At 46.7% G+C, this 206,552-nt stretch overlaps 4 protein-coding genes, 1 non-coding gene and 1 pseudogene across 16 annotated transcripts; 2 read left to right on the forward strand and 4 right to left on the reverse strand.

The window, feature by feature from the left end:
* Window positions 1-4,187: 4,187 nt before the first annotated feature.
* Window positions 4,188-36,434, reverse strand: MARF1 (meiosis regulator and mRNA stability factor 1). 3 transcript variants are annotated; one of them, XM_033101123.1, is made up of 27 exons: window positions 36,287-36,434; window positions 32,730-32,931; window positions 29,961-30,647; window positions 29,042-29,216; window positions 27,879-28,105; window positions 26,519-26,636; window positions 25,768-25,940; window positions 23,839-24,267; window positions 23,477-23,634; window positions 23,230-23,388; window positions 22,047-22,209; window positions 21,165-21,343; window positions 19,867-19,947; window positions 19,011-19,247; window positions 18,763-18,882; window positions 17,884-18,059; window positions 16,461-16,681; window positions 15,554-15,696; window positions 15,248-15,381; window positions 14,404-14,606; window positions 14,027-14,254; window positions 13,579-13,809; window positions 11,359-11,571; window positions 10,135-10,195; window positions 9,940-10,050; window positions 8,402-8,572; window positions 4,188-6,685 (listed from the first exon to the last, which is right to left on the reverse strand). In XM_033101123.1, exons 2-27 carry the CDS (start codon window positions 32,871-32,873, stop codon window positions 6,447-6,449), a joined length of 5,181 nt encoding a protein of 1,726 aa, XP_032957014.1. In that variant the 5' UTR covers window positions 32,874-32,931; window positions 36,287-36,434; the 3' UTR covers window positions 4,188-6,446. The 3 variants fall into 3 exon arrangements, with proteins under 3 accessions (XP_032957014.1, XP_032957013.1, XP_032957015.1); XM_033101122.1 differs by having other exon boundaries at window positions 8,402-8,644; XM_033101124.1 differs by having other exon boundaries at window positions 23,839-24,264; window positions 36,287-36,396.
* A 124-nt stretch (window positions 36,435-36,558) lies between these two features.
* On the forward strand, window positions 36,559-64,377 carry NDE1 (nudE neurodevelopment protein 1). 3 transcript variants are annotated; one of them, XM_033101998.1, is made up of 10 exons: window positions 36,559-36,765; window positions 38,318-38,357; window positions 47,348-47,473; window positions 49,175-49,328; window positions 53,631-53,779; window positions 58,709-58,845; window positions 59,675-59,854; window positions 61,140-61,231; window positions 62,185-62,336; window positions 63,148-64,377. In XM_033101998.1, exons 3-10 carry the CDS (start codon window positions 47,391-47,393, stop codon window positions 63,239-63,241), a joined length of 1,041 nt encoding a protein of 346 aa, XP_032957889.1. In that variant the 5' UTR covers window positions 36,559-36,765; window positions 38,318-38,357; window positions 47,348-47,390; the 3' UTR covers window positions 63,242-64,377. The 3 variants fall into 3 exon arrangements, with proteins under 3 accessions (XP_032957889.1, XP_032957890.1, XP_032957888.1); XM_033101999.1 differs by lacking the exons at window positions 36,559-36,765; window positions 38,318-38,357 and adding an exon at window positions 40,416-40,573 and having other exon boundaries at window positions 63,032-64,377; XM_033101997.1 differs by lacking the exons at window positions 36,559-36,765; window positions 38,318-38,357 and adding an exon at window positions 40,416-40,573.
* An 859-nt stretch (window positions 64,378-65,236) lies between these two features.
* Window positions 65,237-166,906, reverse strand: MYH11 (myosin heavy chain 11). Of its 5 annotated transcripts, XM_033101995.1 has the most exons (43): window positions 166,756-166,906; window positions 152,656-153,017; window positions 143,084-143,240; window positions 125,357-125,384; window positions 115,990-116,092; window positions 114,349-114,369; window positions 112,059-112,151; window positions 109,965-110,028; window positions 108,083-108,181; window positions 105,306-105,449; window positions 103,069-103,164; window positions 100,877-100,995; window positions 99,989-100,141; window positions 98,921-99,094; window positions 97,624-97,797; window positions 95,989-96,103; window positions 93,223-93,416; window positions 91,801-91,922; window positions 91,612-91,681; window positions 91,287-91,447; window positions 90,318-90,426; window positions 88,577-88,708; window positions 88,275-88,481; window positions 87,153-87,290; window positions 86,069-86,192; window positions 85,556-85,727; window positions 84,743-84,955; window positions 83,483-83,627; window positions 81,089-81,295; window positions 79,558-79,662; window positions 79,317-79,469; window positions 78,851-79,099; window positions 77,194-77,406; window positions 76,658-76,870; window positions 76,274-76,435; window positions 75,783-75,911; window positions 75,366-75,454; window positions 74,813-74,936; window positions 74,386-74,594; window positions 73,384-73,492; window positions 73,089-73,261; window positions 68,713-68,751; window positions 65,815-65,957 (listed from the first exon to the last, which is right to left on the reverse strand). In XM_033101995.1, the coding sequence occupies exons 2-42, from the start codon at window positions 152,998-153,000 to the stop codon at window positions 68,721-68,723; spliced, it is 5,838 nt and encodes a 1,945-aa protein (XP_032957886.1). In that variant the 5' UTR covers window positions 153,001-153,017; window positions 166,756-166,906; the 3' UTR covers window positions 65,815-65,957; window positions 68,713-68,720. The 5 variants fall into 5 exon arrangements, with proteins under 5 accessions (XP_032957883.1, XP_032957884.1, XP_032957885.1 ...); XM_033101992.1 differs by lacking the exon at window positions 68,713-68,751 and having other exon boundaries at window positions 65,237-65,957; XM_033101993.1 differs by lacking the exon at window positions 68,713-68,751 and having other exon boundaries at window positions 65,237-65,957; window positions 166,760-166,899.
* On the forward strand, window positions 155,876-155,949 carry TRNAT-GGU (transfer RNA threonine (anticodon GGU)). The gene has a single exon. It is a non-coding gene; the product is annotated as a tRNA-Thr (tRNA).
* A 5,353-nt stretch (window positions 166,907-172,259) lies between the features above and the next one.
* CEP20 (centrosomal protein 20) lies at window positions 172,260-185,309 on the reverse strand. 4 transcript variants are annotated; one of them, XM_033101897.1, is made up of 5 exons: window positions 185,240-185,309; window positions 181,016-181,213; window positions 180,060-180,144; window positions 178,007-178,143; window positions 172,260-174,013 (listed from the first exon to the last, which is right to left on the reverse strand). In XM_033101897.1, the coding sequence occupies exons 1-5, from the start codon at window positions 185,265-185,267 to the stop codon at window positions 173,937-173,939; spliced, it is 525 nt and encodes a 174-aa protein (XP_032957788.1). In that variant the 5' UTR covers window positions 185,268-185,309; the 3' UTR covers window positions 172,260-173,936. The 4 variants fall into 4 exon arrangements, 3 of the variants coding, with proteins under 3 accessions (XP_032957788.1, XP_032957789.1, XP_032957790.1); XR_004422552.1 differs by lacking the exon at window positions 172,260-174,013 and adding an exon at window positions 178,704-178,832; XM_033101898.1 differs by lacking the exons at window positions 172,260-174,013; window positions 178,007-178,143 and adding an exon at window positions 178,162-178,562.
* LOC117019768 (60 kDa heat shock protein, mitochondrial-like) lies at window positions 174,176-177,126 on the reverse strand (annotated as a pseudogene).
* Window positions 185,310-206,552: the final 21,243 nt, after the last annotated feature.

Here is a 206,552-nt window from a genome sequence, read left to right on the forward strand (position 1 = left end):
GGCCTGCACACCAGTTGCTGCCATCCTGAAGCTGAAGGGGCTCCCTCAGTCCACTGCCAGTGCCACTGTGTCCCTCACCGCCCAAGACCAAGCATGAAGCCAGACTATAAGAGCTTCCTGGGCGCAGCCATAACATATTCCTTCAACCATGGTGGCTAGAAACAACAGAAATCTATCTTCACAGTTCTGGAGGCCCAGACGTCTGAAACAAAAGTGTCCGCAGGGCCAGGCTCCCTCTGAAGCCTCCAGGGAAGAATCCTTCCTGGCCTCCTCCAGCTCCAGGTGGCTCCGGACAATCCTTGGTTTCATCACTCCAGTCTCTACCTCCGTCTTCACAGGAACTGCCCCTCCGTCTGTGTGTCCTCTCCTCTTCTTATAAGGACACAAGTCATTGAAGTTAGGGCCCTCCCTACTCCAGGATGAGCTCGTCTTAATCCTTACCTTAATGGCTTTTGCAAAAACCCTATTTCAATAAGGTCGCATTCTGAGATAGCAAGTAGATAAGAATTTTGGGGGGATGCTATTCAAGCATCCACAACATAGATGCCTCCCACCGCTGGCATAAAATCTCGGGCTGCAAAGGGCCGACCACTCTCCCTTGCATGTGGAAAATGTGGGTCTCGAAGGCCTGACCTTCGAACAGTTAGAGAGCAGTCACTCACAGATCCAACAAGCCGAAGGAAACGGAAACCCTCCTAACAATCCTGCCTGTGGTACATGCCTGGAACCCAGCGGTAGACCTAACTTATGTTCCTGCTGTGCCTATTGATTTTTTTAAAAGAAAAGAAAAATAAAAGACACCATTTATTTAGGCTTGCACAGAAGAGCACAAGAAAGTAATAATTCAAGATGCTCCCGGATCACCAGGGCTGCCTGCAAAGCTGGGAAACCTTGCAGACCTCGGGGACCCGCACACCCAGACCTGCTGCTTTTGGAAGCCAGAGGGGGGCGAGCAGAGGATAGTAACAGGAGTAATATTTGCTGAGAGTTTATCACTGTGCTCTGAACCATGTACGCACATTTGCTTGTTTGCTCTTCCCATCAACCCCACAAGGCAGATCCTGTTATCACTTCCACTTTACAGGTGAGGGGGTGGTCCAAGGTCCCCTGGGGAATAGTGGTGGGATCACCACTCAGCACCTACCCCTGTAACCTCCACTGTCCTTTCTCATCCCATCAGATTTCAACACATCTCTGCCATTAAAAACCCTCCATCTTCCCTCGCAGCCATCACCTTCTCTGCATCTTCTCGAGGCTGGTCCAGCATCTTGCTATCTCTGTTTTCCCTCATCCCTAGCTCCCTCTTCAATCTGTTTTAATCTGGTTTCTGTCACACTGTTGTCAGTGACCCTTCCCACCATGGATGTAACCATTTGGTTATGTAGGGGAGGAAAGATCTTTTTTTTGACCCATCTTGGGTTCTCCCCCTGGGGCTGTGTAAATGAGACTGGCCAGGCAGATTAACAAGAGAAAAACAAAGTTTATTAGCTTGTGTGTTGCACATGTACATGGGGGAGCACCGAGCAATGAATAACACAAAGAGGTGGTTAGCACTGGGGCTTATGACCCGTCTTAGGCTCAAACAAAGGAGCAGCATTGCTTTGCGTTGCTACGTCTTCCATGTCCCTGAGAGTTTTGGGAGAGCCCAGGCCAGTGGTTTTAGCAGACAGCCTGCTTTTCAAACATGTTTCCCTGGTGATTTGATGTCCAATCTGGTTTGAGAACCACTACCGCTGCAGGGTCTTCCTGTCTGAGCCCGAGTCCTGCCAGGAGGCAGGGCCCACGTCTTCCTTACGGGGTCCCCATACTTGGCTCCGTGCCTGGTACCTCTGTGGGTGGGGCCTCAATAAAGACTGGCCTTGGGAGCAGTGCTGGGCCTCCCGCCTTGCTGTCCCACGGAGTGACTGGGCAATGGCCCAGCATCTCCAGCCTCACATTCCCCATCTGGGAGCCTGTGTGGGGATGGAGGGTGCGTCGGACTAGTTGGTCTTGAGCGCCCTTGAAGCTTTGAAGTTTGGTTGTTGGCCCTCAGGTTTAGCCCAGGACCCCTTTACTCCCACGCCTGGAGCTGGGTAGGATGTCTTAGGCCTCCTACGTCAGTCTCTCATTCATCAGATACTTACGGAGCGCCTAGGAGGCGGGGCCTGTGACTTGCTTCTAACTAATGGAAGTTGGTAGATGATGGAAGGTCACTCCCTGGATTAGGTTCCACTGGATAAGCCTCCCTTTTAGCAGGCTGGAGGAGGTTCTCCATGCTAGCTTGATGAACTAAGCTGCCATTTTGGGGAAGCCCCTGTGACAGGGAACTGTGGGCAGCGTCCAGGATTTGCAGGCAGCTTCCAACTGACCGCCAACAAAACCTGGGGCCCTCAGTCAGGAGAGGGGGGCAGACGGGAGGGCTGGCAGGGGTCAGGCTTCAGAGCCCATGGCAGGCCCTTATCTGGGAAGGTTTCCCTGCAGAGGGGAAAAGGCCTTCACCTGAGCACCCTGCAGCAGTCGGCAGAGATGGTGCCAGGACGTGCCCTGCCAGCCTGAGTCACCCTGACCACTGCGTGCTGCTGGCTGACTCACCACTGAGAGCCGGTTACCTAGCTTCCACCTGCAGTTGTTTCTTCCGTTTCCTCCTCTGTGCCTTATATTTCCCATTTCTGAATCCTTCCTTCCCAGAAGACGTGAATTCTTCTGTTCATCTTGCTGAGGAAAGCTCTGGCCCTCCATCTCTGACGTGAGACCTCCCTGTCCCTGCACCTGAAAAGCATGGGGTTTTCTCTTCCTTGCCAGATGTGTATTTGCCAAATTCACCCCAACGGCAACCAGGTTTCCTCATATTCTAACCTAAGCTGTTCCCCAAGGCTGCCTCCCTCCCAGGGAGAGACTAGAACTCTCCTGGGAAAGAGACTTGACACTAATTCAAACAAGCAAATTGGATCTGTCTTCTCTGCATTTCTCCCCGTAGTCGAGTTAGACGAAGCTGGTGCTGTAATCACAGTAGCAGCTGGGAGCCAGGCCAGCTATTGTACGAGCCTGACGTAACGCAATGTGGGTGAAGGTCAAGTATAAGCAAGCAGTGGTGGGGACCACACTGACCGCTGCTTTATGGGGCAGTGAGTCAGGGCTTCTGCTCCTCCCCCGGCCCCAGAGCCATTATGCAACCTGTCCCAATCCACAGAGCACATGGGGACTACAGCAGATCACTGGTGTGGGACGAGCAGGGGATGCTTCTGAGCCATGACTCAGTCTTGCCCACTGAAGCAGCTATTTGCGGTTTAAAAGGTTAATGTTGCAAAAACCACAATTCCTTTTGCACCAGCCTAGAAACCAGAGAAGCCAAAGCACAATGCTCCTTGTGATAGAGGGGACAGAGAGGATTAACTGGAGTTAACCCTGGAGTCAGGTCCAAGAAGATGCCATCAACCTCCTCTGCACGGCCAGTCTGCTTTCGCTCAGCCAGCCACCTTCTAAGCTGCCATCTCCAGCCCAGATGGGAAATGCACAAAGATAAATGAGACACCCCATTTCAAACCCCAGTCAAAACCTACAGAACTCTTTAAAGGGGCATGGTGGCAGCTCAAGTTTTTCTGCAAAAATTTGCCACGAGAGATACTTGAAAGGATTGCCAAAGGTTTTTAAGAGTTTTTTAATGTTGAACTTTTAAAAAATTGCACTTAATCAAGAAGTGATTTACCCAAACATTCAAGTCTCTTCTGGGTCCTTTCAGATTCGTGCAAGGGAGTAAGTGGTAATGGCAGTGTCCGGGGAAAGGCTTCACAATGGAATCTATGAAAGAAGTCTTTTCCAAATGGGCTTATTCAAAAAGCATGCCTGGCAGTGACCAAGACCAAGGTAGCCTGCAAAATGGATTTCTCTCACAGAGAGAGCCAGCCGAGGAATTATCCCAGTTTTATAACCGGAGCGTACTGTGGTTATTATATTCTCCCCACCCATGATTATAAACTGGAACTGGGCTGGAAACCTCAGAGGGTCCTGACCACAAAGGGCTAATATCCTGTCACCTGCGAGGGCTGGTTGCCAAATTCAGAGGGCCTCCAAAATGTCAGACCAATGTGCTCTCCACTTCGGATATGCAGCGGGGGTGAGATGTTGGGGGAACCCCAGATGAAAAGACAGAATGGGACTGGTCGGTAATCCTTCCCCTCAAACAGAACACTCACTTGGAAAACGCTAGATGGTTGCTTGTAAAGTTTATTGACAACTGTTTGGTCCCAACACACAAAACAGCACTTGAACCACAAAAGAAGTAATCAAACAAAGTAGACGGTTAAGAAAAACATCTCTTCCCCCAAGCCCAATCCAAAACTAACAGTGCAAGACGGGAAAGGGGCTTTTGGTGATAACGTCTTCTTTTTAAACAGATAAACCTATCCAGGTACATCTTTCCACCTAGAAATAAAGAATTTCATTGTCTTAATTCTCATACATCATTTTATATCATTTAATTAAGCCTCTGGATAAAAAAATAGATAGCAATTGGACTGGCCACTGTGGAGTACATCACGAACATGAGCTCGCGCTACATTCTGTCTTCAAACAGCGACTGTGAGAGTCACACGCGCCTCTCAAGCTGACTGGCACCTCCAGCAAAGGATGCGACCACACTCACACAACAGCGCACGATTTCAGTCTCTTTGCCGCCCAAAGAAGCTGTTCTTTGAGACTGTTCCCAGTGACTTGTAATGGTACCTCTTACATTTTTAATGTCCACTATTCTTTACATGCGAGCAAAACCAAAGTCCCAGTGTGCAAACTCAGCCTTATGAAATCTCAGAATAAGGGAACTGATGTTCTCAACACCAACTATATCACACAGTTTAAAAGCTTCTTTAAAAAAAATTGCACGTTTGCATTGTACTTCCTGTCACACTATGTCTGTAGAGGAAATGCCTTCAGAGGGATTTGTAGACTGCCATCACGCTTGGAAGACTTTTCCAGTGTTGTTCCATCTTGATTGGGGCCACATGCTGAGAACTGGGAATCACTGGCTTCATTTAAAAGATTTGGGGAACAAAAATCTAACTTGTAACAATCTCTCTATAGCCCTTATTTTGTGGCATTTTATCAAAATGCTGGCTATGAAATCAGAGCCCATTTTCTGGCTTTCTAGAAATCACAAAATATAAACATTTCCCCCAAAGAAACCATCTAACTAGTGGAAGACCTGCCAACAGGTTCTGCTCTATGAATGAATCCGCCTTTTTGCCCAACAAATACAACCCATTGTAAATGTCAGGTTTCTCCAGGAGGGGTGAGAGGCCACCCGTCACTGGATGCCTCAGCCACCTCAGGGCGAAGATCATTCCCCAGGGCAGTGCTCCCTCAAAGGCTGGCTTTTCTCAAATGCCAACATCAGACACCACAAAAATCCTGGACATGCTTCCAACAGCGAGAAGTAACAGAGTAAAAGCAGACACTATTAAAAGACACACAAACACATACTCACACATAAAGCTTCCCAGCTACCAAAACCAGCATTAAAATTACAAAAACAAGGTTCAGTTGATCAACCTTGGCCTTCATGTGTATGGATAGAATTTCTGTGTCTTCCTAGTGGAAAGAGTATCGATACTGCCCCTGTTAAAGCACCTCCCCTCAGCTCTGATTTGTAATTTATGCATTTGATGCATATTTTAGAAAATCAGACTCTCTTCCCAACATTGCCCCTCGACACACAATGACGTGTGCCGGAATTCAAGTGCTGACTTTAAACTCACGACACCAAGACCAACTCCTCGTCCTTCACCTGCTGCACATCCAACTGGAACTTAACATAAAAGGGAAGCTTAAAACATCCTCAACTTTCTAGAAAGCTCCTCCATGGAACCCCAAAGTGGAAACATTTAAAAGATTTTGTAATGAAGCCACACTTGTCAACTACAGACACAGTTAAATAAAAATCAAGGCACGCTTACAAGTCACATGGGAGCCAGGAACCTTCACATGCAACCTGAAAATACATTCTCACCTCCCGGCCCACCTTCTCCTTCGGGGTGTGAACACGCAGTCACTGACCAGGCTTTGCTTCAAGTCACGTCATGCAAATGATAATACTGTCTGAAAACATCAATAAGCAAAGGCTTAGAGACTAAATTACGCTACGTGTGGGATTAGACCACTGATGGGCCTTAATGGAAGTAAAACCACTTCCTTTCAGCCGAGTTCTTACTGCTTTCTGCGTATGGAATACCACCATAGTTTGTAATTTAAAAAAATTTGGTAAAATATATTAAGGATTCTTTAACAAATGTCAGAAGTTTTGTTTTTTTCCAAATAATTGGGGGAGGGAGAAAAAGAAAAACTTCAGCTCAAAGCTAGGTTCCATGTGAAAGAAACAAAACATTATGGAAACAGCAAAGACTGTGTTTTTGAGCCCACTTTTGTGTGCAGAATCAGACAGTGTTTTCCCACCCTAGTTCTAGGTTCAGATTGAATCAAAGCTTGGTTATAGGTGCGAAGGAGAAGTTGGCTGCCAGTTTTACTCTATTTTTGGGTTGCTTTTTGGCTGGGCTTTCCACAGGGTCCTTGCTGAGCTGCGACTCGGGGGCTTCCGAGGAGGGGCAGGGAGGCAGAGGGACAGCAGCTGAGATGCAAGAGGAGCTGGAGGCAGAGGTCGGCTTTTCGTTATTTACTGGAATTTCAATGTTCTCTTCCTGGCTTAAAATCATAATTTCTGTAAACACAGGAAAGCAAACAGATTCAGTTCTAGGACCCGCCAGAAGTGTTGGTTTTCAACACTTGTATTTTCTCAAAAAATATTTTTAAAATAACCACCCAGTGTCACACCCATGCTGCAATTTACACATTAGCTGTGTGACCAACATTAGGTGTCACAGTCCAATATTTAGAAACTGCATCTCAGCTTTCCCCTGGATTACAAAGTTACAGAGATCTTCATTTTTGGCTACAAATCAATGGGCAATGATTTTAAAACATTTTTATCCCCACTTTGGATTCTCTGCCCATTCTATCAGGTAGGCAGCTAAGGACCCGTAAACCACACGTGAGTGAAAGACTTGCAGGCAGGAGGGGCGTTGGTATCAGGGAGCCCCGGCCCATTCCACGGACAGAGGACCTCCCTGTGCACGGGGAAGGTGGGGCGGGGGGATGGGAGAGCTGCACAGTCAGAACTGCCCTTGAAAAATCCAGACATCTGATACAGCTGGTTTTCCCAGTCACAGGCGGCTCTTCCAGCCGAGCCCCAATTAACCTGCTGTATATACAGAGCCATGCTGCTTGTAAGACACGTATTGTTACACGATAGACTCCCACTGCGTGGGCAAGGAGCTCAGGCACCAAAGTCCAGAGAAGGTGAGTGACAGAGGAGACGGCAGAGCCCCAGCTCCCTTCACAGGCTGACACTCGCTGAGAAGATGACAGAACTGCCCACCGCATTCAAATGATTTTCTCTCCTGTCACAGGCGTACGGTTAAACTCATGTATATTCAACGCACCAAGGCTGCAGCCCCACGGAAGGGGTAACATCAAGCTCCTAGCAGCTCTCATTGGGCATTCCAGGGGAACACACCCCACTCTCACCACAGGCTAGATCTTCCCTGTATCCTACTTTCCAGATAAACAGCCTAAGTTCTTTCCCTGAGCAACAGTGCCGGCTGCTGCCCAGAGGAGTACCGGCTGTGTCAATCAGTGCAGTGCTCAGGACGCTGTGTCCGTGGCCTGGAAAGCAGCACCAGCAGCGTGGGGAAGGACTGGTTACCACGGGTGAAGGCGACAAGGGCAGGACCTGGACAGAGCAGGTGGGCCATCCTCTCAGGAGGGCAGCTGATGCCGCAGAAAGATGAGAGGCCCTGGCTGCGAGTCCTGACTCTGCTACTTCCTATTGAGGCAGCCTAGGGCCAGATTCATCTCGTTATGACACAAGCGATGCCTGTCACCCAACCTACAGAGCTGTGGCGAGAATTAGACGTGACTGACCGAGTTGGCCAGCCCTGAGTGCAGTGTGAACGCCGAGCCAGGCCAGCTTGACGTCAGAGCTCAACGCAGTCAGCTCCTTCCTCCTCCTCACATTGCTGCCCAGCGCCTGGGGTGCAAGACACGGACGCCCCCTCCCTCCCCTCCTCATGCCCTCCTGAGGCCTCACCCCCTGGACCAGACCAGAGGTGACGTGTATGTTTGGTGACGAGTGCACCTTCTTTAGATCCCACCTATGGTACATCACCCTCAAGACCCACCATCGTTGCTTTGCTTGCTCCCCAAACCACCTCAGGCTGTGAACCCAATTGTGGAGGAACCCTGACAGGAAAAGCGGGTCCTGACTCATCAGCACAGGTATTTTGTGCCGACCTCTACCAAATAATTAATATACTGGCATCACGGTTTTATTTTTAAGCCCACAGAGAAAAGCGCACAACAACACAGTGCATCCTACCAGAAGCCTCTTGAGGCTGTTCCTCAAACTGAATGAGATCAGCAGACTGGAGGATGACAGGGTCCGGTCTCAGCTGAGGGGACGGCAGGCAGGAGGGGACGGGGGCACACAGGAGGTCCACAGGAGACGCGGTGGTCAGGCGGAGGAGCTCGCGCTCCGTCGGCCGGGGCCCTGCAGAGAAGACAGGCTGTGGCTGCTGGGGCGGCAGTCCACCGGCTCGTGCCTCCGGCTTTCTTTCCAAGCCTTCAGGATGAAAAGCGTTAGGGAGAACTCAGGAACTCAGGTTCAGAAAACCACTAACAGAAAGGGCTGGGCGTCTCTTTGGTATGTGAGATGCCACAACCAGGGTCTCCCTCCCCCAGGCCCTGCCTGAGAAAAAGGGCTCCACAGTCAGCTTCCACAGAGGGGGGATAAGAAACCCTGAGAAGGGGTCCCAAGTGGCTAGAGGAGCCAAGCTCAGCATTACAAGACCTGGGTCCGAGCTGAGTGGTCTCGGTAAGCTACTGAACCTCCCAGAATTCCAGTTCCGCATTTGTCCAACGGGAATGCCTACTGCTGAAGGCTGTGGTGACAGCTGAGAGAGATGAGTGACTTTAGGTGCTTTATGACATGTAAAAAGCTGCGAAACTGAATTATAAACACAGAACACAGAGCAGTTAACTATCCAGCAAGAGTCCTACCAAGATACCGTTCTCATCCATAGCAGTGGGTTCAAAAACCTTTCCATGAAGTTCAAATTGCTGTAGAATTCAAGCAAGTTGATGTCCATCCCAGGGATGAAATCCACGTGACTCGATGGTGCTTTCAGTAATACTGATGAGTTACTAGCACGTCTGTCCCAGGGATGTCCTGTGACCTGTGACAAAGACTCCCTGACCCCGCTTTGCTCAGGCTCCTCTGACCGGCCTTCTCCACTAGACCTTGGTGTTCTGTGTCTGTCGTGTCCTCGCCGAGTTCAGTCTTAGCAAGAATCTTGGGAAGTCAGCTTATCGAGAACCCCCGGCCATGTTCTCTGAGGCAGACCCTCACCCTAAGTCCTCAGCCTGCCTTTAGCAAGAAGCCTCTTAGGTCGGTTCGGCTGGAATCCCTGCCCCGATGTCTCCTCTTGGTGATTTTCCATCCACCGACGCCCTGGCTCTGCTCCTTGACTGTAAATCCCCACCTGTCCCTGTTGTATTCAGAGCTGAGCTTCCTCTCTCTCCCTAGGGCAGTCGGGTGGATCCCACTGCAGCAGTCTTGAAATTTGCTTTTAAGCAGGGTCAGAACAACGTTTCCCTTCAACATCTGAATTGGGTTGACCATTGTCATTTTGGGGGTGCCAACATCCTTTAAGAACCTTAACCAGTCAACCGTAAAATGCTATGAAATATAGGCCAGATTTTTTTCCTATTATTAACCAAATACCAGACTGCTTTGAAAAATGTATGAATACTTTAATTAATGAAAATGACCCACTGATGCCCCCACCCAAGCCACCCCGCCTCACTCCAAGCCACGTCTCCTAGAATTTCACTAGTTCACTGTCTTTCCTCTCTTACCATCACCACCTGCTCCAAGTTTGAGTTCCACGGCTGGGTGAGATTCAGGCACCTCCAGGAGACGCTCAGGAGCTGACGGCTGGTTCTCATGACTGGGGGGGGAAAGCCGACCTGGAGGACGAAGCACCGTCAGAGGGAGAAGTCAGTAAGAGGAGCGGGGTTTCTGAAGCGAGGACAGGGTGGGTGCTTACTTACTTTTCATGTCATTTTTTAACACTACAATCCTCTTATGACCATGTCCTTTTATCCAGACCACCTGTACACAAGACATACTTCTGGTTAGGCAGTGGACAAGCAGGGGACATAAGCCCTACAACTCAGGACGAATGGGACCTACTGAGTCTGCTTTAAACATTCCAGAATGCAGAAACCGAATTAATGCCAAGAAAAAAATGTGTATGCTCTTTCTTTACCTTTTAAAGCAACAGAGGCTGGCCGAAACATGTCCCTTATCAAAAGCTGTGTAGTCTAAAAATCCTGAGACTCAGCTTTAAAAATATTCTTTACGGCTCTTAAAAAAAGACTGTCTCCCAACACCAGTTCTGGTCTATAAATGAAAAGTTCTCCCATGAGAGCCCTTACTATTTTTTCCAGAAACTAAACACACCCCACAGAATTCACGGAGCTCACCCAGACCCCTCACACTGAGCTCCTTCTAATCCTTCAAGCAAACCCTCTATGGAGTGTTGCCTCTCTCCTCCTCCTCAGCCAAGGGCTGGCCCCTGCCTCTCCACATGCATCTGTCACCAAGTGGCCCTTCCCTTCTTCCTCTATTATGTCTACTCAGGCTCCATCCCTTCGGCACTCTCACCCTGACCGTGGCAATGGCCAGGACCTGGCCGGGCTCCCCACCTTCCCCTCCTGTTTCTCTCAGCTCTACCCCAGACAGCAGTGAGGGTGGTGCTTTCCACACGCAAACCTGAGGCTCCTCCCCGCGCTCCCTGCGGAGTCCTGTTCCTTACCTGGAGGAGCAGAGCCGTCCAGCACTGAGCTCTTCCCTCACTGTCAAGCTGCAGCACGGTTTTTAATGTCACTGCTCTGCATCTGCTCACGCTGTCCCCTCTACCCAGACCACCCCCGCCCCTCTTCACCCCATGGCTAACTCCTACACATCCTTGACCACTCCCCTCCGGGACCCGCCCACGCCTGGAGTGGGCCCTGCCCACTGCTGGCTGCACTGACACTGACTCCTCACCACCTGCTCAGCTGTCCGCCTCTCTGAGACCCGACACCTTTCTGAGGGCAGGGTCTAGGACTTACTCACCTGGCATGAAGGAAATGAGTGAAGGTTTGCAGAAGGCAGGAGAAACGCTAAAACTCATTCATCTCATGCAAACAGTATGTTGTGAGAGGCTGTGTTCCCCGTGCCGGCCCTTTCCTCACTGCTCAGGAGAGGGAGCCTCTGCAGGAGACACGCACCTGTGGGATGGCTCCCAGGAGCTCCTCCACGCTGCCGTAGCCGTAAGTCTTAGGCTGCAGTGCTTCTCCGACATACTTGCTATAGGCCACGGAAAATTCATGAAGGAAAAGCTGCTGGTAGTGGTAAGTGTGAAGTAATGACCGCACGTTCTTGGCAAACAAGTACAGACTGGTGAGCTGCACACACTCCTCTGTCTTATCATTAGTGAAAACCTGGTCCAAGAGGAAACGCAGCGTTAGATACTCCCAGAGTGACTGGCACCGCCCCCCACAAGTGAGGGCCTCCCACAAGCTGAGAGTGACAAAGTGCCAGGTCAGCCTGAAAATGGACAAGAAGCCGAGGAAGAGGAGGAGGAAGGACTCATTCAAGGACCTCCTCCAAGAGAAAGCTGAAGCCGTGAGCAAAGCTGAGTGCTATATGTAAGTCTAAGCGGACAGCGGTCTGGAGAAATCGTTTGTCAGAAAGGAAGGCAGCTGGCAACCCTGGGATCTCAAACAAAAGCGAGGCGGTGAAGAGGCGAGGTGAAGCGGCCTCAGACCTGAGGACTGAGCCCACTGATGTCACCTCCCAACGTGGTGTTCCGAGGACACGTGACGCACAATGAGAACACTGGCATTCTTAAAAAAACTTAAAACCCCAACAAATGCGGTCAGGGCAAGACCACAAAGCTCCTCTGTCCTCAAGTAAATGAAGCTGTCGCTTTGCCATAAACCTTGTCCGAGTCTTTCTTGGGCAGCGAGGATCTGCCAGCGGAGGGGCCTCCCAGCCTCAGCCAGCCACGGACAGGCATTTGGTCTGAACACGCCTCCCTGCCTAGAAGCAGTGCTCACACAACAGATGAGTAACGGAGTTCAGAAAACGTGGGGTTTGCTATTAGGAAAGAAAGCCAGAGACACGGGCAGTAGTGAAAGAGGTAAAAATCGATTGGATTCCGGAACTATGCAGTAGGGGAAGAGTAATAACCTCAGAATAGAATTGGGCTCAATTCTGAATACAGCTGGCCCTTGAACGACCTGGGTTTGAACTGCGCATGTCCACTTATAGTGGATTTTTGTCAATAAATACCTGTACTGTTTGATGCGGAAGGACACTTTATAGACAAGTCTAGGGGACTTGAGCATCTGTGGATTTTGGCATCCTGGATAGGGGAGGGTGTCCTGTATCCTGGAACCAATCCCCTATGGATACCAAGGGACAACTAAGATTTTGGGGAGTCAATGTTATATGTGGATTTTCAACTGCACGGTGTGTTGACGCCCCTAACCTCTACATTGTTCAAAGGTCAACTGTACAACAAATAAAAATGGGGATTCACAGCCAAGGGGGGTGGAGGACGTTGATGGATGGAAAATTCCTAAGACGTCCACTACTAACTGTCCTTCAATGCTGAGGTCTAGTCCACAGGGAGGCTCGGGAGCCTGACTAATGTTTGGAGAGTTTCTGTCAGTACCTTTTAGTTATTACCAATCACATGGTTATATGGGAACACTGGTATATCATTCTTTCCGTACATTGCTGGATTTTACTGGTTAACATCCTGTTTAAAATCATTTTCTGTTGGGGGACTATACTGGGCTTTTGGTATTCAAGCTATTCTGGCTTCATAAAACGAAGTAGTGAGCTTTGCGTCTTCTTTACGCAGCCAAGAATGGTTTTTAAGAACTTGGAGTTATCTGTTCTTTAAGGGTTAGTTGAACCCCAATTGTTAACCCATCTGGTCCTGGTGCCTTTTTCAGTGGCAAAATTTCAATGATCTTTAATGTCTCCTTTGTGGTAATTGGTCTAGTTTTTACCTTTAGTCAATGTTGATAGTTTTTTCTATCACCTCATCTATTTCTGTAGTATTCTCTTCCGATTCTTCTAATCTTAAAGTGCCATTCTTAAAAGGCTACTTGGGTGGCCGGCCAGCCAATCTTCCTTTCTGACCTGTGTCTGGCTGGTAAGTCACATGAAACCACCCCCTAATCCCTCTAATTCAGAAAGAGGTAACAACAGTAGCAAAATCCAGCCTGGTGCAGGACAGAAGCACCCCAGCTCAAGAATCAGGAGGCCAGGGCTTCCGGTCGAGCTTGTCACTCATTTGGGCAGGGTGCCTACACCTCCCTATGCCTTGGTTTGTTCAACTATAAAATGACCGATTGGTCCCTTCCAGCTCTTCATCCTCTAATCTGGACCACGAGGCAATCCCGAAATACCCGATTCAACGTTAGCACTCGTACCTCAACTAAGTAAGGCAGACTCTTCAGAAGTTCGGTCAAGGTCATGAATCCATATTCACGGGGGTTGAGAGGAGTGCTGTGCAGGGCTTCGTAATGTCTCCTGAGCTCCTCCACAGAAAGACAGGTGGTCCCTTCCCAAGACATCAGCAACACCAGTAACTGGGCAGTGAGAGAGCGCAGGGACTTGCGGTTGATGAGCTGGATCTGTTTGCCGGATTCCATGTCAGCCACCTGGGGAAACAAGAATTCAAACTCATCCCAGCTCGAGAGACAACCTGGGCCACACCCAGCTCAGCTCGTTTCATTCTGGGTAATGAGACCCATAGCGGGGAAATCACTCGTTCTTTCTCTTAAACTGAAGTCAGGGGAGTGGGCTCGCTTTGAGCTTCTTGGGGACACCACACCAACACTTCAGGTGGACCTGAAGCAGAAACAAAACCTTGTTTACCTTTATAACATGGCAGAGTTTCTGTGTTAAAGCGGACACTGAGCTGACATCATAGTCCTGGAGACGAAATGTGTAACCAAAAGTTTTGGCATATTCTGTGAGCAGGTCTGTCATCATAAGGCAGTTATCTTTCTGGGACCGGAGGAGCTTAACAAACTGGGCAGCCAGAGCTTTGAATCGTTCTACTTCTGTCAAAGTGAGGATTTTTTCTTCTCCACATTCCAGTACCTTGGAAAACACATAGATAATGAGCCAACAATGTTCATTCTCTGATAAAAATATTTCAAAGTTTCATCCTATTTCATAACTCCCTACTTCTCAGGGAAAAAAAAAATTTCCCCATGTATTGTTCGGAAAAATAGACTTTCTTCACTTACTTGTAGAATATCAGGTATGGCTTCAAAAAGTTCAAGTAGTTTGGTAAACCCATAGTATGCGAGTTTGCACTGTCGGCCAAAGTGGTGATGGTAGGAGGGGATGAATTTATTGAAAGGCATCCGGAAATGGGGCTGGTGCCTCAGCAGATCAACAACATCCCGGGAGAACTGTTTTGTCCTTTCTATTTCATCCTGGGTACGTTCTTCAACAGCGATAACAGAAGACAGAAATCACAACCTTCTCCTCATTCGTGTTTCCTATTATTACTGTAGTCTGATGCACAGATTGCAACAGACATCATCTTTGCCTTCCAAACACACATACTCTTAAACACACATACTCTTCTCTTTGCTGATGGTTTCAACTTGCTCAAGAGCAGAACACCAGGAACTCGTTACTGTCATGGGAGACAGTGAAATACACACACACACACGCACACGTAACTTCATCTTATAAGCCAGCCTCCCCGCCATTCCCACCCCCCGTCTCCCACTTCCACCCCATTATGGGAACATGGCACACATATAGCTCTCAACTGAATAACTACGGCACAAACAGCCACAGACAGGCTGGAGAGGCATTTTCAGAAAGTGCCGGTTATATCCTTTACACCCCTTAAAGTGAATTCTTAAAAACTAGCTGCTTTTCTTCTCAACACGTGGCTTCACCGACTCTGAAGAACCTAGGATCTGCTACAGAGCAGAGCAGAGCAGTCTTCACACTGCACTTTCCATGGAATCGTCAAGAACCACAGAGGAGGAGAGAAATGCTTCCGTTGTATGGTGCCATGTTCAGATAACCTGAGACAGACCGCTTTCTGCCAGCAAATTCCAGTCCACGTACCTCTCTTGGGGATACAGATCACCATTTCGTTCTCTTGCTGGGACAAGCAGATAGTTGTGTCTGGAATCTCTGACAGGATGTCCATCAACTCACAGACCCCATATTCAGTGACTTCCCAGTCCTTTGAGAAACACCTAGATTTAAACCATGGAAATAAACAAAGAGTGAGACTTGCCAAAATAACTTTGTAAGTTTTCCAAAAGAATGCTACATAGGAAAGTTAGATAATTATTTAAAATTTGGGGGAAGAAAAGCTATTTCAACATACTTGCTTCCATTTTGGTTTTCTTCTTCTCATCAACTCACCAGTGATAAGCCTGTGAGAATTCTCTCACGATGACCTGTTTGCTGGCCTGGGATTTGAGAAGTTTGAGTAAGTCCTGAGTGAAACGCTTCACCTGGGCCCTGTGTGTAAGGGTCAACAAACGTTTGGAGCCCATTCCGAGAATCTGTAAATCAAACACTTGGATTAATTATACGCATAAGACCTTGGCAGATATTGACTTTCTGGTTTTTGGCTCTTCTCTTTCCTGTTACTGCCTCAGAGAACAACTCCCTTTATGTATGAGATCTGCATCCTGCAACACAGGTAAATCAACAAACTGTAAAAGATCTAAATGAACAACTGCTCAGGTACCTGGGACCTTTTGTTTTTTGCCCTGCACACTCTTCCCAAATAGTCACAAGTACAGAAACGAAAAGCATATTATGAGCTTGGCCAAATGATTTTGCCTCTAAAAGATAGCTCTAGTTTTTCAGACCATTTTTACAAGTGGGAAACTGTTTTACAAGTGGGAAGCTATTATAACTGTAAATTGGCAAAGATTTGCTGGAAATCAACGCTAGGCTCCAGCCCTGTAACTGGTCTGCAATTCATCGATAAGAAAGGCAAGGCAGTTCCTATGCAATAGTGAACAGTTCTGGAGCGGGCTGTGCTAGGAAGAAGGTCAGTCTACAGAGATTGGAAGGAAAATGCCCCTCGGTGTTCTATGGAGTTCCTTTCAGTTGGAAGCTCGTAGCTTCCTGAAAAATTAAGAAGCCACCCTATGTATGTTTCCTGCACTCCAAAGAAAGCTTCTGCAGGATGTTTTGCTCTGAAGTGGGTGCTTCGGAATTAATCAGGTTACCAGCTTTCCTGTTTGTGTGGCTGAGCTGGCCAAAGCCAGGGAGGAACATCCCTGTGTTTACACAGTAACCCCTTTGCACTCCTTACCTGCAGCACATGAGGTACTGCCTCTAATAATTCAATCAGCTTGGAATATCCATAGTCTGATACCCGGCATTGCTTTGCAAAATGGTGGTGATAGGATGGGATGAAGTTACTAATTGGTATGACACAGGATGGTTGGCTCTTCAGTAAGTCAATCACTTCTCTACTGAACTGGATCAGCTGGGGGTTACCTACAGGACTTTTAGAACGCAGAAGCCAAGGGTCTAGAGAGTGGGGAGGAAAAAAGAACATGCATAAGACAGAAAGCACGACTTCATCAGCGGAAAGAGAGATAGCTAACCTTGCACTCCTTCACGTAGGATCAATCATGACCAAGCAGACGAGAACAAACAGCCACATTACTTCTCAGCTTCTCTACTCAGGTACCATATAATTAACAGGCGAGCCCCACTTATTTATGGGCTGGCAAATGCTTTCCCACTACTTCTCAAAGTAGCCAAAGTAAAGCATAATTCACTGGGGTTAACTTAAAGCAGAAGTGAAAATACACAGGAAGTTTCCAGCTTATAAACTGGTTGTATTTCAAAGATCCATTTGTAATTTGGTCACGTGGAACATACTCTCCCACGGGAGCAAACTTATAAATGGTCATCAAGCAGGTAGGCCAGAAAAGCCTAATGAACCCACAGAGCATCTGAAAACACTGCCCAAGGAAACCATGGAAAGCAATGCAACATAATGATATAAAACGAAGAAAATGGTTTCACATTTATCTTGAACGTTCACATAATTAAGAAGTTTTAACAGCATAATGTACAGGACCCAGAGTAGTGTAGGACTGAGGGGAAGGGCAGGAGGAGGTGGGTAAGAGGCTTTGTACAAAGAGAGCTCCATGGTTATTACACCTCTCCTCCTGTCGGGCAGGGGGCGAGGAGGCGGGAAGGAGGAAGTGTTGAGGTATGAAGGCAGTACTGGGAGGTGCTGTTCACAGTGGCAGGGTTAGACATCTGCAACGCGGGGCATGCCCAGAGCTCAGAAACTCCCCCAACTCCAGTGCAGATGTCCTGGGCTATTGAAGGTAAATCTGTTTGCACATTTGTTAAAGTCAGAAATGTCGACCAAAATCAATTTCAAAAGTAAATCTGCATTCAGAGATATTTCCTTCAAATACTTGACACTAGTTTTTAAAAGGCCAGGCAACGGACAAGTTGCAAACTTTCACAAAATCAGGTAGCTAGAGAGATTTGTAACTGTGGAATTTGGGTTTTAAATGTTTTCCATAATTTATGCTAGTACTTTGAAAAGGTCTAGTTCTGCCAAACCTTCGCACTTGAGAGAGTTTTTAGATCAAAAGAGATACCTATGCTGCTTTCCGCTTGGCCAACACTGCTGCTGCTTAAGGTAACAGCCACCAGCCTCTTCTCATCTGGATGGAGGCCCTGGAGGACCCAACACTGACACCTACCTGTGTTTGGAGGTGGGGGCTTGTTGTGAATCCACTTCACGACTTTGACACCATTCTGTGCAGTGGCAATGTTGACACCTGGAACACAGGTGATGAGGTGTTCTAAGGGAACCCCCCCTCGGTTTTCTTGCACTACTTCCAGTTCGCCAAACTCTGCGGCGTAACAATCTGGAAAGCTGAAGTAAGAATAAAGGTTAATGAAAATAATGGACAAGCAGAGCGCCTGCTAAACACAGGCCTTTGTGTAAATGTAGCCATTAAGAAATACTTCATTTCAATGTCCACAATCTGGGTTTGGAGTTAAAATGAAGGTCCCAGGGAGTCAATCACTGGGAATTTATCTCTTAATGCATTCTGGTGACACTGGAAATCCCGGGACAGTTTTCCAGCAGAGGGAATTAAAAATAAGGCACCTGGACTCCAAATGAGTTATTCCTCTGCTCCCGTGGGTGGCAGGCCTCGAGGCCCCTCAGCCCTGCACTGGCCCTGCACTGTCTACAGGTGGTCATGGTGTTGAAAGGGAATCTGGAAGAGCGCTGTTCTCTCTCAAGTGCTGCAATCTACAAGTCTCTGAGGTCCGTACACCTCCTGTCGCACTTGTGCACTCTTCTATCACAGCCCCTAGAGGAACCTCTTCTGTGGAGAAGAAACTGTGCTATTCATGGTTTTGTCTCAATCATTCAGCACAAACAAAAATTTTCTTGTTGAAATGCTGAGTGAATGGATCCATTTCAGGTATATTTTAACTGGCGCAAGGCTGACGACGTTAGGATGGAGCGTTTTACGATACTTGCTCGGGGACAGGTGTGGACAGACAGGGCAGCCTTCTGTAAGGAGGAGAACTACGGCATCATATCACAACGGTTTTCAAACGCTCACCTTAATAACGGTACAGTGCCCTCGTGTGTCTGCAGAAGACTGTGAACCTGGGGCGCAAACGTCTTCAGAGAGAGAATCACAAAAGGAATCTTGTAACAGTCCGGATCAAATTCATGTTCACTGCAGAAAAGAGGACAAACGGTTCGCTGACATTTCCTAGTGCTCTAAAACCTTAGCAAGGGAATTCTGACCGATATTCCACGGCCACGTACAAAAGGATTATTTCTAAAGCGAAACGGGAATTCTACCTGAAATCCTTACTGGAACAATGCTGTCTGCAGATAGGCTCATGATATTCTAACTCCTCAAATATAATTGGGCTGCAGGTGGTGGAGGAGCCATCACGTGACTGGGAAGATCCCAGCGGGCTCTGTCGAGCTTGGCCGTTGGGTAAGAGACACACCAGTCTTCCGTTTCCGTGCTCACGGATTACGACTGTGTCTGTTAATTTATATAAATCTGACACATTCAACTTGTGTCCAAACCTAAAAGCAAGGAGAAAGAGACGGTGACTTATAACGTTTTTCTTTGATTCTACAAAAACCCCCGTCCTGTTCACGTAAAGGGCTATAAGCAAGAATGGTGCCTCTGTCTCTTCAAAAGTCAAATTGGAATAATCCTGCCATAAATTCCTTCACTGGGAACCAGTGATGCCTGGCAATCCTTCGAGGCCAAGGGCTGTGTCTTCCCAGCTCTGCGTTGCAATGACAGAGCCCCAGCCTGTCGCTCCATTGGCACTAGTCGAGCATCTACAGTGTTGGGAATTAAGACGTGCTATCAGGTCCGACCAGTCGCACAGCTTACAGTTTAGAAGGTGCTCAAAAATGTTCACTCAAACAACAAAACTAGTCAGTCAGAGAAAAAGGTAAGTATAGCTTTGGGGACTGAGGTCTCAATTTGCTAAAAACGAAATAAGTTGTTCAAATGTGTATTCAAATCGAAGTTTACATTTGAACACCCTGTCTTTGTCTCTTTTCCTCCACAAGGCTGGAAGTTCCTTAAGGGTTGCTACTGCAGTGTTATGCCAGTCACCAAGCAGTATTGGAATTCGGGAAGTCACCAATCAGTAACGATGGGTCATTGAAAATAATAAACTTAACTTACTTTTTTTCATAGATATCTGTAAATTTAAAAAGAGGCAGACAACAGGCGGGAGCATCCTGAAGAACAGACATTGTTTCGGCACTGTAACACAAAATTTTAATCAACCACAGAACAAGTGCTGTTGGAAGGCAAGTTGTAGTTTAAAAACAGAGTACATAAAATTGATTAACACAATGTACATGCAAAATAAATTTATCAGCTTCTGACACACCAGAATTTATTTTCTGGAAAAATTTAAAGAAAGGACTTTAGGGACGAGGCAATTGAAGAACATGAAGTCACACACTGGAATTTTTCTCCGAGTCAAGCGTAGGGCTTTCTGCGCCTGTGTATCAGAAAGATTCACTACTCAGTAAGACAAACACATGCTAATTCTGAGCAAAAGGCAGAAGAGCTTGAATGTCTCCTGCCACACTGTGGTTCATATGTTAGAAATATGGGAATGGAATTTCTGTCGAGGATACAAAATTGAATGCGATATCCTCTCAACTATGGTTTTAAAAAACAAAAAGGCACCAAAAAGGGAAAACAAAAAGCCAAACTGTTCAGAGTGATTGGCTTTGAGCCATAGGATTACAGTGATTTTTCCCCTCTTTGCTTCTTTTGCTTTTGAACTTTCCAAATTCTCTTCATTGAGAATTATTTTTATTCTATGGGAAAGAAACAGAATTTTAAAAAATGGTGAAGTACACATCAGAGATAAGATTTCTGAGAATCCAAACAGATATTCAGGAGTGAGTCTTGTTACACTAGTACCCCCACAACAGGAAGAGCCAAAAAAGAGCCAAAGCTTATTCTGAATAAAACCATCACCAGATCCCTACGACTGATATAGTCACAATGAGATTTACAGGGCAGGGTGTCTTTGACATTATGGATATATGTGTAATTGAGAGTGTGGGGCTTTGTGAAGCTACCCTTTCTAGATCAATCCACCTTCTCCTAAGATTTGAAGGTAACATTCCAGCCTTCCCAGGCTCGTAAACTTTTATTCTCGAGGTCTACTATTTTTAGAAGCTGCCTGAGTAAGTGGCGTATTATTTCACTAAGTGCCTGCCAAGTTTAGGCTGTACTTCACCTTCGATTAATGACTTGAACAAGAGTCCAATTATTCTACCTAGTTTATTTCTAACTTATAGCTTGTTTCTATTTCTGTCAATTCAGAATAAGCATTATTGCACATGAAATCGTCACAAGAGGGTAGGGAATGTGACAAAATCTATTTTGATTAGTTACAAAATTGTTTCAGGTCCAAAATGTTATTTCCTGAAACAAATGGTTTGCTTGTTTTTTTTTACCTCAGTAAAGAGAGTGATTTATTAGCAGCTCCTGTGGCAAGTGAGACCAGGATCTTCTTGCTGCCAATTTTGTATCTATGGAGGCTGTTCACCGCACTGATTGCTTCTTGTAAGTTTTCCATCTGAACGACAGCCTTGAGCTGATAATCCGTGTGGGGGCTGAGCTCAACGCTCTTCACCTACAGCAGTGAAAAGGAAAACGGAATGCTGTCTCCCTGAACCTTGTCATCTCAAAGCAGACGGTGAACCACTGAGGGACATATTCGTGGACTTCAGTGAAGTGAGGGAACTTGTCTGAACTCTGCCCTTCTGCCGACCAGATCCTGAGTGACCGACCTAGGATGGGTGACCTTCAGGGACAGGACACTGGCCTGGCTTGCCTGTGTGCTCTGGAACACACAGCTCTTTGACGCAGGCTCAAAGGGGTCTTTGGGGTCTTCTCCAGACCCTGCAAGAACCTGGGGCATAACCATTTTAAGAAACTGAAAAAGGTGCATTTTTTTTTTTAGCAAACTGCACCTAAAAACTGAATCAGATATAGTAAGATACTAGGAAAACAGCCAACATTATTTCATAACCCGATTTCCATATCTGAGCAGCCAGAGTTAACTAAAACCTATCAATATTTTATTTCCCAAGGTGCCGTTTAAATCTGTGCCCGCGACCACAAGTGCTTCTCTGCTAGGTTTCCCCCTTTCTGGGGCTGTGTGCTCAACACTGGATATGTGGCCCCACCACCAGCAGACCAAAGGAAAAAGGAGACAGCTTACACTCGTTCAGTGACACTTACATTCTGGCAGTGGTTATGTGTGCGGAACTAAGTCCTCTCCCTTTGAAATGTTAGCAAAGGGTAAAACAAAGGCCAGAACAAGAAAAGCTTACCTTGCCGTGCCTGGAAAACGCTTCCTGCATGAGCTGCTGCAGCTCCTTCCGGGATAACCTGTAGTCTAAGTTGCTGACCTGGATGTCAGCACCATTTGCAAACGGGTCTGGGCTGTCGGCACTGATGCTCGAAGTTGCAACGTTGAAAGCAAGTGGGGAGGCTCTGTTTAAAAGATTTGGAGACATATTCCTGCTTAAAACATACATATTATTTTTATAGATATTATTCTGTTTATTTAGTGTATATCATTTAGGCTTTGTTTGAAGCTATATGTAGACCTTGCCACAATACAATGTGTTTAAATGTTTTTATCTGAAACATATACTGATTTAGATGTATTGTCAAAAGTATTACGTATCTGTTGATACCATATAAATGGCCATGCAATTATGTAGTATCAAATATTCTTTCACTGGATTATTTAAAGCTAAAGGCAGAAATTACAGAGAGACCTGATGAATTAATTTTCTACTTTGGGCATTTATTCTTAGGAAATTAGCTTGTGAATCCAATGCAAGTCATGTAACCTCCCCCGGCTTTGAAAAAGCTAGACAATCTTGCTCACTATTGCAGTCCTTCTCCATATAAGGAAAAGTTTTGTGTGAATTTTTACATGTAATTTTACAGGAGCAAAGTCACTTTCTATAGTGAGTCTTCAGCAACTCAGTAGAATACATTGCTAGGAGGAGCTCACAGGATGCAAGATGGCCTTATGGCTCCTTCTGTCTTCCAAGCCTCCAGAATTACTCGGTGTGAGTTTAGAAAGCTCAGATCAGGTAAGTGTCATTACAGTGGTTTACAGAGACCCTTACTTCTGTAAAAAGAGCCTATATGATTACGAATAACCAGTGCATGTCCAGTTTGGGCCTTTTCCTCAACACGATGAAGCGAAGGAAACGGTGAGGACATCTTAACGTGCCTCCCATCGTTGGCCAGGAAGTCGAGGACAAGCTCCTCTCTGGCCTCTGCTTCCCGATGCCCATGTGGAGGAGAGGGAGATGGTGAGAAGCACTGCCTCCAAACGTCAGGTCAGATTACCTGAGGAAAGGGGGCTGGCCGGGGAGGGGTGAAGGGGCTGCTCTTTTACTTGATGTGCTTCTGTACTGCTTGAATCCCTCTAAGCAAACATGTCATCCTTTCTGTTGCACGTAACCACCCCATGGATCACGAAGCTGGACTTACCGAGACGACCAAGACGGCGATGTGAGCAGAGGACCAACCTGCCTTGATGCAACCAACTTGCTAAAAGCAGATGGGCAACTCACTTGGAACAAAGTCCCCTCTTTGTCTTTTTTCTCCACAGGAGAACTGGTAACACTTCGGGCACTGAGGTTCTCTTTTCTAATGGAGGGAAAATCAAAGGGGAAAAAGGTCATTTGGTTTCCCTCACATTGGAGAAGCAACTATGAGAACGAGTAATCCAACCTACTTCAGATTGGTTTTGTAAACGGAGTCTGCCATCCCGCAGTTTTTCGGTGTGGGTGCTATAGCACTCGAGTTTCTGTGAGGAGGTGCCACCAGCCTCGGGTTACCCTGCTGGGGCTCGCTGTTCCTCGTGCCAGTCTTTGGCTCCATGCGGCACAGCTCCTTAAAAGAGACAAGCACAGTGGAGTTTAAAATTTAAGTACCCAAGGTGTGTTAGACCCTGTACAGGAATCATTTGACTTTGAGTACCATCAAAAACAGAAGTAAAGAGAGGGCACACCAAAAGCAAGGAGGCATACAGAACACAGGGCCAAAGAAACCAAACCTACCAGGAACTTCAGAAAGCAAGAGGTACATCAAAATTACCTGCAAACTTTTCACATTTGTGATTTTTATAGCAGATCCAGAATTTGCCTGCGCCCCTTTTCCAGGCATGGCTTTGGCACTGGCAGGCTGTTCACTTGCATCTCTGATGAGGCACAATTTTGGATTCTTAAGCTTTTTGGGAGACTTCGCTTTCTCGGTAACTGCACTTGAACTCTTTGTTTCACAGAGCTCTCGATGTTTTGGAGTAAACGACACGACGATTCTATTCCCAAAGACATCTTCATTTTCCATTCGCTTCTGAGCCCGCTCTGCACTGTCCTGGTTTACGAAGCGGAGGACGGCACTGCAGCCGGCGATGCTCAGCACTTTGCCACCACAGTTATCAGACAGGCGTCGGAGCCTGTTGCTGACGCTCTTGCCGTCTTTATTTGCTGGTAGGTTATAGACATAGAGCAGAGTGTGGCACTGCTGGTACAGAGGAGAAGGGTTACAGCAGGTCACCACAAGGGCACACGCTCAATTACAAGTCAGAAGAACAGGGAGTGAGCTCCAAACAAGCTAGCTACCCCGGAGGGGAGGGAATCATGACTTAGACGGGACAAGAGAACTGATTTAGACTGAAAAACATAGGAAAAGAGAAACATATCTGAAGTTATCCCTCTAGGGAATGAGCTTAGTGAGATTCAATGTTCTGAATAATGTCTTCGTTATTTGTTGTTTTTTTGTTTTTTTGTTTGTTTTTTGGGGGTGGGGTGTTTTTTAAGCGTAAGGAATAAGGATCTCCATAGTGGACAACCTTTCACCTAAAATACTACATTTGACCTACAGGTCTTCTAGATAAGAAAAGTAAGTGCCAAACAGAAGCAGAAAGGAGAAATGTAGCTACAGCCAAAGGGCTAAAAACATAATGAATAACAACAAAAATGAATTAGGAGGTTGGCTCCAAAGACTGAGATGGGGCCTGTGCCTGTTACTCCTCAGGCCACACTCTGCTGTCCCCAAATGCAGCTCGCCCTTAGCCTGTGATTAATCTTGGCTTGTTTGGGGTATTAGGGAATGCAGGAGCACTAGCAGTACAAGAGCTTGGATTGGGGGGGCCGGGGTCTAGTCTCTGCTCTGCTGAGATCAAGCTGTGTGACCTCCTCCTCCTGTGCTTCTTCCTCTCTACAGTGAGGTTGTTGGATGAGACAATTTCTCTAAGGTGCTTCCGTAACTCTCAAGTTACTTAACCATGTTCAGACTGCACTTAGTGAATGGCACTGCCCACTCTTCTGCTGGATCCACACCACTGCCCACTCCAGTTACTGTTTCTGTCAGAGTTACACCGATATTTTCCAAACAGCTTAGACACAGCTCAGCACAGCAGTGAACAGTCTTACTTCAAATCTAGACTATCAGAAACGCTCACCCTGCTGGAAGGATGAGCACAATCTCCTATCAAGGTGTAGCAATAACCACTTCTCATTGGCACCTGAATGGCAGCGCACGCAGCTCCAGAGAACAGGCTCAGAGGCCTGCTGGAGCAAAAGGCTTCAATGCCTAAAACGGTACAATTCTTGTCTGACTCCAACCACACCGGTTGCTACAAACTATCACCATATTCTCTGCCCACAATACTTGGAAGCAAAGGGATTGATGACTCTTATTCCATTACTTCTATCCATCTGACACGAAGCATTGCTAGTTTCGGAGACACTGACAAGTGGCTGTCAGTAAGGGAAACCTGAAAGTTGATTCTCTGTGATATTTTGAAAAAGAAAAGCAACATTCATACATATCAACTTTCTGTATATTTGTAAGAGAAGAACTGAAGGTTTCTAAGTCTTATTTCAAAATCTGGCCAGCATCCTACAGAGAACAGCACCCCCCTATCCCCCCAGGCCTGGAGACCCCCCGCTTGTGAAGGGCTCTCTTCCGCCTCCCTAATCAAACATGAGAACATAGTAAAAAGAACGCAAACCCACTTACTGGCATTTTTAGTGGTAACCTGGGGGGCAAGTCGGAAATGAATTCTTCAAATCTGATCAGCTCATTAGCATGATGCAGTAGAGCTTCTGAGGCCTGGTTTTTATGGACCAAGATTATGTGGAAACCATGCCTGTGTCTCAGGTCACTAAGTTCCAATGCAAAGTTGACATCAGCTGAAAGAAAAGGCACAGCCCAACCCCACCCCAACCATTAGAAACACTTGACAGAGACAGACAACTCTGCTGACACCCACTGAGAAGGAAGGAATGGCTGGGTGATACTCAAAGCCGCTTCCCTCCCTTTTTACAATAGGAGCTCATTTCATTATCAGAAGAATTAACACGGTAAGACAATTTTTTTCACACTTATACTAAATCCCAAGACACATGTTAGTTACTTCCAGTAGTAACAGGGAGCAAATAGTAGTATTTTATGGATGTCACCTTTGGAAATTACTCATCTTAGATTTATAAAATTAGCAACACTGGGCCCAGGGTGAAGGTAAAAAAATTCCATTTTCTTTAATAAACTTGGCCCCACAAGAATCCTTACTCAAGTTCCAAGGAGAAAATACAGAAATCCACGTAGACCCAATTTTTTTCCCAAACAGTTTTCAGAGATAAGCACAAACATGCCCTATGTATGTCAGCTTCTTTGGGGCACATTTCACTTTACCAAGTTTTGTTTTAGCTTCTAGGACAATTCCCACACGGCGAGTTTAGCTGAAATGGGCAGACGCTACCGCACTTACTTGACACAAGAACCACAGTGGCGGGAGCGGTGTGCGTGTTTGCAAACCTTCGGAGACTCTGGCGAAGTTTGTCATCAGCAGCATTCTTGGCAGTGGCATTGATGTGGGCGACGGTTACCTGCATTCGCGTGTAACAAGGACAAATGAGCAAAAAGGCTGCGGTGAGAACATCACTACAACATTCTGCCTACATCTTAAGAGATCATCCTCGAGGGAAGAAACTCAGTGTTATTACTACAACTGAGGAACAGAAAAGAAATTACAACCAGATCTCCTTAATTTCAAATTTGGTTCTCCATCTTTTGTCTTCTGCTTTTGCACTTCATCCATCCCCCTTTCAGAAAATGGGTAGAGAAAAGAAAGTGAAATTTCAAGAAGTTAAATGAGCCCTCACAAATAGTTTTGCCAACAATTTGGGACCGGCAGAGATTTGATATATGAGTAAGGTAAGATTTGGGGCTATCTTTGATGTTATTTGTCTGTGTTATATACATCGTCTATGGCTTTCAGGATCTGGGGTTAAGGGGTGGGAGAAGACAGGCATCTGCCCCTTGGGAGCTAAAATGTGTTTATTCCTGTTAAAACTATCAGGCTCACGTCTAACAGCCTCCAAAGCAAGGAAAGGTTTGTTTTGAAAGGTGCCTCAACCACATGTGCACACGCACACACACACAGGATTTATTAGTTTTTATGAAGAACATAAATACGTAATTTTAGGCAGCAATGTGGTATATCAGTGGAATTGTCTCAGAGTCCAAGGAGCTGGATTCTAGTTCCAGTTGAAGACAAGATACATGGGGTCTGAACTTAAATCTTAGCTCATCCACTTACTGGCCCTGTGATCATAAAAAAAAAAACTGCTTAACCACGTGGAGGCCTCAGTTTCATTTATAAATTTCAAATAATAAATCCTACAAGCCTTGTTCACAGAGCAGTTATGAAAATCAAAGGAAATGATACATACGTAACCACTATTCTGGTTTGGTAGTAGTCACAAATAAGTAGCATGACTGAAAAATCAGACATGATTAAATGATTCTTAGTACAGCAGGCCTTTGAATAATGTCATTTCGTTCAATGTCATTTTGTTATAACATTAATGAGATGCCGTAGGAACCTAATTCTTGTTTATATCAATTATGTAAAACTGGTTTCACTGTATGTCATTTTGCTTAAAGTCAGAGAACCTATTTACAACCTTAAGTGAGGACTTACTGTACTTTAGAAATAATCTTTTGCTTATTTCCTTTATTTGCAAACTTAGCACAAATACCTATTATTGAACAAATTTGGAATTGGAATTCTTTAGAAAAAAATCATGTGTTTATTCTTCATAATAGATTTAAATTCTTTTTTTTACCTGACAATTATTTAGCTCTTGAATAACTTCTTTGTTTTCTTTACTGATGTCACACACACAGATGAATTCAGCTTCTCTGTGGCCTTTAAAAAACTTCTCACGGATTCTCTGTACAACAGCAGTTGCTGAGCGGCCAGAGGGAACAGAGCAGTTTTCAATATCCCAAAAAACTCCAATGGGGGGTAAGTTTTCTAGCACCTGTCCGGCTAGTGCAACTTCTGGTGACCCTTAAGAAACGTTAACACCTTCAGTTATACATAGTGAAAAAGAAATGGCATATTAAATACAATGGGTAGCTAGCTACCTATCATTCTTAGTGGCAGAAAAATGAAATTATTGACAGATGTTAACTATAAAGATACCAACCTCACCGGTTGGCCTAATAAAATAAACAACCCCCAAGTTGCCATAGTCTCTCTAGTGATTATTCCTATTTTTCAGGAGACAACAGATCTAAAGGTCAAGTTACTTTAAGCCCACAGTAATTCCATCTCAAAGTGAAGTGCGAGCCATCTCATGCTGAGCAGGTATGCGTCTCTGAATGTCACACACAAGTGACTGGACCCTGGGCCCTGATTTTCATGCTCCGCCCACGCCTGCCTACCTACTCAGTATGGAAGAGCAGAGAAGAGGAGACGAAAGGGGAACTTCTTGCTGTCCTTGATTTTAAATGATTTTTAATGCTGCATTAACATCTGATTTGATCTTTTAAAAGTGTTTATTTTAAAAAAGTTTTCAAAAGACAAAATATCATATTAACTACTTGGGGTGGGGGGATGACCTTAGGTTTTTGAATATTGTTTTTCACCGCCCATTATTAAATCTTTCTAAATACTAAGTCCTTCCAGGGAGTATACAATTAACAAGTGTGATTATGAACCTAAGTTGACACCGAGTCCCATCAGCACTTAGATCTCCTAGCATACCCTGCACTTTTCTATACACAGCTTCTGATCTCAAATAGCCTCAGCCCAACATAAAGGGCAAATGACTTACATGTCTATAAAAATAAAAATATTTTTACTAAGTGATGGGAATGGAGACTTACATACACACAGTAGCTTTAGAACCACAAGGAATCTTCTAAAGGCTATGAAATGCAGTTAGTATCAGATATTGAAAACTACCCAAATATGCACATTGTATACCATATTGTCATTTACCAAATTTCGAAGTAGCTTTGCCTAGACTGGTCGCCAGTGACAACGGGGTCTCCTTCCCTGATCCTTTGGCTCCGCAGCCGTTACACAGAGGAACAGTAACAGGTGCAGTTTGCGCATTTGGAGGTGGTATATTTGGCCAGACTTTAGCAGCAGCGATTATACTATTTCTTGCCGGCTGTTTTAAAATTTTTTAAAAAAAAGCAAGTTTCAGATATATCATTTCAGAACTGAGAGTTATATACAACTGAAAACACATTCTAAGTGTTTGTCCTTTCCACCTGCTAACCTCTGATAAAATGTCTTTTCAAATCATCTTTCCCAGAGCTATTAGTTATCAATGAACTCATTTCAAAGTTGACTTGAAATGATCAGGAAAGACTGTCACGTGATCAGCCCTTTACGTTTTGGGGCACGTGTCTGCTGCAGTGGAGACCTCAGACACACTTTACATAAAGGGAATTAAAGTCTTCACTTAAACACAGCTGTGATTGAGACCAAGTTTCAAGCTCCCCCAAATTATTACAAAAAGACAACACGCATTTACTGACATTACATGAGTGGCTCCGTGTATAGGGTGTGTGTTAGTTATAAGTAATCACAGTCGTGCTCCAGCCTTCCAAGGCAAAACAGAACGTGAGGCTTTGCTGAACTAGGTGCACGTGTGAGTGACAGGTTTGTTACAAGAGGCCAGAAGAGCATAAAGTACATAAATAATCACTCCCTAGTTTTCTGAATGGTCCCTCCCCCTTTACTGTTTGCTTCTTTCAAGACCAGAAGTTATGCTGATGGGGAGAAAGCTACATCACAGGAGGATCTTCAACGCCCTGCACCCAAAAGGATTTTCAAGGTATATCTGCTTTTAAAAAGTCATTTCTCAAACCTCGGCTGCACTCAACATGTGAAATAAAAAGATACCAACCTTGTTTAGACAGTCTTCGCAGTACAGGGAGCCCTTTAAACACACCGGAGGGACCACATTTAGGTGCAGAGACTTGGTGCATAGGTGAGGCACTAGCTCCGGCTGTGAAACGTGCTCTTCCAAATGCCCCGGAGCCCCACTTGTGAAGTCAGGACAGGGGAAGTAGCCAGAGGAGGTGCAGCCCTGGAGAGCCGGGAACGGGTGCAGCTTGTGCACGTTCCCATGGCACGACTGGAAGTGGAGCTTTCCACAACAGGGCAGGTGTTGGCAGGAAGAGAGATTACTTTCTAGACACATGCCGGGGAAGTCACTTGCAGTGCCGGCCAAACTGTTCCTAGCTGAGGCATTCTGGAGTGAAGACGCAGACTGGAAAGCAAAGCCTGACCCCACCTGACACGTGACTGTCCTGCTGCTCTGCGAGTCTAACAGTGCGCCCCTGTGAATCAAACTACTGGTTCCTCCACCACTGCCACCGCCACCGCCACAATGCATTGGTGAAGTGGAGGGTTCATTAGTGCAATGAGCACAGCAGCTTACTTTGGGGACAGCTGAAAGCTGTATTTTAGGTTGCTGAAGAGAATGAATATCTGGAAGTGGGACTGCTGGAAAAAGCGCAGAGCCAGCATGAAGGGGAGATGGCACGTCCTTTAATTCCACAGCAACTTTCTTGTTCTCCATGTAATCTTTCTGAGAAAAGAAAATCAGAACACAATTTTATGAGGCCAGGGATTTCTGGTTACATCCTACTGCATTCAACCATGGAAACAGTGTTCAGTCCTGTTTACACCACTTGATCATGACCAAACAAAATGGAAAGGCAGCTAAAAGCAGAGCCATTCTTCAGGGATGACTGCAGGAGGTAAGCATGGAAACAGACAACTAAAATTAAGACTGTTCTTCCTGAATTCTAAGAGACTGGGGAGAGGTCTTCAGCAAACCTGGTTAACCACCTATGCCTCAGTTACTCCCTCCGATAACTTCCCCTTGCCTCCCAGTGTCTTCTGAAGACAATATAAGTGGTATGAAAACAACGCAGTCACAAACAGCATTCAATAAAGATGGCTCACAACCAAAGTGCTCTGAGGAAAATAGTTCCTGCAGTCAGATCACAAGGGGTTTTAGTACGGTCCTCCAGAGAACAAGATTCCAAACATTATGGATGAGTTCAGCCATCTATGGAAAGGTCTGTAAATGTGGTGCTGATGGCATTTAGCAAACCCTAGGATATCATGACCTACAGTCATAATGCCAATAATTATTCTATAGCCAGTGAAAAGAATTACAGTAATTAGAAAACTGTCCAGGAAAAGGTACAAGAAAAATAGTTTGTTATATGCCTCCAACATAGACACAGGAGGCCAGTATATTTATAAAGCTTATAGCGTGGCACTGGTGTCAAAGACCTGGGTTGGCATGTGATACTTATCAGTTTTATGACATTAGGTGTTCCTTAACCTCCCCACACTGCCATTTCCTCATCCTTCAATTGGGAACAGGATGTATCTCCTACAGTTGTTGGGAGGATAAAAGGAGATCGTGCACATAAAGCTCTCAGCAGAGTACCTGGCCACTGAATGGAGATCCAAGCAATCAAGAGCCTCTGTGGGCTGGCGACAGGTACTATTAAGATGAACAGGATGCCCTTATACAGGGATTGAGACATGCTCATCCCTCGGAGCACAGAAGGGTCCATCTGACTGCCATCATTTCATTCCTTTTGCTGTGTGATCTACACTCACCCAGGAGAAATCTGGAGTTTCAGACATTTCCTAAAAGGGAGGCAACAGCTATGGACTGACCATCTAACAAGCAGTGTGTTCTGCCCTCCTGGTAATCACAGTTCCAGCTGGAGGGGAATTGGCATTCTGATGTACGTAAATATGGCTTCTACGGGAAGGGTTATTGTGAGTTGGTCCCCTTGAACATACTCAATTCTGGATGCCGCTGACAAAAATCCAGTGGCTGGAGCTGCACAGGTGAGAGCGCATTTCTGTGCCATGTGACTCCATGAGGGCCAGATCTGCCATCCCAGGAAGGCCTGCTCGAGCTGCCAACCCTTGTTGTCAACTGTCCCTACAGGAAAACATTCCTGAAATGACCCAAGTTACTGATGCCATGCAACAAAGATAACTACATAATGAAAACCTGGAGAAGACAGGGTGTTTAAGTCATTTTTTTTAAAAGTTATTATTAATGCCTTCATATAAATTCATCATAAAGTCTCATTTAAATCCCAAGTACAATAGCAAAAAAAGAAAGGTGGTAACGTTATACCTGAAATGAAATCAGAAAAAGTCAAAATCACTATGAAAAGACAAAGGAAGACGTTAGAGCCATATTTAAATATTCAAGAGACATCTTGAACAGAAAAAGGCTGTCGATAAGGTCCTAGCAATCTTTTCCTTGACTATGAGTCAGAACTCAGAAGGCTATCGTAAAATAAAATCCATTTCATATTTTCTTCTGATTTGCTTCTACAATGTGGATTTTATCTTTGGAATCTGTGACTTTAATGAGAAACACATCTTCCCAAAATGTTAACATTAAATATTTAAAGCATCTCCTGTGACTTAGAGTAGAAGTACAGGAGTTAAAAAATGATGCTCTCGTTGAATCAGGAGTTACAATACTGTGCAATAAGGAGTCATATAAGCAGGACACGAGGGGAAACTCAGCCGACTCCAGGCAGACAGACCGCCCTGCACCAAATGGACCTCTCATCTATTTGCATTAGGAACTTGCTAGGTCCTTAGTCTTGCACATAGTTACCGTTTGGGGACTAAGTGGCAACGTCTGCTCGGGACCCGAAAAGCAATTAGAGAATTTCCAAAGCCATGGCTTAGCGTCATTATCTTGTTGAAGCCATCCAGGTGTTCTACTGCAGGAGTTCTCAGTTCCGTTTCCTTCCATCATACAGCCACACAAAGTGGTTCAACATGCTTTCATCTTTCTTTTCTTTCATTCTTCCACCCTGTTAAGTAAGAGAGATTTCATTGTTAGTTATATGCATAAGTACAAAGTTTACTATTAAAATGTGAGTCTGCAACTGTATTTATGGTGCAATGGCTCCCAACAAGTCAGATCTTAAGGAACTAAAGTAGAATGGCTATCAAAGCATACTATAGGTTACTAAAATTTGGTAAACCTAGTTGACTGTTTATGTTTGAACTCTAACTGTGTCAACCGCATTTTTAAAAAACTATACTCTTCCATTCCTCATGTTCCATTGTTCTTCAAATAGAAAGGAACTCTGGATGAGACCTATTTCTTTCTATAAACAGCCATGCTTGACAGAAGTAGCCAAATCTTGGACACCTGCATATCCCTGAGTGTAACCGCTCCTCTTCACATGGCTGGAGCCAACCTCCAGCCCTGAGTTGACTTTTGCTATAGTTTTTCCTAATTCTTATCGACTCTCTCTCCCTAAAGACTCTACTTGTGAGAGTAAAAATATTAACAGTAGAGAAGATGTAATTTTGGTCAACGAACAACCACATGTCCTCATTACCAATTACGTTAAGATTTTGACATTGGTTTAAGAGCAGCTTATCCCAGTGTCTTTGACATGAGCACAGAGGGTTCAACTAAGTGACCTCTGTGGACTTTGAATTTGATTGTGTTACAGAACAAATCAAACCAAGTTCTATTTACTTATTATGACAGTGGAGTCTGGTATACCACCACAAATCTAACAGAGAAATCTCAAGTCCCAGATGTACTGTATCTACTCCGAGGCAGCTACACTTAAACAGTACAGTAAGAGCAGAGCAAATCAATAATAGCCATTGGGCATGGAGGCAGCCTGCCAAGGGCAAGGACAACCGAATCCCACTTCCAAGTCTTCCAACAACCACCCACTCTTACCTACCGTGGCCATCTTAAGGTTATCAATTTATGTTTCAGAAATTTACTCTGGGCCTCTAGAAAAGAATTTCTTTTAGTTATCTCTCTGATGAGATGCTGTTTTCAAGTGGTTTAATGTCCACATAGTAAGGTGAGGGGCAAGATGACCATGCAAGAATATATATATGTAAGAGCTGATTGTATAAAGCAGGGGTGGGCAAAACCAGCCCTCTGCTTGTACCTAAATGACCTTCAAGCTAAGAATGTATTTTACATTTTTTAAAAATTATTAGAAAAAAATTAAAATGTTTTATGACACAAGATTATATGAAATTCAAATTTCAGTGTCTATAAATAGTTTATCAAGACATGGCCACAGTCACTTGTTTTAAGTACTGTCTGTGGCTTGTTTTTGCACTACAATTACAGAGCAGAGTATTTGCAACAGAGACTTACATGGTCCACAAAGCCTAAAATATTTACTATTTGGCCCTTATGCTGAAGCCACAAAACTTCATTAAATGTTGGTTTCTTCCTCTGGAAAGTGTGGCTGATTCTTCTCCTGTCCCCTCTCACAACATTATTGAGAGGGGAAAAAAACTTAGATAAAGGAGCCGACCACCTGTTTGTTTTCACCACTGTATTGCCTGTGCCAAGCACAGGGCCTGGCTACTTAGAAGAGACTAAGTAAATATTTGCTGATAAGGGAATGAATAAAGCTGTTTACCTAGTATAGGAGTATACAGTTAGGAGTTAATTGGGATACACAGATGGAGTTTACTGCCACAATGTTAATAAATCATGGTACTTGTTTTTCCTATTAAATACAGGTCTTATATCTCCCCACAATCTCTTCTAGATCATGAGAATTTGTGATGTGCAACAGGCTCTCGCAAACCTCTTCAAGGCCAATCCTGAAAGTGTGCTGACAGGTAGAGTACAATATAGTTTACTAAACATTGTTCTTTAACACTTATAAATTCAGCAAATGTTTACTTAGTATCAACTATGTGGCAGGCCTGTGCTTGGCACAGGGATACAATGATGAAAATGACCAGACAATGATATCCATTTTATGTAACTTTTTTTCCACAGTAAATCTGAGATAGACAAGAGAGCAACTGGCCACATCTTAAACAGAGAAGGAAACAGAGTTTTGTAACTTGCCCCATATCACACAATTAGAAAGGAGGCAGAACCAGGTCTGTCCACCTCTTTCTACCACACCAAGGTGACTTCACTATTGCTCAACAGTTAACAGAAAGTACAAATAAATGTACTATTAACTTGTTAGTGACCTGCACCTGGAAAATTTTCCCAAACATTCCTGGGAATGCCACTAAGGGACTTAGGTAGCCAAAGCGAGTTTGGTTTGAGTGGAAGTCTTACTTCTGCCATCATCTCTCAGTCTTTGAGCAATTAATGGTTGAGAGCAGACTCTGAAGTCAGACTGGCTTGCCTGTTGATCCCCATTTCTGCCGCTTCCTATCTGTGCAGCTTTGGATAACTCACAAACTCTCCCAACCTCAGTTCCCATCTGTAAAATGGGCCTGATAACAACAGTAGCACCCTTATAGGGCTGTTGCTTGGATTAAAAGAGATAATCGAAGTAGAAACTTTAGCAGTGGCCTCCTCTTAACACCCAATCTAGTCCTCAAAGGCTACCCCACCACATCCCACCTCACAGCTCTTTTATCTAAAATTATCTTGTTTATTTGCTTGTTTTTTATTATCTGCTTCCCCCACTTGAATATAAACTCCGTGACATCAGGGATCATTTGCTCTTACTCATTTTTGTATCCCCTGCCTCTAGCACAGTGCCTGGCACTTATCAATAATTGTTGAACGAATGAAGAGTTCAATAAATATCTAGTAAGACCATTTAAATTAGGTTTCAATTTTTACCTTTCAAAGATGTTGGGAAGTCCAAAAGACACAAATGTAACTGGAAAGCTCTCGGTAATACCACAAAGGTGCTTGGGAAACTCTTAAAAGGTATCAAGGTGTCGCGTTACAATTAGTAGTGGGAGTGGCTTAACCCCTACGAAAACTCAACACTATCTGTCAAACCAGACGCTACACCGTAGAGTGCTGGAAAACTGAGGATGCAAAAAGCTCAGCGGGGGTGCAAAAGCACCCGCCCCGTCTTCCTCTCTTAACCTTCCAATTGTGCTTTCCACACCGGGAGGGCCCACAGGGAGCAGGGAGACAGGTGCGGACGGCGAGCCAAACACCCCACCTCCCAAAAAAGGCAGCAGGGGCGCAGCAGTCACAGTCTTGAGCGGACGTGAAAGGGAGACAACCTGAACCTTTAGTGGGAGCCTGACTGGTTGGCCCCAGTCCTTCCCCTAGGACTGGTCAACCTCCCCTACCCCCTCCAGCAATAGGCAGAGGAAGGGGGGGCACTGTCTCCCCGACAGCCTGGCGGTCCCAGAGCAGTGGGCCATTCAAGAACTAGTTCCCAGAGCTGCCAGCACACTCACCTCAGCCGCCAGCTCCACCTCGGCTCACATTCCGGCCCCACCGCCTTCCCCCCGCCCCCCCAGGCCCTTTGTTTTGATTCCCGACTCCGCCGCTCCCGCCGCCGCCGCCAAGCGCACCCTCAACTTCCGCTTCCGCACCGCACCACCCCTGTCGCAAAACCGACGCCCTTCTCTCCCTCTCGCCCCGCCCCTTCCTCCACCCCTCCCCCGCCGCCGCGTCCTCCCCGCGCGGGGCGTGCTGGGAACCCGGGGGGGGCGGGGCCTCGCGGCCCTGCAGCCTCGTCAGGCTCAGTCCCCTCCCGATAAACCCCTAAATAGGGACCTTCCCGGGGGGCGACCCCGGCTTTTTTGGCAGAACCCCCAAGTTTAAGAAGGTCTTCCTCCTGGCTTATAGTTGTGGAGTGGAAAGGAACCTGAAAGCGGAGAATTCGGGAGCTTGTGAGGTGGAACCCGGGGAAAAACCTGCCAACCAGGATTTGGTACAATTCAGTTCTTTCGATCTTTTGAGGGAAAGCGACTTAAACGGGATGTCGATGAAAAACCATCGTTTTGCCTTTCTCCTCTCTCTGTCTGTCTCTCTGTCTCTCTCTCTGTCACACACACACACACACACACACACACACACACACACACATCTTGTCACGTGATTCTTTTTTTTTTTTTAATTAAATGACGCATGTTTTCCACACCATCCTTAATCTAGTGCAACCTAGTGGCGAGTGGAGAAAAAAAAAACTGCCAACTGAGCTGACCGCCAGGTCCTTCCGGCCCTCAGGGTTTCTCGCATAGTTACGACCCAGCTGGCAAAGATAAAGTGGGAGAACTAAGACGAGGCTGGATGTTGTCACCGACAATTAAGAGGTCCTCGTGTCTTTTGTAAGATAAACTAATTTTTAAAAGCCCTGCTCCAAAGCTCCTTAAAAAAGAACACAACTTTTCTAGTGACAGGTTGGGCGAGCAGAAAGGAGACCTTAATAATTGAAAAAGCCTTGTGAAGCCAAGCACAGCTTTTATTTTAGGTGGATAGATATGCCACGTTTGGGTTTTGTTTTGTTTTGTTTTTCTTTGCCTCACAATCTACTTTTACCTAAAATTAAGAAAATACACAACAATTTTTTTTTTAACTCACTAGGCACAATTATCATTTGTGAAACTGCCAGCTGCTCACTATTTCCTGTTGCAAATTAGGAGACAAACAAAGCATATAGAGCTACCTGTGAATCTAGACATAGTTTAGGATGTGCTATCTGAATACTATGGAAAAGTTTACTTCTGAAGTTTGACAAGAAACAGGTTCACTTTGCCAAAGAGTCAGCAACTAGAGATGGCCCAAAGAACTTTTTTCCCCCTGCAGTCTGCAGTGTGAGGCAATTTCATCAGGCAATTTGCAGTAAGTGGGGTGAATTTCAGGGGAAGCTAATCCATCCCTATAGACATCCTTGTAGAGGTGTTGTGGAGGGCAAGATCAAACACGTAGCTGAAGAATCCTTTGTGATTGAATTACATTTTCCAGTACGCAGATGACAAGTACACACACATCATCTGCTTGCTTAGGTATTTATTACTTCTGAGTAAATCTTCATTGGATCTGTGTGTGGGGAGGATTTTCCAAGTGGGAATTAGAACAGATGGAAAAGCAACCCTGTTTCTTGCGTTTTTTTTTTTTTTCCAAAGTACCAAACCAATGTGCTTCTCTTTAGGGGTGTTTTTCTTTCTCTTTTTTTTTTCTAGTGGAGTATCTCTGAACATAGACCACAGTAACTAAAAATATAAAAAAGGAAACAAAATAATTGTGGGTTTTTTCATTGCTTTTTTAAAAAGAGGGTTTAGCCACAAAACATTAATAAAGAAAGAGCAAACACATTTTGTTTGAGTTTGCTTGGCATTCTTTCAAGTCCAGAGCTGTGCCTGGTCTCAACAGGTTAAATGCAGTAAATGAAAATGAATCAATCATACAAAATGGAAAGCAAACGAAAAGTCTAAATTACAAATAATTTTTAAAGAAATGCAATTTTTTTTTTTTTTTTGTAGAAAACTAGCCTGAGCAGAGTACACTAGCCCTTGGAAGCAGGTAATTATGAATCAAAATACAATTTGATCTTTATGAAAGAGTGCTTTAACCTTTTTAAGATATATTTTCTTAAGCATAGCCTCTGTTAATCTTGTTCCTATTTCTTTGCTGGGCAAACTCTTTTCTCAGAGAGTAAGAGTAAGTTTCAGTATTTTCCTTATCCAAATTATAATCTTCATATTTATGAAACCAGGATGTAGATTGATTTTTGTGCTGTTTAAGCAGCTACTTTACATTCAATTCAGCTCCTAAATTAATCTGGCTGCCACCAAAGGAGTTTCTCCCCGATTAACTTCTGTCTATGTTAGGTTAGATTTAATGTCTTGAAATGATAAGTTATGAAAGAAGGATTTAAGAGAAACCGAGCTTTGCTCATTCATACCTGAATGCTACAAGGAAACTAAATTGAATAAAGAGAGGATAATGTGTTCAAGTACCAAAATTTCCCATTCGTTTTTAAGGTTTTACCTAATGATATTTACCTAAACTCCTATTCCTGAAGAATATTTTAACGACAATCATTTCAATGTCCTCTCCCCTTTTTCAAATGGAAAATGAAATTGAAAAACCAACTAGTTTCAATGACTTGTGTCATTTAGTCAGGACTGGTACCTCATCAATTCGTGCTTCAGTTCATCTGTAAACTTGGGTGATAATTCCCGGTCCAGAAACCTCCCAGGATGGTGAGGGTCAATAAAATTCGGGAGTGAAAGAAAGCATAAAAGCAAAAATGTCAAGAGAATACAAATGATTTATTAGTGTTTAGTATCTGGGACCCGGATGGAAGTTTCCCGAAAGACATTTGGGTACTTTCCTTAAAACTGTTGATGTAGGTGGTGGTTCCCTTTTGCGTCTTTGAGCTTCAGGAACTAGCAAAGAGTCAAAGTAGAATTAGAGAAAAGTCATTCTTAATCTTGGCAGGGAGGCAGCAGGGATTCTGAGTATGGTTGAAATCCTGAGTAGCTGAGATCCCTGTGTGTCGAGGTTAAGTGCTGAAGAACACGTGTGGAGAACTCAAGCCGACCCAGCTTTAAAGCCTGATTTAAGAAATAAGACCTTGGGCAATGCATTCAACTTCCCGCACCTTAGTTTTCTCTGCTTTCAAATGAGGACAATAAAAGTGCTTTCCTGTGGTTCTCATCATTTTGGTCTCAGCTCTGTTGTCATTTCCTAGAGTGGCCTTCCCTGACTATTTTCTCTGAAGTGACTCCTCCCCAGCCCCTTTCTAACACAGGACCTTGCTTTTATTCATAGCACTTATTGAAGTCTGAAAATCGTTTTAACTTTTTGTTTGCTGGTTTAGTGCGTTTCTGTGTTAATACTGTAAGCTCTTTGAGGACAGGCATCTTGTCTGACATTTATTTTGTTATAAGCATGAACGCTCAATAAATGCTTGGTGAACATTTAAGATTGCTGTGAGAATTAAATGAGAAAAGCCATGTCAAGAGGTTAGCATTGTGCCTGATATATAATCAATTAAAAAAATCACGATCACTTAACAAATACGTAATTACCTAACTATGGGTCAGGCACTGTTTTACAAATGCCAAGTTAACTCATTTCTCCTCTGCATAATCCTACCACGAACCCCCTTTTATAAATGAGGAAACTAAGTCACAGAGAGGAACTTGCCCAAGATCACACAGCTAGAAAGGGGCAGAGCCAGGATTCAAAGCCAGGCTCGAAACCAAACTCTTATACACTAAGTTTTGAGGCCTTTGAAGAAGATAGTAATTTTGAAATTTTTATTGTGGGTGCAAAGGAGAGGGAAGAACGTGAGGTATTGGCTTAGCCTAAGCAGACCTGGATCTTTGTCTTTTCTGATTTGGGGGACATGCTATCTGTGCCAAGGAGGAAGTCGTATTTTCTTGAAGTGCGTTGGCCCGCAAGTCCAACCCCGTTCCTCGGGTGTCCCGGGCGCAGCCAGCATCCACCAAGGCCAGCCAGGCCCCCACCCGGCAGCCAGAGGATCCTTGGCTCCAACTCGCCGCTGGCCCGCCGCGTGGCCGCGCCCGGCCCTGGCCCTGGAAAAAGTTTCCAAAAGGCGCTGCTCGGCGCTAATTGGCCGAGGCGGATGCGGTCCCGTGGTGCGGCCGCCAATGAGCGGCGCAGGCCGCGAGCTTAAGGGCGGGGGCGGTGGCCCGAGGTCCGATCCGCGCCGCCCCCGGCCGCCACAGCTTCTGCCGCCGTCGCCTGTCCTCGTCCGCCGAGCCCGGGTAAGTGCGGAGCTGCAGCCGCCGCCGGGGGTGGGAGCAGCCCAGGGATCGCCACCGCCCCGGGCAAACTCTTCTGCCCCGGTCGGGCGCTCGCAGCGCTCTCGGGACCCTCGGCCGTCGCTGTACAGGGACCCTGCTTGCGCGTCTCTTCCCGGCCACCGGGTCTCCTCCGGTCCTGCACGCTGGGCTCGAAAATCCCGCTTCTCTGGAGCCTCCCTTCCTAACTTCGTGCCTTCCTATTTTTGTTTCTCTCGTCCGGCACTTCGTCATTGCCAACTTTCTCTCGCGCGCTGCCCTCCCCTCCTTCCTTGACTTCCTGGGTCTTTCTGTTCCCCCACACACACACCCCCGCTGTCCCCAGTCCCCGCAGAAAGGCTGCTCTGCCTACCTATTCCCGCCCACCCCAGACTGGCCTTGAGTCCCCTATTCTCTTGCCCTGTTTTCTGCCCCTCCTCAAGTCCCCGCCACGCACTTTCCTCCTGCTGCCCCCATCACCCCTTCATTCCTCCTGGCCCTCGTCGCCCACTTCCCCACCCTGCTTTCACCCTCAGTGCAGGCCATTTTCCAAAAACCTCCTTCCTCCCGGCAACTCCCTCCCTTCGGGAGCGTGTTTGGAACCGTACCCTTCCCTCCGCTTTTCTCAGATCTCTGCTGCAGGACGGCTCAGATTTCCCCTGACAGCACTTTGGGGACGGATTGGATAAAGGATGAAAACGCTTATTCTACAGCTTGAATGCGGTGGCTGGGCTTGCCTGCCTCTCTGAGGTCATGGGAAACCCCTGCCATCCCCTGGACACCGATTTGGTGGAAGCTATTAATAAATGACCTCCAGTCCGTCCAGGTTCTCTGCCTCCTGAGGGTCTTAGCTTCCTTGATTTCTTTCTCCAGGGTTTGTACAGGTTGTGCCTTTTAGCCCAAGGCCCATTTTAACTTAAAGTCTGAAGAAATGGCCTTTGCAGCGTGTGCTGAACAGAGATTTATCATTTTCGGTATTAGTTTTGTCTGTATGTTCTAGGAGAAGATGGCATTTTAGGATATGGGTAGGGTGCTTTGAAGAGGGATTGAATCCCCGTGATTCCCAGAGCCACTTGTTAACTAACACACACACACACACACACACACACACACACACACCACACACACCACCTCCTCTCTCCCCCAGCACACATACTGGTATTCAATCAGTTTTGAAACTTACATCTTTCCTGTTAGTGGCTTTTGTATAGGATTAGATCCAGGTGATCTATGTCCCTAAAGTCTTGGGGGCCTCTGGCTGGTATCATATATTTTATCCCATTTTGGAGAACAGTTTCTTAACTTGGCTTATTCCACGTTCAGATGCTATTTTTGTTTCCAAACTGTGTTCTTTTGCTTTAGAACACGTGAGCCCAGAGATATTACACATCCTTTCCTTACAAAGATAATTTCCTAATATGAGTGCACCTGGGTACAGAACATTGGTGTCACCTGCTAGTATTGTTTACAGCCAGTACTGATGTAAGGTGCTTTCTATCTGCTTCTCCCAGTTGTGCCTGGCACTTAGTAGCTGTTCAGAAATGTTTGGAAAGGGATAGAGGACAGGGGAACCACAGGAAGAAAAACTCTGTCCCTGGCCTCTCGGTACAGTAGAATAAAATTATCCTGGAACAACAGTTATTCTATGCTTTTGTCCAAGTTTAAGCATTTTAAAATTTCAAAAGTAATGTGTGCTTACTGTAAAAAAATCAGTGTATATAATAGTGTCAGGTACAAGTTCTCACCTCACTGCCTGCTTTACCCAGGTTCTTCTGGTACATCTTTTCAGATCCTTTTATGCACAGAGAGGGAGATGCATTTGTAAATAAAAATGGTGTGCTTTCGTAACATATCATGAACTTTCTTCAGTATTAATACATGCAATTCTTCTTAACAACTGCATAGTTTTCCAATCAGTCCTCTGTGGACAGTTAAGTTTCCAGTTTCCACATCAGTGAATGATGGTGTACACCCTTGAGCGTCTGTTCTTGCATGCCTGTCCAAGTAGTTCTGTAGGTAGATCAGTGCGGACTTTGAAAGCACAAACACAGAAGCCAGACTTGCTGACTCTTGACTGATTTTGCCCCAGTGATGTCATCTCTGCAAAATGCAAAGGCTGCGCCATAACATAGAAGCTGTTGGAGCACATGCCGGCATTTGGCACCTTTTTTCTCTCCCTCCCTTTCCCTTCAGCTCTTCCATTTGTTTTGATTGGGAAGGATTGGGGTTGGGGTGGAGAAGGGTGGTGAGTTAATTCCTGAGGGTTTCTAGGTGTGTATTGCGCCTGACCATCAGGCCTTGCCTTTCTTCACTCGGGGAAGCCAAGAGAGATTGCTTTGTTTTTTTTTCTAGTTTTGAAATCAAAGGTGTGTGTTTTCAGACTTTTCTAAGTTTAACCATGGAGGACATGCCAGAAAAAAAAAAAAAAAACACTTGGTGAAATACATTTTTGTAGGAGTAGTAGATCTAAGTTATGCAGAATAGAAAACGGATACTTTTTGAACCACTTGGCATATATGCTGTGGCATATACAGTTGAGATGCTCATTAAATCTGCCCACAATGCTGGGGCATGATGGCATGATGGTGTATTGAGAACACAAGTTAGGAGACTGAATGCCTGTAGTGCAGATGAAATAAATGCATGCAGTCTTGGTTTTTAAGATGGTGGGTACACAATTGTATATACTGTAACCAAGCATTAACACCTGTCTGTCTCAGTGCCTGTTAAAAGACTGTGGGCCAATGAAGCGAGTGAATTTGACCTCTAATCAGTCTGTTTGCAATCCCAGGGAGACCTTGAACTTGAATTTAAAGACCCCCTCACCCCCACCCTTGCAGTTGGGTCTGGTTTGGATCTGCTGCTCATTTGCACCTACTAGAAATGGCCAAGGCATACAGTGTGTCTGCTCCAGCTTCCGCTTCTAAGAAACCGAGTGATTGTCTTGCTTACTCTTACAGTTGAATGGCTTGAAGGAGATAAAGTTATTTGAAAATAACTTATTAAATGCCCAGCACACAGCAAACAGAAGGTGAGGATTAAATTCAGTAGATAATGTTGGAAGAAGGGAACCTTCGCAAGTCATTTTATCTGCTTTTTTGTAGCAGGACGACGCACACTAGAACTTTTCACATGGCAGAGGAATCCTACACTTGTAAGATTGCTGTGTCATAACATCGTGAAGTTTAGCTGTTACTGCTTCCCTCTTAGCTTGGAGTCTATTTTTTCTCTTCCCTGAGGATTGTTTTTAAAATGCAGGGAGTTTAGGTTGAAATGCCAGGCCTGTCGTTTTTTGCCATTTAGTTTAAGGAGTCAGAGATTGTCCAGCCTGTGAGATAAGCTCAGGTCTCTGCTTAGTTTCTCCCCAGTCCCTGAAGCCCCAAACGAGATCCTTCCTATCAGCGGGGTTGTAATCAGAGCCTCTCCTGCAATAGAAGCGCCTCCTAAAACATCTCAAATTAATTTCTTTGCTGAGGATTAAGTTTTAAGCCTCATTGGCCATGATATCAGTGTTTTAAGACTTCTTCTAAAACTCCTAAGAGTGCAAGATGACAGTTACTAAACTCCAGTAAATGTATCAGATGCCCCTTATGTGAACCTGGAGAGGGGCCCATTTCCAGCATGGCGTCCTCTCCCCCAGCCCCGTCCCATTAAGGAGAGGCCACTCAGGTGCTGAGGGAGAGAGGTTTTCCCCACCCTGGTAAGTGGCGTAGGGGTTTACAGATGTAAGTTAGAAACTAGCCTTCAAAGGGTCTCTTGCTTCTTGCCTTTCCTTAACCTTGCATCCCCTTCCAGCCTGAGGCCCATGCCTGTCTTCCCCTTTGTGTATTCTTTCCACAAGCACTTACTGAGTGTCTGGTACATGCTAGAAACTGTTCTACGCACTGGTGATATAAAAGATGGAAAAGGTCCCCATGCTCAACAACTGACATTCCAGTGAGGGAAGATAAACTCAACTCATAAACTGATGAAATGAAACGAGGGTTACTATGACAGTGAAGGGCTGGAGGGGGACTAACGTGGGATATTCAGATAAAGTCTCCCCCAGGAAGACCTTTCAGCTGAGATCTGAATGGCAAGAAGGAAACCTTCTGGGAAGAGATCTGAGGGAAAAGCATTCCAGGCAGAAGTAGCGAGTGCAAAGGCCCTGAGGTGAGGCGTGCGTGATGTGTTCAGAATTAATGGCTGCACAGGACTCACAGCTGGGTGAGCTCTGGGCTCTTGCCGTTGGTTTGGTGACTGCCTGTGAGGTGAGATGTGGGCTCATCGGAGCTTGTGGCTGGAGCGGGGGTATCAGACCCAGGTTTACGGTACTTCTTGCCATGTTAATTACTGTTATTTACACTCTGTCCTTTTTACTTTCAGCAAACAAGGTCTATCACCCCCATAAGTTAATTAGAACTCTCTTGTGGCAGAAATCCAGCTGAGAAAGGGAGTTGATTATCTCTCACGACCATAAATCAGCTACAACTGGGTCCAGGTGTTAACAATACCATCAGGACCTCTTGGTCCTATTTTCCTCTGTTTTGGCTTCATTTTCAGGCAGTCTCCTCTCTCGTGATACAAAGATGACTGCTGGCAGCTCTGGGCTTACCTCCTACCATCTTAGGAACCCTAGTGGGAAGAGAGTGTTCCTTTCTTTTCCTTCCCAGGGTTATGGAGGTATAATTGACATATAACACTGTGTAAGTTTAAGATGTACCCCGTGATGGCTTGGTGTGTATATATATTGTGAAATGATTACCACATTAAGGTTAGTTAACACCTCCAGAGAGTTTCTTTCTTTTCTGTCTTTTTTTTTTCCCAACAAAGCATTTATTCACTCATTTCCTGCCAGTGACTCAGATTCAGAAGTTTCTCAGAGCAAGGGTGGTAAGAAATCAGTTTTGGGGGCTGGCCGGCCCCCCAAGAGTTTCTTTCTTGATAGCTCTTGAAAAGACCTGGACTTGGGCACTTTTTGTCTCAGCTTGGGTTAGGTCCACCCCTGTCATTGGCTCAGCTTGGGTTAGGTCCACCCCTGTCATTGGCTCAGCTTGGGTTGGGTCCACCCCTGTCATTGGCTCAGCTTGGGTTAGGCCCACCCCTGTCATTGGCTCTGCTTGGATTAAGTCCACCTCTGAGCCAGTTACTGATACTGGAGGCTTGAATAGTTGTGTGCCTTCTCCCAGATGCAGAAGTTGATGTCAAGTCCATGGAATGAGTGTAGGGTCAGTTTCCCTAAGGGAATATTGGGGTGCTGTTACAGAAAGATAGAAGAAAGAATCCTGGATTGGAAAAAATCAGCAACATTAACAGTTTTCTACTCTATCCAGCTTCTCTGCCTAGATCAAGCTTTCAGGGAAACTTCCCCAGAAGTGGATGAGTGGGAGGGAACATGACGTTTTCTGTGAATTGGGAAAGGGAGAGAAGCTAGGTAGAGAAGGTGTGCGTACAGGTACTGGCAAATAGAGAGTTATCAGTGAGTACTGTGCTCGAATATAAGTACAATTGTTCAATTTCCTCCAGCGATCTAGAAGTTGGTGATTGTGTCCATGTCAATCTAACATCTCAAGCCAAATGATTTGTGTTTTTAGCCCAAAATACAACTTGTTGGTTACGTCTTCCAAAGTGAGGGGTTGCATTCATTCTTTCGTCCCCAAGGATACACAGCAGACTGAGCTTCCTTGAAGGAAGGACGGGACCTTGGAGACATCTCATTTGGATTCCTAATGACCTTTGACAAGCTCAGAGCCTTAAATAAATTCAGAAAATAAGCTATGACATCGACAGGCTCTATCAGCAGAGTCTATAAAGTGACAACTGTTAATACAGTTTGTTCCCTAACTTCTGCTCTAGATATCTAAAGGTCCTCAGAGCCAAGGTTCTATCCTCCACTCCCTTCTAGCTACTGTCGAATTTTCTTGGCACACTCAGTTCTCCAAAATCCTATGGACTTCCTCATCCTCACCTCCCACTTACTCCTCCACCCGGTTTATTTCTCCTCCTTCCTCCACTGTGATGAAACTATTCTTGCTCACATCACCAGTGACCAACATTTCGCTAAGTCTCGTAGGTATTTTCCAGTCCTGATCTTCCCGGCTTCTGTATTGCATCATGGATACTGTGGAACGTTCCCTTTTCACCCCTTGAAACCATCTACTCCCAGGACAGCTCACGCTTCCTGGTTCTCATCTCCTCTTGCTCCTTCGATGACAGTTTCTTTCTTGTCCACTTTTCAAACACAAGCATTCCTCAGAGTTTCATAAATAGCCCTTATTAGATACTCCAGTGTTTCTGTCTTAAGAAAAAGGGGAGAAGTAGCTACAAACTTATGACCCTTAAATTTGTATCATTAGCCCAGACTTCAGCCCTGAGTTTCAGATTCCATTTCGCATGTAGATGTGTCACAGGCGTGTCAAACTGAAAATGACCCAGCCTGGGTTCATTATCCCTTTGCCTTAAAGACTTCTGATATTCTGCATCTCTGGTGATGGGGATGGTGGTGGCCCCCAGTTGCCCAAGCTAGAACCCCAGGAGATGTCCTCACTTCCATTTTTGCCTTATTCCTACCCTCTACTGTAATAAATCAGCAAATCCTGGTAGTTTTATCTATCCATAGACTATAACATGCAGGTAGGGTATATTTTGTCTGGGTTTAGTTTTACTTTTTTGGCTATGTTTCATCATATAATCCAACATAAAGTTAGGAATTTTTTTTTCCCATTACAGATCAGCTCTTTAACCAGATGTGGGTAATAATTTTAAAACCTTCTCTCCTAGACGCCATGTCACAAGAAGAGTGACCACGTCCCCCGTGTTCACAATGGAGGACTCGGGCAAGACTTTCAGCTCTGAGGAAGAAGAAGCTAACTATTGGAAAGATCTGGCTATGACCTACAAGCAAAGGTCAGTTCTTTGAAGGCCACGCTGCTTTTTGTTTTCATAATGATGGCAGCATTTATTGTGGGCATATTATGTGACAAACACGGTGAGGGCTTTGCATACATTTTCTCATTTAAATCTTCAAGTGTCTGTCCCTGAAGAAATCCTCATCACCCCATTTTACAAATGAGGAAACAGCCTCAGTGAAGGCAAGTAGCTTGCCCACCAAGGTCACACAGACACTCAGTAGCAGAGCTAGAATTTGAACTTCAAAGCTGATGGTCCTAAGAAAACTGCTACTTCCCATCTTATTTCCTGGAAGGGTTTTATTACTTCCCGGATGCCATATCAGGTCAGTGCTTCTGGTGGGGGGAAGAACTTCTCCCTGTGCCTAGCAAAATGGGTTGTTGCAGATTTTAAAATATGAAACCAATGTTTCAGTGCACGTATGGCGGGGGAAAGGGGAAGAAAGAGAATGTGTGTGTTCAGCATTGTTTCTTTTATTTTTCGTGGACTCTTACCATCTCCATGTGGAGGTCTTATTCCAGTCCCTCTAATTTCTTTATTCTTAGTTTGACTTAAAGATAACTCAGGCTGATATTTTAAAAAAATGTCCCTTGCATTTTAAGGATTGAGAAGCTAGTATTGGGTGTTTGGGATGGCGTAGGGACACATTATGTGTGTGTGTTACATGTCATTGAGTCGGCTCTGACTCCTGGCGACCCTATGCGTGAGTGACGTCTACAATGTCCCTCCTCACTGCCCTGCTCAGCTCCTCAAGACTCTTGCGTGTGGCTTCTTTTATGGACTCCGCCCATCTCATATTCTGTCTTCCTCTTTTCCTGCTGCCTTCCATTTTCCCAGCATTATTGTCTTTTCCAAAGAACCCTGCCGCCTTCTGATGTGTCCAAAATAGGACAGTTTCAGTTTTCTCATTTTTGCTGCCAGCCATATTTCAAGCTTAACTTGCTCTAAGTCCCACTTGTCCGTCTTTCTGGAGGTCCAGGGTTCCATCCAGAGAGCCCTCCTCCAAAACCATATTTCAAATGAGTCTGTTTTTTTCCTGTCAGCCTTCTTCCCTCTTCTGCTCTCGCATCCATACGCAGTAATGGGGAGGACAAGGGTGTGGGTGATCTCAGCCTTGGTCTCCCGTGACACATCTGGGCGCGTGATGGTCCTTCTAGTTCTTCCATTGCTGTCCTTCTGCGTCTCAGCCCTCTCTTGATTTCTTGGCTGCAATCTCCAGTTGAATTGATGACTGAATCAGAGTAAGCAAAACCTGTACCAGCTTCTGTTTATGTTAAAGTTGTGTGTGTCTTCTGTGGTCATGGTTTTTGTCTCCTTGACAAACCCAGTATAGTGGTGTAATAAGTCAACATTTCTGCTTATAAACAAATCTGCAGAGGATGCACAATTCAAAGTATAGTTACTACATGTTGGGCTGAAAAGCTATATATTGAATGAATGATTGAAGAGTGAATCGGTTAAGAAATGGCTTTGGAGTCAGGCACTCCTGGGTTCAGGTCCAAGCTCTGTTTCTGACTTCTTGTGTGACCTTGAGACAAGTCACTCATCTTGTCTAAACTTCGTCTCATCTGTAAAATGAGGCTAATGATAGTTTCTGTCTCAAAAAATAGTTGAATAAAGAGCTGACCCATGTATAACACACAACAATGTGTAAGTGCTTAATAAATTATTTTCTGACATCCGGGAATTCTGCCGTAGGGCAGAGAATACACAAGAGGAGCTCCGAGAATTCCAGGAGGGAAGCCGAGAATATGAAGCTGAATTGGAAACACAGCTGCAACAAATTGAAACCAGGAACAGGGACCTCCTGTCAGAAAATAACCGCCTTCGCATGGAGCTAGAAACCATCAAGGTGAATGGAGTGAAAGGAAATGCGTGCAGGTGGTGAGAGGCTTCCAGGGTGGCATGTGTGACTGGGCAAGGGAGCCCTGCAGAGTGAGGGGCTGTGGCCCTGGGTGGATGTGGTTGAACTCTTTATGTCCCAATGGGAGGAGTTCTGTGAGAAGCAAGTCACACACGTGACCCCGGGGCCATTCTTGGCTTGTCTGTGATCTCATAGAGCATGTGAAAGGAGACAGTTTTAGCATAAGAAGTGTCACTAGAATTGCTGATCGTTAAATTATAAGGTCCAAGGTTATGCTGTCCAGTATGATAGCCCTTAGCCACAAGTGGCTATTGAAATTAATTAACATAAAATAAATTCGGCTTCTCAGTCATACTGGCCATACTCGAAGTGCTCAGATGCCATATGTCTAGTGGGTCTCATTGTTGGGCAGAGGGGTTGCACGATGCTTCCATCATTGGAGAAAGTTCTGTTGGACAGTGCCATCTAGGGCACCTGGGCACTGTCCACGTTTGAGGCCTGGTAATTCTGGTGTAGGGCCTGAGTTGTGCATTTAGGATGTTTCACCGGCCCCCACCTATTAGATGCCAGCTGCGCCCCCTGCCCCAGGTTGTGACAACCCATAATATCTGTAGACGTTACCAGGTATCTGCTCGAAAGGGTCAGGCCTGCGTTTGGACGTTCTGTACGGCTCAGCAGCCTCAGTGTGGGGCACTAAGTATAACTGTGCCCCACAGACTGGCTCTCAGCCCTCGCTGCCAGGAAGATCACCTGGCCAGCTTCGTAAACATCAGACAGGCCCAGGCCCAGCCCCGCTCCGAGGTTTCTGTTCTCAGTAAGTCTGGGTAGGGCCCCGGCATGTCTGCGTATCTTTATTTTTTTTCCAATAAAGCTCCCAATGTAAATTTTGAGGAGCTGCTGCAGGAAAGAGCCAAGGCCCTGCAGTGTGTGACCGGGGCTAACATGTGATGGGAGGAGACATGCCCCTCGCCCCCCTGGAAGCTTCGTGGGCCAGACAAACCTAACACCAGGAAGCACTTAGGGAAAAGATGTCGTTACGTAGTGTGATGGTGAGATCTCCTGAGAGGAGGCTCTACATGGGTTGGAAACAGTGTCCTCGAGGCGCCAGAGGGACTTGGGCTGGTGTTTGCAGCTGAGGGGGGTGTGGCCAGCAGCTTGGTGCACAGGGCTTGACTAAGAGTCCATCTGGACCTGCTATCGGTACAGGCAAGAATGAGTGTCAAGTGGACCTTGGGAGTCCTGGCTTTATTGGCACATGGGGTAAAGTGGGGGCCAACACATGGATTGGGGATTGAGGGGTGGGGAGGGGCAGAGGAAAAACCCCAAAATCCTGAAGCTGAGCAGTGGAGCTCAGGCTTTTCTGTTGTAGGCCACAGAGCCCAAAGCGGCCATCTACAGATCAGTCTGGCCTGTAGACGCTGTTTGCTCAGCCTTTGGTGGTTTTCAGCCAGCATTTCATCGTGAAAGTTTTCAAGCACACAGCAAGGTTGAAAGAATTTTCCAGTGAACATCTGTATATCCACCACCGAGGCTCTGCCAATAACCTTTGCCTGACTGGCTTTTTATTACTATCCATCAGTCTGTCATGTTTTCGTGCATTTCAAAGTGAACTGCAGACATCGATACACTTCCCTCTAAATACTTCCGCGTGCTGTTAGGAACTGGAGTCAAGGGTTTGTTTACAGTTTATTCTTTTGATAGTGAAGTTTACATCTTTAGTGTTTTAAAAATATTTTTATTCTCCCCACCTTCTTCTGCCTATTTTTAAAATATTTAATATCAACATTCAAAGTTGTGAGGGGGTCACAAGCTGGATTTCCGACTTCCTTTAAGAACTGGCAGCCCCGACACACCAGGCCTGCATTCTTCCAAACCAGCAAGAAGCTGAGTAGTGGTTGCTTAGAGCAAGCACTCTCCAGTTTGCCCCAGTCTCAGTGACTGCCCCCATCTCTGACGTGGAGAGATGAGTGTCACTTGCTTTATCCCTAAGCCTCGCCCACTTCACTCATTTTGTTAACAGCCTGGCCCCTGCAGACATTAGCATCTGACGCCTGCCATAGGCACCGAGGAACTATCATAGGTCTTACGTGGAAGGGGACTCGGGGGTGGGAAGCTGTGTGGAAGGAAGATGAGTGGCGTGGACGCTGGTTTGCAGAGCGAAAGAGGCCCTCATGGATGGTGAATAAGTAGCAAGCAATTACCAAGTAAGTAACTGCTTCAAAACTGAGCCCTAGAACCTGCGAAAGAATTTCCTTACAGCCACGTGAGAGTCAGCTTAGAGCAAGGGAAGAAATAGAAATACTTCGTAATAAAGAAGTGCCACCAGCCCATGCTTGTCACCTAAGAGAAATGTATTCAACTGAGTCAGACTTCTTGACAACTGGCCTATTCATCGCCGGTTGAATAAGAAAGCCTGGAAGGGATCAAACAGAGCGTCTATTGATGCCTCCGTCAGCTGACAGCATATTATCATTAGCCCCAAATGGAAGCGTAACATTTCAGCAACAGCTTTTCATGTCCACGAGTTCAAAGGACACCCTTTGGATGGGTATGCTGGGGGAGAAGTCAGCTGCATCCTCTGAGAACCTGCATTTGAATGTAGGTTAATGACCTACGACTCCTTACTGTCCTGTTTTATCTGGAGATGCACGTACCTAAAAGGCGTGAGGTCATCAGAGCCTCGCCTGGGAAATCGCTGTGCTGGGGGCCTGGCTGCCCCTGTTTGTCTGAGTGGAGATGCTTCCCCTGCTCACAGCCAGGAAACGGAGAATCAGAGGGGACCAAGAGCCTGAGGCTGTGCCCTCCCTGGACGCACCCTGTAAATAATTTGCTCGTTCTGTGGTCATTCCTCTTCACAGCGGCTCCCCACGCCTCTGGCCTACACACCATTACGTCACTCTCCCCAGTGCATCCAGACTGTTTCTAGCAACAGCTTTGTTTACTCGACTGAGTAAAGGAAAGGAAAGCATTTGCCTGTTTTTTTTTAAAACTTTCTAATTAGACCTTGGGCCTTTCCTGTGGGAAGTGAGCGTGTTTTTTTTCATATGTGCAGATGAAGGAAAGGTAGTCAGGGTGCTTGGTGAGGGAAAGTAATTTGAAAGAGGAGCGGGAGCAGAATTTTGTGTGTGTGAGTGTGAGAGAGAGAGAGAGAGAGAGAGAGAGAGAGAGCACAAGTGAGCACGTGCGCAGCAAGTACGTGACCTGGATTGAAATGTTTGAGGGCAGTTTAGCATGGTTGTTGTAAGAGCCTGTGTCCAGGTGGCTTGGGTTGAATCTAGGCTCAGTCATTTGCTACCAGTTGACTTTGGCTAACTAAGTAACAGCCTCAGTCCCCACATCTCTGAATGAGGCAATATAAGTAGTGTACTGAGCAGAGGCTGGCACAGGGTGCACATGATAAATGTTAGCTGCTGCAATTGGGCGACACAGATGATTGAGACGCCATCGGGGCTATTCCTTGCCTTGGAAAACACTAGCCAGATCAGACTAAGCTTTCTTTCATAATTCATAGCAGGTTCCCCCCCTCTTTGTTCCTTTCCTTCCTTCCTTCCCTCCGCCAGAGGTCCAGAAGTGCCTTCTAACTCCCCGAGGCTTCAGGGCAGTGTCCTGGATCACGAGGTCAGAACAGGTGTTAAACTAAGTACACGATGTCCTGCTCTTGTGAGGCACATACAGCCAAAGCCATCGTGATTCCTGATGTTCTCTGTAACCCACGGATGTCCTGTGACGCGGGGTTGTGTTTCCGCCGTGGATGAGGCGTGGAGAGGTTTATGTGGCTTTCAATGGCTGTGGACTCCTTGAGCAAAATGATGGTTGAAGATAGTTGGGGGCTTCTTGACACCCAGAGGCTGCAAGGACCAAATGTGCAGGGGGCGCAGGGCAAGGTACAAGACGCTTAGGGCCTGGGAGGCAGGAAGCATTCAGGACACGACAGCTCCCTGGTCCTGCCCCCCGTCACTTGCTTAAGAGTCCACAGCTGTGGAGAGAAGCTTCTACAGACTGAGTTTAGGCTTGTGCCTGCCTGTGGCAGGCGGCTGGGAGGAGCTTCAGTGTGCTGGGAGGACTGGTCTCCCGAGGGCCCTATAATAACAGATATAAACCCTTCAGGAAGTCAGGGTGCTGCTGGGCTTTGGGGAGGGGGAGGAATGGTACTCGGTGGCTCAGAACAGCAGGTGGCCACTCCAGCAGGACAGTGTATGTTTCAGGAGCACTAGCAGATGACAGGGAAGGGAGATAAACAGCTTGTCAGAAGGCTTCAGGGGGTCGCTCACGGTCCATTTTGTCCTTCAGGAGAAGTTTGAGACGCAGCATTCTGAAGGCTACCGGCAGATCTCTGCCTTGGAGGATGACCTTGCCCAGACAAAGGCAATTAAAGATCAGCTGCAGAAATACATCCGAGAGCTGGAGCAAGCAAACGATGACTTGGAAAGAGCGAAACGGTAGGTGGAGGAGTAGAAAACAGGTCTTGGAGCCTCTTGTCTCTGCTTTTTGCCCCCAGCGCCTGGGTCCCCCGGGCAAGGTGTTGAATTTAGAGACTTCAGCAGTGAGTGAAACCAAGCCAGTGTCCTTAGGGATCTTACATTCTCACTATGACAGCAGTAAGTGCTGCAAGTCCAGGGTGCCATGGGGTGTGTGACAGGATGGCTGAATTTGGCTGTTGGGGGCGGAATGTCAGGCACGGCTTCCCAAAGGAACGCCACATAGGGGTGCATTGACCAAGGGGTGCACAGGCACTATCCAGAGGGAGCATGTGAGGTGAGAACATTCCAGGCAGAAGGCTAAGCACGTGCTAAATAAATAAGGCCCTAAGGTAAGAAGGAAAGAAGCGCATTCAAAGAACAGTATTTCTTAGACATATCCTGTTGTTTAATGGAATCCTAACACAGTAGTCACTAACATTTATTGAATAACTAGTCTGAGTCAGGCTTTTTATTTTATTTATTTATTTAAGAAAACACTTGTTAAAATTTAGATATAGCACAGCCAGCTTTATTTGTGAAACAAGGAAATAAAAGGTTACTTCTCTTAAAGTTTAGATATAAATTAAGTTTGCTAATATTGGTTGAGGATTTTTGCACCTATGTTTATCAGGGATATTGGCCTATAATTTTATTTTATTTTGTAGTGTCTTTGTCAGGTTTTGGTATCAGGGTAATGCTGGCCTTGTAAAATGAGGTTGGGAACCTTCCCTCCTCTTCAATTTTTTTGAAATAGTTTGAGAAAGATAGATATTAATTCTTCATTGAACGTTTGGTTAAATTCACTTGTGAAGCATCTGGTTCAGGGATTTGGGTTTTGGCAGCTTTGCAGATTACTGATTCAATTTTGTTAATAGTTATTGGTCTGTTCAGTTTTTCTGTTTCTTCCTGATTCAGTCTTGGAAGATTGTATGTTTCCAGGAATTTATCCATTTCTTCCAGTTTGTCCAATTTGTTGGCATATAATTGTTCATAGTATTTCTTATAATCCTTTATATTGCTGTGTTGTTGGTTGTCACTTCTCCCCTTTCATTTCTGATTTTATTTATTTGGGCCCTCTATTTTTTTCTTGATAAGTCAGGCTAAGGTTTATCAATTTAGCTAGACTTTTCAAAGAACCAGCTCTTGGTTTCACTGATCTTTACTATTTTGTGTTTTTTAGACTCTTTCATTTATTTCCATTGTGATCTTTCTCATTTCCTTCCTTCTACTCATTTGGTCTTTGTTTATTCTTTTTCAAGTTCCTCTAGGTGTAAGGTTCGATTGTTTATTTGAGGTTTTTCTTGTTTACTGAGGTAGTCCTGTACTGCTACACATTTCCCTCTTAGAATTGCTTTGGTCGTATCCCATAGATTTTGGATCATTGTGTTTTTATTTTCATTGTCTTAAGATTTTTTTGGATTTTTTTCCCCTTGATCTCATTGTTAACCTATTCATTGTTTAATAGCATGTTATTTATGCTCCACATGTTTGTGTGTTTTTCAGTTTTCTTCTTGAAATTGATTTCTAGTTTCACACCATTGTAATTGTAGAAGATGCTTGATATGATTTCAGTCTTCTTAAATTTATTGAGACTTGCTTTGTGGCCTAATATGTGGTCTGTCCTGTAAAATGTTATGTGTGCACTTGAAAAGAATGTATATTCTGCTGCTTCTGGGTGAAATGTATTAAAAATATCAAGTCCATCTGCTCTAATGTGTCATTTAACAAGACCAGTTTCCTTGTTAATTTTCTGTCGTGATGACCTATTCATTGACGTCAACAGGGTGTTAAAGTCCCCTACTATGCCTGTATTACTGTTGATCTCCCTTTATGTCTGGCAATATTTGTTTTATATATTTAGGCACTCCTATATTGAGTACATAAATGTTTATGAGCGTTCTATCCTCTTGTTGGGTGATGCCTTTATCGTTATGAAATGCCCTTCTTTGTCTCCCTTTACAGCCCTTGTTTTAAAGTCTATTTTGTCTGATATAAGTATTGATACTCCAGATTTCCTTTTATTTCCATCAAATACCTTTTTCTGTCTTTTTACTTTCAGTCTGTATGTGTCTTTCGATCTGAAGTGAGTCTCTTGTAGGAAGCATATGCTCGAGTTTTGTTTTTTTAATCCATTCAGCCACCCTGTCTTTTGATTGAAGCATTTAGTTCATTTACATTTAAAATAATTATTGGTAGATATAGTTATTGTCATTTTATTGTTTTCTCATTGTCTTTGTAGTTCTTTCTGTTCCTTATTCTCTTGCTCTCTTCTCTTGTATGTTGATAACTTTCTTTAGTGTTGTGTTTGAATTCCTTTCTCTTTATTTCTTGTGTATCTCATAGATTTTTGGTTTGTGATTTCTACATACCAAGCCATGTTTGTAGCAGTCTGTTTTAAGTTGGTGGTTGCTTAAGTTCGAACACATTCTAAAGTCACTACAATTTTTACTCACCTCCTCCATGTTTGTTTTTGTCATTATTTACTTTTGTGTGTGTGTATCCCTTAATTTATTGTAATTACACACAGTCTTCCTACTATTGCCTTATAACCTTTGTACTAGCTTTATAATTTTCTGATCCCCTGATTTTACTGTTTGCCATTGTCAATAAAAATTTTGTCTTTTCCTATATCTTCTTATTCATATTTTTTATTTTTTCCAGTTAAAGAAGTCCCTTTAACATTTCTTGTAATACTGTTTATTGGAGAAGAACTCCTTTAGCTTTTTCTTGTCTGGGAAATTATCTCTTCTTTGATTCTTAATGATACCCTTGCTGGTGGTAGGTCCTTACTTTTCATCACTTTGAATATTTCCTACCAAGCCCTTCTGGTCTACAAAGTTTCTGTTGAAAAATCAGCTGACATCTTATGGGGGCTTCCTTGTACATAACTAACTGCCTTTCTCTTGCTACTTTTAAGATTTTTTTCTTTGTCTTTAACCTTTGGTGTTTTAATTATGATGTCTTGGTGTGGGCCTCTTTGAGTTCATCTTGTTTGATACTCTCAGTGCTTCCTGGGCTGTATGTCTGTTTCCATCACCAGGCTAGGGAAGTTTCCAGTCTTTTCTTCAAGTAGATTTTCAATCCCTTGCTCTCTCTTCTCCTTCTGGTACCCCAATGACATGAGTGTTGGTATGCTTGATGTTGTCCCAGGAGCCCCTTAAACTATCCTCATTTTTTAAAATTCTTTTTGTTGCTCCAATTGGGTGTTTTCCACTACTTTGTATTCTAGATCCCTGATTCATTCCCTTACTTCATCGGATCTACTGGTGATTCCTTCTAATGTTGTCTTCATTTCAGTTACTGTATTCTTCACTTCTGACTGGTTCGTTTTTTTATGTTTTCTATCACTTTGTTGAAGTTCTCAGATCATTGGTGGTTTTCCTGAGTTCATTGAGCATCCTTATAACTAGTGATTTGAACTCTGGTAGATTGCTTGTCTCCACTTCGTTTAGTTCTTTTTCTGGATTTTGCCCTATTCTTTCATTTGGGACATGTTTCTTTGTCTCTTTATTTGGCTGACTCTCTGTGTTTGTTTCTATATATTAGGTAGATCTGCTTTCCCAGTCTTGGCAGAGTGACCTTAGGTAGTAGCTGTCCTGTGGGGCCCAGTGGCGCAGTCTCCCTGTTCACTTGAAATGGGTGTTCCAGGAGTGTTGCTTGTGTCGGTTGTGTGTCCCTTTCAGTTGTAGTTGAGCCTTGGTTGCTGTTGACACGTCAGTGGGAAGAATTGACCCTCAGGCTGACTGGCTGTGTGGGTTGGTCATGACTACAGTGGATGAACTGTTATGTGGGTGCTGACCCCTCTGAGTGGGGGTCACTTTAGCAGGGCTCTGTTGCCCCCACGTCTGCCCTTTGCATTGTTTGTGGAGCTGGTTGCGTGGCACTCTGGTGTGGTCTGAACCCGGCCACTGAGTGTGTATGTTCTGGAGCCAGCCATGTGTACCCAGCTTGGGGCCTCCTGGTGGGAACTACACAGTGATCTGTGGTTGGTTGCCACTTGTGCTGGGCATGGAGGCACTTGGGAGAGGCTATGCTGTGAACTGAGGCCAGCTGCCACTAGTGCCAGTTTGGGGACTCTGTGGTGGGCACCACAATGTGAGCTGAGGCTGGCTACCACTTGTGCCAGGTTTGTGGCCACTTACTTGAAACTGTATTCTAAGTCAACACTGGCTGCAGCTTGTGACAGGCTTAGGCCACCTGATGGGAGTGACAATGCAAGTTGAATGCAGTTGCTGCTTGTGCTGGGCTTCAGGCCACTTAGGAAGAGGTACAAGGCATGCCAAGGTCAGCTTCTGCTTGTTTGGGGTTTGCAGACCATTGAGAGATTTGAGGAGAATCTGCAGCATGAACCGAGGCAGGCCGCTGGTGTTGAAAAGCTGGGTTGGGTGTGCCAGTTGGGTGGGACAGGGTCTCAATTAGTTCAGTTTCTCCCCGTGTGTCCTTGGCACTTTCTGAACTGCTTTCCCTGCCCAGGAGCTTAAAGTGAGTTAGTGAGTTTGCGAGTGAACGAGTTCATGAGCCGGCCCTCAAGAGGAACATCTAGGTCTCCCACAGTCCCTTCGTTTGTCCCTCGCAGTCCCAGATGGTTTTTACAGCCAGAAGTGGTGGCACTGGTTCCCGGGGCTGGGGAGCCCTGGGACCTTCTGCAGCCGGGATAACCCTCTGAGTTCTGACCGCCACACGTGGGTGTGGGACCAGCCCTTTCCGCGTCACTGTCCCTCCTGCCAGTATTTATGTGGCTTCTTCTGTATGTCCTTAGTTATAGAATTTCTGTTCAGCTAGACTTCAGGCAGCTCTCAAGGGTGGTGGTTCTGTAATTGAGTCGTACTTTTGATGTGGTTGTGGGCGGCGGCGAGCACAGCAATCACCGATTGCTTTCTTGGACAGCTTTGCTTTTCTCTTACCCAGGGCCACGATCATGTCTCTGGAAGACTTTGAGCAGCGCTTAAATCAAGCCATTGAGAGAAATGCCTTCCTGGAGAGTGAGCTCGATGAGAAGGAGAATCTCCTAGAATCTGTTCAGCGTCTGAAGGATGAAGCCAGAGGTCAGAGGGCTGGGGCTTTGTTCGGTGTGTTCTCACCAGCATCGTCCCCTGTCTGCACTGAAAACATTGCCTGGTGTTTCCTTTGCTGAAAATCTGCACCCTGCTGGGCACACAGGCCGTGGAACCACACCGGGCCGGCTCTAGCCTTGGTCCCCACCCCATGCTAAGAACTGTCAGATGTCCCACCTGGAAAGACCCCTTGTGGGTATTTACACCCACCACTGGCTTTATGCTCCAAAGGAGCGCAAGAATTTTGTGGGGAGACAATTCCTGTTGATGGAATCACCAGCTAGCCCATTATTTTTGGGACTTGATGGCAGCTGATACATGTGGCTTTGAACCCTGAAACTGAATCAGTATTCTCTGAGATAGTTGTTCCTACATGCCCCTCAGTGAGGACGAAGTTAAATAAATTACAGAGATTTTTTTTGTGTGTGTGTGTAATGTTAAATGGTGGTTAAAAAGAACAAAGTACAGATACAAATGTACCTTTTATAGAACTATTGTTGTGAAAGCATATTTTCACTTAGTATTCTACATACCTTACCACATTGGAATTTTGTTGAAAGAATAAAAGCATTAGGGTATCACTACCACAGTTTAAAAAAAATTTTTTTTAACCTTTTTGTTTTTACTCAAAACAAAAATCATGTTGTTTTACAAGCCTGCCAGGCAAGGTCTTGTGGGTTTCACTTCATTCAGCGTTTCCAGCTAGAGTTTCTCGCCCTGATACTTCTTTTCCTTGACCCGGTGTCTACTGCTGGACCACTCCCCCCCCCGCCCCATCACCCAAAGCCAGGACTTAATCTGAATCCTTTTCCTGGCCCAGATTTGCGGCAGGAATTGGCTGTGCAGCAAAAGCAGGAGAAACCCAGGACCCCCATGCCCAGCACAGTGGAAGCTGAAAGGACAGACACAGCTGTGCAGGCCACTGGCTCCGTGCCGTGTACTCCCGTGGCTCATCGGGGACCCAGCTCAAGCTTCACCACACCGGGGACGTTCAGACGTGGTAAGTGGCATGGGAGTCAGGAGGACTGTTCTTTGCTGCACAAAGCTTTCCTGGGGAGAACCTGGTGTGGGTCCTGGGTGAGAGAGAATTCGGAGCAGTCTGGACAGCAGGGAGCAGAGTGGGGTGCTTCACAGGTGCAGAGCGTCGCGGTAAGTGGGGAGAGCCTCTTGGTTGTGTGGCACTGGGGAACAGTGAGTCTGATGCTCTAGAAGATGGAAGCCCCATCTCCAGGGGGCTCTGCTCCGACCACAAGAGATGTGGGCCCAGCATTCGCAGACATTTCCGTTCTTCGTTGGGAGCCAGAAATCCTCTGGTTGACTAGGAACTCTCCCAAATTTAAAATTTCAGTAACCAAATAAATTTAAAATGCATTTTGTGGGTCCGACAGTATATCCCCTCTGTAACACAAACCAGTGTAATCTGTGTGTTGTGGTAGAAAAGTAGATATTGAAGTTTTCACCCTAGCCCCTCTGTTGACTGACTATGAGACTGTCATCTGGCTACTTAATGGCAAATGATAATAGACAGTGATCACGTGCTCAGTACGTGCCAATCACTCTGCATAAACTGCTTTGCGTACCTATATGACCTCACCGAATTGTCACACAGGCCCAAGATACAAGTAATGCAGGCGCTGTCCCCATTTGATGGATGAGAAGACTGAGGCCCTGAGTTGGGGAGATTGTCAGCCAGCTGGTGAAAGCCAGAACTGGGATTCGAGCCCCGGTAGCCTGGCTCCAGGGCTTACATTTCCATAGACTGTCTTATCCCATAGCTTGTCCCCTGGGGGGGAAGAGACTGGTGAGATTTCTAGAATCCCAGTCGAGAGCAATATAGTCCACACTTTAACAGGCACATGACTCGGCTGGGCACCTTGGTGAAATGCATCTCGGCTTCAGCCTGGGGTATGGGCAGGGCCAGCGATCCTGCATTTGTGACAAGCGCCCGGTGACGGTGGTGCTGCTCTGAGGAGAGAGGTTCTGTAGAGTAGTTGGCTCAGATGCTGTTCATGTGAATTAACTATAGAGACTTTGTAGAATTTCAAGAGGGCTTGTGTTGATTTTGTTGTAAAAGAAGGACATGTAAAGATAAATATTTCACATAGTTAGTGTAAGGCTGTGAAAGGTTGGTCGTCAAATGGACTCTTAACTGGCAGCACCAGAATCAAAGGGAAGCAAAAGGACGCGTTCGCTTTCTCGCCCATCCCTGGGGGTTCGCATTTAGCCATGTTCGTGCACTTGTGACCATGGATTGGTGTTCCCTGTGTGTCCTTTTGCGCACCCAGGTCTGGAGGACTCCATGGGTGGGACCCCCCTCACGCCTGCAGCCCGGATATCAGCCCTCAACATCGTGGGAGACCTGCTGCGGAAAGTGGGGGTAAGACTGGCACCTCCCTGGGGTGTGGTGCGGCTGCTTGCCTGTCCTTGAGGATATTTCCCAGTTCCTCTCCCCTTTAACAGACTCCATGAGTTTTAGGGGCAGCTCTGGGCCTGTCAGTTCCCTTAGCCTCATCGGAGCTTCTGTGGGCATTGTTACGACAAACACCCAGCCAGAGCCCTGACTCAGTTCCCCCTTTGATCCCTGGGTACATCTTTCCGGTACCATTTTTCCTGGAATTTGGAAAATTCAGATGGTGTCTGTGATTCTTATTTTCTTAATTTGAAAAAACTGACAAACATTTGAAAGTTGCCTACTCTATCTTAATTTCTCAGGGAGTTACAGAGAAAATCTTGAAGGGCTAGCCTAGGGTGAGAAACTTGACGGGTTTTTAATATTAATTCCAGGATTCTTCTCTGCTTGAGAAATAATATTGCTGCAACTTAATGGGAGTTTGCAACTCATTTCTTCTGTTTTAACTTGGGGGTTTTGGTAGTTTGATTTTCTGTTATAGAAACAGGCCTCTATTTGACGACTTCACACAGAGTCTAGAGAAGCCCAGGGTGGTCTCAGTGCCCTTCAGCTTTTATGGAGTCTTTTTACATCAAGGCCAAGTACTTGTTCAAATCTCCCACCTCTCTCTCTCTCTCTCTGCATGTTTAACAAGGTGAACAAAAGAGTGAACACTCCCCAGAGTTGATTTCATATTTCCCACAGGTAGAGTGGGCTGGTTGGCAGGGTGAGCGATTTTCTAGGAAGCAGCCTAATTAATACCTTCGGCCAGAGGGCCTAAGAGTGGAATGCACTCGATTCTTTTGGTACCTCGCTTTGGGGTCCCAGTGCACAGCACACTTGAAGAATCATGGTTTTAGCTTGTTATCTGCATCGAGGCTCCCGTGAGAGATGAGAGTCCTTGGCTTTAACTTGAGAGATGAGAGCACATTTCTCTCCAGGCACTGGAGTCCAAACTTGCATCCTGCCGGAACTTCGTGTATGAGCAGTCGCCAAACCGAACAAGTGGCCCGACCTCAGGGCGCGGGAGCAAGAACAGAGACGGCAGCGACAGACGGCCAAGCAGCACCAGCGTGCCTCTGGGTGATAAAGGGTCAGTACCTTTGCTGCCACTCTAGGTGGGAGCCTCTAACCCCCGACTGAGAGCCATTCTTCAAAAGTTGCAGGATTGTCCGTGAACTTGATCCTTCACCCCCGTTCCTTGAGACAGAGTTAGGTGGTCTCTTCTGTTCGGGCAAACGGCCAAGGAGAGGCTTGGGGTTTTTTATCTGATTCTGTAGCCCCATCTCCTGGTTATGCTGTGAGAATGTCCTGTGTAAATCACTTTTTTGGGTTGTGAGCTTCAGACACTGCTCTGCTTCCCCCAAAAGAGGGTTTGTGTGTGTGTGTGTGTGTGTGTGTGTATGTGTTTAAGTCATTAGAACCTTCAGGAAACTGGGACTAAATTCCAGCCAGACTAGATTCCTAAAGCCAGTCACTGGATTGGAAACACATATATGACCTCTGATGGCTCCATTTATTTTCTTGCGGGAAGAAAATGAAGGCAGCTTGCAAATACAGTAATTTTTAAAATATGTGCTGCCATCTTACTGGACGCCAAGCCACATAAGTTTGGTGGGTCCAGAGCAGACAGATGACCAGAAATGAAGAATTATTTTCCACAGCACGCACATAACTTCCTGACCTTTTGAAGGGGGTGTTTTTAGAGGGTCTTCTGCGACTGGGCTTTTTGTGTGGCCTTGGGAATGTCAGAGCTAGACAGCCAGTGTCCTTTTCTTCATTTCACAGGCGAGAAAGTTGAAACCCACTGAGACTGCTGATACTCTTATAACTTTGTGGGCCCTGATGCTAGTCGATCTGTAACAGCTGTAATGTTCGCTTAATTTGGTTTACTCTGTCTGAAGGTCAGGAAAACGCCTGGAATTTGGGAAGCCGCCTTCAAATCTGTCCTCACCATCGCTGCCATCAGCCCAGGGTGTAGTCAAGATGTTGCTTTAGGAAACCCACAGAAGCGAAGCCACTGATGTCTGTGCGGGAGTTGTTACCTTTCTTCCCCTCTTTACATGAGCTTTTTTTGTTTCAAGTTAGTCTGAATAATACGAGCAAGCAGTCACACTAGCCAATGACTAAGGCCCCTGGTCCCTGGTGGTTGACCCTGTGAAATGTCTCATAATCCGCGTTGGGAATGGACAGGAACAAACCGGACCCTCTGGAAAGGGCTCTAAGGTGTGGGTGCTTAGGCTACCTTGTCATTTTGAGCTGAATCAAGTCCTGATTGGTCTTGAGAGGTGATACCTTGTCCGGAGACACCTTACAAGTGGGATCGGAGCCCAACTCAGGCTCACTCCTGCCCCACTCGGCTGGAGCCGTCTTCCAGAACAAAGCCTCGCAAGGCTCTGGCACAGCAAGGATGGGTGCACTGAGATCATGTCTAGGAGCAAAGAGTAGCATAGACTCGTGCCTTGTGTCACAACTGTGGTGTCGTGTACCTCCCACACTCTTTAACCTGCCTCTCCTTGAGGCTCTTAGAGGTGCGCTCGAGTTTCAGAGGACATTTTGTGTGGACCGGGTCAGGAAAATCTGTGTCCTCTTTTGATCGATCCCGACTGTTAGTTATCCTGAATCCCACCCCTGGCATGGGGGTGACCTCCACTTCCGGACCCCGAGGATCCTCGGGGTGGAGTGGCCTTGGAAATGCAGCATTTAAGAACAGGACTTCATTCAAGGCCATAATGAAATAACCAAATAAGGTTAAACCACCAGGATTGTTGTTAGAAGCTTCCTTGTCAAGGAAGAAATGAACACAGGATTCCCAGCATGGACCGTGTAATGCTTATCTCTGCTTGTCATGAACTGCTGTCTCACGCTTTCCATCACAAATAAAAAGAACACAGGAATTCAGGAGTATGTGTGCAACTTAACAACCTTACTTTCGTTACTAAGTTATTTTTCCAAAAGACCAGCAAAATATCCTCGATTTGAAAATGGAAGTTTTCAAGTGCTACTGACATTCAACAGAGAATCAAATATCAGTGCCCGCTTGGTTACTCTGGAAACAGTCTAACCTGTATTGGTCAAAGATGTACTTTTATTTTTTTAAAAGAACAATAAAATCAAGAGAAACTAATGTCCAACTAGTTTGTGTGGTGGTCAGTAAATGCTTTGTTTGTGGTTCTGTGTTTGCGCGTATGATGGTACAAAAATTTTTTGTTTGTTTAACCAAGTAACTAAATATGAAAACACCTACTTTTTAAATATTTCCTTTCAACCCAGTTCCTTAGAACTGTATTTGGGATACGTGTGTGTGGTTCAAGATATACTAGCATTTAGTCATTCGGCTGAGTCTTCTCAGTTTCGAAGTTTCCTCTTTTCAAATCCATTTGACCCCACGGAGTCAACATATGGAATTGTTTGTGTTGAATGAACCTTTGCAAGGCATCTCTGTCTAGACACTCAAGCTGAGGAAGGAAAGGGTCACGGCCTGGTTTTGTAGGGCCCTCATGCTAAGAATGGTTTTTGTGAGGGGTTTTTTGTGTTTTAAAGGGTGGTTTAAAAGAATAGAAACAATGAATCTGTGACAGAGACCATGTGTGAAGTAAAATATTTACTTCCTGGCCTTGACAGGAAAACGTTTGTTGACTCCTGCTGGGCAAAGTCTTTTGTTTTAATTTAAACATTCAAGGAAATGTTGTATTCTTCGCATCCTATACGTACTGATTTTTGCTGATAAAGATGTTCTTCCAGTCATGTTCGTCCTCCCGAGCCTAGAGCTGCCCACCTCCTGGTTGGGCAAGCCTCTCACGCAGACTCACTTTGCATCTCTGTGTGTTTATGCCAGGTGGGAACTTGAGCAGTTAATGTGCTCCACCTCCCTAGGCCTCAGTTTCCCCATGTATGAGGTAAGCCTGGCTGCTTAGGGTCGTTGTGAGGATCCAACGAGCGTGTTGCCCCATGCTGTTTGCACTCCAGACAACAACAGAAGAGTCAAGTACGTTCTCGTGACTTACAACCTTTTATTAGTGAGGGTGTCCTTAAGTACAGTCGGAGTGCATAGAAAACAGTGTGACGCTCCTGCTCTTAGCCGTTCGAGCAGTGTCTCCTTTTTAATTCAGGCGACTACAGAAGGCACTTGGGTCTCCGTGAACTGTGCATCTGACGTGTGGTAACCAGGACCAGGAAAGAGTTTGCAAACAAAGACCTACCGAACGGCGTTGGAAGGGTACACAGGTCAGGGAATGGCTTGGGAATGGGGGTGGGGGGCAGTGGCACCCATTTGGGTGGCTTTCTCCCCATTTTATGTCAACTAAGTTGCCAGTGATTAAGTTACCGTGGATCTATTTTTCTAAAAACTCAACATCTCTGCACAAAATTCATTGATACGAGGGGGCGTGGGTGTGTGTGTCTTCTGTTGGTTTGTCTCATCGGGTCCATCATTCAACACTTGGATTGATACCCTGGACCCAGGGTGGTGGGTTTCATGTCCATTGTGAGGGGTGTCGGTGATATCTGCCATTGGACAATGGGTTCAGACAGTGCTAAGCAGAGTCCACTGGGTGTTTTGTTCCGTTTTCAGCAAGTTGTCTATTCACTGGCTTTGGTTCCGTTGAAGTCTGCATCGCGGGCGTCCATTTCCTCATCAGAACCGTCCGCATTTTCAATAATTCTACGTCCTCCAGACCTTCTAGCGGGAACAAAAGAGGTCTCGTTTCCTCGCCTGTGGGTTTTAAGAAAACACACATTTCTTTAGTACAGAAACCTCCCTCAAGGTCGGGAGAGATTTTTTTTTAGCAGGAACAAAAAACAGACTCAAATGAGACAGAAATTGAGGTTGAAGTCTACAGATCCTGACCAGTTTCAAGGTACAGTTTTACATTTGATTGGCCGGAATGGCGGGCAAGTAGGTTTTTCAAGGCAGAACCATCTGCTTTAAAAAACGTCTGGCTGGTCATTTGATGGTACACAGGGTTCTTGGTCTGCCGCGGTGACCGCGTCCCCATGGGTTTATTCACACCCGTGGGGCAGGTATGAAGGAGAATTGTCATGGTCTCCTCTTGTGCCTCACGTTTAGAAGGAAAGACAGGGAAGGGTTTGCGGAAATTGGGAAAAGGTGAAAGTGAAAGTGAAGGTCACGGGCAGCCCTGCGTAGATGCCAGGAGGCTGTTCTCTGGTTAAAGGCCACACACAGCCCCCTGCTTTTGGGGAGCAGAATTCTTGGACTGAGCTCCCCCAAAGCGAAGTCTTGTTTGTGTTTTGTTCACCGTGGCAGCCACCATGCATGGCTTACAATAGGTGTTCAGTGAATATTGGTTAGAACAGTAAGTTGGACGTGTTAATCCAAGATGTAGTTTAGCTCCAGCTTGTAGGACACCCCATTCTGTCCTTACCGCTCCCATCGCCTCTTCTCTGTCCTGCCGGATGCCCTGAGTTGTCACCTGAGTTACCCTCAGATGACCCTGCCCACCTGGAGTGAGGCTTTGGGTGGGGCGGGCCAGGCAGACTTTTTGTAAAAGACCCACTTGACCACACAAAGGCTGGACAGAAAAGCCAGGAAGGTGAGCCCATCCCAGTTATCAATACTTTAGTCAAAGGGGACAGCTCGGACAGGTAAGACTAGAGGCAGAAGCAAGGCCCAGAGGGTCCTGACGGCTGGAAAGGGGAATCCCAACAGGACTGCAATCCAAGGGTGGGAAAAACCCACCAGGGGTGGTGGATCGTATTCCCGAGGGACAGGGATGAGGAATAAATCCTTAAGGTTGTAGCCACTCCCAGCCTCTCGCACGTCAGGGGAGCTTCTAGGCCTCTGGCTCCCTTAGAACTAATTTCCCATCACTCTCAAGCAGTGACCTTAGAAGTCTTTTTTCTGTGATGTTGTGTTTTTGAAGAGTCTGGGTCAGAGCAGGGTCCCAGGGTCCAGTGGGAGCAGCAGCAAAGCAGGCGCCCCGTCCTGCTTCTCCTGTCCAGGTTCAAACTCCACGGGACGGCCTGGGGCCAGGACCCAGTGCCTCACCTGTGCTTCCAGGCTCCAGGCACTCTCTTTGTGCGCCCCCCCCCCCCCCCCCCCCCCCCCGTCCCCTGAAACTGGCTAGGAGCTTTTCATTGGCAAAAGTGCTCCCTCGATTTCAAAAGGAAACCGTGCCCTGGGTCACTGTAAGTCCCCTGTTTAGGCTGCAGTCCTGCAAGCCTCTTTGTCCTGGTTCAGGTGTCTCTTGAATGAGTGGTTTCAAATCCTAGGCAAAGGTTGACACTGGCTCTATCTGTTCCAGGAAGTAGGAGACCCCACCTAAGATTTTCTGAAAGGCTCTGATCCTAGAGAATTTGGATTCTACTTGTGGACTCAGCTTATCAAAGGTGCTGCTGGCACACCAGGTATGAGCACCTCTTGCTTCATAGGGACTGGGTTCCCCATTAACTGGTGGGTCCCAGGCTCCAGCCAGCCCTAGAATTCAGCTATTGGCATGACAGCTGCTTGAAAGCTCTGTGCCTTAAAGGCTGAAAGCTCCTGCCAAGACCTCATCCAGCTTTAAGGATTTGGGTAGCAACAGCAAAGCTGAGATTCTTGAAAAGAGAAGGCAGATACAAGCCAGGGCTTGCCTGGCCTCTTGAGGATGAGAGGAAAACCAGGCCCCAGTTGCCTAACTTTACACAGGAAAAAGTTGTTAGAATCCCAGAGAAGTCGAGACCTCTTATCTCTGTCTGAGAAGGGCCCCATGTGCTTCCTACAGTCTTGGTTATCCGTTCCCCAATCCGTGAATACGTGCCCGTGAGATTTCTGGGAAAGGCCAGGACTGTGCTTGGCTGTGTGTGGGGGCCGGTGTCCACCCTTGTGTGCTGAAAATGCAGTGAGCAGCTCGGCCTTGCTGAAGCCTCGCAGCCAGCCCTTCCACTTGTAAGACATCGTGGTGAGGGCTTATTTTCTTTGCAGACAAGATTGTGAATGCTCAACCCGTAGGTGGACAAGTTCCTGGGCTGTGGTACCATGAACCCGTGCTTTGTTCATTCTGATTAGTGAACTAGACCAGCCAGACTGAAGCCATTTTGCAGGAATAAACCTAGAGCAGAGTTGTTACAACCTTTCAGCGCATGTCTCAGCCCGACCTGGGGGACAGCACAACCGAGGGGCCGGCAGTGTAAGAAAAAAGAGGTTCTTATGCAGGTCAGAACAATCCAAGTGACACACACACAGCCTGTACACTCTCGTCAGCATGTGGTGTGACAGGGACACATTTGGTGCCATGTCATGCCAAAGCAGAAGTGGAGAAGGAAAATGGGTCAAGACATGAGGTCATCTGGTGTTGATCTTGGTTGTGATGAAAGAGTTTTGAACTAAGATGTCCAAGCCTCCAGATTTTGCAGGAATCTCACAGAAATTTGCAAGGGCCAAGAAAAGGGGACAGGGAGGGCGCGATGAGCAGAAAGGACATGGAAACTGAGTGTGACACACATGAGCTGCGAAGCTGAAGGCATGATACCTGGTGAGTCATTGCGGAGTTTCCTGGGGGAGGGGGCCTCTGAAACAGAGAGAGAGAGTCCCTGGTGGTTACCATCGGGAGCCCACTTAGGCACCTTTTCAATCCTGAAAGGCATTTGCTTCTATTAAATAATTACAGGCACTTTTAAGTCAACCTTCTAGCGAAGCACCTGAAGCCCAGAGCTCTTAGAGAGGCTGGCACAGAAAAGGACAGGCTGCTTTTTTTCAATCACAAAGCAATGTCTGTCCTTCTGAGCCTCTTTTAAGAGTGCAGGTGGCTTCCTCCCATTAGGTGGACCTGTTCAGGAAGGTGAAGGCATTTGAGGACGCTAGTTCAAAGACCCCCGTGGGGACAGAACCTGAAAGGTCCAGGCAAAGAAGCTGTTGAAAATCTCCCTTTATTATTACTGAGTCTTCCTCCCTATAGCAAGAAGGTAGAGGTGGACGGCCTGTGGCATCTCATGTTGGAGATGACCAGCAATGTGGCACAGGAAGGGGGCACTGGTCAGGCTCGAAGGAGGGCTTGTGTGGAGATGCATCTGGTTGATAAAACTGAAAGCTGCTTTGCAATTCCTTGTTCTGAGGAGCTGGCTAGGCCTGTCAACCTCACTCAGAGATCTGTTTTGAGGAAAATCTATGCATGATTTCAGGTTCTTGTATATCTAGAAGACGCAGAGCAGGAAGAAAAGGCACAGCCTATGTTGTGTATGTTCACGTTAGGACTAAAAAACGGTTCCTTCCGTACTGGCCTGTATGGCCTCAGGAGGGTCAGTTGTGTGAGGCAGAACCCACGGGGGACGTTCAGCATACCCCAAGAAAAGGGAGCAGTGACAGCAAAGGGATGAGAGCTGGAGTGGCTGCTTCACCACGCAGCCCAGCCACCGAGGAGGGGCGGAGTCGTCACCAACAGAGCGTAGCTGGGGGTTCTCGTGGCCAGAGCAGCTCTCGTCCCGATAGTCCAGCCTGGGGATCGCTCCCAGGCCCCTGCTGGACCTGAGCAGTTAGGCCTGGTCCCCATTCTCGCCAGGGCCCACAAGCCTCTCATCATGCTGGGACTGGGGGCTCCTCCCTGAATGCCGGTACCCTGAACCAGCTGCTGTCTCCCCGCTTCTGAAAGGGGTTTGGGCTCCCACTTGTCTCACAGGGGTCTCACAGCCGCAGCGTACGTACCAGGTGAGTTCAGAGGGGCCCTGGGGGAACTGAGTGCACAGTGAGAAAGGTGTTCCCTTGTTGACTCTTTAAATGTCTGACTGTGTCAGAGAAAGTCTGCTTGGTGCTAACGTGTTTCGTCACTGCCTTTTTAACAGAAGTAGGCCTTCAGCTGAGCGTCATCAGTTTGTGGCCACGATAGCTACAACTCACTGATTTCACTGTGATTTTGCGGGGACCTGTTGATGCAGGTGATGGTTTAACAATGGAGATGGCACTGTGTCATTAACAGTGACAGTGGTACCTCTGTTTTCGAACGTCTCCGTTGACAAACATTTCGGTTTACGCACGCCGTAAATGTAATGGATCTATGGTATCATTAGATAGGAAACTTCATGCTGAATTTGCAGTTTTAGGGGTTTATTTTAAAGGTCTAGAATGGATTAGTTCATTTTGCGTTACTTTCTATGGGGAAACGGCCTCGGTTTTCGAATGTTTCAGAACTCAAACGGTCTTTCAGAACGGATTACATTCGAAAACCGAGGTACCACTGTAATTTCAAAGAAAAGGTCAAGTTAACAAGAGCGCAGGTACTAAGAGGCTAAGGCAGAATGGTCAAGTTGATTGAGAAGGACTGAGGTGGAGAAACATCATCTCTAACTCAATGACTGAAGGTTACTCTACGCCCAGCACTACCCCAGACACTGGGGATGAATAATCAGGTAAGACCTCTGTGCGCATGGCCTTGCAGGCCCAAGTGGAGACAGATTGTGACTGAAATAAACAAACAGCAGGTTACATGCTGACAGGTGTGTAAGGAGAACTGTAGGGAGTGAGGCTGGGCATTTTAGGGTAACAGAGATGAGTCAACATCTGAAGGCGAGTCAGCTATGCAGATAGCTGGGGGAAGAGCATTCCAGGCAGAGGGGCAGCCAGTGCAAAGGCCCTGAGGCGGTGTGGGAAGAGCATTCCAGGCAGAGGGGCAGCCAGTGCAAAGGCCCTGAGGTGGTGTGGGAAGAGGCCAACGGGGAATTTAGGAGGCAATGGACAGATCGTGAAGGGCCTAGCGGAAGCAACCAGGGTAAGGACGCTGCTTTGGCTCCGAGTGAGGCGGAAGCCATAGGAGGGTTCCAAGCAAAGGAGGGACGTGATCCAACTCCATTGAAGCAGAGTTCCTCCAGCTGCTGTGTTGAGAACAGACTTTAAGGGGGGGCCAGCATGGAAGCAGGGAGGCCCATGAGGAGCCTGCAAAAGTGATCTGGATGGGAGGAGAGGGGGGCTTGGACCAGGGTGGCAAGAAGTGGTTGGATTCTGGATGTGTAGTATTTTTAAGTGAGCTGACCAGATTTTGCAAGATTGGATGTAGGGCATGAGGGAGAAAAATAATGACCACAAAGTTTGCGGCCTTGGCTAATGGCAGCTTTATTCCATTTGCTGAGCTGGGAAGGACTGGGAGAGGAGCTGGTAAGAAGGGGTTCAGTCAGGAGTCAGGTTGGGGTGTATAAGGTGTGAGCTGCCTATTAAGGCATCTCGTGGGAATGTCAGGCAGGGTCTGGAGTTCCAGGAAGAAACTAAGAACTCACTAGATGGAAATGGGATTCTAAAGCCCCAAGGCTGGCTGAGATCACCGAGGGGGAAGTGAGCCAGATGGCCAAGAAGAGAACCAAGATGGCCTCCAGGGGCAGGACAGTGGCAAGCGGGCTTTGAGAGGAGGGACCCGGCAGAGGAGAAGCAGCGAGCAGCCAGAAAGGTAGGATGAAACCAGCTGAGGCTGGTGTCTGGGAAGCCCAGTGGAGAAAGTCCAGCGAGGAGGAGTGATGGGCTGGAGCACAGGGCGGGCGCCCAAGTCAGGTGAGGACCGAGGACTGACCAGAGGGGTAGCGGGTGTGTGGTCAAGGGCAGCGGGGGCGGGGGCTACGCGGTGTTCCCAGCTGGGGCAGTGACTGACAGGGAAACCGTCCATAGGACCAAGGAAAGAATTTCTGGAGCAACGTCCTTGAGTAAACGAGAGGGGGCGGACTGATGAAGGGGACAGTTCAGCACAGAAATGGGAAAAGCAGAAGTGAGCACAGACACAGGGAGGTCGACGGGGAAGTGGGAGCTTGTTTACGCTTCACGACAGTTTCTATTTGTCCTGGTAGATAGGAAGTAAGGTCATCAGCTGAGAGTAGGGTGGGTGAGGGTAGTAAGTTTTGGGAGAAAGTAAAAAGGCGTCTCGGGGGGAGACTGAGGTGCAGGGAACCCTCCGTGGGGGCCACTCGGCGTTAGCCATCGAGAACTTGCAGCGGGACGTGGCAGCATGGCTGATGGCTTTTCTCACACTACTTTGAGCTGCAGAAGGTGGAAAGTTGGGTACAATTTGGGTTGTGTTTTCACCAAGTGAGTACAACAAAGCAAGAGCAGGGCCTGGCCCAGGGTACTGAGGATGTCTGAAAGGCTGCTGGCAACCTCTGAGCATGGGCTGCAGACAGCAAGGTGCCAGGGGCAGATGGTGCCATGCCTGCTGGTCATAATAGGGCTTCGAGTTACTGGTGATGCCTGTGGAGTGGCAGGACCATGGAGGAGAGAAGGTCAAGGACGTGAGAGGCTGGAGGGGTGAGAGAATGGACCGGGACCCAGGTGGACAGAGGGGTGGGCGGGAACCCCAAGGAGCAGGGTGGTCACCTACATACCTTCAAACCCAGAGGTACAGGGGGTGAGGGAGAGAGAACAGCCCCATTTAGGGCAGAGGTTCTCAACCCTGGGTGACTGTACCCCCAGGGGACATCTGGCAATGTCTGGGGATATTTTAGGTTGTCACCAGGGCGGGGGAGTGCCACGGTAGCTGTGGGTGGCCAGGGATGCTGCTCGCATCCTACGGTGCCCAGGCCAGGCCCTGTGGTAAGACCAGACTTATCCAGCCCCAAACCCCAATAGGGCCGAGAACCCCTGAGTTCGAGAACGCTGGTGAAGAGAAAGGCCAGTAAATATTCAGGAGAGAATGGGGTTTGCAGTTGTCGGCGATGCAATGAAGAAGAGGTTTCAGGAGCTGGGACACGGCCTCTCCCTCCTCCTCCGCCCCAGGAGGGTCATTGGGACGAGAAGGGGAGCCCCTCAGGCAGGGCCTGGACACTGCACTGTGATTGTGGGAAGAGCCCCGCAGGAAGCCAGGGCCTGGGGCAGGGTGCCTTCTGCATCGATACCGAGTCACTGGGGGCATCTCGGGGGCCTGAGCAGCCCCCACCTCACCTGAGCTTGCTCTTGAGCGCTGTCATCTCCCGGCCCATGGCCTCGTTGCTCTCGGTGGCCTCGTCCAGCTCCCGCTGCAGCTTCCTGCGGTTGGCATTGATTCGCTGTGACTCCTCCTCTGCCTCTTCCAGCTGCCTCTTGAGTTGCTTGACCTTTGTGTTTCCTTTCTCTGCCTGTCAAGGAGAGGCCCAGGGTCAGGGGGTTTTGGGGTGCCAGGGGAGGGTTGGGGTGTCCTGGGGGGCCGGGAGAGGGCCAGGGGTCCTGGGAGGCCAGGGGGCCCACGGTGGCCACATACCTGCTCCTTGTACTGCTCAGCCGCCTTGCGTTCATCCTCCACCTGTAGCAGGACTTCCTTTAGCTTCTTGTCTTTCTGCTTCAGGGACTTGGCAGCTGCCAGTTTCTCTCTGCGCACACGGGGCGGGGGAGGAAGAGGATGGCTTCTGCGCAGTCGGTATGTAAACCCGACCGGCATCTGGCCCACTGTGGGCACTTTCCCTGAGCCCCCAGTTGGGGCTCATCCCTAGAATCTGTCCAATAGCAGAACAGGACTCGGTCCCAAACGGAGCGCCATTGAATCGTGGGTGAACCCTGGACACGTGCTTAGCAAGAGGAGCCAGTCACGGGGCCTCAGATTAAGTGAGTCCACATACTCACTTAAGTGAGGTCCAGGATTCACAAGAAGAGCGAGCGGTGGGTGTTTAGGGGGCATAGAGGGTGAGGCTGAGGGGCACAGTTTCTTACGAGCTGATGAAAATGTTCTCGAGTTGACTGGTGAGGGTGGACCTATCTGTGAATATACTAAAAGCCATTGAATTGTACAAGTTGTGAATAACGAGTTGTCACTACAGCCACTACCAAACAAACAAGAATGGGTCAGAATCCTTCCAGTGTGATGGTCACAAATGTGCTGTGAACTTACAGCTTGGTCGCCCTGTCACTAACATGAAGAGCCTTCCCATAGTTGTGCGTGCTGCATGGGGTGCTATTTGGACGTTTTGTGGAATTAACATGACGTCCTGCAAACATAGGTTAGGAAGAGCCACGTGTGCTCCCGGGCAGGCTGGCTGGTGTCACTGAGGACTCGGGCTACTTAGGAGAACAGTGGGCATTTCCAGGGCTCACTCGGGGCCGGGGCCAGGCACAGCCTGTGTTCTCAGTTCTTCCGGCACGGCTGCAGCCCGGGAACCACTGAGCTTACCTCACAGGCAGAACTGATACCCGGAGAGGCCCACAGACCCCGGACACCACACCGCTCACGGGCAAGCAGGCTGGCACTGGAGCCCGCATCCCCCCGTACCTGGCCTCCTGCTCGACCTGCTCCTCCAGCTGTGCGATCTTGGCCTCCAGCGCTGCGATGGTAGACTTGAATTTGGACTTGACGGCCCCCTCCATCTCCTGCAGCTTGCTCCGGAGCTCCTTGTTCTGCCGCTCGAGCTGCTGCCGTGCACTCTCATTCTTCTGGGCCGCGCTGCGCTCTGTGGCCAGCTCGTTGCTGAGCTGCTCAGCCTGGGGAAGCAAGGGGATGGTCGTGAGGTGGAGGGCAGGGAAGCCCGGGGGTGCAGTGAGATGACCCCAGCCTTTGTCAGCCTCTGCACCCAGGAGCCTGCAATGATGTCACCGAACCAGCGTGGGGCTTTGAACTAAAGCCTGTTCCAGGGTGGGTCTGAGGCAGGTGCTGCCCTGGGGCCCAGGACCCCAGCAGCCTGCCCAGCTCTGGCCCCCACCTGCTGTGTGGCCTTGCGGACGCGGTCACTCATGGCTTCCATGTTGCCTTGCTCTTCCTCCAGCTCTTCCTCCAGCTGCGCAATCCGGGCCTCCAGGCGGCGCTTCTCATCCTGAAGTGTGTTCCTAAGGGAAATGCAGCCGTGTCTGAGGGCTCCAGCCTCCCACCGGCTTAGAAAACACCCTCTCCTTGGAGGAGCAATACCTCGGGGTTGTCCTCGTTTATAACTGAGGAAACTGAGGCTCAGAGAGGCTGAGAGACCTGTCCAAAGTCACATAGCAGGGAAGTGGGACTCATACCCAGTGGGTTTTAGCAAAGCCAGGCCTGGGATGAGGGCCAGCTCTCCTCTCTGACATCCCCAGCTGTCCCGTCCCCACCAGTGAAACTGGCCACATTCCAAGTAGGGTATGGACACACTGAGAGCCCTGCCACAAGCTCAGCTGAACCTTCTGTCACTTTCAGCATGAAAACGGGTCTGGGAGGCTCTCCTGTCAGCTGCCTCTACATCAGCATCTGAGTCTAGGATCCCCCTCCCTCCCGCTGTGGCTCCCTACCTTCCTGACACACTGCTGGCCAGCTCCTCAGCCAGTTCCTCCTTCTCCAGGTCTGCCTGTTTGCGAGCCCTCTCAGCTGCGGCTAGATCCTGGATGGTGGGGAGTGGGGAGGAAGGAAACCTGTTGTCTGCCAGGGGACGGCTGTGCCTTACCCGAGAAGCCAACCTCCTCCTGTCACCAGGCCCCCTGCAGTCTCTACAGCCACCCTCCAAAATGCTGCACCTCCTCTGAGCTCAGGGGAGGCCCTGCAGACACATCAGAGGAGAAAAGCTTGTGTCTTCCAATGCCCGACCACGGAGGTCTAAGGACGGATGAAAGAACACAGGCTGTGGATGGATGCACACACAACCTGTGCTGCCAAGGGCGGGGGCCACGCTGGCCCCCTCGGGGGCTCTCGTAGCGAGAAGAAGGCTTTACCTCCTGTAGCTGCATGAGATCTGCTTCTAAGCTCTTGGCTTTCTTCTCATTCTCCTTGGCCGTGGCAAAGATCTCGTCTCTGGAGGCACGGGCATCTTCCAGCTCTCTCTGGAAGTCCTTCATTTGAGCCTGCGTGAGTCAACAGGAAGGACAAGCTAAGATATCCTCACGCACCCAAGTTACCTTTCCATGCCAACCCCTAGCATTTTCCACAATTAACTGCACGGAAGTCCCTGTTGCATGGGCACTGCCCTCAGCGTCAGGTGGCCAGGTGCCACTCTGGGTGGGCCCAGTAGATCTAAGACACGGTGATGGGACCTGAGTGCCTTGGCGATAACAGTGCCCTCCCCAGGGCAGGAAACAGCCACCAGAAGCTCGGTGGTGGTGGAAAACCCCAGCTGAACAGGCACTGGTGGCCGAGAGAGGCCTGTGGCCTGACTGGGGACAGTGTCTCCCTGCATCGCTCGCACCCTACGCCAGGCGTCACCCACCTGTAACTTGCGTAGCTGCTTGATGGCTTCCTCCCTCCCCTTTATGGCCGAGTCCGCCTGCAGCTCCAGGTCCTTCAGGTCCACTTCCAGCTTCTTTTTGGCGGCAGCGGCCAGGGCGCGTTGCTTCCGCTCGTCTTCCAGTTCCGTCTCGTACTCATGGAGCTGAGCAAAGACAAGATGTGTGCTGCCGGGCTGGGCCGCCCCGCGCTGGGCCTTCCCCTGCCCCCCCGCCAGCGTTCACTGAGCGCCCGGTGTGCACCCCACCTGCAGGCAGGTTTCCTCACCCCGGTTGCAAGTGAGACAACAGTCTCCATGAGCCCAGGGATTGGTGGAAGAAAGGAAAGCAGGCATCCCCGTTCCCCCCATGCCCCCGACACGGATTACCTGCCTCTGGAGCTGCCGCCTCTTCTCTTCATTCTGCTCATCCCGGGCCTGGAGGTCGCGCTCGAACTGGCCCTTGAGGGCCTGCATGTTGACCTCGAGCCGCAGCTTGGCGTCTTCGGTCGCCTGCAGCTCATCCTCCAGCTCTTCCAGCTGGGTCTTCATCTCCTCCATCTGCGTCTCCAGGGCCCGCTTGGACTTCTCCAGCTCATGGACCTTTTACGTGAGGGGTGCCTTCCTGAAGATGGTCCGGCAGCCCACACCGACAGGCTTCTATCTCATTAAGGTCAGGGAGATGGGTTCTGCCCCCCGCAGGATGTATGACCAGGAATGGAGACCAGCACCTTCCTCTCAGAACTCGTGACTCAGACCCCACCCCCACCCGCTGCTCCAGCCAGGCCCCACCTTTGCACCAGCCCAGGCGACTGCCTTCCATTCCTGATGATCACTTAACACGAAAGAGGCCCCGAGCCAGCACCACCGCCCCCACCATGGACTGGTAAACAGCAGAGAAAAGACCTGGAGGAAGAGCGACTTACGTTCTTGCCGACGTCGTCCTTGGAGCTAACCAGGTCCTCCATCTCGGCTTTGAGCATCTTGTTGGTCCTCTCGAGTTCCTCTTTGGCTTCCAGGGCCTCCTCGAGGGCCCGTGCCAGGGACAAGGCCTTGGTTTCCTTTTCCCTGGCTTCCGCCTCGGCCTTGTCTCTCTCATCCGCATATTTGGACGAGATGTTTTTCTCCTCGGCCAACAACTACAACACAACAAAAAATCCAAAGGTGACCTTTAGGCATGCCTGCGGTTCAGCCCCATTTCATCACAAAGCCCCGTGTCCCACTGCACTGGTGCAGCTGTGAGTCAGTCAGAATCAATGGGAATCGTTTATAGTCAGCTTGCTTTCTGACTCCCAGGTCCTGCAAGGCCAGCATCTGCTGAATCTTTGAGCTTCAAAACCAAGAACGCTGTCCATGGTGGTTAGAATATACTGCTACTGAGGTCAAAGTGACCGTTCATCCCACCAGAGGCCACTCATTCTTTTCTCCTTTCATGGCCACAGTAGCCAGATCCCAAAAGTGGCCTGTGAGCCACAGCAGGAAACGGTGAGTGTGCATGTCTCTCCCACACTCTGCTCAAAGAACACTCCATGCTGACGTCCACCTCATCTTCAGAGAGAGCAGTGTATTACGTATTGGAATATCCGAAAGCCAGACTTCCAGAATTCAGCAAAGACAGGTAAGGAACAGGAGCTCCCAAACAATGCAGTCGTCACACAAGCCCCACCCTGCGTGTGATAGGAAAACAGTAAAAGTGCCCGGAGACCTTGACCAGATAATGAAACAGCAGGTGAAAAGTAGTGAGGACAAGCTGACAGCACAGAGAAGGGGTGGTTGGTGGAACGGAACAGGCCGCGTGCTGTACAGAAGCCGGGTGCTCTGGATCCAGGTGGGGGGGCAGTGAGCCCCCCCAAACCTCCCACTACAATCCCCAAATTGATTAACCCCAAGTCATTTGCAAACCAATGTTTACTAAATCTGAGTAACATATATGAAAAGTTGGTATTTAGGGGTTTGGGTCATACTGGTATATACGCATTTATCAGAACTCGGTGTCCACTTCAGATTTGTGCATTTCATCCTCGAAGCAAAATTGTGTTTTAAATATACCTCTAATGTGTAATGCTGACGTATCAAGGGGGGAAAGATGTCTACAAATTGCTTTGCAGGGCATCCAAAGATAAGATACGGATGACAGATATGACTCATCTTTATAAATAAATACGTGATGAAGTGAGTATGGTAAAGTGTTAATGATCAAATCCAGGCATGCGATTCTTTCAGCTTTACTGTGTGCTGGCAATTTTTCGTAATGAAACATTATGGACAAGTGGTATTTAAATACTCAATGAGTGAAGAAAATAAACACATAAGCCTTATTCCTTTTGGGGGCTAGAAACTAAGGCATGACAAGGTTGGCAGATGGCCCTTGCAGTGGTGGCCCCTGGAAACGTTTATCACAGCCAGCGGGACTACCACTGGCCTCACTCTGACCTAGGGAGCCCTTGTTTCAGCGTCACCCAAAGCAAGCTAGCCTTCCCTCCATCACTTCCAGCAAAGCAGGGACGGGATGCAACAGCAGTCAGCCCCGACCACCCCGCCAGCCTCCAAGAATGGTGGAGAGCCCCCGCCCCCAGCTCCTACCTGATCAAACTTCTTCTGCTTCTTTTCCAGGTTGGACACCAGTTGCCGCTGGTTGTCCAAATCAACGACCAGGTCGTCCAGCTCCTGCTGAAGCCTGTTCTTGGTCTTTTCCAGTTTGTCATAAGCAGCTGCCTTCTCTTCGTACTGCTGGGTGAGGCCCTCGATTTCCTTCTGGAACCGCTTCTTGCCCTCTTCCAGGGACTCCACAGTGCTGGCAAACTCCTGCAGCTTCTTCTTGGAATCGGAGAGCTGAAATGGCCGGGACCGGGGTGGGGTGAGGAGGGCAGGGAGTGATTCCCCAGTGTCCCCAGACCCCAAGAAGCTGACCACCTTCTCATTGAAGAAATTCAACAGCAGGGGGAGCCGGGGAGCCAAGCAGCATGGCGCCCGCGCTCCCACTGCTTAGCCTCGGGTCCCTGACCTCCCCTGGAGGCTTCCGCCAGGGAAGCGAGGGCTCAGCCAGCACCTGGATGTTTAGCGTTGAGATGTGGCGCTCCAGGTTCTGCTTGGCCTCTGTCTCCTCGTCTAGCTGCTCCTGCAGGCTGGTCCTCTCGTCCTCCAGCTGGCGCAGCTTGGTGGACACGTTCAGCTTCTGCCGGGTTTCTTCTTGAAGCAGCTCCTACGGAAAGGACACGTGACGTGCCAGGGACCCACCGCCAGGAAGGCAGTACCCCAGGTCCCTCTGGGTGACGTGACAGGATACCCACCTGGGTGTCCTGGAGCTGGGACCCCAGGGTGGCCACGTCCTTGGCCAGTTTGATGGCCTTGCCCTCCGCCTCGTTGAGCATCGCGGTCACACTCTCCACTTCATTCTGAGGAGGCCGAGAGACAGGTTAGTCGGAACCTCCGGGACCGAGGTTCCAGGGTCCTCTTTACTCCTGCGGTGTCTGCTGACAGACGCACCCGTGAGCTCTGGGGCCTGATGGGGCCTGGCCCCCACGGGAAGGACGTGCGTCGCCTCCACGTTAGGATCCCTGGTGCTAAGAACCTGTTAGAGCCCCAGACTCTTATCAACTGGGCCCTGAACCTGGGTCCTTGCCAAGGTTGGCACCGCTGGAGCAGCAGGTCTGACAGTCCAGACGCCGCAAGATGCTCTGGACTGGCCGACTCCCGAAAGCCAGGGAGGTGGCTGCGGGTGGCACCTTGGCTGCCCGGGGGCCCTGTTCCCACCACGCCCTCCCTCACCGTCCTCTTTGCCGTTGCACTGAGCCTCTGGCCAAAACCAAAGATGCAGACACTCAAGGTACAGAGCCCTCTACCGTTTCCTCTGCTTTTCACTCCAGCCCCTGGTGTCTCTGAGCAGGGCCTTGGGGAGATACGAGCCCGCCATCTGCCTCTTCACGTGTCCAGTAAGGACCTAAGTGATCTTGACGCCACCACTCCAGGGCCTTGCTTGTGTGAGGACAGCCACAGCCCTGCACACAACTGATAGGGAAGGTGCAGACGTACCGCTTCCCCGGCCCTCTCATCCCAGGCTGTGAGCACATGAAATGTTTACCAAAAGTATGGCCACATCCCATGAATGGGAAGTCGGGCCAAATGTCTAGCCAAAGCTACATGACCAAAGATAGACGACGTCATTCCCCAGCTTCAAACCCACCAATGGCTTCCCATCACTCAGAGGAGAGACTGACATACATGGCATAATAGGCCTCGAAGGCACGGAGTCGTCGGGCCACAGCCTGCGTCTCTCGTCCCATTTTGTACCAGTTTCCGCTTCCAACTGGGCATTCTAGCTTGACTGGCCTGACGTGATCTAACTTCCCACTGGGCCTTTGCACATGCTGTGCCCTCTGCCGGGTCGGCTGCTTCTCTGGCAGACTGTCCGTCCTTCTAGGGAGGCCTCTCCTGACTCCGCCTCCCGCAGGCCAGGCCCTCTTGTTGTTCACACACACTGCACTGCGCGTGTGCTGCACCTGTCCAGTACCGCTGTACATTGCTGTGTGATTATTACTGTCTTTCCCTCCGCTAGGCTGGCGCTCTGGGGGAGGGACAGTGTGTCTTCTTTGCTGTTGTATCTCAGGATCAGACACGGTGTCTGGCCTACAGCAGGTGCTCAGTAAATACTTGTTGAATGAACAGATGAAGGTTTTTCAAGGTCACAGTGGACAGAGGGACCATGCCACCTCCTGGAGGATGGCAGTGGAGGAAACCGACTTGCTTGAATGCAAGAGCAGCTCTAGTGGGCTGGGAAGCACCGCACGGCTCGCAGAACGGGCGCCAGGGACGCCTCCTCACCTGCAGCTTATGGACCTTGTCGTTGAGCTCGGCCCGGGCCCGCTCCCCATCGCTGCACTTGGATTGCAGCTCCTGCAGCTGCACCTCCAGCTTCTTCTTCTTGTGCTCCACCTCCTGCTTGGCCTGGCTCAGGACCCGCAGCTCGCCCGCCAGGTCTGCATTCTCCTTCTCCAGCGTCTGCTTATTCTTGTCGAGGTTGGCCTTGGCCTGGCCGAAGAAGCAGAAGGGAGGGAAGGCATTACAGCTGAGGCGGGAAGGCACTGTAAGGTAGGAACCTCCGCTGGCGGGGAATCTGCCCTCTGTCCGTTCCCCTCCCTCAGGTGGTCCAGGGACCCGTGCACTTCGCCTCAGGGGAGGGGCACAGTGGGGTGGGGAACCCGGAGTCACCGGGGAGACTTTCTGGATTCCGTTTTCCTAAAGCTCAGAGGCTGCAAAGTGGGATCCCAGGGGCTGCACGCAACCTGCGATCATGGCCCATTTGACCCTTTGTTACTTTTTGCCAAAATTAGTTGCCAACGTTTTAATAAAGAAACGTCCCATCAAGCTCTTGACTCCCAACTTCTCTTTAAAATAATCGAATGTTCTATATCAGGACTGTGGTGATGGTGGTTCCACACATGCATACATTTTTCAAAATTCATTGAGCTACATACGTAAAATTGGTGAATTTTACTGCCTATATCTCAATAATTCTGACTTTCAAAAAACACACTAAAGATCTGGAGACAGGAGTGTTGCTTCCCTCCGAGGCAACAAGTAGCAGCTGGCCCTACAGCTGGGCAAGTCATACTCCACTTGGCCCCAGTCTCCACCACTCCCTATCGACCATACATCCATCACCCAACGTGATAGTTAAGAGAAAGTCATTTCATCTAACCAGTTCCTGGAGGCATGTGAGTTTCCCTAACAAAAAAGGTGTTTGGGGGAAAAGCAGGTGAGGGGGAGACTTCTCCCAGAGTTATAGGGAGCAGAAAAGGAGAGAGAAGTGAGTGGGTCCCCCCCGATGACCACCTGCTCCCCCCCGATGACCACCTGGCTTCAGGACGGTCAGTTACTCTTTCTGGGGCCCCACAACTATGAATTTAAAGGGGGTACATACACCTCACTACTGCCTGGGGCTGCTAATCATTTCCAAAGGTGAGGACAGCCCATCTGGGTTCAAATTACATTTAAAAAAAATAACTTCTGAACATTAAAAAGAGAAGCCAATTGCAAAGGGAAATGTATGTTGTAATTACAATTAGCAAAATATTATTTGTCCAAAATGTATTAAAGAATTGATGAACTGTTGACAGCTGGTATTCAGAGCCCCTGTGACAAATGACAAAGGGACATAAACAAGCATCCTTATTCATTTGGAGAGTGACAGGAGTCAGTTTTGCACAGCACTTTTCAGAGTGCTGGGTCTGGAGATTTGCATTTTAACATGACAAAGGTCATGGTATAATTAAATGAGAGTAAAACGTGGGAACAGTGTCTGGCATATAATCAGGGCGAACACAAACGTACAGGAAATGTTGAGATTCTGATAGAAGAGGCAGTGAACCAGCTCATGGAAAAATATTTTCACCTTGACTGCTGACAGAAACAAAATGCGAACTCCCACCATTTAATCTAGTTTATGGGGTACCTAGAAAGTGCAGGAGTGTGGGGGAGCTATAACTGAGGGCGATACCATTCAGACTTCAGCAAAGCAATGTAGCAGGATGTCGCAAGCTGATACACTTTCCCCTGAGAATGGGACACAAGGAAATTCTCCAAGGGGAGAGAAAGTTCCCAGTAGGAAGTAGAATAACGCTGTTGGACAGCACCCAATCCCATACACCTCAAAGAGCCAACCGTGGGAGACACAATGATTCAACCCGGCTGTTCTCAAACTACACCAGACAGCTGCCGGGGCCACTGAAATCAAATAATGACAGCCGTCCTCCAAGCTGCAGAGAAACTAAGGTGGGTAGAATGCTCCCAATTTTAAGTTTCCCTCCCAGAAATCTTGCAGAACCTTTGCTTATCTGTGGGGAAGGGAAGGGGGCAGCATTCTGTAGACCCTACCTGGAGAGGCTATGAGGGGTGTCCTCAGCCAGACTGATTGGGCTCAAGTCATGGCTCTTTTCCTGGCTGTGTGTGAGCTGGGGTGAGTCTCTTCACTTCTATGCACTCTAGACCTCAGTTTCTTCGTCTGTGTAATGGGCTTAATAGTACATAAGCCGTAGGGTGGTTGTGAAGATCAAGTGACATACACGAAGCACTTCATAAATGCTGGCTGGCATCATTATTAGAGCCTTGGGTAGCGTGTTACTCGTCTCAGTACTGACCCTGATTAGTTATTAGTTATTTAAAGCTGTTGACATATCGCTCTTCTATGTGTTGTCACAAAAAAACATTGCAACTCACCCTCTTGAACTGCTCAAGCTGCTCAGTGAGTTCCTCCACGGCCTGGGTGTGCTTCTGCCTCATCTCCTGGACCTGGGCCTCATGGGACCGCGTCTCGTCGTCCAGGGCCTTCTTCAGCACTGTCACCTCTTGCTCCCTCTTGGCCCTGGACAGTGATGGTAGTTGGGGGAGAGACAAGGTTCACCTCAGACAGTGCTGTGCAATGGGACGAGCGCTGTCCCGGGACCCAGAGCTGACATCTCCATCGCCACCTCTCCTAGCTGTGTGACCTTAGGTTAGTCACCTAACCTCTCTGGACCTGGAATTTCCTCAATGGCAAAATGAGGCATTTGTTACCTGCCTAGATTCTCTCAGGGTGGGCAAACAATTAACACAAAATGATATCGTTGAAAGAATTACAAAATGCATTGCAAAATGTTCCTGGAATATTAATATTAGCTCTTATTTATTGAGCACTTACTGTATGCCAGGCCCTGACCTAAATCCTTTATATACATCATCTCATGTACTCTTCAGAGTGACCCGAAGAGGCAGGTGTGGTATGAGTTCCATTTTACAGATCAGAAAACTAAGGCTAAGAAAGGATAAACAGCTGGCCCATGTTTCTGGAATTTGAACCCAAATAGTCCGACTCTGAGCCCATGCTTTTAGCCACTGCGCTGGGCTTTTCTGTATCGTTGGCCAGGTGAGAAGGGAGGAGAGTATCATGCTGGCTTCTACACACAGGTGAGTGCCGTAGCCCAAATCCCAAAGTATGGGAGACAGACCTCATAGGATGCTCTCAAAATACACGTGTGTGTTTGTTGAGTGAGTAAAGGACCTGGTTTTCCTCAAGTCAGCACTCGTTATCTAGCAGGTGACCCTCTGTTTATGCCCATTTGACATCAACAGTGAATCTTAAAGATCAATGTAATGATACTTTAAAAGTTTAACACAAAATTTATACACCCATACTCGGCGACTGGAGCTCGGAAATTTACTTACAGACACACAATGAAAAGACAAGGAGATACCCAAAATGTTAAGTGAGGGGGGGACTGAGGACAATGTTTTTGGTGTCCACGTTTCTCTAGTTTTCAAATTGTTCTCTGATTATGTCCCACCAAGGCGATGCGAAATTAGTAAGATGAAAACTCACTATGTTTATGTCAGTTATAGCAAAATGCAATTAGGACAGTAAATGGAGGCCTGCGGGACCCTGTGACCCACCCCTTCCCGCCAGCCACCCCAGCAGGACCCTGGGGCCAGGACCCCCCTCACCGGAGCTCCTGCTGGGTGGCCGTGCTGTCCAGCGTGTCCTCCAGCTCTGTCTTCAGCGCCTCCAGCTCCTCGCCCAGGTCTCGCTTCTGCTTCTCAGCCTTGTTTCTCGCAGCCCGTTCTGAGTCCAGATCCTCCTGCAGGTCTGAGATGTGACCCTCCAGCTCCCGGATTTTCTTCAGGGCGTTGTTCTTCTGAGCAATTTCGTCATCAAGCCTGCCAAGGACAGGTCACCAGAATTAAGACCCCAGAGCCCCAGGCCTCGGCTGTCTCACAACATGGCCAAAAACTGCTTTCTGGAACCAGCCACTTCTGTCCCACAGATACCAAAACATGTTCCACCCACGTCCCCAAGGTACGACAGGTCCCTTCTCATTACGGTGGACCGCTTGGAGATTTCACAGGACGTGAGTTCCAAGGTCTGATATGAAAAAATAGGTCAGTGTATGTGCGTAAGGCAAAGTACTGGTCCCAGACGGCCATTCACACAGGTGGGGACCTCACTCAGAAGGAGGTCCTGGGGAGAGGAGGGTCGTCCCAGCGCCAGCCAGACATGTGGTGGGTAGGATGCCAGTGGAAGGGACTCAGTGGGCAACAGGAAATGGAGCACTGTGGTGTAGACGAGAAAGGCCTGGGCCTCCAAAAGACCGACACCGTGGGAGACCAAGAGGGATGAGTTTGGAGGGAAGAAGGTCAAAGGTATGGTTCTGGGTGCAAGCAGGGCTGGGGTCGCTCCCAGGAGGCCTGGCCCCAGGGCCGCCTTCACGCGATGGAGGCCTGGGACACATGAAGACACAGGACATGCCCCAGCGCTACCTGGCCAGGGCTGCCTGCAGCTCCTCCTCCTTCTTGGCCAGCTGCATCTTGAGCTCAGCGATCTGAGCCTGCAGGTCGGCGATCTGTTCATGGAAGTCACTGGCCTCGCCCTCCAGCTTCCGTTTCAGCTTCTCCAGCTCCTGCCGGTTCTTCTCCTCCTTCTTCAGCCGCACTGTGACAAAGCCAGGGGCCTTTCAGGAGGTGGAAGCCCCCAGAAAGACACCTGGAGGGTGAGCCTCCCTACTCAGGCATTTCACACAGAGAGAACACGCACAGTCGAGCACACGCACACGTCTCCCTAGTGGTAACTGGCACACCCGCACCACCATTTTGGGGAAGGAAAGTCAGTTCTCATGAAAAGCACCTTTGATTATTAACGTGTGCTGACTAAGAGCGATTGGGGAGCTGGAGAGGGCTGACCTCTCCTGAAATAGTCTGCCATTCTGAAATTTCCTCTCTGATTTTCCTAGTTTTAAAATATCTGTTCAAAGCCTCTTTAGGTAGCCAGTTTACCTTCCAGTTCTGAAATCATAGATTCGTGCTTATTTTTCAGCTTGGTAAGATTCTTGGCCTTCTCTTCCTCTTCTGCAAGATTCGTTGTTAAGTCACTAATCCTCTCTTCAAGGAGTTTCCGCTCCTTTTTTGGGAAGAGAAAGAAATATCATTCGCTTTGTTCTTTTCTCCAGGTTCTGCGTTTCCCTTTTAGTAATTTCCAGATAAACAGATGAAAGGAAAATGCACATTATAACTAAATGCAACCTAGACTTTGAAATGGTGAAGAAAGGCTCCTAAATTTAAAAATCCAGCCACTTCTCTCACGCCACTCTGCCCTTCAGTAGGATTCTCGCCCCCTTCCTATCACATGCCAGCTCTTCCCTGCCTCAGGGCCTTTGCACCAACAGGGCCATCTGCCTCAGATGCTCCTCCAGCCCCTCTCCCTCTAACTGGCTCCTCAGTCTTCAGGTATCTACTTAAATATCACTTCCTTCAGGAAGCCTTCCCTGAATACCCTACTTCCATCCCCTAGTGCTCTTCTCAGAATATGATGAACACCCCCTTCAGGACCTTGATCACAATGGTAATGAATGGTTACATGTATGATTATCACTAGAGGATAAGCCCCACGAGGGCAGGGTCCTCCTTCACCCCACATGTCTGGGACCCAACAGGGCCAGGCTCACAATAGGTGCCCCGCTGACATCTATCTCAAAGAACTAAAAGGAGCCTGCCCTCAGGGGGGCTGGTTAGAGGTTACTAACTAGGGTAGCTTACTCATTCTGGTTTTCACTGGGACTTTCCCAATTTGGGTTCTGGAAGTCCCACATCCCAGAAACCCCTCCATCCCAGACAAACCAGGACAGCTGGTCTCCTTCTCCCTAACTGGACGTGGCCCATGAGAATGTGGGAGAGGCCCCAGAGTCTCAGGCACTTCATGGCACACCTGCATCCAGATGGTGGTCGCAAGGCCACCTTGTCACTGCTGGAGCCTTTGCTCAGCCTTCAATACCTTTTGTATTTGGCTAAAAAAGGCAAAGAATCTGGAGTCGTAGTCCCTGCTGAGCCCATCGTTTGAACACAGATGCACTACCCCACTCACTTTTGACAGTTTATTGTTCTGATCATCCATCACCAGGATGTCATCCTCCAGTTTCTTAATCTTGGCCTCGGCCGTGACCTTCTCAAGTTGTAGCTTCTGCCTTGCAGCTTCCTCCTCCTCCAGCTGTTCTTCCAGGTCCTTTGTGGGAAAAGAATCACAGCCTTACTTAAAGTCATTCTCATGGAGCTCTGGGGATTGACTGACAAAGAGGCTGGGCCACATGTTCCCCAGTGCTCTGCAGTCTCCTTTTATTGCAAATAGAAGGTTTGGGCAAAGCCACTTTGCTTCATGGAGCCTCAGTCTCCTCATCTGTAAAATGGGGACCATAGACACCATGATGGTTTTATGTGCCTACAGATACTTTGATACTCTTCTCTAAGAGGTGGAGCCTAATTCCTCTCCCCTTGAGCATGGGCTGGACTTAGTGACTTGCTTCTAACAAATAAGGGAAGAGGAAGTGATGGAATGTAATATCAGCGATCAGGCTATAAAAGGCACTATGGCCTCCTCCCACGTTCTCTCTCTTGATTCACTCCTTCTGAGGGAAGCCAGACGCCATGTTGTGAGGACACTCAAGGAGCCACGTGGAAAAGCCCACACGGTGAGGAACTGAGGCCTCCCGCCTATAGCCGTGTAAGTGGGCCACGTGGAAGTGGGTCCTCCAGCCCCAGTCAGATGACGGCAGTCCAGGCTGACACCTTGACTGTAACCTCATGAGAGATGCTAAGGCCAGACCCACCCAGCTAAGCTGCTCTCAGATGCCTGACTACATGAGATAAATGTTTATTTCAGGTGTTTTGTTCTGCAACAACAGCTAACTATAGGTTGGTGCAAAAGTAATTGCAGTTTAAAAGGTTAAAAATTACAAAAACTGCATGCAATTACTTTTGCACTAACCTAATATAATTACCCCTCACACAGGGTTGCTATTAGGAGACAAAACAAAGGCACATGAGAGTCAGGGCAGTAGAGCTGAGAGGGCTTTAGAGGAGACCTGCGTTGGCAGATGGCTGTTCTGCTCCAAGCCTTGGTCTCTCTAGATGTCCAATGGGGCCACGTGTCATGAGACACACCTCACAGGCCTGCAGGGACTTGGTACCCACCCACCCAGGACAGCCTTACCAGCATCTGCTGCGCCATCTTCTTCCTCTCCGCCTGCAGCTGCTGGCCCCGGTCTTCCTCCTCCTCCAGGCGGGCCTCCATCTCATGAAGGATCTCCTCCAGCTCCTGCTTCTTGGCCGCCAGACGGACCCGCATCTCCTCGGCTTCAGCATACAGCTCCGTTTCCGCCTGCAGCTGCTCCTGCAGCAGGTTCTTCTCCTCGGCCAGCTGCACACGGGGGGTGGGCAGGTGGCCAGTGAGCCCCCAAGAGCAGGCAAGCCCGCCGTCCCTCTGCAGCCCCAGCCATGCTCCCAGCCCGGTACCTGCGAGTGCTTCTGCTCCAGCTCCTTGAGTTCGCTCTCCGCCTTCTGCTGCCGCTCCTTGATCTTCTGCAGCTCATCCTCCTTGGCCTGCATCTCCTCCTCCTGCCGTGTCACCTGCAGCAGGGGCTTCACCTGCACACACACAGTGAGCCCAGCATTTGTTTTCATGGCACAAGGCATACAGTCTTGTAATAAATCACATCACTGCTTCTCAGCCAGGGACATTTTGAGCCCACCCACCCAAGGCGACATTTGGCAATTTCTGGAGACAGTTTCAGCTGTCATAACTGGGGTAGGGGGTGCGAGTGCGACCAGCATGTAGGGCGTTGAGGCCAGGGATGCTGGTAAACATTCTAGAATGTAAAGGACGGCCCCACAACGTAGAATTATCCATCCCAAAATACCAATAGTGCCGAGACTGAGAAACCCTAACGTAGGGCAACAGAAAAAGGTGTGGTGAAAGGGAAAAATTTCCCCTTCTCCCATTTAGTCCCACCCTGAGGGAGACTACTACCACTGACAAATTGGTATGTTTCCTTCCAAGGAGAAGAGAAAAAATAAAAGTCTTCACTCCTACCACCCCTCAAGGTCATTACTAGCATTGCCTTCCAGTCTTTTTTCCTACATGTTTGAAAAACATACTCGAGGACACGCTGTCCAGTTTTATGTGCTTTTGTTACTTGAAACTACAAGGTAATGATCATCCCCTGCTGTTCCCTCATTTTTGTAACTTTATTTTTAGAAAGCCATCATTTTTAACAGTTGAAAAGTATCCCATTGATGATGGATGGGCCATTATCGAATTAATCAGTCTGCTGGGACTGGACATTGAAATTTTGCTGTTGCAAATAAGGCTACAATGAACCGTAATTCCTTTTTTTTTTTTTTTAATCTCAGATGGCTTTCTTAGGCCAGTTTTTTAAGAAGTTGGGTCTCTGAGGATGAATATTTCCAAAAGCCACTTCCCCTCGCTGGTCTTCACCAGGCTGACTCCTAACTCCTATGCTCAAGCCCCCACCTGGCACGAGGGAAGTCTCTGTCACACACCGTGACTTCCTTCACACTCACCCCAGTTTGCCATTACGTATTTGTTCTGGGGATTATCTGCTCATTGCCTGCTCCCCCACTTGACTAGAATATTCATGAGGCCAGGCAGGACCCCTAGCACCTCTCACACACCTGGTGCATAGTGGGCACTCGATAAATATTTGCCCAAGAAAAAAGGCTTGTGCCAATTTACACACTCAAGGGCACATAGAGGAAGCCGTGTCTGTCACGAGAGAGCATGTCTTTGTGCAGTTGGTACATTTCAGCCAGAGAATGGTGCTGAGTGGAAAAAAGAGCCAGTCCCAAAAGGTGGCACACTGTATGACCCCATTTGCATAACATTCGTGAGATGACAAAATTATAGAAATGGAGACAGATTAGTGGTTGCCAGGGGCTATGGAAGGAAGTGGGTGTGGTTATAACCGGAAGTGGGCGTGGCTGTAAGCGGAAGTGGGTGTGGCTATAAAGGGCAATGGAGGGATCCTTGTGGTTGTTGGAAATGCTCTGGATCTGTGTTAAAGCCATGGCTGGAGGGCTTTCTGAGGCCTGGAGAATCACCAACAGACAAGGTTTGATCTCCAGCCCTCAGCTGCACATCCACTGTTGACCAGCTCCAGCCCCACATCTGGAGCATCTGGAGTGAAGACCCAGGGCTGCGGGTCCTGACAAGGTGAGTGGGGCCCCGGGCACTCACCTTGGTGAAGAGCCTCCACCACTGCCAGTTCCGCAGCTTGAGGTAGGCGGCGCAGTTCCTCTGAATCACCTTCATGGCCGTCAGCTGCTGCTGCCTCTTGGCAAAAGCCCTGGGGAGAAGGACAGGGGAGCCGTGAGAAGCCCTGGTTGGCCCAAGACACGCCTCACCATGTTGTCACGGCATCCCGCCCTGCAGCATTCTGAAAGCGAGACCCATCTGTTTGGCTTGGGATTTGGGGATGTCAGTGGGGACATCCCTGCTTCTCTCCTGCTGGTTCCTCTGGAAGCTCTGAGCTTCAGCACCGGTATATTGTCTGAGCACAGACCATTCGAACGATCTGGAGTCAAGAGCCTTTCTCAGTGGGTAAGGAAGACTCAAGGCTCACAAAGTGCCCTGGACTCAGAGCTGTGATCCCAACACGACCTAGGAAACCACTCTATGCTACACCATTCCTCGTGGGACCCCCCGGCACTCGCCCAGCTGTGCCATGTCTTCCCCAAAGCTCAGTGTCTGACAAACGTATTCCTTCCTCAGGTCCATTTTAGAAATCTCAAACCTGACACACAACTACTACTCTTCCTGTTTAAGGGCTATTGGGTTTGAGAGGCCACAGAACAATGAGTACAATCCTCTTTTCTCTACTTGGCTGCCATCTTAGACGTGGGTGAACGTCTAAGGATCAGAGAGGTAGAGGAACTTGCCCAAGGTTTATCAACAATTAAGTGGGAGAGCCAGGACGAGAACCCAGGTCTAAAACTCCAGAGCTACGGTCTTAACTCCTTCCCGCCCTGCCCTTATAAACTAGAGCAAACATTCAATTGGTAGCATTTTTTCCCCCTCAAGAAAAAGCTGCATCCTAAAGCCGATGGCCCCTGAGAGTCGGGGAATCAGAACATGAGGTCAGAAAGCCCCCTGAACGTTTGCTTCCCATCTGTGTTTGTGGGGAGGTGACAGTACGCAGGTCTTTACTTTCTGGCCAGGTAGCCGCGGCACATGGCCTGGAATGCCATGATGACGTCCGTGATCTTCAAGTCTCGCTCCTCTTCCAGGTGGGCCAGGACCCCAGTTCGGAAGAAGATTTTGCTCTGCCCAATTCTGTACAAGTTGGGGTCGAGTTCTAGGGCTTTGATCTGTAGAAGGAAAGAGGATAAGTGTTCCGGTCCTCAGTCATGCCATGTGGCCAGGGGTTAAGTCTGTTTAAGGAGGGTCCCACCCAAAGCAGTTCCTGGCAGTGCCAGCTCGGGCTGGGAGGTTCGCAGCTGGATTTCGGGGGAGGGGGCTGAGGCGGGCTCACCATGAGAATGCAGGCTTGCTTCCCGTCCATGAAGCCTTTGGGAATGGCGTTTGCAGCCAGGATCTCGTAGCTTGACACACAGGGCAGAAGTCACTGACCGAGTACCGCTCCATCACCCCCGCCGCAGCCCAGCCCCACTCACCCATCCCCCCCCCCCCTCCCCCCCGGGCCCTGCCCCAGCCGGCTCACCGTTGTCGGAACTCCTGGAAGACAATCCTGTTGGGGAAGCCCTGGCGGCAGATACGAATGCCCTCCAACACCCCGTTGCACCGCAGCTGCTCCAGCACCAGAAAGGCGTCCAGCTTGCCGGACTGCAAAGGCGGAAAGAGCAATGGACCATGGGGGCCTCGGGCAGCAGCAAGCCCCAAACCTCAGGCCTGGGCGACCCGCCTTGCCAGGCCACGGGGACCAACACAGGCATCAGGTGAAGTCTCAGCTGAGGGTTCAGGTGACATCTCTCTCGTAGCTGGTGGCCCCTAGCGAGAAACGGGGGCTCTTCCTTGTTGCCTCCCTTCCTCCCTTCCTGTCCATCACCAGCTCTATAGTTCCTACCTCCCAAGTGTCTCCCCGGCCCCCCACTTCTGTCTATTGGCCAATCGGCACTGCCATCCACTCGCCAGCATCTTCTCCTGCCTGGTCTTTTCACCCGCAGTCCTGCCGTTCCCCTACATTCCCTCATTTGGTTTCTAAAATGTAAATCCAATCCTCACATACCCTTGCTTTTAGAAGCCCTGATGGCATCATTGAAGCAAGGTCAAATTCTACAGGTCAACCTCCAAGGAGCTCCAAGAGCTAGCGCCTGACTACTGATTCACCCCGTCTCTGCCCAATCCCTGCCTCGCGCCATCACAGGTCCACACAAAACCATCTATCTAGCCTTTTCTTGCCAAGATCCTCCATTTCTCACCTCCACCCTTTCGCGTTACTGGTCCCTCTGCCTCGGATGCCCGCCCCACCCTGCCCTCCACACCAGGTTCCCGTCCTCTGAGCCCAGGCTGTGTGGCACATTGCAGCACGCTTGTCAGCTTGTGTGTCTGCCTCTCCCACTGGAACACCTCTCCACAATCTCAGCCCTCCTGACATTTGAGGCTGGACCATTCTCTGTTGTGGGGACCGTCCTGTGCACTGCAGGACGTTTAGCAGCATATCTGGCCTCTAAGCAATGAATGCCAGGAGCAGCCCCCTCCCAGTTCTGACAACCAAAACTGTCTCCAGACACGGCCAAAGGTCCCCAGCTGAGCAGCCCTGCATTACAGTATAAGAAACCTGCAGGAAAAGACTCCAATGTATCCAGCGCTGTATCCCATCCCCAGCACCTGGCACAGGTAGGAACTCAGTAAATATTAACGGAATAATAGGATACATGTCCATCGACCCTACGGCTGCAAGCCTCTGAATATGTTCCCCGGCTCCCTGCCTTCCCTTGCCTCCGGCACAGGTTTAAGGGTCCCAAAGTCAGAGAACCTTCCTCCCATGCCAGATGGAGTCCTTGGAGTGGGGAGTCAGGCTTTCTTTCTCCCCTCGACCCCCGTGTGCCTTCCCCGCCCCCACAGACCCTGCTGATGTTCCCAGGGGTCGTCTGACCCCCGCGTGGCCGGCGGACAGCCTCACCCTCTTCTCGTGGTTGGGGATGATGCAGCGCACGAAGTTGGGCGTGGTGTTTCGCAGTGTGGTCATGAGCTTGCCCAGCTGCTCCTTGTACAGCTGCCCCACCGTGCGGAACATGCCCTTCTTGGTCTTGGAGGCGCTGGGCAGTGAGCTCTCTGTCATCTTGGCCATCTGGTCCAGCCCCACGATGCGGTCCACTGGGGGACACATAAGGGTGGCATCACCCTCCACCCCCACAACAGGCCAGAGGACCAGGCCCGGAGTGTGGAGAGCTTGGGTCCCCCTCTGCCTCCAACGCCCTCCTTCTAGCGACAGGTAACAGGGGTGTCGGGGAGTACTTTCCAAGTGTCATCTGTTTGGGAAACCCTGAGAGCTCCTGAGTGACAGAAGAACAAATTCTCTCTGACACTGTCACAGAGTAAATCCTTCTCAGTGTCGTTTTGTTCTTTAGATTCTCCTATAGAATAACAGTATCTACCTCCTGGGGAAGGAGTATGCAAGTAAAGCATGTAAAGCACTGACCACCTTGCCCACCTTCGATTCTCCATCCACCAACAAATATTTATCGAGACCCTACTATGTGCCAGGCCCTGGTGATACAGACCCCATGTCCCACCTGCCCTCCCCGGCTCCTATTCTATGGCTATTCTAGTGGTAGGAGGCAACGATCACATACATAAATACACAGTATGTTGAGTGGTGAGACGTGCTTGGAAAGATAAAGCAGGGTGAAGAGGGAGAGAGAGAATGATGGGGTACTCTGTCAGATGGGGTGATAAAGGTGTCTCTCTGATAAATTGATATTTGAGCTGAGACCAGAAAGAAATGAGGGATTAGTTACATATCCAGAGAAAGAATATTTTGGGGTAGAAGGTGTAGCAAACACTCTAAGGTAGGAATCTGGCATATTAGTAAGTGCTCAACAAAAACAGGTGGTGATGGGCGGCTGGATGGCTCAGTTGGTTAGAGCGCAAGCTCTGAACTGCAAGGTCACTGGTTCAATTCCCGCATGGGATGGTGGGCTGTCCCTCCTGCAACTAAAGATTGAAAACGGCAACTGGACTTGGAGCTGAGTTGCGCCCTCCATAACTAGATTGAAGGACAACGATATGGAGCTGATGGGCCCTGGAGAAACACACTGTTTCCCAATAAAATTTATAAAAAAAAAAAAAAAAGAGTAGGTAGTGATGGTATCATCATCATCACCACCACCAACAACACTCTTCTTTTCCTTCAGAAGAGAATGAGAGGCTCCCACCAATCCAGTGGGACTACATATAACAAGCCCAACCCACTGGCATTGCTCAAAACACTGCTTTTGCTGCATTCCACAAATTTTGGTAAGTTATGTTTTCATTTTCATTTTGTTCAAAATATTTTAAAATTTCTCTTGAGAAAATAACACACAACAATACACTTCTAAATAACACGTGGCTCAAAGAGAAAATTTCTTTGACCCATGTGTTACTTAGAAATGTGTTGTCTAATCTCCACATATTCTGGGACTTTCCAGTCATCTTTCTGTTATTGATTTCTGATTTAATTCCAAGGTAGTCTGACAGCAGACATTGTATGATTTGTCTTCTTTTAGATTTCTTAGGATGTATATTAGGGCCCAGAAGGTGATCTCTCTTGGTGAATGTTCCCTGTGAGCATGAAAAGAATGTGTATTCTGCTGGTGTTGGATGAAGTCGTCTACAGCTGCGAATTCTATCCGGTTGGTTGATGGTGGTGAGTTCAACCCCACTGGTATTAGACTACATCATTTCTGCTTGTTGTGTTCACTTAGGCTCTCTGTGCTTATCTGTGTCTCCCATAGGACTGTGGGCTCCTTCAGGGAAAGGCCTTTCTGAGTTAGTTATGAATCCCAGTATGAAGGAAACCCAGGGTGAGATACTGCTCCACCATCCCAGGGCCCAGGGCACATGGTGCCACTCAGTGTTGGCACAGCTGACCCCATGCCTAAAACAAGGGTGACCAGTCCTGTAAGCCCCAGGCCCACAGGCTCTGTGCCAAGGACAAAATCAGCTGTGGGCACTGAGGTCTGAGAACAGAAGCAGTACCGCCTACCACCCCTTGTGCCATCAGAGCGGCTGGCATGCACTGAGCACGCGCTAAGCACTTCACATGAATTGTCTGTTCTCCGGGTCTCAGAGGGAACCAAAGTTGCCCAGACCTGCAGCATCAGCATCTCCTGGGAGCTTATTAGAAATGCAGACTCTCAGGCCCCGCCCAGACCTGCAGATTCAGAACCTTTGGAGGTGCTGCCCAGCGATCTGAGTTTACCAAGCACCCCCGACCCCAGATAATCCTGATGCATGCTCAAGCTTGAGCCCCACTGATCTGATTTTACCCTCACAATAACCCCAGGAGAGGTGGGGACACTGAAGCTTAATGAAGTCAAGTGACTTGCCCAAGATCACACAGCTAATGCTGGCCGGGACAATGTGGAATTCAGTCTTTGTGACTCTTTGTGACTCTAGATGGGGGCACGCTAACTCACCACGCCTCGTACTCTATTTCCTCCATCACTGCTCTGATCTCAGAACCTTCTGCCTGGGGTCCAGGTGTGGGGTTGAGGGTCTCAGGGGTCACCATTCAGGAAGTGGCTGAATGTGTCAACAAGACATCCCTAGCACCTGCCAACAATGTCCCCTCCCCCCCAGAGGCCCACCCCACCTGGGAGCAGGCATGGGCATCAGGGGCGGCTGGAAGGAGGTGGAGGGCTCTGAGTGCTCGGTTCCCTGGCTCCAGAAGGCAGGGCCTTACCGTCCTTCCACAGGTCGGCCACAAACTTGTCCGAGGAGGCATTGAGGAGGGCAGTCACATTGTCATTCAGTGGGTCCATGTTCTTGGTCAGCCAGGCGCTCGCATTGTAGTCCACCTGCCAAGAGCAAACCACCGCACCAGTCAGAGGCTCCCGCTTCAGTTACGAATGCAGAGCAGGGCCCGGGTCCGCCCATTTCCCACCCGGATGTTCCCAGGTCAGAGAGGAAATGATGTTAGCCGCGAGGATGGAAATCCACAAACACCAATGAAGAGACCAACAGATCAGTACTTTAAAGGGCCCTGTGCACAGTAGGGCATCCGCCAGTGGTAGCCGTTGCTGGGAAAGCCTGGTCTCTACTCCTTGCCTTCTCCCAGTAGGCCTCCTCTGGCAATCTCCCTTCTCCAGAGCCTGGCACAATGCCTGTTTCCCCTGGAAGGTATTTGCTGATGGCAAGTACTCTCCCTCACGTCCAAAGTTCTCCCCTCATCGAAAGAAGACTTGACAACAATCCTGGTTTTTAAATTACGTTTGGGGACCTCTTTTCTCCTCTCTGGTGAACATAATTTTTGTAACTTGGAGATTTTGACAATATAGCTATAAATTCCCAACTTGAACACTGACAGTGGCCAAAGCTTTAATTTTATTATTGTGACTATGAAATGGAAGGAACTGGTAAAATAGCTCTGACAGGTTATTATGGGATGTGGGTTGTTATGGTGAGGGCCAGGCCTGACCTGAGAGGGGACTGGGGAAAAAAACACTTGTAAAGTGGGGAAAAGAAAAGCATTACCTCTACATGCCTAAGGAAACATTACCTCTATGTGCTTAAGGAGTTGGCAAACTTTTTTGGTAAAGGCCCATATAATAAATATTTTTAGCTTTGTGGGCCAGTCTGTCACAACTACTCAACTCTGCTGCAACAGCATGATAACAGCCATAGACGTTATGTCACCAAACAGGTGTGGCTGTGTGCCAATAAAACTTTATTTACAAAAACAGGCTGTGGGCCAGATTTGGTGCATGGCCTGTAGTTTACCAACCCCTGGTTTAGGGCATTGCCTGTTCCTATGATACAGTGGGGACACTGGGAATCAACAAAATTCTCTAATAGTCTGTAAGCCAGCCAAGCCATGTCTTTTCTACATTTACCAGGACCCTCAGGAGCCATAGGGGGAGGTCCTGCACAGTAACATAACATGATGATGAAGAAGAGGAGGAAGAGGAGAAGGAGGAGGGTGAGGGAGTCCATGATGACAAATGGTGACAACCACCCCAGGTTTCCCTGAACGGCACAGGCTGGCAATGGCAACTCCAAGGTCATGATAAGGCAGATTCCTGTTGGACCCAAAAGTGGGTTTACTGGTCACCCCATTCCGGTTGGCCCTTCCTGTTGGGTTTAACTTGTGGCAGGAAGAGCCTGTATAAGAAAGAACTGCCTGGCCACCACAGCTGGAATATATTAGAGAGGCTGATACGTACATCTGGTGCTTGCAGACAACGCCCACATGGGACTGGGTTGGGATTTGATCCACACCTCACGTCTTCAGGTTCTGCTGTTCCCACGTTGCTCCTGCTCTGAGCATCCTGCCTGAGCCCCCCGGGACAGAGAGAACCCTGGGACATTCAGCTGGTACCTTGCCGGCATAGTGGATGATGGAGAACTCGGTTTTGTCCTTTAGCTGCTTGGGCTTCTGAAACTTGGGGTGGTTGCCCTGCTCCGTGCACAGCTTCTCCACAAAGGACTTGTCTGTGGCTTTGGGGAACCAGCACTCCTCGTCCAGCAGAGCCAGCACGCCTGGAGGGTTGTTCTGTGGGGGACAAGTAGGGCAGGGACATCACAATGGCACCCGAGCCTCAGGCTCGCCAGGAAGAGCTGGTCACCCAAACACACGCAGAGGTGGCCCCCAGTCTATTCCTGAATCTGCCCACATATAAAGATGGATTTATGCCCTTCTCCCTCCCCGCAAAAATCTGTCCCCAAATTACCATGCGTCCAATGGACCGGCATTGGGGACATAAAGGCAGGCACCAACAGAACATCTGTTTGCTGCTGCCCCCTAGTGGGCACCACAGGCAACAACCCAAAGATTTCACACTTGTTGCAAAGAAATTCGTTGCTTTGTATATAACTTCACCTCAGGGTTCCTTTTAGTAAAGTGCATCCCAGTGGGAGACAGTCTAAACTTAGGTGTCAGGAGCACAGCCTGATTTGCACGTGCCATTCGCTCGGCTGGAATGGTTGTCACTATTTGGACTCAGATCAGGGAAGCATTTCTTGATAGCTCTGCACAAAGCAGGCCTCCCTGAGTCACTCTCCCCTTTGGCTTTATCCGGAGTTTAGTTGCTTTATTCGTTTGTCTGGTTTCATTGCCTGCTCCTCCAGGAGGGCAGGGAGTAAGGTCATCTCATTCATGGTGACGTCCCTAGACCCCCAAAGCGGGGACCAGCACACAGTAGGTGCTCAGTAAACAGTCACTCACCACAACAATTATTTATTGGGCACCTACTATGTGCACAGTTCTAGAGAGTTTTGGTCACATCAGTGAACAAAACAAAGACTCCTGACTTTGGGAATGAATGGATGGGAGAGAGGAGAAGGAAAGGGGAGGAAGGGAGAGAGGAGGGAAAGGAGGGAAGCCAGGGAGGGAAGGAGGGAGGAAGAAAAAAAGGAAAGAAGGAAGGGAGGGAAGGAGGGAAGGAAAGGGGGGGGGAAGGAAAGGGAGAAAAGGAAGGAAAGAAAAAAGGGAGGGAGAGAGAAAAGGAGGGAGAAATAAAGAAAGGAAAATGCCTTCGCTACTCAAATGTGAGTTAAGGGAAAGAGTGACAGTTCACAGGGACCGGTGCTGGGGAGTCGTGCACCCGGAGAGAAGGGAGGGTCCCCATGCCGGCTGCACGGGCCCCCCAGGCATGCGAGTATGGTGCGGGCCTCACCGGCCGCTCGATGAGCTCGATGCAGGGCTGCAGGTCCAGCCCGAAGTCGATGAAGTTCCACTCGATGCCCTCGCGCTGGTACTCCTCCTGCTCCAGGATGAACATGGTGTGGTTGAAGAGCTGCTGCAGCTTCTCGTTAGTGTAGTTGATGCACAGCTGCTCGAAGGAGTTCACCTGAGCACAGAACAGCGCAGAGGCCCAGTGAGCAGCTGGGATGAGGAGCCCCCCAGCCCTCGCCCCGGAAGCTCCGCCCGGCAGACAGCCCCAGGGCCTGACGCCCCTTCCACAAGACCCGTCCTGCCAAGTCGGCACCCAGAGAGGGCTTAGGCCCCAACCAATGACCTATGCTCAGGGACACGGCCTACGCACACTTTGTCATAAGGGGCCTTTTTGTCTCCATCTGCACAGTGATTTATAGGAAGAATAACCATGTAAGGTATTTAGCACCCCCATTTTGCAGATGGGGACACTGAGGCTCAGAGAGGGAATAATTCCATAGCAGGTGGGTTCTAGAACATCTGTCAACCTCAAGACTTTCCCTGCAACACATGGGAGGGGGTGTTGGTGGCCAGGGTTACATTATATAAAGCACGGCAGGACCCTGACAGCAGGCTTGGCTCGGAGGTGACCATGCGGCCACCTCTGGTGAGTAAAAGTCAGTGAGACTCAGTCCCACGATTCTGGTTGGAACTGTTGGAAACAGGTGGAGCTGGCTAGAACTGCCGAGCTTACCGAGAGGCATGCGAACGCTGTGGCAGCATCTGGCCACCATGAGGGGAGAGGCCGCTTGGGAGTGGAGCCAACGTGGAGGGCGGGAGGCAGAGGGAGATGGTGGGAGATCAGGTCCTGCCTCTGGGGTCCAGCTGGGCCGCTGGCCTTCTCGGTTTCCCAGACCAACACCCTCCCCGGGGGACTTCTGTCTCGTCTGCCCTCGAGGACCTAACCTTGACAGCCTCCCACTCCGCCGTAGCCGTCCGCCTGCCTTCCTCCCAAACAATGACTTCTCCAAGGGGACACTTCATCCCAGACAACCAAGACCAAGGCTGTCACAACGCTGCCAAGCTGTACCTCAAAGATCTCAAATCCAGCGATGTCCAGGATCCCCAGGAACGAAGCCCCTTGCCGGTGGGTCTTGTCCAGGGCTTTGTTCACGCGGCTGAGTATCCAGCGGAAAAGGCGCTCATAGGTGGCCTTAGCCAGAGCTTCTATGGCAAAGTCGGCCTGCAGGGGGGAGGGGGACACCATGATTCCAGGGGGCTGCGCTTTCGCAGGAGCCCGGCTCACGGCTCAGGTTTTATCCTCTCCCTGCCTGTAATGAGTTCTGAAGAAATAAACTGATAAACCAAAAAAAAAAAAGAAAAGAAAAAAAGGAAACTACAATGTCTCTGCAACCAGCAGAAAAGCAGCAGGCAGGGATAGTGGTCAGCCCTAAGGAAAGACCGTGTGGATAAGCCAACATTTCCTGTCCGAGGGACCTGGGACAGAGTGCAGCCTGTTTCATCCTAGGGACCATTCAGAGGTGGTCAGCCCTGCCTCTAGAAACGGTACACAGTCACTTCCAGAGATCAACCTCTTAGGCCAGACCTTGTCCCTGCAAGATGAGGTCATCAGTGAGAGACTCAGCTGTTCTTGTTCAGTATTGTATCTTCAACACCTGACAGAGGACTTTGAATATTCTAGTATTGGATGGATGAGGGATAAAGAGATGGAGAGATGGATAAAAAGGATAGATGGATGAACAAATATATGGCTGGATGGATGGATGGGTGATGGATGGATGGGTGATGGATGGGTGATGGATGGATGGGTGATGGATGGATGGGTGATGGATGGATGGATGATGGATGGATGGATGATGGATGGGTGATGGATGGATGGATGATGGATGGATGGGTGATGGATGGATGGGTAATGGATGGAAGATTCTGCAGGAATAAACAGCAAGTGCATCATTACCTGTTCTTTGGTCTGAGCTTTCTGTACTACATCCCGCCCGACTTTGATACGTGGAGTCAGGATGGATCTGGTGAAATCCGTCACATTAATTCCCATGAGGTGACAAACTTTCTGAGCAGCTGGATGGAGAAAAGCAGCATCACAAAAGAGAAGGCTTGGAAAGAAAGGCACATTCCATGGGATATTTGTGGTCTGTGGATACACTGGTCTCTCTTTTTTTTTTTTTTTTTTGAGAGATGGCGCATGATGGCCGGGAACACAGCATGAAAGAGTCCTAAAAACTGTCATTAGTGACCCTCACCCCTAGTATTTTACTAAGAGGCAATGACAGGGGTGGATGGAGGTATGCCCGAACTGGGGGCTCAAGGTCAGAGTTCTAGGATCAAGTCCTGGCTCCCTTCCCACTTCCTAAGCATGTGGTTTTGAAAAAGCTATTTAACTGCCCAGAGTCTTGCTTTTCTCGGCTTGTAAAAAGAATCGGCTCTTTGGTACCTTGTGGGGTTGTCAATGGGAATAAGTGAGGTAACGTATATAAAGTGTCTGACATACAGTTAGCTATTCAATAAACATCTGCTCCACGATTCCAAGAGATGTGTTACAGCATTGTTTGTAGTGGCTAAATATTGGAAACAACTTAACTGTCCATTGATATGGGAGCAAACGTATCAGGGTATGTTTCATAAGGTGGAATACCAACTAGTAAAGGAGTGACCTCCCTTTTCCCTCTTTCTCTCTAGACCAGTGGTTTGCACCTGGGGAAGATTTTGCGCCCACAGGACATTCGGACAATGGCTGCAGACATTTTTTGGTTGTCACACTTGGGGATGCCACTATTGAGAAAACCCAATCTTGACAATGGCGAGTGCAAAGTAGAAAAAAAAAGTTGCAGAATGATGTCTACAGGGTGACATTATTTATGTAAGTTAAAAACACACTCACAAAGCAACCCTGTATATTGTTCTGTTTGACATGTGAGTGAAAGCCTAAAAGTGAGCCTGGAACAGTAAAGAACAATTGTGGTTTGCCAGGAGGGGGTGTGGGGGGAGGGAAGAGATGGGACCCAGGTGGGAGAACAAGAAATAGCAATGTTACCTACACTGTTTTGTTTCATTTTAAAGATAAAGCACTATTAGAAAAGATTCACACACGTCAATTCTGGATCGGGGACACATGGGTTCTTGCTATATTAATGTGTGTACTTCTGTATTTAAAAACTTTTTCTCAAAAAGAAAAAACAACCCACCATTAGCTGCTTTTTAAACACAAAGACTAATGCTGCATGATGGTTTGCACAAGTAAGGTGGACAATAAATAAAGTGGTTTTAGGATTTTTCCCCATCTCTTTACAGGGATGATTTTTGGGTTCCTCTTTTCCTGAAGGTCTCTCCTGGGAGTGAGGACACCTTTAACTTGCCATATTGGCAAGCGTAACATCTAAGAAACAACGGACAGGTCAAAGGGAGGGTAAGCTCTAGGGGGCTTGCAAAAGCAACAGAACAGACAGCCTGGGGCAGGGGTGTTGAGGCCAAAGGTGGATGAGCTGGAAACTTAAGTGTTCCTTTCAGCTCAGCCCCCAACAAGCACAGTGGTGACCAAGCGGTCTTTTCATAACACAAAACACTGCTTTTCTGCAGGTAAGGCTGTCTGATTTAAAAAAGAAAAAAACACAGCACGCCCAGTTAAACTTGAATGTCAGATAAACAACGAACACTTTTTTAGTATCATTATGTCCCAAATATTGCCTAGGACATACTTATAATCAGAAGTATTCCTTCTTTATCTGACATTTGAGTTTAACTGGGCATCTTATATTTTATCTGGCAATTCTGCAGAGAAACTTGAGGTCTCGCCAGCAAGACCACATGTGTCCTAAGAAACGGGGCATATAGTACGTGCTAAAACGTACTTGTGAAAACATACGAGTGGGGGGGTTTCAGAATTGATGTTTCCTAATAATCCTGTCTGATCAGAAACTCTCAGATTCTCCTCCCTACTCTGCTTCAAGAACTTCCCACTGTAGGGTCTCCAGCAGTGAAAAGTTTGAAAAAAGAGAAACGTCCGTGAAAATAACTTAGTTTAGCTCTTGTTAATTCCCCCCACATAACCTCATCCAGAAAAAAACAACCAAAGACTGAATGGGACCCTCTCTCTCGTCACCAAAATCACCAGCTGTTGGAAAGGGCAGCAAGCACCTGTGTTATCCGGCATGGACGCCTGGTCTGTGTTTCGTTCCTTCTTGAAGACGATATTGCCAAGCTGCAGGACGGACGACACCACTTTCAATGTGGCTGCGGTGAGGAAAGAAGAGCCCGTAAGACACAGACGCCAACAACGAGATGCTCTGGAGGTCTGGAGTCTAAAAGGCACTGGGGACGACCCAGTGCAGCCTACATTATTTTTTCTCCTAAAGAGACTCGATTCTGAGCTTTTAAGAGAAAACCAAATCATCCCAACTCCCTGTCAATGAGAGAGAAAACCTGGCCGGGAGAGCAGAATATTTTCAGAGGACTGCTAAAACCTTGTGCTACCATGGAATACTATGCAGCAGGGGTTGGCAAACTACAGCCTGTGGACCAAATCCAGGCCACTGCCTGCCATGGTAAGTAACGTGTTATTGGAGCACGCTGTCAATAAAGTTTTATTGGAACACAGCCACGCTCGTTCACCTACAGGTTGTCTGTAGCTGTTTGCGTGCTATGACGGCAGGGTTGAACAGTTGCAACAGAGACTGTATCGCCCACGAAGGCTAAAATATTTACTACCTGGCCCCTTACAAAACACATTTGTCAACCCCTGCTACGCAGCAAAGAAAATGAATGATTTAATACTAAAAACAACAAAATGTCTGTATCTCACAAACACAAATGCTAAAAAAAAAGATGCCAAATGCAAATAAGCACATACCATCTTAAGTCCATTTGTGGAAAGTTCAAGAACAGGCAAGTTGGGGATAACAAGAGCCGCCTCACAGGGTAGTAGTGATTAAATAGTGCGTATTAAAGCAGTTAGCGCATTGCTTTGTCACCTGATGTCTTCACTTTAAACATAAGCATTTCCACATACGTCACGGTTTTTCTAAAACCATGTAAATGGCCCCATCATTGCCTTTAATAAGGTCAAAAGATAATAAGTCCTCTACCGATCAACGTTGTAGTTTGCTCCAGCTTTTCATTATTTAAATAAAACTGGACACCCTGGCACATTATAAAGAGGGGGGATTTAGCAAATGCCTAGACACAGCGAGTACTTAATCATTAGTTGTTTTTTTTTTTTAAAGCAAAGATTAGAAGCAAAACTGACTCATGTCCCAAATAAAATGAATTACTCTTGGAGAGCCCATGTCATTCAGGAAGGGACACTGTTAGCACTGGATTCTGGTGTGGGACCCTGGCCAAAATCCACAAACACCGTCCATTTGTCAACTGACCCCCAGTGCCTTCTTTTCATGGGCCCCAAGTTATCTCGGGAGGAGCTACCCCGCCCCAGAGCTGCATTTCAGCAAACCTTGGTGCTATTTTGGGGCTCTAAAGGGGCGTGGGAAGAAAGGGAAATTTTCCACCATCTTTCCTTGGCGTTCCCAAAAGAGATTAACCTTGACCATGAGGGCACGTCTAACCCAGAAGGAAAAGTGCTTCTTGAAGCACAGTGTGGAGACCAGGAGTATCTCTTTGAGCTATCCTGGTCTCAGCACCAAATGTGTTTCTTGGTCACCAGTTGACGATATTGATCAATACTGGTCTATCACCAGAACTGCCTTTCCAGGAAGAGCCCAAGTAAACCTGCTGCCTCAATTACTCCCTCTCCCCAATCCTCTGCCCACACGATCTCGATGAAGCCAACTAGCTTTCTACGTCCATCTCCAGAGCTTTGCACGACCCTGGTTCTAACAAGTATCTCAGGAATATGCACGTCAACCTAGGCCAACCAATAAGAGTCAATGAGACTCCACTCAGGGACTCAAGCAGGGAATCCACTCTGCTCTGTTCCACTGGATGTAAGGGCTGGAGCCACAGCAGCTATTTTGCTGCCAAGAAACCACAGGCTACCTCAAGACAATATTGTTGACAGACCAGGTTCTAGAGACATCCTTTGAGCCCCTAGACTTGCGGTACCTAAAACCAGTATCCCTGCAAATGATTCAGCTCTATCAGTGAATCATTTTCCTTTCTGTTTAAGCCACTTTGGGTCACTTGTAACTGAAAGAGTCTTAACTTACGCAGCCCCTTTTCTAAAACGCCAATAAACCACCTAAAGTAATATTCATTTTTCTTCTTCTTCTTCTTCTTTTTTTTTTTTTTGAGAGGGTGGGGAATTTAGAGAGCAGAAATCTGTCCTGACCAGAGAAGAGTCGCTAACTGGTTGCAGTGGAACCGAGAACGTGAATCCAGGAGCCCTCGCCGGCCCCCACACTCAAGGTGTGAAGACTTACACAGCTGCTCATCTTCATTGAAACCCATGATGCCCATGGCCTCCAAGGTTTCCAGGAACATTTCATCGTCCTGGGCAGCCGGGATGGGCACGTAACCATTGGAGAGGAACGTGTAGTTGCTGAAACCCTCCAAAAGCAAGTCGCCTAGAAGAGGAGGAAGATGGGGCATGGTCAGCAAGGTACACCATGACTCGACCGTGAGACAGGAACCTGGTAAAAAATCTGGGCCATGATCATTTCTTTCCCTTTCCCAAGACTCGGTTGATTTAAAAGCTTCCTTCTGCATCATCACATAGATGGCCTCACCAACCATCACCAGCCTTGTACAGTGGTCCAGGTTGTGCACTGCTCCAGGGTACCTGGCAACTGAAATCTAGCTTTGACTCTGCCAGCTACGCGGAGTTGCATTTACCCAGAGGAAGGGACACCTTTATCTCAACTGCTCAAAGGAACTCTGCCTTCAGGAACAAAGCTGTCTTTATCCATTCATTTATTAACGTATGTAAAATAAAATCACACATGCCTATGAATTTTAAAAATCAATGACTACCAAAAGTTTATAATACAAACACCGTCCCCTATCCCACCCCTTCTCCAGCTCCTACCTTACCCCACAATAACTGCTTTCATCTCTTTTAGCTGTTTCTTCTGGTAGTTAAACCATCATCTTGATATATAACAGGCTTGCTAATATTATGTTTATATAGCATGTATAAGAGGCTAATTCTGAATATGTCAAAATTAGATCGTATCTATTGACTTGCTGCTATGATAGATAAAGACTGAGCTCTTGTACATCATTCTCCCTCTCATCCAACTCTTTGGAGATGAATCAATAGATAAGGTTTACATCAGGCGTTGGCAAATCTGGTTTGCTGCTGCTTGTTTTTATAAATAAAGTTTTATTGGAACACAGCCACTCCCATTTCCTTGTCTACTATCTATGGCTGCGTTCATGCTACACCGGTAGAGCTGAGTAGTTGCAACAGAGACCGTATGGTACCCAAAGCCGAAAATATTTACTACCTGGCCTTTTAGCAAAAACTTTTGCCAGCTCCTCGTTTATACTTTTACACCTATTGAACACTTCTCTGTAAGGTCGTATTCTGTGGCTACATACCTTTCTTGTTATTCAGCCTCTCCCTTCTCCTCAAAATTCATAATTTCTTTTTTTCTCACACTATTTGCTTTTATAACATCATTTGCTTTTATAACACCCTCCAATACATCAAATGTCCTCTTCCAGCTCGATCTTTAATGAGGCTGGATTTTATTATACTTTTGGAGGGAAGCCAGGGAGGTACTTTTATTTTAAAACAAAGGTCTTTTATGAGTCAAGTCATCTGGAAGATATTTGACAAACTGGAGGTGAAATCGACCCCAAACACCAGTTAACTCAAGCCCTTGGATTAACTGAAATGCCTAAGACAAGTCACAAGGATTTGGGTCTTGGCCAAGACTTCATTATCCAGACTATGGATAAATTTTAAAGTATTTGGTTTTTTCTAAAAGCCTAACCTCTTATCAAGAATATAAATGATCCCTAGGAATTTTAGTTGTTAGCCTTATCCTTGTCCAACTTCTGGAAGACTAGAGGCAGAGCCCAAAACTGGAACCCAAGTCACCAAACAACCAAACGGTTGACTTTGGTGCTAACCGGAAGAAGGAGAGATATAAACATTTTTCCCTGGACACCCCATAATGTCCAACTGGAGCTGCAAAATTTACCTATTTGCTGGTGTATAACAGCCATTCAACATCCTCCCTTTTAACCAAAATTGCTCCAGACCGCCAAGCATGGAGACGAAATAATGAATACTGCCTCCCCCTAGTGGTGGCACATCGCAATTCCAATTCATCTCATTCTTAACCAAAATAATGAACCCTGGACCACAAAACTGACGGGAAGCAAAGTTTGTATTGTTCTCCTAAAATTTTAGACTCAAATTTTTTACTAGAATGTACACCATACCATGTACCTATATGCACGGGTATATTCCTTTTTTCAGCTAGGTGATTTATATATTCTTCTAAGAATTAGTAGATTACTACATGTCTAGAACATATTATTTCCTAATGAAAAAAATAGTATGTTGTTTTTACGTGAAAAAATATTTGCCCTACAACAGAGGATGGCAAACTATGGCACACTGCCTATTTTTGTAAATAAAGGTTTACTGTAATATCGTTTTGCCCATTGGTTCATATGGCTGCTTTTTGCATTATGTACAATGGCAGAGCTGAGCAGTCGTGACGGAAATTGTGTGGCTGCAAAAAGCCTAAAAGATTTACTATCTAGTCCTTTACAGAAAGTGTGTTGACTCTGCTCTAGAAAGCCACTTCAAAGTCACTTGCAAAACATATATAATGAAAAGTGCTTACTTCCACTTCCCCTCCAAATTCCTTATAAAGACACATCTTATATACTTGCAAGTTTTATAAGTTGCAAATACAGCAACTGTCTCTCTCCTTTCCTGGAAGGCACAGATTGTGTCTAACTGAATTGACGTCTTCCGGTCTAATTGGACTTGATTGGTTAATTATCGAATGCCTGACTGGACTCGATGTCTATACCACATCGTAGGTGCTCAGTAAATGAGAATGACTGAACGAACGCCACACTCACTCACTGAAAGGAGATGAGGAATGACACACCTGCCACCCAAAGGCATGGTTCCTTCCCTGGCAGGATCTCAGACTCTGTTTTAATAGCCAATCGATTAACGCTGGATGATGAAGAAAGGGATGGCTGAAAGCTCCCAACACTTGCCACTTACTTTTCATCTTCTCCTTGGCTCCGGCAATCATATAGTAAAAGATGTGGAACGCCCTCTCGTCTCTGGCTTGGCGAATCGCCCGTGACTTTTCGAGCAGATCTGGTTTGGGAGTTGTTAAGAATTCTGGGGATACCATGGGTGTTCCCTTTGCAGAAACTCAACCTTTCTCCCCAAGATGGGCCAGGTCAAACCATCCATGCCTGACTCACATGGGTTGACCTTCCACTTCTGGCTCACAGATCCAAAATGAGACCTGTGGGTGCAGCTGGTAGACCCCCAGCCCAGAGAGAAGTGAGGGAGAACAGATGGGAAAGGAAAAGTATAAAAAGACAGGAGTCAAAAAACCCCAGGATGAAAGACCCCAACAACCACAGAACCACTCTTCTGTGGAGTGAGCTGTCTTTAGATATTACAGAGTCAAAATAATTACCCTTCTATGATTTAATAATCCCTGTGCTGAGTGTTTAACACCCATGGTCTCATTTAAGCCTCACAAACTATCCTAGAAAGTAAGGGCAAAGATTATTTGCATTTTCAATATAGGGAAACTGAGGCTTGGGTGGGGAAGTCATTTCCCAAGAGTACGCAGCTAGGAGGCAGTGAAGCCCGGTGGCTGTGGTGGCTAAAACACCCCAGCCCAGGGGTTGGGCTTCACAGAACTGGGTGCCAGCCGTGGCTGGCAGAGTGACCTTGACCCAGCCAACTAGCCTTGGAAGGGAGACTGTAAACACACTTCAATAATTAATCTAAGAAGAGCTGTTCTGCCATGGGGGGTGGGGTGGAGACCATGTGGTTGAGGAAGGCACATGGGTGGCTGGGCTGTTGTACCAAGTGGAATAAAGAGACTATAAATGGCCTCTTGTGTGCTCTAAGCAAAGGCTAACTAACAATAACGTCATAGCCACCACATATTAGAGGCTTACTTTGGGCCAAGGGCCGTGCCTGTCATTTAACCACAATTTAAGTACAGTTCCACAAGTGGGTGCTGTTATCATTCCCATTTTACAGGTGGCAAAACTGAGGCTCAGAGAGGTTAAGTGACTTGCCCAAAGCCCCACAGCTAATATGCAGAGCTGAGACCTGGACTCAGACCCATAACTCTCTAAAAGCCACCCTCTCATCCAGGGCACCAAAATGCCACCAAAACACTCCGCTGGGTCCCGCCACTGCCAAGCAGATGCTCCACAAGCAGCTATGAAAACACAATACCCTTGAGCCTGAGAAGTGGCTGTTCATGCCATGTTGATCAATCACTGAACCCCAGACCTGGTCCCAGAGTGCAGAAATTTCTAACTCGGTTCCATTTCACTATCCGGATTCTCAGGAGATGCTCTACTGTCATCTGCAACACGGTCTGTCCTCTGGGCAACGTCTGTTTCCACCAATTTCCTATCTGTGGCTGGAGCTGGTCACAGACCAGCAACCTAAGCAGGACAAGGGGTTCTGGGTTTGGCTTTGGACCACGGCTCTCTAAGAATGAAGATCACACAATAGCCAAGACTCAACCAGTCCTTACTCTGTCCCTGGCATGGTTCTTAGTGAAATAATTATGGGAATTAATTCACTCTACTCTCCTGACACGTCCACGAGGCAGGTGCTATGATCATCCCCATTTCACTGATGACGCACAGAGAGGTTGAGTAACTGGCCCAAGGTCACTCAGCTAGGGAGAGGTCAACCCAGAATTAAACACAGGCTGTTTGGAGTTCAAACCCGGGGACCACCTCACCACAATGCCTGCTTTTAAGGGAGATTTGTTCTGGAAGGCATCCCAGAGCCTCAGGACAGACGGGCAGCGCTTGTGCCTTTCTCGGGCCCCCGCAGGCTCTGGGCAGGTTGGCTGTGGGGGGGTACCATGTGGCCCGGGCTCAGCAAAGGATACACGTCTCAATGTTGGCTCCCACGATATAACCGGTGACGTCAAAGTTGATACGGATAAACTTGCCCTACCAAGAGGAAAGCACAGATCAAGGTCGGTTCCCCAGCCTCAGCCCCTCATGCCCTCCTGCAGGCAAGTGGGCAGGAAGAGGTCAGTGAGCATTTGGGGCGGTGCGGGGAGGGCGGTCCACAGGGCAGAGTCTCAGGTCTCTCAGGCCAGCTTGTCAGAAGGAACCACCGTCTGCAGCTCTGGGACGAGGAGCTTCTGTTGGCAGGTCTGGGCCGTGCTCCCAACCTGGGGGCTCATCTGATCTCTCCCAGTGGAGAAGACGTCCAATCCCCCTGCCCTCTGCCTCAGCGGAACCACAGAACCAAGGACAGCCGGCGCCTGCATCTGGCAGTGCCGGCCCTTTCCTACTTTCCCGACAGATGGCAAAGGATCGCATCCTTGCCCCACCCTGAGGTATTCACCTGTGCCGACACAATCCCCTCGCTTACTCAGGCCCGACAGGACCTTCACACTTTCCCCATCAGGAAGTAAGACACTAAAATCATCGGGATGACCAAAGTCATTGCAACGGCAACGTGCTGTCACGTGATGCAGGGGCTACTCCTTTCAGGGGGTGCGGCCAAGCACGCTGGGTGTCCTGCAACGACTGGGAGCGAGCGTCCCAGACACCAAGCATTGCCCACATCCCCTGTGACTTTCAAATGTCCCACCTAACATTCAAGGAAGTGAAAAACCTGTTTGCAATGAGCTGACCTAGAACCTAACCCTGTTTTAGACAAAACAAGTTTTAAATGTTGTTCTAATAGAAGAATGTCACATCTACGTAACTCTAGAGCAAACTGTTCTTCGGTTCAGAGCTTTCCCAAGAGTCTGTCGTCATTTTGGAAAATCCCATCCCAAGGTATCAGTCCCCACACAAGCCGCCTCGTCTCAGTCTGTATTTGGAGCTGTCACTCATGGGCCCAGTGATTCTGGATATAAATACAAGGGTCTATTTCACTGCGTCTTCTGTCGTCCGGCCTGAGCGCTCATCTGCTGAAATGCACGTTTTAATTATGAATGGTTTGGCTTTGTTTCTCCTTCACATTACAGTTAGGGTATCATGCTGCGGATTTGTTTTCATCTGATGTGTGTAGTAAGTGATGCTATCTATGAAAGGAAAGGGGACATCGCATAATTATTTGTTATAAAAAGTGGGTGTTGGGGGTGACGGGGCTGGGACCCCATGTGATGCAGGACAGAGGGATGCTGGGAAGAGCAGCATGAAAGGGCAGGGCAGAGGTTTTCACACTCTTTCACAGGGTCTCATCCCGGTGAGTGACAGTTCTGAGGGGCACCTGCCAATCAGCAGAGGCCCCCTGATGCCTGGAACGCAGACCAGTCTTTTCTCAGAATTCCCTCTTTCAAATATCCTTCTGACGCCCCTACAGGGGCCACCGCTTCTTTTGTACAAGAAAACAGTTTTTGTCTAGGTGTCATCGATCATCGACTTTTAGCGTTCTCCTGCTCCCGTTAGGCTCAAGTGAGAAAGGGGAGGCCCTTGGAGCCTGGGGAAGCGTGTGGCACCTCCTGCTTCATTGACTGTCGGCTCCCCAACTAGATAGGCCACAAGCTGGAACCACATCTGAATTGTTCACCTGTGAGCCTAGGTCAGGGTCTGGTATACAGTAGGTGCCTAATAAAAATTAACTGAGCAAATGAAAACAGTAAGACAATTTTGTGCCATAAAAATGCCCACTCAGTAAATAGTCACCGAATCGACTACGAATGTCAAATGCCTAATAGGGTGCCTAGCACACAATAGATTCCCAATATTTGTTAATGAATACTGAATGAAAGAAGGAAGGGACGAGGGCCAGGAGGGGCCCTTGCAGGGTTGTAAGGTCAAGACAGGACTGAAAACACAGTAAAACGCTGTTGTGACGTCTATATCCCTTCCATCTCCGACACCCCCTGCAAACACACACTCTGCTTTCTTTCTTTCTTTTTTTTTTCCCTTCCCCACCCCACACTCTGCTTTCTCAGGCAGGAGAGGATACCATGGCACCTGAGCCTTTTCCAGAAAACCCACATGGCTTTGCTACTTACAAATCGTGAGGAGTTGTCGTTCTTGACCGTTTTGGCGTTGCCGAAAGCCTCCAGAATTGGGTTTGCTTGTAGAAGCTGCTTTTCCAGCTCACCCTAAAATTCATTCACATCTAGTTATCGGCGAAAGAGACCCAGGCACTGACAGTTCGGCCCTAGATGGATATTGTCCCAAAACTCAGGCCTTAACCCACAGGTTCTCTCCGTCCTATTTCTTACCTCCTCTGGGCCCACAAGGCTAATGTCCATATTTACTCGAGAATTTCAGAAGAGAAGCAAGTGGCTGAGCTGCTGAAAGCTAGGACCTCTGCTCCCCAGGAAGGCTACTTCTTCCTAGATAGGGTCTGCTCATTTAGTCAATACCACTGCCACTCAGAACTTGTGCACGGCACAACACCAGGGATGTCACTGACATCACGTGGACGGCGCTCCATGGAGTTGTGCAGTGCACAACCTGCCCAAGTGTACACCGCAGTCCTGTTGCTGCTTCTGTTTAACAAGCAGCCATCTTCAAGCTAAACCACTACAGTCTTTCTCCTCCTGATGCTCCTGATGTTTTCAGTTGCTATTTTTCCTTTCTCTAGCTTGCTGGCGTCTCCTATGGAAGACAAGTAAGGAATGGGTAAAACCCACCAGGAATACTTTTAACCGACTGCAGAACAAAGCTTCAAAGCAGGTTGCCTGAGCTCCATTCATCAGGTTAAATGCAGCTGAGACGGTACACAGCCCACCGGCCCCCTCTGAGGACGCTCCTGTGCACAAATGCGGTCACGTGATTAATCGTGGCAGGGAAGGGCCAACGAGGTAAGTCATGCCAGGAAAGCAACGAGCTGCTCCTTGCCTCGCCCCCAAAAACATGGTGGCTGCAGACGGGCCCAGAGGCCTCCCTGGGAAGTGGTGGGTTCAGAGGGATTTCTCCTTGTTCCTCTCTGCTGATGTCTCTGTCCCGTTTCTCAGGGCAGCAGGGCTGGGCCTACAAGAAGCTGGGGGAGGTTCTAGAGGGGAAGAGGGAGCACACAGCTTTCTGCCTGCTCCTTTGTACCCCAGGAAGGCATCGTGTAACTGTCCCCAGAGGGACAAAACAGGAAGCTACTACCTATTTATGTGTTTATTTATTTATCATATGCCTTCCTCCTTTGCAGCTCCCAAAGAAGATGAAACCAGTGTCATATCTGTGAAAATCCAGCCGCAAGGGGAACCTCCTGTAATTGGGGCTCGTGGAAATTTACAAAGAGAATGGTGGGCTTCCCTGGGCTAGTGGGAAGAAGTCTAAAGGGATTGCTCTTATCAACACAAACTTGGGGTCCCAATGTCCCCCGTAAAAGGTTCCCTTTCTGGAAAGGGAATTCCAGCTGGTTGGGCCAAAAGGTCCGTCTCAGGAGCGCTTTAAACATTGGGATCTGGTCTACACTGCTCATTTGATGCATGATGACACTGTGACCCAGAGAAGTTAGGTGATTTGGATAAGGTCACACAGGCACAGATCCCAAGTAGAATCCCGATTCTCCTTCTGATCCATCCACTGACACAGCCACCCAGGGTCTAACTAGGATGGACTGTGATTCTAGTACACACTAGTACCCCTAATGGTCTCCTCCAGGCTGGGACCCAGATGCCAGCCCCCCAAGCTCTGTGTTAGAGTTTACATATGCAGAGGTCTGAGCAGGACCTGGCTGTGTGGCGCATAGCTGGGGCCTTACCGTGCCACCAAAGCTAGTGCATCGCAAACCCCGAGACTCCTGTCTCTGAAGCCTTAGTTAAAAGCACCCAGCATGCAGAGACACGCACTGCACACACATGCAGACACACCAGTGCGCAGGGGACAGGGCTCAGGGGAGAAAGACAAGGCTGATGGCAGGGCGGAGGGAGGGGCGCGGGCCACAGCATTGCCTTTAACTGACTGCCAATCAAGCCGGGGAAGCTTTAAGGCCGGACAGTCCTAAAACGCTCAGCCAGACGTCTCTTGGGCATTCCAGGCACGGGTACTGGTGGGGGACACGTTGGTGGGAAGGGTGAGGGGATTCATCCATTCGGAACTGGGGAATCCATTCCAGGCTGAAAGGACGACCCTGGGGAGTCCAACGGGAGTCCTGCGGGTGGCAAACGCGCCCCCACACCCTGTGCTGGCATCGGACACCCGCAGGACTGTATGTGGTGGTTTGGGTTGTGAAACTTGGGGACCTCACCCGTTCTACCACCAGCTATGGGACCCACTGGGTGAGACAGGACCATGCAGATCTAAATACACTCCGTGCCTCCCATACACACCAGGAAAACACTCTCAGTTACTCACGTAGGCAAGAGATGGGCCTTGCTGTGGTTGAACAATACAGTATAAAGCACACGTCAGTGTTATTTCAATCACACATACACCAGGGTCTGGAGGTTACATGATTTCGGTCCCCTCCCTCCACCCCCATCCCCAGGCAGCTGGCATTCCCCAAGATGACTCGGACAGCAGTGGCTTCTCCCTGATTCTGTTTCTTTCTGTTTTGCTCACGCCCCCTCCTACTGTCTTAGAGACCCAGACGTTCCAGAGGTTTTCCTCACTGCAGGGACCGTTATCAGGTGTGCTGCTGTCTGAGCTATGTTTACAGAGGCAGGGGAGTCAGTGGCACATAGTAAACACTTGATGAAGGTCAGTCATTATTATTTCTTATTTTTACTGTCCTAGGGAAAGGCAAGGCAGTAGCAAGCAGCGTTTAATGAGCACGCCAACTGTGGGGCTATTTCTTCCTAATACATCATGCCCGAGACAGTTCGGAAGTGCTGGACCTTGGGTTTTCTGCCTCTGCCGGAGGGAGGAAGGTTCCCGAAGCTAAAACTGGTGCCCACTCCAGACTTCTGAGGGCACCCAGACCTGCTGGTCTCTGTGGCTGCCCCCGAGTCACCTCTGAGTCACCCCTGAATGCCAGAAGCAAGACCTGAGTGGCAGGAACTGGTGACACCCAACCCGTCCTCAGGCCTCCATCCTGTCACCCGGCCCCAAACCTTCATACAGAGGCGCCGGCACTCCTCCAAGCAGCCCCATTGCTTGTCCCATCCTCTGGGACAGAGGCTAAGGGCTAAGATGAAGGAGGAGGAAGAGAAGGATGGACCACGAAAAGCTCTTTCTAGAAACCTGCTCTTCCTTTCCTTCCGAGCCCTTCATCCAAATGAGTCAAGGTGGGTTTATGTGTATGATTATTGGATGCCTCTCTTTCCCACGTGTCTGGAAGCTCCGTGACTAGAATGACGTGTCCTTTGGACTCATCTCTGGACCCCATCCTGGCAGGTCCTGGCACACAGCAGACGCTTGGTCAAGGGCAAGGGACCGAAGCCCACAGCTGAGTGGGCTTGTTCCCATCCCCCGGGGCTCCAGGCAGAGGGAGGGACCCGTGGAGGGCTGACAGGGGTGCCACACTCCAGGAGTTCACAGAAATCCATTTAAAGCAACGGTTCTCAGTTGGGGAGACCGTGCCCCACAGATGGCACGTCTGGAGACACGTTTACTTGTCATAAGTGGGGGGACGAGGAGCTGCCAGCGTCTAGTGACGAGAGACCAGGATGTTGCTAAACATCCTACAGTGCACAGGGCAGCCTCCCGACAACAGAGAGTTACCTGGTCCAAAGTGACAATGGGCTACGATGGAGAAGCCCTGATGGAAAGCAAAACTCCTCACTGTGGAAGGGAGGGGGCTCCTCCCCTTTCACAAAACACCCCTCAGATGATGCTCCTGGCTGAGGCGAGGAATCGCCCAGACCCAAACGGGTTCCGCCGGTGGAAAAAGAACCCTGTTGTGTGCTGTCGGGTGGTGGACAGTTAAACACGGGCCTGTGTTTTTTCAACACCGAGCCCCGGCCCCCTCAGCAGTGCTTGTCTGTCCCTCGGTCAGGCCACGAGCCCGGAGACTCGTCTGCTAAGGCACAGCCACCGACAGGAAGCGCCACTCACCGTGATGCTCGTGTCCTTCTTGCCCTTGTGGGACGAGGCCACCACGGCCAGGTACTGGATGACCTTCTTGGTGTTCTCCGTTTTCCCGGCTCCAGACTCACCTCTGCAAGACATGGGAACAGTGATTTTCCCACTGGAAAGAACCTCACAAGTGTTCTAAGGGTCCCTCTCTGCAGCTCTGTGCCATCTACCACATGGGAAGACGGAGGCGCTCAGAGAGGAAGTGATACCGCTGGTAAAAAGCGGGCTGGACCTCAAATCCCAGTCCAATATTTCAATCTCCTCCTCCTGAGAGGATGCAAGAAAGGATTCAGATGAAAATAATGAAAGAGAGGGGGCAGCCGGTTAGCTCAGTTTGTTAGAGCACGGTGCTTTTAACAACGTCTCCGGTTCAATTGCTGCGTGGGCCACTGTGAGCTGCGTCCTCCACAACTAGATTGGAACAACTGCTTGACTTGAGGCTGATGGGTCCTGGAAAAACACACTTAAAATAAATAAAAGTTAAAGGAAAAAAAAAAGAAAAGAATGAAAGAGAAAACCTGAGTTTTCCTACCAAGGTCCAAACATAGGTTTAGTTAAAATTTTTAAAAAATAAGACTGCAGTTTTCAGAGCAGTTTTCGGGTCACAGCAAAACTGAATGGAAAGTACACAGAGCTCAACACCCCCACCAGAGTGTACATTTGTCACAATCGATGAACCTACACTGACACGTCATTATTACCCAAAGCCCATAGTTCTTACCTTTGGGTTCACTCTTGGTGTACATTCTGTGGGTTTTGACCAATTTATAATGACATGTATCCACCATTAATTACAGAATCATACAGAATAGTTTCACTGCAAATTATCTATTATACTTTTAAGCTATCAGTAGCTTTGTTAGAGATGGCAAACTTAGGCAAGAGGCAGCTTGCCAGAAAGAACATAAATATCTCTCAGAGTATCATGACTTATGGTACAAGTCTTAAAGCTCTTCTTTCAGAAAAAAAGAACTGGTGATCTCATCAGTCACTGGGCAGATGGAAGCCTCTTCACCCTGTGGAGAATCCCACTCTGATTGGCAGGTGGCTAGCTAATGATCTCAGTCAAGTATCAAACAATAAACCTGGCTGAAGTAATTCATGCTAAGGTGTGAATGACTGATAGGTTTACATCAGCAGGACACCGTCTGTCTTATCAAAACAGCATTCTTAGAATACCAGGGTAGATTTTTTTTTTTTTAACCAAGGTGGCCCTCTTGAGCCCGCTGCCCCTCTTGGCCACCAGAGGTCATCGTGGTGGGACTGTTTCACAGGACAGTTCCAGACGCTGCCTCTGAAGCCCATTAATCCTAGCGAAAGGGAAGAAACGGCCTCAACCCAAACTTTCCTTCCTTCTCGTCCTCTCATTTTCTTCTTTCGTTGTTTCCTTTCTTTGCCTAGATGCTCTCATTTTCTGAGTTCACTGAAACTTCTGAAATGCGAGAGATGATTTTTTTTTTTTTAAGTCTGGAAAGGAATTTGCCCACTCCGAGGTCGGCTCAAGGTTCTCCATGCTGAACCAGTGCCACCAACGCTAGTGTCGTCCCTGCTCTTCTTCCTAATTAGGAAATAAAGAAATTAATTTGCTCTGCCAAGGGCCCGTTAATAACTTTGCTCATGGTAAAAAAATAATAAGAAGAAGACAAGACAAAAAAGAAAGAAACGTGTGCCTTTCATAGCTGGACCCCATTCTACAGGCCCCACATGCCAGGAACAAGTGTCTGACCACCAGGAACAAAGAAACGTCTCACGCCTCGCCCGCCTTAGCACTGGCTTCTGCCTTCCCAAAGGTCTTTATCCCCAGTGTCCATATTATTCCATGTGGCCTCAGAGGCACTTTGCAAAATGGGACCCATAAAGGAATTATCCCCATTTTTTTTAAAGGGTAAAACTAATGCCAAACCAAAAAAAAAATAAAAAAATAAAAATTAATCTTAAGAAGAGAATGGACTTTTTTTTTTCGAGAATGGTCTTTCTGAGGGGAATAGAGACCCTGTGCTACTTGTTTCAGGTGCATTCTCTCCTTTAGCTCCCCACCCTCAATCCTGAAGGTAGGCTATATCACTTCCATGTTATTACAGAAGAGGAACTCTGGCCCAGAGTGGGTAAGCCACTTGCCTTAGGTCACACAGCAAAGCCAGAGCACAGTCGGAATGGAAAGTCAGGTCTCTCATTCCAATGCAATCAGGTCTCTTTCTACTACATTTTAACAAGTTGCTCCATGACACTTTCCCAACCCCCTAGGAACTTGCTTTCTAGGCCCAGCGGAAGGGAAGGGGAAAAGGAATTGGGCTCTCAAACTCTTTTCATGTAATCCTCCCAACAACCTACGGAGGGAGTGATTGACTATCCCCATCACCCACCTGGGGAAACTGAGGCTCAGAGAGTTTGAAGTAAAGTGTTCTAGGTCCCAACTGCTCCTGCTGTCACACAGATAGGAAATGGAGAAGGAACGAGATCTTAATATGGGGCTACTTGATGCCAGAGCCCCTGTTCTACCCACTATCCTTTGATAAGTGAGAACGCAGCAGAAAAAAGAGCCAAGTGCTAACCCCACTCCATCAAAGAGTTCTTCCATGCATTCTGGGAACCTTCACTTGCCTTAACAGGCTCTTGGAAATGTAACCAGGGGCCAATGAACCAAGCCACTCTGCCATTTACACTTGAGTATGAATTACTTCAATCAGGCCAATGTCAGAACACTCGACAGATGTCACCACAAACTGAAGGGGCCAGGTTCTGATCAGAGCAAGAGGAAGGAGAGACCATGAGGAAGGGAAGCCCACGTAGGTGGTCCTGAGACCACCGAGACCCAAGACGAGAGTCAGGACAGCAGCACCCACACCGCCCACCTCCCCTTTGCTACATGATTTCCTCACTGTCTGCCTTGGGCTTCAGCCTCTCCCACCTCCTTCCTTTTCCAACAAAGACACTGGCATGCGCAGGAACGTGGCTGTGGCCCCGGCCTTCCACCTTGCAGGGGAGGGGAAGTAGGACACAGACTCTGGGAATCTGCTTCTCCCCATGGGGGCTGCTTGGCTCGACAGTTTCCAAGTTTTATTGATAAAAATAAATTGTCCTGGGAGGTTCTGCCAAAGAAAACACCCCAAGCTCCAGGCTCATGGGCGTCTGAAGATTGATATGCTCAGGGCTGCTTCAGAGACATTAATCTTTGCTTTTCTGACCCCTGAACTCTGGGGGTGAAGGTGCCTTCCTGGTCTGAGCACCCGAAACCTTTGTCCTATTTCTTAGGGGATGTGGTGCCCAGCTCCCTCCTCCCAGAGGAGGAGCTGGACTCCTGATGACCGTATATAGCCTCCTGGCCTGGTAACTACCCCAATGCCAAGTCCGTTCAATCCGTCTGGCCCCAGTGACTGGAAGGAGCTCCCCAATGGCTGCTCCAACCCTCAGCCCCCAGCAGCGCTGGCTTCATGGGGGTACAACCTGTGCTGTCCGACATGGGCTGCCCTGAGGGCCCTGTGCTTGACTTAGTGCTCTTGTGGTGGCCACCTAGAGATTCTTAAATTCTGTCCTTGGTAGTAAAGAAAAATTGGCTCTGAATCTCAGAGCTGTTCAGTCTCTGGTCCTCATGTGATTCCCACCCCTGCAGATGGCAAGGTCTTCTGGCAGTTGGGCTATCCAACTCCTACTCACCCTGCAAAGCCCAGTGAAGCACTGCCTCTATTCTGAGTACTGCCTCCAGCTCCCTCAGGCATAAGCAATACCTCCTTCCCCTGCAGCATCACAGCAGACTAGCACAGTGGGATCCAGGGCCAGACTGCCTGAGTTCAAATCCCTGCTGTGACCTTGGGCAAGCCATCAACTCCAATGCCTCAGTTTCCTTATCTATAAAATGGGTATAAAAAAGCACTTGTATGAGGGTTAAATGAATGAATATATATACTCGTAAAACACTTAGAATGAAGCCAGGTACACAAAAATGTTAGCTATTATTACTTTTATAACCATTTATTCCCTAATGCTTATAGATTCTGCTTATATCACCCCATCCAACATTCATACCATCATCAAAATACACATCCTATCGTGTATCTCCACTGTTGAAGCCAAGAGTCAACAAACCATTTCTGTAAAGGGCCGGATAATAAATGTTAGGCTTTGTGGGTCACACATTCCCTGTCCCAAACACTCAGCTCTCACGTTGTAACACAAAAGCAAATGTGTAAACAAATGGGCGTGGTTATAAAGCTCCAATAAAACTTTATTGACAAAATTACAGACAGGGGCCGACTGTGGCCCACTGGTCAGTTTGCCGACCCCTGGCTGAAGTCTTCCAGCACAATCCTGTCCACTCAAACTCCTCCCCAGGATCTAGAAGAGCCCACCCACCTCTCTGACCTCATGTCCCACCACCCTTCTCTCCTAACCCAGAGTCCCTTGCTCACACACACGTATTCCTTGAACGCAATCCTCTCTCAACCTGGGGCTCTTCCATGTACTAGTCCCTCACCCAGGGTCTCTGATTTACTCTCACTGGATGAATGACATGCTAGACCAAATAGATCGCACGTCTAACAGTGACATTCGTTCAGTTTTCAGTTCCTTGACTGCACAACCACCTGTCACAAGTCGTTAGTCCCAACTTGGCTTATCTTGCCCACTGATGACTTCTAAAAGCTGATACCCTGCTACTTGTACACCCTCACGTCCCCTTGGCTGATTTTAGCAATGGCCAAAATAAAAGTTAATAAGGAGAGCGAAGCTGGTGGTGGTTCGTGGGTCACCGAATGTACTCTCAAATAAAAGCAGAAGTTTCCAATCACAGTGGCCAGTGCCTACTCACGAGAAGATTGTCCCCATCTGCGATGAGCTTACATTCCAGGAGAAAGAGACGGACAATACCAAGGAAATGAATAAACAATCAAGATCGTTTGAGGGGGCATCATTGCTAAAGCAGGGTATCCAGACTGAGAAGACTAAGGTGAGGGGCAACTGTCGGTGGCTTAGCCAGAGAAGGAGCTGAGCCCTGGAAGATGGGAAACTGCAGCAGAACCACGCGAAGGGTGTACCCCGCAGAGGAACAGCAAGGACAAAGTCCCACATGGGAACAGAACGGGCCCCATGTGGCTCGAGGACCAGGAGGGAGGGGACAGTAGTAGGTGATGAGGGAAGACAGGTAAAGCCGGATGATGGACAATCTTCTGGGTCACAATAAAGGGTTCTGATGTCATTCAAATGAGCACAGGAAACCGTTTCAGGAGGCGAATGGGGCTGGAGAATCGCGGTGAGAAAAAATCAAAACCACAGGGTGGAGAGCGGATTACAGGAAGGATAATATAAATAGCAATCCCCGTTACAGCCACCCATCCTTACTGGGTGCTGCACATGGGGCGGGGGCACGCTTCTCTGTCTCTGTGAACGAATGCCTTTCATCCCTACAACCACCACCCGTGGGGCACTGATTGCCCCCATTCTAAAGATGGGGAAACTGAGGCTCAGAGAATTTAAATGACTTAGGGACAGGCAGTGGACTCTGAGGAGTGGACAGAGGTGAGAAATATTTCAGAGCCATGCTGTCCCATGCAGGAGCCACAAGCCACGGGTGGCTATTTAAGTTTTAACTAAAATTATGTAATAAAAATCCAGGCCCTTGACGGCCAATAGTCATATGAAAAGATGCTCAACATCGAATCAATCCCCTACATTGCTCCTTCAATTGTCCCAACAACCCTGGGAGGCAGAAACAATTGATATCCCCATTCTACAGATGAGGAGACTGAGGTGTGCAGGCTTAACCTATTTGCCCAAGAACAAATTGCTGGATGCAGCAAAGCAGGAAAGCAAACCCAGATCTGTGCCTCCAAAGCCTCACCACCTAACCACAGCTGCTACTCTCTTGCGATATCCATGTCCCTTCGATAGTGCGTTGTGTCATCAAAAACACCTTTAAAGAAACTGTAGGCCTTCACCAGAAAGTAGCTTTTCCAAAACAGGATGGGATGGATAAAGGGAGGTGGGTGCCAGGTTAAGAAAGAACGCAATCTGTGGGTGAAGCACCCAATGCAAACCCCTCAGAAGCCCTACAGCTTTTCAGGAGCAGCACTGCCCCCAGGGGACAGTGGCAGAAGACAGCTATTGGCCTGAGTCACCTTCCCTGGAGGGGAGGATGGCCCAGACCAGTGTCTCCTGCCACTGAGTCTGAGCAACCCAAGTGGGGAATGCAGGGGACAGGCACTGTTTCTAGGTGACTGATGCAAACCCCCCTGGCCCCTCCCCCAGCATCAGTGCATGTCCTGAAGTGGCATTCTGGCCTCCCTGATTGGTCAGAACGATCTCATCTTTCTCTGGTCCTCACCCTCCCCCAGCCAGCCATGCCCTGCGTGAACGCCAGCCCAGCCACATCCTCCCCGCAACCTCCTTCCTCCCTTGGCACCAACTCCTCGGACCTTCTCTGTCCCTTAAAAGGCACATGGTCCCCGCCTCAGGCAGGGCCTTGGGCCTTGCTGTTTCCTCACTGAAACTCTTCTCCCAAATTCTGCCCGGGGCTGGCTCCTTCTGGCCACTCAGCTCTCAGCCCCTACTCCACAAGCGCTGGAGCCAGCGTGGGCAGGCTGCAAATCTTCTCTCAACCAGTGCGCTAAATACAGAAGATGCCAGCCATTCCTCAGGCCCTGATGCCCACAGTTCACGGCGGGCGGGGGCTGGCGGGGCTGCTGCTGGCTCATCGGTAGAGGCCAATGTATGAGGATCAGGTCCCCCCAACTTGGTCTCCAGAAATTTAGCTCCAAGTCTCACTATCCACAAAACTTGCTGTGTGCCTCTGGGCAAATCTCATAACCTCTCTGATTTCCTCTATAAAAATGAGGTGGCTGGACTTGAACAGTGGGTTTTTGCCTCTATTCTGCCAGGGCGCATATGATAGTCAAGGTATTAATACCTTACCTGGCCGAGAACCAACAAGACCTGTAAGACAGTTATATTATAATGTCTTATAGGGCTTGGTACTTAGACACACACACACACACACACACACACACACACTGATTTATGTAAATATACATATATACTCATTTATATGTACATCCGTATACACTCACTAATATATACACATAGACGTATAAGTTTTCATTTAATCCCCACAATAGCCCGATGAACTACCACTGTCATCCCCACTTGCCCACTTGATAGGTACGAAAGTGGAGCCATGAAGAGGTTCCATCTTGTGCCTGAAGCTCCAAACTACTGAGGCAGAGCCCGGATTGCTACCCAGGTGGTCTGGCCTTGAACCCCCGCTCTGAAGAGCCTTTCAGCGACGTGACCCACTGCCAACCCTGCCAACCCAAGGCCTCTGCCACGGATGAACCTAGATTCTGAACAGATTGTCCCTTAAAGACATCTGCACAGAAGTGGCGTCTCCTTTGACATGGAGGCTGGATACCAATAGCCTAGAAGTCAACAAAATCCCAAAAAGTAACACTGAAAAATCCCTGAAAACATCCTCCAAGTAACACACCCACAACTGTATATGCAACACCCCTGTACAGCACCCAAAAATGCCAACTAGACCCGGGGATCGCGAGTGTGCAATACGGACACTGCAGAAGAGAGTGTGCTTGGTGTGCCCAGAGGTTCACGCTTAAGGGGCACGTGGAAGAAGCCCCACAGGGGGCTGGCAGAGCCCCACATCCCACTCGCACCCTCATTCTGGCACCTATCAGGGAGACGGTCACGACCTCACCTGCATTAGATAAACGGGTGTTTGTGTTCTCCCTGAAGCATGTGGTTGTTTCTTCCTAAACTATGAGTGCAACCGTGAGACCCCAGGGCTGAACCCCACTTGTAATTGCCACGGCCACCCCTGACATCACACGACTCACCTTGGCCTTAACCTGGCTGGCAGCAGGTTACTGATCCAGGTCCTCACCATACTCATCACTCTGCCCCCTTCCCTCCCCTGCTCAAAGCAATATTTGGAATTCAGGTGAATGAAAGGCGGATACTTCCCGAGAACAACTTGAATCTGCTTTCATTTTAAATAAAGCAGATCATTCCAGATTAGGATGCTCCCTGACAACGTCCCGGCCACGAACTGCTGTGTGCGCCGTGGCAGGTACCGTGGGCTCGGTCATCTGTGAGGACCCTTCCAGACCCAAAGTTCTGGGACAGAGGTAACGAGATGGCTCAATGGCCTAAGCCGGCCCACAAATGGATTTCATTTGTATGATGCTCTGTGTGTTCATGGAAATTGGGTATCAAGGTCTAAAAATTGGAGAGTTCACATAAAAATTTAGATTTCCAGCTTCTACTGAGACGTAGGGGGAGTATGGAGCCACTGGACCATGGCTCTGGTGGGCTGGAGAGGAACAGCTGCTGTCTACTTAAAGGGGCCATTTTCTCTAGTTCACCACACTCCCCACCATCCCCTACGGTCTCACATGCAGTCCTTTTCACATATTAGCAGTACTTTCTTGGCTTCGATTGGCCCGTGGGTTTATAACCTCAGTCTCAGATGTCCTGTAATAGCTCTTCTCACACAAAGGACTTCTGCTGGGGGACATGCACTGGTCAAACTGATCTGTCTCTCAAATAGAACACGTGCCATCTGACCTCAGGGCCTTTGCACATGCTGGAAACGCTTCCCCTCTTTTCTTTGTCATCTCTGCTGAAATATCACTTCTTTGGAGAAGGCTTTCCTATTCTCCCCACTTAGAACTACTCTTTTTTACACAGTCTCCTAAATTCTTTACATGTCTCATTCTTTGCAATTTGCAGGTTTTAATTACACATTTACTTGGGTGATTTTAAAAATGTGTATGTACTTTTTTTTTTTTTTTTTTTTTTTTAAGTATTTGGAAAAGTAGTACCCCCTACAGGAGGGATTTTCCTGACTGGTGAAGAGTCTCTGAATGATTCTCAATTGAGTTAATATCTTCCGACCATGTACCCAGGTCTTCAAAGAAACAATGAGACCAATTACAGCACAAATGTGGTTGCTAACTGCAAAATTGTAAAGAGAGCATTTCACACAAGCCAATACTTCCTCACCAATACAGGTGGCACCTGTCTTCACAGAGCTGGTGTACAATTAGATGCAATTCTGCACGTAAAATTTTTAGTTCGGGACCTGGCACAATAAGTGCTCGATAAATGCTCTTTTTTAAAAAGGGGTGTGGGAGTGTGCAGAACAAGATGGCACCAGGTATCACTGACAATGTAGGTGTGCCTGACTCAGCACAAGAACTTTTGTTCAACAAATGCTTAGTGGGCATCTACTCTGTGCCAGATATAGGGCAAGGCGCTTGGAACGGTGAACAAATCAACAGCTTTGCCCTCACGGACCTTTTGTTGACTCCAGAAAAACAAAAGAAAAAGCAGCTCCACTTACGTGCATAGAATGGACTGGTCCTCTCGATCTGAAAACAGAAAGGAAGAATGAATTAGAAGGAGCTCTGAGCTGAGGGCCTGGATATGGTACCCCAGGCCTCCCATTCCAGCTCCTGCAAGCTGGCCCCACTGATGACGAGGGGATGACAGGCGGCCAGCTGGGCTAGTTGCTCAGGGCCTAGGGCACAAGACCAAAGCCAAGAAGACAGCAGGGCCCTTTTAGATACTGCTCCCAACCCCAGAGTCCTAGAGGCAGCCCCAGAAAGATGCTAGAGCCCCATTTGTTCAGGAGGCAGTGATCGTCTCAGCCCTGCCAGCTCTGGAGCGTCCTGGGAGACCCACTCTGCCCAGATTAGGTCATGGACTTTGGATCCAGACTGGATCCGGACAGAATGGGGTCCACTTGCCCACTTCCCTGCCCTGGGGATTTGGGCACATATTCTTAACCACGCCATGCCTCAGTTCCTTCATCTGGAATATGGCGTAGTGGACATTTTGGGTTGAAAATCCAGTATCCATTCCCTCTTCTTCTGGGAAGGCCATCTCCTGGGTTCCTTTAGGAAACATGTCCCATGTCCTACCCTTGTCATCATGTGGGTCTTGGTGGGGCTGTCCCTCAAACTTCCCCAACCAAGAGGTGAGAACAGGGCCCAGGCTGTGTCAGTCGGGTTCCCGGGGCTGGACCCAGAACAGGAAGCACAGTGGGTGCCCAGAGCCCTGAGGGGGCTTTGCTTCCTGCTCCCAGAGCCCAAGCAGCCCCAGTGTCTGTCATTTTCTGAGGCTGGCTCCCCAGTCTTCCCACCCCCATCTGTGAGCTCCCAGATACTTCTCCACAAATTCCTTTCTAGATAAGATGTCAAGTCAGCCTCTGTTGCTCACCGCCAGAGAACCCTGGTGGGTACAGAGGGCATTACAAGATTAAACGTGATTAAGCAGGCATTACTGATCACCTGCTACTCTTCAAGTGGCCCCAGAGGGTGGAGCCAGGTTCTGGAGCCCATGTCCTCCCGCTATGAGAAACACAGAGAGGGTTCCCAACCCCTCTAATCACCAACCAATTAACCATAACTGAGAAATCAGAGCATAGTCATAGCCACTGAGGGTCAACGCCAAGGCAGCAAGCATTTCTGCAGCTTCTTCTCTGGCTTCATCCCACCATCACAGCCCCTCATGATCAAAGATCTCCCCGGATCCTGGGATGTCCTCCGCCAAACCCCTTCTCCGCGGGATCTTTCTGACACACAGAGAGGCCCAATCACTCCGCTCCTCAACATTCTTGCACTTGGGACATTTCTTAAGGACACACAAATTCACCTTGTGACCCAGCAATTCCACACCCAGGGATCTCCCCAAGAGCCCTAAAAACGTGTCCCTGTAAGACTTGCACAGAAATGTTCACAGCAGCGTTATCATAATAGCCACCAATGTCCACCAACTGGTGAAGGGATAAACAGAATGTGGCTTAGCCATGCCACAGAATTTATGTTTTCAGCCATAAAAGCAACAAAGTTCTGACTCCTGCTACCACCTGCACGACCCTGCATGACATGACGCTAAGGCAAAGAAGTCGGACACAAAAGGCCAAATAGTGTATGGTTCTATTGATACGAAATGTCCCGAATAGGCACATCCCTCGAGACAGAAAGCAGCTTAATGGTGGCCAGAGGCTGGCAACAGTATCAGCAACAGCAAAAGACCAAACACAGACTACTTAACTGGCCCATCAACTGAAGACCGCTTAAATAAAATGCTAGTATTTATTCTGGCACGGCCAAATAATGGCCCGTGAGGCAACCATTAAAACGCACCAGGCAGATCTTTATGGAATGACGCAGAAAAATCTCCAAGGTACATTAACCTAAAAAAACAAAAGGCTAGGTAAGAGGGTACTGTACCTTTTGTGTTTTAAAAAGAGTGACACATATATACATAAATATATGCACATATGTGCAAACACACATACCCGCCCTCAAATACATGTATGTGCATCAGATACATGGTGAAGCCGCTCTTGACCTTGCCAGCAGAGAGGAGATGGACAGAGAATCAGGACAGGAGACCGATTTTCTTTTCCCCAGCTTCTGTCCCGTTCATGTTTGTGCTTTGAGTCTGTATAATCGTTCCGTCATCCCATTCAAAATGGTCAACCTAATAGTCTTCATTGCCCTTGGGGAAACCATTATAGCCAAACAGCTCAGGAATGAGGGGAAAAAAAAAACCCACAAAAACCCAACGGCCTGCCCATCGCCGGAGCGCTCACTGTGTCAGGGGCCTGCATTGAGCTCCTCTGTCCTTAGCGATTCATGTAATACCCACAGCGGCCCCATTTTACAGATGAGGAAAACAGAGCACAGAAGTAAGGTGACCTGCCCAAGGTCATAGCAGTGGGTGGAACCATGGCCCCAAAGGATCTGTCCACTCAGGCACCCAGAAGGTGACCTTATTTAGAATAAGGGTTTTACAGATGTAACTAAAGCTCTCTAGATGGGGTCCTCCTGGATTTAGGATGGGACCTAAATCAATGACCGGTGTCCTCATTTGTCAGAGAAAGACGAGGGAGATGAGTCACAGGGACAGGCCGTGTGAAGATGGAGCAGAGATTAGAGCGATGCGTCTAGAAGCCGAGGAACGCTAAGGACTGCTGGCAGCCACAGGAGCTGGGAGAGAGACATGGGCTGGATTCTCCCTCGGAGCCTCCGGAAGGAACCAACCCTGCAGACACCTTGATTTCAGACCTCTGGCCCCTACAACTGTGGAGGAATTAACAAATTCCTGCTGTTTCAAGCCCCCCAGTTTCCCAGCAGCCTTGGGAAGCCCTAGAACAGGAACAGTCACACAGCCAGTAAGTGGCAGGCTGGACTCAATCCGAGTCTGCGACGACCCCCCAAAGGCCCTGCTTTTTGCTCTGGCGTGGCTTTGCCTTCCTCAGAGGACCCACGCTCGTGCACTGGTGGCACGTGCTTCCAGGATAAGAACAGGAAGAAAACAATAGATCTTTCATCTCCTGGGTACACTCTGGAGAGAGACGGAAGTCAGCGTCACCCCTCTTGATGGGGTGACTGCACAGGGGGCACCGTGCACTGGCACCACCACCAGCTCCCTGTACTGGACTTGAGGCAATGGGGATGCCTGGCGCTCCAACCCCCACCCAGGCGGGGAAATCCGCTTGGGAACAGAGCTAACAGGAAACCAGTTAAAAACTGATTCCGGAAGGGCCAGACGGGTGAGACGATGGAGGAAGCAAGACCCTGTGATCAGAACCCAGGCGGAGAGGAGCCCCTGGGGCTGGCCCAGACAACCTGCACTATTTTAAGGAGCGATCTGGAGGCTGACAGACAGACGGGCTATCTTGATCCATCAGCTTTGGGGAGAGAGAAAGGCAGGCTTTCCCAGCAGCCTTGGGAAGCCTCGGCCCGGAGCACACGAGATTTATAGGGTCAGATGCTCATCCGAAAGCCTTTCCTCACAGGTCCCCAGGAGAGAGAGCCAGCTCCAGGAGACGGCTCCGTGCTCAGGGCGCCTGGGGGACCTCTGGCCTGGGACAGTCCCATCGGAAACACACCACCTCCAAGCGTGGGAAGCTAACAGAGCTCTGGCTGTGGGCAGAAGGTCCCGGTGTGGGTACTGCTGGCTGACCCATCTGGAGCCCGGAAAACTGATTTCCTGGGTTTTTCTGATTCCTGCCTGAACCTGAACTTGTGTCTGATGTAAGAGAACAGAGTTCTCTGAATGTGCAAAGCAGTCCCCCAACCCGATTTTTGCACACACTTCCTTCTGCCCAAAGTCTTCTCTCCAGCGTGTCTCTTCCTACCTAATCCATTCCCGTTTTTCTCTTTTCCTTTTTTCCACTGCGGTGAAATTCAAGTCACATCAAGTAAGCCATGTAAAAGCCAACAATTCAGTGGCAGGTAGTACACTGACAGCATTGTGCAGCTAAGAACCTCTCTCTGGTCCCAAGATAGTCAAATCAGCCCCAAATAAAACCCCACAACCATTAAGCAGTTGTTTTCCATTCCCCACTGCCTATTAAGCCCTGACAACCGCCAATTGGCTTGCTGTCAACTGCATTGAACTATTCTGGACATTTCATACAAATACAAAATAATATATGGCCTTTTGTGTCCACTTTCTTTCACTGGCCATGATGTGTTTTTTGAGGTTCATCTCTGTTATGATATGTTTTAGAACTTCGTTCTTTTTTATGGCTGAATAATATTCCATTGTGTGGACAGACCACATTTTGTGTATCCATTCATCCATTGAGGGGCACTTGGGTTGCTTCTATCTTTTGGCTCCTGTGAATAGTGCTATACTTCCATGAATATTCAAGCACAAGTTTTTGTTTGAGGACCCATTTTCAATTCTTTGGGTTATATAACCTAACCCATGCTTGAAATGTCACCTAGAGAGTCACCTCCTCTATGACACGGTCTCTGACTCCCTTGGGCTAAGTGGGAGGCTTTCGTACTGCACACCCCCTCCAGGGCTGCCATGGACAGTGGTACAAGTTGTACACTGCATAACTCTAGGGGGAACCATTCACACGGGTCACTGTGGATTTGCATATTTATTACAGCAATCTTCCAGCAGATGGAGGAAAAGTGCCTCGAGAAAGAGATGCCTTTTTCTAATTCTACATATGTGCCGCAATGCCGAGTGGTGGCCCTGGCTCCCCTAGTCTAAATGTCCCCTCCACTGTAGCACTTGGCCTCACGGTGATCGCTGGTTCACCCCGATACTCTTTAGGGAAGAAGAGTACAGATTATTTGGGATGGTGACAGACCAGTTATCCATGACATGACAGGCAGAGTTTTTCTTTTCCATCTTAAGAAAAATCAGGCTACTTTACATGATTTATAATAGCTAAAAAGTAGAACCAATAAAAATGTCCACCAACTGGTAAGTGGATAAACAAAATGTGGTCTATCTATAAAATGGAATATTACTCAACCATAAAAAGGAATGAAGCGCTGACACAGGCTACAATGTGGAAGAACCTTGAAGACCTTATTATGCTCAGTGACAGAGGCCAGGCACAAAGAACCACATGTCACATGATTCATTCCACTTATATCAAATGTCCAGAATAAGCAAATCCAGAGAGACAGAAAGTAGATTAGTGATTGCCTGGCTTTGAGGGTGGCAATGGAAAGTGACTACAAACAAGCACAAGATTTCTCTTCGGGGTGACAGAAATACAAAATTAGATTATGGTGATGGGTACATTACCCTGTAAATTCACAAGGAACCAGTGAACTATATACTTAAAACGGATTAATCTGTGCTACATAAGTTATACCACCATAAAGCTTTCTTTCAACACCATGTTAAATTTATACCATCTCTGAATCAAGAGACCTGACTCCTTCATATTCACACAGATCTATCAGTTTCCCAACAGTTACAAAACTGCTTTTAATGCGTCTCCTACTAGCCCGTGAGCTCCTGAAGGTCAAGGACTATACCTGATGCCAGGTGCCAGGAACAACGCTTGACACATAGCAGGTACTCAGTAAATGCTTGTTGATTTCAATCTCTCTCTCCCTCTCTCTCTCTCTCTCTCTCTCTCTCTCACACACACACACACACACACACACACAGAGAACTGAGTTAGAAGCAATGGTAAACTCTTATTCTTGTATTAACATATTCACTCTGCAAACAAGTTGTGAAGCCCTACTATGTGCCAGGAAACACAAGTTCACCGAGACCTCAGTCTCTGCCTGTGGGAGGCTTATGATCCAATGTGGGGGTCAGACCAGCAAAGAGATGACTGAGGGCGAGATGTGAGCAAACCTCTAAGAGTACAGGCTTGAAGGGTTACAGAAGGTAGGGCTGGTCTTGATGCTCCCTGAGACACAGACAGGAAGTCTTCCCAGCTGAGGTGACAACTGAGCTGCCTCCGGAAGGATGTGTTGGAATCCCCAGGGAGAGACTCCAAGGAGGCAGAACATCCCCAGAAGAGGGCCTGGGATGCAGCAGGTCAGGGGGGGAAGGAACCCGACAGAAGGGCCGGACTAGAGCCCCGGGCAGCTTCCAGCATTGCCTCTGTCTGGCTCAGCTTCCCAGCCCAGAGCCCTGGGGTTGGTGAGCCTTCACACCCCATCTTAAACGTGCCTCTCTCCCGGCTTTCTCTGAGGACTGGGGGAGTCTAGCCTTGGATGTGCAAGTCTGCACATGAGGTTTCGGAGGCGATAAAGGGCTCCAGGCTCCCATCCCCCGCAGCAGGCCTGACTGCTCTCAGGAGACTCCAGCTCCCCACAGAACAGCTATTTCGGCCCGATCCCAAACACCAGCTCATGGTTTATGGCTGAGGAGCCAGAGGCCTGCAGGCTGACCATAAAAGGACAAAATCGAGCAGACCCAGGCTCACGGCTTCTCTCCCTCCCTTCCTATGCCAGGCTGCGGTGGGACCCAGCGAGAGGGACGTAGCCAAGCCCACGTCCCTGCAGGGTCACCGCTATCCCCAGGCCAGGGAGGAATAAAGGACACAGTCTCCACGGTGTGCAGAGAGTGGCTCCCAACCTGAAGCCACCGCTGAGGGCAGATGCTAGAGCGTTCCAGACCCAAGGTGAATGTCAGCGCTGGGCCTCCACCGTGGGCCCTCGATAGATGACAGCTGACACTGGCTGCACTTGCCCTGACCAGGTTCTGTGCACCCCACACACTGTCCAAATCAACCCTCACACCCACTAGAGTAGGCACGGTTATTATCCTCACAGGACAAACGAGGACACTGAGGAACAAAGCACCTGGCACCTTGGCAGAGCTGAGAGTTGAACACAGCTGAAGAGCCCACGCCCTAACACCGCTCTGCACGCCAGGGCCTGTCTCTTTTTTCCGCCTTCGTCTCTCCACCCTTCGCCCCCAGCAGAGTTGGGGAGGGAGAGATTCTGGGTAAGCAGAGATGCCCTGAGAACTCGCGCTGGATCCCAACAGGAACTTTCCAGACCCACAGGGAGATGTGGCGTCTCTAACAGCAGAACTGGCCAGTTAAGGCGATGTTGGGATTCTCCTGATAGCCTCCTGGACCTCAGCTCCTACCTCTCACACTCCCCCTGCTTGTCTCTGCTCCAGCCCCAGGGACTCATGGATGTCACATCACCTCCCAAGAAGGCCTCCTCTGCCCCCCCTGTACCCCCCGCCTAGGACAGGCCGCCAGGGGTCCACCTCAAAGCTCCCTGGACCACCCCTCCATAGTACATGCATTTATGGGATTTGAGTAATAGCTGTCCCCCAGTAGACTGTACCCCTCCTCCAGGGTCTACCCCCGGACAGTGGAGCCTCATTTAACACTGTCGAATGAAAAAAGGACTGGGGAGCCAGATTCCCTCGGAGGCTGGGACGACACAGAGGGACGAGGGAGAAGCATGCGTATTCCACACTGTCACCAAGTGTCAGCTGGAGCTTCTCAAATCCACTCCCTTAAGCATGTCTGCCTCTTCAACTCTATTTACTGCTTATCAAAAGAAATTCACTCCTCTTAGTTCTCTCCCATCCATGGAAGACACCTCTGGCAGCCAATCAAAGGCTTGTCAGAATCACATGAACATTTCTCCTCATTTCCTGCCAAAGAACGTGAGCTTCTCATGAAAACTCAGAGCACCGCGCCAACCATCTCCTCCCGACACCTCAAAGAGGACCGAGCTAGACCGACAGAGCCCCGCCCGGGCAGACACAGAGCTGAGAACTATGGCAAACTCGCCAAGAGGCCACGAAGCATGCAACTCACTGGTCCTCTGCCCAAACACAGTCTCTGGGGCAGAGTGACTTGGAATTATGTCCAGGCTCCAGCTCTGGACAGCTCAGAGCCATCAGTTTCCTTACCAGGAAAACTGGGATCATCACCCACGCCTTTCAAGGATATGAAAACGAGGAAATGAGACTGGATCTCCAAAGAGCTTAAAATGACCCACGGCACATCCAAGAGCTTAACAACGGCTGCTACCATCTTCACCACGGTCATCTAAACTCGTGAGCCAGTGACGTAGTTATAGACAGCAGTGATTCTGTCGCAGGAGGACCAGGGATCAGGACAAGTTCAGTCCTTTCTAATTATTAGGCCTAAGCCATGCTCCGTTGCCTTTGGGGGCCTCGGTTTCCTCATCTGTTAAATGGGGTAACAGCACTACACGGTGTACCACACTGCTTCAGCGGGGGAAAAGACGTTTTGAGGGCAGCTGAAAGTGTCGTCTCTATCTAGGTTTGACATTCCCTCTGGGGCCAAATCACTCGGTGCTCTGAGCCTCAGTTTCCGCACTATGTCAAATGGGAAGGCTGTCCTGCAGGGCGCCGGTGAGGGTCAAGCCATGCGGGATTTAGCAGCAAGTGAAGTGGACATCAGTGCCCTTCCTGTCCCTGTTGAGTTTCCAGAGCCAGCCCCCCAGGGCCAGCTGACCGAGGACGGAGGGATACAGCTGGTGTGGGAACTTGTACAGCATACTTTGGCTCCTCCCACCTCCTAGATTTCTCTTCTGCTGGGAGAGGTTTCAGCCAACAGCCTGAGCTGATAAAGGCCTGAGGGCTGCTGTGTCTGTTTTAATCCTCTAAGAGTGGCCATGTGGTGATAATTAAGTGAGGACAAAACACTCCAGTCGTGCTATCTTGCACAGGGTGACAAATCCTGACGGCTCCTCTCAGCAGATGAGAATGAAATCTTATCTGCCTTTCACACCCCAGGGACCCATGGAGGGATGGCAGGAGATCCACAGTGGTTTTTGTCAGGAAAGCTTCACACGCGCTTTCCCCGCTTTCATCATGTTAATTCACTGAAGTCACTCACTGCAGCTTTGAGGGCTGAGCCTTCAACACCCTGAGACGTAAGAAGATAGACAGGAAGGCACAAATCGCCAACGAACAGCAGGGGGCACTGTGGACCAGCTCAGCCCCATCCACTAAACAGGCCATCCTTAGGCTTTGGAGTCAGACAAGCCAAGTTCAAGTCTTATGTTAGGGTTACACCTCTCTGAGCCTGTTTCCCCGGCTATAAAATGCGGTTAATAATAGCACCTGCCTCCAGCAATGAGTCCTGGAAACACAGGCCCACATGCACACACACACACACACACACACACACCAAAGAAGGGAAAATAAAGAAACCTTTTGAAAGGATGCAATAGTTGCTATTTCCTAAAAACCTCCGAGGTAAATGTAATGGGGAAAAAAATGAAAACTTGATTGGTCTTCCTGACTTTGTAATTTATCGTTTTCATCCTGGATTACACACATGGGCACCATAATAATTTCAGGGCTTCATTTTAAAGGCCCTATTCTGATCCTGTCTGCCTTGTGATTTGCGCGAAAGGTGAACTGAGAATATCCCTGTAAAGCCCTGAGCAGATAGGAAGCACGCAGTACAAGGCCACTCTCATCATCACTTCTTTGAAAAGAAGGCACAAGAGAATTTCCATCGAAGGACAGTGGGGTGAACACGTGCACTGAGTGTGCCTTCCTCCCCCACACCTTACGAAAATGACAGGAAAGGGATTTTTCAAAAACACGTGAACCAGTTCAAATGAACTGTAGAGGAGGGAAAAGCAACACAGTCTTGGGAGCCAGAAAACAGGACGAGTGAGGACAGTCCCAAGAAAGACATCGAAGCTGGTAGTGGGGACTCCTGAGAAGCAACCCCATTTCCCCACTGACTCCCCTGCCCCAGCCCAAACCTCAGGAATTGGAAGAGGGGGTGTAGGAGGACATAAAAAACAAGGATTTGTCGAAAGTCTGTTTGAGAAGCTACTAGATACTCCCCATACCTTCGACACTCCCTGCAGCCAAGTGACTGCCCTTCCCACAGCCCCCAGGAGGAGGCAGATTTAGTCTCTGGAGAGGGTTAAATAGAGAGCCTCTGTCCTGGGGCGGGGCATAGTGGGGGGTGTCACAGGGGCCATATCAAAAGGCGAAGGATAATGTGCAAGTTCCATCCACAGTTTGAAACCCTTGGCTTCTTCTCACCTAGACCCTCAAAATGATGGTGCAAAGAAATATCTTTCCCCTCCAGGCAGAAGACTGCACAAGTCTTCTCTGAAGAATCTGGGCAGCCCAAGAAAAAAAGACTGAAAGATATACCAGAAGTGCCCCAACGGAATGGTCCAGATCCATCATAATATATTCAAGCCCATCAGCAGCCAGCTCCTCCTGCAAGCATGGAGCCTCCATACCCTGTGTGGGGCCCAGGGACAAAAGCACCCCAGATGAACAGACAGCCAAGGATCACCAGACATCTGAAGAAAGCCACTAATGTGACAGGCAGAAGTCACAACAAACCGATAGGAAAATACGCATCTTGGAGGAAACAGAGAGAATGCACACGAGTAGAGAAGTATCCGCCAAGGAAAAGGACATCCCATCACACAGAAAAAGAGCGCTGTCAGAAAGAAGTGTTCAGAAAACAAAACAGAGTTCTTAGAAATTAAAAATTATATGGTAGCAGAAATTAAAACTCAGTGGAAGGGTTGTAAGATAACAGTGAGCTCACTGCCCAGAAAACAGAGTATAAAAAAGATAAGTGAAAATGATAGGAACAGTCCTGGAGTTCCATTATGGAAATAAGAAGACTTCTAGAAAAAACAGAAGGAAGAACACAAAGAGAGAGAAGTGAACAAGGAAGCAATTCAAACATTTCCCAGAATTGAAGGACATGAGTTTACAGATTAAGAGGGCTCTCTAACTCTCCATCACAATGAACAGGTATGGGTGAAAACGACCCGTGATAAATCCCATCACAATGAAAAGGAGGAGAAAGAAGAGTCAAAAAGCCTCCAGTGAAGGAGAGAGAGAGAGAAAAAAAAAACAATAACAAAAAACTGGTCATGTACTAAGGACTAAGAAGCAGATTGGCTTTTACCTTCTCAAAAATGAAGCTGAAGCTAGCAGGCAATGAAGAAGCAATGCCTTAAAAATTCTATTTCTTGCTTAAAAATTTAAACCCAGCAAAACTATCCTTAAATATTAGAGAAGTGTCAAATCTTTCAGATATGCAAGGTCTCAGTTTTCTTCATGTACATCCTTTCTTGAGAAGCTACTAGAGAAGGTGCTCTATTTCAACAAGAGAATAAATCAAGGAAGAGGAAGACCAGGAAAGTAGGAAACCAGGAATCCCCCATGAGAGCATTGAAGGGAATTCCAAAGACGATAAGAAGATCCCAGATGTCAGCTACCTGACATAGGGGGTACGCAGGGCAGGTCAGAAGGCTCCAGCAGCAATCACCTTCAAGGAGAGGATATCAGTAGGATCCCCAACCCATACGTGGACATATTAAAAGGAGAGTCACACATTTAGAAGGAGAATTGGGGATAGAGTTAGGGATTAAGTACATAGAAAAGCAAGTTGGGAAAAAAAAAGGCAATTCCTAACTCTGTGGAAAAGAATTCAGTTGTACAGGAAACATGATCACGAGAAAGTGCAGAGCTCAGCTGTGAACAGCATTTGTACAGTCATTCTACTGTAAACTCAGAATACAGACTTCATCAAAGTTAATATAAAACTACGTTGGGAGTCAATGAAATGGGGTATGCGTGTGTGTGTGTGTGTTGGGAGATGGCAGGAAGGGCAAAGCAAGGGGGTGAACGAGCTAAATCCGCGTCTCCCATGAAGAAAAGTCAATACGTGATGCCTAAGACTGAGAAAAAATGAAGATAGCAGCAATAGAATCAAGTTTTTTTTTAGAGAGATTATGGAGGTCAATACTAAAAAGTCAGTTACAAGAGTTGATACTGGTTATCTCTAGAGAAGGGGAAATTAGAGAAGCAACAAAGGAGGGTTATTTTTCCCATCGAGCCTTGAGGAATTACTTGACTCTAAACCATCTTCATGTATATACACCTTAAATAAAAACCGAAAAAGGGAACAAGGAATCCTTTTAGGTACCGACATGGAACACTCTAGCAAAGTGTATCATAGTGCATACAGAATGCTACCTTTGGAGGTAGGAAACAGGTATGTATCCGCACACATGTGCAAAAGAAATCTCTAGAAAAATACCTAATAAACTAGAAACTATGGTTGTCTCTGGGGAGGGGAGCTGGGGGTCTGATGCATGAGAGCTGAAGGGAGAATTTTCACCCTTTTACTTTGTACCATCTCTCCAAAAAAAAAAACACAAAAAAGCAAGGGGAAATATTACAAGTAAACAAGATATAATTTACATTTTCACATATGTGACACATTTTTAAATACCTACTTCCTCTCATCTCCTTCTCCCCTAAGGGGTTTGGTTTCCTTTTGGGAGGGGGTTGTCTGTGAACTTTGTCTTACAAAGTCTCTCCCATATTCCCAACTCTTCTTAGGCAACAAAAGGCTGAGCCTGCAGCACTGAGCTCCCCAACTAGCTCCCCACGCCCACCTTTAGACTGGCTCCTGCTGTCATCACCACACCCATTCTCACCTCCACACTCAGGCTTTGCTATTCTCAGGGGGCATACATCCCAGCTCCCCTCTCCCATCTTAGTAAACCATCCTTCAAGGCTTGGAAAGCCCCCACCCATCCTGACCCCTGTCAAGTTCTTTCCCTTACATGACTCTAATAGTTCCTCATGCATTCATCAACGACTATTAACTGAGCAACTACTACATGGCAGGTACCAGGAAAGGCTCTGGAGAGACAGTGATGCACAGGCAGACGAGAATGATGTCCGTGGGCTTTACAGAGCTTACGGGTCCTCGGGAACTTCAGAGTCCATGTACCACATTTTAAATGTTTCATTCTATATTCAGTGAACATGTTAATCCATCCCTCCCCAGCGCCACCTCTTCACACTCCATCTTGTTCCACAAAGGACCGGAGGAGGAAACAACAGCCCCTGCGTCACCTCTCCAACAAGACAGAAAGCTCAGTGTGGATTCCAACAGAGCGAGTTTCCAGCCTGAGGTAGCAGCATTTCTCAACGGACTCACAAGCTGGGCCTGCACGTTCCTTCGCCAAAACCAACTTCCCACTTCATAGAGAAGAAAAATATTTTTCCCAAGCTTACATTTTTCTCCACGATGTTTCTTGTTTTCTTCTTTTTTGAGATTGTTTTTCCATTGGAGTCTATCATCACAAGTTTGCCAGAGAGCACCAGGTGATATCAAAACAAATGCATCGTAGCAGCTGTTAATTACATTCCAACGAAACAAAGAGCTTATCATTTATGGACGCGTGTGTGCTCTTGGTTGCCATTTTCTCTTGGGGCTTTAAAACGTGTCTACATTTCTAAGTAATTTTATGTTCACTATATAATTTTGTGTTGAAATGTAGGGCCTGAAACGAATGAAATGTATGGGTACAGGGGTCCTCGTCATCGAGTGCCCCACAGTTGGAAGGTTGTCCAGGAGCAAAAGACATCACAACGCAAAAATATTGTTCGAGGAATCCACCACTTAGGAATCAGACCCCACTGAAGCATTCTCCTCCACTCACTCAACGGCTTCACCTCGCGGATTATTCAGTGTCAACATCACCATCGTGATATAAACACAAAAAAGGAAACAGCTCTCCAAAATCCTCAATTTCCCTGAAGGGGAAGAGTGTCAGTCCCCAAGCGTGGAAAGGCCATGAAAAAGTCAGATCAATTCACGACTGGGTGTCAGGGAGTCATCAGGCAAGAAAACACAACACACATCAGGGGTCTTAGAGGGACTGTGCCAAACACCAAAGAAACACAAGAAGTAAACTCGTGACCGCGCCCAGCAAGTTGGTACAAATTATCTTCTTATGCCAGGCTGTACTAATCAAGCGTGATAGAAAGAATGTTGTATTACATTCTCACGTGATTTTGTCCAATAAAAATAAAAATAAAAAAAATAAGGCAAACAAAAAAACCAGTAATTAATTTTATACTCAATCTAATAATTAGCATCTAGTTGCAACGACAACCAAATTCCTATTGCATGTGAGATAAAATAAACCTATGTTCATAATTTGCGATGTCGTTTTTCAAGCCCAGTCAAAACCTTTTTTTTCCTCCCTTACTATTGATAGTAAAACTTTAGTCCCTGTTTTAAGTGATTTTTTTTCTGGAACCAGTTATTTTCAGATCATCAAAACCTCCTTCATTTCATGCCATCAGCTCAGCATATGAAAGGTTGCATACAGAATTATAGGTAAGTTCTCTTTTGCTTAAATACATTTTTTTCGCTAGAATGAATATATACTAAAGCTTTTCAAAAATGGCACATAAATATTTTAAGAGTACTGTGGCCATGCTTCCCTGTCACTCCCCCACGTCTCCTGTGCTAATGGAATTTTATTTCATTCTGGTATTTAGATAAAATCTGCTTTGTGGGAGCTCCCTCAGCTCCAGGAAAGAACCAGGAATAGTCCAAACCAATCATGAAAATTCCAGTCACCTCTGCCAATGATTGGTTTACAGGCAGACATGTGACCAAGTTTTAGCCTATGAGACATAAGGGGATGTCTGCTGAAGAGTTTCTGGAAAAGGTTTTCCTCCCTGATAGAGAGAGAGAGAGAGACAGAGAGAGAGAGAGAGAGAGAGAGAGAGAGGAGGAAAAGAAATTAACCCTCAACTTCCTTCATACATGTGAGTATTATCACACGAGGATGTGATGTCTGGAGCTATGGCTGCCATCTTGTGACCATAAGGAAGCAGACAAGAAAATCCCAAAGACATCTGTTTTTGACCTGCTGAATTAACTAACCCTGAAATCATCAACCTTCAGACTTATTGTTATGTGAGGTAATAAATTCCTGTCATTTAAGCCACTTTAATTGGTTGCTGTGTTTCGTGCAACCCAAAGCCCTCTGAATGATACACTACCACTTTGTGATGTTCAGCTTCCCAAAGAGGTGTGTGAACCACAATTTTCTAGTTTTCTATCAAGGGAGATCACAAAGGGTTTTGTTTTGTTTTGTTTTGTTTTGTTTTTACAGATATCTGCCTAACTTCAAGAGCCATCAAGTTACAACCTGAGATTGTATCTCCACAACCCTCCTTGCAAAGCTCCATCTGCTGGTCTTTGGAGGTAATGGAGGTAATGGTAGTCCTGTGTCTTCAGTGGTCCAAGTTGGCTCATACCTGTGGGGTTTGGCTAACTCTGTCAGTAACTTGGGGTACTTCGACCTGAGCCCCTTACCTTGGAGGGTATCTCCTAGGCACACTTGGATCGCTGCCCTCAAGAGTTTCCAGAACCGAGCTCTTCTTAACTCCCAACTCAGAACTCAGAGTCCCAGGGTTGCAAAATCAAACACAGGGGCCAGGCAGTTAACACAAACGAACACACCAGGCCAGGGGAAAACTGGGACCTGTGGAACTCACACCCCCTCCAAAGGAGTGGCTGACATGGAAGAACACAGGACCTGTGTTGCCAGGTGTTCCAGTCTTTTCAAAACAACCTAGACATCTGGATTTTTGAGGTACAATTTCCAAATTTTAAAAAATTGGTGACTAATTCAAAGGTCCTTAAAACTCCAAGTGGATCAAAGCAAACTTATCTGAGAGCTACGGCCAGCCTACCAGCTGCCAGTTTTCAATTGCTGGACTATTCACACTGAACAATCACGTAACATTTGTGCACAGCTTCAAAATTGCCAAAGCCCTATTCTGTTGCCCTTTACCAAGGACAAGGACAAAAGAATTCCTGTATCTCAAACCCAGAACCACTGATAGGAAAGAAAATCTTCTCACCACTCCCCTTTTTATTGTGCACCCAAAACACTTAATGCAGAAAGCAAAGGATCAACTCTGCTGAGGCCAAAGGATCTGCTGAAAGGGGACCCAGGGAGTCGAACAGGAAAAGCTCACAATTTAGAGATGCCCCAGTTTCTTTTTCTTACCTTACTGCATTGGCTAGGACTTCTAGTACAATACTGAATAGGGGTGTGAGAGTACACATCCTTACCTTGTTTCTCATCTTACGGGGAAAGCACTGACTTTCACTATTAAGTATGATGTTAGATGTAGGTTTTTGTAGCTGTCTTTTATCAGGTTGATGAAGTTCCCTTCTGTTCCTAGTTTGCTGAGAGTTTTGATCATGAACAGATAGTCAATTTTGTCAAATGCTTTCTGTGAATCAATTGCTATGGTCATGTGTTTTTTTCTTCTTTACACTGGTCTATTGATTGATTTTTGAATATTGAACCAGCCTTGCATTCCTGGGATAAGTCTTCCTTGGTCTGGCCTGGGTTTCCAGACACTTTCGGAGACTCTGTTGCCTCTTTTGTAAAGAACATGTGGTAACACGAACCCTACCTCACAAAACTGTGCTGAAGATTAAAACACAGTGAGTGTGTGTGTGTGTGTATGTGTGTGTTGAAGGGGTTGTGTGCCTGACCCAAAGTCCTATGCAAACAGAAGCTGAGAAGAAGCCATACAATAACAAACCTCTATTATTTTTCAAGCTTTTGCCACACCACGCACTACATGAAACATGGTAAGTACCCTAATTCCATGTATCTAAAGTGTGGTGAGCTGATTTTAAGTGCCACTCAGATTAATAATTTTTATTCTAATAGCTATATATTCTTTTCAATGTGCATTAGAAAAAATATAGAGCTGTCACGTCTAACATCTGATTTCATGCATGATGATGAAAATAATAGCTTACGCCTAGTGAGTTACCAAGTATCAGACATTGTCCTAAGCACCTTATACACAATAGTTCATTCAGCCTTCACATCAACCGTAGGAGGTAGGGCACGGTAATTACAATCCTCTTTTACAAATGAGGACAAAGAGGCACAGAGAAGTTAAGTAGCTTGCTCAAGGTCACACAGCGAATGAGTGGCAGAGCAGGGATTTGAACACAGGCAGTCCTGTTCTAGAAGTCCTCCTCTTAACTAATATACTACTGTTTTTTATTTAGTCTGAAATAGATGAGGGGGAGGGAGCTTATAAGAAAAATATTGTTAATATAAGGATGTAATTTACATGAAATTTAAGAACAGGCAAATCTAATCGATGGTGATAAAGTCAGAATAACAGTTATTCTGGGGGTGTTGAGGTATTACTGGGAAGAGGCGTGAGGGAACTTTCTGGAAATATTTTACATCTTGGTCTGGGTGGAGATTATATGACTGTAGACATATAAAACTTATTTAAGGCTGGATGCTTTAAATTTGTATCCTTGACACACTCTACTGTAGGTTTTACCTCAATAAAGTTTGATAATAATAATACATAAACATGGAAGGAATGTGCAAAGGTCTTTAGTTTGGAAAAGCCTACATTATAGTTTTCACATGCTGCAAGATGGAGACTATCACTCCCTCTTAATAGATGAGGAAACTGAGGCTGGAGAGGTGAAGACATTTGCCCACAATTCCACAGAGAGTGAGAAACACTGGGTTGCAAATCCAGGGCTGCCTGGCTCAGCCCCAGGGCTGGTGCCACCCCTCTTCCCTTCCGAGGTGAGAGCTTTATACCATTTCCAGACAGCGGGCCTGGCCTGGGCCTCGGGCAGCCAGAGGAACTGAGAGCTGGAGCTGGAGCAGGAGCCAGAGAGGGCCCATGCCCGTATTTGCCCAAGCTCTCTGCTCTGCCTCACCCTCCCGAGCTGCGAACACAGATGTTCAGCTGGCTTTTCCCTTTTTCAGTCACAGCCCGCCTGTTGCCCAGAGCTGCCTGCCAAACTCCACATTCTTGGCGAGAACTGTATGCAGGCAGGACCAGAGGGGCCTGGGCAGAGCCAGCAGGCTCCAGAGGTGGCCCTGAGCCCCTGGCTGGGCTCCCCAGGGCGCTCCCCAGATGGAGAAGCCCTGGCCAGGCCTCCTGTGCACCCCAGGCTGCTCACCTTGCAGCATGCTCCGGTAGGCCGTGTCGGCGATGGCGTAGATGTGGGGTGGCATCTCGTGCCTCTTCTTGCCCTTGTACATCTCGACGATCTTCTCCGAGTAGATGGGCAGCTGCTTGTAAGGATTGATCACCACACAGAAGAGGCCAGAGTACGTCTGCCGAACAGAGAACCCAAGCTTACTTCCAGAACATGGCAGGGAGGAGAGCCCAGCCATCCCACCCAGGGGATCCAGGCACCATAACCCCCACCCTGGCCTGCATTTATGGAGCACCACTGTGTCCATTTTCTTGCTCTAGCCTCACAGTAGCACTGTTACGTAGACAGATACACCCATAGTCCCAAGTTAGAGATGGGGAAACAGGCTCAGAGTCCTAGTGGGAACCCCTTGGCATTACTGATATGCCGGACATAGGGGAAGAAAAGCAAGGGGCAGGACTGGATTTCTAGGCCAGCTATGTTCTATTTTATAACTGTGTGGTTTTAAACAGTTCTGGGTTCAGGTCTCAGCTCCACTTCTACCTGCTGTCATTCCACCTCCCCAAGCCTCACGGGCTTAATTAAATACCAGCTACCATTTATTGAGCACTTACTATGTGCCGGCCATGGAACTAAGAGCTTCACAGGCATCTTCTTATTTAATCTTCAGATCTATCCTGTGACAGTGATACTGTGATCCCTCTACTGCCCATTTGATAGATGAGGAAACTGAGGCTTGGTGAAGATGTCACCACATCACACAGCTGGTGGGAAATTTGGAACCAGAAATCACAACTGTTTGCCCCAGAGCTCACACTCTTGACCTTTACCAAGTACCCCTTCGTCTGTAAGATGGGGATAAACACGGCTGCCCTTAAAAAGGAGCATACTGACACCTGCTCCAACATGGGTGAAGCTTGAAAATGTTATGCTGAGTGAAAGAAGCCAGGTGCAAAAGATCACATATCGCGTGATTCCATATACATGAAATGTCCACACGAATGGGCAAATCCATCCAGACAGAAGACAGCCTGGTTTCCAGGGCTGGAGAGAGTGGGGAACGGGAAGTGACTGCTAGTGGGTACTCAGTTTCCTTTTAGGGTTATAGAAATGTTCTGGAACTAGACAGAGGTAACAGCTGCACGACACTGTGAATGTGTGAAATGACACTGAATTGTATATTTTAAACCGCTTAAAATAGGAAATTTTTTTGTCATGTGGATTTTACCACAATTGAAAAAAATCGTTGTCCTACCTTGCCAAGTTCATAGGAGCAATCTGAAAAGGATCAGAACAGGGCAAGGGGTGGGAAGGCACTTGGCAAAGCCCCCACACTGGGCCCATCAGTCGTTACTATTGTTATTACTGTTTCCCACTGTACATCAGAGTTTCCCATGGGTCACAGCTCAGGAGACGGGCTCCAACCTGTCCCCACAGGAACTGCTTTCTCCAAATGACAGTGTCAGTGCTGCCCAAGGCTCTGATAGCCACAAAGCATGTCTTCCCTCTGACTCCCCAAGAAGGGGCTAAAGAAAGAGGAGCAGATATTCCATCTCTGAATTGCACTCAGACCAAACACCAGAGGGGGGAAGCAAAGTGACCAAAGTCACCAAACAAGACCCTGGCAGTACTGAGCCCAGCTCGGCCTCCTCCCAGGTGTGAGCACTGACCACCAGGCTGACCAACGTATGCCCGTCCTACAGAAACAGAAACAATCGTTCGTTCGCTCATTCATTCATTCATTCATTCATTCATTCTGTATGTCCTAGATGCTGTGCAAAGTGCTGGGATTTCAGTAGAAGACCAAAATCACAAGGTCCTGTACTCGAAGGACTTTCAGTCACTTCTTCAGCTGATTGGAGAGCAGGAGGGTCCCTCCAGGGCTCAATGTGCTGAGGGACAATCGCATGTGATGGGCCAGGGAAGCAGGGTGGATCGTGTCCTTCAAAAAGTACAAGATGGGTGGGGAAGGAGGGAGTAATCGCCCACATTCTGACCACTCCCCTAAAAAGGGCAGGAATGACGTCAACATAAGGCCTATCTAAACATTCATCAGCCATTTATTGAGCACCTACTGTATACCTGGTCTAGGCTAGATGATGGAAATAACTCAGCAACAGCCCCTGCCCTCAAAGAGCCCACAGACAAGAAGCGGGATGAGGATGTTTAAAAATAACATTGTAAAAACAATGATAGAGCCCAGGGGATTATAAGAGCAAAGAAGAGAGGGCCCTCACCCCCCGTTTGGGGGTATTCAGGCAAACTTCCGGGGGAAGGTACTCCCTGCACTGAGTCTTAACAGAAGACAGGGGGCAGCAGAGGCAGCAGGGCAAAGTCAGAGAGGCAAAAAAAACCCCAAAAAAACAAGGGATAGGGTGTGTGTGCAGGTGAACTGCAAGCAGTTTGGTGCTGCTGGTGCCTAAAGGACGAGAAAAGTGAAAAGTGATGGTGAGGGGGCAGGACCCACACCCAGCCGGATGGGTTCACTGTCTGCCTGGAGCCCTTCCAGGCCATCCTGCAAACACCAGCCACAAGAGTCCCAAGGGCAGGGAGCCCCCTCTTCAGTCCCAGCACGCAGTAGGTGCACTCTGAAGGCTTGCTAAATGAATGCCTGAGGGGTGAGTGACCAGGGCCTTGCATTAGGCCAGCACACAGTAGGTGCTCAGTACCCGCTTGTTGAAAGGGTGGCATAGTTCCTCCAGGGCAGGTCCTGGTCCCCAGCATGGGGCCTCCCGTGCCCAATAAATGATCGATCGAACGTCTAAACAAAGGCCAACCAAGCCTCTGGTGGTCCCAGGGACACCCCCACTGCCAATTGCCATGGCCTTTTTAGAATGTGGGTGCCATTTATAGTCCAAACCACACATCACCTCTAAGCCTCTGACTTGGATGCAGTAAAGGACAGTGGCTAAGGGCACAGAATTGAGTATCAGGGACTTGGGATTAAACCCTCATTCTGCTACTTCCTAGCTGTGTGACTCTGGGCAAGTCTCTTAACCTCTCTGAGCCTCAGCCTCACCTACAAAATGGGGGAGGGGTGTAATAGCAGGTCCTTCACAAGTTTGCTATAACTTATGAAGATAACGCTTGTGAAGCATTTAGCACAATGCCTGGTATATAGTTGGTGCTCAAAATGTTAGTTGACTACACATACTATGCTCCCTTTGTTTCACGATGATGGAAACCTTGCCACCTTGGAACCTTCACATGTGCCGCGCCCTCTACCTGGATCACTTCCCCCGCCAGCTTCCTAGAGCCATTTCCATCTCCTCTTTCAGGGCCCAGCCTAAATGTCACCTCCTGGACCATGAGCTGCACACCCTCTTATCTCCAGCACGCAAGCACAGGGTCAGGCGCAGGGCAGACACTCAATAAATATTTGCTGCAAAAAGGGAATAAAAGAAAAAAGAAAGAAACGCATGGCCCTCTCAACTCCATCACCCGCTTCTGAAGGAGAAACATTCCTTCCCTCCTGTTTGCTACGACACCTCCTGGCGCTATGCACAGAGCAAGCACTTAATCCATGCTTCCAAGCAGATCTGAACCTCTGTTCATTCCAGCAAACCCTTCCAGGTACAACCATCCGAGAGGGAGGACCCGGCAGATCGCAGCAGCACAGCCCACGCCGGGCAGCTGGGCTTCAGAATCGGGAGCTTCCCTCTCCATTGTTCAACCTTGATTAACTTCGCCCGAGCCAGGTAGTTAGTTGTTGGCTGTGTTTCTGCCTCCCCATCCCCAACAGCCCTTCTCCAGCTGGTGAAGTTCAAAGGTATCAACACCCCCCACTCCCTTATCCCAGCCGGCATCTCAGGGCCCCGTGCCACCAGCAGGTCCCAGCCACAGGCCCAGGGTTTCCCTCTCTCTCATGACCGTATTAGGAAGCGACTCCAGTTTCTCCGACACTTTATATGGTCAGCCGCGAGCTCCCGCAGCATCTCCAACAGAAACGAGTAACAGTGGGGGAAAGATGGAAGGGAGGCAGCTTTACGTCACACCTACCTGAGGGAGACCCCAGCACTGCCCTCACTACCTGTGGGACTTGGCGTTAAGTGGCCAAACCCAAGCCAACCTCCCCTATCTATGAAACAGTGGATAACCGTACCTTCTTTACCAAGTTGCAGGGCAGTGTCACCGCTTTCTGAACACCTAGAGACACAGTCCACCAAGAATGTCCTTTCCTGCAGCCTTGATTTGAAGGGCAGAAAGGACTAGAAACAACCTAAATGTCCATCAGTGGGGGACCAGCTCAATAATGACAGCATGCTGCTATTAAAAAAGGATACGTAGACAAGCTCATATGTTTACAGATACCAAGATACATATATTTGCCTCTATGTAAACTATCACTGGAAAGCTACACTAAACACTGGTGGCCACAGTTTTTCTAAGGAGGGGAAATGGAAGGTGACGAATGGGGGTGAAAGGGAAAGTTCTAAATCCCTTTAAATACTGTTTTATTTAACATTTGCATGTAGTACCTATTCAAAAAATGTTTTAAGTCTGACTAGATAGGTACAAACAGACACAGAAATAGCCACAAGACGTTGTTAAGTGAAAAAAGCAAACTGCAAAGCATCCGTGGGGTGATTTTTTGGGGAGTCTGGGGGGGTTACATTTGTTATATGAATACACATGCACGCATGATCCTGCTAATCATACGTACTTTCACTGGACTGGGACTCTTTAAAGAGGGGGGACCCTGGCTTTGTATCATGTCTCTTATTTTTAAATATCCTCTTACAGTCTTTGCATGGATAGCCTTGTTATCGGGGAGGTTTTTTAAAGCAATAACGACTTGAAAGATACAGACAGTGGGTTCAGAGAGCTCCACAAAGGGCAGCCTCCAGTTACGACCTTCTTCCCACCCCCCAGGACCCTCCGGCACCCAGGGGGTCTCTGCTCCCAGCGTCCCTGGGCAGACACTCCTTCTAGAGAAGGCTAAGGTCGCTGGGCCCAGTGTCTAAGATGAAAACAGTGCCACCTCCTGGAGTTTGGATGGAAGGCCTCTCCTTACCCTCTGATCTTCCCAGAACAGTGCCGTCAAAGCCAGGAAAATGGCCTTTTGGGTTCACGGGTAGGGAATTTGGGCTCGGAGGCCCAACAAACCGGAAGGTGTATCCCCCTTTGCCCTGGGTCATGTTCCCAATCCCACTGCAGGGTGGAGGGTTCCACTGTCTACAGGGACCACGCAGGTAAGATATGAGTGAAGTGGACCAGGTGTGAGGAAAAGAAAAGATCAGCACAGTGATCTATGGCCACCAACAGTGGGCCCCAGGGTTTGGGGGATGATAGGGAGAGGTGGGGCTTGTGGAGAAATACAGTGACAGCCCATCTAACAGGGACGTGTTGTACCTGGCAACATGGGCCCAGGGGTGCCAGGGCCTCTGCTTTTTCAAGCAATGCCAGAAAGTGAGATTTTCTTTCTTCTTTTTCTTTTTTTTTTTTTTAGTATAGCAAATTAACTTTTTTTTTAAAGCACTCACTGGGCCAATCTCTGGCTTAGCACCTAGTAGGTGCTCACGAAATCACAATAAAGTTAAGATTCCTTCCTTCTGTGCACTTAAAGCTTGCCCGACTCAAAGCTAATGGTCCCCACAATACCAACCCACCTGCCCTAGCCCACACCTAGCACTTCTTGCTCCAAACCTCCTGCTACCCTAGGTCTCTTTACCTTATTAAGCAGTTACTCCAGCCCTGGAGGCAGACAGATCTTGTCTGAATCCCAGCTCTGCTCACTTGCAGCGATGGACTAAGCATATCTGAGCCTCAGTGTCCTGGTCTCTAAAATGGGGTAATAGCCTCTGTCTCACAGGGTTGTTGGAAGGATTGAATGAGCAGTTACAAGCCCCGGCTGCAGGGCCAGCCTTCCTGGGTTTACGACCCAGCTCTTTCTCATCAATTAACTTTCCTAAGTCCTAGTTTCTTTATCTGCAAAAAAGGAGCTAAATAATAGTATATCTCTCTTACATAAAAAAAAAAAGTGGTAATAAAAATATATTAGTATAAACTCTTAACTAGTCGATTTTAAATGAATAGTAGCTGATGATTGTCCTGGGGAGGGCGAGGGGGAGAATAACAAGGCTCCCTTGGGAGTCTAATGAAAGCTAAGAGCCTCCACCCAGAAAAAATGCACAAACCTTTCCTTAAATCTCAGGAGACTGACCGACTCCCTAGCACCCATTCACAGATGCTGGGTTTAGAATTCCAGGTTTTAGAAAAAGAGTTGGTTACGAGGGTAGACCGTGGTAAGTGTTCTCCTGGCACCATGCCGTACAGCAGGTCACTAAGAGCTCACTCGCCTCACTTAATGAATTTTACGCCCGTGATAAGCATCTCCCCATTTTCCACTCTGCCAGCCCCTGGCAATCACCACTAGGTTCCTCTTAGAAGTGGACTCATGCAGCATGTATCCTTCTGTCTGACTCATTTCACTCAGCATCAATGCCCTCCAGGTTCACGCGTGATGTCACCAATGGCAGGATTTCCGTCTTTTTTAAAAGCTGAATAATATTCCACTGTATGGCTATCCCACCCTTTCGTCATTTCAGAATCTATGTCATATATTTGTATCTATGCCATATATTTGCATCAGGTGTGTCTTACCTTCCTCCCCTTAATAATAAAGCAGCCTCAGGGCAAGGGCTGGGCTTGGGGACCCCTCAGCACCCCACAAAGAGGAGAGCAAGAGACTGAAAAGCACACACACTTGACCGTCGGACAGACCCGAGTCTGATCCCCGTCCCTCCCCAGGCAAGTCAGGTCACCTCTCTGCCCTGATCGCCTCCATGTGCGGGGTGGGATGTAAGCGGCACTCTCCCCAGTGTTGTAAAGGATAAAATGGGCTGCGAAAGATTGGGGACAGTACCAGTACAGGCCAGGCCACACCTCCATTGAGCTCCCTCCACCTGAAATCTTTGCCTATCCCCTAGAGCCGACGGCTACATGGTCGTGAAAACCTCTAGGCAGAGAGAACCCCGCCAATGACAGCATCCAGAATAGCAAGGGAGCCCTGGACCAGGAATCACAACAACATTCACGCCCCACAGGTACCACGAACAATCTGTGGCAGTTGGAGCGAGTCACGGGATGTGGCTAAGCCCAGAACCTGCATCTCTATGCTGACGAGTCAAGACCCTCTGGCTCCTACAGACTCTTTGAGATCCAAGAGCACAAGATGCCTGCCGGGACCTTCTCAAAGGCACATCATTTGAGGTGAGCCTTGCAGAATGAAGGAGAAAGTTCTCTTCATCGCCAAATGCAAAGTCAGACATACCCAGCTGCCTTGGCGTCACACTGCCACCCACCGGTTAACAAGGGCCGTGCTGTCTGTTATCCGTGCTGCCAGAGTAATTTGCTCTGCCCACCTTCCCCACCCCACTTTCCTTCTTTATCTCCTCCATCATGGCCAACAGTTTCTAGTTAAGTGACTAAATAGACCAGAAAGGATCAGGGCAGGAGTAGGCGCGTGGTCACAGGGCTGAAAGACTTTTCACCTAATCAGTCTGGAGAAGCACGGCAGGAATTTGAAGCTTTGATGCATTTTTAATCTGCTATCAGAAGATATTCTTGGTCTCGGGACCTTCATACAACTGTCATTTTTTCCGATTTTCATTTTGGGCTCAAATACCCCGTCAGAGGTCAGCAGGTGAGATTCATACACCGGCCTCCCTGGATGGAGATGACACATCTTAGATGGGAGACTTGGTCCCAAAAAGCCCAATTTTCCTTCCAGCTCCCTCGGAAACATGGGTCCTGTACTGACAGCCCCAGGTTGATAATACTTGCAAAAAAGAAGTGCTTCAAACAAAAGGACTTTCCCTGATTAGTTAGGGAAATAAAACTGGCCTTTAGCACTCTGAGTTTGCTCGCCTGTAAAACGAGACAAACCTACTTATTCAGCGGATGTTGTGCTAATTAAATGAAATAAAGTGTGGCCAGGTACAGAACCTGGATTAGAGGAGGCATTTCTGTAATTATGAGTGGCTCCCCTGTTCTCCCCTGGCTCTTAAAAAAAGCCACTGAAACCCCCTCTGAACTATGCATTGGAAGAATGGATAGCCGATGATGGCACATCCAAGGGACAGATTACACAGTCCTTAAAAGGGTATTTCTGTGGGGGGTGGTTATGACTGAGATATGGAAATGCTAAGCACTGACGTGTACAGGGAAAAGACAGCGGGTTACTGACCTATGTGCACAGCCTTTAGATACGCAAACATGTACCATCCTCTCAAAGAAAGACACCAAGATCTTATCAGCTGTTATCTCTGGGGGAGGACGGATTTTTTTGTTTGCTATGCTTTTCTAAAATTTCCAAATCTTCTGTAGTGAAGGCGTCTTCTATTCCTAATTAGGAAAAAAAAACATCTGCAGGACATTTTTAGAGATGACAAAGGGCTTTTCGTGATTTTTCACATGGCAAAATGGAAAGGGCAGGACCACAGGGCATAACGAGGGAAGTGCCTGTTCCCACAAGTTTGCAAAGGAGCCAAGAACCTCCGACCGGTGATAACAACCATGACAGCAACAAAACCAATATCAACACCTAGCATTCTGAGGGCCTACAATGTGCCAGGAGCTGTGCCAAGTCCTTTCTTTTTAGAGGAACCACTCTGTGAGGCTGGCGCTTTTCTTGTGTTCATGTAACAGAGAAGGAAATGCAACACCAGAGAAATTAAGTAACATGTCCAAGGGATTAACATGACTTTTCTGAGAGGCAAGACACAGGCTGGGCCCACTAGCCTGGCATCGCTGGGCTCCCATGTTCCTCTATATCCTGGAGGGTTGGTCCAATCCCACGAGGAATCTGTGCTCCCTGAGTCACTCCCGCCTCTCCACCCCCACCACCTAGTCCAGGTTGTCCAACAGAACTTTCTGTGGACTGTCAATGTATCCAATACAGCGGCCACTAGGCACAGGTGGCTGTTGGGCACTTGACATTTGGCCAGTACAACTGAAGAAATGAGTTTTCAAGTATTGATTTTCAATGCATTCACATCTAAATTTAGCTAGCCACACGTGGCTGGTGGCTACCCTATCGGACAGTGTAGCTCTTGTCCCCTCTGATCTGCACAGACGCAGAGCAGCTCAGGTCCAACCTGGGCATTCCCATTTTGTGACAGGGACGGCCTCCACAGAACCTAGCTAGTTCTTCATGTCTCCCTCCCAGCTGGCTGCCAGGACGGACCAGCCTTCCCACGGAGGTTATGAGTTCCTTATTTCCAAGATTGAGAAGGAGAAAGGAACTGCTTCATGGAAATCTGTTGAGCATTTACCGTGCACCTTGGCGCTTTCCATTTCTGGCCACATGGAAACTTTGCACCCCCTTCACACAGGGAGGGTGATTATTCCCATTTTACAGATAGGAAAACTGAGGCTTCGGGAGGTGAGATAATCTGTTCAATGTCACAGAACTAGGAAGGGCAGGACTGAAATTTGACCCCGGGTCTAAGTGATTTCTTTTCCCCATGCAACCTCCCTCAGTGAAATCTTCAGCTTCCCAACCTGCACCCCGAACACATCTCTAAACCGCCCCCTTCCCTTAGGGGTGCAGGAGGCCAGGAAGAAGGGGCCAGCTGTCCCCAGACACTCACGTAGATGAGTCCTGAGAAGTATCTCTCCCTCAGGTTGTGCAGCACCGAGGCTTCGTTGAGGCATGTCAGCTCTGCCATGTCCTCCACCTTGGAGAACTTGGGCGGGTTCATCTTCTGGATGTCATCTTTGCCAACGGTCACCTTCTTGCCATTCTCCACCAGCTCCACGATCACCTCATCCCCCTTCTCCTCCTTCACACTGGCCGCCTCGAAGCCCTGCTTCTCCGAAGGGATCCAGACCAACTTCTTGGCGACCCAGTCGGCCTGGGCCATCGGGCTGTTGATGAAGTTTTTGTCCACAAAGAGGAACTTCTCATCGTCACTGAGCTGGCCCTTCTGTGCCATGATGCCTGGTTGGTCCCCTGTGGGATAAGGCGACAGGGTTAGAATCAGGCCAGAACTGAGCACAAAAGACAGACGAAGCCCTCACCTCACCATGTCTGAGAGGGCAGTCGACAGAAACATTCCACAAAGTCCAAGGGGGTCCCCTGCAGGATTGGTTATGTTGTCAAAGAATGGAAAGGACCCAAAGGCCCTTCAGAAAAGGATCTGCATCACTGCCTATTCGCCATGACCAGAGCACTGGATATGTAACACACGGAAATATTCTCCGAGGGTTAAGAAGAGAAAGTATGTCTACAAGTGCTGACATAGGAAGATATCCAAGTCTACTATTTGCTATAAAAATAAAAGGGGAGGGGGTCCTCAAATGGTTAAACATAGAGATATCATATGATCCAACAATTCCATTCCTAGGTATCTACCCAAGAGAAATGAAAGCATACATCCACACCAAAAGTTGCATGCTCGTAGAAGCATTCTTCAGAATAACCCAAAAGTGAAAAAAATCCCAAATGTCCATCAGCAGAGGAATGGATGAATAAAAGGTGGTCTATCTATACAATGGAATATTACTCAGCCATAAAAAGGAATCAAGTCCTGATACATACTGGAACATAGATGAACTTTGAAAATATTATGTTAAGTGAAAGAATCCAGTCAGAAGGGGCCACACAGTGTATGATGCCATTTACATAAAGTGCCCAGAAAAGGCAAATCCAGAGACAGAAAGTAGATTAGTGGTTGCCAGGGGCTGGGAAAACTAGATGGTGACACCTAAGGCATCCAGGGCTTATTTTTGGGGGGGAATGAAGATGTTCGAGAACTCATTGTGGCAATGGATGTACAACCCCAGGAATATGCTGAAAGTCACGGAATTGTACAATTTAAATAGGAGAATTATATGGTATATGAATACTCTCTCACTAACGCTTCTTTAAAAAATGAAATAAAAGGGGAGATTGTAAAACAGTAGGTATATCCCATTTTTATTTTAAAATGTTTAGATTCTGTACAGGCAACATAACTGAAAAAATAGACCCTTATCAAACACAGGAAATTTTTACTTTCTATTATTTTTTTTACTCGTTTTAATTGTGGTAAAATACACATAACATAAAATTTAGTATCTTAACCATTTTTAAGTGTATAGTTCAACGGTGGTAAGTACATTCATATTGTTGTGTAACCATCACCACCATCCATCTCCAGAACTTTTTTCGTCCTGTAAAATGGAAACTGTCCCTATTAAACAATAACTCCCCACCCCCTTACCCCCAGCACCTGGCAACCACCATTCTACTTTTTGTCTCTATAAATTTGACTATTCTAAGTATATAAGTGGAATCACACAGTATTTATTCTCTTGTGATTGGCTTATTTCACTCAGCATAATGAACTCAAGGTTCACCCATGCTGTCACAGTGTCAAAAGGTCCTTCCTTTTTAAGGCTAATATTCCATTGTATGGACAGACCATGTTTTGTTTATCTTTCCATCCGGAAGTATTCATTCATCCTCGATGGACACTTGGGTAACTCTACATTTTCACTATCATGAATACTACTACTCTGAACAGGGGTGTACTTACTCTTTGCATTTTTATGATATTTGTATGTTTATAATTTTTTGTTAAATTTCTGATCAACAAAACTAGCTATTTTTTACAAAGCTCTTCAAATAGCCAATACACATAAGAAAAAGATGTCCATTCTCACTAGTAAACGAAGAAACGCACGTTGAAGCATTGAGATATTGATTTCCACAAACCACTGATAAGACCCAGTGTAGCCAAGAATGTAGACGGCAGGTCTCTGCACACACCACCCTCAGGGTGGGAGAGCCTCAAAATCCGTGCAGACCCTTTGACCTGCAATTGCATTTCTAGAAATTTCGCCTAAGGAAACAGATAAGAGCTAACAGATATCCAAGAATGTACACTGCACTGCCCTTGGAACAGCCAAACCTGCAAGCAATCTACATTGCTTCAGTGAATGCCTTGGTAAATTGTAGGATACCCAGGCAATAGAATGCTATAATCCCACGCAAATTCAAGATGTGGACTTTTATTTATGTCACACAAAGACTTCTTCCCTTTCATTTCAACATACGCGTATTTATTAGTGTCCTTTACATGCCATAAAATTCTCATTGTAAATGTACCATCCAATGGTTTTTAGTAAACTTATAGATGGCACATCCATCGTTAGGATACATTTTGGGACTTCCCCTCACTCCAAAAAGGGTTTCCTTCATGCTGACCAGCAGCCAATCACTCCATGTTCCCAGGACCTCCAACACCTGGCAACCACTAATCTACTCTCTGTCTCCACAGATTTGTCTTTTCTTGGACATTTCACATCCACAGATGATACAGCAGGTAACTGTCGGCCACACAAAGATAGTTAGGATGTATTTCTAAGTTAAAAATATGTATAAATGGAGCACTCAGCAATAAAAACAAAGTACACAACAAAGTAGACGCATCTCAAAAGCACTGTGCTCAGGGAAAGAAACCAGACCCAGAAGATTACGTGCTCTACGACTACACTGATATGGACGTCTAGAAAGGGCAAAACTATGGTGACAGAAAGCAGATCACATTGCCAGCGCTGGGAAAGGAAACTGACTGCCAAGAGTCACAAAGGAACTTCTGGGCTGATGAAAATGTTCTCTGTCCTAATTATGACGGTGATCACATGACCGTGTGCATCTGTCAAAACTCACTGGGCTGCAGACTTAAAACCAGTGAATTAAAAAAAAAAAAAGGTGAGTTTTAGTGTATGGAGATTATCCCTCAATAAAGCCCATTAAAATATTTATAACAGAATCTTTCTTGTAATTTTACATGCCTGCGTATGCATTTTTAAAAGTCTAGGGGTGGCCAGTTAGCTCAGTTGGTTAGAGCGTGGTGCTGGTAGCACCAAGGTTCCCGGTTCGATTCCCGCATGGGCCATTGTGAGTTGCGCCCTCCTTAAAAAAATAAAAATAAATTAAAAATACATAAAAAAATTAAAGTCTAGAAAACTACATACTAAAATATTAAACTATGGTTCTGTCTGGTCAAATATGGGGCAGTTTGAACGTCAGTAAGAAAAATACAAGAGTTGAAAGATGAGTATGTTTAAATCCATGAGCTCATAATGATTTAAAAAAATTTCATAGGCATCCTTGTAAGATGCTGGGGAACTAACCTTTTATTTTTAAAACTGGTAAAAAAAAAAAAAAAAAAAAGGCGGGGGGCAAACCAAAACACTAATTCTGCCTGTTTTACAAAAATTGTCCCCTAAGGTCACTAAATAATTGACAAAAAAAAGTCTGTCTTTATATGAAATGTCAGGTCATTAAATGTCCTCTCGACATTGGGAGCCCATTTGTGACAGCTTCTTCATCCTGTTTTCTAGATATGTCGATAAGGTGGGTGCTGGAGCAACAGGTTCTTTACAGGCCTATCCAGTCGCCAGTTCCCAACCCTCTGACCCTACCTGCAGGAGCTGCCCTGCCCTGGTGACCTGACCCTTGCTGTTACCCAGCTCCTCCAACCTGCTCCATCTCTCCTCCCCCACCCACTGCTGCTGTGCTCCAAAGAACCAAGGTGCAGGCTGAGTTAGGATGTATAGTCACTGGGACGTACTGTGTGGTTGATGCCCCAACTTCAACAGAAAACAATCCACAGCTCCTTTGAATTCACCAAGGTGATCCCCAGGTTTGGGCCCCAGATACCATGGACATGGAGTAACCCTCATACCCCATGGCCATGGACCTGGGCAGCCAGTCCTGACATGCACACTTTGCAGGACAAACTCAGGGAAACACAGAGGCTTCAACACCTACTTTTCTCTTTCAGGGGTGAAAATAACAATAGTAAAAACCAGCAACTGATTTGTTCAGAGACGATGGTTATTTCTCCTGGGAGACCTGATCGAGAAGCTTAGTTTTCAAAAAGATGGAGAAAGGAGCGAATCATTCTCGAAATCTGAATAATCACATCTGTTATTTAAAAAAGTGAAATAAACAATTGTAGCGAACATACATTGCTCTATGGTTAACAATCACATTTCCTGAGTTTTAAAATTGTTATTGAATTTCTCTTGGGCCTTAATAATCCCACCAGCGTCCTCACCCCACTTTCACTCATTCAAAAGTACTCCCTTCTACATGGAAGAATTCCACCAAAGTAGAAGAAAGGATAAAACAAAAATGTAGCAAATTTGTAGCCCCTAATAAAACAATGGATCTTAGCAATGACTATCAGTAATGGCTAAAACCATTGACCCAGTCGTCACCTTCCTTACTCATCAGCTTCCCCAGGAGGCTTGTGAGATCCCAGGGGCTGGGCCCACCCCCAAAGCTTCTGAGTCAGTAGGTCTGGGATGAGCTCAAGAATTTGCACTTCTAACAAGTTCCCAGGTGAGGCTGCCGATGGTGGTGTGAGGTGCACACGTTCAGAGTGAGATGAAAAGCAGATGGACCAGGCTGGCACCACCTAACCCTACTAATGAATCCAAACATGGCACAAAGAAAGAGTGTTTGAGACATTACGTGTCTCCAGATGGGATGCTGTGTCATAAGAAGGGCAGCCACCACCATCACTGAAATGTTCTTATAAAAAGGAGAAGGGGGTGGGGGACAGAAGTTGATGAAGCCTCTGGATCTAACATCTGTTTCCAGGAAATGAGGGCACGGAGAACAAGATCAACGATGAAAGGGGCATGCACCAAAGTCCACAAGGAGGAAAAGCATAGGACTCAGTTTTTTAACAGATAAAGTCCAAAAAAAGAAAAAAAAAAGAAAAGCAGGGGAGCCTATAGATTAGAAGGGATTTTAAGACACAAGAGGAAAAAAAAAAAGACACAAGAGAAATGGGGGAAGGAGGAGATGACATGAGACTGGCCTCAGGTGTTGATGATGATCAAAGTTGAGTGACAGGTACCTAGGGGATGTCACACCATTCTCTCTACGTTTGCATATGTGTGAAATGCTTCATAATGAAAAAGCCAAAGGAGAACAATAGGAGACAAACACTGACAGAGGCAGGGAAAGAACCCACCCTCACCCTAACACACTGGGCAAATCACAAACAAAGGTGTATTCTGCATTTTTAAAAAGCTACCCCTTAAATGGAGAGCTCTGAGGAATTGAATGTAGTGGTCAGAAAGAAATACAATTTTATTTGACAATCCCTCCAAAAAGAAAAATGGATGAGCTAATCAGGAAAATGTGAACTTTGGCTCACTGTATTTTATATTAGGGAATTTGTGAAATTCTCTAGGGTGCAAATGGTACTGTGATTTCATCCATTTAGAGAGTCCCTTCCTTTTAGAGACATTGGGAAGTATTTACGGATGAAATGGTAAACCTGGGGTTTATTTCAAAGTAATCAGGGCAGGAAGGAAATGAATGGGGTGGAAAGGAAACAAAATTGGCTCAGGTGCTGGTAACTGCTGAAGTTGCGTAAGCGGGGTACCTGCATGCAGGTGGCTTATACTGTTCTATTTTGCATGTTTGAAATTTTCCTTAAAAGGGAAATATTACTCTGTGAAATGTATAAAGCAATCTCCTACTTGTAAGCATTGTCAACATCGTACCTTCTCCCATTTGGCCTGTCTGTCAAACCCAGGGCCGGATTTTCTGAACACTAATGGTGATGGTTAACACTCACGGATTCCCTACAGGCCCTGGGCTAAATCCTTCACAGGCAGGACCACCAAGTAACATCACCACAGCCTCAGGAATTGAGTGTTATGATCAGCTCCACCGTCCAGATGAGGAACTGAGGCTCAGAGGGGTGAAGGAATCTGCCTCAAGTCACACAGCAAAGAAGTGGCAGAGCTGGGATCCGAACCCAGGTCTGATTCCACACAATGATCTTCTGCCTCGCACACAGCTTGACGGGCTTATCAGAAGCTCAGTGGGGGTATTTGCAATAAATGAACCGAGCCTTTCAGCCACCTCGCAGAGTGACGGACCATAAAAAACATTCAAAATGGGACCCAAATCAACTGCAGGCCACAAGAAAAACAAATCTAACAAGCACACTTGAGAAGGCAGTCTCAGGAAGGACATACTGTTTGATTCTGTTTATATGAGGATCAAAACTAGGGAAAACTAACCGACGGTGATAGAAGTCAGATGTCATGACCGGAAGGGTAGGCTGGTATTTGGTTTCTTAACCTGAGTGCCAATTGCATGGCTGCGTTCATTTTGGGGAAATCTACCCAGCTGTATACCCACAGGTACGTGCGTTTTTTTCTGGATACAAAATACACTTCCCATGAAGAATTTTGGTTATCTTTCTTTTTACCTTTTTATCTTACTTATGGTAAAATACATAGAAAATAAAATTTACCACCTTAACCCTTTAATGGAGCAGTTCAGCAGTGTTAAGTACATTTATATCGTTGCCCAGCCAATGAACAGGTTTTAGATGGTAGCTGATTACACGCAAGCGGGCAGGCAGAAGGGTTCTATTTGTTCCCAGCAGCACGACAACTAAGCTGGCTTTTTCTAATTGCGATGTTAGTGAGTTGCCATGAAAGTCAAAAAAAACCAGCAAAAAACTACAATTGAAAAATAAAAGGACACAGGAATCCCCATTGCTGGGAACCTTGTCTAATCTGGGATTCAAAAACACAAACAAGATCAAATGCAAAGAGTCAGTCTCTATCCAAAAAAGGAGACAGAGAAGTTGGCTTGCTTCTCAGGGCTCTGGTCCCTATGACAGTTACAACGTGTGACATCTGCTTTGGTCGAAAGAAAAGAAGGAAAAGGGAAGAGGAGCTTGGCTTGTTTTACCATAGAGTAGAATGGCATTTCCCAGTGTGTGCTCCTTGGGACCCTAATCCCTTGAAGTATTTGGGGTCGGGGTAAGGTGGGATTCAGGGAGGTTGAAACACTTCAAAAACCAACACCAAAAAAAAAAAAAAATCAACAACAACAGTTCAGTGGTCAAATCCATCTGAAAAGAACTTCATATTCCTTCCCACTCATCGAGAGGCAGAAAACGTTATCAGGACATTCAAGGTCCTGGCGAGGTCCTGAAATCTGAAAGCTATTTCACTCCTTTGAACCCAAGACTCCCCATCACAACATTTGGCCACAATCTCTTTGCCCACCAAACACTGACCAAGTCCCACAGATTTGCCCTTGAGAAAATCCAATGAGCCTAACAAACTAATAATAGCACTATGAGTAATCATAGCTGTTAAATCTTACTGAGTGGCAGCTACTATCTCATTTAATCCCCTCAAAAACCGTATGAGAGGCATCACTACCTCTGGTTTACAGATGAGAAAACTGAGGCACAGAGAGGTTAAGTAATTTGCCCATCGTGGCACAGCTAGCCATAGTGGAATCTAAATAAAGATATATTGTCAAAGTGATCTTCTCTGCATTGCCCACCTTGTTGGAAACAGGCAGAGAACTTGAGGACCGAAAGAAATACAGGCACACATGGGGACACATCCTGGATCAAACCTGGTTTCATTGTTATAAGGACTTGCCTCAGCGTGAACCCAGAGCCGTGAGTTTTCCAAATTTGGGGTGGTAGACCATCAGGCAGCAAGTGTCAGGTCAGGCATTAGGTGAGGCCCACGGGGGGATGAAAAGCAGCTTGCAGAATTGTAGCCGAGATCAGAGATGGCCGTCGCATGACAGAATTCTCCCTGTGCTGTACAGAAGCCAATCTGGTGTGCCCCCCTGTGGTCATTAGAGCAGGCTGCCTTGGCCCCAGCACTATGGACACTGGGGCTGAATAATTCTTTGTTGTGGGGTGGAGGGTTACCCTGTGCATTGTGGGACGTTTAGCAGCATCTCTGGTCTCTACCCTCGCGATGCTAGTAGCATACTCTCTCCCGAGTCATGACAAGCAAAAGTTGCCAGATGTCCCGAGGGGCAAATCTGTCCCCAGTGGGAACCACTGCTTTAGAGGGGAAAAAAAAAGGCTCCCTTGGGAAAGACAATGAAAGCTGAGGACAGTTGCTACTTCATCAACACCAACCTGGAATGCCAACTGGAAGGTCACATCAGATCAGACAAGAAACAGCCGCCCAGAGGGCCAAACCTCAAGGAGAACCCTTAGCACCGTGTTTCGTCCTCCCCAAGCCCTCCTTCTCCTCCATTTCCTCCTCTTCACCTCATCCATGTTCTGCAGCAGCTCCCAGGGATGAAAGGACATATCTGGGATTATTTCACAGGACGGGTGGATACTAAGTACCGTTTAGGATCTAGGGCTGCTCCTGAACATTGATGAAAGCAAAGGACTGTCACGATTGGCGTCAGCGATGCCTGATGCAGCTGAGTGTGTCAGCCCTATGCACAGTCCTACTTCCTTACCAACAACACACGGCTTCGCTCTCTGAGCACAAACCAGCTGTTCATTAGTTTCTATAAGACCACGGGGTTATAAGTCCCAGCTCTGCGCCCAACTCGCTGGGTTGGGCGACTCCCAGTCCCTCCCTGGGCCTTGCATTTTTCGTTGGGGTGGGCAGGCCTAGCGCTGACATTTTGTGGTATCTGTGATTCCAGATCAAGGGGTTGAAAAAAGGGACCAATGGCAAGTGTTCAGCTGCTTTAGTTTGTTTTAGCATCAATTTTATTTTCCCCAGAGGAATTCAGGGATAAAAGGTCTTGCCCCTTCTGTATTAATGAAAAATGAATAAACGACGCCCGAGCACAAACAGTATAGGATTAGCACATCATCAGTCCTGGCTGACAGCTTCCCTCAGGATTTTACTGTTCCAACATTTTGGAACAGACCCAAATGCCCCCGGGGTCAGGTGAACAATGCACAGGGACCCAGGCCAGACAGAAGTGGCTAAACACAGCCCTCTTGAACTGTCCAAAGAGGCGGGCAGCTTGACTCTACCTCACGTCACCTAGCGAGAACGTGGGCCCTGCATGGCCAGATTTTCAACAGACCTGGGAGACTGAAGTACGAAATCCCTACCCCTAAAGTTAAATCGCTGCACACTCTAAGTGCCATGCAGGCAAAATGAAAGCCTCGGGACCTGATCTGGAACACAACCCACCCGCAGGAAGGGCCTCTGCAGCTAAAAAACTAGTTCAAAGCCTGGCCCAGGTGTGGGAGGAGCCAAGTGTCAGAGGGAAGCAGGCAAGGGACCGGGCTCCCTAGATGCACCAGTGCTCAGGGCCCCAAACTGTCCCCGCGAGGCAGCTGGGACTCTAAATCTGTTCCTAAGAGCCCCTGTAGTTACTGGGATGTTCTATTCCTGGGAAATCAGGCCTGGCAATTTATTATATACACCATCTCACCATGTCTCATAAATGTTCAGTAAAGTGGGCATCATTTCTTGTTCCTATACTACCACCAAGGTACTAAAAGCAAACTAAATTAAAGGCCTTCACTGGTCAAAGTTGGAGCCAGGATTTGAACCCAGATCGGTCTGACAGCAGACCTCCTCTTAGCAGGAAACCTCTTTCCTGGCTCCACGGCCTGTCCCCTGGCCATTCCCCCACCTCACAAGGGTATGGTCCCAAGGAAGCCTGACCTCACCTAACAGGAAAAAGGTGACGGTGAATCTGGTACTCCAATGTTGCCTAATGACATCTGCCTAACTTGTTTCAATCCTAACTATTTTTAAAGGAACTCCGGAAGGAAGTTCTTTTAATTAGTAAAGCTAAATTATGTTTTCCTCCCTACCAAGAGAGCTTGGTTCGCAAAAGATACAGGAGCTCCTGCAGAGAATGCTTTGGGAATAGAGAGAACTGGTCATTTTCAGACCCTCAAAGCCCCATTGTATTTTGTATCTTACAACTCTGGCATAGCACAGCTTAAAAATCAATGGAAAAAAAAAATCAATGGATAGTCTCATGTGATCATTAGAAGCTTAAAATGAGTGTCTTTAGGGGACCGTTGAGCAATGTCAATCCATTTTAAATGCGCCTGCTGTTTAACTCAGCAATTGCATTCTAGGAATTTATCCTACAAATAAACTCTATACTTAGACAAAAATAGATACACAGGATGTTCCCTGGAGGCCCGTTTATAAGAAATGGTGGAGTGAAGCTGGTATGTTTCAAGAAGGGGTTGTTTTGAGTAAGAAGTTATGCTTCCATATAACAAAGTATTGTGCAGCTGATAAAAACAAAGAAACAAAACTCAAACTATGCTGACATAGAAAGATGTTGAAGAAAAGTAATTAAGTTGGGGAAAAAATTTAATTTACAGAAAGAATGCCAATATTTGTGTGACAAAGGAAGATTTGGCATAGAAAATTTTCAGAAAGATGCCCAAGAATACGCTAACCTGATGGCATCAAAGACGGGAAGGAGTGAAGGAAGGAAAGCGGAAGGGACCAGGGAGAAAGGCATTGTCCTGGAGACTGGGGAATGGCCGTAAGGACCCCAGTGGTCTCAGACACTGGCCCCCTTCTGAGCGCCTGTGTCACTGGCTGGGAGCAGGTGGCGAGTCCTTCAGCCCTGTCCTAGGGACCTCAGTGAGGTCTGTTCTTCCCCAACCCCTGAATCACAGACATCAGTAAGAGCTACGCAGCTTCCTCCTGCAGATACAACTTCTAGCACTAGCTTCTTCCTGGATCATCTGACCCCATACGAAAGTTCCTTCAGATTCCTGCTTGGCCTTCTCCCAACCCGGCCTTTCCTCCATCGTGTGACCATGGTTAAATGTGTTTAAAGGTCGGGGTGGAAGTAGGAGACCGCTGGGGAGCAGTGAAAGCCAGACAGGCTTCTTCCACTCACAGGAATAAGCTCTTACAGGATGCCATCACGTCCCTAAACGAGTCACAAATGGGTCAATATAACCAGAATTTGTAATATTCCTGACACAGGTGTGGCTATGCGAAAGCAGACGATTCTAATCACCACCTTTAGCTCAAATAAGGAAGGGGTTTACGAAAAGAGATTAATTACACAAAAGGAAAACTAGGGACACATTTCTTCTTCATGGGAAGACCACACAATAGGCTTCCTGCTTCTGTCAAGTACCAGCTGTGCCACAGTGAGCAAGACCCTTAAGGTCGCTGGTCGTGGATGTTGTAAATAACCAACCACTGAAGACGAACAGGGGCCAGGCACTGCCCTCAGCCCGTCACACACATCATCCCTTGCCATCTTCCCAGCAGGGTAATCCCACAGGCTCCGGAGTTAGGAAGAACTAGCTTTGTCAAATTTTGTCTTCCTCCTTGGCCAGTGATGTTGAGCAAGTTATTCCAAGTCCACATTTGTAAAACGGGGCCCATCATCACGGCATCTGCTCCAAAGGGCTGTTGTGCTGACAACAACGCGATGCTCGTAAAGGATGTCAGCATGGCCTCTGGCAAAATTGCCAACGAGCCTTAGCTATTCTCATTAGCTTCATTTTGGAGATGGCAAAACTGAGGTTTGGGATGGCCAGTGTGGATCATTTCTAAATCTGCTTGTGACAGTCTAGGATTCCAATGGATTTAAAGCTGGACTTGGTTTTCCAGAAAAATCTAACGTATATCGCTGGTGTGAGAATGACATGGTTGTACCGAAAGCATAAAATCCACCTGCTTGGATCCATCATACTGAGGAAAGGAGACAATTCCCCCCACCTCCAAAAAAATAAAACTTCCAAAGAAGAGTAGGAAAAGTAATGCCCCTTTTGTCCCAAATGCCTTCTCTTCCAGGCATGAACTGGAAGGACAAGGGCAGAGAAATCCCCAGAGTCCCGTAGCACAAAACTGCACTACAAGGCTAGTTTGTAAGGGGGCTGGGGATGGCCTCATGGAAAACGCTACCATAAATGGGCATGTTTGCCTCAATCTCAGCCCTCGCATGGAAAAGTAATGATAACAAGTACCTTGTACGGAATAACACATCCATTTCAGACACCAAAATTAAAAAAAAAAAAAAAAACATGGTGTTTACAGGGTGAGCTGCAGAGGAAGGCCCAGCTAGTTCACGTTTTGGACTCTTGAGCCCTCCAAAGGTCATCGGGCCAGTTGATTACCATGCCACCCAGGCACAAACAATGCCTTATATTTTAAAGTTGCAAAAGGTCATTTCATGTTTCCTTCAAAGAGAAGATGATAAACACGTGCCTTCCTGGATGCATTTGGGCCCACCAGAAACCTGACTCCAACAGAGTTTTTGTTTAAGGTAAATAAAAAAAGATGGTGGGATCAAGGGTATAGATTTGACATCAGACAGACCCAGGAACGGGTTCCACCACTTGCTAGCTGTGTGACACCAGGCAAGTTACTTAACCTCTCTGAGCCTCAGCTGCCTTGTATACTAGATAGGCATTGTGATGCCTCCCTTAAAAGGTGGTTACAATAATTACATGAGATGCATGAAGTCAAACACTGCTACAGTGCCTGACACAGAAGTGTTCCATTGGTGGTAGTGACCTCAGTGGAAAAGCAGTAAGGAAAGACTGCTTGTCCTTTCACGGATATTCAATATCCTGTTTTATACACTGCCATCTAATGACTGTCCATTCAGCATCTTCAAGCTCCCTCTCTGTAAAAATTCTAAAATGGGAGCTTTAAGGAAATCAAACCAACCAAGACGGCTGCACCCAGCACAACAAAACTACACAAAACAGTTTACTAACAGCCGGCCTGCCTTCCCTTTGCCAAATCCTAGTCAGTTTGCAATGTAATCTATCAATTATTAATACTGTAATCACTCCCTGTCTTGGGAGTGATTAAGCCTCTTTAACCGCTTCCCCCCCCCAGGAACTAAATATTTTACTTCTCGACAAGTATGGCTTTGAAGGATGCCTTTCCTCAAGCAGCAAAATCTCCACCAGATCTCTGTGCAGAGAGAAAACTTATTAGATTGGTGCAAAAGTAATTGCAGTTTAAAAGGTTTAAAAAAAAAAAAAAAATCACAAAAACCGCAATTACTTTTGCACCAACCTAATACAACAGGCAGCAGCCACCCTTTCTCTTATTTTGCCCACTCTGGGGTCTGAGAGTCACTTTGCACTGGCAGGAAATCCCGGTGAGATCTTACACCATGCATCTGCAAGTCATGGAGGCAAATGCAGACCGTGGCACCAGGGCGAGTGTTGGAGGCTCCCGGGGTCAACCCGCATAAGAGTTTTAAAACTTTGAAGGGAGGGTGTCTGGAAGAAACCTGGGCTGTAATAAATGAACTGGATCACAACCAGCCTTCTCTCTCCAGGATTATAACAAGCACATCCTCTGGACCCAGGGAAAACACTGCCCTCTCTTGCAGAGCGTGTACCCACATGTTTTTAACTCAGGTAATGAATGCATTATCAGCAGAACTAAGCAGAGCATCCAAATCCACGTGCAGCGACACTTGCCCTGCCTGTGTGATAAAAAATGACTTTTCTGTGACGTTTGGCTGCGTTCTTTTTGTCCCTAGAATAAAAGGTAGAAAGAAGGCTGGCTGTCGAAGCTGGACCTCTGAGATGTATAAGGAAGCACATCTCCTGGATTTGCCTCATAACAAGAACCACCTAGAACTTTATTTTTCACTTTCTTTTTTTTTACAGGTTTTCTGGAGATTCTAGGGTAACTGGAGTTGGGCCCAGGCATTGTCATCTTTCATAAGTACCCCCAAGGTGGTACTTATAGGCTACCTTGGGAAATGCTGGTTTGGGGGAAATCTGAGACGATGGGGCAGAGAGAAATAAAAATTGTGAACCTCCATCCTCTCACCATAGTCTTTATGAGGAGGGCAACAGATGCACCTCGCGGCTTCTCAGCCCCCGGAGGATACCCTGGAAGACTCTTAACCCACCCACCTTCATTTCCCTTCCCCCCACCAGGACCATACTACTTACAGACCTCCAACTGGGGAGATAACGGAGAAGCTGGATGGAGAAGTCAGATCTGGCACACTTCCCAGGCAGTGGCTTCCAAATCTCCCCCACTCGCCTGGGACGCCTCTCTTTATAGACCCGGAGCTGCCCTCGGGTGGGAAGGGGGAGGCGGTCCAAGAGGGCGGAGTAGGGGAGGGTCCCGCGCTGCTCCCTTTGCAGCGCCCTCTGCAGGGCCGGAGAAGCGGAGCTTTGGTCCAGGCCGCACCTGGGGCGAGCGCGCCCGGGCGACGCAGAGGCTCCCCTCAAGGGTGCTCCCTGCAGAAGCGTTCTGTCTCACCCCTGGCTCCGGGACAGTCACCGAGACTCCGGGTCCCTAGAGAAAAGACTTGAGCGGCCAGCGTCTATGGGATATGCTTGAGAATTGCTTCTCTGAGTCTGTTCAGGCCACATGGGCTTTAACCCCTTCCGACCTCCCACCCTCCGACCCCCGGGAGGAACTGTAGGGGGCACTTTATTCACCGCTCGCAGTCTGGAAAGGGGTCCGGCCGCATTGCATGAAGGGTAGAAAAGGGGATTTTTTGAACTTTGCAAAGTACAAGGCAGGGGACCCCGACTGCTGGGAATTGTGCGGGAAGGGGAAGTTTTTATTTTTCCCAACTTGCCATCCCCACCTACACCCACAAGCAAAAACAAAAATCTGCTGTTGTGATTTCAGGTGTGCCTAGGTGTGCCAATCGCTGGCTGTGTGACCTCAGGTAAGTCGTTTCCCTTCTCCGGTCTCTGAGCTGATAATTATGTTCTGGAATTTGCAAGGTGCGTGTCAGAATCTGAGGAGAATGCGGGTGCGACCCGCCCTTGCAAGTTCCCCTCAACTGCTTCTCCTCGCCCCAAGAAATTCATTGCTGTCTCTCTCTCTGACTGTCTCTCTCTTATGTCTCGCTCTGTCTCTGGTCTCTGGGTCTCTCCCGTCTGTCTCAAGCTCTCTGGTCTCTGTGTCTCTGGCTCCGGTCTCTCTCGCTCTCTCTCTGCCTGGCTCTCCGTCTTCTCCCCATCTCTCTCCCCTCTGTCACACACACGCACACAGGCCATAAAAGGAAGCCGAGGCGGTGGGCTGGCCCCGCGCCAGGCCGGAGACCCGCGGGCAGCCGGGGCGCCCCGCTCCCCTCCTGGCATGGGCTCCGAGGTTCCCGGCCGGCCGGTCCTCCCTCCCCGGGTGCGGCGGGCGGGAGACAACCCAAAAAGGGCAGGCGCGGGCTCCTTCCAGCGGAATTCCCAGCGCCGCATACCAGCCCGGGGCTGCCCGCTCCCCCTGACTAAATATGGTGTCGAGCGGTCCTCGGCGCGGCGAGGAGCGCGGGAGGGGCCCGCAGATGAGAACGCTGCATCGAAGACCCTCGTGGTCTCTTCCCCATCCTTCTAACATCAAGCTCATCTGGTTTTCACCCTCCAAAATACCCAAGCTCTCTCGTGACCGGCAGCTGCACAAGGAGAGTGGGGTCGGAAAGGGACCCCACGGCTTGGCGCAGAGCCCCAGTCCCACGTGGGTCTCAGCTACTTACAGCCACAGGGATTGGGGAGAGGGTGAAAGGAGTTGGAAGACCCTGGCCACACGCCCCGTATTATTCCACAAACTCTCCCCCAGGTAGCCAGGCAGGTGGTGGTGGGGGTCTTTATTAATACGTCCATTTTGCAGGTGAGAAAAATGAGGTCCCAGAGGAGTGCCCCAGCTCTCACTGGGAACGGAGCCCACCCACCAGGATTCTAAAGGGAAATATGCTCAGGAGAGCTGGCCTTATGGCCAAGACCAGGTCCCTGAGGTTAGATGACTGAGTTTGAATTTGCCAGAGCCAGTTTCTACTTGTAGCTGTGACCATCGGTAAGTAACTTGAACTCTCTGTGCCTCGGTTTCCCTACCTGTACAATGGGAAGGACATCAGTTATTCGTGGCTGATCGTAAACAGTCTTTGAGATGACCCATGTAAAATGAATGTATCTCTTTGCTTCTTGTTAGATATTATTCTCCACAAACATGAAACCAAGTAGTTGCACCAGGCCTTGGGGTCATAACAGTGAGTGAAAGCCTGTCCTGCCCAGTCCCCTCCACAGAGCTCTGCATCTCAGACCCTCTTGGTCCCTTCCTCATCCTTCCAACATCAAGCTCACCTGTTCTTCACCCCTGAAAACACCCAAGCCCAACCCCTTATCCCCCAAAGGGCCTACATCAGAAAGTCAAGAAGGGACAGTATTCAACTGGCTGGGGAAGTTAAGGGTCAAGTTCTTCAGAAATGATGAATGGGCCTCTTCCCCACGTGCCTTTTAGTGTCTAGACTGTAAAAGGAGTGGAAATTGTCCCAGCGTTAGCACAGAAATGCTGTGAGCAGAGAAGAATGGAAGGGGAAAACTCAAGCTGATCACCATCTTCCCATCATGGAAGATAACCCACAGCAGGCTGTCAGAAGCCAACTTGCTGGCCTCAGAGGAGGAGGTGGCATTTCTATCAGAGGGATTAACAGTAGCCCTTTCAAACGGGTTGCGTTTGATTCTTTGAAGAACTTGGTGACCGTGCACTGAATTTTACTGCATTATCTCATCTAATCCTTACAACAAACAACCCTATCCAGTGGGTACTTAAAATTTTTTTCCCCATGTTGCTGTTGAGAAACCAGGTTTGGTGAGTTAAATTAACCAGCCAGGGTAGCACAGCCAGTTAGTGATGGGGCAGGAATCCAAGCCGGCCTGTCCGCGGAAAAGTCTGGTTTTTAACTCATGATCTGCTGAGCAGCCCTGGGGCAGCTTCACGATTGTCAGCGAACCTCTCTGAGCCCGTGTTTTCTCAAGGAAAAACACAGATGGTCAGAATCTTTGCCTCAACTCCCTACTGGCTTGTTAAATGTAGCATGTGAAGGAAGGCCTTACAGGAAGCGTTTCATACCTTGCTGGTATCTTCTAGAAGTACTCAGGGACAGTGTGTGCGGCTAACAGTCATTCAGTAAGTAACTGTCCATTGCAGCTCAGATGTTTGAATCTTCAAAAGTACATTGTTGTAATTAAATCAGATGCCTCATTTTATTTCCCATGGCTCAAAAAGCCAGTTATTTTAAGATTGAGGGAAACAAAAAGTTACTTTTCAAAAATGTTATTTTGATTGAGCACTGTCAATAAGTTTCCTTGGCATGTCTTTTCTGTGAAGTGCCATGTTAATGGGAGTTTCCATGAACTCAGGAAACAAGATGGCAGAGGGGAAATTTTTCTCTTGGAGTTTTTTTTTTTTTTTTTTAATCAAATAGCTTTGTGTTTGCTACTGGCTTCAAAAAGCTCCAAAGCGTGACTCCCTCTAGTTTTTAATATTATCAAAGATTGGGTCCAAACATGGTTTATTCTTGCATGTGCTTCACAATTTAATTATTTCAAAGTGTATCAGCAACTCAAGCCATCCAGCCCAAGATTTATTTGCACAGGATTCTGCCTCCTTGTGAACAAAGGGGTACCACTCCTGACCACGAGAACCACTGAGCTCCTGCTCTCTTGCACAAAAGCTCTTCTGTCTCACTCCTGATGGCCTCCGTGCTTCTCCAGGTCCAAGGCTGTGTTGTACAGTAACCTGCAATGCTCCTTCCTTCATCACCGATTTCCAACTCTGATGTCTTGGGAACTCCACCTCTTGGTAACTCGACCTCTACAAAGAAGGGTCCTAAAATTCTCAATAAAAGTAGTTTTACAGTTTCTTACAAAACTAAGCATGGTCTTACCATATGATCCAGCAAATCGAGCTCCTTAGGATATACCTAAATGAGGTGAAAACTTCTGTCCATACTTAAATCTGCACACAGATGTTTATAGCACCTTTATTCGTAATTGCCCAAAATTGGAAGCAACCAAGACGTCCTTCAGAATGTGAATGGATAAATAAACTGCAGTACATTCAGATGATGGAATATTATTTGGCACTAAAAATAAATGAGTTATCGAGCCATGAAAAGACATGAGGGAAACTTAAATGCATACGAGTAAGTGAAAGAAGCAAGTCTGAAAAGGCTGCATACTGTATGATTCCAAGTAAATGACATTTTTGAATAGGTAAAACTATGGAGACAGTAAAAAGATCAGTGGTTGCCAGGGATTAGGGGGAGGGATGAATTGGAAGAACAAAGATTTTTAGGGCAGTGAAATTACTCCGTACGACGCCATAATTGTCATTATACATTTGTTCAAACCCATAGAATGTGCAACACCCAGAGTGGGCTTTGGGTGGTAATGATTTGTCAGTGTAGGTTCATCTGTTGTGACAAATGTCCCACTCTGGTGGGGAATGCTGACAATGGGGGAAGGCTGTGCTTGTGTATGAGGGAAACAGGGCAGATAGGGGAAATCTCTGTACTTGCCTTTCAATTTTGCTGTGAACCTAAAACTGCTCTAAAAAATAAGGCCTATGTTTTTAAAAAAGGTAGTTTTACCTCTCTTTCATTTTTTAAAAAATTGATGAAGACCACACAATCTTTGCAGAAGTTATTACGAAAATCAAATACCAAGGGCTGGGAAGATTGTCCTAAATGCCTTTAAAGGTATATTCTCACAGATGTTAATCCTTTGTGTACACTTGGCTTTAGGTTAAAAGAATACATCAGATTTTACATAATCATACAGGCATGTGAATCGTATACAAATGTGTTCTTGCACATAATTATAAAGCTATTAGTTTATTCTATGCAAACATATATGCTAAGCTTAAATTTATCATCTTCAAAAGCCACCTCTGTTCCTGCTATGAGTTTTTAGATCACCCAAGTTTTAAATTTCCGCTTTTCCCTAATCCCTCTTCAGTTCCAGTTCCCATCCTGTTTTTTTGTGTGTGTGTCAATCCAAGTTTTCTCCTAAAACTTCTCTTGCATTTCTGGAAGATAACTTCTCCCAACAACCCCATGAAAACCACCAATAATGATGTACTAATTTCATTTGTGACTTTATGGAAATACTTTGATGGGTCCTCTGTATTTATATTTGTCTTTTATTTCCTTTTTTTTTTTTTAAGTGTCTCAGCCCATGTACCTTTTTAAACTATTTTATTACAAATTAATTGACACTGTTCAAAAATCCTGAGTATAGAAATTTCCAGAGCAGATTTTCTCAGCCCAAGATCCTTCTTTGTGGATAATCATAAAAATGGCAGTATTTTGAAAATACGTGTTTTGCTTTTTTCCAAATGTAGAAATGTAATACTAAACATGCTTTTTGAACCACATGTGGCCCCATAGATTATGATACTGTCCCCCCAGAGAATGACACCACCAGCCCCCACCATTGGCAATGCATGAAGAGTGATTGTTCCCAGGGTGAAAGGGCTGATGCCAAGTGCACATATGTCAGGAAACGTTCCCCCTTCCTCCATCTTCCTCTATACTCTCCAACACGAGGCTACTGAAGACCCCGCCAGAAGCCCTGGAGAGCCACCTCTCATCATTCTTCTGGGTCTGGTGTCCATCTTTGATGACAGAACATTCATACGAACAGCCTTTACACAAAGGTGAGTTGCTTAATGTTTGGGTATTTTTATTGAGTGTACATCAAAGGTATAAAAGTTGCCCAGGTACAAACAAGTTACAGAATAATGCACACAAAATTGTCTGGACATGGGACAATTCTGTTTCACTTCTAGTTTGATGATTTTATGTCAGTGTCCAAAGTGCTAAACTCCAGGATTTTTTTCTTAATCTAGTTCTGCATGATTGCAATTCCTGAGGTAAACTTAGCGTCCACTGCCAACATCTCTGGATATAAACCAAGTCCTCTCAGAAGAATTTAGATATTTATATTCCCATATACAATAGAATTCATAATTATAATCAGATACTACAGATTTCATTTTTTAAAACTGGAAATGAGCCCTTATAAAAATTTCTGCCTCTATATATGTCCTTTTAGCCTCTCAAAAGCCTTTTACTTATAAAGTATGGTTTAGAGGGATTTCTTCAATAACTTTCTGTATTCAGATAAAAATTATTGGTTAATCTGTATGGACTAAACACTGACTCGCATCAGAGACAAAATCAAAAGTTTCAATAATTTCCAAAAGTAGCACAGAATCAATACCCTGAAGTGAACGGTGATTTTGCCAATTACAGCCCTTATCACTTTCCCTGTGGAAAACGTTTGAGCTCATTGTCATGGTACAGGCACCCATGCAGTTTGGTTCTGAATATACCTCACGGCTTTTGCTAGTCAGTCACTGTCCACTGTCATAGTCAGTTTTCAGGGAAATCAGTTTAGAGACGCCACATTATACAAATGTCTCAGTACATATCAAAGAAGCATTTTAGAGATAGCACTAGAAGAGCTCTTACTGTTTGTCCATCCCAAGAATAAAAATTGCCATTTAGTATGACTTTTGGAGCCCAAATAAGTAGAGATTGGTCCTTTCACAGCCCGTCTTGCACAAGTGCAGGGCACATGGAAGTTAAACAATGCCATCTTTTACAAGGTACTTTCTGGTATTTCTCCTAAAGCCTGTCTCTTCATGCTGATTCCACATTCTTCATGTAATAAAATAAACTCATTGTTTCACTTACAGCAAAATTAAAAGAAGTGGTTCCCCCCTCTACCGTTTAATTAAATCTTCCAGTAGGAGCCAAAATGGTTTAAGTACATTGTTAAAAGTACATTGTTACCTAGTTTAAAAGTTCAACTTCAGATAGTAATTCAGATATTTAAATCTAATTATAAATGGTTATATGAAAAATAGCTAATCAAAAAAAAATCAAACTTTATAGAAATTATATCTTTTTCTGGCTTCGGTGTTCTTTTATATTATTTAAAACAAGAATGAATTTTCCTACAAACCCACCTAATTCCAGCCTGAAGAAAATTACTGTGCCATATTAAAGAGCAGAACATATGGATGTGAAGAACTGATTTTTTTGTTTTTAAAGAATGTACAGGGTACTAAAAAGCCTTCCATTTCTCAAAAGTTTAAGGATCTTTAAAACACTTACTACAAACAGTATTTCCTTTCAAGTCAAGTCCAATAAGCTAAATAAGAGTTAGCTTTTATTCACAAATGCAGTAAAACATGAGGGACTAAATGTTTTTCAGAAACTCGTATTTCTACAAAGTACAAATATTGGTGATGCATTTTGGTAACATTGGGAACATATATAAGTTATGTAATACATACAATTTTAAGATAAAAGATGCCCCAAATGGAAATGTCATCTCTTCACAGCTTGAGAAATAGGAAGATCTTTAATATTAGTATTTTTCCCCTTCTCCTTTCTTGCGTGGTTATCTGAAATTAACAGAAACGAATATCAATACTTATCCCAAGTTAAAATAGGCAGTAGCCAGACACAGCTACATATATTTCAGGAGGTTACAAATTTAATATTGTATGAGTTCTCTAGATGGCTTAGGACAATGGAAAAAACTCACTACTTTTTATTTTATTTTTTTTAAACAAAGTTTTATTACACAAAGGTTGTCACATAATTGGATATTTTTCTACTTTGTACACAATTATTCTTACTCTCCACAGACAGGCTGCTTCTTAACTTCTCATCGGGTGATGGCAAGCACTAAAATCCTGATTTTTAACAGAATAGTAGTAAAAATGCCTCAGTGATTTAAGTTGAAAGCAGTACATTGGTACATGGCTCTTGCACTTATGTCATCAGAAATGTACAAATGTCTTTTTATTCAAAAATACAAAATAAATTATCTGTAGGCATGGACAATGACAGCAGTAAACCATTGTGTGTTGTCAACTGATATCAGTAACTGATGGTTATAGTGATTTTCCTTTTCTCCAGTCATTTCCTTCAGCTGACTTCTCTGAAGTTACAGGAGCTCTGCCTTGAAGCTTCCTCTCCCAGTTCCCATTAATAATGGTCAAGGACAATTCTAGAAATTAGAACACGCCACCTCCCATACCGCCTCCCGTTCCGCCCATTGCGGGGTCTTTCTCTTCTTTAGGAATTTCTGTGACTACAACTTCTGCTGTAGTTAACAGAGAGGCCACTCCAGCAGCATCCAATAAAGCAGCAGTTCTCACAACCTTAGTTAGATCAGTGATTCCTTTTACCACCAGATTCACAAAATCTCCAAGCATAGCGTCATAACCAACTGCTGAGGAACTTTGCATAATTTTCTCAACTACCAATGATCCCTCGATGCCTGCATTCTTAGCAAGGGTCATTGCAGGAATTTTACGTGGTTTTTTTTAACAATTTCTATACCAATTTTTTGACTTCATTAGCTGGAGTTAATGAGCCCAAAGCTGGAATGCACGACCCCTTTCCAGAACAATGCCTTCCTCAACAGCAGCTTGTATGGCAATGAGGGCATCTGTGACTCTATCTTTCTTTTCATTCACTTCAACATCACTAGTCCCACCAACCTTCAGCACAACTACTCCATCTGAGAGTTTTGCCAGACGTTCATTTAGTTTTTCCTTTTCATATTCACTAGTTGTGATATCTAACTGCTCACCGATTTCTTGAATACGGTTTTCAATCTGAGCCTTGTCACCTTTTCCTTTCAAGAGCATAGCATCATCTTTCGTCACAATGACCTCTCCAACTTTCCCTAAGTCACGAGGCTGAACATCTTCAAGATTTAGAGTCAATCCTTCCTCTCCAAACACTGCACCACCAGTAGCAATAGCCATGTCTTTAAGCTGGTTCTTTCTATTGTCACCCAAACCTGGAGCTTTGACTGCTACAACCTGAAGACCAACTTTTAGCCTGTTCAAAATGAGTGTACTTAGAGCTTCTCCATCAACATCTTCAGCAATTATGACCAAGGGCTTACGGTGAGCACTGGCAATTTCAAGAGCAGGTACAATGGACTGGACACTAGAAATTTTCTTTTCACTCAATAGAACATAGGCATCTTGGAATTCACACTGCTGACCTTTCATTGTATTAATAAAGTATGGAGAATATAACCTCGATCAAACTTCATGCCTTCAATAATTTCTAATTCATCATTCAGTGTTTTTCCATCCTTTACTGTGATGACACCCTTTCTTCCAACCTATTTCGTTGCATCAGAAATGACAGTGCCAATTTCTTTGTCTCCATTTGCAGAAATCGTAGCAACCTGAGCGATTTCTTCAGGGGTTGTCCCCGGTTTAGACTGCTTCTTAAGTTCAGCAATTACAGCATCAACAGCTAACATCACACCTCTCCTGATTTCCACTGGATTAGCACCTTTACTCATCTTCTCAAAGCTTTCCTTGGCAATAGAGCGTGCCAGTCCAGTAGCAGTTGTGGTGCCATCCCCAGCCTCTTCATTTGTATTATTGGCAACATCCTGAACAAGTTTAGCGCCAATATTTTTATATTTATCTTTTAAGTCAATCGACTTTGCAACGGTCACACCATCTTTTGTAACTTTGGGACTCCCCCAACTCTGTTCAATAATCACTGGTCTTCCCTTTGGCCCCAGAGTAACGGCTACAGCATCAGCTAAAAGGTCCACACCTTGAAGCATTAAGGCTCGGGCATCTGCACCAAACTTTACATCTTTGGCATACGCCCGAGTGAGACGAGGTGCCAGTGCCATGGACACTGGCCTAATCTGGCGAAGGACTTCGTGTAATCCAAGCATTTCTGAGGGGCAGCAGCACGGCGTGCGAGCGGCAAGGAAAGCCGTAGGCGGCGAGTGAGGGACAGAGTACAAGGCACAAACTCACTACTTTTTAAACACTACTGAAGACAAATGTTTAGTACTAGACTAATTATTCACACACAAAAATATTTTTTTTTAAGTGAATAGAGTACCCTCTGGGGTAAACCCAGCGGTAAGTACCTACAAACTTCTTTTATGTAATTCATAATTCGCAAGAAAGGACAGGGTGTTCCGTTAGCATTTTGATGGATGCCAAAGCTCTTCAATCAAAAACACCAAAACAAAACAAAAACAAAAGAAACCCTACCTTTGTTCAAATAGAAATGCCACCCCACAGCACCCTCTTGTGGCAAGAAACAAACTCACACCGTTTACATCTTCCTACTAAAATCAGAAAACTTACCCAATCTCTGAAAAGGGAACTAGGGAAACCCCATATTCTTTAAATGGAAAAGTGTACAGAAATGGCAATCAAAAGTGCTGATGCTGCTAAAAATGAGCAACTACAGCTTTCGATGAGTCACTTAACCTTTTAGTCTTGGTTTGTTCAGCTGTAAAGTAGCTGGGAATGATTTCTAGTGTTCCATCCAGCTCAGAATTCTACGCTATATAGAAAGATAACTCCTTGCGAAGTCAGAAATAACCTCCAAAAGGTTACCCTGCTTCATATTTAGTTTTCAGATCTTAAGAGATACAGCAGGGGCAGCCGGATGGCTCAGTTGGTTAGAGCACGAGCTCTCAACAAGATTGCCAGTTCAATTGCCTGCATGGGATGGTGGGCTGCGCCCCCTGTAACTAAGATTGAAAATGGCAACTGGACTTGCAGCTGAGCTGCGCCCTCCGCAACTAGATTGAAGGACAACGACTTGGAGCTGACGGGACCTGGAGAAACACACTGTTCCCCAATAAAATTAAAAAAAAAAATACAGCAAATATTTAACATAATCAATATTTCTCTAGCAGCTGCCTGAGCCCCACCTGACTGTACTTCTTAAAGAGAGAGATCAACTCTCTCCATAGCTGGACACACTGAGCTCTAAACCATTCAGTTCAGATGATCAAAGTGAGGTCCTATTGCTGATGTAATCAAAACAACTGAAAGCTCACTGAAAGAGTACGCATTCTGAAAGAAATATGCGCTAGTCTCCCAAGGTTTTTATATTTGTAGAGACCTACCACCCTACCACAAAAGGTATCCTGAAAATGTAATGCATACATAAACCTGTGACTTCTCTATCTGTATTCAGTAATCTTGCATTTTTTCAGTCTTCGAGGGGAAAAAAAATTACTTGATTTGAAAAAAAATAACAAAAAAACCCCATCATTTATTCAGTAGGCTAAGGACTAAGCTACTCCAGAAAGCACAAACAACCTCGTCTCAAATTTATATAAAAATCAGGTTTTTCAATACTTCTGTATAGAAATGACATCTAAAAATTTTGTCCAGTCATCCACCCGCCTCCCCCCAAGATTCTCTTTCCAAAAAGCATTTTGTTTTTTGGAGAAGTTACACAGGCTAAAACTATATTAGACATAAAGTGGACTTATAGTATGACTCAAAAGCTCAGGAAAAACGACTCGACAGATAAAAATATATAGGAAGAAAATATACTTGCTGACAGCTAACTGATAAATCTCAGCAAACTCATACCCGTTTGCTTTCTTCCACTAGGTTGTCCACCCAGATTTGACTTTGGAGGCTGAAGTGAAGATCCTTTCAGAAATGTATTTTGGATGCCATCGTTAGTTCCATGCAAGAAATGAGCTAAAATCCCATATAAAAGAGGTCTATGGCAAAAGAAAACCAAAATCAATTAAATTTGCATAAACAGGAAAAGCTTAAAACATCCACTTTTTACAAGGTAGCCTCTGACCCCAAAATAGCCAAGTAATTCCCTAGACTTAAAAAAAACAAATGTTGCATGGTTTTATCCAAATTGCAAACGGTTCATGCTTTTTTAAATTTAAGAGCACCATTTAATTCTAAAGACAATTTTAAAATCCAGAGAAAACATGTTAACAACTTAAACCTCATCTAAACTGAAATACAATTTCAATCAATGCACATGAATTCAGCTTTTAAACTCCTAAGTCAAGTATAAAATTTCCCAGCACCTAACGTAAGGGTGAAATTCAGGGAACCAATAACGCAGCTAAACTTACTAGTTTGCAGTTGTGACTCACCACATTGCTCGCTAGCTAGCCACCTGGAATTAGAATTCGTTTGTTTGCAGTTAGCGCCATCGTGATATTCAGCTGTTTTCTCTTTGTTTCTCCCTCACTGATAACTGAAGAACTGTTCCCTTTCTCAAGTAAACCCATACCTCGTTAATTAACAACATCCTAACCTGGGAAAGAGCAATTTCTTCTTAATCCTCAAGTGCCCGGACACTGGAATCCAATTTACAACTTCTGGCAGTTTTTACTGGTGATGCATTCAAGTCCCAGGCCTGGCGGGCCGAGGCCGAGTCTGGAGTCTGGACATAACATCATCTTCAAACAGACCAGACCCCAGGAAGGATGTCAGCCCCCAAACCTACCTGACTGACTCCCCCTTTCCTATATAAGAAAAAGCTAAGCTGAAGTTAGTTCAGCTGTCTATCAGAGTGTCCTGGCAAAGGAGTCTGCCAGTGTTTCTTTCTCTTACCTCTCTGTCTCAGCAGCTGTCCACTCTCAGATGCTGGACTCTGTCCCAGGGACATCACTCCCGCCCCCGCCAGTGTTTCTCTCCTTACTACCTGAGGCAGCCATCATTATTGGACATTGCCACGGGCATTTTCTCTCTTCCTACCTTTAATAAACCCTTTCTTCATTCTCCTACTTTACAGTCTTGTGTGAATGCTTCCACCTTTTGTGAATGACCAGGGGTTAATTCCACACCACGACACCTAACACTGAGATACAACAGGTATGCAATAAACACTATCGGATTAATAAATCCTCGCCCAGGGAAGGTCTTATGTCCCAAGAGCCACACTGCCTGGGTTCAAACCCTGGCTTTGCCACTTGACCTGAGCAAGATTCTTAATGCCCCAGCCTCATAAATGTTTCTTCCTATAAATGAGGGTAAATGTAGTCCACACCTCATAGGGTAACGGACTAAAGGAGCTCATAAAAGTCCAGTGTTTAGAACTGTACCTAATATATATTAAATGGTACATAAATGTTAGCTATATAGAAGTTGGGTACGAACTTCTGTACCATGTTTCCCCGAAAATAAGACCTAGCTGTACAGTCAGCTCTAATACGTCTTTTGGAGCAAAAATTAATATAAGACCCGGTCTTAAAAATTAATATAAGATCGGATTTTATATATTATTCCATATAATATTATTCTTATAGTAAAAGACCGGGTCTCATGTTGAGGTGAAGGAAGAAGTTAAATGTGAGGAAGAAAACAGTTGATAGAACAAATGCGTCAGAAGAAAAAAAGGATGAATCAAGAAGCCTCTGAGGCTGAGCCTCTTTCTCCCTTAGAAAGAAGTGGATGCTCGGTTCTCCGAAACCAGGGGAATTCTAGCCCCAGAGAGCAGAGGCCTCGTCTGACTCGTTCATTGCTATACACCTGGGATCTGGTGGCGTGCTATACATACACTAGACCCAAATAAATACCTGCTGCATTAAAATGAAATAAAACCACCACTATGAGACTGTGATTCTAATACAACAGTATCTAAAAGGTTAATTTAAAAATAACTTCTTACATTGTATTATCCTTCGATTCTTCAAATGCATTTAGTTCACGGATGAGAAATTGTCTGTCCAATGGAACTACAGGTTGACCAGATTCTGAGGGGGGAAAAAAAAATCATGAAAACACATTTATGATTTTATTAATCTAAAAAGCAAATACGATTTTGATAAGAACCACTCTTATCAGGTATGCTCATTTTTCAGATTTTGGAAGAATGATGATAGCAGATCCAACTTATAATTTTATGACTTTCCAAATACTTATTTGTTAAATGTTTAACAATACAGTTTAACATAAAGTCACTTTTTTAAAATCTAATTTTTGGGTGGGCAAATCTGTTTCTGGATTTAAACTACAATACTAGACTGCAGGAGTCTGTTTCTGAGGAGCCCGTGAATTAGACACATGACAATACCAAGATCCATTTGGTGGCAGTAATTCTAAAAGTAAAATGTTGAAATGTTGGCAAGGATGGAGGGCAAATGGAACGCTTATACTTTGCTGGTGGGACAGCAAAATGGTACAGCCACTTAGAAAAACAGTTGAGCAGTTTCCTGTCAAGTATGCACTTGCCACACACAACCCAGCAATCCCACTCTTAGCTCTTTACCAAGAGGAATTAAAACTTATGTTCGCACAAAAACTTTACGTGAATGCTTTTGGCAGCTTGATTCGTAAATGCAAAACACCAGAAACAACTCAAATGTCCATCAACTGATAATAGATAAATCGACACAGCCCTACAATGGAGTGCTGTTCAGGAGAGAAAGAAACCAGCACACCCCTACAATATTATAAGCCTCATGAGAACTTGTTCAAGCTATGGAAAGAGCCCATGAGATTATTATGTTCCAGCCACTGAGATGACAGTTTCATAATGAAATTAGATTTCTAGGCTAAAGACTTTCTTAGAATTGACGGAAGGGAAGCAGATTTTGTCTCGGGTGACAAACAATAACCTCTTACCTGATATGAGGACAGACGCTGTATACTTATATTTGTTGAACTCTAAATACTCCCGAATTAATTCATTAATGAGAAGGTTTTCATGAGACAATGGTGGTCGTGGTTCACTTTCATCATCTAGGGCTTTGAAAACTTCAGCTCGAATCCTTGCTTTTAAATGCCCTAATACTCCCCTTTTTTCCAAGGTGTCCTTTAAAACTGTTAAATATAAAACATTAAGGCTTCAATTACAGAATACGTTTTGTCGTTTTCAGGCATAGTTTAAAGTAAAATGTTGAAAAGGTACATGGCCTAACAGCAGCTTTCAATCTACACAATGATCACATTAGCTACCACAAGCCATGCTTGTAACAAAAATAAAGTTCCCAAGTTGCAGTGATTTACTATTTTAATATATTTAAGCAAATTCAAGTTTATCCTTCAACATCACTGTCACTGTCAGAGGTTACAGTCTGATACACATTCCTCAGTGAGGAAAAAAGGGGGATAGAACTACAGTCAGCATATATTCCCCATGCTGTACGTTACATCCCCACGACTTACTTGTTTTATACCTGGAAATTTGAACCTCTTATTCCCCTTCGCCTTTTCCCCCCTTTTAAAATTTTTCAATTACAGTCGGCATTCAAAATTATTTTATATTAATTTCAGGTGTACAGTGGTTAGACATTTGCATAATTTAAGAAATGATCCCCCTGACTAGTCTAATACCCACCTGGCACTATACATACTTACTACCGTATTATTGACTATATTCCCTGTGCTTTACATCCCCATGACTATTCTGTAACTATCGGTTTGTACTTCTTACTCCCTTCGCCTTTTATACCCTGACCCCCAACCCCTCCCATCTATCACCCCAACAAATCTAGTACCCATTTGTCACCATACGTAGTTATTACAATATTACTATATTCCTTATGCTCTACCCTACATCCCCATGACAACGGTATAACAACCAATTTGTACTTCCACAAATGCCAGGACACCCCAAGGCCTGCTGCCACCTGCCAGCTCCCATAAGGTTCAGCCCCTGATAAGGCCTCCTGTGGTATGCAAATTGGATGAGGCATGGTCTCAGGGAGTCACTACAGTAGGAAGAGTTATGGTCACCAGGTTAATGTAAATTCTGGTTTGGTGCCATTGCTGAGCCTGGAACTGCTCAGCAAAAGTCTCCGTGCAGAGCACACGGATGCCAGTCTGAAGCCAGTCCCCCACCTGGGGTTTATCGGAGTCTGATAGTTTTCCGAGACAGAGCAATGCTAGCAGGGCTGGCTGCTCATGAGAAAGGGCCTCCCGGCACTGGGGGAGTTGGGTGGGGTGGGGTCCCAGCTGAGCCAACAGGGCGGGGCAGCGGAGCTCACCTGACCAATCAGATTCAGTTTAGGCCGTAAGCGTAGGGGGCGGGCTCAACACAGGGAAGATGGCGCCAGAAGGCCAGCGGCTGCACTGGAGGAAGATCTCCTCACAGAGAAAATGTCGACTGTCCTCCGGCCCTCATACCGAAGCCACACAACTCAGTCTGCCCCACGTATGTCTCTGACACCCCACTAATTACTGTTCCTCCGCTGGAGACCAAGGTGAGTGCCTGGGAGCGAGAGAGTCTGTGCACGAGCCGTTTAAGAGGACGCCTGGGTTTCCCGCTGCCTCCTGTCCCACCCAGATGGTTGGAATCCCCAGTTTTTCAAAGCCAGATGTTGTGGAGGGTCCTCTTCCTGACACCAGTACTCTGGGCTGGGGAGGCTGGTCTGGGGCTAGGGTCCCTCGCTCCTATGGGGGGAACCTCCAGGGCCGAGATATCCTTCCCAGTTCTCAACCGCCAGGCAGAGGTTTGGGGTTAGCCAGTTCCACGTCTCTGACCCTCCTACCTCACTCGATTCGGCTTCTTCTTTATATACTTAGTTATACAACTTCTGCTCAGCCCGATTTCAGATGGTTCCTCTGGCTGATTGTTCTATAATTTTGTTGTAATTTTAATTTGTTCACGGAAGGAAGTAGGCACAGTGTTTATCTACTCAGCCATCTTGGATCTCCCTCCTGACCTAACTTCTTCTTGATGAGCAAGGGTCTTTATTACCAGTATCAATAGTTGTGATAATGAGATTTAGCAATAAATACTAGTATGGATAGTAACGGCGTAGGGCTGAATTGGCACCATCCCTTGCAGTGGTCTGGAACCTTCTTTTTTCAAATTGTCCCTAATGGCTAAATAACAACGCCAGAGAATCAACACATCTCACCCACAGTGCCTAGAACACAGGAAGAGCTCAATAAACGCCACCTAAGAGCATTATAATACAGTGTTGTATACTATTAGATGTAATAAATACAGTTTAATACTGTACTGAGCCCTGTCAAAGGCACCAAATAAGTACACCACAATAATGAAAATTCATAAAGGGAGCCCAGGAACATAAATATTGTTTAAGCTTTATAAACAATAAAAACCTGGGTCTTATGATTAAAGAGATAAAATCTAGACTAGACTTTAAACTTTCTTGCCCCTTACTTTTAAATCATGCCCTCAAACTTTTTGCAGGTATGGAAGCACGTATAGCTCTCACCCAATCAGGCCCACAAAAGGAAGGCACAGCCTTATCGTATTCTTGGGATTATAACCAAACCCGTTTTCTAATTCGATCTTTGGAAATTAGACGGAGAGAGTTTTTTCCCACTGGCAAGGCTCCTGTCCCAATTACTCTGTTTGTACACAGCACAGACTCAAACTCAGCAGAGAAATGAGAATTAATGAAGCTGGGGTTGGGAAACCTTGCTTATTTCATCACCACCTCAGTGGTGGGTCCGCTACTCATGCCTCAGTTGCCTTCTCCAATATGAGTTCTTACCTCCCAGAGGCAGAACCAAGTGGGTGGAAAAATGTGAAAGAGCTTTAAAAAAGGTCAAAGCTCATAAAACATTGGCTGGCAAACACATTTTGATTGGGTTTCTCGAACACAAAGCACACTCATAACTGTTAAATGCAGAAAAAAACACAAAGGGCTCCCTACATCTGTGTAGGACACCCCTAATTCTAGAAGAACCCAGTTCTTCTAGGGTTCCAGATCATTCCGCCCTTCCCTTTATGATCATGCTTAAAACACTGTGTCATGACAACTTGTTCAGAAAGAGGTTCTTAACCTGGCTTATATGCCTAAGTAGCTAAGCCCTCTGAAGTTGTATGTAATACTATGTTTGACATGGGCTTCCTGGGAAGAACAGTCAACGATTGATGTGAAGTCTGTTCTTAGGGATAAAGGCATGCCTTCTTTATGATTCTTCACCAGCCCAGTGCCACAAATACACACTCATACCAATGGTGACTGAGTCATCTCAAAGGGATTCCACCCCTCCCTGCCAAATCTCTAAGAATTACTGACTTAGGCCCCAGGTCAGTAACCGGGCAGCAGGTATCACTCAGTGATTAAGACCTGGAGTTCTGGTGCAGCACATCTAGTTCTCACACTCTGCCTCTTTCTGACTCAGTTACTTTGGGCGAGCGATTTCACGTCTCAGCCCTTCAATTTCCTAATCAATGAAATGGGCATAGGGTTGTTACATAGAATCAAGTGGATACCAGCGGGGGCTGGGCAGTGCGGACACACGAGGCTCAATCACGGATAACTAACTATTATTACTATCTGTCTGGACATCTACGTCAAAACCAGCGGTGCACAAAGTTCTCAGCTTCAGGACTCACACGTTTGTGAAACTTCTCTGAAAAAGACAGGAGAATGGCCAGGCCAGGCAACTCTCTACCTCCGGTTTTTCCCGATGGGAACTCGGGACCTACTTGTCAGGTTGTAAGGATGCAGTGAGACAACCACGCAAATGGTTTAGGATCGCGCCCGACACCAACGGTGATTGTGGGTGGTGGAAACAGCGGCCCCGAGTGAAAGGTCCAGCCCAAGGCCTCGGCTCCAGGTGGGGTCCCGAGAAATGCTCCCGAGACCCGCGGTGCAGGACTGAAGACCTCTCAGGTACCCGCCGCTCCTGTGACTCCTCCAGCTCAGAGTCGGTTTAAAAACTGCCCCTGTGCCACCCCTTCCTTCAGGGCCTTGGCTCAGTGGCAGCCACGCCACCCGGAAGCTCCGCAGGCCCTGACGCTGCAGAGCGACCCCCCCCGAAAGGCTGACTCGTATTCCACGTGCTCTCCTTTCGTCCCAACCTTTTCACGGGCTGCAGGCCAGACGCAGATGAACCGGCAAGCCTCCCACTCTCACTCACCAGCCTTCAGCTCGGTGACAGTCGCCATTTTCAACGGCCGCCAGGGGCGCGCCACGGCTGTGCGCACGCGCAGCCCCGTCCTGCTCCGCGGCGTGGTCTGCAGCCAATAGGCGCACCGCTCCCCCTTCCCCGCCCCTCCCCCTTCTCTTTCTCCCCCTCCCCCTTCTCCCCTCCCCCTCCCCCTCTCCCCTCCCTGTCCCCCCTCCCTCACCCCTGCGGTTTACACCCTCCGAGGTTGGCTGGGTGGTGACTGTCCCGAGAAGCCACCACCGACCAACCCAATCAGCGAGCAGCGCTCCAGGCTGGCCCTGCTCAGGGAGGAGGGAGGGGGAGTGGGGACTGAGGCAGGTCTGAGCCCTTACCTGTGGGCGCTGCTGGCACTTTAGCCCACGAATCCTTTCCTGGTCTATGCACTGCTCACCCCTGCACTTTCCAGTACTAATTGTTAATAATTCCCACGTATAAAGCCTGTGGTTCTCAAACTTGAGCATGCATCCGAAGCATCTGGAAGACTTAGGAAAACAGTTTACTGGGCCCCACCGCTGAAGTTTCCGATTCAGTACATCTGGGGTGAGGTCTGCGAATGGCCGTTTCTGACAAGTTCCCAGGTGACACTGATGCCGCTGGTCCAGGCATCACCCCGTGAGAACCACTTACTGGGAGCCTGACACTGCTGAATGCTTTACACACGCTAGCTCCTTGGTGTCTCTATTATTGCTCCCATTTTACAGAGGGGAAAATTGAGACGGATGCCTGAAGAAGAAGAGACTTAACCAAGAGCACCAGCAAATGGTGGAGAGCAGATTTGAATCCCGGCCTCTTGCTCTTCAAAGTCTATCCTATTCTCTTCCTCTGACACTTAAAACTACTGGGCAGCTCACAGAAGGAGCCCAAGAGCTATTTGTGAAAATAATTGATGAATGGATAAGCTCTAGCATACCGAGGAAATGAAGAAAAAGGACCATGGGACAAATGTACCCAAAACTGAGTGTGAGGTTTTATGATGCCAGTTGGCCAACAAGGCCAGCATCTGTGATCCAGGTCCTGTAATAATGCCCTTTACACTTGACCCAATAGAAGCTTTTGAAATTTATTTCTTGGGGGATCCCAATGAACATATTTTCAATGAAATGGAATGGAACAAGTAGAAAACAAGTATTTTTTTTTGAAACTTCTGTTTCGGGTATAATGATGTGTCGTGGTTCCTGGTGTATTTCTTCAAGTGGGGAGCAATCAGAAAGTTTGAAAGCCACGGTGACCATTCACATTCCAAACTAGATTAATTTTGATCTCGTGGTACACAGATCTGTAACCTTAGAAAGGTCCTATCCTGTCACACTTCCCTATTCTGTAAAGCCCACAGTGTCTGAATTCCTGGCAAGCATCTGAAAAGATTTACAAGGATTAACTAAATTCCATAGGTGGAATGTTGGAGCTCTTCAGAGAAAAACACTCTTGAAGGTACTGAAGAGGAACTCAGAGAGAGGCAAATAAAAAATGTAATTGATTGATTAGTACTGGTAATCATACTATAACTAACAGCTATTGCCACGATGCGTGGCAGACACTGTTGCAAAAGCTTTGCTTTACATCCTCGCAACCACCCTATGAGGTAGACACTTACACAGCAATCTTCTGAAGTAAAATATTTCAACACATGTACTGAAATTAGGTAATGCCCTGTGTTGGTGAGGGTGTGAGCACACGGCCATTGCCATACCTAGGGGTAGGGGGGTAATTGGCCCCACCTTCTCAGAAGGCTGTTTGGTAATATGTAATCAACCTTTCACACCCTTTGGTCCATCAATTCTAGTTTTAAGAATGTATCTTACAGATATAGTCACACCTAATTATGAAGGCTATGTGTATGAGAATATTCATTGTAGCGCTGTTTAGAGTAGACAAAAATCTATCTACCTGCTAGAATGGCTGAAAAACCACTGACAATGAGAATACCAAATGCTGGCAAGTGCGTGTATATTGCTGATGAGAACACAAAGTACTACAGTCACTTTGGAAATCAGTTTGGCAACTGCTTGTTAAGTCAAACATACACTTACCATACAGTTCCACTCCTAAGTGTTTACCCAAAACAAGTAAAAACTTATGTCCATATAAAAAGGCTGTGTGCAATAATAGCATATTTATTCATAATTGCCCCAAATGGAAATGACCCATTGTCTTCCGACTGGTAAACGGATGTAAACTAGCTGTGGTATATCTGTATCATGGAATATCACTCAGAAATATAAAGGAACCAACCACTGATGCATGCAAAAATAAGGATGAATTGCAAATGCATTGAAAGGAACAAGACTCAAAGGCTTTCTCCTGTACGATTCCATTGATGACATTTTGGAAAAGGCAAAGTACAAGGACAGAAAGCAAATCAGCTGTTGCCAGAGGATGAATGAAGAGGGCTGACTCGGAAATTCACCAAGGGAGATCTGTGGAGTGGTGGAATGGTTCTGCATCGAGGCTCTGAATACACGATTGTATATACACGATTGTATATGTTTGCCCCAATTCGTAGAGCTGTACACTTGGAGGGGTGAACTTTTCTGCATGTATACTTCAATCAACTTGACTTTTAAAAAATTACTGGAAATACCAATATATCAGTAGGGGGACTGGTTAAGTAAATTAAAGTACAGCCATAAATGAAATAGTATGCAGTCATTCCAAAGAAGAGGGTGCTCTAAACATACGAAGTTGGACAATTAAGTTTGTGAACTCATCCTAGAAAAAGTGCTACATCCCTCACTGCTGAATATCACTACGGTCACCTTCGAAGTACTCCCCTTGGGAAGCTATGCATTGACGTCAGCACCTAGTCCACCCTTCAAAGCAATGTTGGAACTCTTTTTCTGGAATGGCCATCAGAGCTGTCGTCGTATTACCCTTGATGTCCTGAATGTCATCAAAATGTCTTCCTTTCGATATTTCCTTTATCTTCGGGTAAAGAAAGAAGTCATTGGGGGCCAGATCAGGTGAGTAGGGAGGGTGTTCCAATACAGGTATTTGTTTACTGGCTGAAAACTCCCTCACAGACAGTGCCGTGTGAGCTGGTGCATTGTCGTGATGCAAGAGCCATGAGTTGCTGGCGAAAAGTTCAGGTCGTCTAACTTTTTCACGCAGCCTTTTCAGCACTTCCAAATAGTAAACTTGGTTAACTGTCTGTCCAGTTGGTACAAGTTCATAACGAATAATCCCTCTGATCTCAAAAAATGTTAGCAAGATCGTTGCAACAAGTTTGCGAACTTAGTTGTCACACCTCATATAAATACAGACATAGATGTAATTATCAGCAAGATGCATAGATAGAAATTTTAAAAAGCACAGCCCAGTAGACATTGTGTAGTATCTCACTAATGGCTTAAAGAAAGAGGGGATACTAAGTATTTGTTTTCCTACACATGGGCTACAGGAGACAAATGGATCTTGGGCAGTTTTTTCAAGAAAGCTGGAGGAGTACCCAGATTGGCAACTATCTCTCTGAGTTTCTTTCACTCCATTCCTTTCTCCTTCCACTAAAATAAAACAAACAAACAAACAAAAAAAAACCCTCCTTATGGATTAGACGTTTGGGGGATGCAAATCAAACTGTCTTATTGGTAAGAAAATGTAATATTAACTGTAACTGGAAATCCAGATGCGAGGCCAGTTGAAAGGCTGGCTTATGCCTGTGTCCTGGCTCCTTTCCTTTATATTCTCATGGGTTGCCCCAGGGCTGTCACTAGTATATACTAACCGTAAGCAAATTAGAGAAAGGGTTCCCTTGGGCAGACAACTTCAAGAAAACATCTTCCTTGGGAAAACTCGACCACATACCGAGAAGGACTCGGGCTAAAATTCAACTACCTGCTCAGTAGGGAACATTTCATTCAGAACACAGGACAAAATTGCATGCAAGTGTCTCTCTTCTACCCTCCTCCATAGATGGACACTATTTTTTTAAGGGTTGGTGAGACGACTGAAGCTGTTCCCAGTATCACATTCAAACACGATAATGGTCAGAGGAAGAATAGAATAATTCCCAGAAACTCTCCCAGACAGCCAGGAAGAATTCCCCGAGACGCTTAGCAAAGCTCTCTTCGTGTTTCATTCTGCTGAATTGGGTCATACTTCTTTTCATTTTTCCTTTTTTCTTTTTTACTTTATTGAGGTAAAATTCACATAACATAAAAATAACCATCTTAAAGTGTACAATTCAGAGGCTTTAGCACATTCACAAGGTTGTGCAGCCATCAGCACTGTCTAATTCCAGAACATTTCCATCTCCCCAAAAAGAAATTGTACCCAGTAAGCAGCCACTCCCCATTTCCTCCTTCCTCCATCCACCAGGATCCTGACAATTACTGAACTACTCACTGTCTCTGTGGATTAGCTTCTTCTGGACATTTCGTGTAAATGGATTCATACAATATGAGGCCTTTTAGGTCTGGGTTCTTTCACTTCGCATGTTTTCAAGGCTCATGCAAGTTGTAGCATGTAGCATGCCATGAGTGAATAAATAAATAAATTCCATTTACAATGGAATAGTATAAACTAAATTTTTAGCCAGTCATCAGTTGATGGACATTTGAGTTATTTCATCTTTTGGACTATTCTGAATAATATGGCTGTGAATATTTGTATACAAATGTTTGAACAGCTGTTTCAATTCTCACATGTAATATAACTAGGCGTGGAATTGCTGGGTCATATGGGGATTCTCTGTTTACCTTTTTGAGGAGCTGTACTATTTTACATCATTATCAGTGATGTATAAAGGTCCCAATTTCTGCACGTCCTTGTCAATGCTTGTTATTTTTCCTTCTTTTTTTTTATTATAGTCATCCTAGTATGTGTGAAGTGACATCTCATCTTGTGTGTGTGTATGCGTGTGTTTTGTTCATGTATAGTTGACATACAATCTATATTAGTTTCCGGTGTACAACATAGTGATTCTACATTTATGTACCGTACAGCGTGATCACCAGGATATGTCTTTATTTGCATTTTCCTAGTGACTTATGATGTCGAGCCTCTTTTCGTATGCTTCTTGAGGAATGTGTATTCAAGTCCTTAGCCCATGTTTGAATTGAGTTCTTTGTTTTGTTTTTGTGTGTGTATTTGTTTTTGGTTGACTTGTAAAAGTTCTTTATGTATTCTGGTGATAAAGAGTAACTGGAACTTTAAGCAAATATGATCAGTGGGGAGTATCTATGGAAGGAGCTAGGGCTTATGGAAACTCACGTTGCACGTAATCTGGAGAACACTACAGGAAGAACTCTGTGTTTATAATAACGCTCTCCGGTTCTAACTTCCTTTTCCCTTCTATAAATACCCCTCCGTCTTGGCATGCAGGCAGAGTATCCATGTGGCTTGCCATGTCTGCATGCGCTGGGCTGCAATAAATTCCCCTCCGAATAAATCGTTTTTGGTGATGAAACACTGAGTTGACATCGTTTTTCAGTCAACACTGGATACTAGAATCGTATCAAATAGATGATTTGCAAATATTTTCTTCCATTCTGTGGGCAGTCTTCTCATTTTCAGGATTGTGTTCTTTGATGCAGAAATGTTTTTAATTTCGATGAAGTCCAGCTCATCTATTTTGGTGGTTGTTGCTTGGGCTTTTGGTGTCAAATTTTAAGAAACCATTGCAAATCCAAGATCATGAAGATTTGCCTCTAGGTTTTCTTCTAAGTATTTTATAGTCTTAACTTTTATATTTAGGTTATTGATCCATTTTGAGTTAATTTTTGTCTATGATGTGTGTTCAATATCCAACCTCCTTCTTTTGCATGTAAATATCCAGTTGTCCCAGGACCATTTGTTGAAGAGACTATTCTTTCCCCCGATGGATAGTATTGGCACTCCTGTCAAAAATCGATTGAACATTGATGTATGGGTTTTTTATAGAATTGCAACCCTAGTGCATTGATGTGGGTGTTTATTCTTATGCCAGTAACACAATGTTTGGTTATAGTAGCTTTGCAGTAAGTTTTACATCACGAAGTGTGAGTCTTCCAACTTTGTTCTTTTCCGAGATCGTTTTGGCTTTTCAGGGTCCCTTGTAGTACCATATAAATTTCAGTTTTGGCTTTTCCATGTCTGTGTAAAAGGACGTTGGGATTTTGATAGAGACGGCATTAAGTCTATAGATTGCTTTGTGTAGTATTGCCATCTGAACAATATTAACTCTGCCAATCTATAGACACATGATGTCTCTCTATTTATTTAGATTTTTTTAAATTTCTTTCAACAATGTCTTGTCATTTTCAGGGCCAGGTATCAGACAGCTAGGGACAGCTACGGTGCCCCAGGGCCTGCTGAAATTATTCAATCCAGTCAATCATGAGCCTGCTTCTCCTACCTCTTCCATTCCTTCCGTTTGGAACGCCAATAAAGGCTCTCACCCACAGCCCCCCCCCCTTATCCCTCTGCCTCTTTACCTCCCCCAGTGCTTCCTGTGTGAACCTCCCCCCATGGTGTTGCATGCTCTCTTCTCTTGGGGTCTGCAGGTATAATAAACTATCTTTTCAATGGCAGTCTTCTCTTGATCTGTTGGCCACACCATACCTGAAGAATAATAAAACCTGTATTTTAAACCATTCAAGTACAACGTCGAATAGAGGTAACAAAAGCAGGTGTCTTTGTCTTGTTCTTGATCTTAGGGGGAAAGCTTTAAATCTTTCACCATTGCGTATCATGTGGGTTTTTAATATATGCCCCTTATGTTGAAAAAGTTCCCTCTTAGTCCAATTTGTTGAGTATTTTTATCATGAAAGGGTGTTAGATTTCATCAGATGATTTTTTTCCCCTGCATTGAGATATTCACGCAGTCTTTTTCCCCCTTTATTCTATTAATGCAGTATATGACATGGATTGACTTTTAAAATAATGAAGCACCTTTGTATTCTGGGATAAAACTTATTTGATCTGTGTATATGTGCTGGATTCAATATGGTAGTATTTTGTTGAGAATTTTTGCATCTATATCCATAAGGGACGTTGGTCTATTGTTTTCTTTTGTGATGTCTTTGTCTGGCTGTGGTATCAGGGTAATGCTGGTCTCTTCTACGTTTGGAACAGTTTAAGAAGGATTGGTATTAATTCTTTAAATGCTTGGTGGAATTCACCAATGAAGCCATCTGGTCCTGGGCTTTTCTTTATTGGAATTTTTAAAATCATTATTACTAATTCAATTTTTTTACTAGTAGAGGTCTATTTGCATTTTCTATTCTTGACTTAGTTTGGCAGTTTGTGTGTTTCTAGGAATTTGTCCATGTCATCTAGGCTATCTAATTTGCTGGCATACAATGGTTTAGAGTATTTTTTATTTTGGTAAGGTTGGTAGTAATTTCCACACTTTGCTTCCTGACATTAGCGATTTGAGTCTTCTCTCTTTTTTTTTGGTTAGTCTTAGCTAAAAGTTTATCAATCTTGTTGATCTTTTCAAAGAATGAACCAACTTTTGGGTTTGTTGATGCTCTCTGTTGCCTTTATATTCTCTATTTTGTTCATCTTCACTCTAATCTTTATTATTTTCTTCCTTCTGTTTGCTTGGGTGTAGTTTGAGCTTCTTTTTCTAATTCCTTAAGGTGGGATATTAGGTTATTGATTTGAGATCTTTCATTTTTTTCATGTGTTTATAACTACAAATTTTCCTCTGAGCACTTCTTTTGCTATACACCATATGTTTTCGTATATTGTATTTTCATTTTCATTCATCTCGAAGTATCACCTAATTTCCCTAGTGATGCCTTTTTTCACCCATTGGTTGTTTAAAAGTATGTTGTTTAATTTGCACATATTTGTGAATTTTCCAGTTTTCTTTCTGTTTCATTTTATTTTGATTGGAAAAGATATTTTGTATGGTTTCAGTCTTTTAAAAATTTATTGAGAATTGTTTTGTGGCCTAACATATGGTCTATCCTGGAGACTGTTCCATGTACACTGGAGAAGAATGTGTATTCTGCTGCTTTTGAGTGGAGTGCCCTAAATATGTCTCTTGGGTCTAGTTGCCTTATAGTGTTGTTTAAGACTTCTTGTTTATCTTTGGTCTAGTAGTTCTCTCCGTTATTGAAAGTGTTGAAGTCTCCAACTCTTATTGTTGAACTGTGTATTTCTCCAGTTCTTTCAGTTTTTGCTTCGTGTATTTCGGGGTTCTGTTTAAGGTGCATATATGTTTATAATTGTTATTTCTTATTAATGGATCTACCTTTTTTCATTATATAATGTCCTTCTTTGGCCATGTGTATAACCATTCCAACTGTATTTTGGCTACTGCTTGCATGGAATATCTTTTTCCATCCTTTTACTTTCACCTATAGACTTTCAGTCTATTTGTGTCTCTGGATCTAAAGCGAACATGAAGTTGGTTCGTGTCATTTTATCCATTCTGTCCCTCTGACCTTTAACTGGAGAGTTTAATCCATTTACATTTAATGTGATTAGTCATAAGTAAGGACTTTTGCTATTTTGCTATTTGTTTTCTATACATCATATCTTCTTTCTTCCTCAATTCCTCCATTACTGCCTTCTTTTGTGTGAGATAGATATTTTCTAGTGTGCCGTTTTGATTCTCTTCTTATCTCTTTTACTTTATATTTTTTGCAGTTATTTTCCTAGTAGTTGCTTTGGGAATTACAATTAACATCTTAATGTACAACATCTAGTTAGAATTAGCACCAACTTAGCTTCAATAGTATGCGAAAATGTTACTTCCACCGAAGCCTCAGTTTCGTCACCTGGACAGTGAGGATCAAATCAGAGGAAGAGGAATGTCCAACACTCAGTGAAGTGTTTGGTGATCAATCAACGGCAGTTAACTGTTGTGATTGTTATTATTGGTGGGAGTGGTGGTGTTTTACAAACCCCTCAGCCACAAACGGGCAAATTATCAACCTCTCTTTGCCTCTGTTTCCTCATCTATAGAGTTGGGATTTTCTTATTCTTACAGGATTTTTGTGAAGATTAGATGAGGTAGAAAGTGTTTAGAATGCTGTCAGGTACCTAGTAAGTGTACAATGAATCTTAGTTATTACTATTATTTATTCTTGTCTTTATCGCTATGCTTCAGACAAAATGAACTGATTAGAACAGCTTGAATATGCTCCATTGTTAGCTTTCTTGTGTTTTTCAGTGCGGTGACCCTCTGCCCATGACACCACCCCCCATTTCCCTGGGTCAAAACCCCAATTGTGTCTCCTCCTGTCCCATCAGCAGTGTCCTTGGTGTGGTGGCAGTGAAGCTTTTCCTCACTCCCCCTTTGGGACTTTATTGATCTCTCTTGGAGTATTTATCTTTGGCTTTGTGTAGGAATCTGTTTGTCTCTTCTCCCCTTGAAGGAGACCCTTTCTCTAATTCGGGTGACATCGAAACCAGAGGAGACCCCATTAGATACCCGTTACACTAATGAGTCCAGAGTCATTTTTTATTTTTATGTATTTATTTATTTTTTTAAAATTTTATTGGGGAACAGTGTGTTTTTTTCCAGGACCCATCAGCTCCAAGTGAAGTCGTTGTTTTTCAATCTTAGTTGCAGGGGGCGCAGCCCACCATCCCCTGCAGGAATCCAACCCGCAACCTTGCTGTTAAGAGCGCTTTAACCAACTGAGCCATCGGCCGCCACATAGAGTCATTTTTTAGAAGGAAGTAGATAAGATTTGCGTGGAGTCGGGGAAAGCAAGTACCTGATGCCTTTGGTACCTCCCATCAGTCTGCTGCCAAGACTCAGAATCAATGCGTCGATAGGGACCAACTTCACCGGTTTAAGGAGTTGCTGGTTAGTAATCTCTTGTTCAGGGAGGGACTTCACCACACCAATGGCTTCATCATTGCCTAGTGGGGGAGGCCCTGTGGGGCTTTATCAAGGACAAAGGGAACTGAGGAGCCTCCCCTACTCGGTTAAACTGATGGGAACACATGGGCAGTTTGCTACAAAGGCGGCCAGGCACACGGGACGCGCAGGCGGGCACCTTGCCCATGGCCGGAGATGTGTGGACTCCTTTTTGAGGAGGCAGATAGAACAGTCAGAGCCTAGGTCCTCCCACTCTTCATTTGCAAACTAAAATGCTTTTAGGCATCTTCCACATTAAGTGTTTTGTGAGCTCTTGTTAATTTCAGGACTGAATGAACAATAGCTATTGTCCTTCCAGGGCCAGCTGGATGCCAGGCCCCTCCAAGCTGTTCTCCCTATAAACTTCCACCTTAGAACCACAAGAAATGGTAGGTGTCTCACCCGGCTTCACGTCTTTCTCAAAGTCACCTTCTCAGAGAGACCCTACCCCTACTTCAAATTGCAATGTGCCATCACTTCTACCCCATATTCTCAAGTTCTCAACACAGCCCTTACCCCCTTCTAACACGCTGTGTGATTTACTTATTAAGTGTGTTTGTTTCTTGTCTGACAGCCCCCCCCACAAGGAGGACATCCACAGGGTGGGGGGGGGGTCTTTGTCACGTATGCTCATTTTTGGAGCCCTAGGGTCCACAGCAGAGCCTGGACCATTAATACAATGCTATAGCTGTCACATGTCATCATTCATTTACCTGGCCTCCTGACCGACACAGGGTGTTGGCAAACATTGGCTGTTATAAACACACTGTGAGTAAGCATCCGCGGGTAAAATATCTTTGCATATTCGTACACTTACACGATAGGTTCTTCCATACAGAATTGCCAAGTCAAATGGTATGAACAGTCTAAATATTAATAGATACTGCCAACAGCTCTTCCAAAAAGACTCTCTCCATTTATACTCCCACCAATTGTGTGCGAGAGGTCTCAGTTAGGATTGGTAAAATTGGGGTGGGGTAGGGAGGATCCAGACTCCTCTAAACTGCCGAACTGCTAATATTTGCAACCGTAGAATCTTAATGTTACAGGCACATAAAAATCCATCTCATTCTGTCCAACTCCCCTCCCTAGGCAGCAATCCTCCAATTCTTTCCTTGGCAGGGGCTGGGGTCAAACACCCCATCTTTGGTTTTTAGGGTAAATCACCATTGACAGTGATCTTGTTACTTCCAGGAAGTTCACTATATCACTGGGTCAAAACTCTGCTTTCCTGCAATCTGACTCCCCATATTCTTGCTTTCAGGAGCAATACAAAACAGGGCTAATACTTTTTCCACGTGACAGCCCCTAAAATATTTGAAGGCTATATCAAATCTCTAAGTCTTCTTCCAGGGTAAACCTCCCCAGCTCCAGCCAGACACATCTCCTGGAAGTAAAAGTGTTGACCTGGAGGCCTTTTGCTTAGTGGCCTTTTGCTGGGCCTTTTGCTTAGTGGCCCAGCATGTGCTCCAGGGTTCCCCAGGCATGGCTTCCAGTCCCTGTTCCCACACTTTCCATCTCTCTGACCTTGGGCAAGTCACTTCTCAGACTTTAGTTTCCTCCCTTGGATAAATTGTATAACAATAGTGCCCACCCCGTAGGGTTGCTGGCCAGGCCCATTTCTCCATTTAAAAACAAAACAAAACAAATCTAAAACTACATTTTATGATTCCATTGCTAAAAATTGAATATACTAAAGGCAGGGTTATATTTATTTTTTCTTCTGATTTTAAAAGAATGGAAACATTTTGGTGGGGCCCTAAAACTGATGCGTAACTGATTGCTACATGGGTTCTGTTGTGAAAAGACAAAATAGGCCAAGTACAGTCAAGTGCTTAGCATAGCACAGGGCCTGACTCTTTGTGAACTGATACATGATGATCAAACAACAAAAGGGCTCCAGAGAGAACAGAGTGTAACGCTGGAGAACATTTCCCCAGAAATCTCCCTTAATCAGCACTTGTGGGATTAGCAGCCTGGGCTTCTTCTGCACGAAAGGAACACAGCCACTAGGGCCCATGTTTTCTCACGTTGCCTGCAAGAGTCCTGGGAGACTTCAGACTAGCTGGCTTAGAAACAACAGAAATGTGTTTCTCAGTTCTGGAGGCTGGAAATCCACGGTCAAGGCACCAGCATGGTGGCGGTCTGGTGAGGACCTTCTTTCTGGTTCATAGCCAGTGCCTTGTCCCTGTGTCCTCATAGGGTGGAAGGGGCACGGGAGCTTCCGGGGGCTCTTATAAGGGTATTAGTCTCATTCATTCGTCCTCCTGACCTAATCACCTCCCAAAGTTCCCACCTCGTAACACCCAACATCACGTTGGGCTTCAGTATTTCAACACATGAATTGGGTGGAGGGGGGACACCGACCCTCAGATCGATCATACAGGGAGGAAATCTACGTTACGGGCATGTGTATGAAGAATTCTGGAAGGATAGACAACAGACTCGTAACAGTAGTTACCTACCATTGGCAGGAGTTAGGCATATAGGAATGGACACAGGAGTTGGAGAGAGACTTCCCATTGTATTTCTTACAGTTTTGATGTTTGAACAATGCTGATATAATACTGATTTTCAAAACCTTCATGATTTTTATTTTGAAAAATATATGCCTATGGTTAAAGAAAAAAAAAAAAATCCACACAGTTCCAAAGCTTGGGAATTTCACCATTCCTGGGTATGCTCTCACTTAATTCTCCTGTTTTCGGTTCCAGGACTCACTCCACCCCTACTGTACCCCTTCCTAAATGTAATTTCTCTAAAACTTCCTGCCTTATGCTGTGGCTGAGAGAAATATAGTCAGTCACCTGCTTGGTGGGGTGGGAGGAGTCTAACCTTTCCTCACACTGACCCCCACACAGCTCACACAGCCTCCATAGGCAAGAGGCATTTTCAGTTTCTCAGAACAACTCTGGCTTCTGTGGAGGGGAGTAGCTTGGTTCTTGGTGGCTTCCAGCTCTGCTTTCTGCTAGTTCACTTACCACCTGCTTTCCGTCTTCTAAAACTTTGTTGGCCCCCTTCATCTGAGGTTGTTTCCTCATTAATTTTGACCTTTCTTATTCCTGGATGGGCATTTCAGGGAGGTTGTGGGAGGGAGCAGAAATAAAGTGCATTCGATCTGCCATGGCTCACGGGGGTCCTGGGTGTTTTCCTGGGATTTAGACCAGCAGCACCATTGCTGGGGGCTGTGTAGTATCCCATTATTGGAGTGGATCCCCTCAGAGGACATCTGGCAATGTCTGTTTTTGGTTGTCACGAGGAGTGAGGTGGGATCCTACTGGCATCTAGTGAGTAGAGGACAGGGATGCTGCCAAACATCCTACAATGCTCGAGGCAGCCCCCGCCACAAAGAATTATCTGGGCCAAAGGTCAATAGGGCGGAGGTTGAGGAACTCTGCTAAAGGATTCCTATTTTCTTTAGAATAAAATTCAGACGCCACAGAATGGCCTGCCCCAGCCTATCTTTTCTACACTTCCCCGACTCACCACACGCCAGCCACCAGCATCTTCTTTCTATTCCTAGATCACAACAAGCTTGTTCCTACCACAGGGCCTTTGCACTTATGGTTTCCTCCGCCTGACACTCTCCCAGATTTTCTGGTTGCTGACACACTCATCATTCAGGTCTCAGTTCAAATGTCACTTCCTCTGTGAGACTTACCTCGACCAACCCATTTGCCTTTCACCCCCACACTCACCCACACCCTCACCCCAAAAAACTTTCTATTACATGTATTGTGTTCTTTGAAGTATCATCAAATCCTGAAATTGGCTTTTTTCCTCCTTTGTTTATATTTATTTGTTACTAACTAGTGTTATCTCCATGAGAGGAGGGACCCCATCAGTCTTTTTTTTTTTTTTAACTTTATTTTAAGTGTGTTTTTCCAGGCCCCATTACCTCCAAGTCAAGAGGTTGTTTCAATCTAGTTGTGGAGGGCACAGCGCAGTTCAGAGTGGCCCATGTGGGGATCAAACCGGCAACCTTGTTGTTAACAGTAACACACTGTAACCAACTGAGCTCACTGGCTGCCCCCAGGACCCTGTCAGTCTTGATGTTGAGTGTTTTGCTTGACAAACCATCACTGCTCAGTAGATGGACAAAAGGTCTTGTTTACTGATCTTCAAATATTTTGCTTGTGTTTCTCCTAAAAGAATTTCTAAGAACTCTGTGCCCTTTTCTTGTACATTTTTAAGTTGACATCTAAAATGTGTTTATCATAAGTTTAAATAGTTGCAGAGTCTAATTTCTTATTATAAATATTGACATTTTAGAATATAACTTTTACTTCACACTATTAAATATACCTACCATCATTCATTTAAAAAAACAACAACCCATGAGCATAGTCACACAACAATATAAAAATAAGTGGAAAATTTTGTGGGAAGAATATACAAGAATAGACTCTTAAGTGTTGAAAGTTTTATCTCACTCTTTTTTTTCCCCTTGACCTTGTATTTCCATTCTAGTTCCCCCACGACTTCTATCCTAATGTAATATATTTGAAATCGTTATAAAATTAATCACCTGGTCATACTTATCTGTAACCAAAATGCTTATATGAAGATAAATATATATATGTGTATATACACACATACATGTATAGTTTTTTAAAATAAGCCCTGATTCCCCAAGGCTCTAATTTTGAAGACCATCCTGTGATCATAAAGCTCCAAGTGTTAAAATTTTTTTTGAATCATCATTACAATTATTATTTGAACACAATTGATCAGAACAACATAAATATACTACATTGTGATCAATAATTGTCATACACTAAAAAGTGTATCTTATTCTAAATGAATTTTTTTAATGAGATGAATGGGGCTGGTTATTGTTTTGTGTATTTTTTTCAGGTTTATTTATCTGTGGATGAATATTATTTATTGCTGGAATGGGACAGAGTTTAGAGAATACGCGCTCTTCCAGTTTCTTGTTTTCACAGAAGTAAACACTGAGAAATGTTTTTCATATAAACAGGAGACTGGAATGGAAATTTGGTTACAGCGAAGTAACTCAAGGTCAGACATGTTTGAACTCCCGTGTTGTGTTTGAACTCCCATGTAATTTGCCACACATGACATTCTGATCCATTATCAGAAATTATTTGTACAGATCCATCACCTGACAAGCCATGCAGGGCCTCCTTCAAGTTGGTTGAAAGCAAATTGGAAACCATCTGAAATGCAAAAGGATTTGTTACGCAGTCGTCAGGGTCATTCTCTTTCCCAGCCATACACTATTACTTCACACTGTGCCTTTGGCATCCAGAGTTTCACAAACAACACCTTAGCAGGTTTTGAAATGCATGTAAAGTATTACCTTACCTTTGTGATATGGAGGAGGGACAATTGTGAAGGAAGAAACGCCTTGGATCTCAAGCACTTTCTCGGGCACGTCCATTTGAGGAGAGAGAACACACAGCAGCTGAGATCTAAACAGATTCTCTCCCTTTCTCTTCTTTTGAGATATGATTTTAATACAATAAAACGCACACCTTTAAAGTATCCGCTTTGTTGAGTTTTGACAAAGGTACATGCCTGTGTAATCACCACATTCAAGACGTAGAATGAAAGTTCCTATCATTCCAGATAATTCCTTCAGGACCGTTTGCAGTCAGTCCCCGTCTACTCCCAGTTCCAGGGGGTCTGCTTGCTGTCACTATATACTGTATGTGGCCCTTTGCTCGGGGTTCCTTTCACTCAGCATAATGATTCTGAGATGTACGTGAGGTGTAGTTTCTTTCTATTGCTGAGTAGTAGTCATTGTATGGAGATACTCCGATTTGTTTCTCATTCACCTATTGCTGGAGATTTGGGTCCTTCCAGTTTGGGGGCTATTATGAGTCCTGCTGCTGTGTTCTTCCAAGGGCAAGTTTTTGCGTGAGTGTCCGCTTTCATTTATCTTGGTTAAATATCTAAGAGTGAGTTAGACTAAGTCTATGTGGAAACAGAGCCTCTTCAAACTGTCCTTGTTCCGGGAAGAATGTAATCCATCAGGCCTGTAGATCTAAAGTTTACAGAAAATACAGGGGACAGAAGAACAAATTGAACCCTGCCAATGAAGAAACAGAAGGAGAAATCCAGAATGTGGGACCGTTCCACTGTATAACTGGCTCAGTCTCTTTAACAAGACAGTGTCACACACACACACACACACACACACACACACACACACAAATTTATGGTGGACTGTTCTAGATTAAGACCCTTAAAGACAAAACAACTAAATGCAGTGAATGATCCTGCATTGTGAGAAAGTGAAAATGGGATCAGACTGAGAGAGTAAAACTCAGCATGGCCATTCTTCAGGCTAGGGTAACAGACACAGATGAAGCTGGCTGCAGAGGTACCAGGAAACAATATTTTTCCCGAGGACACTCTGCAGCTATAAAGTGTCATAGTGACCTCCTTTTCGGGGCAACCACTGCTTTCTTACTCACTGGGAAACTTTGTTCTCAAAAATCATAGCTGGTGAGAAAATAGGCAGTTTGAAATTATGCCAGTGCAAATATCTTTTTCTCACCTGCAAGATCTAAGTCACCTGGAGACTGAGAAGGTGCCTTGATTTCCAACCCAAATACAGAGCTTCTGACAAAGACTTTCTGAATGCAAAGGTCCACATTTACTTCACTTTGTAGTTTCAGGCAAACAGGACCCTGAGTCCACTTTGCAGTCTCAGCAGATATGAACCCCTTCACTCACAGCCCTGTTTTGCTTTGAGCCTATCAAAACCCAGCTTCTTTTACATTTCACCTAAATTTGACCCTTCCCTAAATCCTATCTATCATAACCTCATGTTTTCCTTCATTTGGTAAGGCATCCCATAATTGCTCCGGCATTTGCTCTCCCTCTTCGTAATGAGTGAAGAAACCAGGGTTGTCGATTATAGGATTGTTCCCGATGGCCTTTTCTTCTGATCAGGTCCCTTGAAAACATCAGCTTTTAAACGATGACATTTTGGTGAAATTGAGGAAATTTGAATATGAATTGGGTATTAGACAATATCAGGGAATTTTGTTAGGTGTGACGCTGGTATTGCATTACACAAGTGAATGGCATTATCTTTTAGAGGTACTTACTGAACTATTTGGGGGTTACCTGTCATGAAGTCTAATTACTTTGAAATGGCTACAACAAAGTCAATTAATACATTTTACACGTGTAGGTAAAGATGAAGAGGACGGCAAACTGGTAATTTTTATGCTGGGCAGTGAGCACATGTGTATTTAATGTACAGGTCTTTCTATTTTTCTTTTTGTTGGAAAGTACTTACAATGAAAAGTTGAACAAAAATAAAAACAAAAACCCTGTCCTTGCACATGACCATTGGAGAGTCTTCGTGCCAGTAGCACCGTTGGAAGGCCGCTGGCCCTCACGGTGGCCGCCCTTCTCCTCCTTAGGAAGCTGGTCCTAGCAGTGCAGCCCTGATCTCGATTTCTCCTTTGCCAAAGGCTTCTTTAATGTTGTTATAGACTCAGCAGAGGGAACTGGCAGCAGAAAAGGGTAGTGGCTCCCGGGTTCAACATCCATGTTGCTACCCATCAGCTGTGTGACCTTGAACGAGTCCTTGACCTCTGTGTGTCTAACTGTAGTCCCTAAACTCACAGCGTTGTGTTGGCCATGGAGTGAGAGCACAGTCACAGCACCTGGCACAGCGTACATACTCAGTAAGCACTCACTGTTACTTCTGTTGGCGTGGTTGAAAGAGAGAACTGGAAAGTGTTGGATGACCTCAAAAAGAGTCTGGAGGCTTTGGCTAGAAATAAATGATAAAGATTTATTCAAGGGTCTTAGGGTCTGCAAACTGGAAACACAACTGAAAGAAGAAAGACAAGCTAAGAGTTCTTATGGTGAACAGTACATTCTTGAGAGGAATCAGTCCTGCGTTCTCAGCTTCTGAATGTGTCACCCTCTGGACGACCGGTGGTCTGGATACTGGCTGTCAGGCACACGTGAACATTCCTTCCTTGGTCCTTCAGAGGGTAATCAGAGGGTGACCTGGAGGTCTGATGTGTATCCAGGTATTGACGCAGACCTGGAAAGGTCAACACTTGAAGTTCCCTGGCTGGTTCACACAAGAGCGGAATCGTTTCCTCAGGCCTCAACAATCTTAGTTTTAGGAATTTAGCAGCGTGACCACCGTGATTCCATTGTACTTCGTCAATCTATTCTGCAAAATCATTGGTGGCTTATTGTGATGCTCTTCTGAAACTGTACAGTGGCTCTTCCCTGTGACTCCCCTAGAACTTTCCATCCAAAACATTTTCATCTTCCCAAACTGAAACTCGGTCCTCATTAAACAGTAACACCCCATTTCTCCCCTCCCTGTAGCCCGTGGCAACCACCATTCTACTTCAGTCTTTATGAATTTGTCTACTCTAGGAACCTCATATGAATGAACTCATGCAATATGTGTCCTTCGTGACTTATTTCACTGAGCATAATATCTTCGAGGTTCACTCTTGTTGTGGCACGTGTCAAACTTTCTTTCCCTTTATAGGCTGAATGATATTCCATTGTGTGCATACACCACATTTTGTTTACCTATTCGTCTGTCCGTGGACACTTGGGTCGCTTCCACTTCTTGGCTATTGTGAATGACGCTGCTACAAAGATGAGTGCGCAAGTATCTGTTCGAGTCCCTGCTTTCACTTCTTGTGGGTGTGTAGGATCTTGTACTAAACACCATGGGAGGCCATGGGAGCCATTCTGCAGGGGTGTAGTAGCTTTCTCGCTTTAATGGGACACCTCTGGCTGCTCTGTAGAGCTCTGTCTGATTGCAGCGGGGAGGGACAGAAATGGGAAGACCAGGGAGGACGCTGGGGTAGCAGTAAAGATGAGAGACAGCAGTAGCTGGAAGCTTCCAGTCTGGCTGGGGAGGCCTATATGGAGCAAATAAATAATTAAATGATTAGAAAGAGTAATAAGTACCGCAAAAATAAACGCACCGGAACAGGGTGCTGTGATAATAGGGACAAATAAAAAAGATCTCTCTGGCACTCTTGTCTACATGATTTACCCAATCATAGGTAGACTTTATCAATGCAGCTGATGCTTGAAATCCACATCCTGCATTTTTATCAACAATCATTGTGTTTGTTGTTTGTGTGGGTTTGGCTCCGGGCCCAGAGCCGCTGGGTTGGAGGGTGTTCCTTTTTGTACTAGAGCCACAGATGGGCTTAGAGGAAGGGGCTTGGAGAGAAAGGGAGGAGAGGACCTTTGAGTCTGTGGCTGAAAGGGGAGCTCAGGGAGGGCTTGGTGGTTAAAAGCAGGGCTGCGGCTTGTCTCTGCCAGCTGTAGGATCTTGGGCGATTTACCTCATCCCTCGAACCCTCAGTTTTTGCTTCTGGAAAAGGGTGTATTCGTTTGTTTGGTCTAACCTCTGCTTCCTTCAAGAGGGACAGTGATCTTTGCTTTGTCCATTGCTGTGTCTGCAGCCCCTAATTGAGTGCCTAGCAGATGGTCGGCCCCAGTAAATATTTTATTGATTATCTATTTAAATTTTTCATAGAAGGCATAATTTTTGTAAAGGACTGCAACCTAAAGCATCCAGCTCAGTGAACTTTATTTTTTTATTTTTGTGTGTGTGTTTTCACATTTATGCATTTATTTATGATTACCGCACATGGAACTACGTATAAAAAAATAAACCTAAAATACTTACGAAAGGAATACAAGTATATCAAATCAATAGGCCCAATATGAAAATATAGTACAAAATCATGTATGCTGAAAAGGCTCAATGAATTTTTAAAATGTGTGTGTGTTCGTGTATAAAAACCATGTAACTACCACCAGATCAAGTTACAGAACACTTCCAACTCCACTGCAGGCTCTCTCGTACCCCTTCCAATCATAAATAACCCCCCAAATGTGACCATTATTTTGACTTCGCTCAGCATCTATTAATATTGCCTGTTCTTGAATTTCATTTAAATGGGATCATGAAACATGTACTCTTGTGTCTGGCTTCTTTTGTTCCTTATGATATTTTGTGGGATACGTCTGCATTGTTGCACGTGTCAACAATTTGATTCTTTAAAAAAAGTGCTGTGTAGTATGCCATCGTGTGCCACAACGCACCCATCTTTTTTTTTAGGTTGTTTCTAGTTTTTGGCTATTTTGAATAAAACTGTCCTGAATTTTTGGTAGATGTCTTTTGATGGACAGAAGTATGCCTTTCTCTCGGAAAGGAGTAGAATTGCTGTGTCATTGTGCAGTTGTATGTTTAGCTTTAGTAGAAATTGCCAGACCGGTTTCCAAAGCCGTTGAGCCAATTTATACTTCCACTAACAGAGTGTGAGTTTCATTTGTTTCTCATTTTGGCTCAAACTTGGCATTTCATTTCTGTCTTTCTTGTGGGTATGTAATGGTATGTTGCTGGGGTTTTATTCGCATTCCCAGAATGACTAATGATGCTGAGCATCTTTTCGTGTGTTTGCCCAGTAAATATTTGTTGAAAGAATGAATGAATAATGAGTTTGGATAAGAATGGAAAGAAATCTGACCCTGTCTCATGCTCTGCTTAGAACTTACCAGTGGCCTCCTCATTGCTCTTAGGGCCAAGCTGAAATCCCTTCGTTGGTCAACAAGGTCCTTCATGCTCTGGCCCCTTCTGATCTCTCCTGCTTCTCTCTCTGGGTTCCTGTCACCCATGTTGTCTTCAGGATCTTTCAAGGATCTGCTCTGTCCTGCTTCATGGCTTTTCCATAAGCTGTTTTCTTCAGCCCAGGACACAACCCAGGCCTCATAAAACCGGACTCATCACTTGTATCTCATCTCAAAGGCTTCTTCCTCCAGGAAGCCCTCCCTGACTTCCACTCTGGGACACTTTTAGGCCTTCTTACTCCCCCTTTTTCTTCTTAGCTTTTATCACAGCTGTAAATGCCCTTTTCTGTATGTGATATTTGATTAACCTGTTCCTCTACCTTGAAAAAATGCTTTAAAAAACCCACAAGAAACCCCAACAGTTTAAGCTCCATAGGAGTAGCAACTTTGTCTTGTTCTTAGCGAGACCCAGTATATAGTAGATGCTAAATAAGTATTTGTTGAATATATAAATGTCAAAGCAATAACACAAGGAGCATTATCACCTGAAACTGATTAAATTGTCCCTTAAACAGTCACTCACCCTGAGGGGAACCTGGGCCAGTAAGAAAAATCATAGGAAACAATCCTGTCTCCCTCCCTCATCTGAACTTTTGGGGGTCTCAAATTCAACCATGGTTTCTGTTTTAGTTGGTGCAGCTGGTGTGTGTGTGTGTGTGTGTGTGTGTGTGTGTAATGGAAACTACACATGAGGCAAGTGATTAAGGGAGGAGAGGAAAGGTATTGCAGGTGTCACAGTGAAAGCCTAGACTCCCATGGCCCAGCCCCAGCTCCTCTGTCACTGGCTGCCTGTGAATTAAACAATTCTGAGACAATATAGCAAAATGGTTAGCATTATAGATGCCTCCCTTCCCAACCAGCTTGCCTGGGTTC

The sequence above is a fragment of the Rhinolophus ferrumequinum genome (genome assembly GCF_004115265.2).
Source record: "Rhinolophus ferrumequinum isolate MPI-CBG mRhiFer1 chromosome 15 unlocalized genomic scaffold, mRhiFer1_v1.p scaffold_54_arrow_ctg1_1, whole genome shotgun sequence".
Classification (NCBI taxonomy): Eukaryota; Metazoa; Chordata; class Mammalia; order Chiroptera; family Rhinolophidae; genus Rhinolophus; species Rhinolophus ferrumequinum.

Coding starts and splice junctions, on each gene's coding strand:
- MARF1 (XM_033101122.1), bottom strand. CDS start 32,873: ATGATGGAAGGAAACGGAACTGAGAACTCCTGCAGTAGAACACCTGGA. Junction 23,389..23,476: donor GTTTACAAAACCAATCTGAA/GTAGGTTGGATT, acceptor TCCCTCCATTAG/AAAAGAGAACCTCAGTGCCC. Junction 6,686..8,401: donor ACAGCCTCAAGAGGCTTCTG/GTAGGATGCACT, acceptor CTGTGTTTACAG/AAATTATGATTTTAAGCCAG.
- NDE1 (XM_033101998.1), top strand. CDS start 47,391: ATGGAGGACTCGGGCAAGACTTTCAGCTCTGAGGAAGAAGAAGCTAAC. Junction 53,780..58,708: donor GACTTGGAAAGAGCGAAACG/GTAGGTGGAGGA, acceptor TCTCTTACCCAG/GGCCACGATCATGTCTCTGG. Junction 62,337..63,147: donor GTGCCTCTGGGTGATAAAGG/GTCAGTACCTTT, acceptor CTCTGTCTGAAG/GTCAGGAAAACGCCTGGAAT.
- MYH11 (XM_033101992.1), bottom strand. CDS start 153,000: ATGGCACAGAAGGGCCAGCTCAGTGACGATGAGAAGTTCCTCTTTGTG. Junction 112,152..114,348: donor AAGGCCCATCTCTTGCCTAC/GTGAGTAACTGA, acceptor AATGAATTTTAG/GGTGAGCTGGAAAAGCAGCT. Junction 83,628..84,742: donor GCCACCCAGCAGGAGCTCCG/GTGAGGGGGGTC, acceptor ATCACTGTCCAG/GGCCAAGAGGGAGCAAGAGG.
- CEP20 (XM_033101897.1), bottom strand. CDS start 185,267: ATGGCGACTGTCACCGAGCTGAAGGCTG. Junction 181,214..185,239: donor TGTCACCGAGCTGAAGGCTG/GTGAGTGAGAGT, acceptor TATATTTAACAG/TTTTAAAGGACACCTTGGAA. Junction 178,144..180,059: donor GAATCGAAGGATAATACAAT/GTAAGAAGTTAT, acceptor CTTTTGCCATAG/ACCTCTTTTATATGGGATTT.